The 284,009-nt window shown below is 46.9% G+C and overlaps 11 protein-coding genes, 2 long non-coding RNA genes and 1 other non-coding gene across 27 annotated transcripts in view; 7 read left to right on the top strand and 7 right to left on the bottom strand.

Moving 5' to 3' along the window:
* LOC114680910 (Golgi pH regulator) overlaps positions 1-37,104 on the top strand; it is a 38,560-nt gene extending 1,456 nt beyond the window's left edge. Inside the window, exons 2-14 of one of the 3 annotated variants that reach the window (XM_028854084.2) lie at positions 10,171-10,230; positions 11,462-11,565; positions 14,289-14,395; positions 14,976-15,077; positions 16,616-16,736; positions 17,819-17,899; positions 22,740-22,849; positions 24,608-24,696; positions 25,426-25,518; positions 31,948-32,043; positions 34,462-34,551; positions 35,302-35,367; positions 36,190-37,104. In XM_028854084.2, the coding sequence (XP_028709917.1) occupies positions 10,171-10,230; positions 11,462-11,565; positions 14,289-14,395; positions 14,976-15,077; positions 16,616-16,736; positions 17,819-17,899; positions 22,740-22,849; positions 24,608-24,696; positions 25,426-25,518; positions 31,948-32,043; positions 34,462-34,551; positions 35,302-35,367; positions 36,190-36,396 (1,326 nt within the window). In that variant the 3' untranslated portion in view covers positions 36,397-37,104. Of the gene's footprint in view, positions 1-10,170; positions 10,231-11,461; positions 11,566-14,288; positions 14,396-14,975; positions 15,078-16,615; positions 16,737-17,818; positions 17,900-22,739; positions 22,850-24,607; positions 24,697-25,425; positions 25,519-31,947; positions 32,044-34,461; positions 34,552-35,301; positions 35,368-36,189 lie in introns of those variants that run through there. The other 2 variants (XM_037206916.1, XM_028854086.2) reach the window with 2 other exon arrangements.
* Positions 37,105-37,317: 213 nt separating this feature from the next.
* Positions 37,318-68,355, bottom strand: Pdzk1 (PDZ domain containing 1). The gene is given in 10 exon segments (XM_028854087.2): positions 37,318-37,671; positions 38,490-38,780; positions 39,118-39,342; positions 44,116-44,141; positions 44,144-44,311; positions 45,460-45,655; positions 46,668-46,804; positions 49,631-49,880; positions 50,981-51,192; positions 68,332-68,355. Coding segments are annotated over 9 exon segments (1,557 nt in total). The 5' UTR covers positions 51,191-51,192; positions 68,332-68,355; the 3' UTR covers positions 37,318-37,617.
* A 16,834-nt stretch (positions 68,356-85,189) lies between these two features.
* On the top strand, positions 85,190-102,044 carry Cd160 (CD160 molecule). 2 transcript variants are annotated; one of them, XM_028854104.2, is made up of 5 exons: positions 85,190-85,255; positions 92,244-92,385; positions 95,904-96,230; positions 99,678-99,809; positions 101,512-102,044. In XM_028854104.2, the coding sequence occupies exons 2-5, from the start codon at positions 92,307-92,309 to the stop codon at positions 101,526-101,528; spliced, it is 555 nt and encodes a 184-aa protein (XP_028709937.1). In that variant the 5' UTR covers positions 85,190-85,255; positions 92,244-92,306; the 3' UTR covers positions 101,529-102,044. The 2 variants fall into 2 exon arrangements, with proteins under 2 accessions (XP_028709937.1, XP_037062810.1); XM_037206915.1 differs by lacking the exon at positions 101,512-102,044 and having other exon boundaries at positions 99,678-100,344.
* A 9,283-nt stretch (positions 102,045-111,327) lies between these two features.
* Positions 111,328-179,462, bottom strand: Rnf115 (ring finger protein 115). Its single transcript, XM_028854118.2, has 9 exons — positions 179,211-179,462; positions 141,158-141,216; positions 137,297-137,354; positions 122,872-123,083; positions 119,083-119,154; positions 117,902-117,974; positions 116,915-117,008; positions 113,852-113,967; positions 111,328-112,571 (listed from the first exon to the last, which is right to left on the bottom strand). The coding sequence occupies exons 1-9, from the start codon at positions 179,310-179,312 to the stop codon at positions 112,440-112,442; spliced, it is 918 nt and encodes a 305-aa protein (XP_028709951.1). The 5' UTR covers positions 179,313-179,462; the 3' UTR covers positions 111,328-112,439.
* Positions 179,463-179,566: 104 nt separating this feature from the next.
* Positions 179,567-195,317, top strand: Polr3c (RNA polymerase III subunit C). 3 transcript variants are annotated; one of them, XM_028854116.2, is made up of 15 exons: positions 179,567-179,799; positions 181,367-181,533; positions 182,722-182,977; positions 183,064-183,249; positions 184,545-184,630; positions 187,395-187,499; positions 187,625-187,717; positions 189,391-189,471; positions 189,668-189,719; positions 190,607-190,667; positions 191,044-191,194; positions 192,352-192,453; positions 192,571-192,620; positions 193,144-193,293; positions 194,820-195,317. In XM_028854116.2, the coding sequence occupies exons 2-15, from the start codon at positions 181,387-181,389 to the stop codon at positions 194,899-194,901; spliced, it is 1,602 nt and encodes a 533-aa protein (XP_028709949.1). In that variant the 5' UTR covers positions 179,567-179,799; positions 181,367-181,386; the 3' UTR covers positions 194,902-195,317. The 3 variants fall into 3 exon arrangements, with proteins under 3 accessions (XP_028709949.1, XP_028709950.1, XP_028709948.1); XM_028854117.2 differs by having other exon boundaries at positions 179,567-179,965; XM_028854115.2 differs by having other exon boundaries at positions 179,567-180,024.
* LOC114680935 lies at positions 182,212-182,347 on the top strand. The gene has a single exon (XR_003732838.1). It is a non-coding gene; the product is annotated as a small nucleolar RNA SNORA5 (small nucleolar RNA).
* A 3,022-nt stretch (positions 195,318-198,339) lies between the features above and the next one.
* Positions 198,340-200,774, top strand: Nudt17 (nudix hydrolase 17). Its single transcript, XM_037206914.1, is given in 9 exon segments — positions 198,340-198,562; positions 198,713-198,788; positions 198,791-198,895; positions 199,075-199,100; positions 199,224-199,316; positions 199,578-199,676; positions 199,810-199,946; positions 200,274-200,432; positions 200,549-200,774. Coding segments are annotated over 8 exon segments (885 nt in total). The 5' UTR covers positions 198,340-198,370; the 3' UTR covers positions 200,431-200,432; positions 200,549-200,774.
* Positions 200,775-200,853: 79 nt separating this feature from the next.
* Pias3 (protein inhibitor of activated STAT 3) lies at positions 200,854-211,408 on the bottom strand. 5 transcript variants are annotated; one of them, XM_028854113.2, is made up of 14 exons: positions 210,217-211,408; positions 206,919-207,390; positions 206,676-206,760; positions 206,483-206,533; positions 206,187-206,277; positions 205,361-205,495; positions 205,072-205,177; positions 204,501-204,574; positions 204,235-204,395; positions 203,190-203,323; positions 202,940-203,108; positions 202,652-202,785; positions 202,482-202,519; positions 200,854-202,007 (listed from the first exon to the last, which is right to left on the bottom strand). In XM_028854113.2, exons 2-14 carry the CDS (start codon positions 207,331-207,333, stop codon positions 201,741-201,743), a joined length of 1,860 nt encoding a protein of 619 aa, XP_028709946.1. In that variant the 5' UTR covers positions 207,334-207,390; positions 210,217-211,408; the 3' UTR covers positions 200,854-201,740. The 5 variants fall into 5 exon arrangements, with proteins under 5 accessions (XP_028709946.1, XP_028709947.1, XP_028709944.1 ...); XM_028854114.2 differs by having other exon boundaries at positions 206,919-207,336; XM_028854111.2 differs by lacking the exon at positions 210,217-211,408 and adding an exon at positions 209,505-209,611.
* A 5,433-nt stretch (positions 211,409-216,841) lies between these two features.
* On the bottom strand, positions 216,842-237,055 carry Ankrd35 (ankyrin repeat domain 35). The gene is given in 14 exon segments (XM_037206912.1): positions 216,842-217,672; positions 218,306-218,371; positions 218,586-218,675; positions 223,735-224,153; positions 224,156-225,714; positions 225,880-225,922; positions 226,594-226,778; positions 227,417-227,523; positions 227,773-227,843; positions 227,983-228,040; positions 229,109-229,173; positions 229,561-229,649; positions 230,571-230,701; positions 236,908-237,055. Coding segments are annotated over 14 exon segments (2,982 nt in total). The 5' UTR covers positions 236,947-237,055; the 3' UTR covers positions 216,842-217,612.
* A 3,189-nt stretch (positions 237,056-240,244) lies between these two features.
* Itga10 (integrin subunit alpha 10) lies at positions 240,245-259,082 on the bottom strand. Its single transcript, XM_028854099.2, is given in 32 exon segments — positions 240,245-241,678; positions 241,973-242,086; positions 242,913-243,008; positions 245,769-245,882; positions 246,013-246,093; positions 246,263-246,306; positions 246,309-246,375; positions 246,539-246,623; positions 247,022-247,111; positions 247,279-247,355; positions 247,521-247,613; positions 247,776-247,917; positions 248,169-248,254; positions 248,457-248,570; positions 248,991-249,133; positions 249,221-249,387; positions 250,265-250,395; positions 251,005-251,208; positions 251,348-251,491; positions 251,718-251,815; positions 251,818-251,865; positions 252,051-252,195; positions 252,635-252,708; positions 252,815-252,980; positions 253,740-253,890; positions 254,573-254,721; positions 255,041-255,168; positions 256,087-256,201; positions 256,415-256,506; positions 256,722-256,831; positions 257,027-257,138; positions 258,520-259,082. Coding segments are annotated over 32 exon segments (3,498 nt in total). The 5' UTR covers positions 258,572-259,082; the 3' UTR covers positions 240,245-241,612.
* On the top strand, positions 241,132-248,492 carry LOC119088199. 2 transcript variants are annotated; one of them, XR_005091807.1, is made up of 4 exons: positions 241,132-241,194; positions 245,739-246,699; positions 247,863-247,948; positions 248,406-248,492. It is a non-coding gene; the product is annotated as an uncharacterized LOC119088199 (long non-coding RNA). The 2 variants fall into 2 exon arrangements; XR_005091806.1 differs by lacking the exon at positions 241,132-241,194 and adding an exon at positions 243,003-243,574.
* On the top strand, positions 251,810-253,860 carry LOC119088198. The gene is made up of 4 exons (XR_005091805.1): positions 251,810-251,940; positions 252,803-253,015; positions 253,153-253,413; positions 253,769-253,860. It is a non-coding gene; the product is annotated as an uncharacterized LOC119088198 (long non-coding RNA).
* Positions 259,083-259,448: 366 nt separating the features above from the next.
* On the bottom strand, positions 259,449-269,615 carry Pex11b (peroxisomal biogenesis factor 11 beta). 2 transcript variants are annotated; one of them, XM_028854100.2, is made up of 4 exons: positions 269,304-269,615; positions 268,301-268,416; positions 267,563-267,764; positions 259,449-260,605 (listed from the first exon to the last, which is right to left on the bottom strand). In XM_028854100.2, the coding sequence occupies exons 1-4, from the start codon at positions 269,357-269,359 to the stop codon at positions 260,206-260,208; spliced, it is 774 nt and encodes a 257-aa protein (XP_028709933.1). In that variant the 5' UTR covers positions 269,360-269,615; the 3' UTR covers positions 259,449-260,205. The 2 variants fall into 2 exon arrangements, with proteins under 2 accessions (XP_028709933.1, XP_037062806.1); XM_037206911.1 differs by lacking the exon at positions 269,304-269,615 and adding an exon at positions 269,123-269,224.
* A 4,222-nt stretch (positions 269,616-273,837) lies between these two features.
* On the bottom strand, positions 273,838-276,447 carry Rbm8a (RNA binding motif protein 8A). Of its 3 annotated transcripts, XM_028854107.2 has the most exons (7): positions 276,307-276,447; positions 275,985-276,044; positions 275,812-275,889; positions 275,262-275,398; positions 274,838-274,974; positions 274,480-274,550; positions 273,838-273,989 (listed from the first exon to the last, which is right to left on the bottom strand). In XM_028854107.2, the coding sequence occupies exons 1-6, from the start codon at positions 276,371-276,373 to the stop codon at positions 274,505-274,507; spliced, it is 525 nt and encodes a 174-aa protein (XP_028709940.1). In that variant the 5' UTR covers positions 276,374-276,447; the 3' UTR covers positions 273,838-273,989; positions 274,480-274,504. The 3 variants fall into 3 exon arrangements, with proteins under 3 accessions (XP_028709940.1, XP_037062805.1, XP_028709941.1); XM_037206910.1 differs by lacking the exon at positions 273,838-273,989 and having other exon boundaries at positions 274,320-274,550; XM_028854108.2 differs by lacking the exon at positions 273,838-273,989 and having other exon boundaries at positions 274,320-274,550; positions 275,812-275,886.
* Positions 276,448-284,009: the final 7,562 nt, after the last annotated feature.

Genomic DNA, 284,009 nt, shown 5'->3' with positions numbered 1-284,009 from the left:
TTCAAAAGTTAACCCAAGAACGTGGCTTTCTAATCTTTTATGCCTTAAATTCATAACCTTTAACTTTTACAGATATATCCACATGAAATATTAAATTTAGCTGAACAAACTGCTGAGATCTAAAACTCAAACAATCCTTTGTATTAAGTGTTTCTTGCCCATATATATATGTGGCTACTTTATCATCATTGAGGTAGTAATAAAAATAAAAGTGTCACCTCAGGGAGGCTTTACTTGCCCCTTATCAATAACCAAAGTGGCCTTTTATTCCAGCCACTTTCTTTCATTTCTGTTTTATTTTTCTTCTTCATGAAATCCAAGGTAGTGTCTTTCTCAGTCTGTCGTGTATTCCCTAGCATCTGACCCAGTTGCTGACAGAGTAGAGGCCTAGGAAGTCTTGGTTTACTAGAAAGCACCTCCCTAGGGAATGTGGTTAACTGGAAAGCAACACATACACCACGTTTCCCGTTTTGTTTGAACGGAAAGGTTTATTTGAAATAAAATCGGAGGCTTCATATCAAACCTATCGCCTCAGGCCGGTGAGACGGCTAAGTGGTGCAGGCACTCCAGCACAAGCCTGACGACCCGAGTTAGGTTCCTGGTGCTCACACTGGAAGGAGAGAACCAGCTCCCAAAGTTGTCCTCAGGCTTCTGCATGTGCATGCGGCACGCACTGACATGCTCGTGCATGTGCACACACACACACACACATAAAATTACATTTTATAAAACTCGTTACCCTGACATTTTGTTCATCGTGCCACAGAATAAGAACAAAGCCCTCAGTGTGTCTTGCACAGCCTCCACCTTTAGACGCTGACTTTAGCTCTTTAGCCTTGGCTCTCACTCGCCATGTCCATTTTATACTATAGGCTTCCTAGACTGCTTTTAGTTTCTTAACCTGACTGTGCCATTGGGCCTCCAAATTTCCAGAGTCTCGTCTCTCTTTTTTTTTTCTCCTCATCCCTTTCCCTCTTTCTCCGGAACAACTGCTGTTCAGCCTTCAGGTCTCAGCCTGGATATCCAAGTACTTCTCTCCCAGACCAGGTTAGACTGATGTTTCTGTTCATCTCGCCACGGTACCCTTGACTTCCCCATGGCTGCCATACTGTCTTGTAATTACTTGTTATCCCCTTCGTAGGTGATAAATAAACCCTTTGAGAGCGCATGTTTGCTTTCTCAGTCACTGTACTATCTCTGGCACCTGGCACATATTAACTGCTAATAAATATCCAAGAAAGGTGTCTTTCCCAGGTAATTCTTGAGAACGGTTCTGCCAATCATAAAAGTGACTGTCACCTATCTTGTGTTGAGCCATTAATTGAGCTGTTCAGACTTATCAGTTCCAGAGTACTCTCGTAAGTCCCAGCAGTACACTGTAAACCAAGGTCAAGGATCAACTTTACACAATTCTAAGACTGTTTTTTTTTTTTTTTTTTTTTTTTAATAAGCCATGCAGGTTCCAGTTTATTTGAAAAAAAAAATTGAAGTTGTTTTTTCCTTCTGTATATCTTGCCAGAATTCATAGTTATCCTGGATATAATAAATCCTCGAATTCCTTTCTTTTTCTTTTTTTTTTTAAGACAGGGTCTCACTGTGTTGCCCAAACCTAACCTCAAACTTCTGGGCTCAGAGGCGCCTCCTGCTTCGCTCTCTGGGCAGTCACAGTCCAGGGCAGCCACACCAGCTGCAACTGCTCATTCATGTGCCTGGAATTTAAAAGTCTTTTCAGGCTTTGTCGGTGGAGCACATGATAACACATCAAAGCTAGATATCTGTCTCTCTTCCCATTGCATAGCTATCTCATTATAAAACATAATTTTTTATTTGGTTTTCTTGTCTGGGGTCCCATCTTTTTTATCTTGGTTTTTGTTTTTGGTTTGGTTTTTTTTTTTTTTGTTTTGTTTTGTTTTGTTTGTTTGTTTTTTGATTTTTGTTGTTTTGCTTTTCTGGATTGTTTTAGTTGTTGCTGCAGATTTTGTTCCTTAAGTTACCCATCTAACCATATAGACCTCCATCTGACCTACAGACCTCTCCCATTCCTAGCTGCCCAACTTGACGTAGGCTCATGTCATATGAGCACCTGATAACTCATTAAAGCACGCTCTCTCTCTCTCTGTCTTTCTCTGTGTCTCTTCCCATTCCCTATCTCATCATAGTTTCTCTTGCCGAAGGTCCCATGTCTGCTGTCATCCTTGACACCTCCTGCTGATGTTACCTTCTAAAATAGTTCTCAAGTCTGTGGCCTCCTCTTCTGTGACCAGTGTTAGTTAACTCAGGGCTTTGTCACCCTCGTTTGAGTTCCTCCAACAACCTCCTATAATGTTTTCCTTCCCAGAGTTGTTTCCTTCAAACAGACCCCTAGAGGCTACCGTAGTCATTATATGAAACAAAGCCCGCCATGCCATTTCCTGCCTCAGTGACTCTCATCTTTCCAGAATAGTTAAAGTTCCTTAGGTAGCATGTTGGACTTTTCCTACCTATTCATATTTAATAGACATCTGGCACCACCTAGCTGTGTAGTGCCAACACCACATACCTGCTTTGTTCCTGATCTTTGCTGTCTAGAAAGCCCCATCTGCCTGTCCCTACCACCCTACCACCTTTGCCTTTTACTTGCCTGATTTTGTTTGCTTGTTTGTTTGTTTTTCCAGACAGGATTCCTCTGTGTAACGGCTCTGGCTATCTTGGAACTCACTTTGTAGACCAGGCTGGCCTCAAACTCTCAGAGATCCACCTGCCTCTGTCTCCGAGTGCTGGGACTAAAAGTGTACACCACAACTGCCCATCAAGAATGGTTTTTAATGTTTTAATAATTAAAAACCTTGGAATCTCTGTAGAAAAATGCAATACTCCCCAAATTTGCACATAGTAGGATTTCACCTCAAATTGCAACCTTCTTCGATATCACCTCCAGAAAACCTAATAACCCTATAGAGATCGGTTTGATCCCTCATTGTATGTTTTATAGTATCAGGCTCATGTCCCTTCACTGCTCATATTACATCATTTAGTGTCTTCACCACTGTACTGTAAGCTCTTTGAGGATGATGACTGCCTTACTCATCTTTGAATTTCTAGTGGAAATTCTACATGGAATTCACATGGAAATACTACAGACATTTTTTACAGGGAGTATTTACAAAGAACAACCAACCAAACATAGTCCTTATTGTGACAGCTCTTAATTCCTAACATATTTCATCAAGTATTACAAAACTGTGTGATCAGTGCCTTCATAAGGAAAATAGAATAGGATCATACAAAAGGATGCTTTTTCTGTAGTTGGGCAGCTAGAGAAGGTCTTCCAGAGGGAGCAGTGTATTCACTAAGACTGTGGGGTTGGGAGCAGAGAGGGTTGGAGAGAGTTCCTGTCAAGGACCACAGAAGTCTCGGTATGAAAGAACATGTGTCTACAGAGCCAGGGGAAGTTGTGTCTAAGTAAATGTTTGCTTGGCGGAAGGGCACAAGAGGCTGGAATAGTTTATGCTGACCTGCTCGTGAATTTAGACTCCTGCTCCAGTCAATAGAAAGGGCATAAAAGAATGTTATTCATAAAATTCCCAGCCAATACAAGAAGGAAAGAAGAGTTTTTGAGGGAGGGGTGTGTGTGTGTGTGTGTGTGTGTGTGTGTGTGTGTGTGTGTACCTTAGGGATGAAGCTTTCAGATCAGATCCAGCTCAAATCCGAGTTCTGTGTCCAAAGTGCATGGTTCTTCAGTGATGGGGATTTACCTCCAGCCTTTGAGTGGGGTTTGGGGTTACCAAGGGTAACAACAGTAACCTGTATTGTTTGGGAGTCCTTTGGACTTTCCTGACCAACAGCTTGAAAGAGATTTCTTATCCTTGGTGCCAGGTTTCTATTAGATGGTCTATGGCTTTTGTGGAGAACATTGTCAGCCCAAATGGCAAAACTTCATTTTAATTTATTTTATTTTATGTGCATTGGTGTTTTGCCTGCATGCATGTCTATGTGAAGGTGTTAGGTCCTCTGGAACTGGAGTTACACACAGTTGTGAGCTGCCATGTAGGTGCTGGAAATTGCTATCCTTCTCTCCAGTACCTTGTTAATTTCCTGGTTTCTGTGATTCCTCCAGGTTATATATTCACATCTGAAGATTTGGAGCTAGGAGCCGAAAGATGAGGGAGAACATGTTTTGTTTTTCTTGGTCTGGTTTCTTCACTCAGTATGGTGTTTTCTGGCTCCATCCATTTACTTGCAGTTTTCATGAGTTCACTTTTCTTTACAGCCGGATGGTATTCCACTGTCTGTATGTACCACATTTTCATTATCCACTCGTCAGTTAAAGAACATTTATGTTGTCTCCACTCCCTGGCCATTGTGAATAGAGTGGCAATGAACCTGGCTGAGCAAATGTGTGTAGAGTAAGATTCTGAATCTTTTGGAAGTATGTCACCGAGTGGTGTAGCTGGGTCATATGGTAGATTTATTTTTAGCTTTTTGAGAATTTTCCATATTGACTTCCATAAATATCTGCTCCAATTTGCCATCACCGACAGTGAATGAGGGTTCCCCTTTCACTACATCATCCTTCAGCCTTTGTTATTGTTTGTTTTGTGATCTTTGCCTTTCTGATTGGGGAAGATGAAATTTCAAAGTTGCCTTGATTTGCATTGCTAAGAATGATGAACATTTTTTGAGATATTTCTTAGCTGTTTTTGTTTCTTCTTTTGAGAACTCTGTATAGATCTGTTTTTAGAACAGCTTTATTTTGGAGATTTTTTTTATTTTTTAGTTTATTTATAGTTTTATATATTCCAGATATTAATTTAGTTTATTTATAGTTTTATATATTCCGGATATTAATCCTCTGTCAGATACATAGCTGACACACTCTCTCCACACCAAGGCTTCCTCTCTGCCAGGTTGTTTCCTTAGTTGTACAGAAACTTTTTGCTTCTCTGAAGTCCCACTGTTCAGTGTCTTCCTCGATCCCTGGGCAGGAGGAGTCCTATTCAGACAGTCCTGTCCTACCCCTGTATCTTACAGGATACACCCTACATTTTCTTCTAGCAGTTCCCATGTTTCAGGGTTTACACTGAGGTCTTTTACCCATTGTACAAGGTGATAGATATGGGTCTAATTTTATTCTTCTGTATGTGGACATCCAGTTTTCCCAGCACCATTTGGTGAAGATGCTATTGTTTCTTCCGTGTATGTTTTGGTATCTTTTGGTTCATGGTCCCAGAATCAGGATTTCACAGAGACTTTTGCTGCCTGGGGGACCAGCCTCTAGCAGTACAGGACTCAAAGGGAATCCGTGGAGTCGGCAGCTCGTACTATGACTCCTTTATCTGAGGGGGTTAGGGAAAAGACACTCACACACTCTCTTGATGGTTTCCTTCAGACCTTTTCTTTATTCTTCTTTTGCATTCTCTATTCTTTATTTTCCTGGTGATTTCCTTCTCTCATTCTTGATGTTCTCCTTCTAATTCCTTCTAACTCTCTTAATGTTTTCCTCCTAATTCTCTCATTCTTTATCTTTTCCTTCTAACTCTCTCATTCCTGATGTTTTCCTTCTAACTCTCATTCTTGATCTTTTTCTTTTAACCCATTTTAACTCTATCTTTATTCTTTCCCTTACAGCTTATATACCCCAGCAAAATCTTTCAGGCAATATAAAAAATTACCATGTGATTACATTCTGTTTTTCAAGTGAATGATTACAATGAATACAAGTAAAAAAAAAAAAAGTGTTTTCCATATCCCTTACATGATTAAACATTTTATGTATTACAGATGGAAAAACAAATTATCCTGAGAACCAACCTACATTCATACCCAAGCAACTTGTTGTAGATTAACCGTGTGTAAGCAAGCAAGATAGTCTTTTACTGGCGGGCTGCATTTTTGCAGTTACAAAGAAAGGGGCCAATCACTTTATTATTTATCTTGAAAGGTAATCTTATAAGGAATCTTAAAGGAATCACAAACCTAAACTTCTATATATGAAAAAGAATCAGTCAGCTCTGCTTTAGATCTTTGGGGTGCATACCCACTCAATAGTTTCTTATATCAGGAGATTGAGGGCAGAAATGGGTACAAGGAATTAATCATCGCCTTTGGTCATCAACCAATCCTAGCAAGAAAGGCACGTCAGCCAATAACTGGGCTGCTTTGTTCTTGTTCCCTGACTTTAATGAGTTTCCCATTCAACTACATGCCTTTCTAAAACTTTAGATTATCTTCTTGGGTTTTTTTACCTCAAAGCTGTTTAACACAAACATCTTAGTCTAACTTTATTTTCAAAGCTTTGTTTCAGCTTTGATGCACTCTGAAACCTGTGTACATAACTCCCAACATTAAGATTAGAAGAATTTAAACTAGCTGGGCTACTGGGACCCATTTGTTATTCTTAATCATTAATCTAAGCCACAGTCTATACAGCTCCTTAATAGAAGAAACTCATGTGTTCTAGCTGTGTGACACTTCCTTGTTTTATTTTTTATCATCAAAATTCTATTTGGTCGGGCGGTGGTGGCGCACGCCTTTAATCCCAGCACTCAGGAGGCAGAGCCAAGCGGATCTCTGTGAGTTCGAGGCCAGCCTGGGCTACCAAGTGAGTTCCAGGAAAGGCGCAAAGCTACACAGAGAAACCTTGTCTCGAAAAAAAAAAAATCTATTTGAACTAATGTTATTATTATCAATTAGACAATACAGTTTAAGAAGAAATCATCTTCATAATAATCCGCAGCTAAAAATGCCCAGTAGAATGGGGTGTTTCCATGAGATAAACACACTACATCACAGGCAGTGGGGATCTCCCCACACCCATTCACATCATGCCAGATACCAGAGAAAGATGGCAGCGGCAAACATGTAAAGGCACAGCAGGAGCAAAAGATATTCTGGAGTCTGTGGTCTTGGGGCCTTGCCTATCTGAGATTCATCCATCAGGGATTCACCTCCTGGTGGGCTGACACCTCACAATTGCCACCTGCTGCTCCTCTGATAAGGCCACTGCCAAGAGACCCTGCCTCAGGCTGGTTATTGTTCTGTCTGGGGCTGCAGCAGCCACCATTGCTGTCAGTATTGGCTTCGCTGGTCCCTGCTCACTTATAAACTGGCTCCACAGTGAGCTCTTCTCCTGCTGTGGACTTCCAGGACACTGTGGCAGTACTTCAGAGAGACTTCTTAGCGATAGCTAATGAGAAGTCAGTCTGTTGTGAAGCATCTGCCAGAAGTACATATGTTTCTTTTCTATTTGATAATTTTTTCATACAGTATGTTTTGATCGTATTCTTTCCCCTCCTCCAACTCTTCCCAGAGCTTCCTCACCTCCCTACTCACCCTACAGCATGTTCTCTCAAAACAAGAAAGTCAGTAAGACCAAAAAACCAGCAAAACGAGGCCTGGAGTCTGTTCTGTGTTGGCAAGCTGTTCCTGAGCATGGGCCCTGTGGTGTGGCTGGCATACCATGACCTCCATTGGAGAAAATTCTTTTCTCTTTGCCAGCAGGCATCAATTGCAAACAGCTTCTTGGTTGGGGGTGGGGCTCTATGTCCAGTTCCCGAACTCAGAGCTAGGATTTGGTCTGGTTTGAACCCATGTAGGTCCTGTGTGTGCTGTCACGGTCTGTGTGTGCTGTCACAGTCCTGTGTGTTCATGTGCAACATGCAGAGGCACAGTTTGTGATTGGCTGGCACGACCTGCTGCTGAGTTTGCTTCTTTCTCAGTAGCAGTGTTCTTCACCTGTGGCCTTGATTGTTTGGTTGTTGTTGTTTGGGTTTTGTTTGATTTTTGGGTTTGTTTTTTGTTTTTTGGTTTTTTTTTTTGTTGTTGTTGTTGTTGTTTTTAAACAGGGTTTCTCTGTGTAGTTTTGGTGCCTGTCCTGGATCTCTGTAGACCAGGCAGGCCTCAAACTCACAGAGATCCGCCTGGCCTGGTATTATGGGGATTTATTAAGGCAACTCCACATAATTAAAAAGGAAGTTTATTTTGGGGTAACTTACAGCCAATAGAGGGGTTGGTTACAGGATCCAGGAGAGGTGAAGTGCAGTCCAGCCGTGTTCTCTGGAGAACTCTGCTTGGTTTACCATCCAGCATCCAGGATCACAAAGAACCTAGAGAGCCAGCACATCCGGATCTCGGGTTTTAAGGGCTCCCGTCTCAGCCTCGCCCCAGGGGCAGGTCATAGGTAGGCATGGCAGTTACTGGAAGCCTCACTAGAGGTACTACTTCCAGGTCAAAGCTGGAACAGCTACCCACTACAGCCCGGTCTTTGGGGTTTTTTGTTTGTTTGTTTGTTTTTAATTACACTCATGATATTCATTAATTACACTCATAATATTAATCACATTTGTGGTATTCATAGATTACATTCGCAGTATTCATTCAATTTTATATATATATAAATTTTAAATGCCAAATGTCATTTATTGAAGGAGGGAGGAGGTCTTAAATACAAGCTTACAGCACAATGGGAGAACCCTGGAGGGCATAAGTTCTCTACTGATGTTTTACAGTCTTGCATCTAAGCTGTTAATGCCCATTATTCAGGATACACAGACAAGGAACTTCCCTTAAGCATTCAAGAGGGTGGAACCTGGCAGGGAATTAGCATAGGGAAGACATCAAGGTCAAGGTCTGCAAGCAAGGCAACAGTTACCCAAAATGGGGGCCAGGGGCCTACAGGTCCCCCTTTTATTAAAAAATGAGCTTCCGACTTGGGTTGTGTGGGATGTCAGCAGGTCACCTTACCCATCATGGAGACGCCTGCCCAGGCCACACAGATGCTCTGTCTTAGGTTGGTGAGCACCCCCCAGGCATTACCCATCTCTGAATAGTCATTATCATACTGGCTCAATCATGCGTGAGCTGCAGAGTTAACTGCTGCCAAAGATCTCAAAGTGGCACTGGGCTTGCAATCTGTGTGTTCAACATAGAAAAGACCAACAGAGGTCCTATCTCACCCATAGCCAGTAGGCTAAAGGCAACTGAGCCATTCCCTTCCTTAATTCCCATACTGTACTTTGGAGTCCTTGTAAGATAGTATCCCAAAAGCAACTGGAACTTGAGTTTATAAATTTATAATTTTCAAAGCCAATCAAGATGTATATAGCTACTGAATTAAATTTATCATGCCCAATAGAATGGAAGATTAACTAACTGTGGTAGCTACTTTTTTTATATGTTATTTTAAGAGCTGTGGCCCAGGCAGTGATGGCACACATCTTTAATTCCAGCACTTTAGAGGCAGAGGCAGACAGATCTCTGTGATTTCAAGGCCAGTCTGATCTACGGAGTGAGTTCTAGAACAGCTAGGGCTGCGTAGTGAAACCCTATCTCAGGGGGGAAAAACAAACAGAAAAACCAAAACTGTGGTTTTGGCACTGGCCCTCTGTTACTGCTCCTGCTTTGATGACAGAATGGTAAGACCTGCCCTGGACACTCAGTGCATTTTATAGCTAGAGCTTTTACAGTATTTAAGTCTGGGAGGTGTTGGAGTAAGGGGTAGGGAAAGAATGATGGAAACCCATTACTTGGGTGCAGGGTGCTGGCATCAGAGGATAATAGATAATAGGTGGACTCTGCGGAAACAGGAGGCTGAGCAAATATCATGGGTAGGCAAGGTATGGTTCAGTAGGGCTTGGACTGGGCTATTGTCAGCAATTATCATTGCGATATAAAGGTGACTGCCAATTGGCTGGGTTTTCCTGAGCGTGTGGGTAACAGGTAATCAGACAAGTGGGAATTGGAATTGATCCTATACCAGAAACACTTCATGATCATTTGGAAGAGCCATAAGGAGCATAAATGCACCAGAATTCTTTTTCTGGGAAATACATAGCTCTATTTCTGTGAAAGCTTGACATTCTACTCAGTTAGCATATGGCCCGTGGCACCAGCCTGACGCTGAGTAGAGCCCTTGTTGGTTTGCTGACTTCTCTAGCTTATAAACTGGTTTTATAGCATTATGGAAAAATATATGTATTTCCATTTTTTGTCTGTCTTAAAACTCATTCTATACAATAAATGATTTAAAAATTCTAAGAGCTTCTAAGTGTCTCTTTCCAATGTTATAAATGGATCTTATTTTTAATCTCTAAAAATAACTGTCTAGTTAGCAGACATTTTATCATAAAATAATTTCTATGAGGCATTTGTCAAAAGAAGATGTAACTTGACATTTTGCTTTTTCTCCCCTAGATACTGTTTTTCGGATTTGGATGGCTTTTCTTCATGCGCCAGTTGTTTAAAGACTATGAGGTGAGAAGAAACCATTTTATGCTTTGGTTTGTTTAGAACAGAAGAAAAAAAATGGTTCCATTAAAAAATAAAAATTGCCAAGCAGTGACGGTGCATGCCTTTAATCCATGCACTTGGGAGGAAGAGGCAGGTGGATCTCTGTGAGTTCGAGACCAGCCTGGTCTACAGAGTGAGTTCTAGGACAGCCAGGGCTACACAGAGAAACCCTGTGTTTAAAACAAAACAAAACAAAACAAATAAAAAGATTGCATTCACTTCCTCAGATAGAAAACCTGTGCCAAACAAGCATGTGCAATTATGAAACTACATATTATGATCAGGCTTCACTAATAGATTGATTTACCTATCACTTATTAACTTACCTATCAAAGATTTTTGAGACAAGGTCTTGCTGTGTAACTCAGGCAGGCCTGGGACTCCCTATATAGCTCAGGTTGACCGGTAACTCATAACAGTTCTCCTGCTTCAACCTCCCAAGTGGTGGCATTACAGGCATGTACCACCAGGCCCTATGGGTTTAGGTGATTTAAAAGCAGAAAGAAAAAGAAAAAGAAAAAAAAAAAAAACACTGAAGAACAAGGAAGCCCATTCCTTAATCATGATAGGACCATAGACATGATAGGACCAAGAGCAGATGCGTATTTTAAGGAGGAAGTTCCCTTTCAGTCTACAATTGCCAGCCTTCAAGTTAATACCCAAATCCCAAAACTACTCTGGTTCTTTTAAGCCTTGGATTCAAAAAAGAACTGTATTGTGTGCTGGACATTTTCTAATATAATTTTTACTTCTTAGTTATCTGGACATTTCAGGGGGCATTTTGAAGACATTTGATAGTAAGCCTCCTGAGGAGTTTTGGGAACCATCTGGAAGAGCCCAGGAATTCTAGAGAATCTGTATATTATAAGGCCTCCCAGGAAAGTTCCAGAGCTGATGTAGTGTTGAGGAACTCCTTTTAACACTAAACATGTGCACACAGATCTTTTTCTTTTTGTCATTGACATCGAGAATCTAAATGCTGCTTATGGCCCCGTCATTTCCTCCTCCTGTGCTTTAAATCCCCAACCGGAAGATTCCGGTAGGAGTAGCCATGATTCCCAAGTGCTGCCCACTTCGATCGTTTAACCCGAGTTCCTAGAGAATTCAGCACAGGTTTTCAGACTTGTCATGGGAAGATTACCAGTTCGGGATGCAGGCAATGGAATGACTGGCTTCTGCATCTGCCTTTTAACAGGTGCGTCAGTATGTCGTGCAGGTGATCTTCTCCGTGACTTTTGCCTTTTCCTGCACCATGTTTGAGCTTATCATCTTTGAAATCTTGGGAGTTCTGAACAGCAGGTGAGTGCCAGTCCTACAGCCTCTCCCCAGAAGTGTGTGGCCTTTATTTACAGTAGACATGTCACCTGGATCTTATGGCAGAGAGGATCTACTATGGCTATAGGCTAGTCCCAGGAGCCGCGGTGATCACTAAAAGCACAGCCACATAGTAACAGGTTCAGCACAGAAGTCTCCAGAGGAACGGCCCTGACCATCAGCTCCGCAGAACCCACTGCAGAGCGTGAGGCTACAAGGAGCCTCTGTCCTGGGCTTCCCTCCTAGCAGCCTTCTGCTTCTCCGACTCTGACTGGATGCTAGCTGTGCCTCCCAACTTGACCACTACTTGAAAAGATCAAAATTCCTCAGCTGTTTGAGGACTTCAAGGAAGACTGATCTCTGGTTCTTAGCTACCTTAGTTACTTTTACACATAGTCAGGTGGATTGAACGAAGAATGTTTTTGAAAATGTCTTCTTAAAGTAATTCCTGGGCTTGGTCTTAGAGCCCTACTTCCAGACTTGTTCTGTAATAATCCAGACCTTGTCTGGATGAGCTATGGAGAATGGACAGGTAATTTTTGTGCTATTTGCTAAATTGCATTATCACAAGATAGACGTTTTACTACTCTCTGAGTAGAATTTAGCAAACTTTTCTACTACGAAGGACCAGATAGTATTTCAGACTTTGTAAGCCATGGGGTGTCTACCATAATCCTCAGATCTGCCATTATAAAGCAGAAGCAGCCACAGGCAGTATGTAAACAAACAGTCTAGCCCTGCCCCAATGAAACATCCTGTGAAAATTGCTAGGTGTGGGGTCCTAGTTTGCTGACCCTGGATCTGAGCAGTAGTTGTGGTGAGAACACACCTGTTCTTTGTAGTACACTGTGCCCCTCAACCTGGAACTCCTCATTAGTCCTGGACAGTTAGAAGCAGTCTTCCTTTGGTGTGCATTTCTCATATTCTTTAGTTTACTGTAGAGTGCAGGAATGAGCGCCCCTAAAGTCTGGTTCTGCTTTGGGTTCATTTTTCAGGCTGGATTTGTTGAGGCTGAAACATTTCTGCACTTTTACCTGTTTCTTTACACCAGCATTTGGCCCAGCTGTGGACAGATATGTGGACCTTGATCACGTGGTCTATCTTGCATTCACTAGATTCAGAATAGCTTTTTAGAGAGAGTTTTGCCTCTGAATATGCATTTTCCTGTGACTTATCTCTAAATAGAGGGTGTATGGCATCCTATTCAAATGCAGAGTATTGTTTGGATCCTTTTTTTTTTTTCAAAAGAACATCACTTTATTTTCTGCTCAAAAGACCAGCTAAAACATATGACAGGTTTTCCTTATGTGTATAAGTATTTTACCTACATGTACATTAAGTGTACCATGTGTATTCCTGGTACCCAGGTTAGCTAGAAGAGGGCATCAGATCCTCTGGCACTGGAGTTACAGGTGGTTTGTGAGCTACCATGTGGGTGCTGGAAACTGAACCTGGGTCCTCTGCAAGAACAGTAAGCACAGGGCTGGAGAGATGGCTCAGCGGTTAAGAGCACTGGCTGCTCTTCCAGAGGTCCTGAGTTCAATTCCCAGCAACCACATGGTGGCTCACAACCATCTGTAATGAGATCTGATGCCCTCTTCTGGCCTGCAGTCATACATGCTGTATACATAATAAATAAATAAATCTTTAAAAAAACAAACAGGCCGGGCGGTGGTGGCGCACGCCTTTAATCCCAGCACTTGGGAGGCTGAGCCAGGCGGATCCCTGTGAGTTCGAGGCCAGCCTGGGCTACCAAGTGAGTTCCAGGAAAGGCGCAAAGCTACACAGAGAAACCCTGTCTCGAAAAACCAAAAAACAAAACAAAACTAAAAAAACAAACAAACAAAAAAGAACAGTAAGCACTCTTAATCACTGCGCATCTCTCTGGCCCCGTGGTCGTGTGGTTGACTTTTGATTGGCAGTACGAATAACACTTAGATTTCAAATCTGCTGCCTCCTAGCATGTTCCAGAAGCCAGCTGAAGTACCATGTAGGTCGCCTACAGGATATACAGCTCCTTTGCCTCTCTAGATATTCTAGCTGGGTTGATTCAGAGAGCAAACAAACACACCTACACTAAATGACCTTCCCTGTAGGCTCACTGTCACGTACAGGTTCTTTGTTCCTGATGCCTGCCATTTATAAGGGAAAACGGTAAGGACGGCCCTCCATAACCCGTGGAAGTCTCTTTGGGAAGGGTATGATTCAGGACATTGTTAAGTGAAATCCTATGAAATCTGCAGGTACCTTTTGCCTACTTTTATACTTTGTTCTCCTCTTTCCCTTGCGGCACTGGGGATTGAACCTGGGCCTCATCATGCTAGGTGACTCCTCTGCCTTGGAACGGTGTTTTCTGCCAGTTGTATACTTAACTGCGCTACTTTTACTACTGAGTTATAAGAGCTCTTTATGCATCTCAGAAAGAAAGTCCTATTTAGATAGGTGATTTGAAATAATTTTCTCCTGTTCTTGGGAAGGCTATTCATTTTCAGTAGTGTCCTACTGAGACCAGGCTAGCCTCAAACTCACAAAGATTCTCTTGTGTCTGCTTCCCAAGTGCTGGAGTCCAGGTGCCCAGCTGTGCTGAGCCTAATTGGCAGAGTAGATGGGGCGTATTCAGTATGGGCTCCCAGAGCAGGGGCTCTTTGGAGTACTAACAGAATGAGGGTAGCGGCCTTCCCGGCAAATGACTCTGATGTTGGTTTCAGCTCCCGTTATTTCCACTGGAAAATGAACCTGTGTGTAATTCTGCTCATCCTGGTTTTCATGGTACCTTTCTACATTGGTTATTTTATCGTGAGTAACATCCAACTGTGTGAGTATTTGCCTTCTCTGTCAGCACATAGATTGAGATGCATGCTGTTGTGAGGGATTACAGACAGCTTCATTCCTGGATCTCTTGTACACTGGTATCTGGGGACAGCACATAGATTGGGATGCATGCTGTTGTGAGGGATTACAGACAGCTTCATTCCTGGATCTCTTGTACACTGGTATCTGGGACAGCACATAGATTGGGATGCATGCTGTTGTGAGGGATTACAGACAGCTTCATTCCTGGATCTCTTGTACACTGGTATCTGGGGACAGCACAGCATCTTAAAGTAGTGTAAAATAAGTTCTGTCTGGAAAGTCGATTGTGTCTCCTGCCAGACTATGAAATTTTCAAAGAATAAATGAAAACAATATTTATAAAAAACTGAGTAAGAGAAGAAATTCTTAACTAAAATATAAAATTTCCTATTTACACACAAAAAAAAGATTTTCTAATGGTGGTAAGAATGCTTTTGCAAAGAATTTTATAGTTCCATCATTTGCATGTTAATTACATAACTCATATTTGTAATAAGCTGTTTAGTAACTGCCCTCCCTAACAGTCTCGTTTCCCATCTCAGTACACAAACAGCGCCTGCTCTTTTCCTGTCTCTTATGGCTGACCTTTATGTACTTCTTCTGGAAGCTGGGAGATCCATTTCCCATACTCAGTCCAAAGCATGGTGAGTAGAGTGGGAATGGGTAGAAGGGTTTGATTTTCTAATTTAAAAAAAAAAAAATAACCTTTTAAACTTTGATTGTGGGAAATAGAGCAAGTTATTTCTCTCAAAAATATTTGACTTGAAAATAAAATTTTTCCTTCTTTCTAAGGGCATCGAATGCTAGTTCGGCTACATAGGAATTGTAGAGCAGACATGAATATGCCAGTCAACTTTCTGTTCCTGTAACAAGAGTTAATCAGCTTAAGACGCAGAAAGCTTTGTTTTGGCTCACAGTATTAGAGGTCAGTCAGTGGTCAGTTAGCCTGTTGCTTTGGGTCTGTGGAGAGAAAGTGCGTTTTGGTGAGAGCACGTGGCAGAGAAAGCGTCCTTCATGACGCCAGGAGATACAGAAAAGGGAGAGGGGGTGCCTGGGTGTCACTGTTCTCCAAAAGAGCATGCCTTCCTGATAGGCCCTACCTTTTTTATTTGTCTTGACACTTGTGTGTGGGTTTGCACATGCCAGGGTACTCAAGTGGAGGTCAAGCGTCAGTTCTCTCCCTCTACCTTGTGGCTCCCAGGGATCAACTCAGTGGTTAGGCCTGGCAGCAAGTGCCCAGCCAGCCAGCCGCTCATCACCCCTCCACTGTTCATGTCTCACATGGGCATGCCAGTTTGGTGAAACCTGCAAACATTTGAGCCTTAGTTTCAAGAAAGTCTGGGAATGCAAGAGCTTTGTGCTCTCCGGATGCCGCAGTACAGGAGGAAAAGCTAGAACAGGATTGGAATGGATGCCAGTGAGCCAGTGCCTCCAGTCTGCACGCCTCCCAACATCTTTCCATGTGTGCCCAGCACCCGGGAGCTTGGATCTGGGGAAGAAACTCTTTCCTTCATTTGGTCAGAGGGAACATGTGGTCTCTAAAAGCACATGGACATTTGGTGAGATGGCTTAGCAGGCACAGGCGTCTGCTGCCGAGCCTGATGACCTGAGTTCCGTCTCTGGGACCCACATGTCCCTAACCACATGTGTGCTGTGGTACGGATGCATGCAAACAGATAAGGAAATCAACAAAGTAATGGAAGCATATGTAGCGGAACTAATTATATTTAAAAATAAATAGCAATATCTGTTGCGACATTTCAAATAATAAGGAAAGGCAAAATTCAGCAGCCTGTCATTAATCATTAAAAACATGCTGATCAGCGGGAGCGCCGTCTCGGAGGTTGGAGGTTAGAAGCATTCGCTGCTCCTGCAGAGGGCCTGGATTGGTTCTCAGCAACCATGTGATGATTCACAACCATCCGTAACTCCAGTTCCAGGGGATTCAGTGCTCTTCTGACCTCTGCAGGCACCAGGCCTACACAAGGGTGAAATATACACAATTAATAAATGAAATAATGAATAAATGAATAAATGAAATAATAAATCTAAAGCACACGTTGTGCTAGGCTTGTATAAGCTGCAGGTACTGGTCGATGTTTTAAGTAATGTTGGCTTTCTCGGTGCAGCTGGACACCGCTCTGTGTGGATTGCCTGCCTTAATGTGTTTTCATGTCTTTAGGGATCTTGTCCATAGAACAGCTCATCAGCCGGGTGGGCGTGATCGGGGTGACGCTCATGGCTCTGCTCTCCGGATTTGGTGCTGTCAACTGCCCGTACACATACATGTCCTACTTCCTTAGGTAAAGCATACTTTGTTCTTTTCTTTTTCACTGTTACTGGAATATGTGTGTCATGCCACATCTTTAATATTTAATATTCACATATTAGATCTAGGACTGCTTTTGTATTCTCCTCTTCCTCTGTGTCCGTGGGTGTTTATCAGAAGCCTTTCCAACCAGTCACTTTCTTTTCTTATTTCTTTTGAAAAAGCAACTTAGCAAATAGCCCAAATTGGCCTTAAATTAGACTATCCAACTTCAACCCCCTGGACCCTGGGATTCAGGCATGTGCCATCACATCTGGCTCCTTTATTAAGTAACAGATTTGATGCCCTTTCCTGATGCTATTTAAGTGCACATTTCCAGTGGACAACAGTGTCACCTTCTCCCAACTTCAGTAAACTGCTTCCTCTTTACCGTCGAATAGTAGAAGACAAGTGTCAGTGTGTATGTATGTGCATTGTATGTACACCTGGTGCCCACAAAAAGTCTAGGATGCTGCTCCGGAACTGGAGTCACAGTTTGAGCCACCATGTAGGTGATAGGAACCCAGGTCCTCTGTAGTAGTGGCCAGTACTCTTTTTTTTTTTTTTTTTTTTTTTTAAATCTCCTCAGGTTTGTTTGTTCATTTTCCAGGTTTTGTTTTGGTGTTGGTGTTATTTTTCAAGACAGGGTTTCTCTGGGTAGCCTTGACTGTTCTGGAACTCACTCTGTAGACCAGACTGGCCTTGAACTCACAGAGATCCGCCTGCCTGTGCCTTTCAAGTGCTGGGATTAAAGTGTGTGCCACCGCTGCCTGGCCAGTACTCTTAACCCCAGGCCATCTCTGTAGCCATTAAACGTATTTTAAATGTGTCTGGGTCAAAGCTAAGAAAGACTGTGAGGGCTTGGGGTCCCCTCTACTGCTTAGGACAACAGGAAATTTAGCTGTAAGAAGCGACAGTACAAGCGTTTTAGCCTAGTGGAGTCATTTTAATGTTTTCTGGAAAACGGGCCCTGGAGCTGTTGAGTAGCGGTTGGGGTTCGCGTTTCGCCGGATGGTTTGTTTGCGTGGTGCCCACGGGTGTGACCCCGGAGCATCGCTAAGGTCTTGCTCGTTGCAGGAATGTGACTGACACGGATATCCTGGCGCTGGAGCGGCGGCTGCTGCAGACCATGGACATGATCATAAGCAAAAAGAAAAGGTGAGGCGGGCCCACGTGGTCACGGTGAAGAGCTGCAGAGGGTGTGTGTCTTTTTACTCGTTTTCATTTTGGGGTCGTGTACCACCGAAGACGTGACCTCACCTTAGATAAAGAAAATTCTCAAGTTCTGCTTTCTGAATTTCAACATTTCCCTTCGGATCAGTTGTTAGAGTAATGTTTGGTATCTGGAGGATTTTTTATTGTTTTCAATCCTTTATTTAGTGTCACTGTGCAGAGGACGAGGACGGGCACTTTAAGGCTGTTGTCCTACAGTTTTGCAAACCTCCCCTTGCTTGACTTGGATTTTTTTTTTTTTTGCTTATTTTTCTCCAACTCCTCTAAGTTTTCTAGCCATTGTTGTTTTTGTTTCTGTTACAATGTTTCCCCTGTACCCAGATAGAGAAGGCGGTATGTTTTCCCATATACCCTGATAGAAAAGAAGGAGGTATGTTTCCCATGTACCCCATAGAGAAGGAGGTATGTTTTCCCGTGTACCCCATAGAGAAGGCGGTATGTTTTCCCGTGTACCCTATAGAGAAGGCAATGACAGAGCAGAGGAGTCCACCCACGCCAGCCTGGGGAGCCTGGGGTTTCACTGAGATCACTCACAGGAGCAGGAGTGACTCAGGCAGTTACGTCACTGAGAAGCCCGCCCAGTGTGGGTGACACCTCATGAAGTTCTAACAGTGGACCCCAGTCCTGCAGCCTCAAGGCACTTCTCTGCCAAAGAGCATCCATTTGCGCGCGCGCACACACACATACACACACACACACACACACACACACACACACACACACACTCCTGCCTCCAGCAGTTGCTCAGCATTTCTGTGAACTGTAGGAGGGACTTCTTTGAGTCTTGTGTCTGCTGAATTATAGAAACTCTGAGACCCTTCCTTCTGCAATGGAATGTTTCAGTCACTGCCTAAGGAAAACTCTTACCTACCTTTATGATCCTGTAGGAATTCAAGCCTGGTGACCTGGCTGGAGGAGGAGGATTGCTATTGCTTGGGTTTATAACTAGATTCCTGAGAGACTTAGAACTGAGAGAATAAGGAGACTGAGAGGAGGAGAGAGAGAGGGAAAAAGAGAACAGAAGAACTAGATGGCTAAGAACTGGAGCGGAACAAACTAGATGGGAAACTAGATTAAGGGCTAGAAGAGAGTACTAGAGGAACAAGATGGAAGATGAGGAAGAGTCAGATGGGGAAGAACAAGATGAGGAAGAAGGAGATGGGAGAGGAGCTACGATGGGAAGAATCTAGATGGATGAGATCCTAGATGGGGCAGAACTAAGATGAGAGAATTAAGATAGAACTTAGAGGGCAGCAGATAAACGTAGAGAGAAATCAGGCAAGAAAGAAGCTAGGCATGAGAGCAGAATAGAAGCTGTGTAGAGAGAGAACTGACTCAGAAGAATAAAGTATATGGACTGAGGAGTTTCATGTACATAGATTCATTTCCTATCCTCAAAGATTAATGATCAGCCGGTTGTAGATTCTTCCCGGACCCTGGAAGGGGACTATCAAGAGGCTGGACCCCCGTAGTCCCGATACCTAGGTGAGCTAGCTATCTGCCAGTACCCTCTACAGTACTGGGGGAAAGATCCCACAGTCACACATATCTGCCAGAGCAGGTCTCCATCCAAAACTCTCCACTCAGCTGTGAAGAAATGAGACCGTGAGCATTCAGCAGACAAAATAGACAATGGAAACTAATCCCAAATGGGTCCAGAAGATGAAAATTAAGCCAAGGCTTGCACACAGTTAGCTTGGATTCATTCAAAGGAAGGAAGGAAAGCATGATATTAACTAGTGAAAGAAATAGGGAGTTACTACAAAAATGCAGATTCAAAACAAGTTCAGTGGAGACAGGTAATTTACCAAATGATTCTGAAACAAATCCATAGACCTTTCCCTCCTCTGAAAAAATCCAAATCTGAGTTTCACAATATACAGAAAAGTGAGTTCAAAACAGACCTTGAACTTAGATGTAAAATATAAAACTACAAAACATTTGGGGGAAAAAATCCCTGAGATCTAGAGCAAGGCAAAAATTATTTTATCCCCTAAAATACAATCCATTCAACAAAGACGGGATGTTTAAAGAGGGAGGAAAGACAAGCTTCAGGCAGGGAGAAAGTGTTTGAGAAAAGACTTTACGAAAAGGAAAGACTTCCAGAGTTCACATTAAAAACAGCAGCACAATCAGAATGTGGGCAAACATCTGGATGGCACAGGGCTCGTGGGAAGACACTCACCCGGGTGGCAGTGACGTGGCAGTAGCCGCTGTGGACATCAGGTAAAGCCACAGTAAGGTTACTGCAGTTAGGATGACTCAAATGAAAACTTGTGACAGTGGGCTGGAGATCCTGTGATTACACAGAACCAGTATGTAATCCCATATCCCAGTTCCCATCACCTCCTCAGACAGCTTATAACCATACACCTCCAGCTCCAGCTCCAGGGGGTCTGACACCTGGACCACAGATCCACTCACATGCTCAGACACACACATACAGATCCACTCACATGCACAGACACACACATACAGATCCACTCACATGCACAGACACACACATACAGATCCACTCACATGCACAGACACACATGTGTTTTTGATGGTGATAACACAACATGCTAGTTGTCAAGGATGTAGCAAACAGGACTTATGTAAGTCACTGGTGCAAACGTACTGTGGTAGAGTAACTAGGATACAGTATAGCTCTCCTATAAAAACTAAATATTCCAGTGTCCAAGTCCAGAAATTGCACCAGGTGTTCATGAGAAGAAATAAAACATCGTGCTCACACAAAATGAGTACAGCAGTGTTTTTAGCGGTTTTATTCATAGAAGTCCCAAACTAGAGATAACTTTTCATGGATGGATGGTTGAGAACACTGCTTCAGCCATACTGCGGAATGCTACTTAGAAATAAAAATGAACAAACTGCTAATGCACAGCAACCTGAGCAAACATACAGAACCTTTTGCTTAATGGGAAGCAGGCCATTCACCACGTAGGGATAAACACTGATCCTAATCATATGCACATTTTCCAGAATCAAAGAACTAGAGGACAAATTAGTCACTACCAGAGGTGGAGGGAAGGGTGGTGGGTGAGTTGTGAGCTACCCAAGGGCCAAATGAAGTCCTTTTAGTGATGCAGATGGTGTATTCAGAAGTGTTTGCATGTCAGTGTCCTGTTGCAGGAGAGTGGAAATCTGGGTAGAGTACATGGACTCTATTCTTTTTTCTTTTTTTTTTTTTTTTAAGATTTATTTATTTATGTATACAGTGTTCTATCTGCATGTATGCCTGCAAGCCACAAGAGGGCACCAGATCTCATTACAGATGGTTGTGAGCCACCAGGTGGTTGCTGGGAATTGAACTCAGGACCTCTGGAAGAACAGCCAGTGCTCTTAACCTCTGAGCCATCTCTCCAGCCCGAACTCTCTATTCTTAAAGCCATATATGAGTTACATTATCTCTAAAATTCAGAGTTCTAATGGGCCGCTGAGATGGTTCAGCAAGTAAACCTGGTGATGGGAGTTCCATCCTCATATGCACATGCTTCGAGGACACACGGACACGGACACACACACACACAAATAATAAATTTTTTTAGATAAAGTAATGGCTGGAACATCAGACATAGGGAACCATCAGACAATAGGGCACCATGTTTAAAGTAGGGTGGAGGTTTGCATCGGCAACATGTGTGCTAAGATGGGCTGGGACAGATTAGCATGACCCTGCACAGATAACACGACATTTCGTGAAGTGTTTCATGTCCTTTAAGAGCAGAGTCGACATTTTCAGACTCTTCTCGTTCATGCGTCCGCCAGACCGCAGCCACCTGCTTGTGGTTTTGTATTAAGAATTTTTAAACAGCAGCCAGCCAATAGCAAATAGCTTTCTTCTTGTTCCAAGATGGCCTTAGGAAGAAGAGGCAGGAGGAAAGCGGAAGGTAGAAATGGCTACAGTGCTCTGTGCTTGTTTGGATACGTTGTAAAAGTGCATCTCAGAAAGTTTGATGCTGTTCATCTTTTTTTCTTAAATCACATGTTTATTTTTGTCTGCAACTTATTTGCCAAGAGCAAAACTGGGTTAGAGTTGGGTGATTAAAATCAAAAGTGAAAGTGGACTGTCTAAAACTGGGGGCACTTGTCTGTGTACAGCCAGCTTTCACTTCTGGTTATTCCGTTTGTCATCTGCTGAGAGTGCACAGCACGGATCTCTCACCTTCACATGGGCAGGCAGCCAGTGCCACGCCACAGCCTTTGGTGTTGACAAGGACAGTAGAAATGGCGTCTGTGCTCTGTTTCAACTGCCCGCCATAATCCCAGGTGTGGAGCCCAAGGAAACTATGGACCGCATAGCAGAGCGTCTCATCATGTGCTTGTCCCAGGTTCCCATTAGTGACTGACCGAAGCTCAAGCTCGGGGCCATTTCGTTCTCCCAGTATCCAGCCAGAGCTCACTGAGAAAGAAACTGTTTCAGCAGCCATTGTTGTGAATGACCTTCTAACTGGTGCTTTAAAAATTCAGCCCACCAAAATGCCACCTAGTCCTTGGTCCCCTGGTTGACTGTTAGTGATTCCTCTTCACCACCATCCAGAGTGAGGAAGTAAACTGGAGGACTCTCGGCTTTCAAGTGGCAGAGCCAGTGCTCGGATTTATTGCCTAGTCCACACTGTGCCCCCAGCCAGGCCACGTCACCTCTGGGAGTGTCTTCTCCCTCCTAACTCCTGAACAGGGTTGACACTGCTGTGACTTGGGAAGGTGGAGGGATGAGGCGAGGCCCACTTCTTTGCTCAGGCTTCTGTTTTCTTTATCGCAGGATGGCCGTGGCACGGAGAACCATGTTCCAGAGGGGGGAGGTGCAGAACAAGCCGTCGGGACTCTGGGGCGTGCTGAAGAGCGTGACCGCGTCATCTGCAGGAAGTGAAAGTATCCTTTATCCCGTACTCTGGACCAGGGGCAGGAAAAAAGCAGTGCTGGGTTAGTCCCCTCTAGGGTGCCCTGACTGCCGGGGTCCAGACTGGCCGCACTGGGCGTAGGAAGTACAGTGGGTACATCATCTTCCTGCACCTGAGCTGGAGGAACCTGTGAGGTCATCCTTTCCACTTAGCAGATGAGCGACTAGGCCCAAAGGTGCAGTCACCCGTGGTTTGTGGCAAATGCAGGAGCAGAGCTGTGGCCTGGGCTTCATAACCTGTTCCACTCCACTGCTCTTTGTCTCGGTGCTGCGAGACCACGGAGCGTGGCGGCTCCCTCCACAGTGGGTGGTTCACGAGTGGCGGCAGGGCCATTTCTAACCCAGTTAGTGCCCACACAAAGCTGAGTAGTGCCGCCTCCTCCTTAAACGCCAGGGTGGCTGCGTTAATAGACTGATCCTGGCCCTGCTGGTTTGGAGGTTCACCAGTTCCCATACGAGGATAACCACATTGTGTGTGACCCCCATGGGCTGTTAGTCACCCTGGGGGCTGACAGGAGGTGACATACTCCTGCTTCCCTCTCACCCGGATAAGGTGGCTGGAGAAGGACACAGACCACTGTGATAGGCCATCCCCACCATTCTGACGGCTGCAGATAAGACAGAGAAAGCCAGGGCACTGTGGCAGGAAACGGAAAACGAGTCGTTGGCTCTGGAGAGATGGCTCCCATGGCTGAGCATGCACTGCACCTAGATCGGTGACCCATAGCCACCTGTACCGCTGTTTCTGGGGAGACCTGCGCTCATATGCATACCCCCCCACACACACACACAAAGCACATTACTAAAAGTAAAAGCAATCTTTTTAAAAAAGAAAAGCAAGTAATCCCGAAGCATTTGTCCTGTGTCTCCTATTTCCAGGCAGCGCTAGGTGACAGACCGATGAGTCGAACCTCAAGGCGCTCACTCCCTACTCAAGGGAGACAGACCTAGGACTCTTCCACCCTGACGCTGAGTGCCATAGCCTTGCTGATAGCCACTGTGGAAGGGAAGAAGTGAAGTGCACTTGTTGATTTCACAAAGGAAGGAAGATGGGAATTACTGGGACTGTCTTCATGTCATTATTACTCTAAAACTCATAAAAATAAAGTGTAGGCTGAGAAATACATCAACAAGTGTATCGGGTGGTGGCAGCTCTCGGAGCTCCTGTGTCTTTAATGGGGGAAGAGCGGCCCTCCTCACTGAGGTATGAAGAGGAAGAAAGAGCAGGCCCACGGGCAGGCAGCTGGCACTGTGCATCCACGCCTAGGTGTATGACTTGGAGCAAGTTATTTAACTCTCTGAGCCTCTTTCCTCATCTGAGAAATGGGGCTGTGGGAGAGTGAATGAAGAACTGGAGGAGGCGGTGACTAAATCCTGGAGGCTCGGTGACCACTGCGCTCCGCATTCCCAGCACAGGTTACTCCGCTGGCGTGGAGCGGCGGTGTTGTAGGTCTCGGTGCTATACGCCATTTGAGGCCCCGGAGATTGAATTTGACAGATAAAAAGTAGAAACCAAGCACAGGGAAGCATCTGTCTGAGAAACCAGTTGTCTGCGGGGTGCCCCTTCACCCCTGTCAGGCCGGAGCACTACCCAGAAGCCTACTGGCTGAGGTGGGAAATTCAGGATACAGGCGGTCCCCAGCATCTGCCCTGTAGCCGGCTGAGCAAGTCTTCGTTCCCGCTGTCTCTGAAATGTCTGTGATTTCAACCTTGATGCCCACTTCTGCCAGATCTGACTGTCATTCAGCAGGAAGTAGATGCTTTGGAAGAGCTAAGCAGGCAGCTTTTTCTGGAAACAGCTGATCTGTATGCTACTAAGGTACAGAGCAAGGAGACGGCTATGGTTTCCCCACGGCTGGAGAGAGGATAAGACCTCCTGGCTTGTCAGAGTCCTCTGTGACCAGGCGGTGCTCCTGTGTAAGCTGAGTGGCTTCTGTTTAGGGAATCTCTCCTGTGACTGTAAAATCCCTCCCGGAACCCTCTCTACAAGAGAACTGGAGGGATAGAAGGAGACGCCAGCACCCGGGAGGCTGGTGCATCCACTTCCTACTTCTGGTCGGGGATAACGATGGTCACCCCTAGTTCTTCTTACTGCCTCACAGATTAACCCCATCACAAGAGTGATGGGTCCCTACCTCACTTACCTAACTTCCCAAGGCACACCTAAAATGCAGTATGACTGAAATGCACAAACCTAAGGCTGCAAACGACCCTCGCCTTTTCTGAGGGCAACTTCCAGGGTGGTTATAAAGGGTAGAGGGTTGCCAGCATGTGCTTTGGAGACAGGGCTCAGCCCAGTCACCACCTGATCCTGAAGAAGTTGTTTAACCTCTAAGACTCAGTTCCTCATCTGGAAGATGAAGGTTCTAGAATACACCTCTTGGGGTTGTGGAGACTGGATGCTCACGGGAATAGACTGTCTTGTCTCTGGCTGAGAGTCGGCGCTCAGTGCAGGTTGCCTCAGCAGTGAGTCGTAGGCATGGCAATGCTTCTGTTGAAAATGTTGGCCTTTTGCTAAAAACCATGTTTTGTGTTTGGTTTTCTTTAGGAAAGAATTGAATACTCCAAAACTTTCAAGGGGAAGTATTTCAATTTCCTGGGTTACTTCTTCTCTATTTACTGTGTCTGGAAAATTTTCATGGTACGTATGTTACAGGATTTTTTGTTTATTGTTATTGTTGTTGTTATAGTAATATTTGCTATGTATTATTTCTGTTATTGTTGTTTGTTAGTGTTTATTAGTAATAACAAGTTTATGTGTGAGTGCGGGTTCACATGCAGAGGCCAGAGGACAGCTCTGGGGAGTGCGTTCTCTCCTTGCGCTTTGCTGGGGCAGAGTCTCCCGTTACCAGCTGAGTCCTCCGGCTAGCTGGCCCACGAGCTTCAGGCAGTTCCGGGTCCACCTGCTGTCTTGGCAGGGGAATGCAAGGCTTACAGGTTCAGGCTGTCGTGTCCAGCTTGGCTGGGGAGGGGGTCTGGGCTCACACTCCTCAGACGTGCGAATGGCAGACGCTTTCCCCCTGTACCGTCTCAGCAGCCACGTTTTCAATGGTCAGAGTTCGGTGGCCTTTTCCGGGGGTGGTAGACGTTAGACAGATGGGCTTGACTGGTGACCTTGAGTCGCTTGCACATCTGGAGTCAGCAGAGAGCATCTCTTCTTTCCCTCTCCTTTGGGGGACTTAGAAGGGGGATTGTGAGTTCTTGTTTTACACTTTTCCATAACGCCTGTGAGCACCCGACTGTTCCACCTCCGCTCCAACTTTCAACTCCAACTAGAACCCCTCACCATTTTTGATAATGTGCACCCTCAAACTTACGTCCAAAATCGGCTCTAGACTATGCTCCTGTGGGTCACACTTGTTTTCTGCCCTCGCCACTCTGCTTGTCCCTCCGTGATTTGATTTCTCCGTCGTGGATTTATTTCTCTGCTTCTGACCCGGCCGTGGTGTCCAGGAGTGTCCTGTCGTTGTAGGGAAAGGGCTGATTTGATGTTCTAGTTGGTGAGTTTCCCGCTGGAGCTGTTTGCACAAAGAACAGCCTGTCGGCTCGTTGGCTAGTTTTGATCAGTGTCGTAGTGGGGCCTTTGGATCAGCGGCTAACGTCAGTAGCACTCAGGTGACGTCGTCGTCGTCTTAAAGCCTGATTCCTCCCGTGAGAACAGACGGAGGTGCTGTGTTCCCGGCTGCGCTGACATGCTAGGGCCGTGTCTCCTGTTCAACAGCTGCCTTCGGGTGTAACTGACAGGTACTAAGCTGCATGTGTTTTAAATGCACAGCTGTGCCACAGCTGCTGTTACTCAGTTCTGACAGAGAAAACCCATCATGGCCAGATTTCCGTGCACCCCTTAGACTGCCTCCCTCACCCCCAGTCCTGAGGCGGCGCTCATCTTTCTCTCTGTCCCCGTGTATTAGTTTATGTTTTCAGGATGTGTGTGTGCATGTCGTCGGACAGTGTGCATACTTTCTCTGCCTCGCTTGTGTTTGCCTTGTTTTCTGTCTTCAGCGTGGTTGTGGAAGTATGTCCGTGTTACTGTGTGTTCCTTCTGAGTAGGATTCTGGTGTGGCTGTGCCACAGTTTACAAATCATTCACCAGTCGTGGATATCTGGTTGTTTCCAGTTTGGGGATGTTGCATGTGGTGCCGTGAACACACGCACAAGTCTGCGTGTAAGTGTATGCTCTCTTTTCTCTTGGGCAAACACTTCAGTGTGGGGCACTGACTGATGTGCCGACAGACAGACGCATGCTTCATTTTTCAACTTCATTACTAAGGGATTGTGCGCCCAGGAGCCCTGGGGAGGTCAGAGGGCAGCTCTGGAGGCTGTTCTCCCTCCCACCTGGTGTGGGTCTGGGGATTGAACACAGGTTGTCAGGCCTGAGAAGCAAGTGTACCCAGTAGTTGTTGGTGTTTTCACAGTTGTGCAACTATCAACATTGTTATCAGACCATTACCTCAGTCGAGTACTGAGCGTTTTTATTAAACCCAAAGAAATCCCGACTTCACCAGCAGTTACACAGCATATCCCGTGCTCCAGGCTCAGGCCAGCACTTGTGTCTGAGTTTCCCTCTGCTGCTGTTTGGTGGCCGGAATCACCCAGTTAAGGCTTTGATTTAGCGGGAGGCTTCTAAGGTCCGTCCGTTCTGTACCACCCTCATCCTCTCACTGGCTGAATGGTGCTGGTCCGTAAGGGTGGTACCACGTTTAGTTTATCACTTACTGGGTGACGAGCATTTGGCATGTGTCCACTGTAGACCCTTATCACTAATGCAGTTGTGAACAGCCACGTGTAAGTTTTTCAGTGACCATGCTTTGATTTCTCTCACATGTGCCTAAAAGTGCCACTGTGTCATATGTTAATGGTGTGTCAACCTTCTGCAGACCTGGCAGACAGTTGCCCTTAGCAGTAACACCAGGTTACGTCCTGCCAGCAGCCCGTGAGGAGTCTGGCTTCTCTAAACGCTTCTACTCCTCCTCTGTCCTCTCTCTCTCTCTCTGTCTCTCTCCCCCTTCCCTCTCCTCTCCTCCCTCCCTTCCTCTCTCCCTCCCTCAGTCTCCCTCCCTCTTTCTCTCCCCCTCTTTGTATGTGTGTGTGTGTATGTGTGTGTGTACACGTGTGTACATGCATGTACTGACACACGTGAAGAAGTAAGGACTGTGGTGGTATAATGTTGTGAACATGCCCCTTACTTTCTAAGAGACTGGAACTTGCTCTGGACCTCACAGACATTTAATGATACACCTTGAGGTCCTTAAGACTGCTAACCTACCGATTGTTTGACCAGCTTTTAAGAGGACAGTGTGGCAGCTACCCTTACCTGCCTTGGGTTTCCCAGCTTTTACAGACTAAGCTAATGCATGCCTGTGATCTTAGGTTGTGTGCTCTTCCATGCCCCTGACTCGGAGAGCATTGCATGTGTGTTTGTATGTGGCATGATCATCATTTGCTGAAAGCAACAGAGAGGCGAAAAGCAACCTTCTTGAAATGAATATCCGCCATGCATGTTGGAAGCAGCGTACTGATACTGCTAGACAGCATTGGTGTGTTTGTGTCCATCGGGGTCGTTGGAGGAAAGTGCAATCCTTCATACAACTCAGTTAAAGTTTCCGAGAGTGTCCCTAACTCCTTCCCCATGTGATGTTTCTGTGCTGTTTGGTAAATACAGAGCAAAGCCCTTTGTTAGGGACACATTAGAAGCAGACAGGCAGGCACAAATTCAGACTCATACAGCAGATTGCAGGCAGATGAGAAATCACAACCTACGGGGAGATGGAAGGCACGGGCAGTGAAGTGGAGAATTCAAACTCGGGCTCTCTCCAGCTTAAAGTACTCCAAGGGGAAGTGCTTTGGCATCTTTCCTTAATGCGACATCGACAAATATCGGTGACTGAGTTCCTCACTGATGCGTTTACCCAGTGCGGAGGACAGCTTTTGTGAATCTGTTCCCCGTCCTGGGACAGAGCCTCGTTTCTGGTGATGTGTGTATCCAGGCATCCTGCGCACTCTCGGCCCCACGTCTCTGCTCCCGTCCTGCAGGGGGAGTGTTGGGGTTGCAGATGTCACCACTGTACCCAGCTTCTTACGTGGGTTCCAGGGTGGGAGCTCGGATGGTCAGGCTTGTACAGCCAAGGGCTTTACGCTGAGCCGTCACGCTGGCATTTCTGTCATAGCCCTCCTGGTGGCTGTGAGGCTCAGTCTCTCTCGGTCTGGACACTGGTAACCTTTTTCTTATTGGATCCATAGAGTTGTGTTGATCTTTATTGAACTTTTCAGAGAACCAAGTGGGGGTTCATTCACTTTTTCTGCTTCCTATTTCACTGCTGTGTGTGAAGCCTTTCATTATTTATTCCCTTCTGCGTGTTTGGAGTCAGCTCTCACAGTGAAAACTCAGGTCCTTGATGGAGACTTTTCTAGAAAGGTGTTCTTGCTATAAATGTCCTAAGTGCCGTTTTAACTGCATTCGCTCTCTGATGTATATCTTTCAGTTCCAAATGCTTTCTGATTTTTCTCTTGCTTTCTTCCCTATCTTAGTGTAGTTATAAGTGTGTAACAAAATATCTGGGGGTTAGAAATGTAGCTTATTTGGTTGAGTGCTTGCCTAGAATGCTTGAAGCCCTGGGTTCAAGTCCCAGCATTGTGTAATCCAGGTGTGGAGGATCAGAAAGAAGTTCATGGTTATCCTCAGCTACATAGTGAGCTCTAGACCAGCCTGAGCTACTTGAGACCCTGTCTCAAAAAAAAAAAAAAAAAAAAAAAAAAAAAAAAAAAATCTGGAAATCTTCCAAATATCATTGTCTGGTTGATTCCTAATTTGATTCCATGTACAAGAACATAAGTTTTATAAGTCAGCTAAGCCAGAATAGTGAATGTTAAGCATGCCCTTGAGTAGAAGGTGTAGTCTACTCTTCTTGCCTAGTATGTTCCATAAATGTTCATCCATGGTATTATTAAGGTTCTCTATAGTCCTGCCGGTTTCTGGGTTACTGTTTTTGTTTATGTGTGTGAGTAGTTGGCTCGCATGCATGTCTGTGCACCACAAGCATGCCTGGTGCCCATGGAGGCCGGAAGAGGGATGGATCCCTGTAGGAGCCTGTGAGCTGCCTGATGTGGGTGCTGGAGCAGAACTTAGTCCTCTGCAAGACAGTGAGTGCTCTCAACTGCTAAGCCATCTCTCCAGCCCCTGGCTTCTTATTTTATCAATTATTAAGAGAAAAATCCTAGTCCTTTAGATTTAGGCATTTTTCTTGTTTCTATCAATATTTGCTTATTGTATTTTTAAGCTCTATTTTTATTACTTTTAGGGGTGTGTGTGTGTGTGTGTGTGTGTGTGTGTGTGTGTGTGTGTGTAGGTGCCTGTGGTGCCGAGGGACATTGGACTCCTGTGGAGCTGGAGTTACAGGTGATTGTGAGGCACTTGATGTAGGTGCTGGGGACCACACTTGGCTTCTCCACGAGAGCAGCAGGGTCTCCTCACCTCTGAGCTCTCTCCAGCTCCCTGCTTCATCTGTTTTGAGGCTTTGTTGTTGTTTATTTTTTGACCCCCACTTACTGAATTTCGTTCTGAGAGAAAGTCTCACAGTGTAGCCTTGGCTGAGCTGGATCTCACTCTGTAGCCCAGGCTGGCCTTGAACCCAGAGACTCACCTGACTCTGCCTTCCAAGTGCTGGGATTACAGGCGTGTGCCACCACGGTCAGCTCCCATGCTTTTTGCCGGTTCTTTTGATTGACACATACTTGCAGACTGGAGGGGGGGGTGCAGTGTGATGCTTTGATTGTGTGTGCATTGAGCAACGATCAGTTCAGGGTAAGGAGCCATCACCTTGTGTTCATGTCAGTTCCTCTCTTCAAGATGTTTTGAGATGTAGATGTGTTACTTTTTAATGTTCTTACCTTTTAGTTAATGTATGAAGTAACGGGGTTTACTGTAACATTCTGAAGCTTTTTATCAGCTAGAAAACGTTTAGAATCAGCATACACCCTTGAGATTGTAAAATGGCCCGTCCGCCACCGCACTGGCAGTCTCTGCTGGGGAGGGAGTCCTTACGCGATGTTAACAGACCCGGGGCTGCTGCAGGGTCTTCCCCATCCTCTTCCTTTGCCCTTCTGTATCTGCATATTTAAAGTGAGTTTCTTGTGAACAACGTGGTCAGGTTTTGATTTTTTTAATTCAGTTGACAGTCTGCCACATCAGTGGTGGGTTTAAAGCAGAGATGAACAGTCTGTGGTCCACAGGAGAACCAGCCGCACTTTGCCTTTGCACAGAAGGTTTCGTTGGCACAGAGCCAAGCTATCCCTTTATTGTCGCGGCTGCCGTCCCACTACAGAGGCTGGGTTTGCTGACCTGTGGTTTACTCTACATTTAGTGTTGTTGGTGACGGCTAGGTTTGAAGCTCCCGTGCGGCTGTTGGCGCGGCGTTGGTCAGACCTCTCCTCCCCTCCTGTCTTTTAGGCCGCCACCCCTGGGCTTGAGTTGTGTCTTTCATTCCATGCGCTCTGTCTCGTTAACTCAGCAGCTCGAGCTGTGTCCTTTGGTCATAGAGCACTCACCATCACACAGGAAATGACCCTGGCTCTTCTTGGTTCTTACTCTAACTTCCTTTACCAGATGCTAGCTTTCTGACCTCGGAATCACAGCACACATACGCTTTATGCGCGTGACTCTTTACAGAAATAAATACGGGATAGAAACTTGTTTGCCTGTGTGTGAATGGACAAAATAGATTTTCTATTCACGTTTTAGATTGGAGGTAGAATTAAAATGTATTGTAGGAAACGTCAACCTGTAAGATATGTTCATTAATTCATGTGGAATCATTATTTTATTAAAAACTTTAAATTACGTGTGTGTGTGTGTGTGTGTGTGTGTGTGTGTGTGTGTGTCCGTCCAGGTACATGTGACATGTGGCATGTGTGGTGGTCAGAGGTCAATTCTTGCCTTCCACCATGTGAATCCCAGGGATCAAATCTGAGTGGTCAGCCTTGAGGGCAGGTGCCTTTGTCCCCGAGCTGTTGGGAGTGTGTCACTCTGAGACAGTGATAAAAGGTGTGCTAACACAAAGCTCCGTCTCTGCAGGCGACCATCAATATTGTTCTTGATCGAGTTGGGAAGACTGACCCTGTCACCAGAGGCATTGAGATCACTGTGAATTACCTGGGGATCCAGTTCGATGTAAGAGCCATTCTACATCCTTGTTTGCTTCCTTCAGGTCCAGTCGCCCCAGCTCGACCCTCAGCTTTTAACCCTGAACTTCAGGTCCAGTCGCCCCAGCTCGACCCTCGGGTTTTAACCCTGAACTTCAGGTCCATTGTCCTCTGTGTGTTGACAGCTCCCATGGCCCGTCTGTAAACATCAGGTTTAGCTTTCTTATTGTAAAGCCATAAGCAGTGACAGGATGCTACCTGCTGCTGCAGGTCCTCCTCAGGCTGTCCTCAGCCAGCCCACAGCATGCCCACAGCCAGCTACCACTGGCCAGTTTCTTTCCACCAAGTATTCAGATCTTCCTCTGTGATACTCAGTGAACTCTTCAAACTCACAATTCACCTTTGATCTCCTGGTAGAAAATTAACAACTAATTAGTGTTCTGAAATGGTTTCACTATAAGAAACGACCTTTGTCGGTCGAGTAAGGTGGACCTTGGACTGAAGTTGAATCGTCACCTATGCACAAAGTTGGTTTGTTTTTGTTTTTTTAATCATTTCTCCCTATTTCATAAAACCAGGCATAAACAAGCCTTATCTCAAGTTCAGTGGTTTTCCTAGTATAACGTGTTTTTCAGATGACGTCATTCAGGCCGATGGACACTCTGGTAGTAACACCGGTGTCACATTTCTTTGTCCTTAGTGGAGCCTAGATGAGGGTATGTGTCACCCTTGGTCTCCATCTCAGCGTAGCCTGTCTCCCATCTCCGGGGCAGCTAAGATAAAATGCTCAAGCCAACTGAGCCGCAGGCCCGCAGGAGCAGCGCCGGGGACGCTTTGGTTCTCACTGCATAGCACAGGTGCCTCCAGTCCGCAGTCCTCACTGTGCAGGCAGAGGAGGGTGCTGTGGATGATCCTCCCTTCACCCTATTTCTTAATGAGGGTCTCTCGCTGAACTTGGGACTTGACATTTCAGCCTCACAGACTCTGCCTGTCCCTAGCTCCCAATGCTGTTGCTACAGGCACACCTACCCTTGCCCAGCTCGTACATGAGTGCTTGGAATTTCAGCTCGAGGCCTGTGGCTTTTACAGCAAGCTTTCTTACCACGGAGCCATCTCCCCAACCATGAAAGTACACTTTTTTAATGATAGGTCAACAGTGTATTCTTTCTGCATGTGATGGATCAAGGCATCTTTCTTCAGGTCATGTGGAATTCCAGTGGTCCATGTACTTTATTGTTGATGCCTCTGTGGTTTTCTCATTTAAATATCACTCGACTTTCTGAGCTCGCTGAGAGTGGTGGCACTCAGGAGGCAGAGGTAGGAAAATCTGAATTCAAGGCAGCCTGGACTATAGAGCAAGTTCCAGGCTAGGCAGGACTACACAGTGAAATCCGTCTCAAAAACAAATGTTTTCTTTACTGCACTACACTTTTAGAAGTGAGCGCTCTGAGGCTGCTCACTTTTATCTGTTCCTGCCTGATTCATCTCCTTCCTCCATGTTCACGCTTCTGAATAAATAACAAGCCGTTTAGATGTTGGTACAGCCTCGGTATCACGTACCTGAGAACAGAGTCAAGCACAGGTTTCCCAAAACTGCTTCACCCTGTCAAGCAGTACTGGAGCAAAGAGGTCCATTGTGTGGTTCAAGTGAACTTCACTAAGAATACCCATGTAGTCATACTGTGATGTCGTTGCCCTTTACTCCTCATCCACAGCATTGAAAACAATCAGGGTGCATTGAGTTCACCTTAATCCCTCATTCTCATCCTCACAGTGGGGCCATCTCATCAGCAGTGGGTTTCCTCACAGTAGGACCATCTCATCAGCAGTGGGTTTCATCACAGTAGGACCATCTCATCAGCAGTGGGTTTCCTCACAGTAGGACCATCTCATCAGCAGTGGGTCCTCACAGTAGGACCATCTCATCAGCAGTGGGTTTCCTCACAGTGGGACCATCTCATCAGCAGTGGGTTTCCTCACAGTAGGACCATCTCATCAGCAGTGGGTTTCCTCACAGTAGGACCATGTCATCAGCTGTGGGCTTTCTCACAGTAGGACCATGTCATCAGCTATGGGTTTTCTCACAGTAGGACCATGTCATCAGCTATGGGTTTTCTCACAGTAGGACCATCTCATCAGCTATGGGTTTTCTCACAGTAGGACCATCTCATCAGCTGTGGGTTTTCTCATTAGTGTTTGTTTTTTTTTTTTTTCCCCTCACTTCTCTGTACTAGCTTTCTTTGACCCTTAAGACTTAAGTCTGCTCATTAAGGGATCCAATGTAGTCTTCCCATAGGTATCTACCACCTATAGGTATTTATTTCAAAACTGACCAGGAAGAACCTAATGAAATTCCTTCTCCTGGTCACAGAAGTCATCAGCAATCACATTAGCTCTCCGCTCTGCCTGGAAATGTAATGGCCTGTTCTTCCTGTTCTGATGGCAGGTGAAGTTCTGGTCTCAACACATTTCTTTCATTCTGGTTGGAATAATCATTGTCACATCCATCAGAGGACTGCTGATCACTCTTACCAAGGTATGTTGCATCAGTGTTTAAAAGGCCTTATTTAATTATGTGACTTCTGAATTAGATCCTACATAATAGTGTGAACAACTCAGAGGACATGCAGAAAAATGGAAAGACTGTTAAACTTCTCTGTAAATTGTGGGTAAGACATCGTCTACCAGCCACAGATCATTCCAAAGGTAATAGAGACAAGGGATCCATCTGTCCCTTGAGCTCTCATACTGTCTATAGCCAAACTTGGCACGTGGTATTCAGCAGCTACTTAGAAAAACCAAAACGACAGGCTGACGTTCAAGGTTGGAATGATTGTAAGTCACGTGTGAGGGAGATCAGAACACTCAGCAAGACCACGTGGTGGTGAGAAGTGGATCCTCTCTGGTAGAAGAGACAAACACTGAGAAGAGAAATTAGGAGGAAGGGACTCCTGACATCTAGCACAATCTGGGAAGAAAGAGTTCAGGAGCCCCTGACAGCTGCAGATGTGGCCCAGAATCGCTGTTTAGTGTTGTGTGGTGATGTCAACTCATAGTTCTGGAGTTTAACAGCAGGGTTACTTTGTGTCACACGTAAAACCACCAACCATCTGGGGGCGGGGAGGCTGGTTGTTCTTATATTTTAAATCCCTCTCTAGGGATTTAAATGTCTGAACTTGCTACACTTTTTGTGCCATGAAAGAGATGCTATTAAAGGCTAATCATGTGGTGTGGTGTTCATGACAAGATCTGACTATACCCCCGAGTTCCTCTCCTCTCTCCATAGTTCTTCTATGCCATATCCAGCAGTAAGTCCTCCAATGTCATTGTCCTGCTCCTAGCACAGATAATGGTAAGCGTAACGATCTGCCTTTGTGTCTGCAACTGTAAAACGCCAAAAATAGGGTTCTGTCGGGGAGGGGTTTCGTTGTTTGAGACAAGGTCTTGTAGTCCATGCTGGCCTCAAGTCTTCTATGTAGTGAAGGGTGGTCTTGAACTCCTGAGCTGTTTCTACTTCCCAAGTGCTGGGATTTCAGGCATGCAGCACCACACCTAGCTTAGAAATGTTTGGGGGAGGGGGTACATGTGTTTGTGTATATACACGTGAGTCTAGGTGCCCCTGGAGTTGAAGTCACAGGCAGTTGTAAGCCACCCAGTGTGTGCTGGGAACCAAACTTGGGTTATCTGCAAAGGCAGTGCGTGCACATATAACCACTGAGCCATCCCTCCAGCTCAGAAATATTTGTTTCAGTTGGGCCAGTATGTATGGTGGTTGCTTCCAGGCCTGATGACCTAAGTTCAGTACCCAGACCCACCTGGTAGGAGAAGCAACTCTGACAAGTTGTCCTCTGATTACATGCACACCCACACACCCATGTGCACAAATAATTTAGGAATTTTCATTCAAGTGTATGGGTGTTTTACCTACATGTGTGTGCCTGGTGCCCACAGAGGCCAGAAGAGGATGTTCAGCAACCTGGAACTAGAGGTACAGATGGCTGTGAGCCACCATGGGGGTGCTAGGAATCAAGCCAGGGTCCTCTGAAAAGGCAGCCAGTCTTAACCACTGTACTCTCCAGCCCCAATAAATTATTTTAAAGTAATATAGCGTTTGCTCTGGCCTGCCCCTGGAAACACTCGGGTAACGTCCGGATGACCCGGCCCCCCTTTGCAGGGCATGTACTTTGTGTCTTCTGTGCTGCTGATCCGAATGAGCATGCCCCCCGAGTACCGGACCATCATCACGGAAGTCCTTGGGGAGCTTCAGTTCAACTTCTATCACCGCTGGTTTGACGTCATCTTCCTCGTCAGCGCCCTCTCCAGCATCCTCTTCCTCTACCTGGCTCACAAGCAGGCACCAGAGAAGCATATGGCGCCCTGACTTAGACCTCTGCAGACTGAGGGAGGAGACGCAGCGGGCCACACCTGGGCCTTCAGTTCTGTGAGCAGAGGAGCTGCTGGGGCCGTTTATTCTGCACCCAGCACTGGCCTTCCTCCTCCTGCGGCAGTACCGGAGTCAGAAAGAGCTCCCACGGAGGCACGAGAGGGAGAAAAGTCCGCAGCATTCTGCAGGGAGCACGCGTGGGCCTGAGGCCGTGCAAGTGTGGAGGGTGAGGGTCGGGGCATGAGGATACCCTGTGCTCCTCAGGTGGCTTCCCTCCAAAAATTTAGTAAAATCAGAGTTTGTGACACTGTGGCCTTTAGTTCACTTGGCGTGCTATGTTATTGTGGTCTAACATCAAATGCATCCCTCTTCACCCAACTTTACCCTATAAAAATAACCAAAAGGTCGTTTGTTCTTTTTGGGAAAGGGATGATAGACAACTGAAACAGATTTTACCAAAAGATTTTAGGTATGCCTTTTTTTTAATTTCCTTTTAAATTAGTGAAGAGTGGATGCCTTACACTAACCCAGTGGTGGAGTTTCAGGCTGTCTTTCCCTCTGCCTGCCTCTCGTGTTGTGGGGTGAGACAGTGAGTAGCTGTTAGCTGCAACAGCCCTCTCCTGTCCTAGAATACACGCTCTCCGACCGTAAAAGGAAGGCGATGTTTTTTAATACTCAAATGCAATATAAGAAAATTCTGAAATATATTGCCTGGAAGTCTCCTTTTCTTACTAAGGTCATAGTGTGTACTTTGTCATGTTGGGCTTCTAGAAATGAAATATGCAAATGAAAAAGCATGAACTGTTCATACAGAACAAAAGCACTATTCAAATCCAGATCCTCTTAGCCAACTCCAAAAGCACTTGAATAATGCTCTTAGCTGCAGCATTACTACAGAAGCACACCTCCACCAGGATGTCTGCTTGAAACTTTTATTAGCCACACTCACACATACACAAATGAATCATCTCTGGTGCTCAAGATGCATACAGAAGAGGTTTCATCAGCAAAAATGGAAAGTTGTACTTGGGCAGATATCATATAGAAAGAACCTGGCCACTCCCTCCAGCTAAATTGAGCAGCCCTTACAAAGGCAGACCGACACTGGAATGAGTGATTCTAGAGGTCGAATGGGGCCAGCAGGGAGCTCCTTCCTTGGAAAGGCAGTTCCTGGACATGCAAGAGGAATTCAGTAGCCAAAACCACCGTTAGTTCTCATCACATCTCTGTGTCTTCAGAGTTGGAAGAAGAATGTGAGGCTGTGCTGTGAGTCTGTGGAAAAGAAAAACGGGCAGAGTGAGCAGCAGGAGAGCCTGGCCTGCTCTAGACTGCATGCCTAAGTCAGGGAGGAGAGCCGGGCACTCCTAGAAGACATGGTCTGACATCTATGCTTGGCTTCCTATTTAACGCAAAATGAAGTTCTCGTCTATATATATATGACTGTATATGTGTATATATGTAATCCGTTTTCTATAAGACCGCTATAGCACCATAATTGACATTACTAATCTATCAGTAGAATTAATACAATGGAAAGGAAAAGTGTAGTGAGACTTTTCATCAGAAGCCTGACTCCGGTAAATTTCCTTTTATGAACTTGGCCATCAATTCATTTTTGAATCTCAAGTTCATCTATGAAGAAAAAGTTGACTAGAAAAAATATTGCCCTAACCGTCTCTGTGTGTTTACTCACTGTGAGCCAGGCACTGTTCAAATACTTTTATTCTGAAAACGGTTGTACACATCATCCCTATTTCATAGGTAGGCAAGCTAAAGCACAGAGCCAGGAAATCTGCTGATATGCGGCAGAACCAAGCTGGTTCTTCTGATGGTCTCCATCATGATTCTGATAAAATCTTCATTTACTGATTGCCAGCCACATGCTAAGAAAATAACCTCATGAGCCACAATCCCAGCACTCAGGAGGCGGAGACAAGAGGGTGGCGAGTTCTAGATCAGCCTGGGCTCTACACTGAGACCACATTTCTAAGAAGACAATAAATTTGTCCTCATCCTACCTCCTCTCCTCCCAAACCCTGACAGGTTGGTCGCCCTGTGTTCCGACTCCCGAGAAGCGGGTCACCACTCACTCGTTCTCTTGCCGTGTGGGGTTCAAGCTCTGACTCGGCTGACGGTCCTCCTCTGTCCTCAGAACAGGCGTCCAGGGGGTCAGCCATGGAGGCAACGATGGGGATTTTCTTAGCTTGGAAGTAGTTGTAGGCCTTCTTTCCACAGACCAGGAGAGTGACGTGCTCCCCGCTGCTCTTGATCCTGTCCACCACTTTCTCGTAGGGTTCCTCCTGCACGCTCTCCCCGTTCACTTCGATGATGACGTCCTCGTCCTCCAGCCCAGCCTTGTCCGCAGGGCCACCCTCCTGTACCTGTGAGCCAAGTTCTGAGCGTCAGAGTTCCAAACATGGGTGAGAGTGTGCCCGGCAGCTTCCCTCCTGAAAACGTAACCACACCTTTCTCCTTGAGGGGCCACACCCCCTCTACTCCACACACTGGCCAAGCACCATACTGAACATCTTTGGGCTGGAGGCATCTGGCCCCCATCTTGTGATCCCAACTTGAGAGCGGCAGAGGTCTCCCTGGCTGTCCCTACAGGGTACAGGCACTGTGACATGCACAAAAGCGGACGGTGGCACTCCTGGAGGTGGGGCGTGTGACTGACTAGTCCCCCAACTCGCGGCTGCTGGGAGCAGTTCCCATACATACCTCTCTGACAAAGGAGCCTGGCTGACCCCGAATGGCATTCAGGTGGAAACCATAGCTGTCGTCGACTTTAATCAGTCTACAGAGCTTGGGTTTATGGTCCCCCGCATCCTCCGCAGTGTCTGGACTTGTGGCCTCCGGAGCAGCAGCCACAGGAGCTGCAGCTTCCCCGACAGAACCATTGGGCAGTTCTTGACTTTGGCAGTAGAGAAGGGGAGAAAAACGAGCCTGTTGAAAACAAAGGGGGAAAAATACATGTATGCGCAGTTACACTTCATTAAACGTGATGACACAGGGTGCCATACATGTCTGATTGTAGACTCTGAAGTTTCTCTGCCACAGCCAGAGAAGGCAGAAATGTGTATCCACACACATACAAGTGCATAAGATAGAATAGCATAGAGTTCTGTACCAAACCCCAAAGCTATCTAACGAAAATACTAGCTTAACTCCACAAAAGCAGGCAGATCACTGAACATGGCCTACACTCCTCCGTGGGGAACACTTCTAAGGGGCTAAGCCAAGTCCTGCTGTCCCCTGCCTTTCAGTAAAATTGTCTTCAAGCACATTATATAAACTAAAAGACAGCTGGGCAGTGGTAGAGCACACCTTTAATCCCAGCACTTGGGAGGCAGAGGCAGGCGGATCTCTGTGAGTTCCAGGCCAGCCTGGTCTACAGTTCTAGTTCCAGGACAGCCAGGGCTACACAGAGAAACCCTGTCTTAAAAAAACCAAGAGACAAACCATTTTTGTGACTAACGGAAGACTCAAAGACATCAGAAAAGACCGACTCCACACACTAATAACGGGAGAGGTGACCACATGCAGCAGCAACAGTGAATTCCGTCCCTCAGCTGCTCGGCATCTCTAGGGCTGGCATCAGTAATGCCAACTTACTTGGCTGTTTACTGGAATTATCTTAGCTCTTCTCTCAAGCCACGCTTCCTCCCGTCTGTAAATACTCTGGTGCCTCTCACTTGCACAGCCACGAAGAAAGCAATAGCCATGGTCTCGAATAGAGAGAACAGGAAATGAACTGTTTTCTTTATTCTGGTGCTTGAGCATACGCATCCTGATGCCTTTGTGTAGTTATCCTAGGAACACCTCTAACTCTGAGGCAGCCCCACTGGCCTGAAGCTCACCCAGGGGTTTAGGCTGGCCTGCCAAGCACACCCCAGGGGACTGTCTTTGCCTCCCCAGCACTGACAGTTTTGTGTCACCAGGCTCAGCATTTGAGTACAAATCCTGGGGATCAAACTCAAGTCCTCACTCTTTCAGGTAAGCACTTCATTAATCCCCATCCCCGATTTTTTTAAAAATTTGTATTTTAATAGAGTTCACTTAGCTGGCTGAGGATTTTGCCCGAGTTGGGGGCTAGATTTGGGTGTGCTCTGGACCTGCTCAGCAGTTAAATTGAGGTCAGCAGGTGTCCAGACATTTGTTAGAAAGTGGAGGCCATCAAGCAGTGAGGAACACTGTCCACCTCATCGCTGTGGATGCTCAGCAAGTGTAAGATGTGGGGTTCATCTGCCTTCCTACCTGCCTGGCAGCTCAGTCCCATGCAGCCCCAGAGATGTGTTTACAAATGCTCCACGCAGAGGCTAGAAGATGTGGGAACTCACCGGTGACTCATCACTCACTCAAGTCCCCCTGAGCTCTCCCCTGAGCTCTCCCAGCATGCAGAGCAGCTCTGTCTGCTTGGGGACGAACCCCTAGCGTCAGAGCGCCCAGCATGAAAGAAGAAACAGGAAGGCTTTTATCCCTCTCTGGAGCACTCGTGAATCGGTCAGGAACCGTTAAAGGTGTTTGACTTACTCACTACTGTATCTCAGATCCGTCCCACCCCCATGCCAGTCCTGTGAAGCCCACCTTGCAGAGTGGGCAGACTCCCCTCAAGTTCACCGAAACCGGGAAGATTTCGCTGACATCATTCTATCACAGATTTTGTTCCTCAGAGTGCAGCATCAACGTACAACATCAAACAGGCCTTGCGGAAGTCAAGTTGTCCCCATTTCTGACAGCTACAGAAATAGCTCCCTGGAGCTTCAGTATGGGAACAGCCTTTCAAATTACTTTCTTTAAAAAAAGTGAGCAAGCATGCACTCAGCTGGGCAGTAATGAGGATTCACTGCCTGCCAACTGTTTACATTCTCAAGGCTGCTCCTCTCCTCGGAAGCCTGTCCTGCTTCAGGGTGGCACCCAGTGTTGTCCCATCCCCTCCGTCACCACCTTTTTGGTGGCAGGATTTTGTCAGAATAGGTTCTCAGAACTGGACACAATATGAATTCAATGGTCATACATGGGAGACATCCACATGTTCAATGGTCATACATGGGAGACATCCTCATGTTCAATGGTCATACATGGGAGACATCCTCATGTTCAATGGTCATACACAGGAGACATCCACATGTTCAATGGTCATACACGGGAGACATCCACATGTTCAATGGTCATACATGGGAGACATCCACATGTTCAATGGTCATACACGGGAGACATCCACATGTTCAATGGTCATACATGGGAGACATCCACATGTTTCAATGAACCATCATGTCATACACGGGAGACATCCACATGTTCAATGGTCATACATGGGAGACATCCACATGTTCAATGGTCATTCATGGGAGACATTCACATGTGCTAAATATTAACTAAATTAGTCCTTTCCCTGCCCCTCATGCTACCTTACAACCAAAAAAGCTGGAGCTCAGGACCACTTACCCATGATTCCATTACTAGTGTTTCCATGGCTGGTCTGACCGACTACCTCTAGAAGTCAATTAATGTAACCTTAAATTGTTTTGTTTTGTTTGGGGGGGGCAGCTTTTTGGAGTACCAAATATGTTCTCGACATTTCATATTCAGTTTACTTTCAAGTTAGACTAGTACTTAAAAGCATCTCTAGTTCATCTTGTTCATTCTTATTCCTCCTAATCTGATTAGGAGGGCGTGTGACAGCTATCAACCCAGCCCCTGGCTAGATATTTTGAATGTTAATCACATCCTCCTGTCAATTAACCCACCATTCCTTTAAATCCTCTGAAAATACATTAAACATGTCTCCATCCCAATGTAATAAATCAGGATGGGAACAAGTAGTGTGTGAGTGAGAGAGAGAGAGAGAGAGAGAGAGAGTGTGTGTGTGTGTGTGTGTGTGTGTGTGTGTGTGTGTGTGTGTGTACCACTAGAGACTTCTGTCCAGGTTGACATTATCCCAATACCAGAGATTCTCTAGGTATGATTATTCAACTAGCTAACAAATCCATTCTTTTTCTCCATCCGATTAATTAATCTTGTTTACAAAGGTATCTTGAAAAATCTAATCAAGATTTAGGAGAACATGTGTGGTCTGATGAATCGAATCGGAGAACTTGAGTTCAAATACTGATCTGAGTCTCTGCTAAGCTGGGTGTCTAAGTCATTCAGTGTCCAAGTTTAGTTTCCAAGCTATAAGAAGAGGCCAGTGTTACCACCCATACTCTTCCTCCCTCTGCCATGCCCCGAGGTGCTTCTGTTACTGCGTAACACACAGAAGACCATTATCTATCCCTGTGGCCAACATTCAGCAAGGCAGATGGCCCCCAGACATCTGCTAAACTGGACTGAACCCCCAGCTCTCGTGATAAAGCATTATCAAATGTTGGGAGTAGAGCTGCTCAGTGGTTAAGAGCCCCTCTTGCAAAGGACCCGTTTGGTTCCCAGCACTCACATCAGACAGTTTACAGTTGCCTGTAACTCCAGCTCCAGGGGACCCAGCACCCTCCTCTGGACCCTGTGAGCACCTGCTCTCGTGTACACATGCCCACACACAACCACACACATACACGGTTTAAAAGTAATAGCATCTTTTCTAAAAAGCCTTAACACACGCGAACAGCTGTCATAATAAGAAGAGGGAGCGAGGCCCTTGGTGATGTTTCCACTGTGTTTACTGAGGACAATGTGAAGGAGAATTCCAGGACTGTGGAGAGGTGGGAATGCTGCAGATCCAACAGTTCCTCTAGGGCGAGCTGTAGCCTAACGAGGGATTCCTTCTCACCTCAGACATTCTGATAAACAAGTTGGAATATATTAGCAAAATCTGTTCTTCATCAACCAACAGGCAACATGCTGTCACACAGCATCTGAGGCCTTGAACTCACTGTAACCTGCCTGTTTCCACAAATGTATTTTTTAGGCCTTGATTTATACCTTTCTTTCTTCTGTTACTATAAAAACTCCATTAAACTGCCTCCACGTTGGAACATGGTGGGACCTAGGATAACCTAAATCTGTGTTCTCAGACCATGGTCCCTCAAATTTAACTCAAAATAAATTCTTCTTCCTTCTGAGGTGAGAAGGTTCTGTGATTCTGCATCATCGACAGCAATAAACTAATCAACTTTTCTAGATCTTTATTCAAGACTGAGGAAGCCTGCTGACCAGCAAGTGTCACATCTGCTCTCGGGGCTGGAGAAATGGCTCAGAGGTTAAGAGCGCTCACCTCTTGCAGAGGACCCAAGTTCAGTTCCCAGTACTCACAACAGGCGGCTCACAACCTCCTGTAACTCCAGCCCCAGGAGATCTGACGCCCTCTTCTGACCCCGGCATGCACATGCACATACATACATGCAGACTCGCACATAAAAATGAATCTAAAACCAAATAAATCCATCTACACCTGTGCCAGCTCTGAGAAGTCCGGCCGCCTCTGTCCAGTTTGAGATTCCTGTTCTTCATAGCTTATCCCAGATCAGCAAGAGTCATTCTTCAGCTGATTTACAAGTTCCAAGTTTTTAGTCCAGGAATTTCTAACTCATTTAACACTCTCCTGTCCCTACCAGTTTGAGCCACAGTCTGGCCTTAATGGTTGTTATGCCCCTTCCAGGCTGAAGGACAAAGGACTCAGCTCCTAGTCAGAGGGCGTGAGTGAAGGAGCCCCGCCCTAGTGCATGAATATGTGCGTGAATATACATCCTTATATGGAATACATGCATTCCAGAAATTACTTACCAGTCCATAGATGCTGTCCGCCTCTTGTCCACCACCAGCAGTGTGGTCTGCTCTCCGCCCTCCTTGATCATCTCCACTACACTGTCGTGATCGAGGCCTTCCACGGACACGCCATTGACAGCGACCACCAAGTCGTTGTTCTTCAAGCCAGCTGCCTCGGCTGGACTTCCAGGTTCTATGTCCTTGGTGATCTGACCTACCCTCCCCACACAAAGCAAAGTCACCAGGAAAGCCCCCGAGCAAATAAGTGCTGGGGTCTCTGCTGGATCCCTGGGCCTGAAGAAATCGGTATAAAGGCATGCTGAATCCTACTCCCCCAGTCTCTCTGCACCCCAGGGGTCTACAGATCTACTCTCTAGCCTGGTCCTGGAGCAAACCCAGCCTCAAGCCATGAGAGGGTCTTAAAAGACTGGGAACCTGGTGTTTGCTAAAAGCGTCTGATGGTCACTTTCGACAAAGTGGGCGGGCTAAAAAGTTCCTAGGAAGTCCGTGGGCATCCTTGCAGCCACAAATCGTACCCAGCAGGTAAGCCACAGAAGGGAAAGGGGCCAGCACCAGGGAAGTGGAAGCCGGAGGGCCCCAAGTTCAAGGTCAGTCTGTACACCGGGAAACCCTGATGCAAGAGGCAGGAAGGGGTGCAGAGCACAAAGCCTCCCAGCCTTCGAAGCCAGGTCGGCACTGCCCTATTTAGGGGTCCCCGCCTGTGCCCCAACAAGCAAAGTTCAGCCACTAGTCCTCCATAAGCTGATCCAAACAGCCAAACTAATAGCAGGAAGGAGAGAATTACTCAAGATAGCCACCTTGGTAAGGGCAAAGGGATCTAGTGACCCCTTCAAGTCTATCTTCAGGGTTCTGAAGTGAGGTTAAGGCTCCACGTACCACTGGCCCATCCTGCCCTCTCCCGAAAGGAGATCTGATAAGTTGTGAATCCCTTCTGGGTGCCTGCCCCCTTCTCCACCAAATATTTAGGCTTTCTCTTTTCCCAGCATGAGATTCCTGAGGAAATTTCCAGAGGCTTGCAATGTGCTCAACCTTGTGTTCAAGGCCATTATGTTGGCAACATAAAGTCAGGAAAAGTTGGGGTATTCACATCACAGAAATCAGCAAATGCTCCAAATTCAGATTTCTTTCAGAGAGCCAAGTTAGTCCCGCCGCCTGTCTATCCAGACCCTAAACTCTGCCTGACCACTCCGTAATGGAAACTGAGACTCCAGCATCAGGCCGCCCAGGGCAACAACGTGCGCAGCTCTGCCTCCTACTCCCCGTCAGTTCCCTGGCGGGGCTGGAGCTTGGGGAGCCTGCACCATGGATGAGGGACTCGAGGTCTGCAGACTGGTGCCTCACCTTTCTGTCCAGAGCCTGCCCTCAGGTAGAACCCGTAGCCATTGCTTCCCTTCCTGATCTCCACCACCCGGGGCTGGTGGGGCAGCAGTTTCAGACTAGCCGTTTCCCTCTTGAACTGTGTCTTCTGTTCATCATGGCGCTTGGCAGTCTCCTTGTCCACAAGGAGGAACACGATACGGCTCCCCGCCTTCTTCACCTGCAGCAAGACACACAGATGAGGGCCGGGGGCCTCCACAAAGGACCCTGGGAGGAAGGCTGCCGTGCGGCGCAGGCGCAGAAGGCTCGGGTCCGGGGCCTGAGCATGAGCGCTTGCATGCTTCCCCCGGCCTGACTGGTATTTATCCAGCTACTTTGAGGGAAAACAGCCGACCGCACAGATGTTAACTGAACTCAAGTGGGAGCCCAAATTCTTAAAGAGCAGAAAGATGTGCGGATGAGAAGGGCCGAATGGGATTTTAGAAAAGAGAGTAAGGGTCAACTTTGGGAGATCATTCTACAGGACAAGAGGTCAGTCGGTGTCCAAGGCTCCATCTGACCTCAACAAGAGAGCCCTTCTCCAGTGTCAGCATGCTGGGGGGCATTCCAACACCCGGCAGGAATGGTTTGTTACCCATGGCCATCCGGAGTGTGGAAATACTAAATGGACTTGAGGAGTTACCTATAAACTTAATGCTGTATTCTGTTTTGAGTAGTGATGAAATCCATCCCTTGCCGCCCACACCTCCATCCAGAAGGTATCTAGCATCCCCATCCTTGTGCCCGACACCTGTCAGTCACTGAACGCAGCAGCCACCCGCAGACGGCAAGCAGTCAGTAATAAGCCCCGTCTGTGCGGTCTCCTCCTCCCACACACGCCTACAGTAGTTTAATTTACAAGTCGGACACAGTGACTAACAAATAATCAATTACAACAGTGTATTGTAGGAACAGTTGTTTAAACTTATGAACCATCTGTTTCTTCTGGAAGTTTCCATTGCTTTCAGATGGGGTCGACTACAAGTAAACGTGGAAATGGAAACTGAAAGGGGGAGGGGCCGGAGCCCTGTGAGCCCCGCCCATGCCACCAGTGACTCTGTGCGCCCTCGATACAAACACCTAGAGGATGCTCTCCGTCAGACGCTCATCCAGGCAGGCGCTACCACCCACCTCCATCACTTCCGACGGAGTGGACGGGAGGAGAGGGGAGAAAAGCGCCCTTTGAGGATTACCTTCGCCACCACTTCCTCGTGATTGGCGTTCTCTACGTTTTCTCCGTTCACTTCAACCAAGAGATCGTCGGCCAGGACCCCGGCCCTCATGGCCACTCCCTGAGGTGTGATGTCAGTCAGGTACACGCCCTTTTTGCCTGGAAGAAGAGTGGAGAGAGATCCGGAGACCTTCAGAGCTGACTCAGATTGCCCTCTGCCTCGGCTCTCAACTCAGCTACAGCTCCTAGCACGAAGCTGGGCACTGCTGTTACTCAGCACGGGTCTGTTGGTCTGAAGAGAAAGTCTCAGTCTGACTGAAGGAAAGGCGAGAGTCTCTGTGACAAGCCGGTGAGATGGCTCAGAGGATAAGGCCACCTGATGTCATGTCTGGTGACCTGGGTTCAATTCCCAGGTCCACATAGTGGAAGAACAAAACTGTAAGTTGTCCCCTGACCCCCACACATTCAGCATGGCATGCATGAATGAACACACACACACATGCATGAGCACATGCACACATACACACATCAATGGAAATTTAAAAATAAATGTCTGGCGTTGGTCTCTTGAACCAGTAGTACTGATCCATACCCACGCAGCATCCATCTCTGCATCTGTACAATTAGAAGTCAATGCTTCTGTTCCTTCCCCTAACATCACATACCGCTGGCGTCCACAGACCTCTGCTGCAGCCCAGCAAGGAGGGAGAGAGGAGGAAGAGGAGAAGGAGCACGTGTGTGTGGTGTGGTTTAGGTGTTAACCCAAGGAAGTGCTAGTAATTCTTTCTAGACGCTAACACTTCCGTCTATTCTGAGGGCAGCTTTATACGGCCATCTATGGTACTTGTAAGGAGGAAGAGGACCACCACCAGCTCCTTGAACACTAACAGTTCTCCTATTGCCTGTTAGAACACAAGGATGCCACCTTTAAGGTCTCCCTGTGGCTCTCTGGAACAGAGTTAAAAGAACCCGTGATGGGACTCGCCAGCTCTTGACTGGCATCCTCCATGCTCCTGGCCACACATGGCTGTGTTGAACTCAATTCCGTGATGGGAAACTCCTCACCACCCCTAGGAGGTAATAAAAAGCCAGACCTCTCCTTTGTTCTGTTCTCAGAGAAAGCTCGGAGAGCTGACCTCTGAAGAGGCTCCTCTAGCCTCCCCGGCCATCCTTTTCATGTGGTTGGCTCATTCATTCACTCGTTCATCCATTTTCTCTCTCTCTCCTGGCTTCAAAGGGAAACCTGTCCTTCCCTTTAAGATCCCACCGTGTCTGACTCTCCATACATCTCGCTGTCTAATGTCCCCACTCCCACCCCAGGCCCCATCATGGCCTCGAGACCCTCTTTCATCCTAATAAACCTCATTCCTGACGGGACTATGTATCAGCTTCCTCTCCAAGCCGATTGCTGCTTGGTTTCTTATATATTCACCATTATCTTGCAGTTTGTCATGAAGAAAACATTCTTTCCATAAAGCTAACAAACCACTCGCTGTATGCATCAGCACAAGAGCCCAGTGAGGAAACTGTGAATTTGGACTTTTTAGGTTAATTTGTGTGTGTGGACATACACACATACACATACACGCACACTCACATGCACACACACATTATAACATGCATGTGGAGGTCAGAGTTGGTTCTCTCCCCCTACCAAGTGGGGCTCTGGGGATTGAACCCAGGTCATCAGGCTTGGCAGCCAGTGAACCAGCTCACCAGCCCTCATCTTTTGTTTAACACTATTTTACCATTAATAGATTAAAAAATACCAAGGTTCTTTGGCCCTCAACACTACTGTGTTTAATAATACAGATGTTTAATAATACTCTCTCTCATGGTTTTAATTTCTATCTCTTGTGTAACCTCTGAAAACCATGTTAAATTGTCAAATAGCCTTCTCCTTTGTCTTCCACCAAACACAGCCCACCATCAGTCCTCTCCAGGACCAGAGAGAATGTGGACAGGGGCAACACTAGTGTTCGGTGATGAGCTAACACTCACCTCAGGGCCCTTTCTCGTACTAAAGCTGATTTCTGAAAAGATGCGTCAGCATCTTTCCTGAACCTACCAACCTCTTCTTCTCTGTTTAATAATTAGAGATGGAGCCAACAAGCTGGCCGGTTTCCTAGGAGAAACACTAAAGAATTCCAGTGGACAGGGCAGCATGGTGCATTCCTCTGAAACCACAGAAACAGAGCCTCTAAGACTTTCCAAGGGTCGGGGATTCTCAAGTATGTCCTTCGTGGCATAGGTCAGGGGCACATCTTAGGACAAGTGAGACTAGGCTTCAACTGAGAGTATTATAATGTCACAGGAGGGCAGAGTTTATACAGCTACTCTGGGGTTGTAACAGAGTTACAAAAGAGTTGTACAGAGTTGTAACAGAGCCTCCACACATAGCCTCTGTCTCTGCTTGTGGTAACAGATGCTAAAAATTTGTTGTATTTTTGGCTTCTCTGGGCCATAAAAAGATATCAGTCTCACTCAATGTAGCTATCATGAAGAACCTCCTCCCCTCCATCTTCACCCCTAAGGGAGCTATAAAAGAATAATGAAGCCAGGCAGTGGTGGTGCACACCTTTAATTCCTATACTCAGGAGGCAGGGACAGGCAGAACTCTGTGAGTTTGAGACCAACCTGGTCTACAGAGTGAGTTCCAGGACAGGCTCCAAAGCTACACAGAGAAACCCTGTCTTGAAAAGCCAAGGGAATACAAAACAATGAAGAGGCATCAGCCCTTGAACCCCTGACCTCAAAGGGCCAGCCTGACACACACTAGGGAAAGAGAGCCTGGGACCCTACTCCATTCAGCCCTTGCTGATGTCCAAAGTCCGGATCTCTCTTTGGACAACTGCAGAGAAAGATTTGGACTGGAGAGGAAGGAAGAGAGAGTGGCGTTGCTGTGGACATTCCTAACGACTGCAGAGAATGTCGTTAACAACCTCGGTCCTCCGGAGGCCATTGCTCACCCCGCCCCCAGCTCACCGTGGATGGTTTTCAGAGAGAAGCCGAAGCTGCTGCCCTCCTTCACCAGGTAGCAGAGCCGTGGCTGGGCGCACGTCTCCACTGCCCCATTCATCACAGGACCTGGTTTCTTATCACTCAAAGCTGCCTCCCTCTGGCTCGGATCCAATTCTTTCAAGTCCACCTGTTTTTTTATAGCCTTCTCGTAGGAGTCTCCATCCAAAACCAGCAGAGTCACTGAATTCCCGCTCTTTCTGACCAGATCCACCACCTTTAAAGGAAGGAGAAATGTTAAAAGGCTACCGTGTCCTGATAACCACCTCCCGCCCCCCCCACCAGCTGCAGGAGGAAGGTGTTCGTCACGTGTCACAGGTCTGCCAGCTGACCTGACACCCATACCCTGAGCAGAGGGGTACCAGACACCTTCACCCCAATACTCCTAATACATAGGGGAGGATTAGACTGGGACCCTGGCCCTGTGGGGATCCAGGAAGCCCTTACAAGGACTGGTCTTTCCCAGAAATGAATGCTCAAGACCAGTGGCTCTCAGCCTGTGGGTCGCGACTCCTTGGGGACTGAATGACCCAACCCTTTCACAGAAGTCATGTATCAGATGCCCTGCACATCAGATATTTACAATTCATAACAGTAGCAAAATTACAGTTATGAAGTAGGAACGAAAATAATGTTATGGTCAGGGGTTCCTACAACATGAGGAACTGCATTAAAGGGCCGAAGCGTTAGGGAGGTTGAGAGAACACAACAGGGCTTCTCAGGTCTGTGTGTATGTGGGGGCGGGGGGGGGGTGCATGGTATAGAGAAAGGGGAACGATACCCAAGTGGGTCAAGGCCCACCTCTCCCATATATCCACTGCATGAGTGTTAACAAGCTAAGTCACCTACACACGGCTGCCTCGTCTGTGCAGTCACACATGCCTCACAGGCTTGTGCTGCGAGCTCTAGCTTATTCAGATAGAATTGTCTAGCAAATGGGCAATGCATGTTTGACCTGACACTGTTATAGTAGGACATTTTTTAATTGATTGATTGGGGGTTCTATAACAGGGCACATGCCATAGCACATGCATGTGAACACTTAGGGAAATCAGTTCTCTCCTTCCACCATGTAAGTCCCAGGAATTGAACCCAGGTCATGAGGCTTGGCAACAAGCACCTTTACCCACTGAGCCACATAGCACTTTTTACAATTCTCAGTTCATTATAGGCAATTAGACCGGCCAAACATAAAATATGATAGATCCTTGCCAATGGCAGCCACAAGAGAACCAAGCTCCACTGACCCCCCCCAAAATCATAGTGAGCAGAGATGTGGAGGCTGAAGAGGTGCTAGAACCCCAAGTGTCTATTCACCTGTGTGTGCTCTTCCTTGTCAACAAAGACACCATTGATCCTGAGAACTCTGTCCCCATCCAGGAGCCCTGCTTTCTCTGCGGGGCTTCCCTTCTCAATCACCCGGACCAGGTGGCCATCAGTGTCCTTCTCAATGCGCAGGAAGAAGCCGTAGTTCTGGCCCTCTTGTTTGGACAATTTACACTCTCTGGGGCTGAAGGTGGAGGCCATTTCTGTGAGGAAAAACAAATGGATAAATCCTCAGGCAAGGAAATCTAGTTGGAGCATGCAAGCCTGGGAGCCTCCACATAGTCTCTGTCTCTGCTTGTCCATTCTGCTGTGTAGCAACGCTGGGGCCCCAGGGAGCCTTTGCACAGAGCATGCTCCCGATCTCCAAATCGATTCCCCAAGAATGGCCTGTTTACCTGAGTTTCAGACCCATGTATTCAACTGCATACATAACACACGTGCCCTAACTTCAGTAGCTCCAACAAGCTCATCTCTGTCCCCTGCCCTAAAGAGGTTAAGTCTAAAAACACATGATCCACAAAGTTTAAGAGACCAAATCTACCTTCTTTAATTACCACACAAAATAAAAGGTTTCATTTGTGTATGTGTGCTGGGGTTTTGTTGCTGTTGTGTGCATGCGTGCGTGCCCATGTGTGTAGAAATCAGAGGTCATGTCAGGTGTCTTTCTCAATGCCTCTCCACCTTATTGAGACAGAGTCTCTCAATGGACCTGGAGCTCACAGATCTGACCAGAGTAGCTGGCAAGCAGATCCAGCTGTCCTCCATCTCTGCCTCTTCAGCATCAGGACTGCAGACACACACCCCTACGCCCATCCTCTTACAGGGTCTCTGGGGATCCAAACCCCTGTCCCCGAGCTTGCAGAGTGAGCACTTTGATGAACGAGTCTGTCTTCCCAGCCCCCGGAAGTTTCCTAAGACATTCTCACACGAGTGCTCTGCCCATGTCCATCTCTAGGAAGCACGCTTGCACTCAAATAGCTATGAGCCTTTCAGGTTCTAGATGTTGAGGATAAACCTGTGATGAATAAGAGAAGCTACACGCTGCCTTTCTAACCTGGGAAAGTATTTTTTCATAATTATATTTTTAAAACAAAATGTGGTGTATGCCATACTGTGGAAGAACGGAGAGGTACAGGCTGACACACAGAAGGGTCTTTGGGAAGGGGGAATGGGCTGAGGAGAAATAAGACTTCTCCTTGGAGAAATGACTTTCAAGGAGTGGGAGTCAGGTGAGGCAGGACAGGACAAGGCAGGCTTCAAACAACTGAGAGAAAGAAAAGAGAGAGAGAGAGGGAGGGAGGGAGGGAGGGAGGGAGGGAGGGAGGGAGGGAAGGAAGGAAGGAAGGAAGGAAGGAAGGAAGGAAGGAAGGAAGGAAGGAAGGAAGGAAGGAAGGAAGGAAGGAAGAAAAGCCAGGCCTCAGAGCTGGCTGTCGTGTCGATAATTCAATAGAAAAGATGTGTGCACCCCTGACTTGTACAAAAAACCTAAGAAAATGCAGTGGGGCCCACCACAAAAATATGTGAGAGAGGGCCTTGGGAAGTAGGGTTCAGCCGCACAGAACAGCAGGGTACACGGGAGACACGATCAAAATACATGGCACATACATAGGAAACAGAAATAATAAATGAGGGAGAGAAATGGCTGTAGGCGATACACAACTTCTAGTCAGAGTAAAGTAAGACGGCACGTGGGTTAAGGCTCTTCTTACCAAGGCCGCTTCTGTCCCCACCCAGCGTGCCCTCCGGCCACTACAGGAAGGGGGCTGGGAACAAGAGGAGAAAAGGAGTGTGTGAGCAACAGTTGGGGCCTTACTGCTAAAGGAGACTGCTAGGGGCTCCCAGCTCTGCACTGTGCCTTCCTAGGACAGTGGGGGCCGCCCAGTCAAGGGAAGCAAAGGGCTGAGACGGCTGCAGCCAGCTCCTCTGCATTCTCCTCATCACTGCCCCTGCTTGTGAGCATGTCCCTTTGCTCCAGAAGGACAGGAAGATGTGGCTATAAAAAACAGAGGAGCAGAATGAAGAACAGGCAACAATATGCTGCAGGCTTCCTAGAAGCCTTGCTGTGGCGATTCAAGATGCCACTGGTGCCCAGAGAGGGGCAGCACAAACAGGCAGGCAGATCTCCACTACCTGTGGCTCGGCCACCCCAAGGGTTCGTTCTCTCTCTCTCTCTCTCTCTCTCTCTCTCTCTCTCTCTCTCTCTCTCTCTCTCTCTCTCTCTCTGCAAAGATGAGTGTGAAAATATGTGGTTAAAAAAAAACAAAACACCTCAAGCAATGGGCCCCATCAGACACCAAGAGGAGAGAAAAGCGAAGCCTCGCACACACACCAGTGGCCATCACCTACACCTTGGGCGAGTGCAGCAGCTCTCCCACATCAAAAGGCTCAACCCGGAAAGGGCCCCATGGGGAGGAAGGGGCCAAGTGCAGGCGTCACCAGGCAGCTCTCCTCACTTGCAGGCACCGCTTCCAGTCTGTTCTGACATGGACTTTGGGAACTGCTCTTTCTGCCCAGCCTGCACACATCACGTCAGTTCCCACCGCATCCAAGCTCCTCTCTAGACCCCTATCAGTTCTCAACTCCCCGGGGCTGAAATGCCTTGAAGGGATTGGTCAAAGCCTCTTTGATCCTTCAGGGAACCTTGGGCAACCTCATCCACATGCTTGCAATTCAGAACGCGCCTTTACAGCCAGAATAAAGGCTGCTGGATTCTGTGCGTTCATCAAAAGAAGAGGCTGTGTTTGTGGTCAACAGATGGATGTTTATTCTTAAGGCACCCACCTTAAAACTCAGCTGTCTCACACCCTGGGGTAGCCACCCCAGGATCCCTCCTCGCTTCCTCTGCAGGCCAAAGATGAAAAGTGAAATCCTCCCCTAGAGGAGGCTGCACTGGGGGATGTTTTTCCCATCTCACTGGAGACCCAAAAGCCCAACATGCCAAAAAGACACGAGTTCACTTTCTTGGCAACAATCTCAGGCTGTGTCTTGTTTGGGTGGCCGCTCAAAGTTGCTAAAGAGCCAGACTGAGAACAGTGAGACCTGCACCCGAGGCTTTGAAGAGTCTCAGGTACATGAGGTCACCATTTCTTCCCACGGCTGTGCTTGAAGACAGGGTTAGAGTCAGTCCCCAGCAGCAGCAATTCTGAAATGTCATCGTCCCTACAGGGAGACGTTGGTGCTGCCAGCTCTGTCCGTTTCCTGCCACTAACGGACTAACGCTCCATCCATCAGCAGGTGTCCCCTACATACATTAGATAGTGAATACCATCACCCCAGCCAAGCCACCCAGAACTCCAAATGCCTGCTCTTACCTGGGACCCCCTGGGGCACACAATTCTTTCCGTGACAGTATTGTAGAATGCCAGTTCACTCTGGCGTCTAAGGGGCCCTGCTCCATTCCACCTCCATTCCCGATTCCGTCTAGTCCACATCCTGGTTTTATGTGGCTCCTGCATCGGTCAGGGTCTGTCATTTTAGCACGTCTGAGTCACTGCTGTGTGAGATGTCTGGACTCTGAGCTCTGGCCTAACTAGGAGAACACTGTGCTTAAGGATCTGTTTCCTGCTTCTTCAACGCCCCCCCCCCCTTCCCCAGACCATCTACTTCTTGATGAGGAACTCTGAGGGCCAGGCCTTGATGGTGGGTATGCAGGTAATTTGTGAAGACATGGAGATTTCTAAAATATGCTGAAGTGGCTCCATTCCCAGTTATCCAAAATACGGAAGATGAAAGGAAGCCGTGACCCTTGAATTCTCTGAGCTGACATGGAAAAGTCAATTCTTGGCAACAAAGTTACTTGTGTGTGGGAAAACAATAAAGGCCTGGACAGGCAGACAGGGAAGGACCAGGGCCCTGGACAGGCAGACAGGGAAGGACCAGGGCCCTGGACAGGCAGACAGGGAAGGACCAGGGCCCTGGACAGGCAGACAGGGAAGGACCAGGGCCCTGGACAGGCAGACAGGGAAGGACCAGGGCCCTGGACAGGTAGACAGGGAAGGACCAGGGCCCTGGCTAGGCAGACAGGAAGGACCAGGGCCCTAGACAGGCAGACAGCAAAGGCTTAGAAGTCTTTGTCCATTACTCTTCTTGATAACGTTACTCTTTAGACTCCATTTGCTTCCCAAACATTTGGATTCTTCCTGTCCAGAAAGAATGATACACCTAGGTTCAGAAGATAAGCTCAGAGCACTTTGCAAGTTAGGAAGATGGGGAAATGAACAGAGAGACATTAGGAGGCTCCTGTCAGGGGTCAGAGTAGAAAGGATTCAAACTGCTAGGCTTTTCCCACAGAAAAGAAATAGCTCACAGGCCCCAAAGACAGCTCCTAAGCCCAAGGCAGACCAGGGCTTCTCAGCTCACACCCTCCCCACAGAGCCTTAGGTTAGTACTCTTCACTAGTCTCTACACAGCAAGCCGGAAGCCAGAGCTGGAAGCTGTGCCTAAAGAGGTCAAGACCACTGCGGCCCAAATAGCCAGCAGGTTCAGCTCAGTTGCAAAGGCTAAAAGCTGGGTCTTGCTTTGGCCTCGGTGTGTGTGTCTAGGGGTGGAAGCTGCGGGCCTTTCCCCTGAAGGCTGTTTGGAGGAAGGGAAGACACTGTTTCCATTGCTCCTGCTGTGTGGGGGGCTTGTGGCAAGGCCTGCCTGTCCTCTCAGACTGTTCCAGGCAAAACCCCATCTGAAGCCTCCGTTCCATGATAATGTTTCACGTAGGTGGAAATGTCCCAAGAAATGTCACAGGCATGAGTGCTCATGAGCCAAGCCAGACAGAAGCGGAGGAAGAGGTGTTTAAAGCCACTTAAATGTCAAGACCACAGACTGTGCTCTAGACAGAGGCATGACCATGGGATTCCCCGAAACATCTCATGCTCAAAAACACCAGAGCCAGGCGTGGAGGCGCACACCCTTGATCCCAGCACTTCAGAGGCAGGTGGATCTCTGAGTTCAAGGCCAGCCTGGTCTACACAGCAAGAGCCAAGTCACATAAGGGCTCAGAGATGGGTGCTGGCTCTTGCCTTATAAGCATGAGGACCTGAGTTTGATCTCTGGTGTGGTGGTTTGCATAAGCATGGCCCCAAAGACTCACGTGTTTGCATGCTTGGTCCATAGGGAGAGGCACTATTAGGAGGTGTGGCCTCGTTGGAGTGGGTGTGGCTTTACTGGAGGAAGTGTGTCACTAGGGGGTGGGCTTCGAGGTTCACTCTTTCTCCCTGCTGCCTGCCAATCCAGATGTAGAACTCTCAGCTCCTTCTCCAGCACCACATCTGCCTGGGTGCCACCATGCTCCCCACCATGATGATAACGGACTAAACCTCTGAACTGAAAGCCAGCCCCAATGAAATGTTTTCCTTTATAAGAATTGCTAGCTGGGCGGTGGTGGCGCACGCCTTTAATCCCAGCACTCGGGAGGCAGAACCAGGCGGATCTCTATGAGTTCGAGGCCAGCCTGGGCTACCAAGTGAGCTCCAGGAAAGGCGCAAAGCTACACAGAGAAACCCTGTCTCGAAAAAAAAAAAAAAAAAAAAAAAAGAATTGCTGTGGTCATGGTGCCTCTTCACAGCAATAGAAATCCTAAGACACCCGGGAACTGTTGGTATGGTAGCATACACTTGTAACTCCAGGGCTGGGAAGCCTGCTCCAGGCCAGTGAGAAGCGCTCATCTCAAAAAAAAAAAAAAAATCACTGAGGGTTGACCCCATCTTCATATATGCACACCTGTACATGTACACCTGTACACACCTATACACGTGCACAAGCACATGCACTTAAATATCAAAAAATCTGGGTGTTTTTTTTTTGTTTTTTTTTTTTTGTTGTTGTTTTTGTTGTTTAATTCCTGTGAGCTTCTGCCCCCCGAGTGCTGGGATTAAAGGCATGCACCACCACTTACGGTCTTATTTTGGTTTTGTTTGGAGTTTGTTGTTTTGTGGTGCTCAGGTTCAAACCCAAGGCCCATGCTCTACCAATGCATTTGCCCCAAGCAAATCCTTCTTCAAAGGAAGCAAAATAAATAGCAAGCCCTGGATCAAAAGTCACAGCATCCTCTTCTCATCCCCGGGAGTTGTCCAGCCCTGCCCAAACCATGCCAGCTGGCTTCATCTGTGCGATAGACAGGCCAATCAAAACTGTATAAACCCGACGGCCATCATGTGTCACTAACAGCAACAAATCACACCTGTGAAATCTCAGTGCTGGGCTGGAGAGAGGCCTCAGTGCTGAAGGGCACTGGCTACTCTCCCAGAAGACCAGGGTTCAATTTCCAGCACCCACATGGTCGCTCACAACATCTGTAACTCCAGGTCCAGGGGATCTGTTGCCCTCTTCTGGCCTCCAAGGATATCAGGCACACTTGTGGTACACATACATACATCCATGCAGGGGATACACACAGTTAAAATAAATAATTCAGTGACAGGTAAGGGATATCATCCCAATGCTCATGGTCACCCACAAATTAAACCTCAATCCCAGAATCATCTGTACAGAGTCATAAAATATATACTTAGTCCCTGCCTCGCAGCTTTTGGGCCCAGATTTTTAGGCATATGTAAAAAAAAAAAAAAAAAAAAAAAAACCACTAGACTTTGACATCACCCCACATCACTTGACTCCTTTCCCTTCAGGGACAGCTGGGTCACAGAAGGATGTCATGGCTGGGTGAACTATTAACAGTCAGTCACCCAGAGCTCACCTTTAATCCCTTAAGCAGCCCTGGTGGCAGTCCGGCGAGGAGAGGCCCCTGATGACCAACACCCTGAGGTCTGCCTAGTGTCGGACGTGGCGCCTGGACCAGGAATTCATGGCGATCTGGAGTCCATGCCTGCTGTCCTCTTCTCCGCTCGACAGCGCCGAGCAGTTCTGAGCCAGGCAGCCACAGACTCAAACAGCTGAAAACTGCTTTTAACTTGGGGATTTTGAGAGAACTCTGATGCTCCCTGAAAGGAAGCTAGCCAGGCTTCCTAGTGAACACCTTCAATCCCAGCACTCAGGAGGCGGGGGGCAGCCAGAACGCGGAGCTGAAGGCCACCTGGTCGGTACAGGGCATTTCACACCATCCAGGGCTACATATTAACATCTGGGGGGCAAGGGGTGGGGGGCGGGCAGCTAATGCCACCCCTCTCCTCCCTCACCCAGCTGCACTCAAGTCTGAGAAACCCAGCCAGCCGTGACGAAAACTGACCCTCCTTCAGCTTCTTGCCACATCCCAGTCTCTTCCTTTGCCCCACATAACGCTCCTTCAGTCAGCATGCTCAGGCAGGGTAGGTCTGTTTCGAACTGCAAACTTAACTCCTTCAGTTTTCCATTACAAGCCCACACCCCATTCGTGTGTTTGCACCGTGTCTACCCTACATTAATACATAAAGCTGCCCAGTGCTCCAGGGATTCGGAGTCAGTTAGGTTAGAGGAGAGGTCTGATAGAAAGCTAATTCCCACAGGCTGGAGAGATGACTCAGTAGTTAAGAGGGCTCACTGGCTACGCTACCACAGGATCTAGGGTTCAATTCCCAGCACCCACATGATGGTAACTCCAATTCCAGGGAATCTGACACCCTCTCCTGGTATCCAATGGGCACCAGACATGCATGTAATACACAAACATATATGCAGGCAAAACACCCATACACAAAATAAAATACAAATTAAAAAGAAAAAAAAATTCACCACTACAAGCAGAGTATAAATGCGTAAGAGCTGTGCCTTGGGACAAATGAAGGAATACTTCGTGAATTAATGAGGCGTTGACTCTGACAACAGATGGGCAGGATTTCGACAGCGGTAGGTAGAGGGAGGCTGTTTGGGACAGAGAATGGTATGGCTATAGGCCATGGGAAAGTCCTTGGGCGTGCTCAAGGAAGAGCTAAAAAATCAAACCAAAGGGAGCCTGCCGGGAAGAACTTCGTGTCCAGCCCATGGTATCTGGCTGTGGTCTGGCGGCATGGGACGTGGACTGGAGCAGACACCCTGGAGGCAGGCCAGCCAAGAGGCTGCTGCAGCGACCCGCTCAGGTGATAAGGGCCTGCCGTGACCTGGAAACCCTGACGATAGAATGAAGGGCCAGGTGGAGGACCCACACAGCGCACTAAGCAATAGGTTGCATTCATCAACCCTGTCCCTTCAGATTTCTCCATGCTGAGATGGCGTCAGCCACAGCAGGTGTGGCGACACAGGCGTCCGGATGTGCGCGCTGCCAGGACCGGCTTGCGAGGAGGAGCTGCCGGAATGCAGCACACGGCATCTGGGCCGCACACTTCTCCTCTGGCCCCTGCTCGCTCCCACACTGGCACTCTCCAGCCGTCCGCTTAGCCTCTCTGCTCCTCCATGCGGGCTGGTTTTTATAATTCGCCTTGAATTTCTTACCCTCCCCGTGTCCTCTACAAATCAGCTCTGGTATCGGCGCCCACCTTGCAGCTGGTGGCCCCCTTTCTAGCATGGACTGAATGATGGCCCTGCCTGGGGCCATAATCTCCGACGGGACCACCTTCGGAGCTAGGGACTTTAAAGTGGCAGTTCAAGTTAAATGAGATCTGGAGGAGACCAAATCTAGCAGGGCTGATGTCCCTTTCGAAAGAGGGCGAGAACCCGGGGATGCCCTTGCGCTCTGAAAACAAGACCATGCCAGGACACAAGGAGAAGGCAGCCATCAGGAACGCCGAGGACAGGGACCTGAGAGGGCCCAACCTTAATGACACCTTTATCTTGTTCTTCTGACCTCTAGACCTTCAAGAAAATGACACTCCGTAGAATTTGACCAGCCTGTAGAAGTCTATGACAGCGGCCCTAGCACCTTCTGCCTCCTCATGAGGTAGGACTCCAAGGACCCCAGTATGGCACAGCTTTCGACAGGCATGGCGACACACTCTTTTAATCCTCACATTTGGGGGGCTCATCAGGAAGGGCATGAGTTTGTGGCCACAAACCTAGCGCTTAGTGCTCGGTGTGGGTCCTCCACCAGGCCCTTCATTCTATCATCACAGTTTCCAGGCCAAGGCAGGTCCTTATCATTGCACCAGCCTCTTTGCTGGCTGCCCCCAGAATGTCTGCTCTAGTCCACTCCCCGCGGCACCGGACCACAGACTGGGATACATCGTGAGACCTTGTGTCATAGAAATACAGTGGTACAATTGAAGAATGGGGTGGCAATGTCAGCGTGTGGCGACTTTAATGCAGGAGGCACAGCAGAAGCTCTCCGGTAGCTCTGGGGACTTGAACCGGAGTCCTGCTCCAGGGCAGCCTACATGGATGTGCCAAGCGAAGCCTGTGGGGAGAGTGTGACAGGAAGAGAGAGAAGCCTCAGGGAACGCCTAGCAAAAGGGAAAAGAAAGCCCCGGCCAGCGCCATGCAGAGAGGAATTCCAAGATAAGACATGTACACTGCTAAACGATGTCAAGAGAGGAACAAGAAAGAACAGGGAAGGCTGAGAAGACAGAGGCCAGGGGAAGCAGGAGGATACTGAACCGCAGACGCGTCTCAGAGTAGAAAACAGCAGCTGGGAAAGAGCTGACACACGCTTCCTTTTTTGTTGTTGGTGTTGTTTGAGACAAGGTCTCAATGCAGCCTTGGCTAGCCTGGAACTCCCTACGTAGACCAAGCTGGCCTTGAATTCAAAGACCTGCTTGCCCTGCCTCCCAAGCACTGGGATTAAAGTCGTATGCCACCGTGCCCAGCCAGGTGCTCCCCTTTTTAACCTTCACAAAACTGCCAGCACGTGGAATATATGGAGAACACAGGAAGTGAGTGAGTTTTGATGGATAGAATACTCAACCAGTGGATCACGGAGAAATGAGGTGGCGGGCAGGGAATGGAATAACATAGAATCCATTTCAATCTCTCCTGAATAGTAGCTGGAGATGTAAAAAATTAGGAACTTTAACAATGTGAAACCAAAGTGTCACACCAAAATATACAGCGGGGTCCAACAGATAAGCCAGTGACAGCAGCTCAAGAAGACTATTGATGGATAGCTGGGAACGCCCACGGGCGCGGGAACGCCCACGGGCGCGGGAACGCCCACGAGCGCGGGAACGAACGCCCACGGGCGGCTACCATGACACGGGAAGACATCACCAGCTAAGCCTACCCATCTCTCAGAGGAATCTGCAAGTCTAGATTTGTGTGAAATGCTCCCATATTTTAAAGAATTTGCACCCATTTCAAACTTTTAAGAAAGAACATGCTGGGTGGTGGTGGCACACGTCTTTAATCCCAGCACTCAGGAGGCAGAGGCAGAAGGATCTCTGAGTTCGAGGCCAGCCTGTTCTACAGAGCAAGTTCCAGGACGGGTTCCAAAGCTACACAGAGAAACCCTGACTCGAAACACCAGAGGAAAAAAAAAAGAAATAACATGTAAACCCAAACAAAACTGAGCCCATGGGTTGGCAGTTTGTGCAACCATGTCTGGAATATTACAAGTGATATTACTTCACTAGAGGAAATCAGGAAACTGAAAAAAATCTGTAGGAAACCGGTTTAAATAATCGTGTATCTTTATAGAAAATGTAGTTCGGTCAGCATGACTTATCGGCAATTTCACCATAATGTATGGCAGGTGCAGGGAGGGCTGGGGACTGCAGGTCGGTCGGTGCTGTAGTGTGACCTTGGCATGCTGAGGTTCTTGGCCATGACCATCAGCGTAAAGAAAAAATGACAGAATAAAAGTAACTTTTACCCTAGCTGGGGTCTGACATTTAGAAACAGAAGGCTGGTTGGTGAGGATTTCTAGATTGATGATCAGCCCAGAGCAGGGTGGTAGACGACAGAACCAACGTCAACTAGAAGGAAGACGGGGTGTTTGCAGGAGGATGGATGACCTAAGGCAGTATTCAAGAAGTGAATTAAGAAGACGACATCCAGGGCAAGTGACCGAATCCTCACTAAGGTTTATGGAAACTGAAAAGCCAACCCCACTGTGCCCAAAAGCACTGAGACAATGAAAGCCAGGAAATGGATGCCCGCCCCCCAAGTCCCAGCACCATCAAGGAATCAACCTGCTGTTGGACATTTAAAGCGAGTCAACTCTCTCTCTTTGTTGATGGTTAGTGGGAGGAAAGGATTGAATGCATTTTCCATTCAACAAGGAACCTTTTCTGAGACACGACCTCACTGTGTAGTCTAGCCTGACCTTGGGCTTCGGGATTCACCTGTATGTACCTGCTTCACAACGGCGGGGGCTTAAAGATATGTACCACAACATGCAGCTTCAACAGGGAACTCTTAATTTGTACCTGTTTTAGGAACCTAAGTAACAAGCCAGAAATGCCCAAACACAGACACCAAACTTGGGAGAGGAGAGGTTAAGAAGTCATGAAGATTCCTTATAACAGAGTATGAGGGTTACGCTCTATAATGGGAGCCTATAACCACAGCCATGTGGAGCTAATAATGTGTGGTTTTCTAACCACCTCCCCACAGCATTCTACTCTGGGTAAAATAACCAGAGTTAAACCGAGATCTATATAGCTCTGAACCCCAGAAAAACCCTTGCTAATGGTGAGGATGTAGGTAAGAATGGTGGTACCCTGGATGGAGACAGTGACACTCCAGACGGATGTTGAAATCTCCAGAGCAGAGTCTGGAGCATGGATGCTCACTCCACACGAGCCATTGGCCCTGACCTCTGGTGGGAGACCCGACACAGTGGTGTTCTTCTACAGCCCCAGAGAAGTGCTCCGATTCTCTTTTTGCTGTGGGGGAAGAGTGGGGACTGGAGGAGATGCAGGCACCCTGGATATCAGGCAAGGCCAGGTGTCATCCATCCACTCTCTCCCGATAGTCTCTGCAAAGCTAACCTTAGCCACTAGGAAGAGCGGATGCCTCTGTTCCCAGTGAACCACTCAGAGAACGCGGACACTCGCCCTGACCCCAGAGAATCCTGTCAGTCTGTGTATCCAGAGGCTGAGCTGAAGTGCTCAACATGGTCCCAAACAGAACACATGAACTCCAAGTGGAAGCCAGCAACCAGGGACCTGAAGAACATGTAAAGATGGAGAAGCTGGAGTGAGCAAAAACACTACTTTATACATTGATATCTGGCCCTCATGTGGACCCTGGTCACCAGGGGATACTTAGGGAATTGGTCCACTCAACCAGAAAGCATCATTGAATTTCCAAAAACTTTGGTAAAGGAAATAGGATAAACAGGGACTTTGCCTAGAGGTGGGAAATGGGGGCTATGGACAGCAATGGCCTCAGCAATGACAGCCCAAGGGTTGTCTTCTTTGCCTGTGTGATGGTCTGGGTATAGTCAACCTTTACATAAGCATGGCCATCTACTACCATTAGTCATAAGTACCTAGGCTCACCGGCATCTTATCTAATAGTAATTAGAAATCAATCGTGTGTTCAGAATTACAGAGATAGCAGAGTCTCTCCCTGTCGGCACCTATATAAATAGCTGATCCAGGAAGCAGTTTTACTGAAAGATAACAGTTCACAGGTCAGCTAGTGAATAATGTTTAACCCAGTCCCTGAGCCTGTGGAAGGGTCCTCCATTATATAACCCAGGACAGAACCATGAGTGGACAAACTGTCTGCTCCACCAAGGCAGAAGTGGGGGGGGGGGGGAGCAGGATCTATCTAGACCTGATTGACCTTCACTGACCTCCATGCTTGTTATAAAACCTGAGCACTTCAGCGAGAAGAGAGTCAACACCCCCAGAAGTTTAACCCAGTGCATCAGCCCACATGTACCTGAGAAGGTTACTCCTCCTGCATCCGTACTCACCTGTGTGACCCAAAAGAACAGAAGTTACTAGACCTCTGTGAGAAAAAAAAATTATATAGATAAATATATGTTGGTGGAGAATGTGGAGGGTAAGTCCAAATTTGCAGACAGGCTGTGCATTCCCTCTGGGGTCAACCCTGCTGGCAAAGAGCTTCCCACCCAGACAACCACATTCCTCTCTATCAGAGCCCAGCACAGGCTGCTTCTGCTAAGGGCGTTACAGAAATCTCACCGTGCAGCCAGAGAGACAGCTCAGCAGTTAACAGCACTGGCTGCTCTTGCAGAAGACCCAAGTTTGGTCCCAGTTGCTCACGTGATGGCTCACAACCATCTGTAATTCAACTAATGTCTTCCTCTGAGCCCCATGGGCACCGGGCACATACGCAGTGCATGTACATACATTCAGGCAAAGCATGCATACACACAACATAAACAAACTTTAAAACAGAAAGAAGCTGATACTGACAATCGTCTCTGGCAAACCACACAAAGGCACTTTGATTTCATCCTTCAAAGATAATTTACCTAGAGCGCATCTTATCATTTTGATGCAGGTGGCCGAGCTTAGGCCACCAGGGCCTTTGAAAAGCAACATCTGTGGGAACTCAACCAGTCAAGTGTATTTATGTGACTAATACCAAAACAGAAGGAAAAGCAAGGCCCCAAAGTACAGATTTGCTAACTGTGCCGCCCACTGTGGCAGTTGCTGTTTGGTCTTAGCTGGGGATAGATTTAAAATGCAGGGGACTCACGGAGGCATTCCACTGAGAAGTATCTAGACAGTAGTGATGACAGGCCCAGTGAGTAATTTTTATTTCTCCTTCATGATAAAGAATAAAATTTCTTCTACCAAAGGTCATTTGATCCGCCGGTACCTCGAATCCTCCCTACCGCAGGCTCCATAAATGATATTTTGTGCTATAATTACGGCAGGACTCCGGTCTGGGAGTTCAATGCCCTCCACATTTTGATTGCTCACCTAAGAGCTTCAGGGGCTGGGGGGAGAGAGAGATGGAGTCAAAATTGTGTGAGAACGTTGAGAGAAGACACCCTCACACTGTTGATGGAAACAGCTAAAGCCTCCTGGGGGTCAGCCCCCAAAACCAGCACGGCACTTGTTCTTTCCTTTTGTTGTTTTGTTTTGTCTTTTGCAGGATCTCACATAGCCCAGGCTTCAGACTTCCACTTCAGATTCTCTTGCTTCTACCTGAGTAACGTTCACAGGTGTGCACCACCACACCTGGTTTGCGTGTGCTGGGGGGTCAGACCCGGGACTTGTGCATGCTGGGTCAGCACACTCCCCAGTCCCTAAACCTGCATTTCTACCCACTTACGTTTTCCATACGCCTGGTCTAATGGCGGAGTCCTCCTGCCTCTAGATCAACTTTCCGACCAGCCAGCGTTTACCAGTCAGTCTCCAAAACATAACCAAAAAAACAAAAGCCTAGATTCCTGCTCAGGCATCAAGCACGTGCCTGCCGCTCTTTCAGAGGACCCAGGTGCTCTTTACCTCATTACCTCTGCTGCTCCTGAGGAAATACAAAGCTGGTCTCTGCATGACCACCCACACCCAGCCTGCCCTTTGTTCGTGCCACATGCTCTGCCTGGGTTGCCTTCCCCGGTGCTGACGACTCATTCATTGGAGGTGCCAAGTAAACATTTTTTCCACGTGAATGAATTCAAGTCCTTGCCAGGTCCAAGTCAGCATTCAAATCCTGCGTGACTAGCACACTCTGTAGGTTATCACTCCTCTTAAAGCATCCTTTTTATGTTCATCAAGGTACATTTTAGTACCTACAATGAGGCAGGTGTCAGGCTCAATCCAGATTAGGCAAGGCACTGTCCTGTCTCCGGAGAGCCCAGAATCCAGCGGAGAGACTTACAAAACACACCTACTAGCACCAACCCAGCCGCTCACTCAGCTCGTGAAAATGGGCTCTCGTTAAAGTAAACATGTACTGTCGAGGCTACCTGCCGTTTATGGGTACTGAATGAACTCTAGTGAGTCATTTTACGTGGTGGGGGACAAAAGACTCCAGACAGCTGAGTGGGTTTCACCTGGTTAGATATGCAGAGCCTAGTCTCAAATGTGAGGTCTGGGTTCCTTCTGCTTCCCAGCCTCAAGGGGTACACTGTGCTGTGGGATCTTGTAGGTAGAGTGGGAGGAACAAGCCGTCCCCAGGCAGAGGAGCACACACCTCTTCATGGAGGGTGAACGATACAGAATCACCTCAGTGCACACGAGGATGAAAGACAGAAAATGGGTCGGCTTAGGCAGTGAAGCACCTTAGACTCGAGCCCAAAGATTACAGGTGACATGTCAGTTGTTTGCATCAGTGTCCCCATCAAGATGAGCTGCCTGTGGACTAGGCGGAGCTCCTTGGGGTATTTTCACACCCCGTAAGTGTTCTGCAGAGCTGGTGGGAATCCCATGATTCCTGTTTGGGTTGGGAGGAGGTTGTTTTTGTTTTTTTAACTTTTTGTGTTTCCTTGGTTCCACCCAGCTTCATAAATAGTTATGTTTCTGGCCAGGTTCAGGTGGCGGCTGTTTCAAACCTAGAGCAAAGCTCACAGCAGCCAGCGGGTAGTCAGGACGCCATCCTTCCTACGACAAACCTCGGTCACCGCCGGGAGTCCTGTGTTCTCTGAATCATACACATCACAAGGGAACTAAAGACCATTGTGATGTGGCACGTGAGATTCACGAGCATTTAACTTTCCCAGCAGTAAGCACTGGGTCCCAGAGGCTCTGACAGTAATACACACGTGGTACCTGGAGCACAGGCTTCTAGTCCCGATGCCTGTGCTCTTCACCCCAACCCCAACCCCAGACAAGGGTTTCCCTGTGCAGCCCCGACTGTCCGGAACTCACTCTGTAGACCAGGCTGGCCCCGAACTCAGAGATCTGCCTGTCTCTGTGCTGTGATTAAATCCCCCATGCTGTGATTAAAGGTGTGCGCCACCAGCAGCTGGCCATGCTCTTCACCACTTGTCTAGGACGCCAACCAGGCAGGAAGATTAAGGAGAGCTGGTGGGTCTCTCCTGAAGAACCAAGGAAAGGAGTTGCCGAGAGCTGGCGAGAAGCCTGCCTGTCTCCATCTCACTGTTCACCCCATCTTCCACACAAAACTATGGAGTCAGCTAACCAAGATGTGAGCGGAGAAGCCCGTTTCCACGTTCAGACAGCCTGACAGGGGATCCAGGTTCCTCAGCCTCCTCTCCCAGGGAGTAGTGACCCAAACAACCCATGTCCCAGCTCCCTTCCCTCCCCTTCGGTCCCCCCAAACATGTAAGCATCTGTTCTAAGCCAGGAACGGTCTTAAGATCTGGAACCACAGCGGGTAGCAAAGGCAAGAGTTCTGCTCTCTGGAAGCTTAACCTCTAAGTAAACAACGATTTCTGACGACAGATCCTACGGAGTCATATAAGATGGTAACGAGATGGAGGGAGGCCTTATTTAGGAAGTCCCTTTTGGAAGGTAACGTTTGAATGCACCCTCAAATCACAGGAACCCACCTTCACAGCACAGATCCCCCTTATACAGGAAAGGGCCTTCGTGAACATCAAGTGCTGACTCTTTTTAGTTGTAGGTGAGAAATTAAAGGTTCAGTTACACAGGAAGACGCACAGACCAGGTCTCCAGTTGCATCCCGCTACTCCACAGCACAGCTGGATGCACTCATCTGAAGTACTTTCAATTCCCTCCAACACACTGTTGTTACTTTCAGAACAACCCTTGGCAAGTGATGTCTGACTTTCCTCCAACAAATAACAAAATCGAGGTGAGGAACGTATCTACTGACTTGTCATAAATGATTTAAGACCTCAGGTATTGTTTTCCCAGACCTGTGCCCTCTCCCTCAGGGGAGCAGCCGCTGCCTACCGAGTGGTCTAGGAACACACAACAGCATCAACAAGTTGATACAGCAGAGACCATACAAGAGTCAAAGACGAGAACAATTGCTCAGCCATAACCCACAATTCAAAGTCCCCCCCCCCCCGAGTTGTTTGGACATGAAAAAATATATAATATATGACTCTGAGTAGACGACCGTGGCCTGAGGCAGTCAGGGCCCTGTGACTGATGGATACAGGGTGATGGCTTTCTACAAAGCCACCCTGAGAGTCTCCGTAACTATAAACAACCCAGACCAGCAGTCGTCAGAGCTAGCCGGCCCTTAGGTAAAGGTCCTGATACTTAGGAAATGAGCTCCTCCCAAACATACCCCCCCACACAGAGGCATCTGCGGGAACTTCAGAGTAACACAGACATGACACAGAGATTGAGAGAGACCCCAAAGGGAGACTGGAGGACCTGGATTTCCACTCAGCCCTCCCAGGAATCCGTGGCGGGGTTCCTCCTGGCTAAGCTCTGGCCGGAGCCGCAGAGGGGCGGCGCTTGTTTTGTCTAGCTGGTCGGGAGCTGGGTTAGGCTTTCTGCTGTCACTGGAAGTCTTCCCTTCCACCCAAAATGCTCGGGTGGCAGAGTCTCTGGAGAAACATCCTGGCGGCCTGTGAGGTTTGTGGCCTCTCTGTTGGTTGTGCCTCAGATCTCCACACAACACCCTCCCCCCCAACGCCCACCACGCCATCTCATACAATCCAAAGGCCGTGAGCAACTCACCAACGCCTTCATGAAGGAGAGCCCAAGTGGCCCTCACATCCCCAGCAGGAAGAACTACCGAACCCAGGAGACAGTCCACATCCCCCTTAACCTGCCCTCCTGCCACCACCCAAGGCCCCCACCCCTGCCCACAGCCACTAAAAAAGGGAAAGGGAAAGAGTGTCTCCGGGCCAGGTGGCAGGTTACAGAAGCCATTTCTTACCTATGGGAGAAGAAGCCACCCGGCCACTAGGAATTCTGTCTGCTGCTAACACTACTAGTCTTGGAACTTGCTGGACTTTGGACAAAGATTGATTTAAAAGCTGATGTATTTAACAGGGACGTGTGGTCTGAGTTCAAGTGACCTCTGTCCTGCTCCCTGCCAGCTGGAAACCCTCAAGATCCCTCAGCCAAAAGCAGCCCTGCCCCCAGGCCAGCCGAACAATGTGGGGAGCAGGAAGGTGCCTGTGCTCCGGTCAGGACAGCAAAAAGGGGGAGAGTAGGGGTGGGAAAGGCAGCTGGGGAGGAGGTGCCTCTGCCTTTCCAGTTCTATCCAGTGTACAGCGGACTGGGTCACACCCAACTGATCCCCAATCCCACTAGGAACCCCACTGCCCCTAGTCCAGGGTCAGGGTCAGAGTCGGGGCTCCTCACCAGCCACCTTCCACACTGAGGCCATCCTGGGAGCAGGGCCCTGCAACTCCTACCCAGAAAGCCACCAGCAGGCCAATAAAGCCCCCGCGTACCTGTCCTGCCCCCCACCGCCCTGAGGGCTCGCGCTTGCCTGCTCACACAGGTCAGCAGCAAGGCCCAGCGTCCCTGTTTCTTTATTCTTTACTGCTCCCCCCACCTCTCCCAGAGGCTGTCTGTTCTCCAACTACTGATACCTGTCTTCCTCTTCACACACTCTGCAGGCTCTCAGGAAGGCAGCCGAGTCGGGCCGTTTTCACAAGTTCCCCTGTGGGCTGGTGCGGCTGAAAAGGCCGCCAGCCTCCGCCAGGGCAGCAGCTGACCTCTATCAACCACGCCCACACAAACCATCCTCACCTGGATTCTCAGCCCACACTCCTAATCCAGGGCAGGAGACTGCTCCCAGCAGGGAGGCCAGCCCCAGGCTGTGGACTGGGTGGCCTCATCCCTCCTCCACTTTAGGAAGACTAGCCGTTTGTCTTCCCTGGGTCTCAGCGTGGCCCTCAACCCACGTGTGACCTAAGCCAGGGGATAAGAGTTTGGACTGACCAACGTCAGAGCCTCCTCATCGTATCCAACTAACTGCCTTCCATCTTCGGGCTGTGTTCTCTTGACCTCAAACGTAACTTTCAAAGCATTAGGGTGGACTAGGGCGCTGTATATTTAGGCTCAGAACACCTGAGTTCAAATTCTGACTTCCAATCTCCAGATGTTTGAGCCGGACTAATTATCTTTCTTACACTGTTGTGGGTGGAACACAGGACCTCCCCACACACGATATCAAGTTTTAATATCATACCTACAAGTGAGTCTGACGTGATTAATGCAAGAGCAAGTCCTTCACTGATTATATAGATCTAGTAGATTTATCTCTTCTGGGCTCCCTTCAGCCCTCATCACGTGACATGATATTCATCTTCTAGATAAGAAAGCTTAGATTCATCTGTTTACTAATCCTACCCAGGATCATCTGACCAGGAGGACCTGGACTCCGCCCCTGTCTGCTTAGAGGAGGCCTCTGCAGCTGCAATAAAGCCTCCTGGGGTTAGGAGAAGAAGCCTCCTGGGGTTAGGAGAAGCCTCCTGCCGCCTTCCCGCCCCGGCCTTCTCCAGCTGTGTTTGAGAAGGGGCTGATAAACCGATAAGCCGCGCAAGCTCTTCTAGAAGGTTTCTCCATTGTTAGGGAGACAAAGTTGGGATTTCCTGGCTCACTTCCAACTTCAATATTCGGGGAACCTAAATCTGTTGGGGGTTTTGTTTGTTGTTTGTTTTTCAAGACAGGGTTTCACTGTGTAGCCCTGGCTGTCCTGGAACTCACTCTGTAGACCAGGCTAGCCTTGAACTCACAGAGATCCCCCTGTCTCTGCCTCCTGAGTGCTGGGACTAAAGGCGTGCACCATCACAGCCCGGCTAAATCTCCTGGGTTTTCACACACACACACACACACACACACACACACGCACGCACGCACGCACACACGCACGCACGCACACACGCACATGCACACGCACGCACACACTCACACTCTCACACTCACACACCCCACACACTGCCCTTGAGGATGTGCAGCATAAGCTCTGGTTTGTCTACAGAGTCCTGCAGGTCAGAAGCTGTGAGCACAGGCTGTAGCATAGGGCGTAGGGTGGTTTTGCTTCTCAAAACCCGAGCCATGGAACCAAAGGCCAACTTACTGTGCTCGGCTAATTCTCTTATCCCTGAGCCACAGCCAGCCCTGGCTTTGGCATCAAGAAGATGCGACATTGAATCCTAAATATGTGGTTACTGGTTTCTTTTCTTTGGTTGGTTTGTTCTCTGGAGCTGGAGACTTTTTATCTTTGGTCAGGCCACACCTGTCTGCCCCACTGAGAGGTAAAGAAACAATCTACAATCTGTGTTAATTGCTTACCTTGGTGTTTCCATTAAGGAAAGAATTCATGTCAGGTCCACCTCAGCCGAGACGCCTCCACTCTCCACCCCTCACCCAAGACGGGGGATTTTGCCAGAGAAATTTCTTTTTCTTCCCAGAATCTGGGCTGAGAGAGCCACTTTCTTGTAGCCTCCTGATCTCTCTATCCCTGCTCCATTTTGTCCACAAACTCGAAATGTTCCAACACACTCAAGTATTGTGTTATTTGATTCCTTTCTCCCTCCTACCAGAATATCAATTCCTCGAGGACAGAGAATTGTGTTTTCTTTTAGATTTTTTTAAAATTATTTATTTGTATGGGTGTTTTGTCTGCGTGTGTGTCTGTGCGCCATGCATATCAGGTGCCCAGGGAATCTAGAAGAGGACCCCAAGTCCCCTGAAACTGTCTGGAATTATAGACAGTTGTGAACCACCATGGGGGTGCTGGGAATTGAACCCGGGTCCTCTGGAAGAGCAGCCAATGCTCTTACTGAGCCATCTCTCCAGCTCCTAAGATTTATATTCTTCTCTCTTTGTCCCAAATGCCTGGAATATAATGTAACAGGGCCCCAGACCTCAGCACAACCGACTCCGTGATGGAAGTGCCATTCAGGCTGTAGAACTCAGCAGGTAGACAGCACCACCTGCCAAAACTAAAACAAAGCCTAATCCATCAAAGTCCATAGTTCTGGGAAAGTCTCTGAATGTTCTAACCTTGCTTTTTAGCTTCTGTAGTTCCGCTTCTGGCTAACTGTTCTTGTTAACTGAAGTATGCCACAAGGTTTTTGTGCAGCTCACCCTGAGAAAGGTTCAGTGCTACCCTGGGATCCCAGACACCCAGCGGAGTCGCCCACCGGCTAATAAAGACATTCTATTGGCTTAGACCCCTGTCTGAGCAGTCTTCTCTGGTGGATACCCCACAACAAGACTACCATATACTAAGATTTCAAGTAAATACGAATGAAACGCTAAATTAATCTTGCCAATAAAATTGGTTTATCCCCCTCACATGACATTGTAGACTTGAGACTTCAGCTCTCTGCAGAGTCTCGGGTTCTAGGTTCGTTGCCCAGTATCACTTTGGTTTCTTATCTTTCTCGTCATTTCTGGAATCCACAGAGTTTCCTTTAACAAAGTTCAACTATCAATTTGGAAAAAAATATTTTATTTATTTTGTCCAGTATTTTCTATGGACTTAGAGGGGAGGTTGTTAAGACTATTCTAGAACTAAACATTATCCTATCACTTTAGACTTACTTTTCTTATTATTGTTCTTCTAGAGGACCCGGATTCAATTCCCAGCACCCACATGGCAGCTCACAACTGTCTATGACTCTGGTTCCAGGGGATCTGACACCCCTGGCAAAACACCAATGCACACAAACTAAATTTTTTTTAAAAAAATCCAGCTTTTCATCTGTAAAATATGTATAATATTGATAGCCTCAGAGGACTGACCAGAGGCTTAAGAAGACTTTTATAAGATTTTAAATTTTAAGATTTTCCTTTTGCACACAGTGCAGTGCCCACAGAGAGCAGAAGAGGGCAGAGTTACAGGTGGTTGTAAGACACCCACCCCACCAATCCCCCTCACCCTGTCTCCATTTGGGTACAAGGAACCAAACTCCAGTCTCCTGCAAGAGCAGGACACGTTCTTGACAACTGAGCCATCTCTCCAGCTTCCAAGAAGACTTTTATAGCCATCCAGATGTAGTAAATGTTCAGGGCATAATGCTACCTCTCATGTTGCAAGAATCCGTCCTCTTACTTCTGAGTGCACAGTTTCAACATTCATGAAAATGAGTGGCTAGACGTACAAGGTGGTGACTCAGGACTTCCCGGGGTGTTTGGGGCACTATGAATGACACTCTGCCTGCTGGTAGCTCAGTATCCTGTACAGCTGGTCAGAAACACAAAGTTAAAAACACCTCCCTCTAGTTCCTAACAGTTCCCTCGCCGAGTCACATGCAGAGATTGGTAGTAGCTGTGCAGGGCATTAAGGTAGGCAAGTGAAGCTCTCAAGGCTGGAGCATCTGTCCTGCGGCCAGATCCCCTGAAGCAGGGGACTGATATCAGTATCAGTCCCCCAAAAGCAGGGACTGATACTCTGGTATACTTAGAAAGCTACAAAATATCGTTCAGCTAGAAGTGCATGAATAACATGGACTTTAATTTTCTCCAGATCTCTCAGATAGATTATAGATAGATAGATAGATAGATGATAGATAGATAGATAGATAGATAGATAGATAGATAGATAGATAGATAGATGTTGGCATTTCCAGTGAAATTTCCCTCATTTGTTGGTAGAAGCTAGATAACTAGTCTTAGAGATAAAAATAAGCCTAAGGAAGGGAGCCATTGAGATGGCTCAGGGGTAAAGGCAGTTGCTATTCAAGCCTGATGACCAGAGTTCAATCCCTGAAACCCAGAAAAAGGTGGAAAGAGAGAAACAACTCCACCAGTGTCCTGTGTGTGTGTGTGTGTGTGTGTGTGTGTGTGTGTGTGTGTGTGTTCACTCGAGTGTATGTGCACACACACACAGACATAACATTGTTTTTTAAATGTCAATACTAAGGAAGGAGTTTCTGTGTCTGGATATCAAAACCATGCAGGCAAATGAATAAATTAGAGCGGCATAAACTAGAAAGCCCCCAAACAGATCTAAACATACACAAATAGTTGATTCATGACAAAAAAAAAAATAAAGACAAAAAAGCTAGGTATTTTTCATACAGAAACGTGTACATTTTATTTCTTTCAATCAAATATGTGTGAGATTCAGCTTGCTATGTGTACTTCACTTTCGTTTTAATATTAATATTTAATACTATTATAACATCCCATTTAGACAGTATCTGATGGGCAGAGTGTTGCAGGCTGCCTGACCAGTGGTTAGGATGCTCATCTGATTTCTGGGATGCAGCTGAGATTCAGGTTCCTCGGCTGTGTGATGGTTTCCTGCGGCTGAGGACTGTCTTTTTTCTTCTTTTTTCTGAATATGTATTTGCCCATGAGGTTAGGAAAGAAATTTAGGCTTTTGTTTGTTTGGTTTTTGTTTTTTGAGACAGGGTCTCTCTATGTAGTCCTGGCCATCCTGGAACTCACACTGTAGACCAGGCTGGCCTCAGTCTCACAGAGATCAACCTTCCTCTGCCTCCCTAGTGCTGGAATTAAAGGCGTGTGCCATCATGCCTACTAGCAATACTTTTTTTTTTTTTTCAGATTTATTTTGTTAATTTTAATTTGTATGTTTGTGTGTGTAGGTTTGTGTATGTGGGTGAAGGTGCTTGAAGAGACCAGAAGAAGGTATCGGATCCCCTGGAGCTGGGATAAGGGGTCATGAGCCCCCTGGTATGGGTGCTGGGGAATTGAACTCAGGTTCTCTGAAAGAGGACTACATGTTCTTTGAGGGCTCTTTTTTTTGGGAGGGGGGGTTTAGTTTGGGTTTTCCAAGATAGGGTTTTTCTGTGTAGCCCTGGATGTTCTGGAACTCCCCTTCTGCAGACCAGGCTAACCTGAAACTCAGAAAACCATCTGGCTCTGCCTCCGGAGCGCTGGGATTAAAGGCGTGTGCCACCACACCCAGTTAATAGTACATTAACCTCTGAGACAGCTCTTCAGCCCCAGGCAGCAAGTTTCAAACATCTTAGAGTCCACTGGAGTAACAGAAGACGCTTTCCAGGCTTCCTGTGGCCGTGCTGGGGCTTCATCGGGACATCGCTATGCTTTGTTCTAAAGTGGAAAGGACCTGTGTTGGCAATTCTGTAACAAATGCCTGGCAAACGGGAGTGCTTAATGAGGTCCTTTGACTTCCTGACCTCACTTTTTTAAATTGCTTTTTAAAATAACATAGAACAGCGTGTAGTGACATTTGAGTGTACAGGTCAGTGACATTATGTACTTCCTCACTGTTGGTTAGCCATCATCACCACTCATTTCCATGGAGCTGTTATTTTCCCAAGCTGAAGCTCTGGGCCTCTGAACCAGCTCTCCATTTCTCTCCCCCACCCCTTGCCACCTGTCTTTGTCTCTCACTGTGGCTGCTCTAGGTTCTTCTTACAGCAGAATAGGGTCACCCTGACCTTTCGAAATGTGATGTTCTCAGGGTTCATCCTAATAATCGTCAGGATTTCTTCCTGAACTGTAGCCCACCCCACCATATGCATACACTGAGTTCCTCCCCCAGCCAGCCAGCAGTGAGCAGTTTGCTTTTGGGCATCTAAGCCCTGCTCCCCATTCTTGTAAACCTTTGATTGCATTCACTCACCTTTACTTCATTGTGTGTATGTGTGAGCACATGCAGAAGACTATGGTGATATTTTAATTGTATTGAAATGTGATTTTATTTGTATGTTAATAAATAAAGTTGCCTGGGGGTCAGAAATAATAGCAAACCATAGCAGAAACTGGGCAGTGGTGGCGCACGCCTTTAATCCCAGCTCTTGGGAGGCAGAGCTAGGCAGATCTCTGTGTGTTCAAGGATACAGCCAGTATGGAGACACATGCCTTTAATCTCAATACCAACCTTAGAAGACCTGGAGGTCTGTACAGACGGGCAGTGATGAGGAGGTCATGTAGTTGGGTTTAGAACCAATGAGAAGGAAGAATAGAAAGTCATTAAAAAGCACAAACACACAGGAAGTAGTTCTCTTGCGGAGAGGTAGGACAGCAGCGGCAGTGAAGGGTAAGGTTTTTAATCTCAGCTCTTAGCTATTGCTCTGACCTCTTGGCTTTCATCTCTGAATCGGCACTGTGTTTAAAAGACAGTTATATCTACATTTGGCGCCCAACATGGGGCAAGTGCTGTGGGATGGTCTGTATGTCAAATGTGTTGCTCTGATTGGTCAATAAATAAAACATTGATTGGCCAGTGGCCAGGCAGGAAGTATAGGCGAGACTAACAGAGAGGAGAATTGAGAGAACAGGAAGGCAAAGGGAGTCACTGCCAGCTGCCGCCATGACAAGCAGTATGTGAAGATGCGGGTAAGTCACGAGCCACATGGCAAGGTATAGATTTATAGAAATGGATTAATTTAAGATGTAAGAACTAGATAGCTAGAAGCCTGAGCCATTAGGCCAAACAGTTTAAATAATTTAAGCGTCTGTGTGTTTATAAGTGGGCTGTCGAACTGCCAGGGCTTGGCAGGACCTGGAGAGAAAACTCTCAGGTACAGAAGACAACTTTTGGGAGGTGATTCTCTTCTTCCATCATGTGGGACCAATGGACCCAGTTCAGGTGGTCAGTCTTGATGATAAGGGCCTTTCCCTGAGCTGGCCCTGATTTCCATTTTTCTTTTTTGGGTATATGCTCAGAAGTGGCAATGCTGGATCATATGTTTAATTTTTTTAAGGAACCTGTGGTTGGATGTAATTGGCCCCCATAAGCTCATTAGGAGTGGTACCAGTAGAAGGTGTGGACTTATTGGAGGAAGTGTGTCACCGTGGAGGTGGGCTTTGAGGTCTCCTATATGTTCAAGCCATGCCCAGTGTCTCAGACCACATCCGGTTGCCTGTGGGTCAAGATGTATTAACTCTCAGCTCCTTCTCCAGCACCGTGTCTGTCTGCACGCCACCATGTCACACCATGACAATAATGGACTAAACCCCTGAAAATGCAAACCACCCCAATTAAATGTTTTTCCTTTTTAAGAGTGGCCGTGATCATGGTGTCTCTTCACAGCCATAGAAGCCCTCACTAAGACAGAACCATCAGACTGTTTTCTTCTTTAATTACTTGTTGCATGTACTTATGTGAGTGTGTGCACAGGTGCATGTGTGTGGAGGCCAGAGGACAGCTTACGGGCGTCAGCTTCTTCCTTCTGTTCTGTGGGTCCTGGTACAGAGCTCAAGCACCTTCACCCACTGAGCCATCCCATCAAGCCCATGCCGTTTTCTGTAATGGCCCATACCATTGTGCTTTCTCACCAGCAGCACACAAAGGCCCCAGGTTCTCCACAGCCTCCTAAACACTTCACCTGACTCGTTGGCTTGTTTGTTATTGTAACAACCATCATCCTAATGGGGGAGAACGGCTCATTTGCATCTCCCTAATGATGGGCGCCGGTAAGCATTATTTCTCCATACGCTTACTAGCCTTTACACACCTTCCAAACAGAAACAGCTCTTCAAGGCCCTCCCCCACTTTTAAAAAGCTGTTCTTTCCATCGATGTTGAGATGCCTCAGCTTTCTGACTATGAAACAAAGACCCAGAGAGACCGAGTGACTTAACCAAGGACACCCCAAGAAGGCCTGCGCCTTTGCATCTACGGCCGATGTTCTTTTCTCTCTACAGGTCGCCTAGCCACAGGGGACCTGAGGGACCCCAATTGTTACTTCAACCTTTACTCACATTACTCTACCTTTTTAGTAGCTCATTAACTCACTCCAACCCTGGCATCTTAGACCCTGCTGTCCTATGTCGCTGTCCTGAGTCAACTTTATGACTGTCTCCTCCAACACCTCTGGAAACTGTCCACGCGGGCTGCATACCTTTAGAGGAATTTATGAGGCCCGGGTCCAGATGCAGAACGGAGATAAATGTTTTACAGCTGTGTGGATAGATAGGTGGCTTGTGGGACAAGGCCCCCCATCTTTGCAGCGGTATGCATTGAGGCCCCACGTGGTTGCTGATCAGAATTTTCTAGTTTTTAGATGAGGCAGGTTTCAGGCCAGAGGAGGCCTGAGAACCCCTGAAGAGCTATGAGTTGGTAAAACTCGTAAGTCGGCTATGAAAGATTTTTTTTCTTTACTTTTATAAAAGTGGGTGTTTTGTCAGCAAGTATGTCTGTGCACTGTAGATGTCTGGCCCAGAGGCCAGAAGGTGGTGTTGAACCCCATGGGACTGGAATATAGACAGTTTGAGCCACCCTGTGGGTGCTGGCAATCAAACTCTGGTCTTCTAGAAGAGCAGCCAGTGCTCTTAATTGCTGAACTATCTCTCCAGCCCCATGCAGAATATTTTCATAGCCATTCCCTCCCCCTTCCCCCAGCTGAGAGGTCAGAATACAGTCTGCTTCTACCAAAGGTAAGCTGGTACCAAGCAACAGTATAGCGCTGTTCTAGGCTCTTGAACATACCAACGTCACACTTCGGGGATGTCGGGTTTCGGGGTCTCTGCTGGCTTTTCTGAGGGACACAGAGACAGTGAGTGGCCTGGATTCCGTCTTACAGACCCAGCTTCTCATGAGCTCCTACAGCAGTGGTTCCCAACTTTCCTACTGCAGGACCCTTTAATACAGCTCCTCGTGTTGTGGCGACCCCCCCAACCATAAAATTATTTTTGTTGCTACTTCATAACTGTAACTTTGCTACTGTTATGGACTGTAATGTAAATATCTGATACGTGACCTCTGTGAAAAGGTCATTTGACCCCAAGGGGGTCATGACCCACAGGTTGAGAACCACTGCCCCAAAGGGGGGCAGGCTAGGTAGGGACAAGAGACCAGCAAGAAAAGTACTGCGATGCGAGACTGGGACCACCCCACCCAGAGGCAAAGGGTTTGTGAGAAAGAACAGGAACCAGTGGCCCACCTCTGGCATGACTTCAAAGAAGCCTTCCCTCAAAGTATGGCCTCCATGAGAGCTCCCAGCACCCCTGGCATTACAGAGAGCAAGCTAACTGTGCCTGTTCTCTTTGGTGCGCTTAGAATCCTAACCTGCCAGAGTAAGAATGTGACACCCCACACCTGTAACCTCAGCCGCTCAGGAGGTGAAAGCAAGATTTCCAGCTCAGGGCCTGTCTGGATCACATAGAAGGTTTAAGACCAGCCTGGGCGATGTGGGGAAGACCTTGTTTCTAATCAGCCTGTCAGTCAATCAAAGCTCTGGGGGTATCATTCAGCAGCAGAGCACCTGCCTAGCATGCATGAGGTTCTCTCTCCAGCACCATAGACCGAAATACAGTAGATTAAAAAAATAGTTCTACTATCCTAGGAAAAAACTAGCTCTTACTTCCACTGGGCCCCCAGAGGGCGCCCTTTCTTGGAGCCTGTCAGGATGAGGATGCTCAGTCTGGTCTGGTAAGGAGGGTGGCACACAGCCTCTGCACCAGCCATGGAGGTTCTGCCTCTCACCCTCACAGGGAACCCTTGGGGGAATATTGACTTTCCTCTCACACGGATCGCACTGGAATGTCCTGGAGAATAAAATAATAAATCCTGAATCCAAGGTATTCGTCATCAAGAAGGCTTGGGACTCCTGGTTTGTGAGAAGTTGAGGACATGTGAATCCACCAAGTCCAGTAGGCCGGTTTCCCCCAACTTCTTTGAGGATAGAGTTTGGAAGGAGCCTGAGAAAGGACCCGAAAGGATTCACAGCGTAGGCTGGACGAGGCTCAGGGGGCGATGAGCAGATGTGGGTGGATGATCTTACATGTTCTTACCTTGGTATGAGGAAAGAGTGCGGCCCTGAGTTGGAGAAGGCACGTCTCTATCCTTATTACAGAATAAGCCTTTGTAATAGCAAGGGCTTGGGAGTCCACTGGTCAGGCGGAACTTTGGCTGTGGCCATTTCTGTCACCAGGCTGAGACACTGTGGAAAACTTCAAGTGACCCTGAGGAATTCAGTGTGTGGAGGGTGGGGGTGGGGCCAGGGTGGGGGCTGGTGGGGTGATAGCTGAGCTACTGAGCCAGCCTCCCTCAGGCTGGCCTCCCTTCAGTGGGAGGCCTGATTAGAATGGGACCTGGTACCCTCTATGTCCAGGAGGAGAGCACAGACTGTCCAGGACACCACAGTATCAGGCAGATGGTCTGCCTTCTAGCTTAAAAGGACTTGAGACCCAAATTCTCTTTTTTTAAAGATTTATTTATTTATTATGTATACAGTATTCTGTCTGCATGTGTCCCTTCAGGCCAGAAGAGAGCACCAGATCTCATTACAGGTGGTTGTGAGCCACCATGTGGTTGCTGGGAATTGAACTCAAGACCTCTAGAAGAACAGCCAGTGCTCTTAACCTCTGAGCCATCTCTCCAGCCCAAGACCCAAATTCTTGGTGAACCATTCAGTCCAGACTAGAGAGCAGAAGCAAGGCTGAAACATTCTCAAGACCTGCTGCTGTCAGCCTGCTACGCAAATCCCTGTCCCTACCATCCTTGTCCCTAGGGTAACACAGTCCTGGCCCCTCCTTGTCTTTCATTACCAAGGACTCTGGGCCGCAGGCCAACAGAGAGGGGGGGGGGTGAGGACGACATTCCTGCTCTGCTTTGATGCAAGCGCCCTCTGGCCCCGAGGACTGGTTTCCTTCCAGAAAGCTCCTGGCTGTGCCGGGGTAGCAGGTCACCCTTTTCTATGGAAAAAGTTACGTTTCCTGACAGCCCCCCTGGAGCCAGGAGACTCCTCTGTGCCCCTCTGCCCAGTCAGTCCATGCGCTTCCTCATTCACTGCTCATCTCCATCAAAGCAGCACAGAGTGGTGGGAACCCTGCCTTGCTCAGTCCAACACCACACACACACACACACACACACACACACCTACACACGCACACACGCACGTACGCACGCACACAAGCACGCACGCACGCACCCGCGCGCGCACACTGAGCCCTTCATGGAGTCAGCCAAGGGAGCCTGGAGGGGAAGCAAGGCTGAACAGCAGCATTACTCCCCACGTGCAGGCTCTAGCATCTTCGCTGTCCACAAGACTGAGGTGGTCCAGTGAAGTGTGGAGACTGACTTTGGGATCCTTGGGAGCAGTGGCAAAAGAAGACGGGAGGCAGGCGTGAGCTCCTGCAGTTGCGAGGGAGCACGGCAGTCCGGAGTCCGTCCACAGGAGAGTTACCAGCGGAAGGAGACATTAAAACCGCGCTGCCGCCGCCGCCGGGCTGTGCCTGCGGCTCACGGGCAGAACACAGCCCTGTGCACAAGGCTAGAGGTTCAGTGCCCAGCGCTGGAGGGAACAAAGCCGCAAGAAGTCATCCAAAGAACTAGGGATCTTTAACCTCCAAAGGAGAAACGTTAGGGAGAATAATGAAGTTCTCACTTGGTTTGTTTTGGGTTTGTTTCACTGTATAGCCCAAGGCTGGCCTCAAACTCAAGATCCTCTTGAATCCACTTGGATAGTCTCAGTGCTAAAATTACAGGCATGTGCCTAGGTTGAGAATAATTAACTTTCTTCAGAGACTTGACAGGCTCTAAAGTCAACAATGAAATGAAGTAATCATAACGGGCAACACCCACTGAAGACTCACCCTGTTGAGGACCCATGCTTTGCCTCAGTGATCTAAATATCAACTGTTATCCCAAGTCTAAAGGTAAGGGAAATTCAGAAAACTTGGATGACCTGCCCCAAATCATACAGTAAAGAGAACATCTTGCCATCAAATAAAACCTCCGGGACTAGGAACACATTACGTGTTGTTGAGTCATTGGCCAAAGGGGCCCCATGGAAACTCCCCAACACCACAGGCTATGGCCGAGCCTGTCAATTGCTCTCCCCGGCCTGATAGTAAGACTCTGTTGCTGAAGACAACACTTGCTTATGACCTTGAACATGGAGAAGTCCAGCTGGTACCTAACTAGACGCTTCACCCCTGGTGACGAGTATTCATGGTACTGGAAAGTACCCTGCACGCTCCTGGAGGGGAAAGGTGATCCTCAGGATCACCCAGCTACAAACCCTGCCACCGACACCAGTGACCTGCCTGCAAGATACACCAGTGCAGTAGTGGCGTGTGTTATGGGAGAAACCAATCTTTTAAAAATTGACTTGAGGCCCGCTCCATGAGATGGAATGGCTAAAGTGACCAAGAGCCTGCGACGACACAGGTCATGGGCAAGGAGGAAAAACCTACTACTACTATTCCCTTAAAAGATAATGACTCCCACTGGCATACTGTTACACCCGGAGATCAGTGCCTTACTCAGCCCTCATCAGAGAAGCTTCCTCCTGCAGGAGACGGGGATTAACACAGAGACCCGCAACTGGACAATGTGCAGGAGAGAGTGAGAGACTTTGGAGCACTCGGTCCTAAACCGGATGTCTTCATCAAAGCCCTCCCCTCAGGGTCAGGGAACTGTACGGAAGAGGAGGCAGAATGATTGTAAGAGCCAGAGGTGACAGATGGCACCAAGGCAGCAGTGTCTCCCAGAGACATCAAGACTGTGGCAGCCGCACAACCCGCACAGGCTCCAGCCAGCCGAGGTCCCAGCCCTGGGCGGGGAAGCAGACACACACCCACACACACCCTCATACACATAAAATAAAAATAAATAAATCCTTTAAAAATAATATAAATAGAGGGCCAAAGATATGCATCTCCAAGCAGTCCCATCAAAGTGTGGTTCTGCCCACCATTGATGCATCCCTGTCTGGGCTTCGGTCGTGTCCCATAAGGTGGTCTGACAAGTTATCAGAAGCCTGTGGAATCTTCTGGGAGATCGATCTCTCCCTCAGGCGGGGCTACTTCTTTTGGCTCCATTGCTTCCATAGCCTGATAGTCTCCTTGAGAGCCGGTGTCTCTTTAGAGCCTCTTCACGTCTGACAGACCCATCACAGCGGCAGCAGCTGGGGACACAGGAAAACAGCTGCTTGTGCACCCAGAGGATAGACGCTGCATTGGCTGTAGAGAAGGTCTCACGTGTGCCGAGGGGTACAGTGAGGCGGATCGTCCTGTTGGCTAAGAAGTTCATTCGATGAGTTCTTAATGCTGTAGACATATAAGCCGTCAGGCAGAGACCAGCATCGTCTGGGTTGTGAGGAGAATTCAGTCCTCCCTGCTGTCATGGAGGGACAGACAGCCTGCTAGGGACACTGATGGACATTCAGGCTAGTGAGCAGAGTGAGGACCTTTCTCTATAGGTCTCAAAGGGGTTCTTTAGCATGAGTCTGAGGTCAGGCTATAAGAGAAGGGTATTCCAGAGAAGGAAGGTGTAACTCCTGGGATGTGGGGGAAGTATAGAGGGGGGCACTCTAGTGGAAGTGTATCCATTATACAGGTGTGTGTGTGTGTGTGTGTGTGTGTGTGTGAGAGAGAGAGAGAGAGAGAGAGAGAGAGAGAGAGAGAGAGAGAGAGAGAGAGAGAGCATGATGTCAGGGGGTGTGTTACTGACTCATAGACAGGAGGCTCTTCTGTAGGGTAACTGTCTCTCTATAGCAGCAGGGACCCCAGAATCCACGTGAGAATAAAGGGCTGTAATCTGAGCCACAGGTCTGGGACTCTGTTTCAGGATCACAGTCAGCTCTCAGTGAGCTGCTCCTCAGTGGCTGTGAGATTCTAGGTGAGTGCCAACTGATTAGTATAAATCTAAGGCCAGGACAACTATGCTCTTCCGTTCCTGTTATTATTGTTGTTTTGAGGAAGGGTCAAAGTCCAGACTGGCTTTGAACTCCTGATCCTCTTCCAGTGCTGGGGTTTCAGATCTGTGCCACCTAATTTATGCCATGTCTGGATCAAACCCGGGGCTTTGGGCATGATAGACAAGCTCTCAACAGCAATATGAAGTTCCCAGAAAGCAGCCATCCCTACCTTAAAACTGAAACCTACGCAAGGCCGACTGAAGGAATTTCAGTGATTATGTAGAGTTTGGGATGTTACAGGTCAAGAGCCAATCTACAGCTTATCTAGGGCTATCTTTGGCTATCAAACAGCCATTCTTTGCCCAGCTTCCTGTCAGACTGACATCTTAAAACCTTTTGGAATGAATTAACAGAACCCTAGCCTCCTCCAATCCAGAAGGCTAGGGATGCTGTGGGCTAGCTCCTAAGGACCCCGGCAGGCTCCTCTCCGCCTCCCTGCTGTTCTCCCAACATACTTGATAAGTGCCCTGAGACATGATTTTCTGTGTCTAAAAACAGTCATGAAACAGTTCCCACACCAGAACATGGAACTTGGGGTGGGTGGCCTAAATCCATATCCCCAGGCCATGGTCACTCCTATTTGGTTCCAGAAGACACTCTTATCCCCTTTGTGGTGAGATCTGTGTTCCCGCATCAGCACTGAGCTCCGATTCCAGACCCTCACCTCTGGTAACAAGCCTGCCTGGTAATTTGGACATGCTCACATTTGAGAACCACTAACACAGACACTTCTGTACATCATCACAGACTGGGATTAGCAGACAGCTGTGGCTCTTCCTGTCTTTGGATTGTCATTTACTTATTTTAAGATAGGGTCCAGGAGCCCAAGCTGACCTTGAACTCAAAAAATCTTCCTGCTTCTGCCTCCCAAATGCTGTGATCACAAACCTGTGACAACACCCCCAGGTAGTCCTTCCAATTCAGAAGCTCCATAATTCTATAGAAAATAAAAATATGAATTATCATCCACCCAGTTTGTTTCTTTTCTTTTTTCTTTTCTTTTCTTTTTAACGCAGGCAGAACACTTACTGTTCTCTCGACAACAATTTTTTCGACATTGGCAAAATCATATAACTGGATTCAAATACTTTGCCCACTATCACAGGGACAGAGGATAAGAATGTTGGGACACCAGAAACCAGGCTACTTCAGCAGTTCACATCCATGGCATCATCAACCGTGGTGAGAAACACGGAGAAGAGGTAAGAGAGTCTCCTTCCTAACGTGGGTTCTCATTAGCCAAGCCCCTGGAATCTACTCGCCACACCAAGAAAGGCCCACACTGATGGACGGATACATTTCTGTCTCATCTGAGGATGGCTTCAGTGAGGCAAATGGTGGGACCGCAAACACTAGAGCCCTTTACAGTGTGGGACTACAGACTGTCACAACCATGGCAATAACAACGGTGAGAGAGCTCTACATCAGCCCCGGGAGCATATTCCCGATGCCACTCCTTCTGACGCTGACTCAAGCTCTGGATAGCCTGGCACCGGTTGGCAATCCTGGCAGTTGGCAATCACGGCAGGTGTTTCTGAGCCACAGGGCTTCCTGCTGCGCTGGGTTCAGAGTGGAACAGGTCTGCCTCCTCTCAACGACTCCAGATCAAAAGGTACTCACAGGAAAAGACGCAGAGCCTTTATCCCCGAGAGCATGCTCTGTCTTCACATCTTCTGGTCATTTCTATTACCAGTGTCATCCTCATCAGTTAGCAAGTGAAAAATCTTCCTTGCCTAAGGCAAAGGGACCTATTTCAAAGGGGTGATTTTTCTCAGCTCTCTTAGAACCTTAGTGTATTCTAATAAGAGCGGAGTGGGGAGAGGAAAAACTATAGGGGTGGAGGAAAGAAAGGCAGGAAGACCCCCTAGCTGCTAAAAACCCATTCTGTGGTTTTTCAAAGACCAAATATGAGAGTGAGGAGAGTATGAGCTATGGCGGAAGTGGGGAGACAGTATTTTAGCAAGAGAAGAAAAAAAAAAAAAAAGCCAGTATAGGAATCAAGAGCAATCAACGTGAGCCCCCAGCTTGAGAGCGAGGAAGAACTTCTGTCCTGAGGTAAAAAGGCCTGTTGGGGACCTGGGCTCTGGGAGGAGAGGTGGAATGTTTGGCAGACTTGCTCACAGGAGGCCACCGAGAAGCTTGCTTCTCAAGGGGAAATAAGTGTTTTCTGCCCTCAGAAGCCTGAGAAAGAGACAGGCTACTTATGGCGGTGGGCTGGCGTGCTCACCCTTCTTAGGGCTTCAAGTCCTTGGCTGGTTCAGACCAGGGTAAAGAGCCACACCACATTCATGGGAGGGAAGTCTCCGTGAGTGCTTAGCTCACACACGCTGTGCTGAATCTTCCAGGCTGCTCTCTTCGGTTCTGTGTTCGTGTGAAGCAGTGGATGAAGGATGCACATTTTTATAAATATGAAGGCGATAAAGAGTTACCACAAGAAAGTTACCAAAGGCTGCCAAGCCTTTGCTAAAGCCCTTGGGTCTGGACTGAGTTGTGAGCTGCCTCTGTGAGGCATCTCTGAGGGACATTCATGTCCTCTGTGGTGTGCCCTGGAGGTGACACAAACAGGGCGGCCTCTAGCCGTGGTGTGGTTTGGGCAGAGTAAACCTCTAAATCCCTGGGCTTTAAAAAATGTCATAATTTGCCCTAAGTTCAGTTCCAGCTTCATCCTTCAAGTGTGAAGAACCCTCTGCCTGTGAATCAGAGCTGGTTGCTAACTAGGGTGTGTGACCCTCCACAAGGTCAGATCACAAATAGGATTTGTGAGTCTGGGGAGAAAACACATCTTTGATTTTGTCAGTCTCTACTAGGGAGTTGGTATTTGCTTCCATTAAAAATGCAGGCAAGGAGCCAGGTGTGGTGGCCCACGCCTTTAATCCCAGCACTCGGGAGGCAGAGCCAGGCGGATCTCTGTGAGTTCGAGGCCAGCCTGGGCTACCAAGTGAGTCCCAGAAAAGGCGCAAAGCTACACAGAGAAACCCTGTCTCGAAAAAACCAAAAAAAAAAAAAAAAAAAAAAAAGGAGCCAGGTGTGGTGGCCACGCCTTTAATCCCAGCACTCGGGAGGCAGAGGCAGGTGGATCTCTGTGAGTTCGAGACCAGCCTGGTCTACAGAGTGAGTTCCAGGACAGCCAGGGCTACACAGAGAAACCCTGTCTCAAAACAAAACAAACAAACAAAATGCAGGCAAGGAACCAGTGTAAAATCTGCTGCTAGCAGAAAGCACGGATGTCCTCGAGTCTTTGGGCAGCTGTTACATTTCACTGAACTAGACGAGGGCTGGAGTATCTGTTCAGTGGCCGAGTGCGCCTGCTCCGGCGGAGGACCAGGCTCACTCACGTGGAGGGCAGCGACCCTCTACAACTCCAGTTCCAGGGAACCAATGCCCTCTTCTGGCCTCCACAGGCACCAGGCACACAAATGGTTCCCAGGCATGCATGTCGGCCAAACAACTATACACATAAGATAAAACATTTACAATTTAAAAAGAGAAATTATGATAGTTATCAGATGGACATGAGGTCTGAAGAAGTTACTCTATTATTATGCATTCCTAGAACTGTTCTAACAACTGTCTTCATAGAATTTGTTTCCTTAGTTATCCTATACATTTTGTTTTATTAATTCTAGGCTGTTTTTTTATTTTATATGTTATGAATGTTTTGACTACACACATGCCACACATATGCACCGCATGTGAGCCTGGTGCCCACAGAGGCCAGAGGAGGGTGTTGGGTGCCCTCGGACTGGAGTTACAGACAGTGGTGCCACTCTGTGGGTGCTGGAACCCAGCCCTGTCTTCTGCAAGAATAGTGTGCCATTTCTCCAACCCATCTTATCAATTTTTTACAAGAGCATTTTATGTGCATCTGTGTTTTTGCCATGGGTATTGGGGTCACCTGAAACTGGAGTTAGAGACAGGAGTGAGCTGCCTTGTGGGTGCTGGGAATTGAAGTCGGGTCCTCTACAAGATCAGTCATCGCTCCAGCCCCACAAAGAGCATTTTAACTAATTTATTCCTTCACACATAACTGAACGTAATTTACTATTGTAAAATAAATTAGAAGATAGCAAAAGTACATTGTGACTGTATATAAAACTGTACAGATGCCGGGTAGTGGTGGCGCACACCTTTAATCCCAGCACCTGGGAGACAGAGCCAGGTGATCTCTGTGAGTTCCAGGCCAGTCTGGTCTACAGAACGAGGTCCAGGATAGGTTCCAAAGCTACACAGAGAAACTCTGTCTCAAAAAAAAAAAAAAAAAAAAAAAAAAAAAAAAAAAAAAAAAAAAAAAAAACTGTACAGGTTTGCAGATACATCCTACAGGGTTGTGAGCTCTCTAGTGTTTCTACATATTCTCAGAAAAAGAAACAAATTACCCAAGATTAAAGGAAAAATAGACGAACCACGTAGATTTGACTCCACTGTGTGTGTGTGTGGAAACATCATTGGAGAGTCCTGGCTTCATCCCTGTGAGCTCAAGCCTCACGTGCTTCACCGGGTCTTCAAAAGGCTCCTTGGTTTCCTTTAAACTACAATTTTTTACTGTATTTATTTAGTCTGTGTAGGTGCATGTATGTCTATATGCATGCTGTGCATGTGGAGGCCAGAGGACAACTTGCAAGCATCTGTTACCTCCTTCTACCGTGTCTCAGCCAAACTCAAGTCCTTAGGCAAGCGCCTTTACCAGCTGAGCGATCTCGCCCCGCATAGCATAGCATAGTTGCCTTTGAGCTGAGGTTAGGAAGCTGTGTTCCAGCTCAATGAACTGGGTTAGAAGAGTGGACAGAGAACACCAAGCAAGTGCACCATGGCTTCCCCGGAACTCTGGTTTCTCATAATTTAGAGATGAGGGCGGTTACTGCTGTCCTCCACCTCTTACCAAGGGTTTCTGAGAGTCCAGAAGTCCCTGCGGTCAGAGCAGTTCAAAGACTCCAAGGCGAGGACACTAACCTCGTCTGCACCCTCCAGAGCTCACCGTCATCCAGGAGGGAGGCAGGACCTGCGGCGGGGACGTAATGGACTCAGAAAGTTCTGCCCTCCCGTACCCCACCTCTCTTGGTGTAGGAGGGCCATTTACAGCTTCGAGTAGTCCAAGTCACTGGGTCCACAGGACCCAATCTTGCACTCTCCTCCTCTTCTCCATTCCTAGTTAAGGTCGTCCCCACCGACCTCGCCCGCACCATGGCGACGGTCACACCCGGGACTTGGAAGCAGCGCCCTCTAGCGGCGAGAGCTCTAGCCAGCGCTGCCTGCCCACATCAGGTGCTCCAGGCATCCAGGTCACTTCTGCCAAGGGAGTCCTTACTCCAGTGCCCCCACCCCACCCCTCGCCGGCCCCCAGCCCGGCTGAGGAGCCCAAACAGACTTACACACTCCCGTCCAGCTAGAACTCATCATCGCGAAGCCACTCGGGTGGAGTGACCCGCTAGGCTTCTTGCAGCAAGCCAGCTTGCCTGTCGTTCTGGAGTTGGAAGCGGTCCCTACTCCGCCCCTCCCATCCCACTGCACCAGGCCCTGCGGACAATCCTGGAGGAGAGGCAGGACCTTCTGGCATCTCACAGCCAGCAAGTGCACAGCATGGTTACAAGCCAAATCTCCCAGCTGGTTCTCCACCTTCCTCCCACCGCGTCCTTCGGGTACCAGTACCTAAAGTCAGCAAAACGGCCGAGGCCTAACTCCACTACGCCATCCGGCAACCTTTCCAGAGACCCAGGCCTGGATTTCTCCTTGTCTAAACTTTTGCAAGCTGCATCCCTCATGTTCTTGTCACAGCCCTTTATACTTCACTGAGAGTGGAGAGAGAGGTCTGTAAGGGGAGGCACCAGAGAGACTGACTCGTGATTCTAGACATGGAGAAGTCCAAGTGCATGGCACTAGCATCTGCTGAGGGTCTGCTTGCTACATTATAGCATGGTGGAGAGCCTCCGTTTTAAAAATAATTACACCGTGCATCCTAATGATGACGGTACATTGAGGTCCATCACTAGATGATTTCCTGACTGTACAACCCCAGAGTCTCTGTGTACCTTGGCCATATGGTACAACCTTGTGCTCTTGGGCCACACACCTGCACAGCATGTTACTATACTGAATACTGTAGGCAACTGTGATTCACTTACTGTGATTCAACAGTAAGTATTGATATAACGAGACACAGTGTACAAGTGAAAACAGAGTCCCACAGTTTTACACTCAACACCTGGACAGAGCACTTTCCATGGCTGGACTCTCTTCAGCTGATGAGTGAGTGGTGAGTGATGGAAGGCCTGGGGCATGGCTGAGCACAGCTGTACACTGCACGACCACTGTAGTCAGCCACTCTAAATAGACCATGTCTCATAGGCTGGGTTGGATCCCCAGCACCTCAGAAATAAACTTGTTTCAATGGGAAAGTGGCCTTAGATCACTCTAACATTTTTTAAATTTTATTTTATAATTTAATTTTACATAACAGCCACAGATTCCCTTGTCCTCCCCCCCTCCCCTCCCCTGCCTTCTCCCCAGCCCCCCCCCATTCCCATCTCCTCCAGGGCAAGGACTCCCATGGAGATTCAGCTCAACTTGGTAGATTCAGTTCAGGCAGGTCCAGTCCCTTCCTCCCAGGCTGAGCCAAGTGTCCCTGCATAAGCCCCAGGTTCCAAACAGCCAACTCATGCACTAAGGACAGGTCCCGGTCCCACTGCCTGGATGCCTCCAAAACAGTTCAAGCTAATCAACTGTCTCACTTATCCAGAGGGCCTGATCCAGTTGGGGGCTCCTCAGCTACTGGTTCATAGTTCATGTGTTTCCACTAGTGTGGCTATTTGTCCCTGTGCTCTTTCCAACCTTGGTTTCAACAATTCTTGCTCATACAAACCCTCCTCTTTCTTGCCAATTGGGCTCTTGGAGCTCCACCTGGGGCCTGGCCATGGATCATTGCATCCGGTTCCCTCAGTCATTGGATGAGATTTCTAGCATGATAATTAGGATGTTTGGCCATCCTATCACCAGAGTAGGTCAGTCCGGGCTTTCTCTCACCCATTGCCAGTAGTCTATTGTGGAGGTATCTTTGTGGATTTCTATGGACCTCTCTAGCACTTTGCTTCTTCCTATTCTCATGTGGTCTTCACTTATCATGGTCTCTTATTCCTTGTTCTCCCTCTCTGTTCTTGATCCAGCTGGGATCTCCCGCTCTCCTAAGCTCTCTTTCTCTTGACCCTTGCCCTTCATTACCCCCACTCACATCCAGGTTGTTCATGTAGATCTCATCCATTTCTCTGTCATTGGGTGATCCCTGTGTCTTTCTTGGGGTCCTGATTTCTAGGTAGCCTCCCTGGAATTTTGAGTAGCAGTCTAGTCATCTTTGTTTTACATCTAGTATCCTCCTATGACTGCGTACATACCATGTTTGTCTTTCTGAGTCTGGGTTACCTCACTCAGGATGATTTTTTCTAGATCCATCCATTTGCCTGCAAACCTCATGAGGTCATTGTTTTTCTCACTCTAACATTTTTACTTTACAGCCGTCTTAATTTTTAAATTTAGCCTAAAAATAAACACCCCAGTTTGGTTGGCCCATGCCTGTAATCACAGGTGGGTAGGATGAGGCAAAAGGCTTGCGTTTGAGGCCAGCCTGGAAAAAAAAAACCTACAAAGACATTGTACACATTGTCCAGCTGTATGAGAATTATGTGTACATATATACATATAGTCTTACTCTGTAAGCTTTTCCTATTTTCTAACATTTCTGTTAAAAATGAACACATTCAATAAAAAATCACACATTAACCTAGGTCTGCAGAGGTCAAAGTCAAGGTATTACTTACATCTCCACATACTGTCCCACTGGAAGGCCTTCAAGACCATGACCCCTGAGGCACCATCACCTTTTTCTGGCATCCCTCATGAAGGACCTGCCCCAAGCTCCTTATGTGGCACTCTTCAGAAATACTTACATGGTGGCTTGCTTGGCTTCTCTGCAGATGACAGGTGATATACTATCAGAGACCTCATTGTGAGGTCCCTGTTCTCAAAGCTTGCTGAGGTCTGCAAAGCCTGTGAATCCTTAACTGTGGGTTTTCTTGGAGTTCTTCTGTTCTTTCCTTTTCCTCCACCCTCTTTTCCTGGGTTCTCTTTTCTCTTGCCCCTCCAGTCACTCATCTCTGTCCCCATTTCATTATAATCTCTTAGGGACCACTGGTGTACCCGCAACCTGTGCCAGACTGAAATGTTGGTGGACAGCACACGCCTGTTTAAAAATGTCTTATGTGAATCAAACTTACCAAATCAGCTTCCTGTTGATTTTTTTCTTTTCCATTTGAGTTCTTTTTAAAATGTAGATATAATTTTGCTTAACCAGGATTAGATTATTTAAGTATATAAAGGTAAAATAATAAAAATATTACAAGAAAATAATCTCAACCCAAGGGAAACTTTATTAAGACAATATTGGAAACCCAAACAATTTTAATTAAAGTTTATTGTAAACAATTTGCAAATAAGAAAAAAATCACACATCAAAGTTAGCCAGACTCAAAGTCTATGCATTTAGTAAATGTCACGGGGCTGAGGCAAGCATTCCGAAGCTGTGGCTCTTCATCCATTTACACTTTCACTATCCAAAAGACTGTTTGTACTTATCCATCACCAAAACATCCACGATATTCTGAAACTATAGTTGAAACTAGAACAAAATTAGTTTTCTATCTTTCATGACACAAGTGCCCTGTACCTGAACTCAGTCCTTCTTCATTCCCTTATATTTACCTTTCTTGTTCTCCTTTTTATACATATTTACCCACATGTACATTGTTTACATATATGTGTATGGATGTATATAACAGGGGCTATTTGCCAGATGAGCCCAGGACAAATAGGCAACATCTCTCAGCACAGCGCCCCCCCCATTCCTCTCTCCAGTTAGACCTCACTTGATCTTTTTATATCCCTTCCAAACCCCCTGTACCTTGAAGCTCTCTTCATCTCCATCACACTTTGAGCCTAAAACAGGGAGACAGTCTTAGAGGTCTGGAAGGCTTCATCTAATGTGTCTCTGTGCTTTCAGGAGTGTGGGACCGCGGACTGGCAAAGCCAACATTTACGTGGAATTTCTGGGGTTGCTGACAACATGCAAATCCTGATGTCACCTGCCAGAAGCTGTTGTGCCCTGGCCATCCTGCTGGCAATTGTGGACTTCCAATATGGTGGTAAGGACAAGTTCCGGGGCAGGGCAGCCATTAGAATTGGGGGCTCAGGGGAAGGATGTTCTCTGTGCATGTTTTCTTGTAGGAAAAAGTCTCAACACAAGCGTTGATTTCTCTGTGAAGATTCCTTGATTCTTTCAGGCACACACAGGAACCTGTAAGCTCCCTCAACTATAGTAAGTGCAAAATTTGGTAGTAATTTTTTATTTTGTGGAGATAGATTAGACAGGTAGGTAGGTAGGTAGGTAGGTAGGTAGGTAGGTAGATAGATAGATAGATAGGGAGGCAGGCAGGCAGACAGACAGATAGGGTGGGTAGGTGGGTAGGTAGGTAGGTAGGTAGGCAGGCAGGCAGGCAGGCAGACAGATAGGGTAGGTAGGTAGGTAGGTAGGTAGGTAGGTAGGTAGGTAGGTAGGTAGATAGGTAGGCAGGCAGGCAGGCAGGCAGGCAGGCAGATAGGGTGGGTAGGTAGGTAGGTAGGTAGGTAGGTAGGTAGGTAGGTAGGCAGGCAGGCAGGCAGGCAGGCAGGCAGGCAGGCAGGCAGGTAGATTTAAATACACTCAGTGTATCAGGGAAGCAGCACTTCCCTGTCTGCTTTACCCACCCCAATGGTCTGTGGTGCCAGGAAAAGCTGCATCCTGTGAAAGAAGAGATCTGTGCCCACCTGGTGCCTTCAGACCATGGGGCCTTTAAAACAGTGGAAAGGAAGACCGACTTCCTTAGAGACCTTTAAGAATATGTAGCCATACACTTTGACACGCGCCCGTCAAGGTGTAAGGAGAACAAGTACTTGGAGACATCCTGCTAAGGCCACAGAGGCAGAACTCCCTCACAACCACCTGGTTTTGATCCTGCGGCACAGGGGTGCGAGCTTTCATAGGCGTTGACTTGGAACATCCTCATTCATGTCTGATCCTTCCTCTAAAACCTACGCCGAGTCTGACATGCAAGGGAAATAGAACATCTGACTTATGAACAAAACAATGTACAGTGTAATCAGGATATGAGATTTCTGATAACATAAGGCCGTCTGTTCAAATCTGTCTTTGGAAACTGCACAACACTTACAAACACTAGAGTGCAAAGGCATGTAGATCCTTTTTTAAAGCAGCTGCAGGGCTGGAGAGACGGCTCAGCAGTTAAGAGCACTTGCTGCTCTTGCAGAGGACCCGGTTCAATTCCCAGCAACCTCATCATGATTCACAACCATCCATAACTCCAGTTCCAGAGGTCCACCACCCTCTTCTGTCCTCCTTAGACACCAGGTATGTACATGGTACATATAGATGCACGCAGGCAAAACACTCATACACATAAAATGAACAAATATTTTTTTAAAAAATTTAATGCAGCTTAATTTTCTAAGATCATATTAAAAAAAAAAAAAACCTGTGCTGGGAAGACCACTTAATTGGTAAGGTGCTGGCCAAACAGACACAAAAATGCCAGGGATGGTGACATGCCCTGTAGTCCCAGCACTGGGGAGGTAGAGACAGGAGGATCCTTTGGGCTTGTTGACTGGGCAATCTAGACAGAAACCCTGTCTCAAAGTGTTCTTGAAGATGCCACTGAGGCTGTCCTTTGGCCTACACACACACACACACACTCATGCATGAAAGCAGTCTTTTCCCTTTGAGGTCTTCGTCCTTTGAAGGGAGATGGCTACGAGGGCAGAGCAACAGCTGATGCTTCACCCACGGGCGGGCTCCACACGGCCCTGCAGCAGCGCCACCACTGTGCCGAAACGCCAGGACGGCACCGTGACAGGAGGCAACGGGCGTGGGGCACACCAGCTCCATCTGGAAGTTCCTACACTGGCCGTGACTAGTCCGTTTCCCCTGGGGATCCGTGGCTCCAGCAGCACGCACGCACGCAGTGGCTTCTGCTCAGACGCTGAACACAGCACACTAACGCATAGCCACCCCTGGAGGGACCCTCTGCACACACGGACGGCCCCTGACCTTTGGTGTCAGCGAACCAGGCGAGGCCCCCTGGTATTCCACCCCCACAAAGATGCCCTGGGAGAACTGCCTGGTGGCCGTCAGGCTCCTGTGTTCCCCCGAGAAGCCAATCTTCACGCCTTCTTCCTTTCCACTCTCAACCATCTCCTCTACTCTCCCTTTCTGCAGACTGCTGCTCAGCCTTGCTCCTCTGGACAAGGTAGAAACCCATGTCTGGGTCTGTTCCATTCCCCCAACCTTGCTTTTCGGGGCTTGTTTGTCCTTGAGGAGTTTCTTCAGGGCTTGCCTGGCCACAGCTACACTGGTAGAATCATACCATGAGACTAGAGTTTTTGGTTATTGCTTCTGAGCTTGGCTTAAAAATATGCCCGAGACCCTCTCCTGGCACACTGTCTTACCTTTCCTGGAGCTTCATCTTATGCCCACACCATTTCATTTCTCTCCTTACTTCCTGCAGATTTCAACTAAGGCCTTCCCAGGCATTTGACTTTATGATGTACAACTGATTTCCCTCCCCAAAGTAGAAAAACATTTCAGAACAACTGTTTGCATTCATACAAGAATGGATTTTTGCCCTGCCATCACGTTCTCCCCATTGGTACAGGGCCTCCCCTGCCCCGACTCATCCACTCTTCTCCAGACCCAGGAACATCACTGTCACTGCCTCCGCCACTACCAAGTGGGGTTTGCACATCTTGCCTCTAGCCATGGCTGCCCTGTTACTGCCTGGACTCTGGAGTGCAGTATTTTGCTAATCTTTTAAATTTTTTACTTCATCTATTATTATCATCATTATTACTTGATTTTTCAAGACAGGATTTCTCTGTGTTACCCTGGCTCTGTAGACCAAGCTGGCCTCGAACTCGGAGATCCTCTGCCTCTGCCCCTCTGCCTCTCTGCCCCTCTGCCCCTCTGCCCCTCTGTCCCTGCCCCTCTGCCGGGACTAAGGCCAGTACCACCAGCAGCTGGCTTGTATTCTGCTGATCTTCACATGGGGCCACACACTTGAGAGCAGAGCTCTGATGGTTTGAACGAGATGTCCTGAGTACGTCTTGGCACTGGAATACTCGGTCCCCGTTAGTGGCTATGTGGGAAAGACTAGGCCGTGTGGCCCTGTTGGAGAAGATGTGTCCCTGGGGCGGGCTTGAGGTTCCAAAGCCTCTTACCCTTCTGTGTGCTCTCTCTCCTGCTTGTGGTCTGAGATGTGAGCTCTCAGCTGGTCCTGACACCAGGCCTTCACTCTGCCCTGACAAATTCAACCGTTTCTTTTATAAGCTTATAACAGTGCTTTGTCACAGCAATAGAACAGTCACTAAGACAGCCCCCACCCCAACAGCATCATAGAGTACAAGTTTCACGTGTATGTATCTGGTCTCTAAGTCTCACCTCCCAGGAGGACTAGAGGAGGCAGGCAATGTGCTTGCTGTCACAGGGACAACTAGAAGTTGTGTGTGCCATCTGCCATTGTCAATGTCAGACTGTACTGACAGGGACCAGCTAGGTGTGACTTAAGCAACTCTCCCTGGCTTCTCAAGGGTCACTTCTGCATTTCCCTTCCAGGGTGCATCCATGTTACCAGCTCAGCATCCCAGAGAGGAGGGCAACTGGACTTCACCTGTACTCTGTGGCACAAGAAGGGTGAAGCGGAGGGACTAGTGCTCTTCTGGTGCAAAGACAGGTCTTGGGACTGCTCGCCCGAGACCAGCTTAGAACAGCTACGGGTTAAAAGGGATCCTGGGACAGATGGCGTCACTGAAGAGTCATCTCAGTTGGTGTTCACCGTAGAACAAGCCACACCATCCGACAGTGGGACCTACCAGTGCTGTGCCAGAAGCCAGAGGCCAGAAATCCACATCCATGGTCATTTTTTCTCTGTTCTAGTCACAGGTGAGTCCCTAATAACCAAATGCCATCAGAGGAGCAGTGAGCAGGGCTGACAGTGGGAGTTTCCAGTAGCAATGTGAAGTCCTAGATAGCAATACCCTTGAGCATCGTTCCTTCCTATCACCCCGTCCTCTCCCAGCACCCCACCAGCGGATACACCTTATGTTGAACCTTCCTTCAAAGTGTATTTACAAAGGTAATCTCACCTCTGTCTTTACTATCCAGCATCTTTCTAGAAGGGCCTTGCATTCTCATTAGAAGACTGAGTCATCAGGAGGTGAAGAGATTAGTCAGTGCCACTCAGTGACGGGGCTAGTAAATACAGGTCTATAACCCAGGCCTTTGGATGCCCACTCTGGAGTTCTCCCGGAGAAGAGGCTGTATTTTCTCAAATACATAGAGATGGTTTTAAAATAAAATGGGTGATTGCCCTAAGAAGCATTCAGCTCTAAGAAATGTATCTATTCAAGCTACTGGATTAAAACAGAAAAATAAAGCAAAAAGTGTGGATAGCCCCCATGAGCTCAGTTTCCTAGAATCAGAAGTCAGAAAGTTGAGAGGACCCAAAATAGTCATTCTGGGTCTTAAGCTCACCAAGGGAGCAAGGCTTCTGATCTCTGCCCATGTTCTTCATGGTGTGCTCACCTCCTCTGCTCCCTTACCACCCCAGTAAACCTAAAGGTGATGACTCTAGCCAAGCTTTAGAAAGAGCCCATCTGAGATGGAGCCTTCAGAATTCTGTGAAAAATGTTATCTTCTACCTGAAATTCTATACCCATCCAAACTACCAATCTATGTGAGAAGCGAGACACTGTTGGACATAAGAAGCTTTAGAAAGCTTGCTGTCTGTATGAACTTTTCTCCATGCTGGACCTCGAACCCAGGACCTAGAACATGCTAAGCCAGTACTTTGCCACTGAACCACATGCCAGCCTCATACAATTGGTTTAAAGAATCCATCAGCCCAGCATGGCACATACCTGCAACCTCAGCATTCAGGGACTGATCATCAGTTTGGGGCCTGGGCTACATAGCTAGACCATGTCAGCAGACAAACATTATCTTAGCTCTCCACCCGTGTAAACAAATATCTGAGAGGCAGGCCTTTTAGTAAACGTTCCTACTCTCTTCTATGGTTACTAATCATTCCACTGTTCCACTTCACTCCAGTCTGAGCTAGGTTTTCTTCTTTTCTTGCTTGCTGCTGCTACCTGCCTACACGGCCTGTCGCTCAGCCCTTCTAACTATTCTTCCTTCCACTGAAATCCTCTCCACTGGCTTCTGAGAGTGTTCTGACTGGGTTCTCATTTACTTTGCCTCTATTTCCTCCTCCCATCAATCAAACCTAAGTCCTCACCTAGTCTACCTTTTCTACCCTCCCCCGAATTTGCGCCCACTCTGATTTAAACCTGCATTCTGCAAGTGACCCACCAATCACCTTCTCCAGCTCCACCTCCTCTCCACCGTTCTGACCAAACACCCCACTGACAGCTGGCCCACTTCCTGGCAGTGCTCCCATCTCCTCAAACTTGTCTTCCTGAGACTAGCACCCGGCCATGACTCTCAGTCAAAACCCGGGTTCCTCGCTTTCTTCACTCATCTAGTAAGTTACTACAAGTTTCCCCTACATTTATCATTTTCTTTTCAAATGTTTTCCAAGTCTTTCTCACAGCATAGTTAAAACATTCCTCTCAACTTTAACAAGCGAGGTCCTTGAGATTGCCAACATTTTCTTTCACACTTGCTACAGGATCTACTGTTCAATAAATGGGCCACCAACTAAGTATTGTCCCAGTCCACTCTAGATTGCCAGCAGATTTATCTAGAAGGCTAGCTTGTATGTTCTATGACATCACTCAAAGAATTAATGGCTTCTCAATGTCTACAAAGTCTAAATCATGTCTGTAGCAGGAATTCTTAAAAGTTCTTATTAATAAAATCAAACCTGAGGCGAGTTATTGGGGTCCATGCTGGTAGATCAGAGAGACAGAACAAGCCACAGCTAACCTCACCTGGCCAACTTCTCAGCTGGTCTTGTTTCCTCAGACTGGAAGCTTCTGTGTCCTCATCCCAATGGGTCTCAGCTGAATTACTGCTCAAAAGCCTGAATACTCAACCAGGCAAAATCTTAACCCGCCAAAAGCCTCTAGTTTCTGGTCCTCACGCCTTATATATCTTTCTGCTTTCTACCACCACTCCCTGGGATTAAAGGCTGGCTTTCTGGGATTAAAGGCGTGTGTCATCATGCTTGGCTATTTCCAATGTGGCCTTGAACTCACAGAGATCCAGAGGGATTTCTATCTCTGGAATGCTAGGATTAAAGGTGTGAGTGCCACCATTTTCTAGCCTTTGTATCTAGTGGCTGTCTGTTCTCTGACCCCAGATAAATTTATTAGAGTACACAATATTTTGGGGAACACAATACCACCACACATGTCAGCTTAGTATGAGGCTCTAGCCCATCAGCCCTCAACCTGTGGGTCACAACTCCTTTGGGAGTCACATATCAGAAATTTAATTACAATTCGTAACAGTAGCAAATTTACAGTTATGAAGTAGCAACAAAATACTTTTATGTTTGGAGGTCCCCACAACATGGGGAACTGTATTAAAGTCACAGCATTAGGAAGGCTGAGAACCACTGCCCTGGGCAATTTCATCGTATTTATTTGGCCACTCGGCTCCAGTTAAACTGCAGGAGCGGCTATTCCCCTGCCCCTCCTCATTCATTTAACGAACACTCACTGTGCATCCTGAGCACAGTGCCAAGCGCTGGACAACAGAACGGGGTGCAACAGCCCTTGCTCCTTATACCCAGTTTCCTAACGCGCCCCACGTGTTTCTACTTGAGATGACAGGGACGGCTATTCAAGCATTCAGCACATATGATTGTCGCCTGGGGAAACAGGTTCCTTTTGGAAGATAAGAGCAGATAGGCAACAGGTGGCATTAATCAACAATGCCCACGGTGTAGTGAGTGCTGAGCACGTACCAGGCCTTGTGCTGGCATTGACATCATCGGACTTTCAGGAGGTGGCATTGTTGTCCTCAGCCAACTCATCCTCAGTGCTCACCCAGAGGCAACAACCGACGCTGCAGCTCTGCTCCAGCACTCAAGACTGTAATTTTATCACTTGACCCGTTACAGAAGACCGTTTATAATGAATGAAATCTAGGGAAACCCAAGTCCAAGGTAAGCTGTTTCACCTTTCTGTCAAAACTCTAGAGCTCCTCCGAGGTCTATGTGCATTCTGTATCTGCTGAAGGCTAGATTCTGTGTTCCTCTACTAAGCTGAAGCCTATCATCACAGCCCACAGACGCCAACACTCTCTTCAGGAAGTGAACTGTGCCGCCAGGCACTCCTTGAGATCATGTGGGCAGTGTCACAAGTGGAAGCTGACTTCTGACATCCTCTCCTGATCCATGATTCTCTTTCGAACCTGGAACAGGGAACCACACCGAGATATGGCAGAGACAGAAGCAGCACCCTGGCTTCAGCCATGCTGACAGCGCTCTCAGTTCAGGCTTCCCGCAAGCAAAGACCTGGGGAGTGATGGGCACCAGCCTGGTGGCCCTTCAAGGTACGTCCAGAGGAGACTGCAGCGCTCCAACCTACGAGTCTGTATCCTTGCAAGGTTAATTATTTCCTAGAAGGGAAAGTCCAGAAAGGAAGCTCAGAAGAAGGGACAGATGCTCTCCAAGCCCTGGCTATCTACAGAAAAGTACAAACCAGTATGTGGGCGAAAGTGGTCTGAAGGTACTCAAGTCTCCTAATTCTGCATCTCCATGGAGACAGACGAATGGGACGGTCCTCTGGGTAAGAGGCCTGTCCTCTTAGGAAAGGCTGTAGGAGATGAACACAGCACTCCAGTTCAGGCGATAGGTCTCTATTACACAAAGCTGAACAAGGCAGGAGACAGGGTCAGGCTGAGGTGGCGTTTGAACACAGCTGCTCCACAAAGCTGAGGACCATACTGAGTATTGAAAGACTGGGACATTTAACAATTTGTCACTAGGCTTTTGCATAACAAATAACGGATGCAGGTCTCTGTCCTTGGCAGTCAAAGGCCAGCTTCCGTGTGTGTGTGTGTGTGTGTGTGTGTGTGTGTGTGTGTGTGTGTGTGAGAGAGAGAGAGAGAGAGAGAGAGAGAGAGAGAGAGAGAGAGAGAGAGAGAGAGAGAGGGAGGATGGAGCAGTCTGTTTACACACACTGAATACAAGTTTCCCTTGTGGGTTAAACTAGATTCTTGTTAATAAATGTTATTTCTTCAGCACACTACAAACTCCAAGGGCAAACGGAGTCCAGCCTTGAACTCTCACTACTACCTCTGACTCCAGATTCGTCCTAGAGCAGCAAGTCTCAGCTCCTACTTCTCTTTTCTAGTCAAGAACAAAACTTTAAATTCAATTAGCTTCTCCTGTGCTCAAGGCACACAAAAGAAAAACAAAGCCAACAACAACAAAGCTGAGTCATATACTCCCTATGCTAGGAAGCTGTAGGAGAGAGACTGAGACATGGTCTCCCATGCAGCCCAGACTGGCCTCCAGCTCACAGTCCTGCCCGGGCATCTGAGCACTGGGTTACAGGTGTGAACAGCCATGCCTAGCCTTTCCTTCACCTTCCTCCAACCCAAGGCTTAGTAGAATTATGGCAGAGGCAGTGTTCGGCAGAAAGATGCACACATTTTCGTCGGCCTTCAAAATATCAGAGACTGTGGGGGCCATCCCACCCCTACTCTTCCCCAGGGAACTCTTGAGCAGGAGCAGCAGGAAATGTTAGAAGGATAGAGGGAAGAGAAACAGACAGAAAAGACAGGATAGCCTCGAGAGGGCCTGGATCCTAATCCATCAGACCCTGACTGTCTCTGCCAAAGGGTTTTTAAAGGAATGCCAAGGGGTGGGCTAGCGACCTCCCCACAGCACAACCAAGTGCAGACCGTCCCAGACACCTGGTCCTCAGGACCGGGGTCCAATCATCCTCTCTATGCAGACCTGCTGGGTAAAGCCACAAGGAAAACTACATGGGCTCCAACAGGAGACCAAGTTATAATGCCTTCTTTCACGTGAGGTTAAAGATGGAGTTTCCTGGATCCCTGTGCCTCCCTCTGCGCCTCCCACACAACATGGATATTATGTTCATACATTTCCCCCTTCCCTCTCTAGTCATGAGAGCCTATCAAACACACATCTCAGGACAGGTGAGACTTCTCAACTCAGATACTCGGTTTCACGCTGGCCTAAGCTGTGAGGTAATAATACAAACCATTCATTTTCTTTCTACAGCTCTATACACCTTGTGATAAAGAATAAAACCTCAAAAAGAAGGTGCAGCAAGATCAATCTGACTACACACAGAGAAGAATGGTACAAGGAACAGATGCTAAGTAATCCAAGAATCTGGAGGGCCAGCAAGATGGCTCAACCACAAACAGGAGCTTGCCTGCTTCAAGCTTGCAAGCTTCAGCTCAAACTTCTGCACACACATGGTGGAAAGACAGAATTGACTCCCACAAGCTGTCCTCTGACCACCACGGGAGTGCTGTGCCCCGACCCCAATAAATAAAATCATTCCAAGGATCTGGTAGACATCTGGCCTCCTTCTGGGTCTCCCTTCCTTACTGTCGGCACGAGCCTGCCTTCTCCCACCTCAGTGCCAATAAAGAAAGCACACTAGCCACATCTGCAGAATGTTTTCTTTAAACACCAGGTCTGTTTTACACCACAAAATAATGTTTCATCTCCCCTGCAACACAGTAAAATCAGCAAGTTTCAATTTTATGTGTGTGTATGATGTGAGTGTGAGTGTGTGAGTGTGTGTGTGTGTGTGTGTAGGTCAGAGGACAACTCTTGGGAGTTGCTTCTCTCCTCCTACCGTGAGGTCTGGAGATCAAACTTAGGAAGCGAGGCTTGTGCAAGTGCTTTTAGCTGCTGATCTATCTCACCAGTCCCCAATAAGCAAGCTAAAATGAACATTAGGCCTGGAAACATGGCTTAGTGGTTAAGTTCAATCACAAAGACTGGAGTTTGGCTCTCAGGATCCATGTAACAAGCCAAGAGTTCCCACAAACACCTGTAAGCTCAGCTTCAAGGGGTCAGAGACAGGAGGATTTCTGGGACTTGCTGCACACACACACACACACACACACACACACACACACACACACACACACACACACAAAATCTTTAAAAAGGAAAATACCTTGGTGGGAGGGGGGAGAATAGGGGAACCCGTGGCTGATATGTAGAACTGAATGGTATTGTAAAATAAAATAAAATAAATTTAAAAAAAAAAAGGAAAATACCATCTTAAAAAAGAACTATTTATTTAACACTGCAAAGGAAAAACAGACAAAACAAGCAAACCAGGGAGGAAAGGGAGCAAGAGAACCAGGTCCAGTGACTGACTTGGAAGGAAAACAAAAGAGCAAGGCAGACGCTGGTGCTCGTGGACCCCACACACTGCTAAAGAGGCGAGGAACTCACGCGGCCCAGGGACACTGCAGACTGCAGCTGTCTACCTTCAACAAGGACCTACAGCCTCTTTGGTCACTAGTCTTTTTCAAAGATGCTCAAAGCAGTTATGTGCAGGCTTTTCTTGTTCCTAAACTCACAGACCCTTTTTGACTTTGGACAGATAACCCCTTTTCGCAAGCAGAACAAGGGGCAGGCTATTTCCAACAGCAGGGATGACATGAACGAAAAGATAGAAAGAGACAATCGGGTGGAGCTAAGTGGCAAGCCACCAAACAGACCTCTCGCCTGTCATCTTTTTGACACCCACCTACCCAATGTGGAAACTAAGATTAATGGAGACCAAGACCCGAGGCTGACATGTTACAGTAATGTCTTTAATAGGGTGGTCTTGAATTTCAAACTAAAGATTTCTGACTCTGTGTCCTCTAGAGATAAAAACACTAGGCTTGAAGTGTAAAACCTGGATCCAAATTCTGGCACTGCAATTGATAGCTGCATGTTTTTGGGCAAGTGAAGCTTATTTTATTTTATGTGTTTGAACATTTTGCCTACATGTGTGCACAAGAATGCCTGCTGCTCAGAGAAGCCAGAGAGGGCATCAGACCCCTGTCCTGCAGTTAGACAGGTGTGTAAACGGGCTATCACCTACCGTGTTTTCCTGAGGATCAAATAAGACTAGATCTGGGTTCTAGATTTGGAACCCAGAGACATCTGAATCCTGACTCCAAAGTCTCCAAAACTCTCTCCCTACATTACATTCTCCATAAGCTTTTCTACCCGTTTGTGGCTTTAAATGCATTGTACGCTCACATTAAAATGACTCTCCAGAGGATCTTCTGTGACCACTCAGCTCTTCAGTGACTTCAGCATCATAGCCAACGACAGGGACGGTTCCATACACCATGCTGTACCAACCAGAGTGCACACAGATTTACACACCAGACACGTGGTCTCTGCTCATTTATCAAGACATTCACAAGCCTTAAACTAAGCAGAATAAATGAGCAACCAGAAAGCAAATGTCTAAAGAATCTGTTTATTCTGCTTATTTCAAGATTCAGCTAAGCAGAAACTGGAAATATTGTCTTGGTTTTAAAGTGTGTTCACACGATCGATTTCAACTTTAAATAAGCCCATGGACTTCCATGTATGAACCCCAAAATCTGTATGAATAATTCATAACCTGTGAAGCCACTGAGCTATCACAAAGAACTTACAAAGCCATTTTCTTCTGTACAAATAAACATCTTACATATATATGTACATATATCAAGTTACATGTATATGCATATATGTACATGTATACATATATAGGTAACTGGACATAACTAATAAAATATACATACATATATATGTAACTGGATATAACAAAACAAATTGATTTAAAATCAGAAATCACTGCGGCCTTTGGCCATATTCATTCATCAAAACTTGCTAGAAATATAGCTAGCTCTCTTCTCATGGGAGGATTTCTAATAAATTTTAGGTCTTAAAAACCCTACTAGGTTAAAAAGCTGGGCAGTAGTGGCACATGCCTTTAATTTGAGCACTCAGGAGGCAGAGGCAGATGGATCTCTATGAGTTCGAGGCCAGCCTGGTCCACAGAGCTAGTTCCAGGACAGCCAGAGCTGTTACACAGAGAAACCCTGTGTCAAAAAACCCAAACCAAACAAAAATAAAAATGAAAAAAACAGCTGTGCTTCTGATTAGAAAAAATAACCACAACAAGCCAGTTCCACGACCCATAGGCCTAAGGGTCTTAGTGAGAAGGAAAAGCTACAACAGACACTTCGTTTATGTGGACACCATCTAATTTGTCACACAAAAAAATTTATATGTTAAAAACAAACAAACAAACAAACCTCAAACTTGAATGTCTGCAGTTCCTCTTGTCTGGGATATCTTCTAGCTCAGCCGAGAGCCACACTTGGACCTGGAACATGCCCTAGTCATGCACACTGTATTCTGATTTCCATTACAAACCCTGGGCAGCCTTGCAGCACCCGGCCTGTGTGCCCAGACAAGGGCATTAGTGCCATCCAGAATTTCCTCCCACAGAAATGACACCATTCCATTCAATCTTTACCCAGCTCCATACACAGAACTTTGCAGATTCATTCTGGGAAATCCAAAAGTAGTCTCACCCAACTTTCAAATCTCCATTAATCTCACAAACAGCACTGTATTCATCAGGGTTCTCTAGAGGAACAGAACTGGTAGAATAAATATTTACACATATGTACATATTCATATAAATAATACATAATAATTCATATGTATTCATATAATACATTGTATGTACATATATGTGATTATTAGAGTAGCTGACAGGCTGGGGTCCTACTAGTCCAATAATAGCTGTCCAATGGAAAAGCCAAGAATCCAGTAGTTGTTCAGTCTACCAGGCTGGGTGTCTCAGCTGGTCTTCATTATACGCTGGAATCCAGAAGAAGCAGGCACTAATGCCAGTGAAGGAATGAACTTGCCATCAAGAGCAAGGACAAGAAGGCAAAGAGCAAAAGACTTCTTCCCTTGCTACCAGGTGTAGCCCAGATTAAAGGTGGATCTTCCCACCTCAAAAGATCCAGATTAAAGGTGGTTCTTCCCACAGCAAGTGATTTAATTAAGAATAATCCCTCACTGGTGTGCCCTTCATTTTCAGATTTTAGTTAATTCCAAATGTAGTCAAGTTGACAACCAAGAATAGCCATCACAAGCATGTTTATCTTATTAGAGAATATTATTTTAAGGTGTGCTACTTTTGCTTATGCTCTGGAACATTTGTTTAATGATGCAAAGATGTGTTTGATTAAATAAAATTCACCTGTCAAGTTTCAGGAGGTCTTGCCTGACCAAACCTGATCCATATTTACCCTGAAGGCATTCACAGCCTTTCATCTCCTGTGGGAACAAAACTCCAAAGCATTTTTTTATTTCCTTTTGACAAGTATATTATTTTACTTTTTTTTTGTTTGTTTGTTTGTTTTTATTTTTCGAGACAGGGTTTCTCTGTGTAGCTTTGCGCCTTTCCTGGAACTCACTCTGTAGCCCAGGCTGGCCTCGAACTCACAGAGATCCGCCTGCCTCTGCCTCCCAAGTGCTGGGATTTATTTTTTTGACTTTTTAAAAGTTAAGTTTTTCCTAAAGTATATAAACTGATTTACTTCAACAGTCCCTCTTCCAATTCCAGGTCTCTTTGCAGCTATTCTTTGCTTTTCAACAATCAAAAAATTCAAAATCAATACAATAACATACAGGATCAGGACTCCCTGTGTAGTTCCCATCTTACGTGGCTTTTTTTCTTTTATATTACTCTTACTCTCTCTTTAAAGACTTTATTATTATTTTTAAACTATTCATTTCTTTCTATGACTATACCCTTTTTCCTTTCTTAAGCCTATGCACATTGTTAAACACACTGTAACCTGTTCAGAGAGTTTTCTGTCTACCCCTCTTCTGTCTTCAGCCTTCTTTGAATGAATGAGCAAACAGACTGCTAACCTACACCTAGATCCTCTGTACACAGCTCTCAGTTGGTTCCACCTGCTTCTTTTCAAGCGTGAAACTCTCAGGCTGTCAGAGGGTTGTCTGACCAGGAGCTGCATTCAACCTCCCCAGAACTCTAGAATGCTGATGCTTGCACTGTGGCAGGCATTTGTACTTAGTTTTTGTTCCTACTTAATGTACTGTCTGCTCAAGGGCTTGCCAGCAGGCTGAAACTCTTTAAGAAGCCATGTCTTCTTTGTCGTCATCGTCTTCGTCGTCTTCTCCTCCTCCTCCTCCTCCTCCTCCTCCTCCTTCTTTTTTAAAGCTTTCTCAGGCACTATGGAAATTTGAGCACCACACTGGTATGCCAAAATGTTGTTGCTTATTTTTTACTCTTTTGGGGAGCCCACCACCCAGCTCCCAAATAAATCACATGAAAGCTTACTCTTATTTATAAATGCCTGGCCTTAGCTTGGCTTGTTTCTAGCCAGCTTTTCTTTTTTTTTTTGATTTTTCGAGACAGGGTTTCTCTGTGTAGCTTTGCGCCTTTCCTGGAGCTCACTTGGTAGCCCAGGCTGGCCTCGACTCACAGAGATCCGCCTGGCTCTGCCTCCCGTGCTGGATTAGCGTGCCCACACGCCGCTGCTTTCTTAACTTGGATTAACCTGTCTGGTTTTTACCTCTGGGCTTCTCCCCATTCTCTTCCTTCTGTAAATCTTACTCTTACTCTGAGGCTTGCTGTGTTGCTGGGTGGTTGGACCCTGGAGTCTTCCTCCTTCTCTGGCTCCTTCTCTTTCTTTTCTCTCCTATTTATTCTCTGTGCCTGCCAGCTCCACCTATCTCTCCCTCCCGATTTTAACCCTGAATTTGATTATTTCTTACCATCTACTACCCTTGGTTGTGATTACTTCTTTTTTGTTCTAGAGCTTTTAAGATGCTAGTATGAGATCTCTCCAATTTTTTAACATAGGCACTTAGTGCTATGAACTTTCCTCTTAGCAGCACTTTCATTGAGTCCCATTAAGCTTGGGTATGCTGCATATTTGTTTTCACTGAATTCTAGAAAGTCTTTAATTTCTTTATTTCTGTCTTGACCCATTTTTTCATTCAGAAGAGAGTTGTTCTGTTTCCATGAGTTTGTAGTTGTTACACAAAGAAACCCTGTCTTGAAACCAATAAAAAAAAAAAAAAAAAAAGAAATGTCATCTTAGTGGATTTTTCCTTTTCTATCTCTTTTGATTAATTTTGGTTTGAAGTCTATTTTAGATATTAAATTGGCTACACCAGCTCATTTCTTGGGTCCATTTGTGTATAATATCTTTTCCCAAACCTTTACTCTGAGCTAATGTATATCCTTGATGTTGTGGTATGTTTCTTGGATACAGCAGACGGATGAATCCTGTTTTTGAATCCTTTCTGATAGTCTGTGTCTGTTTGTTTTTGTTTTGCAAGACAGGGTTTCTCTGTGTAACCCTTACCACCATCAGGCCAGTCTGTGTCTTTTTATAGGGTAATTGAGTCCTTCGATATTGAGGGATATCAATGACCAGTGATTGTTGATTCCTGTTATTTTGTTGTTGTTATTGTTGTTGCTGGTGGTGGGTGGGTGGATGGGTAAGTGTGCTTTCCTTAAAAATATGGAATGCTTCACAAATGTGTATGTCATCTTTGCAAGGGACTAGAGCATATGAGGTCTTAACCCCTAAGCCATCTCTCCAGCCTAGGAATTATTTTTTCTAAAAATTAAATTAAACCATTATTGTAAGGAAAGGGCCAAAAAGTTACAAATAGCAAGAGAGGTGTGTTATCCTAGAGTCTTACAGCTTCTCAACGTTTCAAAGAACTGGAAATGGGAACTCTGGGGAAAATTAACTTTAAATACCACGTCATTCCTTGTCATTCCGTGCAGCTCCTCAGCCCTGACACTTTCAAGGCTCGGGAAGTAAGGCTACGTGTCCATTTCTCTGCACTCCACAATGCCCTCTAATTCCATCTGGCCAAACTATGGTGGTTTGAGTGAGAATGGCCCCTATGGCTCATATATTTGAATTCTTGGTCCTCAGTTGGTGGAAATTTTAGGAGGGATTTAGAAATATGGCCTTGTTGAAGGCGAGTGTCACTGGAGGTGGGCTTTGACGTTTCAAAAGCCCAGGCATTCCCAGTTAGCTCTCTCTGCCTCCTGCTTTTGGATAAAAACAGAAGCTCTCAGCTACTGCCCCAGGGTCACATCTGCTGCTTGCTGCCATGATCCCCATCATGATGGACTCTAACTCTCTGAAACCATGTGCCCCAAATTAAATGCTTTCTTTTATAAGTTGCCTTGGTCATGGTGTTTTGTCAAGGCAATAGAAAAGGCACTAAAACAACAGATCTGACTCAGCTGTCTGAAAAATATGAAGGGCAATTAGTCCCTGCAAGGGTAGCAAGACTCTAGACCATAGTCTCCCATCTTTCAAGTCTATCACGCTCTGAATGTACAAGTAACTGTTTCAAATCAGCAGATAAGAATATCTGTATCTATACAAATACAGAGAAATATGTATTTCTCTCAATATAGAGCAGGCAAAAATCAGAATAAGAAAAATCTGCTGAGCTCTGCATAGAATTCAAAGGGTAAGGCATTTAATATTAATGTAAAGGTCTCATGATGCTTCATTTTGAACTGTCAGCTTTTCACAACCAAGAATCACCTGAGAAAAGACTCTCAATGAGGGATTACCTGGATTAGGTTGGCATGTGGACATCCCTGTAAGGAATTTTTTTTTCAATTTCTTGATTGAGGTGGGAAGCCCATTCTGAACAGGAATGGCACATTTCATGGACTGGCCACTGGACTGTACGAGTGAAATGGGGGCTGAGGGAGCCAGACAAGCAGGCAAGCATGCTTGTATTCTCTCTCTGCTCAACTAAGGATGTGACTAGCTGCTTCAAGCCCCTGCCTTGACTTCCCCACAAAGACTGCAAGCTGGAATACAAACCAAACAAACCATTCCTCCCTTAAGCTGCTTTCTGTGGGATGTTTATCACAGCAGCAGAAATGAAACTAAGACACTACTAGCCCTCTGAAGTGGGCACATATCTAAACTGTTCCACATTTAAGGGTAAAGCTTTATGAAAATAAACTTTTAATCCCAGCTCACATTCTGGTGTTAGTTCAAAGAATATAAAATGTTTCTTCTTGGAGGTAAGGGGAGGGGGTGGGAGGGGGGAGAATAGGGGAACCCGTGGCTGATATGTAGAACTGAATGGTACTGTAAAATAAAATTTATTTTTTAAAAAATGTTTCTTCTCTTCTCTCCTAGAATAGGAGGCATGTCTTACTTCAGGTTAAACTATGTCCGGATACTCTATGCCATCCCACTGTGGTCTCTAAGCCAATGTAGACATTTATTTACCAGGAATTAACTTTTGCTCCCATGGCATGAAAATCGCTCCATGCATCATTTCTATGTTCCCTCCTTGTGATGGTCAGGTCTAAGTGGCAATCTGACTAGGTTGCAGGAGGCCCACATATTCAGTCAAACATTACTCTCAGTGTTTCTGTGAAGGTGTTTTTGAATAAAATTAACATTTGACTCAGTTGGCTGAAAAACAACGTATTATCCCCAAGCCCAAACAATTGAGGACCTGAATTAAATAAAAAGGCTATTCTCTCTCAAGTTAGGGATGCTTTAACTCCTTCTATCCAAATGTCTAAGCTGGGAGATCTGTCTTCCCTGCCTGTGGCGTGGAACTCATCAGCTTCCTTGGGCCTGTGCTTCCTCGGGCTTTTCTGGTGTGCAGGCCTTCAGACTTGACTAGAGCTGCACTCACTGCTCTCCTGGATTTCACACGAAAGATGCGGGGACTGCACAAGTCAATTTGTGATTTAGCGTAATCTATTTCTCTATCATCCGATCAGTTCTATGTGTCAGAAGTACCCTAATTCCTTAGATAAACTAGCCCAGAAGTCTGAGGTACCTCCTATAAAAGGAACACTAAAAACTGAGTGGACAAGTCTGGGAGACAGCAAAATGCCTTCTGTCCTCTCTCGAGACCACAAAAAATAAAAGTAATGTTGTCTGTGTGCTATACCATGAACTGGAGCATTTGTTTGCATATTGTGTAAATTAATTTCTAGTTCTAGCTTCCCAGGTGTAACAAACTGTGCTTGTGTTTTGTGCTTCACAGGAAACACAAACTGCCTGTCTTGGCATTTCTGGACACAGTGAGCAGATTAACACTTCGGAGCTACCATCATCTTTCTGAGACAAGCGTTTATTGGAAAACTGGAATGTGTTCCAGCTTCAATACAGCTTCCTCCAGGTTAATGACCAAATATTCATAACAGAATTCTTATTTCCTCTTATTCTCCTCCCAATCCAAAGTCATTGTGTATTTTCAGGCTACATTTATGGCCTAACCACAATAAACAAATAACTCCACCACCCACCCCATCCCCGAAGAAACGTCCACTATGAAGGCAGGGCATGAGAGGATATAAGAAAATATTTTTCATTTCCTCTAAGCTATTTAAATTATGTATGTGTGTATGCATGTGCACACGTGAAGCACACATTTTGGAAATACTAGGGATTGAACCTAGGTCATTATATATACCAAGCAAATGTTCTATGCTAATCAATATCCCTAGCCTCTTTTTATATTTTTATTTGAGATAGAATCTCACTAAGTGGTCTAAGCAGGCTTTGAACTCACTATGTAGCCCAGGCAAACCTTTCAACTGTGACTCTCCTGCTTCAGCCTTCCAAACAGCTGGAATTACAGGGCCCAGGCCACTAGAGCTGGCTTTTGAATCATACTCCGACTGCAACCTTAGGGGCTGCCTACTAGTTCAGTGGCCACTCCCTCATTATTTTCTTCTCCCTCCCCAACTTCTTCATCCTCTAACCAAATACAAGACATCTTTAATCCACACACTCACTCCCAGAATGTAAGTCATCACAAATTGGGGAAAAACTCTAGCCAAGAAAGAGACACACCGAACTGTAGTGCCCTTGTTCTTATTGTCATGACCTCTGAAATGCTGATGTTATACTCAACTGCAGTCATCTGCAAACCTTGAGTGCCCGTTGTGGGACACCAACAGCTGATATATGTCCCCGTTATGTCCTTCTGAGACACTCAAGTCCAACAACATTCTCAACAATCTCCATTTATTCCACTTTAAACATGTACAGAGTATGTGTATGGGCACTGTTAGAACTTAAAGCAAGGTCTACCTTTCCCAGACTAAGTTGTTTTGGGCATGATTACATTGATCAGATTGATAGATCAGAACTATAGCTAGAACTGAACAAAACAGGAAAAGCTTCCCACATGAAAAATGGGCTTTACAAACTTAAACAAGACAACATAAAGTTTCAATTCCTAAATAACAATGAATTACCAAAAAAGTGAACTGGTATAGAAACACTTAATCAAATAATCCTATTTTTATGAGGGAAATTATTGTAAGGTCCCTAGTATGAAAGACAGTAAACAATGAGTTGAGGGTCATTAAAAACATCTCAGTAGTAAAAATTTCCAACATCTCTCTTCTGTGTCTATATGCTGCCCAACTTAATGCCAAAAAGGAACCAAAATCAGATTTCTTCCAACCCAAGACTAAAAGACATGCCATGTTGGTTTTTAGGGAAACTGCACTTCCTGAATTAAACTAAGAAAATCAAAGTGTAGATGACAGGCCACTTTTCCTTCCCACTGTAATTTTCTTGAGTTGCTCTCTGAAGATCAAGACAAACAGCATTACAGTCTCAGACTCCTGAGTTCTTCTTACCTTGCTAATATGGCCAAGAGTAGGTACTCTTGTACAATTAAGACAAAAAGACATTAGACAACAAGACCTTAGGGCTCTGGCTCCTCTGTATTTGCTGCAAAATCCCCACTGATGGGCTAGAGATTGGAAGAGGAGGTAGAGATGTCCGTTTCAGACAACATGACAGCAGAACCCGAGCTGGACTTGAAGAACTGATTCTACTCAGGCAGGAGCAAACTGACATAATTAGAAAAGTATCACTCTGAATTCAGGAACAAGAGGCATTTGGTTGTAGATACAATTCCACTTGTAGGTCCTAACTTTAAATTTAGAGAAATACACTCATTGCATTAATATTATGGGTTGGGGTTTCTTACATGATTCCTAAATCCATCTATTATTTTGTTTGTTTGTTTGTGTAGTTTTGAAACAACTTACAGCTATGATAAGAAGACTAACACAGGCAGCCCTGGTTCAGGTGTGGTCTTTAGTCTCAGAAAGTCCATCGGTCATGGAGCTGGCTGTCATTGCTAAATCTGTTGCTTGCAGAGGCCTCAGAGCTCTGGGTTTGCCGAGTAGAGTCCTCACCATTTAAGCTCTTCCTACATACTGGGCATGTGTCATGCTGAAACAAAATGATATCAGTCCATGTCAACAGCACGGCCCGAGAAGCTGCGACTACCAAATACTCAAGAAACCCCCGAATCAAGCTGGGGAGATGGCTCAGTCAGTAAAATATTTACAAACAAATACAGAAGCCATGTAATGGGTTCCATGTAACCCATATAAAATGCCAGTGATAAATGTTTGTAAGCCCATTGCTGGGGAGGCAGAAATACAGACCTCTGGGGTCTGTGGCCAGCCAGCCCAGCCTGAGGTGTCGAGTTCCAGGCCAACCAACCTGAGACACCATCTCAAGAATCAAAATAAACACTTCTTAAGGAACGACATCTAAAGTTGACCTCTGGCCTTCCCAAGCACACACAGCCTGTGAACCCACATGCCACTTCACCCCCAATTATGATTGAAGGGACCCTGCCTAGCACTCACAAGGCCCTAGGTTCAACCCCTAGTACCACCAAAACAATAAAATAAATAATGAGTTGACAATGAGAAAGATACCATACCAGGATATCTCCTGCATAGAATTGTAAGCAGAATGGACAGAATTCTAAGCCAAGAAGTTAATAAACTAACACATAACAGCAAACAAAACTAATTGCTAACAGTGACCTGAATTATAACAGAAAGGGAACTATCAATCACTTCCCCATGGACTCTAGATGAGGCTAAGCAAACTTTAAAGGAGCAGAGAGGGGCTGGAGAGATGCTCAGTGGTTAAAAGCATGCACTGCTCTTGTAGAGTTCTGAGTTCAGTTCCCAGCACCCATGTGTTGCAACTGTCTGTAACCCAAGCTCCAGGGAATCCAATACCTTCTTCTAGCCTTTGAGGGCATCTGTACTCATGTGTACATACCCATTCCCACCACACACACATACATACACATGATTATAAATTTTAAATTAAATCTTTAAGGGGACAGAGAATAAAGTGTTCAAGGCTTTGCAGGCTATATCAGTTCCGGTACAACTCTTCAACCCTGCCCAGCTAGTACAGGAACAGCCACAGTCTGTTAAATGTGTTTCAGAAACACTTGATTTACAAGACCTGCTGGCATGCCACTGAGGCCTGTGTGCTACAGTATGCTCCCCTCTGGTCAGAAGCACTGCAGGGGATAATAATTGAACAGAACAACATAGACGACACTAGGAGCCAGCCAGGGAGGCTAACATCTGGTTTGTTTGGCTCTCTGAACTGCAATTCCTCCTTTACTCTGAGCCAGCTCATCGCAGCCAACAGGTAACTTGGCCGCCCGGTCACAGAGCAGAGGCAGCTGCACTCACCAGTTCTAACCAGGGCACGATGCAGCTGCTGTGAAAGAAGTGGTTGCAGGGTAACTGCCGGACCTTCTCTTCAACCGTGTAGTCCTCTTTGCACACCGGACACTCTAAACCCGTATCTGTTGGAGAAAGAGGGAGGTGCCTTTTAAAGTAACAAGCAAAAGGAAGGAAGGAAGGAAGGAAGGAAGGAAGGAAGGAAGGAAGGAAGGAAGGAAGGAAGGAAGGAAGGAAGGAAGGAAGGAAGGAAGGAAGGAAACGACCAGGCATGTGGTGCAGACCTATAACCCCAGCACAGGAGAGGAAGAAGCGCTGAAGGTCAAGGCTAATCAGGGCTACAAAGTCTACCTCAAAAACAAACAAATAAAAAAGAACAAGGCCACACAAGCTGTCTCCAACAACCAAGAAATGCGTTAATAAAAGGTGTTCCCCCACACACACACCAAGGGGGGAATTATGTCTCAGTGGTAGGAGATAAGAAGTATGAACTCTACTCAAAATGGAAACAGAAATGGCAGTGGACACAGAAACGAAAGAGGCTAACTCCAACAGACCTAGCAGGAATCATACAGTAGGCCCAATTCTGAGTGTAACAAGTTAAAATTATCAGAGTTGACCCAGTGAGATGGCTTAGAGAATAAAGGAGCTTGACACCAAGCCTGATGACCTGAGTTCAATCCCTGGGACCTGCATGGTGGAAAAAGAAAATCAACCCCCACCAAGTTATCCTTTTACCTAAACACATGCATTGTGGTACATGTGCACACATAAACAAAACAAACATAATTTTTAAATTGAAAAAATAAGCAGATGCCAGGCAGTGGTGGTGCACTACTTTAATCCCAACACTCAGGAGGTAGAGGCAGCTGATCTCTGAGTTTGAAGTCAGCCTGATCTACAAAGCAGTTTCAAGATAGGGCTACACAGAGAAACCCTGCCCCCCTGCTCCCCCCCTCCCCACCCCCACCCCCTTCCCAAAAAAAGAGATCAGAAGCCGGGTGGTGGTGGCCCACGCCTTTAATCCCAGCACTCGGGAGGCAGAGGCAGGCGGATCTCTGTGAGTTTGAGGCCAGCCTGGTCTCCAAAGCGAGTTCCAGGTAATGCACAAAGCTACACAGAGAAACCCTGTCTCGAAAAACCAAAAAAAAAAAAAAAAAAAAAAAAAAAAAAAAAAGAAAAAAAAAAAAAAAAAAGAAAAAAGAAAGAAAAAAGAAAGAAAGAAAAAAAGAGATCAGAAACTTATTTATCTATAAAATAAAAAAAGGAAAACATCCTCCCAAACGTGTGCCAGCCTCCGCCAGCCAGTCTTTGCCTAGAAAACAGTGACATGACTAAGGGACTGGTCTCAGCAACCTTAGTAGTGTCTAGTCAGTGTTTGGACCACCTTCACCTGCTCTCTTCCTTACTCTGCTCTCCTCGGTCCTCTGAGGTTGGGGATTAAGGCTCTCCCCAGAGGTGTCGCCACAGAACTACAGGAGACAAGTGCACTCAGACGCCAACCAACCAGCAGAAGACTGTGGCTTCAGAGGGAATGGCTATTAGTCTTGCAAGTTCTAAGTGGCAAATTCTGAACTGCAGAAATATGGTCAACAGTATACAATAGTAGACTGCTGAGCTATGCTCCAGGCTCTAATGGTGATCAAGGCATTTGGGTAAGACAGCCCCTTAAAAGATTCCTTCCTTCCTTTCAGTTCCACACCCTCACCCTAATTTCACCTTCCACTTCTCATGTGAAGTCTACTACAACAGCCTTCTAGGCAGCACCCCAACTTTAACCCTTTAGCAATCCAAACTTCACCTCCAGCTAATTTCATCTAATACCAGCTTCAGGGTAAGCCCCAATTCATCTCTGCGTGGACTCTCAGCTAGCACCTCAAAATCAGTAAGTTCAGAATGAAAACCGTCACAGTATCTCCTTACGCAGACCAGGGCCAATGCATGGTCCCATTACCCGATGGTGGCAGTGTCACCTTTAGAGTGCTCTGGAATCTTCTAATGCCTCTAATAATCCTTTTGCCTCCTTCACATTACTATGTAGTCAGTAATACAACTAATGTTTTTTTCAAAATTGAACTTTTCTTTCTTTTTTTTCTGAAGATCTTACTATGTAGCCCTAGCTAGCCTAGAACTCACCATGTAGACCAGGTTGGCCTTGAACTCAGAGATCTGCCTGTCTCTGCCTCTCTAGTGCTGGGATTAAAGGTGTGTGCCTCCATGTCCTAATTCAAAATTACACTTCTAGACATACCTTTTGCTGTCTGTCAGCACTGGCACCATCACTAGAACGCCATCTGAACTAAAGCGAGAGCCTCCCTATTTTCTGTGTCCACTCTCTTCCTTCCACGTTCTCTGACACATTATTACTTCCAGAGACCCTTCCTAAAGATCTGACACCCCTCCCTCCCCCATCTGAGGACCCCTTTCAGAAGGTCAAGTGACTGAAGAACACCTACACAGTCGTCATGTTTGAGTCAGCTATAAACCACTTTTTGTTTTGTTTTGTTTTTCTCTCATACGTTACATCCTGACCTCAGTTTCCCCTCCCTCCACTCCTCCCAGTATCCCCACACCTCCCCTCTCCTCCAGATCCACTCCTTCTCTGATAAACAGCTCTTATTAGATCTGGAGTGGACTCTGATGTGAGAAGCAGAGGAAGGGACTTGTTGCAGAAAAACCTTCAAACTGCAAGAGAAGTTTCAAGATGTTTTAGCTAGTAGAAAAGTTTTCAAACAAACTACACCTCACATGTGAAACAAATCTCCAGCCTCATATTTGTCCTCTTCTTCTCCTTATGATATCATGTGCCCAACACTATTTTCAACATCTTTTTGAATCATTTAGTGAGTTTTGTTTCCAATAGTAAGGTCTTGTACTGATTATAATCAAGCTTTATACAAACGACTGCATCTCTTCATTTCCAATGGGATCTAGAAAGTAGGCATGCTAACTAGGTTCTCCACAGCTGGTAGCCAGACAGGAATGTTAGGAAACCGTAGCTTTAGAATAGAAATGCACTGAACGTTAGATCAGATACTATAAGATGTCATAACAAATATGAAAATAACTTACCAACTTGTTCCTGAGTTACTGTCACTGTGGGGAGAGAAGTGATCTTTTCCTTATCAGCTGGAGGGGGACCTGTGTTTTCTAGCTGTCCTAGAAGCTACAAAAAGAAAACGCAGCAATGTTCATTATTTCAGTATCTGGAGAGGAGCCACTCCAGCTGGGAACAAACAGTGCAGGCATTAAGAATGTTCACTGCTCTTAACTTCTGCAGGACTCCAAGAGGCCAGGTCCCCTTCCAGGTGCTGGAACACTCACAGCTGCTTCACAAGGTCAGAGTGACACCAGTATAAGCCATGACTATAAGACAGACTCTTAACTGAAAGGCTCACCTTTGGGCACAAAACAAATTTAAGATACTGAGAGTTGTGATGTCCTGAATAAAATTACAGCTAATAAAAAGTAACAGCTAACTGGTTCAAACTTTCATTCGGTCAGAAGGTGGGAGTATGAAAAGCAGCAAAAAGCCAAGAAATGGGTGTATTACTGTATATGAGAAGACTCCGAAATAAATAACATGCTTTCTCTTCTCAGCAGTCCACAGGGAAGTGAAAAGCAGTCAAGTTAAGTGAACACAAGCAAGTGGAAGCCACTGCACACAGCATGGACGGTCTGGTCTCTGCTTCCTTCCTCTACTTTGCTCCATCTAGCAGAAGTCCCTGCTTCAACGTGCGAAACCCTAGGTTTTGGTGAGAAGCATCTGCTCCTCAGAGGACTAAACAAGAGGACAAAATTACTGCTTTGTTACAGGAGAAGTTCTTTACTTCCTCTAGAGGTAAAATCATCTTCTAGAAATCCCCCGATGCCTAGTAGGAACATGGAAACTAGGCTAAACCCACAGCCCTTCCATCCATTTAGTAAAAACAGAAACCCAAAAGCTCAAAATATCAGTGAAAGCAGAGTGATTGCCATTTCAGAAAGTAGCAGAAGGATGCAGGAAGCCTGTGGACCCATGAGACACACTGACAGACACCCTCTCAAAAGGCTCCTCACCTGGGTTACAATGGCATCAAGCCCTGTCTGACCCCAGGCATAGTCCCCAGGGTTGGAGTGCAGCATCCCGCTCCTATACGTGAGATGAGACAGACAGGATTAGGTGGGGTGACCAGGCTCGGCCTTATACCACAGGGGAAACTAGCAATGCGACTCTGCTCTCTCAGAGCTGAAAGTCACTAGTCCTCTAGAATCGAGAGGTAAAGAAATTCTCTGTATTTGAAAGATCAGCCAGATTATCTAGAGATATGCTTCCATTCTCAACAAATTTGACCTAACTAGAACAAAATGTGATGCCATCTAAAATGCCACATAACACCCCAGAGCAAAAAGAGCTCACTGCCTGTGGGTAAAGAAAAGTTTGTTTTGGCTGACCCAAATCTACAGCAGACTCCCCTCACTCAAAGAGGCCGCACATGCCCTGCACAGTAAGGACTTCCTGGTGGAGAAGCAGCCACACAGTTCCTGTGGATTATGACCAGCACTTACAAAGGGGCTTGGCCAGACTTCTTCCTTGGTGCCGTTGATGCAGTACCCTGGATGAAGGCACAGGCTCTAGCTAGACCACATTTAAAGTACGCGGAGGCTATCAAATGGGATAAATGTGGGAGGGACTGAGATCCCTCTGAACAGAAACCCTTCCTTCTGCAGCAACATTAGAAGTCACAAATGACTAGAGCAAAGACGGCTCTTGAAGACACTCTGTGATCCCTGCCATGCCCAAGTGTCACTCTGACACTGAACTACCTGTGTCTTTGGTTTGTTTTCAGAAACTTCCTCACTCTGAGAAAAGAAAGTAGAATGTTATATTTTCAACTTCAGAAATTCTTAAAGCACAAAATCTTCCTGTTTGGTCCACACGGAAAACTCACAAAGCAGATACCAAACCTGGCAGGAGGGACCAGGTCGTTCCCCACCTCAACATTATCCTCAGACCAAGGCAGAAAAGGAACCAGGTATATCCAGCCAATATCTTAAGGCACCAGGACCGCTGTCCTGAGCACCCACAGGAAGAGTCAGTTCTGCTTGGGTTTGGGTTCGGCAAACGATGGCAGTCTAACCTCCCAGGCACATCCACATACTCACCTGTGCAGCTTTCCCTGTCTCTAAGCTACAGAAATGATAGCATTTACAGTGGTACTACACAAGCAGAATAATACAGACAAAGAATGGTCACTCACCAAGAAAAGGGATGTGGGGATCCAGGAATTGCAGAATTCGCAAAGAATCCTGCAAAGATCTGTTGTATTATTCTGTTAAAAGAGGGGAAAAAATGACATAAAACAACACACAGAAATATTCTACAATCATGGCTGACTAATCAACAACCAATACCTTAAGCCACAATTGTTTTCAACTGATATACAAAAGATAGCAGCAGAAATCAGTCCACTGCCTGTAGTGCATTATTGCTCTTTGTGGGTTCTTCCATCTTAAAGATGAATACTATTTTTTTGTCAATGAGGTTAGAAAAAAACCCTGATGTTATGATGTAGTTCTTAAAACATTCCCTTGGGTCTATGATACTAATGTGAGAAAGGGTTCGAAGAATGATGACCCAGGGGCATTCAGGACCCATCATTCCTTTTTAACAAGGGCATTAAGCTAATCAACATAACTTTGACAGTAGCTAATATTAGACCAAAGGACAAATACGTCTACAAACTATTCAATATTTCTCTCCCTTTCAAACTTAGTGATCCACATCTTACAGACAAGATATGGAAGAAGTGACTGTGTGGCTTGTAAGATTAGCATACAAAAAGTTATCATCATGATTTTTTTCCTTCTACTTCTGTCTATATGGGATCACTGAGTAGATACCCTAAAAGAGCCAGCTGCCAAGTCATGGGGACAGTCAAAGCACTCTATGGGAAGAGCCATAGTGAGGAAACTAAGGCTTCCTTCTAATAAGGAGGAGACATCCTGGGAGCACATCTTCCATACCCAGTTCAGTATTCAGATGACTATGCCCACAATGTCACACTATATTTATTTTTAATTTGTTTATTTTTATGTATATGGGTATTTTGCCTGCTTGGTGTCTGGGCATGCAGTGTCCATAGAAAGCAGAAGAGGGCGTCAGATCCCCTGGAACTGGAGTTACATCAGAGCCAAGCCACCATGTGCGTGCTTGAAATTGAACCAGGATCCACCAGAAGAGCAGCCAGTACTCTTAACTGTTGACCAGGTCTCCAGCCCAGCACTGACTCTTAGTTGAAAGGTGTTTAGTAGTAGTTCCTTCTGTGTTCCTGGTTTTAGTGAGAGGGGATCAGTTTCTTTTTAAAGCAGGTTTGCTTTTGGTTCCCAAGAGGGTTATTAATCTTGATTGCCACCTCAGGCTCCTGCCCAGGGTTCCCACCGTGCGGGCTGTACCCTTCCTTCCTCCCTCCTGCTGCTTCTGTCAGGTGTTCTGTCCCGGAAGTGCACAGAACCACTGATACGGCTCCTAACGTATGGCCTGTTCTTAAAAAGAAGTTTAGTTTTCAGGGTATAGTGCTCATCCCTACAATCCAGTAACAGGGAGGCTGAGGCAGGAAGATTGAAAGGTTTGAGGCCAGTCTGGGCTACATAGGATACTTCAGGCAAGACACGGCAATGCTCTGCCTTAAAAAAAGAAACAAACAAACAAAAAACATGATGTTATGGCAGGAATAGTGATCTCTTTCTTTTTGGAACTTAAGTCTTAACAGGATGCAAGATGTTAATAACCTTGTGTTTTAGTCCCAACACCACACCCTGGGTAAACTGTCAAGCCATGAGTTCTTGAGGCTGGGCAGTCAATGGGGCGTGTCCCTCCTCATGCCCACTCTGCTGTCCTGCCATCATCCAGGCCTTCCATCCACCGAGGGCAGAGGCAGCAGCTACAAGCAGACCGTCGTCACAAGGTAAAACCTAGAGTTCTCCTGGGATAGTTAGAAGGAAGTGTGTGTGTGTGTGTGTGTGTGTGTGTGTGTGTGTGTGTGTTGGGAGATATATACTAGATTCCTTATAGTAGACTTAGGGAGTCTCAACAGTGAAAAATGGGTTCCACACCAATTCCCTATTTCAAGAACCCTCAGAAAGTAATCTGGTATTTTCTAATCTTATTTCAAGATATGGTCTCTACCTGGTAAGAAAAGTTAAGTGGAAAAAAAAAAACCTACTACTGACTATATAGTTTGGACATCTAAAAACATGCAGGTTCAATTTACAATACAACATCTAAATGAAATTAAAAACAGGTGGGTCTATTTAAAGAAATCACAATAGTGATTATACAAAGGAAAGACTTCATCAAGAAATAATTTAAATGACCAAAATGTACAAAACATTTTGAGAAACCCAAAATCTTAACTTACAACACCTACAATGAGAATAAAATAAAAATCCTCAGAAGATTGATACACATGGAAAAATGTTGAGTGTACAGTACAATTCATCTAACACATGCTTTTTCTTGTTGCTTAGTTTGCTTTTGTTTTACCTTTTAGCTAAAGGCTCATGTAGTCTAGGCTGGCCTCAAGCTCATTACACAGCTTAGGCTAGCCTTGAACTCCAGATTCTCCTGCCTTCACCTCGCAAGAGCTGGGGTTACAAGTCTGTGCTATCACATGCTGCTCGGACATACCATTTATTCCACTGTCACTGATTAGCAGACACTGTGGCTGGCTAATCACAAATACATGCTCAACACCATTCTCCTTGCCATCTCTCAGGAGAGGACAGAAAGCTGAATCTATACTCAGCTAGCTTTCTGTACATCTGTGCGCAGGAAGAATGGGGCACAGGGAACATTCTTAGCACAGAGTGTGAAGGCAGTAGAAAAAAATTCCCTCTCCTTTAACAAAATTTAATATAAAGCAGGCTTGGTGGCACACTCCTATAATCCCAGAAACTGGGAGCCTAAGGCAGGAGGACTGGAGTTCAAAGCCAGCTGGGCTACTGGGGAGATGTAAATAGCTTATGGAAACTGGTTCTAAGTGGGGGATGACAGAGACATTTCACATTAAGCCAATGTTGTCATCTATTTAAATCCTGGCCTTTGCTTCTGTTGTGATATAAATGACAATGGCCCCCAATGGATGGACCGGTTTGGGAAGCAACAAGAGGTGTGACCTTGTTGGAGATGTGTCACCGAGGGCAGGCAGCCTTTGAGGTTTCCAAAGCCCACGGTATTCCCAGTGTACCCTCTCTCTGCCTCCTACTTGCGGATCAAGCTATGAGCTCAGCTGCTCCAGTCAAGGTGTCTACTGACTGCCGCCATGCTGTCCTGCCAGGATGGACACTTAGCCCTCTGAAACCAGAAGCCCAATTACACTCTTCTTTTAGAAGTTGCCTTGTCACAGTGTTTTATCACAGCATAGAAAAGTAACTAAGACAGATCCCAATGTTATATAATATACTTGATATACCTCTTGGTATCTTTCAAACGTTTTCTTTTTACTTTTTCTTTCTTTTCATCTCTCTATTTCCTTCCCTCCCTCCCTCCCTCCCTCCCTCTCTACCTTGGAGGCATAGTCTCACTGTGCAATCCTGGAACTCACTCTATAGACCGGAAGGGCCAAAAAGTCATAGAAATCTGTCTGTCCCTGCCTCCCTAGCACTGGGAACAAAAGATTGTCACCAAATTCTTTTTTGAAAGATGGTCTCGATATTTAACCCAGGTTGGTCTTGAACTCATGATCCTCCTCAGACTCCCAAATGCTTATAAGCATGAACTACCAAACCCAGTTTCTTCTAAAATGCTGATAAATCCTCTGTGTTAATCTGACACACTTATAAAAATGCTACAGAAGTGTATTAGATTCATCACTCTTTATTTTATCATCAATCTGATAATACTTAAATATGACATTCAATTTAGTTTCATTTTCATCCTGTCTATATTTCTGTCTTGTCCACGAAAGTAAGGTTGAGAACCTCATAAGATTAGATTATGCCAGTATGTCGTCCCCTGAAACAACCCTTAAGAACTCAAAACAACTCACCCTTCAATAGCTGGCGACCTGTCAGGACGAGTACTTCCTCGAGATCTGTATCTTCTCGTCACTGGCAACCTTGGAGGCCGACTTGGTCCCCAAAAATCAGTGTGAGTTTGGTGACCTCTCTCACTGGCTCTATTATCTTGGTCCAGTGGATTGCTAGTTAGAAATGGTCTAAAATCTTGTAAAAACATTGTGTGATCCAGACGGTCCCAGAGCTAGCAACAACAAATTTTTTTAAAAAAAGCACACATCAGAAAAAGGAAAGAAAGGAGTTACTTTTAACACTTCGAAATTCCAACAGCTCCAAAATAGTGAAATATATTTCCCTAATTCTATAAAGAGCACTTGCCTAGAATGAGGAAGGCTCTTAGCTTAATCCCTAGCATTGGTTGATATTTGTAAATAAATAAATAATCAGATAAATAAATAACTTAAAACTTAATTAATTTTCCTCAGATGTAAGAAAGCAAACAAATGCCTAGCTCCTTTCCCTAACAGTTACCTGAGATCCATATCCACATGCCTCTGACCATCTCCCCTTCAGAAATATAATATGAGCTAAAGGTCCATCCCATGTATAACTAACAATTCAGATCAATATTATACCTTCGTGTTTTGTCACAAGTGGAGTCTATATTCCCAACAAAACAAACACATTTCTCAACTGTAAAGAGCACGTCGTCACCAGGAAGTAAAGATGTCTGTCTATAAACACTCCTCTTAACTTGGCACTTGCATCAGAGAGAGGCTGTGTCAATTCTGTGACAAAGCAGTGTGGCTGTATCTGAGAAGAGCACTATGTTGTACACATTTTCATCATTAATATGGGTAGGAGAAAGGCTGGGTTTGGGAGGAAAATCACTAAGCAAAGGGGAAAAGGAAAAGTAAATTAACATGTTTTAAAGCTTTTTTTAAAACTTTGTGTGTCTCTGTGAGTGGGTTTGCATGCACGAGTGCAGGGTTCAAAGAGGTCAGAAGAGGACACGGGATCCCCTGTAGCTAAGGTTACAAGCCGTTGGAAGCCACAGAACATGGGTGCTGGGAATCCAACAGAGTCCTCCTCAAGTCCTAACCGCTGAGCCATCTCTCCAGTTCAAAACAAGTTTTCTCAAAAAGAGACTCTTCTGCTTCAAAAGAATTTTATTTTCAAGTAGGAAAATATAGATACCAATCCCCCAAAATACCCCTACCCCAGGAAAGAAAAAGAAATTGCTATGGTTAGAAGCTGAAAAGTCGCCGGGCAGTGGTGACGCACACCTTTAATCCCAGCACTTGGAGGCAGAGCCAGGCAGATCTCTGTGAGTTCAAGGTCAGCCTGGTCTACGAGATCCAGGACAGGCACCAAATCTACACAGAGAAACCCTGTCTTGAAAAACAACAACAATAACAACAAGCTGAAAAGTCTCCCACAGCCCTCTTGGGGGCTACAGGCGGTGGCTGCAGCACCAGCTGTCTCTCTGCTTCCTAGTTTGTGATGAAGTGAACAGTCTCTGCCACCTGCTCCTACTACCATGAGCCGAATTGTCCCACTATGCTTTCCCTGTCACAGTGAACTACAACATGGAAATCATGAACCAGAATAAACCACGCTCTCCTTAAACTGTCTCTGCTGGGAACTGTAGTCACACAGACAACTAATACGATACAAAGTAACTAATGCAGAAACTCTAATGTGGTAGCTGCAGGCAAGTATTATAGAAGATAAAGGCTTACACTGCCTCAGGAAGCTGCCATAGCATTCTCTTCAGCAGCACTATGTCATGGACATTTTATGGATTGAGACTACCATCATAATATGCTCAATACATGTAAAATAACATGAAAGAGGTTAAAACAGACATCCTAAGTCCATAAAGCATCTCTTAGTTTACAGTTCTAAAGCTACTGCAATTCTCTATGCATCCTTCTCACTACCTCCAAAAGTAAATGCTATCCAAATATTTTGTTACAATTCATTAGCTTTTTTTATTTTTTATTTTAAATGTCTGTTAGCATAAATTAATTATACATGTAGACAATGTATTTTTATCACACACACTGCCTGTGTGTTTGATTGTAATTGGCCCCATAATCTCATAGGGAGTGGCACTATTAAAAGGTATGGCTTTGTTGGAGTGGGTGTGGCCTTGTTGGAGAGAAGTGTGTCACTGTGGGGGTGGGCTTTGAGGTTTCTTATGCTCAGGACACCGCCCAGTGTCTAAGTTGACTTCCTGTTGCCTCAAAGATGTGGACTCTGGGCTACTCCAGCACCGTGTCTGCCTGCTGCCGCCATGCTCCCACCATGGTGATAATGGACTGAACCTCTGAAACTGTAAGCGAGCACCCAATCAAATGTTTCCTTTAAGAGTTGCTGTGGCCATGGTGTCCTTTGACAGCAATAGAATCCTCACTGAGGCGCTGCCCATTCAATTCTTTCGTCCTTCTTCACTCCTGCTGTCCCTTACGATTCCCAGCCAACTCCCTCCTACTTCAATGCCTCTTCTGCTTTGTTTTTGTTTGGTTTTGTCACGGTTTTCTTCTGTGTGGATGTTTTTGGTGACCCAATGAGTTTCAGCATAGTTGCTCACAAGGGCATAAAGTCAGGCTATTTGCAGATTTACAGAAGGATGGGCACCTTGCCAGTAGCTACATCACTGAAGAAAATGCTTCTCCCTCTCCTTTTATGTGGGTTTCTTTTTTTTCTTTTTCTTTTTTCTTTCTTCTGAGACAGGATTTCTCTGTGTAGCTTTGGTGCCTGTCCTGGATCTCGCTCTGTAGCCCAGGCTGGCCTCGAACTCACAGAGATCCACCTGGCTCTGCCTCCCAAGTGCTGGGATTAAAGGTGTGCGCCACCACCACCACCACCCGGCTTACGTGGGTTTCTTATGATCCCAACTATAGTCCTCACCAAGTTCTTTACCACAGAGCCATCTCCTAGCCTGGTTAACTACACTCTTTAGATTTCTGTTAATTGCTATCACAACTAATAAAGTAGACAATTCAAAGCACCTTCACAGAACATTAGCTGAGGAACTTCGCTACTTGATTAGAAATGCACTTTGTACAAACTAAGAGTAACAGTGTATTGCTAGCCTACTTCATCCCCAGGTGACAGCATGCCCGAAGTGTAGAACAAAGAATGAAGGGTACATGTCAGGACTTTATTCCACACCAACACCAAGGATAAGAATAGCTTCGGGTCACCTGCTGCAGAGCAGGCTTACACAAGCATAAGGGAGAGCTCATTAACAGAACTGGGTCTCCAGGACACACTTACATAAGCAGGCTCCAACAGGGAACAATTAGAGGACTCTAGTAAAACCTTCAAAAGGATCACACAGTCTGACAAACTTGGTCTTAGAAAACAACGAAATAAGTTACTCTGAGTAGAAGTAAAAAGACAAAGCTTCCAGTGTCATTATAAACAAGACAGAGAGCTGGGGAGGCTGAGCTCACGTACCCACAATGATGGCTGAAGACTGGATGGCGGCACTCACATAACAAGCTGGACATCCCAGCAAGCACCTGTCTCCAGCAGTGAAGGGGGAGACAGGAGGATGACTAGGATATGCTGGCTTCTGGCCTGGCCAAGAAAACTGTACCTCAAAGGAAGAAGCAGAGAGTGATAGAGGATGACACCTAAGGTCCTCTTTTGGCTTCCACACATGCACACACCCACAGAGAGATACACGAATTAAATACATCTCTTCAAATATAAGTAAAAATGAACAACAGGATAGATGGCATCTTCCATTCGGCAGAACTTTCTCTAAGCCAACTATAATCACGTCTACATACTTAAAATATTAAGGTCTGTTCCTCAGAATTAAACAGTTAATTATATGGCACAAGAATCTCCCTGTTGGTTATTAAAACCAAGATAACTATAAATATATCATAAAAATGTACAAGTATATTAACAGCAGCACTACTCCTAAGAGCTCCAGTGGCCACCAGCTAACAGAGAGACACACAATACTGGATAGTCACAAGGAGCTAGGGCTCAGCTAGCAGACTGCGTGTCTGCATATTGAAGCCAGGAGATTCCTAGCACTAAAGGGAAAAAGTGAGTGTCTACACAATGCATTGTGCAGCCACAGCAGGAAAGAAGCAGTGATGCATGGTAAAGCATGATGAGACTTGGAAACGTGCTAAGTGGAAAAGAGTCCATCAGAAAAGCTGACTGTTAGGTTTCCGTCTATAGCCATTGTCCTACAGAGTCAGAAAATGGATCGGTGGTTGACTGATGTGGGAGAACTGTAGGAAGGAAGAAGTATAAATTAAGTGGTTGAAAGATTGGAGGCTAATGAAAAAGTTCTGGGGACTAAAAGAATAGTTCAATCAGTAAAGTGCTTTGCAAACACAAGGACCTAAGTTCAATCCCCAGGAACGCACATTAAAAAAAAAAAAAAATCCAGCTGTGGAATTATGCTAGCACTGGGGAAGTAAAACTAGATAGATCCCTGAGGCTTGGTGGCCAGCCAGCCTAGCCCATTTGGTGAATTCCAAGCCAGTAGGAGACTCTGTCTCAAAAGAAATGTGGGCAGTGCCAGAGAAACAACACATCTCTCTCTCTCCCTCTCCCTCTCTCCCTCTCCCTCTCTCTCTCTCTCTCCTCTCTCTCTCTCTCTCTCCCTCCCTTCCCCATCTCTTTCGTGTGTGTGTGTGTGTGTGTGTGTGTGTGTGTGTGTGTGTGTGAGAGAGAGAGAGAGAGAGAGAATGTGTGTGTGTGTGTGTGTGAGAGAGAGAGAGAGAGAGAGAATGTGTGTGTGTGTGTGTGTGTGTGTGATATGTGAGAGCTGTGGAATTAGTGGTAATGGTTATACAATGGTGTGAACATACAAAAACTGGTGAATTTCATACTTTAAAAGAATGAATTATATTGTACGTGAATTCCTCTCAATTTGAAAATACCATTAGAAAATACACATAGGTCCAGATACAACACTAATAACTTCATAACCTACTCTCATCAACAGATACATCATCTAAACAAATTCAACAAAGAAATTGCAGAGTTAAACTGAACCACAGATCAAATGCACTCATCAAATCTCTACAGACTATTCTATCCAACAGTTGCAAAATATACATTCTTCTCTGTAGCCATGGAATTTTCTCCAAAGCAGACCACATTTTAGATTATAAAATAATCCTTAACAAATACAGAAGAAATTAAATAATTTCTTATATTTTATCAGATCGTAATGGAATAAAAGTAGAAATCAATGGCAAGAGAAACTACACATTCTATAGAAACGAGAGAGATTAATAAGCACTCTTGATTGATCAATGGCTCACTGAAAAAAATCATGTGAGAATGTAAAAAGTTCCTACAAGCAAATGAAAATACAATTTTCTAGAAGCTACGATAAAGTGTGAAGCAGTTCTAGGAGAGAATCCTAGGGGTGTGAGTACTTACATTCAGAACTCAAATAAACGACTTGATGAGGCACCTCAAGGTCTCAGAAAAAAGACTAAGATAAATTGAAAGTCAGTAGATAGGAAGTCCTAATGAAGATCAGGGTAGAAAATAACAGAAACTAAGAAAAATACAAAGAATCCATGGAACAGAGTTCTTTGAGAGATAAGCAAGATTGACAGACCCCTAGCCAAATGCACCAAGAAAGAATACTCAAAAAAATAATATTAGAGACAAAATGGAAATATTACAGCAAATTCCAAAGAAATCTTGGGGTTCACTGTGGAAATATTTGAAAACTTACATTCTAGTAAATTGCAAAATCTAGATGAGATTAATACATTTCTAGATATCTATAGATGAAAATTAACTAAGAGGCTATGTAAACTCAGGTGTGTCAAGGCCAGGGTCTCACTATGTAGCTCTGGTTGTCCTGGAACTCACTGTGTAGACTAGACTGGCCTGAAATTCAGAGATCCACCTGCCTCTGCCTCCTGAGTGCTGGGATAAAAGGCGTGTGCCACTACATATGGCTATAATTGATACCTTTTATAATTTCAACCCTCAATTGTCCATTGCTAGTATATTAAATAAAATTGATTTAAAATTTTTATAATGCATTATTATTGGGATGTGTTCATACGTGTGTGTGTGTGTGTGTGTGTGTGTGTGTGTGTGTGTGTGTGTGTACACCACCGTGTTCATGTGGCAGTCAAAGGTCAAAGGACAACTTTTGGGAGTTGGTTCTCTCCTTCTTCGATGAGATCCAGGGACTCACTCAGAGCATCAAGTTTTCATGAGAAACATTTTACCTACTGAGGCATCTAATCAGCCCAAACTTATTTTTCTATCTATCCCTCAACCTTGTTAAACTCACTCACAGGTATTGCTTTCTTGTAAATTCCATCACATTGTACACACAAAAGAACACTTCAAAGCTGGATGTGGTAGTGCACAACTGTAATTCTAGCACATGGAGGGGAGGCGCAAGGATCAGGAGTTCAAAGCCAGCCCTAAGCTGTTCAAGGCCAGTGTGGGCTACCTGAGACTGTCTTCCAAACTCCTACTAGGATAGCCCATTAACCCCACTTATAGGCTTACAGCACTCAACCACTTTCCTAGACCAAAGTGATGAAGTCATCCACATTTCTCAAAAAATAAAAAAAAAAAACCAGCATGGTCAGATCTGTTATAGCATTATGACACTTCCTAGTACCAATCTGTATCTTAATTACATCATGACCAAGGAAACTTATAAAAGCATTTAATTTGGGGGTTCTGGTTCCAAAGGATTAGTCTTTGACCATCATGACAGGCAGGCATCACATTAGAGCAGCAGCTGAGAGCTTACATCTGATCCACAAGCACAAGGCAGAGACAGAGCTAACTGGGAATAGTGTGAGCTTTTAAATCTCAGAGTCCACCCCCCAGTGACACACCTCCAAAAAGCCACACCCTCTCCAACAAGGCCACACCTTCTCCCAAACAGTTCCACCAACTGCAGATCACACTTTCAAATATATGCGCTTATAGAAGTCACTCTTTTTCAAACAATTACAGTATCCCAGCTTATCAAATAAATTATGTGATACTATATCATTATAATGGCTATGGAAGCATGAGATGACATCGCAAGGTAAGTTAAATGGCATTAGAGTAGTTGCTCTGTGATGGCTAATGTTGACTGTCAACTTGACAGGATCTAAAGGTATCTAGGAGATGAGCCTCTGGGCATCTCTATGAGGCATTATACAGATTAGGTTAATCAAGGAAAGCAGCACCACTTCACGGGCTGGGGCCCTAGACAGAATGAAAAATGAAACTAAACTGAGCAGCACCACCTACATGCATGTGTGTATCATATGACCAGTTGTCACAAACAGAAAAGATAAATGGAAACAAGGTATGCTGTAATCCTATCATTTCAGAGAAGAATCATGAGTTCAAGGTCTTGTACTTGGCAAGTTCCAGACCAGCCTGAACTATACAAGACACTCGGCCATGCCCATCCCCCTAAAATGAACATAAAAATTAAAATGTTTGTAATACCAAATAAAAGAAAAGGGACCCTCAAAAACTATCTGAAGATGAGCTACCATCATTGCAGACTTTTTAATTTTTTTTTTCTAGACAGGATTTTTCTGTGTAGTCCTGGTTATCCTAGATCTCACTCTGTAGCCCAGGCTGGCCTCCAATTCAGAGACCCTTCTGCTACTGCCTCCCAAGTGCTGGGATTAAAGATGTGCATCACCACCACAACCTGACTAGTTTTATTTTTTTAATAAAGATTAATTTTTAATTACCTATGTAACATAAATTGTTAGAAGGTCTTGTTAATAAAAACAAACCTGGAGCTAGGTACTGGGGTCAACCCTGGAAGATCAGAGAAGCAGAACAAGCCACAGCCACCTCACCTTGCCAATTCCTCAGCTGATCCTGTTTCCTCAGACTGGATGCCTCTCAGTTGAACTGTGCTGCTCAAAAGCCTAAAAGCTTAACCAGCTCTAAGTTCCTGGTCCTCATGCCTTATATACCTTTCTGCTTTCTGCCATCACTTCCTGGGATTAAAGGCGTGAGTCACATGCCTGGCTGTTTCCAGTGTGGCTTTAAACTCGCAGAGATCCACATGGATCTCTGCCTCCAGAAGGCTAGGATTAAAGGTGTATGTGCCACCATTTTCTGGCCTCTATGTCTGTCTAGTGGCTGTTCTGTTCTCTGACCCCAGATAAGTTTATTAGGGTGCACAATATTTTGGGGAACACAGTATCACCACATACATATGTGTATGGGCTAAGGATGGGTATGTACACATAAGTGTATCTGCACATGGAGGCCAGAAGACTCAGATCCCACTGGGGCTGGAGTTACAGATGGTCCTGAGTCACCCAGTATGGGTGCTGGAAATGAAACTCAGGTCCTCTAGGAGAGCAGCAAGTGTCTAATCATTTAAAACTGTCTCAGATCAAAACAAATGGATAGCAACAATTTTGTTCAGTTCAATCTAATGACATAATATGTATATTGGTTTTTTGAGACAGGGTTTCTCTGTGTAGCCCTGGCTGTCCTGGAACTTGCTCTGTAGACCAGGCTGGCCTCAAACTCACAGAAATCCACTTGCCTCTACTTCCCAAGTGCTGGGATTAAAGGCATGCATCATCGACTGGCCTTTATTTCTTGATCAACTCAGTGCTTTATGCAGGGAGAAGGTAAGATGCCTACCATAGGTCCCAAGCACACCTAGAGCATGAACTGGTATAGTGGAAGGTGCTGATGAAAGTCTCACATATTACTGATCTTCTCTCAAATACCTGATATTATTCCGTGCCCTGCAGACTACAAATATAAACTAGCAAACCCAGAAGTTAAAAGAGAAGAATCTGACTTTTCATTTCCACTTTTGAGCTCTCCACTCATTTCTTATTCCTCTTCACTACACAGGAAAGATGATCTGGATGGTGTGTAGCAAGTATCTAATTGCTACCAATTATATTTCTCCAGTGGATGGAGTTATTATATTAGGAAGCTGCATAAATGGAGGGGAAAAAATGACAGTGGTTCTGAGCATGTGTGCCTACTCTACAGCCTAACTCTCAGATGGATCATCACGTATAAACTTAGGATATCCATCTGATCACAATTCGACTGTTGTTCAATTCATTTCAAGGCAAATTAATTTTTAATTGAGAACTAATTTTAAGTGTATGGTGTTTTGCCTGTATTTATGTCTGTGCACCACATGGGTGCACTGCTCAAGGAATCCAGAAGAGGACACCAAGCCCCTTGGAACTGGAGCTTCAGACCATTGTCAGGCACCCTGTAGGTCCTGGGAATTGAACCCTGGTTTTCTGGAAGAGCACTTAGCCACCTCTCCAGCCCCGCAAAATTATTTCCACCTGTCTGGTTGCTATGTTTTATCTCTCAGTATGGTCTAGACTCAGGAGGGCAAGAGAAAAGTGTAATTCCATGATTGACCATCACATATAACCAGACATATTCAACACAAGGCAATGGTTTAATAAACATTGTGAGCACAAAAAGAAGATGAAGTCATAAAATATAGATAATATATGATAATAATATATGATAAAAATATATGACTAGGAACACAAGACAGACATCACAAGCCTAATTAAATTGTGAAAAAAAGCAAAATTACTAAACTCAGTAGGCGGTGGTGGCACACACCTTTAATCCCAACACTCGGGAGACAGAGGCAGGAGGATCTCAGTGTGTTTGAGGTCAGCCTGATCTACAGAGTGAGTTCCAGGACAGAGAGAGCTGTACAGAGGAGTAAACTCAATGATTACAACTGGAAAGTTATGAGGCATGCATAGGAGAAATGGAAAGTATTATGCCAAAGAAAAATTTAAGCAAGAATAAAATAATAAGAATATGAGAGATATTTAATTTTTAGAAAACTTTCTTAGGCTGGGCATAGTAGCTGACACCTTTAACCCCAGCACTAAGGAAGCAGAGACAAGCAGGCAGATCTCTATGAGTTCAAAGCCAATCTGGTCTATTTACATAGTTCCAAGCCAGCAAGGGCTACACAGTAACTAACCTACTAATGTTAGTTCTATCTACTTAATGTTGTATCTTTCAGTGCTTATGTCTCAGGACAAAATATGAAAAGAAATATATCAAGAAGGAATCCAGAAATAATGCAAATGGAGATATTCTTTTTGGTTTTTGTTTGTTTGTTTGTTTGGTTTGGTTTTTCTCAGAGATTTGCCTGCCTTTTTAAAGGCAGGTGCTGAGATTAAAGGTGTGGACCTTTACCACCACCACCAACAACAACCAGCACCACCACCACCACAACCACCACCACAACCACCACCACCCTGGCAAACGGAGATCTTCTTAATATTTACAGCTTTGTTCACTGCCACTGTACGCGTCTATGTAACAGAACCAATTTTCCTTACATAAACTGCTCAGGGCGCCCTCTCCTTTTGTGCACACCTGCAAGCTCGTTTATCTTACTGTCAGCCCATCTGTGGCAGCAGCCACAATCAACTGACTCTGTCTGTGAGTCTCTGACAGTCTCTACCTTCTCCCTCTCCCTCCCCTTTCTTTTCCCTCTCTCTCTGAAAGAGAGACAGTGTGTGTGTGAGTATGTGAGTTTAGTGTGTGTGTGTGTGTGTGTGTGTGTGTGTGTGTGTGTGCGCGGTGCGTGTGTGCGTGTGTGCGCGCGGCGTTTTGGAGACTGAACCAGGGCCTGACCCTAAGCCTTACACCTCTGGCTCCACAGGCCTTCTTGCACTGAAGTGACCTGTCCTGATCAGTGACCTCACTGTCACCAGGTATTAGTCAGAGACTTTCAAGTCATCAGTGGGTCTTGGGGGGGGGGGGGGACGACGACACACAACAAGACTGTTCTGCTCACTTATCTGGTTATCATCAGCAACCTCAGAATAGTAATGTCCTGTCACTCTCCAAACTTGTGCAACATCTTAGAGTCACCAGCCCTCACATGTCACTCAGAGCACTGTTGTGTAACTGGTAAGCCTCTCCCGCCTTCTTCCCACCCAGCTACCCTCCCCATTCCAGCCTCAACTGAAGGGAAAATAAACTAATATTAAGTATTTGAGAAATTTTCTTGGACTAAGCTTTTTCTAATATATCTATTTAGGGAGGCTAGAGACATGGCTCAGCAGTTAAGAGCACTGGCTTCTCTTCCAGAGGACCTGGGTTCAATTCCCAGCACCCACATAGCCACTCACAACTGTCTGTAACTCCAGTTCCAAGGGATCTGATGCCCTCAAACAGACATACATGCAGACAAAACACCAATGCACATGAAACAAAAATAAATTTTTAAAAAAGAAAATATATATATTTCTAAATGTGTGTGTGTGTGTATACACACACACACACACACACACACACACACACATTTAGAAATACAGCTAATTGTAAAAAATAATTTCTTAATTGTCCAAGCAACTTACTAAAGAAAAACACAGTGAAATCAAGCATCAGCCTTTGGCAAAATAACCAATTAGAACATTGAAAGTAAGTGTTGTGACTCTAGATAACTTTATTTCTAAAAATTTTTATCTCCAGGGACATGGGCATAAAAACACATAGCTAAGAATCCTATTTTGAGACAGATTTTTTTCATCTAATCCTTCTCCATGAAGTGCACTCATGGCTCTAATCTAACAGCCCTGACCTATGACAGACACTGGGGTCTACATACCTAGCATGTGTTGATTTACTTAGTCCTTACAACATCCCTATGAGGTACATGTTTCCATCTCCCCCATATTCTCCCAAGGACACAGACAGGCATAGAAAGACTGTAAGAACTTTGGCCAGAGTCACACAGTCAGTAGGTTGCACACCCAGGATCTGGACTCAAGTAACGTGGTTCTAGAGTCTGTGTTCTTAGTCACATGCACATGATCCTTCCTGGAGACCAAAAGATCGTCCTTTGGCTGTGCTTTCTACATACGCCCCTGCAGGAGGCTCGGTACACTCTCTGCATGATGTCTTCTCACCCACTTCATGTCTTTAAGCTTGCTCTCAAGCTACACTGTAACGCTGTGCAGGCACAGCAACCAGACATTTGCTCCCTGCCCCTACTTCTAACAGAAGTGCTACATACAAACACAGTTCTCACCTAATTCTTCAAATCCCTGGGAATTTCTATAATATTATAAAGACATTTTTCCAACTATAAAATGCAAAAGATCACTTTAAAAAGAAGGAAATTAACCCCAGCACTCACAGACAGAGGCAGGTGGATCTCTGAAAATTAGAGGCCAGCCTGGTCTACACAGTGAGTTCCAGGACAACCAGGGTTACATAGTGAGACATTGTCTTGAGAAGGGGGGGGGGCGGATAAAATTAAATATTAAGGCATAGTGACAAAAGAATTCTACAGAGGGAAGACTGGGCATGATTGCTATAAACTTGCATGTCACTGCTAACTAAGGAACATGAACTCATAACCATCACTTCTGCAAAATTAACACCTGAAGGGTGGCCCCCACCATAGTGTCAGATATAGCAAAACTGAAGTTAGAATGTTGACCGCATGTATTAATTTTCCTTCTTACTCAATGCATCGCCTCCTCATGAATCATACATACAAAACTGACAGATCCATCTATTTCCATTTCCTAAATGAGAACAAACACTTAAAATCAAGTGAAGTTTCTTCTACATATGCACAATCAAATTGACTGTGTTTCCAAGAATAGTACACTCTGCCAGCCTCATGCAGGGTATACTTTAAATGATTCTCAATCTATCAACAAGAAAATACCAATGAGCAGTCAGTTACATGACCTGTCTGGAGTCACACTCACAGCAACTTGTCTTAAAGCAGTTAAGAGTCTACTAAAAAACTCAGAACTAGATGTTAGGAATTACCATAGGCCATAAACAAAAGGAAACATCCTTAACACAATTCTTGACTATAACATCATCAAAAGGAGATGAAGACACACACATACAAGTCTTAAAATAATTCTCAAAATGAGAAAGGTTCAGTGATTTATGGGCTTATTAACTATTGCTCTTCAAAAACACTACCAATAAATCTTCAATTTGCACACAGATCAAAATATTTGGCTAGGTCTCCTGGCACTTCAGTTATACTTGGAAAGACTATAATTCTGAAACAAAAAGAATATGTAAATAAAAACAAAAAAATCAGGGCTGGAGAGATGGCTCAGAGGTTAAGAGCACTGGCTGCTCTTCCAGGGGTCCTGAATTCAATTCCCAGCAACCACATGGTGGCTCACAACCATCTATAATGAGATATGAGATCTGGTGCCCTCTTCTGGCATGCACGCATACATGAATAATAGATAGATAGATAGATAGATAGATAGATAGATAGATAGATAGATAGATAGATATTTCTTAATCCCATAATTCTCATTATGGGATTTAACGTTAAAAATTGTTTGGTTATTTATCAGCTTCCATGCCTAGCAAGCTGCATGTCAACAGAGAGGTACACACAAAAAAAGAAAAAAGTAGAAGTGTTTGCTATCAATGAACTGGGTTTTCCCATAGTCTCTAAATGACTAAAAGCATGGAGTGACCACTGAACTACATCCTTAAAAACAGTTTAAGAGCTAAGTATAATGGCACATGTCTAGAGTCCCAGCTTCTCCAAAGGCGGGTCAGTTCAACTCATGAGTTCAAGACAAGCCTAGGCAATATAGTGAAACCTTATGAAATCCTTTCTTAAAAAAAAAAAAAAAAAAAAAGTGCAAATAGTTACACAGCCCAAAGAAAAAGAAAGAGATCAATGAAAAACATGTAAAAAAAAAAAAAAAAAAAGAAAAAGAAAAAAGAAAAAAACAAAGTATTTTGAATTAAAAATAAATGATAAAGATATAAACTAATACCCTAGGGCTCTATTTTCAAATAGTAGTTCAGAATTTTGTTTTTCTAACTGGGCATGATGCCAGGTGCCTATAAATCCTAGTACCTGGGATGCTGAGGCAGGAGGATTATGGGTTCAAGGCCAGCCAATGCAACAAAGTGAGTATGAGGCCTGCCTGGACCATATAGTGAAACCTGCCTCAGAGAGAAAGACAGAGACAGAGACAGAGAGAAAGGAAAAGAGGGAGGGAGGGACAGAGGGAGAGAGGGAAGAAGGGATTGATTCAACATATGGATTTCACATTATACAAAGAAATAGAAGTTAACTAATTAACTAAAGGTCCCATCTTAGAATCTGAAAGATCATACTACTATGTTAACAAAAGGTAAATTCTGAAAACTAGTATTGCATAGTGTTCGTTAACAATTTACCCCAGCACATGCTTCTTATTCATATACACAAAGTAGCAGCAGAAAAAGAAAACACGACCAAGTTTGAGGAGGACAGCTTACAGGCTATGACTTTCTCCTCAGAAGAAACATGCTAAGCCCCTAGCTACCGAGGACCCAGATCTTTCCTACACTCAGTTTATCTGACACGGTGCTGCACTAGCTGACGATCTGTCATCACTAATCCCCACTCACTTCCTAAGCCAGCTCTAGAGTCAAAGGAAAACTTACCTCTGCAAAATGTGTCGATGTGCTATTGTCTATCCGGCTGCCACCACCACCTAAAAAACTAAAGAGAAAAGGCAATGGTGGTGATTCTATTCCCAGCAATGAGCTCCCTTCCCAGAAGCTAAATATAGAACAGCAAAATGAGAACAAAGCTCAATAAGGAAAAGCAACTCATTCCTACAGGACACCTGCCAAAGACATTGTGTCTGTAAGAATATCTTAACAAATAAAACAGTAACAGATAGGCGAAAGAAGATTGTCATAAACAACAAAACGGAGTGGTTTTCAAATGAATTAAAAGTTCCATCAAATGGATGTAAGTCTGGGAAATTTAGGGTAAAAGGCCATCCAGACAAAGACTCACAGCCAGTAACACAATTCAAAGTTAGCCTAGCAAGGGAAAAAAAGTAAATATGTATCCTCAAAAAGTCTAAGAAAACAAATGTTTCACTATGTAGCTATTCAACCAGATAGATGATCAAGACAACTGAGGTTAGTATCTTCTGGAATTATTAAATACGTAATCTAAAGGGCCTGGTAGATTAGTAGATTAGAAGAGTTCAATACCAATTTCTTCTTTGAGCCGGGTGGTGGTGGCGCATACCTTTAATCCCAGCACTCAGGAGGCAGAGGCAGGTGGATCTCTGTGAGTTTGAGGCCAGCCTGGGCTACAGAGCGAGTTCTAAGACAGCCAGTTCTTCTTTGAATAGGTTATCCTATTCTCAGATTACCCTACCCACCCTTCAAGGCTACATCCTCTATTAATTGCCTCTGAACTCACCAACCAAATATGACTCTTTCCACATCCACATGACTGACTCTGGTTCTACATTCTGTTATGTTATAAATAGCTAGGATTTGGCTCAACCACTTCAAACCTTTCCTCTTTTCATAAATATAAACTGAAAAGTCAAAAACTATATTTCATTATAATATCTCATATATATGCATTTATATTTGTCAGATGTCATATAGTAAAGCACTCCTCACCTTTGAAAACCTTGTGATGGCATACCCTATACCTATAACTCCAAAATCCAAGTTGTTGAACTAGTAGCATATGTCTAAGTGATAAAATACCTCTTTCCAAGGACCCAAAAGAATGGGAAGAAATTAAATCCCACTGCCCCTATGAAATTTGCAGAGAAGAAACTGGCTAACACTTTTGAGAAAGGAGAGTGGACTGATCACAAAAACTGCTAGAGAGCTCTTCGAGCAACAAATACAAGCATACCTCCTAATCATAAACCTCTGACCTTCTACAAACTACTTTAATTTTCAGAATTCCAATACCAGGCCAGGTCTTGTGCTGAGCTCACTGGGAAGACAAACATATCCTAGTTAGTCCAAACCAAAAGCAATTATTATCCTTTTTGTACTCATTCTCAAGCCTTACTCTGATGAGAAACTAGTTGATAACTGTGTTTGTGTCAGAAGTTAAAAATGCTTTGAAAAAAAATCACTGCAATTGTGCAACAAGACACTTGTAACATCTGTACTAAATAATAATTGAACTGCCAGATTCCATAGTGCACGGCTGCATAGATATTTCACTGCCCAAACTTAACAGGCTTCCAAGGGTCATCTTTCCAGGGTTATGTGATTGGTGGTGGTGGTGGTGGTGGTGGTGGTGGTGGTGGTGGTGGTGGTGGTGGTGGTGGTGGGTGTTATTTCTCTATGAGACACAGCCTGACTACATAGTTCAAACTGGCCCTGAACTCACTATGTAGCCCACACTAGTCTCAAACTCATGATCCTGCCTGCTTCAGCCTGCCAAGTGCTGGGATTACAAGTGTGCCACCATGCCTGGCTTCTTCCCTGCCGTAATTTACTGCCTGATTTCAGAAATTCAATTGTTATCTATTAGAATTCCGCTTTCCTGAGACTCCTGCAACATTTCCTTTCTTTAAAATTCTTCTGCACCTTAAGAGCAAAAGAACTAAGCATAGAGAAGGGATACTAAAAACAACAATATTTTAATAAGTTTTACAAAACTTAAGAAAGTTTACAAGCTGTCCTCTATGTGTGGAGGCAGATGGGGCTCATGTCTTATGTTTACATGCAAAGACTGCCTTGTAGTGATTTGGTTTTTGATACTGGGGTTGAACTCAGGACCTCGAATGGGAGAGGCAAACACTCCTGCCACTGAACTCTATTTTCTTTAGAGACCAGGTCTAAGTTGCTCAGGCTGGCCTGTGAACTCTATAGCCCAGGCAAGCGTTATGATCCTCTGATCCTCCTGCCTCAGCCTCCTGAGTAACTAGAATTTCTAGTTTACAGCATCAGGCTCAGCTCCAGTAAATTTTTACCATCTACTACTCATCACTGTAATTGCTAAGTACTAAAGCCAGAAAATACCTACAAATTTTATAGAAGAGAGTAATAATTCATTGCCTGAAAGACTCTGAGTCTAAGAATAAGATTTCTTCCCTCATTAAAAACATTGACTTCATTCAAAACCCAAAATATTGACATTTGAATAGTCACCGCCAATGGCATCTATACAGGACAATCTTTGATTGATATAGGCACAAATACAAGAATTGAGTGAAAATAGAATCCACGGAATTCATCATTCCCTGCTAGAAAAGTATTCAGCCTGCAGCTAGTCATTATACTCAGGTATAACTGTACTTTGTATAAAAGTTCTCTATGTCTAAAGAAATCAGAATTACTATTTTAAAACTTAGGAGAACACCCATAAGTTACTCCCCTACAACCAGTATACTCTTTATCCAACACATGCAGAGCATAAGTGTCTTAAATACATATTTGGTGCAATTATAACAACACAAATAAGAAAAAATCCAAAGTTAACATGCCATCCACACACTGCTAATTTTGCTGTCATGCTAATCTTACAGGCATAATGCTGGCATTGTTATTTAAAACCAAAACTGTTACATCAACATTCAAGTGTTTGTACCAAACTAGATCCCATGCCACACAATGCCCCAGAAGCTCCAATTCATTTACATATATATACACTCATCAACCATTAGTGCAGTAAAACTAACAGTACATACTTTTAAATGTGCCGTTTTTTTTCTGGTTGTGGAAGAGACCTTCAACTTTATGTTCTGCCAACAGCAATGTAAAGGAATTATGAACTGGCATAAATCTCCAAAGTCACTCCAAAATTAAAAGACTTCAGATTACAAATTCTTTTTAAGCAGTTGGTATTTTGTTAATTGGTCAAATGCTAGAATTAAGTTAATACATGGTTTATTCATAGAAATCATGAAATATAGTATCACTTAAAGAAAATATCCCCTTTTTATCAATATTATACCTTTACCAAAGCCAGGAGAACAAGCCCAAATATTAATATTACAGCAGCAAGATGGCAAGGTCTGACAGCACTGCTCTTCATCTGAACAGGGACCTATGGCTGCTCAAGGCCGAGAAACAACTCAACTTCCCCGCCTGGAATACACTGCTTGCCTCGTTAGAGTCCTTATCAGAAGTCACTCCACAGCCCACCAAATATGTGTAACAGCAATTTAACTTCAGGCAACAAAGTAGTCATTAGAAATCAATGACTAGTTCAAGAGGACTCCCAAAGAAATGAAGGAAAACTTAGTGGATTTGTCTTGATATGGGTACAGAGGTTTTCTAGGTGTGACACAATCAGGAGCCGTGGGTGAAATCAAATCATCACAGGGCTCTCCAGACTGTCTTCCCGTTCCCACTCCTGCCCTCTGTCCTCGTGTGCACATGTACACGCACACTCACACTCACACAGTCTCTACTCCAGCAGAGGGTAAGTTACAAAACAGATTCCTTCCAATCCACTCAGTCAACACTAAGAGCAAACAGCTTTGACACTAGAATGTTTGGTTTACTCATAAGATTATACAATACCTGGAATCATCTGTCACTTCTTCAATAAAGCCTGATTCACATCTGGGACATATATATTCCTATAAAAGAAAAGAATGAGTAAATAAAAGTCTCTCATCAGGAACCCAAGCATGCCGCTTTGGAATATCATCAAGTACAAAGGCTGAAGATGGGGCTGGCAAGATGGCTCAGCAGAGGAGCTTTGCTGCCAAGCCTGAGGATCTGTCGGATCCACAGGTCCCACCCGGCAGGAAGAACAGACCTCCTGCAAACTACCCTCCTCCTACCTCCACACTTGCACCAGTCCATGCACACACACAATAAATAAACAAACAAAAATGTAATAAAAACTTTCAACATTTTTAGATGTATTTACTTATTTTATGTCTATGGGTGTTTGGCTTGCATGTATGTTTGTATACCAAGCACATATCTAGTGCCTGTGGCGGTCGGAAGAGGACAGTAGATCCCCTGGTACTGAAGTTAGTGATGATCCATGTGGCTGCTAGAAACCGAACCCAGGCCATGCAAGAGCAATGTGTGCTATTAACAACTGAGCTGTCATCTGTCCGGCCCCACTGAAAACAAATAACAGGGGCTGGAGAGATGGCTCAGTGGTTAAGAGCACTGGCTGCTTTTCCAGAGGTCCTGAGTTCAATTCCCAGCAACCACAGGACAGCTTACAACTGTCTGTAGCTCCCATTCCAGGGAATCTGGCACCCTCACACATGACATACATGCACATAATATAAAAAAAAAAAAATACATGAATCTTTAATGCCAGGCGGTGGTGGTGCACGCTTTTAATCTCAGCACTCAGCAGGCAGAGGCAGGCGGATCTCTGTGAGTTAGAGGCCAGTCTGGTCTACAAAGCAAGATGGGTCTCAAAAACAAGCAAACAAACAAACAAAAATACATTTAAAGCTGGCTTTGAAATGTATGTATTTACTATTTTCCAGGCTGTTTTCTAATAAACCCTGGAAATAAAGGATTTCCTAAGATAGTTACAAGATGGCTTCACAGCTACCTAAGCGGTTCTCAATGAGAGAATAGGGAGAGTGTTAAAGATTTGTTTCTTTCATTGCTCTGTCTTCATTTTTTATTTGTGATGGTTTGGGTTTATTTCTTAATGTCTTTGGCTTGTTGTTTAAGAGGGAAATGGCAAAACTGGATGGTTATGACAACTTGACACAAGCTAGAGTCATCAGAGTAGGCTCAACTGAGAAAGTGCCTCTATGGGACTGGGCTGTGGGCAAGCCTATGGAGGCATTTTCTTAGTGACTGACAGGGGAGGTCCAGCTATCATGGGTGGGGCCGCCCCTGGGCTGGTGGTCCTGGGGTCTATAAGAAAGCAGGCTGAGCAAGCATGAGGAACAAGCCAGTAAGTAGCACTCCTCCATGGCCTCTGCATCAGCTCCTGATGCCAGGTTCTTGCCCTGTTTGAGTTCCGGTCCTGACTTCCTTTGATGATGAACAGCCATGTAGAAGCATTAGCACAATAAATCCTTTCTTCCCCAAGTTGATTGGTCTGATGTTTCATCACAGCAATAGTAACCCTAACTAAGACAGTTAATTATTTCTTTAACTAGGAAAAACTAATCATCTAGTTTTCTTTTCAAAGCCAATAAAAAACAGCAGCTCCAATGCTTGTATCAAGGTAGTAAAAAAAATACTAGTATTAGCTAGCAGTGGTAGTACACACTTTTATTCCCAGCACTTGGGAGGCAGAGACAATTGGATCTCTGTGAGTTCGAGGCCAGCCTGGTCTAAAAGTGAGTTCCGGAACAGCCAGAGCTGTTACATAGAGAAACCCTGTCTTGGAAAACAAAAACAAAACAAAACAACAAAATACTAGTATGGATGACTATAGAAACTACCATTTTGTGTACATCTAAGAGATAAACTGAGTCACAGCATAAATCAATTTATAGCCTAGGAAATTAAATGAGGCTTTAACATTTCTAATCTTTTGGTTTGTGTGTTTGTTTTTTGAGACAGAATCTTACTATGCAGCCCTGGCTGGCCTGGTACTCCCCAAGAAGACCAGGCTGGCCTGGAACTCCCCAAGAAGACCAGGCTGGCCTCAAACTCACAGAGCTCCTCATTTTTCAGTCTTTCAAGAGCTAAGATTAAAAACATGAGCCACAACTCTCAGATTTTCTAATATATATTCTGATTAGCAATGGTTCCAAGTAAAATGTAATATTCTCAGCCGGCGGTGGTGGCGCACAGCCTTTAATCCCAGCACTTGGGAAGCAGAGGCAGGCAGATCTCTGTGAGTTGGAGGCCAGCCTGATCTACAAAGCAAGTTCAGGGAAAGGCACAAAACTACACAAAGAAACCCTATCTCAAACCCCCCCCCCCAAAAAAAGTAATATTCTCAGCTCGTTTCTGGAATAAGAATTCAAATAACTAAGGACAGTGAGATGGCTCTGCAGATAAAGGCATGCACTTGCCATGTCTTACTGTTCTATTGCTGTGACAAAACACCATGGCCAAGGCAACTTACAAAAGGAAGTGTTGAACTGTGCTGCTGGTTTCGGGGTAGAGTCCAGGATGGTGGAGCAAAGGCATGGCACCAGGAACAGCTGAGGGCGCCCATCTTGACCCACAAACGGGAGGCACAGAAAACTAACTCAGAATTTCTGTCTTTTGAAACGCCAAAGCCTGCCAGTGGAGACCTGCTTCCTCCACAAGCTTCATCGCCCAGTCCTCCCAAACAGCACCAGCTGGAGACCAAGCATGCAAACCTGTGAGTCTGTGGGAGCCATTCTCCTCCAAACCACACCACCACACAAGCTAGGCCACCCTCCACGCCATTCCAGAAACCCACACCAAAGAAAGGGGAGCGCCGATTCCACAGAGGAGCTCGGACTGCCACACATATGCCCCCAACACAATAATAGTAAATATGTTTCTTAAAGGAATTTAAATAACCGCAACAGCACTACTAATTAGTTTCAGTATCCTTCAATAATAAATCTCTCTTTAAATAATATCACAGTTTGGGGGAAGAAAGAATACATTTCCAAGACTGCTTTATCACAGTTTTCTAAGTGTGCTTTGTCTATTCAAATATACCCGAAAAAGACATGTTCAACTAGTTTCTGGTTCCATCCACTTTCTGAACACTAAAGTTAGTCAATCTGCTGTTGATAAAGCTGTAACTATCTCAAACAAAAGTGGAATAGTAACTATTTGAAATAGTAACATTTGGAATATCCAAATGTTTTCTTAAAAGTTCCTGAGCAATTCCTCACATCAATATTAATTTGATGAAGAGCCAATCAAATCAAGAAACAGTAATATTGTAAAATAAATGCCTTAACAAATAAACACTGGACAAAGAAACAAATTCTTGATTTTGCCTAGAAGACCGAGGGAATGTATTTCTAAAACAGAGTTCTAAGAATATTAATCGGTTCAATGAAGAAGGAAATTATGTATGTAGGACTGTGGTGTTAGATAATAGCACTTGGGAGTCAGGCATGGTGGTGCACACCTTAAATCCCAACACCAGGGAGACAGGCAGAAGCAGGTGGGTCTCTGTGAGTTTGAAGCCACCCTGGTCTATACAGCAAGTTCCAGCTGGAGCTACATAGTGATATTTTGTCAAAAAAAAAAAAAGTAATGAAAGAAAGAAAACAGCAGGTTTGGAGTTTAGAGAGGAATAGAATGAGGTAGATATTCAGGATGGGTCACACAGGGACTAGACTATGGAAAACTTCAAAGTACCGTGAACTATCCTGTGGATCAGGAGCTCTCAAGATTTTCCCTCCATTATTCACACTGAGGATGACACACATTCATAACAGGTATACTATGAAATTCGTAAAAGTAAAATTAATTGAAGGTCATATAAATCCTGAATCTCTTCTGCTCTTTTAAACTACACCCTCCTGGGGACAGTGATTCCCCTCCTTTCTCCCACATAAAAAACAAATTTATATGAATATAAATTGGGTTAATTTTAGACAAGTCAGGTGTGGTAGAGTACACCTTTAATCCCAGCACTTCAGAGGCAGAGGCAGGCAGAGCTCTGAGTTTGAGGTCAGCCTGGTGTACAGAGTGAGTTCCAGGACAGCCAGTGCTACACAGAGAAAACCTGTCTCAAAAAAAAAAAAGAGAGAGAGAGAGAGAGAGAGAGAGAGAGAGAGAGAGAGGGAGGGAGGGAGGGAGGGAGGGAGGGAGGGAGGGAAGGAGGGAAGGAGGGAAGGAGGGAAGGAGGGAAGGAGGGAAGGAGGAAAGAGAGAAAATTAGTCTTAAAAATAATTCAACCCAATGCCTGCAGACTCACTCTCCAATTACGGGATGGCTTTTCAAGGCCTGATTGTTTGTTTCAGGCTGGGATACAATGTGACCAGTCCAATAATGGCGTTCCAGATCTAGACACACTATGGTGGGGTTTTCCAGATCTAGTTGTTCCCGTTGAAAGATTTATACATGTGTTCACCATGCATGTCTGGTAATAGAGTGGAGGCCTGGGTATTCTGTAGCTAAGAAGCCTTTGTGTGTCATACTGGTATTCTTTGGCCAACTGCTATTCTATCATCTCTTCTATTTCATTCTCTGTTTGTAGCTAAGGTTCAAAATAATACAAAGTTCTTGCATCTGCTGGTACTTCTGTCTCTGACACCTATCACAGTACACACAGCCAAGTGTGAGAGGTCACAGTGCTGGTCTGTTTCTTAACTTGGACTTTACTACCTTGCTTACCTTTTGTACTTTTTTTAAAAAGATCTGTTTACTTTTATTTTATGTACATAGGTGTTTTGCCTGAATGTCTATCTGTCTATGTGAGGGTGTCAGATCCCCTGGAACTGGAGTTACTGCAGATATAACAGTCTTATTAAATAAGAAACACAGAGCTAAATGCAGAGTTAAAAGCCCAAGAGGTCAGAGCAGTAGCTAAGAGCTGATACTAAAACTGCCTTTCTTACCCTTCGCTGCCGCTGCTGTCCTTCCCCTCAGAAAGAGGCCTACTTCTGTGTGTCTGCCTTTTAATTGACTTTCTGTTCTGCCTTCTTATTGGTTGTAAACTCAACCACATGACCTCCTCGTCACTGCCTGTCTATACAGACCTCTAGGTCTCTATGGTTGGTATTGAGATTAAAGGTGTATGTCTCCATGCTGGCTGTATCCTTAAACACACAGAGATCTGCCTGTCATGTGATCGGGATTAATGGTGTGTGCCACCACCACCTGGCGCCTGGCTTCTGCTATGGCTTGCTTTAGCTCTGACCCCCAGGCAACTTTATTTATTAACATAGAAATAAAATCACATTTCAGTACAAATAAAATATCACTATATTTCCCCCTTTCTGTTTTAATAAAAAAAAGGAAAAAAGTTATAAGAAAAACTATATCCAAAAGTACAATAACTATATACCACATATACAAGCAATAAATACCTAAACAATGTCTAGTCCATTTGCATTTGACAAATTCAGAGAAAATAATTCCATTATCTATCCTATTTTGGTAAGTCAAAAATATATCTGATTCACTTTCTATCCTAACTTATATTACTAACAGAACTATCTTACAACGTCTTTCAAATTTATACACTTACTCTTTAGTGAGTTTCTTTCCTAAAATTCTTAATAAGGAAAACTATAACTATCTAAACTTTAACTATAACTATATAATCTTCAACTCCCTCAGAGACCCCAGAAGGAAATATTACCTAACAAAAATAAAAATAGGAAGTGCACACAAGCAGCTTCCAAAAAAAAATTTGTGAGTTGACAGAAACAGCCAGCTGCCTGAACAGTCACCTGAGGTTTCTCCGCAGTGTTGGGGCATCATCTTCATCCTATAGGCTTATCGTATCTGACAGACTCATTGGTGAAGTAGAATGTACACAAGGTTAACAGTTCAACCTCACATTAGGTGAGAGCAGTCCATGTACCAGAACACCTGAATTCCACTAGTGTCATGTCATGATTCAGGATTTTAAATTCTGGAAATTGTTGATTTTTTTTAATTCAGCTGTCCATTCTTCTTGACTGTGTGTGTGTGTGTGTGTGTGTGTGTGTGTGTGTGTGTGTGTGTGTGTGGCTTCATCTCAGTATCTGGTTCTTCTCCAAGTTACAGATAGTTGTGAGCTGCCATGTAGGTGCTTGGGATTGAACCTGGGTCCTCTGGAAGAGCAGCCAGTGCTCTTAACCACTGAGCCATCTCTCCATGCCAACTGTACTCTTCTTTATAGAGCCATCCTGAATAGCAATTCCATGAAGGGAGAAAGGAAGGAAAAAATACCTCTGCATGAGACACCTCAGCAGGTGACATTTACAAGGATGAGTATTTTCTTCCAGTCCATCAACCACAGGCAATGGTGAAGAGCCTCTATAATGCTTGGGAATAAGGGTGGCTTTGAGTGAACATGCCAGATCCACTCTCATGTTATAGAGAAGATGGGGGAAAGAATCAAAGAGCTGGAGTGTTTAAAAAAAAAAAAAGAAGAAGCCGGGTGGTGGCGCATGCCTTTAATCCCAGTACTTGGGAGGCAGAGCCAGGCGGATCTCTGTGAGTTCAAGGCCAGCCTGGGCTACAGAGTGAGCTCCAGGAAAGGTGCAAAGCTACACAGAGAAACCCTGTCTCGAGAAAAAAAAAAAAAAAAAGATTGTGGTGGTTTGAATGAGAATGGCCCCCACAGGCTCATACATTTGAATACTTAGTCCCTAGTTGGTGAACTGTTTAGGAAGGATTAGGAAGTGTGGCCTTATTGGAGAAGGTGTGCCTCTGGGGGTGGACTGCAAGGTTTCAAAAGAACATGCCATGGTCAGTATCTCAGTGTGTCTGTCTGTCTCATAACGAGGATCAGATGTTAAGCTCTCAGCTTACTGCTCCAACACTATGCATGCCTGCTTGCCTGCCACTGCCTCCCCACACTCCACCATGGTCATAGACTCACCCTCTGACACTGTAAGCAAGTGCCCAATTAAATACTTCCTTTTATAAGCTGCCTTCATCATGGTGTCTCATCACAGCAATAGAACAGTAACTAAAGTTTTAAGACCTAACTATCTAGGTGAAGGTCTTAGAAACACATGAGATCACATGTAAAATGACAAAAAAAAAAAAAAAAAAAAAAAACCCACTGAGTCCCTTCCTTGGTAATAGGAAACAACCAACCCAATCTAGCCTATCAACCCAATCTAAAGTGATTTTTTTCTTAATTTTTTCAATGATAGAAATCTTGTCATTCCTTTATGACATGTATTACAATTTACAGTTGTACTTGTTTCATAGTTTGTTAATGTCTTTCTCCACTCAACAAGCTGTTCCCTAATGTCAGGGTTCTTACCAGTTTTGTTTATCACTAAAATACCCAAAGCAAGCAAGTGTTCAACACACATTTGCTGAGGAAATGTTTGAGAAATTACAAGCCACACGCCTTTCAAGTACAAAAAGACAAAATACCTGAATCTTATATGGTCAGAAAAGAGGCAGAGTAGAAGTATATGACAGTTAAAGCCTAACATTTCAAAGCTAACACTATTAGGGAGAATTACAAGTTCTAGGATATGGCTAAAGGAATAGTGAGCTGAGCTGGAAAGGGGTGAAGATCTTAAAGTGTCATCTGCCTGCATTAACACTAAACTTCCAAAATAATGTTCAGAGTAATTGGCCAAAGGGGTCCCCTAGATCCTCCCCATATCACAGCTATTCTCAAGGCTATTGGTTGCTCTCCATGACATGATAGAGGCCTATTGAAGAACGATGAAGACCCTGTTGCTGAAGACAATACTTATGTTGTCAACACAGAGAAGAAGAACTAGTGCTTAACTAGAAGCTTCACCCATACTGAGCAGCATTCATGGTGCTGGAAGGTACTTTGTACAATACCAGAGGAGAAAGGTAATCATCAGTATCACCCAGCTATACATATAAACCCTGAGGTCTACAACAGTGACCTGCCTGCAAGATACGCTCCTACAGCAGTGGCACATATGTCACAGAGTAACCAACCACGTTTGTTTTTTGTTTTGTTTTGTTTTGTTTTTTTATTTCAGGCCCATTTCAGAAGATAGAACCCATACATGACACTGCTAAAGTGGCCAAGAACCCGAGACTAGATAGGTCACAGGCCTAGGAGAAAACCTAATACTATTATTCTGCTAAGGGAACACAGCAATAAAATGATTCTTAATGACATACTGCTATACCCACAGATCAGTACCTCACTCAACCCTCATCAGAGAAGCTTCTTGCAGTACATAGGAATTAACACAAAGAACCACAATTGAACAATGCGCAGAGAATGGGAGACTTTATAACACTGAGTCCTAAATGAGATATCTGCATCAAACCCCATGTTCCACCCCCAAGCCACACCTCAAGGCTCAAGGATCTGCGCAGAAGAGGAAGTGATAAGATTTTAAGTGCCAGAGTTGACAGATGACTCTAAGGAATCAGTGTCTTCCAGACAGAGCAGAACTGATGCACATATGAACTCACAGAGACTGTGGCAGCATGCACAACACAGATCCAAGCCCGATGAGTCCCAGCACTGAGAGGAGGAAAGGGACCCAAGGTCCTACTCCTAACCAAGAAACTCTCTACAGTTGATACCTGCTGGTACAGGGAAAATCAACTTTCTCCAGTGGATTGTCACTGGGTATATCAACCACACTCCAGGACAGGTCCCATGCCCAGGAATAGAGTGCTAACACAAAACAAACTCCTTGGTTTTTTTTTCTTTTTTTTTTTTTTTTTTTTTTTGGTTGGTTGGTTTTTGGTGGTTTTTTTGTGGACTTTTTTGTTTTGTTTTCAGTATTTTTTTTTTCTTATTGGTCTTTTGCTTGTTTGTTTTTAGTTTTTGCAGGGTATTTTTTGTTTTGATTTGATTTGGAAACAGAGAGAGACACAGGGGTGGAGAGCAGGACACAAAGTTGGGTGGGTAGGGAGGTTGGTAAATCTAGTTGTTGGGGGAGGGAAAAAACATGATCAAAATATATTATTTGAAAAGTGTTTTATATAAAAAAATAAATATAGCTGGGCGGTGGTGGCACACGCCTTTAATTCCAGCACTCGGGAGGCAGAGTCAGGCAGATCTCTGTGAGTTCGAGGCCAGCCTGGACTACCAAGTGAGTCCCAGGAAAGGCGTAAAGCTACACAGAGAAACCCTGTCTCGAAAAAAACAACAACAACAAATAAAATAAAATAAAAATAAAAAATAAATATAATATTGCTCAGAGTTGTGGCAGACTGAAGATCACTTCAAATCACTTCATATTTCACAACATGGTTGGGGGACAAGACTGATGTAAATATCAAGAACTGAGTGAAAATACACGTTTACCACCTTCTTTTCATGATCCTAGACAAGGTTCACACAAAAAACCAGGCTCCTTCACATGAGCAAAATACTCTATATGTAAAAACCAAATGTAAAAGTGCCATATAGAGCCGGGCGGTGGTGGCACACGCCTTTAATCCCAGCACTCGGGAAGCAGAGCCAGGCGGATCTCTGTGAGTTCGAGGCCAGCCTGGACTACCAAGTGAGTCCCAGGAAAGGCGCAAAGCTACACAGAGAAACCCTGTCTCGAAAAACCAAAAAAAAAAAAAAAAAAAAAAAAAGTGCCATATAGTTTTTCTGTCACTTGGAAGTAACTGATAATCCTTTCATTTGCAAGTACTCATTTTCTAGCACCGTGAAAGCGTATTTGTTTAAAGGCAGACTGTTGACATATGAAGACAAGCAGAGAGGCAGGTATGCTGGAAGGCTGGGAAGACGGCTCCGTTGGTAAGATGGCTGCTGGGCATGCACCAGGACCTGAGATTAGATCTTCAGAACTCACATAAAAAGCCAAGCGTGGCACCACCTGCAACAGCCACCCTGAGGAAGCAAAGACAGTAGATCCCTGGAATTCACTGGCTGGCAGCCTAGCCAAATCATAAGCTTCAGGTTCAGTCAAACATGTTGTCTTAGAAAATTAAAAGTGGAGAGCAATAGCACAAAACACCAAATGTCAACCTTGGGCCTACACACACACACACACACACACACACACACACACACACACACACACACACACACGAACAAACCCATACTAAGAAGTACATACACCACACACACATTTTTGAAGTAAGTATGGTAGCACATGTCTGTAATCCTAGCATTCAGAAGGCAGAGACAAAAGGATTGAATATTTTGGCCTACAAAGTAAGAGCCTGTCTCAAATAATTAAAAAATAATAATAATAAATTAAAAAGCAAATATACTACTAGGATAATCCAGGATAAGTATATATTGCATCCTCAAAATCAGGTGTCTTGGCCCCCAGGTTCCTCTTCTCTGGCAATGCCAAGAAGATCACAGCTTGTGTCACCTACTAACTTCCTCTTCTATGCTGTTATTGCAAACCTCCAATTCCCACACCCCATCCAGTTGTGACCATCCTGATATTTTCACATACAGAGCTGTGAACTGTAAGGATAAAGAGTATATGCTGGGAAGGAGTGGACGGCAGAGCGAAGATAACTGCCTGGCACTGTGGAAATCTTCTCTGTGCTTGCTCACACATTCACACACAACTCTTCTATCCAATCTTTCCACTGCACCCCCACCCCCAATGTTTCCACTGTAAGTGGCCCAACATGGTCATCTTTTTGTCGTTTTTCCCTCCCCTGCTCCAAGTACAGGGATCAGAGTCGTATACAGACTAGAGAAGCACTAACTCCCTGAGCTACATCTTCAGCCTGGTTATAAAATCTCATCAAAAAAACATTCCAGGAGTCATTTCTATCATTGAATCTATAAAAGAAAAGCTTATCAAAACTAACTTGTCAACTGAGAAAATATGAAGAACCAGGAACCCAGTTGTTTCCACCAAACTAAAGGTGATTCTGAAAGTGCACTGTCCATAGCCCTAAAAGAAATATGTCAAATCAATTAAGACACCTACAGAACATTCCATCCAATGGATACAAAATGCATGGTCTTCTTAGTAGCCTATGAAACCTTACTAGAATAGATCACAGTTTAAGACACAAAGCAACTTTTAACAAATACAAAAGAAAATAAATATTTTGAACAGGCTCTTGCGCTATAGCCTGGTCTGTCTTCAACATAATATGTTACCCAGGTTTGGCTTGAACTCAGAGCAATCTTCCTGCTTCCATCTCTAACTGATGAGATCTGAGTGTGAACCACCATGCCCTCTTGAAATAATTTATCAAGTCATAGTGGAATAAAGCTAGAAATCAATATAAGAGAAACCATAGGAACTAAACAAATATCCAAGACTTAACAAGACACTTTTGAAAAACCAGCAAGTCACTGAAGAAAGTACTTCAGAAATTCTAAAATTTCCAGAGTAAAATAAAAATGAAAGCACAACTTCTCAGACACCATGATGACACAGTAAAACCAGTTCTAAGGGAAAGTTCACAGTTAGGGGTGGTGATATTTAAAAAAATCAGAAAAATCTCAAATAAATAACAATATAATTCAAGGTCTTTTTTTTCTTTTTCTTTTTTTTTTTTTTTTTTTTTTTTGTTGTTGTTTTTTGTTTTTTTTGAGACAGGGTTTCTCTGTGTAGCTTTGCGCCTTTCCTGGAACTCACTTGGTAGCCCAGGCTGGCCTTGAACTCACAGAGATCCGCCTGCCTCTGCCTCCCCAGTGCTGGGATTAAACTACCACCCGGCTAATTCAAGGTCTTTAAAAAAAAGAAAAAGAAAAGAACAAGTCAAATTCAGAATTAGTGGCTGTAAAGAAAAAAAGACGACCAGGGAAGAAATTAATGAAATGGAAAGCAAAGAAACAATATATAGAATCAAGTTAAGAGTTGGGTGTTTGGGGAAAAACCAAGATGGACAAACCCTTAGTCAAGCTAACTGAAAGAGAATACCTCAATTAACAAATTAAAATGAGAATTACAAGAAATGTGATCCAATGAAATCCAAAAGATAATAACAAATGAATACTTTAAAAACACAAGTTTAGAAAAAAACTGGAAATCTAGATAAACTGGATAAGTTCTTAGGCATTCATGACCTCCCAAAATGAGATGAGTTAAGATATTACACCAATTTGTATTAAGAAACAAAACTGACGGGGTAACAGAGTCTTCCGACCTGACAATTCACACCAAATTCTCCCCTTTTCCTTATTTGTTTTATGGAGAAAGAGCTTGGCTTGGCTTATGGTTTCAGAGGGTGATAGTCCATCATGATGGGGAGATACAGCAAGACAGCAAAAATACAAAACAAATGTCATCCTTACACAGGCTACGCTAATCTCTGTATCATTAAATTGTATATATGTGCTGTTAAAGTAAGCATAAATCCTACCAAACTTTTCTTTTTCTTAGATTTATCTTATTTATTAAGTGCATTATGTTTAAATGCATGTGAGTGCAGTACCCAGAGTACCAGAAGAAGGTGTCAGATCTCTTGGAATTGGAATTACAGGAGGTGACCTGCCAGACATGGGTGCTAGGACTCCAATTCCAGACCTCCTCAAGAGCAGTATGTGCTCTGAACCACTGAGTCGTCTCTCTAGTTCCTCTACTAAACTTTTAAAGAAGAGCTAAGGCTAATGCTTCCAAAACTTTTCCATAAAACAGGACAGTAAGAATCACTACCAAACCTATTCTATGAAGCTAATACTACTTTGATACTAAAACCAGACAAAAACACAGCAGAAGCCAGGCAGTAGTGGTGGTGCACGCCTTTAACCCCAGCATTTAGGAGGCAGAGGCAGGCAGATCTCTCTGAGTTTGAGACCAGCCTGATACTCAAAGTGAGGCCATGGTAGCCAGGGCTATACAGAAAAACCCTGTCTCAAAAAAAAAAAAAAAAAAAAAAAAGAAAGAAAGAGAGAGAGAGAGAGAGAGAGAGAGAGAGAGAGAGAGAGAGAGAGAAAGAAAGAAAGAAAGAAAGAAAGAAAGAAAGAAAGAAAGAAAGAAAGAAAGAAAGAAAGAAAAAAGAAAAAAGAAAAAAGAAAAAAGAAAAAAAAGGAAAAGAAAAGGAGGGGGGAACCACAACAAAAAAAAAGTAAACTATAGACCAATTTCCTTAATGAACATAGATGTTGTAGAATAGAATATTTGTTTAACTATGTAAAGATTTGTTGCATTTGTTTGTGATGCAGAATAACTATGTAAAGATATGTTGCATTTGTTTATGCTGTTTAATTATTTAAAGGTTTGTTGCTTTTGTTTATGCTACATTTGTTTAACTATATAAAGACACGTTGCTGTTTCACCTTGCCTGCCTGAGGCCCCTGATTGGTCTAATAAAAAGCTAGGCAGAGGAGGGATAGGCAGGGCTAGCAGATAGAGAGAAGAGAGACTGAGGGAGAAAGACAGGCAGCTGCCAGTCAGCCAGACAAGAAGGAAACAGGAAAGTAAGACATACAGAACGACAGAAAGGTAAAAAGCCCCGAGGCAAAACGTAGATGAAGAGAAGCAGGTTAAAATAAGTTTTAAGATATAAGAGCTAGTGGGACAAGCCTAATCTAAGGCCAAGCATTCATAATTAATAATAAGTCTCCATGTCATGATTTGGAAGCTGGCAGTCCAAGAAAGTACGCTACACATACATACAAAATTTCTCAACAAAATTTCTTGCAAACTGAACTAAAGAACCCCTTAAGAAGATCATGCACCTTGACTTAGTTGATTTCCTCCCAGAAATGTAAGGTTGGTTCAACATACACAAGTCAATAAGGGTAATATAGCACATAAATAGACTTAAGGATAGAAATCCCATGATCATCTCAATTAGATGCAGATAAGATCTTTAAACAAAGTTCAACATTCCTTCACAATAAAATTGCTGATGGAACGAGGGACAGAAAGAACCTATCTCAACATAATAAAGACTATACTTAACAAGCCCATAGCCAACATTATACCAGTAAATGACAGATGGCAGCTGAAGCATTTCCTCCGAAATCAGAATAGACAAGACCATCCACTCTTAGCTGCTGTTGTTTGTTTGTTTGCTTGTTTGTTTGTTGGTTTGTTTGTTGAGACAGGGTTTCTCTGTGTAACAGCCCTTGCTGACCTGGAATTCACACTGTAGACCAGGAACACTCTCTTCGTTCTTATTCAAAATAGTGTTCAAGTCTTAACTAGAGCAATAAGGCAAGTGAAAGAAGTAAATGAGTTCAAAAAGAAAAAGAAACACTCAAATTATTCCTATTTGCAAGAGGACATGATCTAGCAGGACAAAAAGACCCTAAGAATCCACCAGAAAATTCTCAGACCTGATACTTTTGGCAAATATTGGGATATAAAACTTACAAAAATGGTGTTTCTATATTCCAGTAATGAACTTGCCAAGAATGAGATTACTTTTTAAAAAATGCTACTCATGACATTCTCAAAAAAAAATAACTAAGGAAGGGGAGCTGAAGAGATGGCTCAGCTGTTAAGATCACTTGATAATCTTATAGATGAGGACCCAGGTTCAGTTTCTAGCACCCACATGGTGGCTCACAATCAGCCCAATCTGTAATTCCAATTCCAGAGAATCCAGTGCCCCTTCAATCCAAGCTCCATCCCCCTGCACCAAGGCTGTGCAGGGTGTCACACCTTAGGCACTGGGCTCTTGAAAAGCCCACTCACGCAACAGGAAAGACTCCTGATCCCCCTGCCTGCAGGGGGCACAAAGTTCAAGCTAAACAACTGTCTCTTGTATCCAAAGGGCCTAGTCCAGTCCCATGGGGGCTCCATAGCAATTGGTCCACAGTTCATGGATTTCCACTAGTTTGGCTAGCCATCTCTGTACGTTTTCCTATCATGATCTCAATGTTTCTTGCTCACAGAATCCTTCCTCTCTCTCATTGATTGGACTCTTGGCACCCAGCCATGGATCTCTGTATCTGCTTCCATCAGTAACTGGGAAGGCTCTATGATGACAGAGTATTCACTAATCTGGTTACCAGAGTAGGCCAGTTCAGGCACCCTCTCGACTATTGCTAGTAGTCTAAAGTGGGGTCATCCTTGTGGATTCCTGGGAACCTCCCTAGCACGCTGTTTCTCCCTATTCCCGTGATGTCTTCATGGTAACCCAGACCTCTCTCAATCTCTCTCTCTCTCTCTCTCTCTCTCTCTCTCTCTCTCTCTCTCTCTCTCTCTCTCTCTCACACACACACACACACACACACACACACACACGAGTAAAATAATATCTATCTTTTTTTTTTCTTTTTTCTTTTTTTTTTTTTTTTTTTGTTTTGGTTTTTCGAGACAGGGTTTCTCTGTGTAGCTTTGCGCCTTTCCTGGAGCTCACTTGGTAGCTCAGGCTGGCCTCGAACTCACAGAGATCCGCCTGGCTCTGCCTCCCGAGTGCTGGGATTAAAGGCGTGCGCCACCACCGCCCGGCTTATATATCTTTTAATTAAAAGAAAAAAAAAGATCATCAGCTGAATTCCAAGGCAAAAAGCTCCTGAGTTCTGTGAGACAGGAAAGACCCGTCTCAACAACATGACACCATCCTCCAGACTTTGTTTCTCCCAACCCTCCCTCAGGAAAAAGTAATAAACTTATCTTTCTCATTCACGGATCCAACCACTCACTTAGAATAAAGAAAAGTTTGCATGGTATCTCATGCCTGTAATCCCAGCACAGGGGAGACTAACCTGGACTACAGTGAGACCCTATCTCAAAAAAATAAAAATAAAAGTCAAATTCCAGGTAAGCACTTTGAAAATAGTTCTCTGAATTGAAGATATCTTAAAAGAAACTGTTCTTTTAGCCACTAAGAAAAAGCAGACAATGTGCCCGGCGGGGATCTGGCACAGTAACAGAGTCCTTGCCTGCTGTCCGTGGAGAGATCACTACTGGCAGAGCTGTCGCTCTAGAAATAGTAACATTCACAACCCTCATTTTATTTCTTCATTCCAGGCCATGACTGAACACTGGCACCAGGGACTCCAAACGAGACAGTGTAATCAACCACCCTCCTTAACTCATTGTGTAGAAAGACAGAAAAGCAGGTCACAGGACAAAGTGTGACTGGATGCAAGCACAGTCAAATGGAAAATAAGCCAAACTTGCCTTAAAAAAAAATTTAAAGCTAAATGGTAAGAACGAATCAAGGAGAAAAGTAAACTAAAAGCTAGGCAGGGTGGGGCACATCTCTAACTCCACCTGAGAGGATAAAGGGGCAGGCCTGAGGATGAAAAGATGATTCATTAGTAAAGCAGAAGACCTAGTTCAGATCCTTAGCACTCACACTAAAAAAAATGGGGGCTGGGGGGGGGTACACACACAACTGTGTGTCTGTAATCCCAATGCTGGGAAGACAGAGACAAGAGGATTCCTAGAGCTGGCGCGCGCGCGCGCACACACACACACACACACACACACACACACACACACACACACCTAGAAACATTTAACCTCATATAATATGACATAGGCAGGACTGAACTTCTTAAATTTATTATTACTTTTTTTTATTTATTATTATTAACGTGTGTGAGCACATGTGCCATGCTGTCCATGTGAAGGTCAGAGGACAACTCTGTGGAGTCATTCCCTCCATCCACCTTACACGGGTTCTAGAAACAAACCTGGGTTATTGGGTGGGCACAGCAAGTGCTTTCTTTACCCATGGAGCCACCTCGACACCACCAAGACTTAATTACAGTACTTTTGCTTACCCCAACTTAAAGCAGCAACTCAGTAACAGAGAAAACGGTAAATAATCCACAAAATTACATATTTCAAGTTTTTTTAACTCCTATTGTCCTGCCTCTACTAAGTACTATGGCTACTGGTGAGTCACAATGTTCAGTACAATATATGAATCATTAACACTGATGTTGTGGAATGTTAGTTTAAGATATGTTACACATGTTTATGCTGTGGAGTATTTGTTTAATGATGCAAAGATGTGTTGCATTCTTTTATGTGCATTTGTTTAGCTCTGTGAAGCTGTGTTACTGTGCCTGTCTAAAACACCTGATGGTCTAATAAAGAGCTGAATGGCCAACGGGTAGGCAGGAGAGGGCTTGGTAGGGCTGCCAGGCAGAAAGAATAAATAGGAGGGGAAATCTAGGATCAAGAGAAGGGGGAGAGTGAGAAAAGGAAAAGAAAAGGAGGAGGACGCCAGCTGCCAGCCACACAGCCACACAGCCAGCCACGGGGTAAGAAGGAAAGAAGGATATACAGAATAAAAAGGGGTAAAAAGCCAAGAGGCAAAACGTAGTTTAAAGAGAAACGGGATAATTTAAGTTAGAAAAGCTGGCTAGAAACAAGCCAAGCTAAGGCCAGGCATTCATAAGTAAGAATAAGTCTCCATGTATTTATTTGAGAGCTGGGTGCCGGGCCCCCAAAGTGTTTAAAAAAAAAAAAAAAAAAAAAAACAACTACACATTGATATGCACCATAATAGTTCAAAGACAAAATTTAGCCTGTTTAGCCAAAAAGAAACTTCTTCCAAAACTGACAACATTCACTCAGCAAAATATATTCCAAACTCTTGTTTACCAAACACTGCTCAAAAAGAAAGTAACTTGGAATTAAAAATCACTGAAACCATCTATTAAGAATACGCACTATCACTGAGAGAGGGGGCAGTGAAATCTGGTAAAAATCAAAGTATATAGGAGCATACTGGGGGTGGGAAGGCTCACCTATGGAGAAGGGTAGGGAACGAGGACATGAGGGAACAGGAAGGATTACCTAAACTGAAAAGGCTGTATGGAAACCTCTGGTCTTGCAACCCAAATGCAAACTATAATTAGAGGGACAGTAGAACCAGTTACTTGAAGGAACAGGAGAATACTCCAGGTTAAAAGTTTAAATGGAGATGGGGTAGGAGATGAGAGAAAGCAGGGAACAGGGTATGGGTTAGCCAAAATTAAGGACATAAAAAGAGGCCTTATGGAAACCCAATAGTTTGTAAGCTAATTTTTAAAATAGAATATGGGGATAGAGATACAGTGATTAAGATCAATTGCTGATACTTCAAAGGACCCAGGTTCAGTTCCTAGCACCACATGATGGCTCACAACTGCCTATATATAATTCCAGTTCCTGGGGTAGGATGCTCTCTTCTAACCTCCGCAGGCACCAAGCACGTGGGGTAAACTCAAACACATGTAGGCACAACACTCACACACATACAATGTTTAAAAATAACAAATCGCAGGGCTGGAGAGATGGCTCAGAGGTTAAGCGCACTGACTGCTCTTCCAGAGAACCTGAGTTCAACTCCCAGCAACCACATGGTGGCTCACAACCATCTGTAATGAAATCTGGTGCCCTCTTCTGGCCTGCAGTCATACATGCTGTATACATAATAAATAAATAAATCTTTAAAAAAAATAAATAACAAATACAAATCGTGTGTGTGGTGTGTGTGGTGTGTGGTGTGTGTGTGTGTGTGTGTGTGTGTGTGCCTGAAAGGGCATTTGATAAGAGGTACCCTGCATGGGTGGGTAATACTGCTCACAGAAGACATAGACTATTTAATTAAAATCTCAATGCCAGGTATTATATACCTCCCAACAAGTTATTGATCAGGATGGCACAGAGACATCCAAAACAACATAGACCATCGCCATTGCTGCTAGTTGACCACCATAGCAAAATGGTAAGACCCCACTGCTGAAGATACCACCCATTTTGATTGCACCAAATTAATAAATCAATCTCAAACTAAGCAGGAAACACTCCTTGCTGGTTAGTTTTCATAGTGCTGGAAGGTGCTATGTGGGCTTCTAAGGGAGAAAAGATTCAATGGTCTTACCTATTGCCGACCCCGCATGCTACAATACCATCCCTCCAAGCAAGTTGTACCCACTGACATAATAGTAGCGTGATGACTGTAGGGGTAACCAACTGTCTTCTGATTGGATAGGAATCCTGCTCTAGGGATTTTATGTCTAGTACTGTACACTTGGGTGAGGAGGTCACAGGCTATAGGTGTTGTTTCTACCCACGGATTTGTGTTGTTCTCAACTTTGGTCAGAAAAGCTGCTTTTTGCAGTGGTTAATGCAGAGACTCCAACTTTAACAAAATTCTGAGAATAAGTAACTATGAGTAAGTACTCAGTCACAGATGGGTCATCTTCTGTCAGCCGTTCCCATTCAAAGCTCAGAGAATAAGGAGGAAGAGTGAGCAGAAAAAAAGTAAGAGAGCATGGAAAGAAGAGCTGAGAAAAGCTGTCTTCTACATATAACATCAACACATAGCCATGGGAGTGGTGGCATACGCCTTTGATCCCAGTACTAGGGAGGCAGAGGCAGGTGGATCTCAGGCCAGGCCAGCCTGGTCTACAGAGCAAGTTCCAGACAGACAGCCAGGGCTACACAGAGAAACCTTGCCTTTAAAACACACACACACACACACACACACACAACATACATGCATCAATTCAAAGCTGTGACTGCCTACACAAAACTTGCACAAGATCAAGCCACTCAAAGTTCTAGCATTGGGGCTTGAACAATGTCTCAGTGGTTAAGAGCACTTACTTCTCTTCCAGAGAACCTGGGTTGGGTTCCCAACATCTACATGGTGGCTCACAACCCTCTATAACTCTGGTTCCAGAGGATCTGACACATCTCTTCTGATCTCCACACAGGCATGCAGATATGCATGCAGACAAAATACACACATTTAAACATTTTAAACAAATAAATCTTTTAAAATCCAAGCATGGTGCCCTGGAGGAGGAGGTGGGAATGGGGGTGGGCTGGGGGTAAGGGGAGGGGATGGGAGGGGGGAGAATAGGGGAACCCGTGGCTGATATGTAGAACTGAATGGTATTGTAAAATAAAATAAATTAAATTTTTTAAAAAAATCCCAGCATGGACTGGGGAAGAGCTGCTGAGATCCCACCCTGAGATGGGGAGTCACTGGCAGTTGTTTGGAGATGTGGCCACTGGTAGGTTGGCGGTACCCCCGTGGATGACCCACACTCATGAGCATATAGTCAGCACTAACTGCAGTCTGGGGACTACTACCACTAAAAATAAAAGACGACATGGAGTCAAGAGGAAAGTCAGTTAAAGAGTTCCTGAAGGAAGTAGGAAGGAAGTAGTGGTGGGTGGATAAGATCAAAATACATTATATATGGGAGGTGGAGAGATGACTCACCAGTTAAAAGCACTGGCTGTTCTTCCAGAGGTCCTGAGTTCAATCAATTCCTAGCACCCACATGGCAGCTAACAACCGTCCGTAACTCCAATTCTAGGGGATCTGATGCCTTCTTTTGGCCTCCCTGGGCACCAGGAACACAGATGGTGCATATACATACGTGTAGGCAAGATACCCATATACATACAATAAAGATAAACACCCCTCAAAACACATCGTATACATGTATGAAAGTTTCAAAGAATAAATTTAACTCTTAGGTGTGGGAACACAGGCCTTTAATCCCAACACTCAGGAAACAGAGGCAGACAGATCTTTGTGAGTTTCAGGCCAGCCTGGTCTACATAGCAAGTTCAGGACAGCAAGAACTACTTAATAAGACCCTGTCTCAAAACAAACAACAGCCGGGCGGTGGTGGCGCACACCTTTAATCCCAGCACTCGGGAGGCAGAGCCTGGCGGATCTCTGTGAGTTCAAGGCAGCCTGGCTACAAGTGAGTTCAGGAAAAGGCGCAAAGCTAACAAGAAAACCTGTTCGAAAAACAAAAAACAAAAAAAACAAAAACAAAAAAAACAACAAACAACAACAACAACAAAAAGAATATGTTTTATAAAAGCACACTGCAGCAGTTAAGGAAGTAAAAGCACATAAAATGAACCTTTCGAATATCCTAATTTTAGGTACTTTACCTCAAAATAAGAATTAAACCATGCTGCTGAATAGCCTAAGCTGTCAAAAGTAAGGAATCTGAAACTACTCAAAGTAGGACAGATTATCATTTCAATATGTACGTGAATATCAAAACATCAGGGTAGTAAACACCTATAATTCCAGCTCTAAGCAGTATAATTCCCTCCAGTTTGAGACCAGTCTGCCCTACATCAAGGAGCTGGAGAGAGAGCTCAGCAGTTAAGAGCACTAGCTGCTCTTCCAGAAACCCTGGGCTTCAATTCCCAGCACCACATGGTTGCTCACAACCACCTGTAATTCCAGTCCCAAGGGATCTGATGCCTTCTTCTGGCCTCCATGGGTATTGTATACACATGGTGCACAAATATACATGTAGCAGAATATACCTTTCCTGCCTGCCGGTACCTGAATAACCAGTCAGAGGCTTAATATTAATTACAAACTGTTTGGTCTATGGCTCAGACTTCTTGCTAGCTAGCTCTTTCATCTTAAATTAAACATATCTATCAATCTATGTTTTGCCATGTGGCCATGGTGTTACTGGTCTGCTGACATGTTGCTCCTTGGGCAGTGGACTGACATCTCCTCTGACTCCACCTTCTTCCTCTTGTCTTTCTGCTTGGATTCCCCGACTGGCTGTATTCTGCCTTTCCATAAGCCACAGCAGCTTCTTTATTAACCAATGGTAGCAACACACATTCACAGCATACAGAAAGACCATCCCACAGCACTTCCCCTTTTCTGTCTAATCAAAAAGGAAGGTTTTCTGACTCTGAGATACCACCTTACACCTGTCAGAATGGCTATGATCAAAAACACTAATGACAGTCTATGTTGGAGAGGATGCAGAGCAAAGGGAACACGCCTCTTACTAATGACAGTCTATGTTGGAGAGGATGCAGAGCAAAGGGAACACTCCTCCACTGTTGGTGGGAATGCAAACTTGTACAACCACTGTGGAAATCAGTATGGCAGTTTCTAAGAAAATTGGGAATTGATCTACCTCAAGACCCAGCCATACCACTCTTGGGCATATACCCAAGGAATGCTCTGTCATACCACAAAGATACATGCTCAACTATGTTTATAGCAGCACTATTCATAATAGCCAGAACATGGAAACAACCTAGATGCCCGTCAACTGAAGACTGGATTAAGAAAATGTGGTACATATTCACAACGGAGTACTACTCGGCAAAGAAAAACAATGACAGCATGAAATTTGCAGGCAAATGGATGGAACTAGAAAATATCATCCTGAGTGAGGTAACCCAAACCCAGAAGGACAAACATGGTATGTACTCACTCATAAGTGGATACTAGATATAAAGCAAAGAACAATCTGACTGCAACACACAGAACCAGGGAGGCTATATAACAGGAGGGCCCCTAGGATGACTGTGGATTATAAGTTTTGGTTTTACTCAATTACTGGCCAAGCCTCAATGAAACATTTCACTATTAGGATAAGAATTTATACTGTATCAAGCTGATAATAGAAAAGAAAGAAAGAAAGAAAGAAGAAAGAAAGAAAGAAAGAAAGAAAGAAAAGAAAGAAAGAAAGAAAAAAAAAAAAAAAAAAAGAAGGTTTTCCTACTGGCTATGGGTGAGATAGGAACTCTGTTGGTCTTTTCTGTATCGAACACACAGATTGCAAGCCCAGTGCCACTTTGAGATCTTTGGCAGCAATTAACCATGCAGCTCACACGCGATTGAGCCGGTATGATAATGAGTATTCAGAGATGGGTAATGCCTGGGGGGGGGGGCACTCACCAACCTAAGACAGAGCACCTGTGTGGCCTGGGCAAGCATCTCCATGACAGGTAAGGTGACCTGCTGACGTCCCATCAACCCAAGTCAGAAGCTCATTTTTTTAATAAAAGGGGGACCTGCAGGGTCCTGGCCCCCGTTTTGGGTAACTGTTGCCTTGCTTGCGAACCTTGAACTTGATATCCGCCCAATGCTAATTCTCTGCCAGGTTCCACCCTCCTGAATGCCTAAGGGAAGTTCCTTGCCTGTGTATCCTGAATAATGGGCATTAACAGCTTAGATGCAAGATTGTAAAACATTAGTAGCGAACTTCTGCCCTCCGGGGTCCTCCCATTGTGCTGTAAGCCTGTAATTAAGATCTCCTACCCCCTTCAAGAAATAACATTCGACATTTAAAATTATTTATATATATAATATATATATATATATATATATATATAATTGAATGAATACTGTGAATGTAATCTATGAATACCACAAATGCGATTAACATCATGAGTGTAATTTTAAAAATAAATAAAGGAAGGTTTTCGTTTTAACATAGTAAAATTACATATAACAAAACAGTTATCAAGCAAGAATTACAGTTATAGTATCTAATCTATTTGTATTTGGCAAAATTAAAGAAAATACTCTATATCATCCATTTTTTGAGATCTAAAAAAAAAAAAAAAAAAAAAAAAAAAAAAAAAAAAGAAAATATCTATCCTATTTTTGTGAGTCTAAAGTTTCGTATTTAATTTACCTCTTATCATGATTAAGGAAAACTATAATTATAACTATCTAGTCTTCAACTTCATCAAAGACCCCAGAAGGATATAATATTACCTGAGTAAACAGGAAGTGCATTGTAAGCAACTTCCAAACATCTAGAAATGACAGAGATATCTAGCTGCCTGGACAGTCACCAAAGTTCTTTTGTAACACTGGGGCATCCATCTTCAGCCTACAGGCCTAGAGTCTCTGGCAGATTTTTCAATGAAGCAGGAATTGTGAAGGACTCTTCCACCTATTGGCTAAGTTCATCAGTCACTTTTCTCTGTGTCCTGCAGAATGTCTGGCAGTTTCTTCTGTAAAGCAGGAACCTGAAGGACCATCTCGCCTTTCTTGGCAAAGTTCAGTGGTCATTTTCCCATGGGTCCTGCATGTCCAGTTTATATAACATACTGTCAAGCAGTCCAGGGAAGAACAGTTTCTTGCCCAAATGGTCAGTTTTTCCAAGAAGAAGATAAACTCCATATGGAATGTCTTCGATGACATCTTCCTCTTTGAAGTAAACTGGTACTGCCAGGAGCAAATGTGTCTCACTGTCCGGAAAGTCTAAGTTTTTAAAACATTTTAAATGCCATATTCTATAGGTCTTTGAAGTGTTTGAAGATTATCTACCTAATTGAAATATATCTATGTTTACCTAGAAAACTTAACATGACTATAAATTTGACCATCATAGATGACTATTAATATTTATCAATTATATATTATAACTTTAAATGAGTTGCATAAACATAATACCTTAAACAAAGATAGAAATATATATATATATATACAGTATAACAAAATTAACTTTAAATTTGTATCAATAAACCAAAATCCATACTAATGTAAAATAGGTAAGATTAATAGTTTTTTAGATTAAAGTAGGTTCAATAAGCTATACTTTTACCCTATCATTTCTATATCCCCTTTTCTTTTTAGAATAAGATCCCTGAATCTAATGTCCTTTGTTCAGCTTTTTTCTGACCATTATCCATAACAACTTGCATTATCCATTATCTGGCCCTAAACAAATGACAAATGTCCATAATTTATCTTTGCGAATGTAGACATAGTTCTCTAGACTACTTCCTACTGATAGGTGGCGCTGGTAATCTTATGGGGATGCAAAGGAAATTCGGGATTATGGTCAAGTCCTGACTAGAGTATTCTGTGAAACTGGATCATCTCAGCCAGCAGTCTTGAAGCCTTTCTGGATTCAGAGGAAACTGCAAGAGAGGTGCTCTGAAATGCTGGACCATCTGGGCCATCTGTTCCCATAGAAAATTTTTTAGGGGGTCTTGTTTGATCAAACCATATTAACCTGGCAGCAATCCATAGGTTCTCGCCTTCTGTGAAACAAAAGGAAAGCTAAGGAAGGCCTTGACAGGTTCAATAATGCATAATGCGTTAAAGGATAAAGGGAAACTTTTATTTTTGGTTTAAAATTTCTCTAAGTAACCCAGTCTGGTCTTGACCTTGCCAGGGCTGAGATTACATGATCAGTCACTGTGTCAGTGGTTAGTGCTTTATTTTCCCTCCTAAGGTTTTCAGTGCCCAAAGGTCATGCTGCCACTGGGACCATGCAGATCATGGTGGCCTGTGCTGACACCCAGGGCCATATTGATGCCTGAGTCGAGCTGTGGCTAGGGGCCATTTCTGGGTCCATGGCCCTGACGCAGCCAGAGTCTGTGTTGAAGTCTGTGGCTCCCATTGTCATGGGGGGCCGTATGACCCAGCGTCTGAACTGCCACATGGGGCCAGGTTGGAGCCTTGAACCATGCTGCTGCTAGGCCTACCTGGATCTGAGAGGCCTACACTACTGCCTAGGGCCATGGTGACATCTGGCTTCAAACTGATGATCACGACTGGATCTGTGGTCCTGTAGCAGCTGGAGTCTATGTGGATGTCCGTTGCCCATGTTACCACAGGGACCCATGCAAACCATGTGTTGAACCATGTGTTGAAGTACTGAGGGCCCTGCTGAGCTGACCCCAGCCCTCACTGGCCGGGAGTGACACCCCAATCTCTCCACTACCCCTGCCTCTCAGGGACAATGGACAATGATGGCCCTGCCCCAACAGGAGAGCTGTTCCCACACACACATTTGGGAAAGCTCCCCCCAACCCTCACCACGGGTATGGAAGAGCTGGCTCCACCCCTTATCTGAGAGGAGTGGTCCCAGCTGCCACCCAAGCACACATCCAGGACTTTTGGTTGGCACACCCAAACATCTACCCCATCAATCATCTGCTGGACTGTGTGATGGAACTGATCCTGCTGAACCATAGCCACAGGATCTCCATCACCCAGGGCAACAGCAGGATATCAGAGAGGAATGTAAGCTGGGGTCCAGTAATGATGGTGTATCGAGTCAGGATGAGTATCAACAACTCACTCCACAATGAACGTTTGCAAGTTAAGCTGTTTGGACAAAAGGGTGTGCTATGTGATACATTGCAGCTCCCTGTGACACTAAGATGAATGAAGAGGCGATGGAGAGTCGAAGAGATGGACGAGCGAAGTGTTTTTGTTTCTTTTTTTTTTTTATTGTTTATTTTTATTCTCTTAGCTTTCTTTGGGGGGGAACACTACAAAAGTGAGGGGTGGATATGGAGGGACTAGGAGTTGAGTGGGATTTAGGGTGCATGATGTGAAATTCTCAAAGAACCAATAAAAAATAAAAAAATAAATCATAAATAAATAAATAGAAAAGAGTTGCAGATTTACACCAAGTGTGATAGGGTGTGGGTTGTTTTGTCTGTTTTTGTTTTTGAGGACACACACATCTACACAGTCATTGCTTTTATTTATGAAGTTTAGAACTATGAAGTTAACTTGCATTTGGTAATAATAATATAGGTACTACTAAACTAACAGCAGTAACAGTAGTCTCTGCATTTATTCAGTGACTTTATTAGAGCCTGCTGTATTCCAGGTTTATTCTGATACATGAGCTCACAAACATTCACAACTCCAGTTCCAGAGGATCTAATTTCCTCTTCTGACCTCTGAGAGCACCAAACACACACATGGTGCACATATATATACATCATGCTCATACATATAAAATAAATAAATCTAAATAAAAAACAAAGAGTACAACACACACACACACACACACACACACACACACACACACACACACACGGGGAGGGGGATGTAGGCATACCAGGCCAGCCAGGTATATAGCAAGACCCTGTCTCAAAAACCAAAGATAACTCTATACATCACAGAAAGTGACACTGAGCAGTACTGTGTCTGTCTACTAGAAAGCACACTGTATCTGCCTACTAGGTTTTTTTGTGTAGTGGGTAGCCATTCTAGCTTTGGTCTGGAAGTCCCAACCCTTATTAAGGCTTCGTAACTATCACGCCTACAAGGCGGGGCCAAGAGAAGGCGGTGCATCCCGATCTCGAAGCCTCAATAGGGGTTGGAACTTCCAGACCAAAGCAGGAATGGCTACCCACTACATCTTTGTTTTGTTTTGATGATTTAGTTTGTTGTAACAGGATCTCCTTATGTAGCCCAGGCTGACCTCAAATTCTTAATCCTCCAACCTGAATTACTCAGAGTTCTCCCATCACAGCTTCCAAATACAAGGACATTAGTGCTGGGATTAGTAGACATGTGCCACTACATTTAGTTTTAATATGCTTTCAAGAAAAACAAAACTAGCTGGTACATTTGGAGAATAAAAGGCCTGAAGACATACTTATCACACAAGAAAAGTATTTCTGATTTAAAATCAGGAGAGCCGACAAACTTCAGGCTAATACATATGTAGTTAGGGACCACTAAGTAACTTGAACTATTGAGCTGGTGAGATGGCTCATGGAATTTGCCACCAAGCCACATGATCTGAGTTCTACCCCTGGGGTCCACAGAAGAGAACCAACTCCTCCTGCAAGTTATCTTCAGACCTCCATAATTGTGCCATGACATGTATTTGTGTGCACTCAAATAGTAAGTAAATGTAATTTTTAAAACTGAGCTACTAACAAATGAAGAAAAAAATAATTCTTTCAGCTTCTAAACTTAAACATATATTTGAAACTCTAAAAATAATCTAAAGTATTTCTGCTTTGATAAAGGTTCCCCCCTCCTCCTCCTTCTTCTCTCTGTCTCTGTCTCTGTCTCTGTCTCTCTCTCCTTTTAAAGCTCTCTTTCTCTCTAGTGTTCACGTACTACTGCCTTTCAATCAAGATTCCACAGCTCCATTCCTAAGACCCACTTCTCTCTGGGTGCTTGGCAGGTACACAACATTATTAAGTGCTCTCAAAGTCTGTTATAATTGTCCCCAGTGTTAATACGTCCCGTAAGTTTATATTATAAGCACTCTTTCTTAATTTTGATTTCCTGCAGATAAGCAAGAACACTAGAGACAGGACACTCTCCCTCATAATGAGTCGTTCTTCCGCTCTCTCTTACTGCCCAAACTGCCTTAAGCAAAGCACTGTCAGTCAAACAGTACTTCAACTGATGATTGGGTCAAAACCCGGGCATTAATGACTGTGATTGGTGCTGAAGGAAAGGGGAGATCTGCCCAACAAACAGCTGTGACTGGTAAAAACATTCCTAGACTAGACACAAGCTCACTCAGTGAGTCCACTAAGCAACATCCCATGCTACCTTCCTCTGGTGTTCCAGTGGTGGATCTGAAACTAGCTCTGGGGCAAGGAAGCTCAGCTGGAAATGGAGAGCAGCAGAGACCAGCAGCACGTGGACAAAGCAATCCTTGGGTACACTAAGGGCTGCACAGTGCTTGGCAGCTGCACCAACACAATAATGGCACCAAGCCTGAAGTGCAGCTTGTACCTGCGTGCTGTTTGTACTCCTGGGTTGACCTCGACCTTAACCTCTGAGCTCCAAGCAGCTTCTGATCCTCAATGCGATTCCTATACAGCCTGCTTGTAACAGGACCAGCATCTGGTTTCTGAGCACAGAGTCTGGCTTCCCAGTGTAAAGCCCCCACAACCATTTGATAGCTGAAGAAACGGCAAAGAAGTGCCCACCGCCTGTGGAGATCTCAGAACCACCCACTGGCTGCACCACAGACCTGCATCCATACTGTGCTGCCCGTGGGATTCTGCCTGGAATTCCATTCACCTACGGATCCTGCCCTAGTACGAGGGTATACTCGCACCTAGGCAATCTCGGCTGCACACAGTACCGGGTTCCTAGACAGCCTCCATATGTATCCAGGGCTCCCTTCCTGTATCCTGCCTACTTAACGCTGTTTCCACAGAAGGTAGTAGTACCTCAAGTCCTTCTGGCAACAGCCACTGACAAGTGAACAATTTAAAAGCAGTCAAGGTAGTAGGAAGGGAAATGGAAGACCACAGGAGAGCAGGAAGCAAGGAATGGCTGTTAAGGAACCAGAGAGAAAAACCAGCAGAAAAGTTGTCCAGAGATGGGAAAGTGTTCGGGACCAAGGGTCTCAGATACTAACCTGTGTTCTGTCCAACTGACTTGCACTAAGAGCCAAGGATTGCAATACCCAAGCCAGCATGGGGACCTGTAATACTAGAGGTGCCGCTTGCCAATGCTTCTGTCTAAGGACTACCACAACTTGCTGCTATCTATTAGACACTTAGGGAATACAAAAGCTGCTGGAGCTGCTTGCCTCTCACCATTACTATCCAGATAAAGGAAAGACCCCTCAGCAGGTGACTACAGCTTCTAATACGTATCCTTTTTTTAAAAATTTATTTATTTTTTTATTTGCATTGGTGTTTTGCCTCCATGTATGTTTGTGTGAGGGTGTCAGGTCTTGGAGTTACAGACAGTTGTGAGCTGCCATGTGGGTGCTGAGAATTAAACCCAGGTCCTCTGGAAGAGCAGTCAATGCTCTTAACCACTAAACCATCTCTCCAGCCCCCTAATATGTATCCTTAAATTCACTTTGTATTACAGGAAGGATAAGTGTTAAAAGAAGACTGATAACTTCAATTCACCCATTCAATGAAGAGTTTAAAGAAACTAACAGCTCAAGAATGTGATGATCGTCTGTGCATATGAAACGTCTCAAGAATGTGCAAGAGAGACAAAAGAAAAAAATACCAAGGTGAGTTACAGGAAAAAGTTAGGATTGTTGTATTTTTCCTTTTGTTTTCGGACTGAAATCCCAACTGTTTTACTAAATTACATACACTGTTACTAAATTTCTAACCAACAAAAAAATTGGATACTTTTAGGTTACAGCATGTAACCTTAGGTGAGTAATCTAATGCCTCTTGTCTCACTCCCCACAGAGAGAAAGTGAGCCTAACAGATCTGCTGTGATGAAATGGCCGCCACCAGCTAGCCAACTCTAGTCCCTGTTCTAAGAGTCCTTTCCCATGAGAGCTTTGGCTCAAATTATACTCTCAATTATCTTACTGAAAATTCTCATCAAGATCCCAAAGTTAGAAATAAAAACTGCCCTGGAACAAAACCTTAAGCACCACTAGCACACAGAGAAAATGCCCATGGAGTCATCCCTTTGTTCATTATCAGGGTTTCTCACACCCTCAGGTACGTGACATTTGGGCCTACAGCAGTCTAGCAGCAGCTCTGTCTGCTACTTACCAGATGACAGCTGTAAAATCAAAAATGTCTACAGAAATTGCTAAATGTTCCCTGAAGAGCAAAATGGCCCCCAATCAAACTCCACTGTGATGTCTCTCTTTCATTTCTTAGAACTAAGCTGTGGAAAGATGAAATGCACACTTATTATTAAATCCCTTCTAATTTGACAATACAGAAGAAGAAGCAACCCAGCTCTCCTCACAAGCTGGCTGCCTGAATCTGAACAAAAGTAAAGGTCATTTTACTTTTACTAAAAAGCCAACTAAACAATAGAAACACAAAGTGTTAACATCCTGTCAGCATTTATGCTCCCAAAGGAACTTATCTGCAATAAGGTTAAGGGGTTTTTTTCCTTCCTCATACTGAGAAAGTCCTGCAAAATTCCCCAATATACACATATGTGCTAGTCTGAATTGGAGGCTATAACTAACCTCCCAGTCTTACAAGTACAAATTTGCTAAGGCACAGCAGTCCATACCTGTAATCCTAACACTGAGGCAAGAAGACTGCCGAGGGTTCAAGGCAGCCTAAGCTACATACTGAGAGAATGAGTTCCAGACCAACCTGCACTACAGAGTGAAACACTGTCTAAAGTAAGCAGATTATGTCTTGCACATCTGTAATGCCAGCACCCAGCACTTGAGAGGTGGAGGCACTAGGATCTGAAGGTCAAGGTTATCCTGAGTTACATAGTGAGTCTGAAGCCACATAAGCCTGATCAGAATTCAATCCCTGAGACCCACAGGAGATTGAGAGAACGAGCTCCCAAAGTTGTCCTCCAACCTTCACACAGGTGCCATGAAGTGCATGCCCATACACATACATCTCATACATACTACACACACACACATGTTATTTTTTGATCTTACATGAAACACACTCGCTGACACTTTATGTTCAAACACAGCACTACATTTTATATCACTAGAACCTTTTTTTTTTTTTTTTCTGAACAGGATCACATGTGTCCCAGGCTGGCCTTGAATTCATATATACTTACACAGCAGAGAATGACCTTGAATTCCTGATCCTCCTGCTCTACCTCCCAAGTGCTGGGATCACAGGCATGCAGCACTACAGCCAACTCAAGTTACTAGGGATTGAACACAAGGCCTTCCACATGCTGGGCAGGAGCTCTGCTGTTGAGCCATATCCCAGTCCATTATAGCTCCTTAGAGACCTCAAAAGAGCATGGCCTGGTAGTCGTGGGAGTACATCTCTAATCCAAGAAGGAGAGAAGAAAATCCGAGTTCTAAGCCACCCTCCACTACAATTTGGAAGCAGCCTGGCTACATGAGACCCTCTTTCAAAACAAAACAAAACCAAAATATGGGCCAGCAAGATTGCTCAAAGTATAAAAAGGCTCTTGCCACCAAGCCTGACAAGCTGAGCTCGATCCCCAGGACCTGCATCTAATAGAAGGAGAGAACCAACTCCCACAAGTTATCCTCTGATCGCCACACATGCATCACTGCATAAGCACACTGATACACACACACACACACACACACACACACACACACACACACACAGACTAAATAAATTTAAAACAATTTTTTAAACAAAATAGAAAAAAGCTCTCAAAACACTGTTATCCCTCATTCAGTAAAATTAGTAAGTAATTGATAGATACTAATCATGTTGACATTACAGATATTAAGTCACAGATAACAGAGTAAGGTGATTTAATGATTAGCATCTTTGAAACTTACCTCAAATCACTAATTTTTCCTCCAGTTGAGTACTATAAATTCTTAAAGAAATCTACCATTTAGCTACCTTTATTATGAGATGCTCAAAATGTTTTCCTATATTGGAGCCATTACAAGTCAACACAATGATTAATACCTGCCCTGCTTAAGTAGTTGGTAAAGATTCAAATGCGATAACATTACTTACTAAAAAGGACATTTATTAGATCAAAGATAACCGAGAACTAGGAAGTGAGAAATCCACCAGTCCCTTTCGGCTGAGCCAGGGGTAAGCAATATCCCAGCAGTCTTCAACTAGACTTGTCTGTCATCTGGATTTGGGAAATGCCCTGATTTCCATGAAACATTAAGAATCACACTAGTCCATCAATATCCAATGCAGGCTACTCTACTATATAAATATCACTACCAGATTCAACCTGGTAAGACCTCTATTGAAAAGAGAATGGGGGAGGGCGGTAATATGTGGGGAGAGAGCACACCTTTACGTTCCTTGAAATAGCCCTCTGTGGAATTCTGTTCAGTCATTCTTTCTTTCTTTCTTTCTTTCTTTTTTTTTTTAATTTATTTTATGTGCATTCGCGTAAAGGCGTCAGATCCCCTGGAATTGGAGCCCCAGACAGCTGTGAGCTGCCGTGTGGGTGCTGGGAACCAAAGCCAGGTCCTCGGGAACAGCAGCCAGTGCTCTCAACTGCTGAGCATCTCTCCAGCCCCAGTCATCCTTTCAATGTAGCATAATTACTCCCATGAGTTTTGGCTCCAATAGAATAGGCAGATGAAGTAAAAGCTTCTAGAAATTTCCTTCAAGTATTTCTTCTTTCATCTGATGACCAAAAAATACATAATGCCATTCTACTCTATCTCTATAAACCTGAATTCTTCAGACAATGTAATCAGAATCTCGTATTTTGAAATTCTGAAGCTGGCCACAGTGGCACACACCTTTAATCTCAGCCTTAGGGAGGCAGAGGCAGCCAGATCTCTGTGAATTTGAGGCCAGCCTGGTCTACAGAGTGAGATCCAGGACAGCAAGGGCTACATAGTGAGATACTGTCTCAAGAAAACACACACACACACACACACACACACACACACACAAGAAAGTAAGTAAATTAAAAAAAAATAGAAAGAAAGAAAGAAAGAAAAAAAAAAAAAAAAAAAAAAATAGAAAGAAAGAAAGAAAGAAAGAAAGAAAGAAAGAAAGAAAGAAAGAAAGAAAGAAAGACAGACAGACAGACCTATCCTGGAGGAGCCCTGCTATCCCAGCATTCCAAAGGCTGAGGCAAGAGGATCTCTGAGTTTAAGGCCAGTCTGATCTACATATTAAGCTCCAAGACAGTCAGGGCTACATAGAAAGACCCTGTCTTAAAACAAAAATACTGCCTCCCCAAATCCCAAGTATGGTACTCACTACTTTTTACTAGAATTATCTTCATCATAAATATGAAAAGTCTTCTAGTAAGAGCAATTCCTGAGTGATTCACTTGGAGATTCTTCTCTGAGGCATAAAGCGGTAATATGAATATATTTTGGTTTTTAAATTCCCTTCAATACTTTCTCCTCATTTCTTGGTACCTTCTTTCTAAATGAACTTCTGTCCTCTTCTCAGGGATGACACCCAGCTAGGAGAAGCGGTGAGAAGTGTTTCTTCACCAAACAGAATTACTTCAGCTGCCATGTGATTGAACTGCACAGCATCAGACATACTTCACTCTCAGTCCAAAGTTAGGAACCCTAAAGTTACGTAGGTCCATGTACCCTCACAGGAAAATGATAAACAAAACCTAAGGGCAGTTTCAGGGATACACTTTGGATAAGCTATTGCAGTTGCCTTTGGGTACTTAAAAATCTATCAAGAAGCCGGGTGGTGGTGCACACCTTTAATCCCAGCCCTCGGGAGGCAGAGGCAGGCAGATCTCTGTGAGTTCGAGGCCAGCCTGGGCTATAGAGTTCCAGGCCAGGGTCCAAAGCTACACAGAGAAACCCTGTCTTGAAAAACCAAAAAAAATAGAAAAATTAAAAAAAATCTATCAGGAAGTAGGCTCAGCTGGTGGAATGCCTGGCTGCCATGAATGAGGCCCTGAGCACCACACAAACAAGGTGTGATGGCATATGCTTTATCTAACACCTGAACCCAGCACTGGGGAGATGGGGGCAGGAGGATCAGAAATTCAAGGTCATAGGAAATTTGAAGCTAACTTACGCTATGTGAGAATCTCTCTCTCTCTCTCTCTCTCTCTCTCTCTCTCTCTCTCTCTCTCTCCAACACATGAGAAGGAAAGGAATGAAGGAAGGTAGAAGAGAGGGCTGGAAGAAAACAGGCAGGCAGGCAAATATCAAGAAGTACTCCCTCCTCGACTGGGAAGTGAACCTTACAACCTGTCAACTGTAGAGCACTTGCTTAGCACATCTGAGACCCTGAACATCGCATGGCCCCACCCCTGCCAAAGCAGGGACAAGGCTATCATAAACTGGTGCTCAGTAAGCACAGCTCTATTAAGTGACGGCTCGGGACATCCAGCTGTTACAACAGTCAGTATCCTCTACGGTTGTGAATTCAGTTAAGACGATGAAAAACTTTATCCACGATAAACTGAGTCTGCTTATCCTCAAAGGACAGTCCGATTTCCCACATCATTCATCCAGTTCAAGGAATTATGAATGCCTCATAATGACAGAATCTCAAATTTACATTAGGATTTATCTATTCAAAACCTTCCATGCAGCCCTATAAAGATATAATTATATGAAGATCATGTTATCAGTGCTTGAGTTGGTTTATCAATAGCAGAGACAAATTTGTATTGAACAGTACACTTAACTGACCAGTTTCTTCTGATAAACATTTCCAAGACAACTGCCTGAGATTACAGATTTAAAAATGCCCATGAAACAAAATGAAAGTCATTAGTTCCCACATAAATCAAAACTAAGTCTAGCCAGATATGGTGGTGGCACACCCTTTAATCCCAGCACTGGGAGAGGCAGAGGTGAGAGGATCTCTGAGTTGAAGGCCAGCCTGATATACACATTGAGTTTTAGGCCAGCCAAGATGATGAAGTGAAACTCTCTCTCGAAAAACAACAACCAGGCATGGTGGCACATACCTTTAACCCCAGCACTTGGGAGGCAGAGGCAAGATTTCTCTGTGAGTTGGAGACCAGCCTACTCTACAGAGCAAGTTCCAGGACAGCCAGAACTAAATAGAGAGACCCTGTTCAGAAAAAAATAAAATTAAATTTAAAAAACTAAGTTTGACTTCACTGTAGCTTTTCCCAAAAATACATAACAACGCTGATTAACTACTGTATACCACAATGACTACAATTAACATGGAATTTAAAAATTGCTAAAACAGCAGACTCTAGTAAGTGTCCAAACCACGAATCAAAAGTATGCAAGGTGGGCCAGCTCAGTGGGTAAAGGCACTTGCTGCCGAATCTACCTGAGTTTGACCCCACAGGATCCATGTGGTAGAAGGAGAGAACTGACTTACGAAAGTTGTCCTCTGACCTACACATTGGCACCATGGTACCCATTCAGGAGCGCGCACGCGCACGTGTGTGTACACACACACACATACACACACACACACACACACACACACACACACAAGTAAATAATAAAAACTGAAAAGTGTGAGATAGGGTATATCAAAGTCAATTAATAGTTTGATTTAGCCATTCCACTAAGTATTCATGTCAAACATCATGTTGTACCCCATAACAACAAATTTGTCAGCTAAAGACAACGAAGATTTACTTAGCAGTCTCCTTTCTTCCTTGACCGATACTTTCATTTCTTACCTCCCAGTCTTGCTTATTCTCAAGCTGAATTATACCTGTCCTTCAAAAGACATTCAAGTCCACCCCCTCTGTCATAGTTCTCCAATGACACCAATGCAACCATATCTTCCTCTCTAAAACCAAAACCACATATTCGCTGTCCTCACTTGGCTGCCATGCACTACATAACCTTTCTGTGAATCACTGACTTCATAGAGACATTATAGGGCAGTTCCATTAAGAAACATGTTGCTAGCCAGGCAGTGGTGGTGCACGCCTATAATCCCACTCAGGAGGTAGAGGCAGGCAGATTTCTGAGTTCAAGACCAGCCTGGTCTACAGACCGAGTTCCAAGACAGCCAGGGCTACACAGAGAAATCTTGTCTCAAAAAAAGAAATCATGTTGCTGGGGTGGGGATGAAAGGGTGTTTGTTGCTTGTAATCCAATAACAGGAGGCTTAGGCAGGAAGTTCTTGAGCTCAAAACTAGCCAGCGCTATCTACATAAGAGGAAGTAAATAAGTAAATACTTTAAGACAGTTCAGTGGCAGACACTGCTTGCCTAGTGTGTATAAAGGCCTGCTTCAGTCCTCAAGACCACGACGCACTTTAGTTTATCTACATAGACTGCAAAGGTTGCACAAGCATGAAAACCACTTAACTCTTCTCAGAACTTGTTCCATACCTAAGCAATGCGTGGTGACTGCTCATTTTTCCTTGTTTGCCTTGTCTTCCTTGAGAACAAGAACCACACATGCTTTCTCCTCACCTCAGGGCGTCCATCCTGTCTACACAGACAGAACCACACATGCTTTCTCCTCACCTCAGGGCGTCCGTCCTGTCTACACAGACAGCATTTTGTTAAACACTGATAAGCTTCAATTTACAAGTCAGGCCTGACAAGCAATAAATCAGAGTAAAAAGACAAACAAAGATCATCCATGCATCTAACTAAGGCTTAGGAAAAATACCTAAAAAGCTTTCAAATCATTCCTTTGAAATAAAGACTTGAGGTAATCAAAAGAAAAAGACATTTAGAGTATGTCTTCTCACTCTGAAAGGCAACTCGGTGAATGCACACTTACACATCCAAAGGCTAAAGCCGTAATGTTTTAACAAGGCATCAATCACTTTCAATAACATGTCACCAGTTTTACACACACAGTGGCTGGATTCCATACTCCTTCTCTGTAGTGAGAGTTCTAGTATCTGCCGGAAAAAGTAAGACATACATTCTTTCCCAAACTGAAACATGGCAGACAGCACATCGGCATACAGTGAAGACAGTCAGTGAAACCAGTCGGCATGAGATGAAGCTAATTATGAAGCTGGAGGTGGAACAAACAGAAAAGGAAACGTCTTAGCTGCCTCAACAGCACAACTTTTAAGTGAAGTCCTTATTCACTGGACTCCATTTGTGCTTCTAAAAAATAAGATAGAGACACAAACTTAGTAGGCCTACTCCTAAGAGTGCATTCAAAGCCGGGCAGTGGCGCACACCACTAATCCCAGCACTTGGGAGGCAGAGGCAGGCGGATCTCTGTGAGTTCTGAGGCCAGCCTGATCTGAATAGAGTTCCAGGACAGCCAGAACAACATGGTAAGACCCTGATGCAAAAAGCATCAAACAGAAAGAGTGTATTCAAGATACCATAAATATAAAATAAAGTGTAACACAGCCACCGGTTTTAAGAAGGAACCTCGACACCCCCCCCCGCCCCCAGAAAAAGAACTATAATTGGACAAAGACAATTAGTCAAATGTATGACTAACATTCACTTTCCAGTCTCTTCACAGTAACTACAATCCAACCCAAAGGAGCTTCTGGTTTGGGGTTGCTCGCACTGGCTAGCATGCTGCAGAAGCGTCTTCCTCTCTTCCTATTGGCTGACAGCCTGGCAGAAGCGAGTGAGAACCAATTTTATAGCAGAGGGAAGCAGTCCCCAACATTGTGTCCTGTATTTTTTTTTTTTTTCCTGAACAGAAAGAATGAAGGGGTGGGCTTGGAAAGCGGAGCTAAAGACACTGGCAGCGTGACATCTAAAATAAACTAAGCTGAAACAGTACGTCTTGCTTTCTTCCTAAAGCCATTTCCTTCAATAGCAACAGGGAGCGCAGCCGGTCTGCAAGTCATTAGTCCACCGCTATTTTCACTTTCACAAGTACCCGGGAACCACGGAAGAACAACATCTCCCTCTTCCCTGTTAACCTTCCAAACCTCCTCTTTCCGTACTTCCAACACCACCTCCTAGGGAGTCCTCCCCGGCAATCCGCTATTTTGTCTCACGGAGGATGCGGAAGGGGGAGGATCCGGTTGAGAAGTGGTGGGGGGAAAAAAGAGAGAGAGAGAGGAAGGTGAGCCGCAACCACGAAAAGAGTACGCGGGGGATAGGTCATCGCGGAAAGGAGGCGAGGAAGAGTCCTGCGAGCAAACTGAGCAGAGACTCAGCGGAGAAATCACCGAGGAAGACAAAAAAAAAAAAAAAGATGGGGGGTGGTGTTCAAGAGCGGAAGCGAAATGAGGGGCAGGTCGGACGCGCCGCGGAAATGCGGGCTAGGCAGGAGCGACCGACCCGGGCCCTGGCGCCGAGCATCTGCGGCCAGTGCCAGGGGACAGCGGGCAGCAGGCGGCGAGGACACCGGTGTCAGGGGGATCGGGGGTGTGCAGGCAGCTGACGACCCCGCTCCCAGCCTTCGCGGCCGGTCGGGACGCACGGGGCTCTTACCGGTAGTTTGGGGCTGACCTCGCCCTTACAGAAGTGGCAGAAGAAACGGTGCGCGGCGACAGCGGAGCCCGCGTCCGCCCCGGCCGCCGAGGCCTCCGCCATGTTTCGCCGCCGCCGCCGCCGCGGATGTCCGTCCGAAAGGGCGGCCGGCGGTCCCTCCCCAGGCCGCTACCTCCCGGGTCTGCGGTCGCCGCCGCCGCCGTCGCCGCCTCCTCTGTGCGGCCGGCCGCTCCTGGACCCGCAGGGGTCACGTGAGCCCGCCCGGCCCCGAGAGGCCCGCCCGCCAGCGGCCGCGCGACCCGAGGCCCGCCTCCCGGCTCCAAAGGCGGAGGAGGGGCCGCCCGCCGCCACCTCAGACAGCCCCTGGCCGGTCCTCCAGCCTGCCACCGAGAGGAAAGAAAGAGCGCCCCCCCCCAACCCCCGGGAACCACCGACACTGCCGGCTAGAGCGGTCCGTCTTCTGACCCTTTTCCGCGTCCGCCTGGATGGCGCTCGCCTTTCCAGGAGGGGTGGTGGGCCGCCCCTGGGCTTAGGCTGCCGGTCTCCGGAGGATATCGTTGGGAGCTTCTAAATTAGCACTGACCCTGAGGTTAGTGGGGGGAAAAAAAAACACGCCACCGGAATGTGGAGGCCCTGAGTCAGGGCCGAGAAACGAAGTTCGGAACAGGAACTTGCATGAAGGGAAGGGAGCCAAGGCGCCTTGGAAATGCTTTTCAAGGATGGCAACTGACCTAGGGATGTTTCTCCAAAGACGGGTGGATAAATGAAATAGTCTCCCCTGCGACAACTTGGCAAGAGGGACAAAGACTTAGAGGTACTAAAGCGCTGGAGAAATAGATGAATAATGGCAGCTTGTGATAGGGAGGTAATTTGTACATCAACTACATGCATTTCTGCTTGTTTCCCATGTGTCAAGGTGTAGAAATTTAATATGGTTCTCAAGGGAACAGAACTCCTTCCTAATTGAAACATCCTGTTGAGAAGCTCTTCTGTACTTCCTGGCTTCTAAATTGTGGTTTCTGGCTTGGGAATGATACTTTGTACTCCCACAGAGCCGTGAACCTTAGTTATTTGTATCTATGACAGATTGCAAGTCATTTGCATTCCCCTCCCTCGTTTTTTTTTTTTAGAGGTCTCACACTCTGGACCAAGTTTGCTTCGTATTTATTATGTAGCCCAGGTGGGCTTTGAATTTATGACAGTCCTCCTTGCTTTAGTGGTGGGATTACAAATGTGAGTCACCACACCCAGATAAATCCAGTCTTTACAGAATATTGAAACCACATGTAATCCCGTAAAAATAAATAGGACATCGTGGGAAATGGCACTTTTTTTGAGACAGGGTCTCATGTAGCCAGGCTGGCCTTGAACTCAATATGTAACCTTGAACCCCTGACCTACCTCCACCTCTCAAATGCTAGAACTACAGGCATGCACCGCCATACCTGGATTTAGAAAATATATTTGATGTCTAGTTTTCCAGTCTTTTGTTTTGATGAGTGGGTGTGTCACCCACCAGAGTCTCTCCGTCTAACACAGCCTGGCTTTGAACCAACACTTTGTACCCCAGGTTGGCCTGGAACTATTGATTCTTTTTGGTTTTTCAAGACAGAGTTTCTCTGTGTAGCTTTGGAGCCTATCCTGGAACTCACTCTGTAGACCAGGCTGGCCTCGAGCTCACAGAGATCCGCCTGCCTCTTCCTCCCAAGTGCTGGGATTAAAGGCGAGCGCCACCACCGCCCGGCTATTGATTCTTTTGATTCTGCCTCCTGAGTGCTATGCTAGAATTACAGGCAGTGTACACCATCATACCCAGCCGCTGCAATTACTTCTGTTACAACACATTACAAACAATTTTATGCTAGTTATATTGTGCGAAGTCATTTTAAATATTTGCATAATATATGCTCATATTTGGTTATACAATAATATATTGATAGATGCTGGGCTGTTTTAGTATGTCTGTGCCAGTATTATGAAGAGAACTAATGGCATGGTTTTTTTTGTTTGTTTGTTTTTTAAATTTCCTTGGAACAGAGGATCCCAAATTAAAATATTAAAGCAAACATATGCAAGATTTTAAGATTTTTATGTGTATTGTCAAGTTGCCCTTCAGAAGAAAAAAAAATGTGAATTATATTGTTGTTCTTTCCCAGTTCTGAGGCTCTCGGGCACAATGACTCAAGCAGAAATTAAACTGTGCTCTTTATTGCTGCAAGAGCATTTTGGTGAGATTGTAGAAAAAATTGGTGTCCACCTAATCAGAACCGGCAGCCAGCCTCTTAGAGTGATTGCCCATGACACAGGAACATCACTGGACCAGGTATGTTAGATGATACCAGTTTGCTCTCTTGAACTTCTTCATTTCCTTCAGCCACTTTTCAGCAGTGATACTCCTTCCCCTGGAAACTAGAAGTAAAGAAAGCCTGCCCTGTGATCAGAATCACTGTGGGGTGGGGTGGGGTGGGGTGGGGTGGGGTGTTGTACTTAGGCCCCGGCATACTGCTTCTCAGGGTGTTCCTAGCTCGTCTTGGTTGTGTAAGTGATTTTTGTCATTCCCATACCATACTGGTTTATTCACAGGAAGCCTCCTAATCTAGTACTGCCTTTAAGGAATAAAAATGATAGGAGAAACAGGTCAATTGTGGTGTGGAAGATGTCCGTCACGATCCTGGCTCAGTTGATAGAGTGAATACATAGAATATATAGCATGTAGGATCTCCTGGTTTGCGCTCCACTACTTCATAAAACAGGGTATGGTTGATTTGTGTTTATGATCCCAGCACTTGAGAGGAGGAAGCTCAGAAATACAAGGTCAACCTCAGCTACATAACAGTATAAGGCTGCCTTGGGCTCCATGAGACCCTGATCCAAAACAGAAAACTAGAAGATAGAGATCAAGGTTAACATGAACATCATAGCAAGGAATTCTCTTGATTTCTTCCATTGACATGTGATTCTCATTAACTACATTAACACAAAGAGGAAGTAAGATTCCATATGCAGTCAAGTCAAATTCAGTCCCTGTCCCGTCATGGCAGGAACTGGCCCAGATGGCTGCCACAACAGATTCTGCTGCTCATGGGCTCTGGGTCCCCTGTCCTGGGACCTGGGGATAAGTTTGGCTGCAGACATTGAACTGTAGACTCAGGAGTCCTTGGGGCAGACCAGAGGCAGGTCCTGTTCAGATGGGCCTGTGTTGTTTCAAAGCAGACCTAGTTGCTTTTTAAAAAGATTCAGGCCGGCGGTGGTGGCCCACGCCTTTAATCCCAGCACTTGGGAGGCAGAGGCAGGCGGATCTCTGTGAGTTCGAGGCCAGCCTGGCTACCAAGTAAGTTCCAGGAAAAGCACAAAGCTACACAGAGAAACCCTGTCTCGAAAAATTAAAAAAAAAAAGGTTCAGAAGGCTAGTTTTCTGACGGTTACTAAGCTGTCAGGGGTGGGCGGTATTCAGCAGTAATGAGCTAAATAGCTCCAGGTCTTTCTTCTCTTTCTTTCGGGTCCTGTCTAGGTGAAAAAGGCCCTTTGTGTCCTCATCCACCACAACCTGGTGATCTATCGTGTGCATAAACGCAGTGTGGTGGAGTATGAAGCCCAGTGCAGCCGAGTACTGCGGATGCTGAGGTACCCCCGGTACATCTACACAACCAAAACGCTGTACAGGGACAGTGGAGAGCTGATTGTGGAGGAGCTCCTGTTGAACGGCAAGATGACAATGTCAGCTGTCGTGAAGAAAGTCGCGGACCGACTCACGGAGACCATGGAGGGTCAGTACTGGACCTACAGCTCTTAGCAAAGCGTAGACTGTCTGGTTCTTGGGCCACCTCACCTGCCGCTTTCCCCTGTCGTACAGATGGCAAGACCATGGACTATGCCGAGGTCTCAACTGCGTTTGTGCGACTGGCAGATACCCACTTTGTACAGCGCTGTCCCCTGGTTCCTGCCACTGACAGTTCTGACCCTGGGCCACCACCACCTGCCCCGACCCTTGTCATTAATGAAAAGGACATGTACCTAGTTCCTAAACTGAGCTTGATAGGTAAGGAATTTTCATCCAGAAACTGTGATTTGCCCTAATTGTGGATTCTTCTTCACTGATTGTTATGTGAAGGAACTTCTGATTGTTTACCAGTTATTGCTGTGTGCCTGCCAGTCATTGTAGTATGTAATAATAGAAAACCATGATCCCTTCCCAGAAGACATCATCACACAGATATGTTACACACTGTGACAAGGACTACGGAGAAGCTAGGTACGGAGGAATGGATTTATGCAGTGGGTGAAGGCTTACGTTTTTCTGAGAAAGGGGAATTTGATCTGGATCTTAATGAAGAAGTAGGACCTACCCAGTGAGGTGATAGAAGCTGGGTATTTTGAAGACTAGTGTGTAGTAAGAAAAAGAAATGGAACATCAGAGAAAGTGAAAGGTCAGTGTAGAAGCTAGGCGAGCAAGGTCCAGAGAAGCTTGAGAGAAGGCTAGAGAGTGGAGGGACTAGGCTAACAAGGCATTGTAGAGTCTGTTCTTTAACCTAAGTGCAAAGGGAGACACGACATGATCTGACTTACACTGTAAATTGTCTAATAAAGGCTGAAAGGGTAGGGCAAGGGTAAATAGAGACAGACTAGTGAGAGGTAGATAAAGAAGCCATAAGAAGACCAGTATCAAGAGTGCCTTCTGTGTGTCTGGTTTGCACCCATGGGAGCATGATGGTGCCATTCACTGAGAGGAAGTGGAGGAGGAGAATTTTCTTTTTTTGGGTGGGGGTGGGGGGGTGAGATTTTCCTTTTTTTTTTTTTGAATAATTTATTTTTATCTTATGCACATGTATGTCTGTGTGAGGGTGTCAGATCCCCTGGAACAGAAGTTACAGACGATTGTGAGCTGCCATATGGGTGCTGGGAGTTGAACCCATGTCCTCTGGAAGAACAGCCAGTACTCTTAACCATTGTGCCAGTGCTCTCCAGGCCCAGATTTTTTTATTTTTTTTTTTTTTTTTTTTTTTTTTGGTTTTTTGTTTTTTCAAGAGAGGTTCTCACTATGTAGCTCTGGCTGTCCTGGAACTCGCTCTGTAAACCAGGCTGCTGGTCTGGAACTCAGAGATTCACCTGCCTCTGCCTCCCCAGTGCTGGGATTACCCAACTTCAAGACTCTGGATTTGTTTAAACATACTGAGTTTTAGATGATCCCCTCATTGACTTGTTTTTATAGCTCCTCAGCCTCCTACACAGCTCTAACTTGAGGCAGCTACAAATATCTTGGGATGAAGAAGCACTGGCTTCCTTTCCTGTCACCATATGATACATAGTCTAACTGTTCAATGTTTTATTCGGCAGGAAAAGGTAAGAGGAGGAGATCATCTGACGAGGATGCTGCTGGAGAGCCCAAGGCCAAGAAACCAAAATACACAGATCACAAAGAGGTAATGGAGCTTCCTGATTAGCAGTCAGAGCAGCCCAGAGACAGCCCTCAGATAATGAGTTCCAACAGAACCTAAATGTTCTGGCTGAGGAGGAGTAGGATTATGAACGTCAGTAAATGTTGGTCAGGAATAGACCTGTAGAAACGAATGCTGTCACTATCTCTGCCCACTTCTCCCTGCCCCCTTTTTACTAAGATCAGGGAGAACTGAGAGTGGGAGGGACTTTGTGGAAAGAATGTTCCATTCCCTTCTGAGGCTTAACTTATTTCACTGAGTAATGGTGCTAACTTATGCAAAAGAGGAAACAGGGCTGGATGTGGTGCTGCATCCCTTTAGCCCCAACACTCAGGATGCAGAGGCAGGAGAATCTCTCTGAGTCCAAGGTCAGCCTGATCTACGTAGTGAGTTCCAGGCCAGCCAAGGCTACATGGGAGACCTTGTCTCCAAAAAAAAAGCTGGACAGTGGTGGTGGTGCACACCTTTAATCCCAACACTGGCTAGCAGAGACAGGAGGAAATCTGTGAGTTCAAGGTCAGCCTGGTCTACAGAGCAAGCCCCCAGACAGCCAAGAAACCCTGTCTTAGAGACAGACACTTTGGCCAGGGGTGTAGCCCAGTTGGTAGATAGCTTGCCTGGCATGCATGAGGCCCTGGGTTTGATTCTCCAGTACCAAATAAAGCCAGAAGTGGTGGTAACCAGTGTGATAACCCATGCCTTTAATTGCAGCACCTGGAAGGCAGGGACTAGCAGATCCTCAGCCATCCCTGCCTTATTCCTTTGAAGCATGTTCTCTCCCTGAACCTGGAGATTGTGGGATTGGGGTTTTTTGTTTGTCTGTTTTTCTTGGGCTTCAAGCCCCAACAATCCTTTTCCCTTACAGTGCTGACATCAGGCATCTAGGAGTTCATGTCTAGCTTGTTATGTGGGTGCTGGGATTCAAACTCGGGTCCTTATGGTTTTACAACAAATGCTTTTATCTACTGGGCCATCTCTCCAGCCCCAGGACTATCGTCTTCTGTCAGCGCTTCTCCAGTACTCTTCTCAGTGGTCTCCCTTCTTGCATCCTTACCGTGTAGTGGCCAGAATTACTTTTTAGTTAGATGTAGTGGTAAATGCCTGTAATCCTAACACTTGGGAGGTAGAGAAAGGAAGATTCAGAGTTCATGGTCACCCTCAATTATGTGGTAAGTTTGGTGCTAACCTCAGCTACATGTGACCCTGTCTAAAAAAAGAAAGCCAAGCTAAGGACTATTAAAATCTGCAAATGTGATCTACAAATGTTAATCTTCAGGCTATGAATATGGCCCAACCCAAAATCACAGTAGGGTCCCTGGGGCTCACCAGCCATCCTGCCTCAAAAAGTCTAGAAAAAAGTCTTAACAGTTAAGAGCACCTCTTACTCTTCCAGAGGACCAGAGCTTGATTCCTAGCACCATGTCTGTAATTCCAGCTCCCAGAGATCAGCACCTTCTGCTACCTCAGCCCCCCAACACACACACACACACATACCCACACCCACACGGCAGACACACACACACACAACACACACACACAGCAGACACACATACATAACATAAACTAAACAAAGAAATCTTGAGGGACTAGAGAGAGAGTTCAGCAGTTAAGGGCACTTGCTCTTGTAGAGGACCCAGGTTTGGTTCCCAGCACCCACACAGCAGCTTAAAACTATCTGTAACTCAGTCCCAGGGGATCTAATATTGTCTTTGGGGTTTCACAGGCACCAGGCATGCACTTGGTACAGATACATACATGTAGACAACCACACATAAAGTCAAAATAAACCTTTTTTTTTTTTTTTTTAAGTAAGACAGTTTGCCAGGCATGGTGGCACACTCCTTTAATCCCAGCACTCAGGAGACAGAGGCGGGCAGATCTCTGTGAGTTCGAGGCCAGCCTGGTCTACATAGTAAGTTTCAGGACAGCCAGGGCTATGTAGAGACTGTCTCAAATTAAAAAGTAGACATTTAGCTGAGCGTGGTATCACAAAGCTCTAGCCCCTGTACTTAGGAGGTAAGTTGAGAAAATGTTCAATTATGCCACATACTTCAAAAAAGTCAAAGATCAGGACTGGGAAGTATGTCCTGAGCTTAGCCACAAGGAGGTCCTTGAGGGCAGTGGTGGGACTGGGACGCCCGGAACTGAAATCTCCATGCAGACGTGGACATGGTGGAGCTGGCAAAGCCAGAGGGGAGTATAGCGAGGATGGCCAGCTGTGGCCCAGGGGAGGGAGGAAGGAAGCCAGCCTCAGGTTGGAGGGGTGCTTTAGAGGCTTGGCAGCGTAAAAGCTGGTGAGAAGAAAGCAGTACGGGAAGGCCGCACGTTTAGAGGCCAGGAACAAATGGGATCTGGATCAGGAGGAGCATCGTGGCCATTGCCCGTAGGGAAAAGGACGAGCATTTTCTGGGAGAGGGAAGAAGAAAAGGAGGTGGGAAGATGTTTGCACAAAGTTGAGTGAGTTCTGGCTTCTGTGTCCCCAATGAAACAAGGAGGAAGTCACCTGCAGAGAGTCAGGGAGGTGTTCCATGAGAGATTTGAGGGAACGGAGGAAGCTAACAGGGAGGAGGAGGAGGAAGACGAGTTCAGAGAACTTGAGGTTAGGATTTGTCAGGGCACACTGATCCACTCTTGAACTCTCCTTCTCTAAGCCATTTAATTGCCACAGTAGATCAGAACCAGTGGGACTTTCAGGTCTCCTCGGAAACTGCAGCGTCTCCAGTGTTCCTACCTGATCTTTCTCCCTCAGCCCATTCCAGATGACGGGATTTATTGGCAAGTCAACCTTGACAGGTTCCACCAGCACTTCCGGGACCAAGCAATCGTGAGCGCCGTTGCAAACCGAATGGACCAGGTAATGTCTACGTGGGTCAGCCAGTGTTCAGCAGAGAATAAGGCCGATCATTCAGCTGGCTGTCAGATGTGGCCACCTGCTCAGAGGCGGCAACAGTGAGTTCTGAATTCTAGTTTATTTTTCAGACAAGCAGCGAGATTGTGCGGACAATGCTCCGGATGAGTGAGATCACCACTCCCTCGAGTGCCCCGTTTACCCAGCCACTGTCCTCCAACGAGGTATGCTTCAGTTTTCCCTTTTTTGGTTTTTGTTTTGCTGTGATTGGGGTTTGGTTTTGGCCTTTCTATGTAGCCCTGGCTGTCCTTAAAATGACAGATATCCACCTGCCTCTGCTTCCCAGTGCTGAGCTCAGCGGTCTGAATCACCACCCTGAGTTAGCCTCCTGATTTTGTGCATAGCTTTCTGATCCATGTAGGTATCACAGTTATTGGACATAGCTTACGGGGTTATGTGGATGCCTGTGCCTTGGGGGAAAGGGAGTGTCTGTTGTTTGGAGTGGGGCAAGGATTTCTTGGAAATGGTAAGCACCGAAGTGTTTGGCCACTTAGGATCCAATTTTTTAAAATGTTAAGCCATGGGGGCTGGAGAGATGGCTCAGTGGTTGAGAGCACTGGCTGCTCTTCCAGAGGACCCAGGATGAATTCTCAGCACACACAAGGCCGCTCACAACAGTCTAATTCAGAGGGATCTTACTCCCTCTTCTGGCTTCCTTGGGCACTGCACACACATGGTATACTTATATTCATGCAGGCAAAACGTGTATATACACATAAAGAAATTTTTAAATAAAACCAGGCGTGGTGGCACATGCCTTTAATCCCAGCACTCAGGAGGCAGAGGCAGGTAGATATCTGAGAGTTCAAGGCCAACCTGGTCTACAAAGCAAGTTCTACGACAGCCAGGGCTACACAGAGAAACCCTGTCTTAAAAAAAAAAATAAAAAAAAAAATCTCCAAAAAAATTGTTAAGCCATTATTATAGTGAAATATCTGTCACTAAAACAATTATTTCTAATTGTTTTAAGACTCTAGCAGCCAGGTGTGCTGGCACATGCCTGACTCCTACCTAGTCAAAAGGCTGCTGAGGATTGCTTGAGCTCAGGAATTCAAAGCTAGGCTGGAGAGCAGCAGGGAAGGCTGTCTTACAACATATATATATATATATATATATATATATATATATATATATGGATTCTGATGAAAGCCTTGGCATTTGAAACACCACATTTCTATTACTTTTATAATTATACTTACTTAAATGTTGTTACTATACTTTACATTGTTTCTAAGTTTTTTGTAGTTGGTTGATTTGTTTAAGACAGAGTCTCTGCTGACCTGGCACTTGCTCTGTAGACCAGGCTGGCCTCTGTCTCCCCAGTGCTATGATTAAAGGCCCTACCTTTCTGAGTTCTTGAGCCTCAGTTTTAGCTTCCAGAGTCAGGAGCCTCCTCCAGGATGGAAGGTTTAACCTTGGAGCTATGCTGCACAGCAGCCCAGTCTTCCTGCCCAGCCTCTGGGACAGCTGGTATTGGGTCCACACCACCGTATCTGGTTGTCGTTGAATTTCTTATCACTGGAGTGTTGTTATCACTGGGTTGTTTCTTGTTTTACTGTTTATGTCAGGTCTGACTGTGTAGCACCGGCTGTTTAGAACACGCTCTGTAGCCCAGGCTGGCCCCAGACTCAGAGATCCGCCTGCCTCTGCCTCCCGAGTTCTGGATTAAAGGCCTGCATCCCTCTTGGCCTTTGTTTTACTCTTATAAACAATGATATATGAATATTTTTAGGCATTTTTATGTTTTTGAAACTTGAAATTAGGACCTCTGGTTTCAGTCATGTTAACAGTTCTGCATTCCCAGGCCCCAGTTCCAACATCCCCTTCTGTTCCACAGATCTTCAGGTCCCTGCCTGTTGGCTATAACATCTCTAAGCAAGTCCTCGATCAGTACCTCACGCTGCTGGCAGACGACCCAGTAAGTCTGCCCACCCTTGGTCTGTTTATAATCTGTCTCTGCCACTGAGTCCCAATATTCTCCTGTAGCCATCTTGTCTACTTAGCCATCCCAGACACAGTCCCCGTCATCCAGCCGGAGCTGCCTGCTTCGGACTCTTGGCAGGATTTGCTCCATGGGAAAGGCCAGTTAACGCCGCTCACTCTCTCTCTAACAGCTAGAGTTTATTGGAAAGTCTGGCGACAGCGGAGGAGGGATGTTTGTCATCAGTATCCTTCCAAGTTGTCTGTTCTGTCAGGACCCCCGAGTTAGGAAGCAGAAGGGTGACCTCGGAAAGATTGTCTTGTTTTATTGTTGAAACAGTCTCACGTAGCCCAGGCTGGTCTTGAACTCACTGTGTAGCCTAGATGTTAGCACCGAACCCCAATCCTCCTGCCTCCACCTCCCAAGTGCTGGGATTAGAGGCGTGTGCCTCTACCACAGTAAAGGATGTTGTCAACGCCTAATTGAATAACTGTCCATCAGTTTTCTGTGACTTCTCAGTGAGTTATGTTAATGAAAAGAAAGAGAGCCTGGGGCTGTCGTTGCTCTGTAGCATCTCACTCAACACTGTGATCCCCGGCCCTGCGGCAGAGAGAGAGGGGAGGTGGTGGAGCTGAGGCAGAGAGCTGGGGAAGGGGAGGAGGTGGGGAAAGCGAGATGCTGGTAAGCGCTTACAGTCGGAGCAGTTTGGAGGCTGAGGCAGAAAGTCGAATGATCAAAGTCAGTCTGGGCTACATAGCAAGACCCTGTCTCAAAAAAAGAAAAAAAGAGGGGCTGGAGAGATGGCTCAGTGGTTAAGAGCACTGGCTGCTCTTCCAGGGGACCCAGGTTCAATTCCCAGCACCCACATGGCAGCTCACAACTGTCTGTTACTCCAAGATCTGACACTGTCACACATACAGGCAAAACACCAATGCATATAAAATAAAAATAAAAAATAAGCTTACTTAAGCAAAACCCTTACAAATGTTAATATGCTTATATATCATACACGAAATGTGAAAAGCAAATTATTATTTAATTTTTAGTTATAAATTAGGAATTTAGTCATGAAACTAAGGTCATAATGATGAGGCCAAAACGTTACTGACTGCCCTTAATCCTCTACATCAAGACCTCCATAAGGCATTAGCATCCCTAGCCACTGCAACTCTGGAGTCTGTCATCCAGGAGAGGTAAGAGGGGTCACTGATTGGGGCTTGGTTCAGACACTTCCTATCCACACCCCACTGAACAGGTAATTTGGTTTTTATGCATACCCTTCCACACTTGGTCTCATCTTTCCAGGAGTGCTATTCTTCCCTATAGAGCTAAGTCCTAACTAGGCAAATGAACCAGCCACCATACGCTCTGTAATACAAGAACTGTGGCACTCAAAGGAGTCGCCATTTGGTGACAAGTTATGATTAATAGTGCCGTCACCAACTTCTGGGCTGTGGAAGAACTCCGATTGCTGTTCCTCTCTGCTCCTGCCCCCACATATGGGATAGTTTGTCCACACTCTGGGACTGGGAGCTAAAGTATACCTCATGCTGCTTTGTCCCTTCCCAGATTCGGGTCTCGCTGTGCCAGAATATTCCGTCTGGTATTGCAGAAGAAACATCTGGAGCAGAAGCAGGTGGAGGACTTTGCCATGATTCCCGCAAAGGAGGCAAAGGATATGCTGTACAAGATGCTCTCAGAGAACTTCATGTCACTCCAGGTAGCCACAGCTTTAGAAGTGCCGAACAGCAAGCTGGCCGCAACAGGAGAACATCCTGGGGAAGTTACTCTGGGTCCTCAGAGATACTGCAGCCACTTCTGAAACAGAAAAGAAAGACTGACACAGACAGCAAACCATGAAGGCTCATAGAGAGTTTAACCGGCCTAGTAAGAGAGACAGACAACACACCAAGAAATCAGCTCACAGCTATAACTTTCCTGCCCTTTCCAGCCCCCAGCCCATAATTCCTGACCTGAGAGCCTTAAATCCTTAATAGAGTAACTCATTCAGCATACCTTAGGTCTTTGTAAAACTATGTTGGGGACCCTTTGAGGACCATCGTTTTCATATCTGTAAAATGGTGGTGGGTTGTGGGAGTCTAGGAGACCAGCTCCGACCAGCTCCACCTTTCAACGGGTTTTTGGGTGGAGGAGAGAGGAATGAGGAAGTATTAGGTAGAAAGATAGACCTAGACGATGAGGAGAAAGACAGATGCAGGATAGAAGGGCTTGAGTCGATACCCAACAGCCCCGAGCTTTACTCAAAAGGGGTTTCTATAATATGCTGAGGGGAGAGGCAAAAGACCTCCTCCTTGCTAGATCAAAGCACACCACACAGCCAAGCGTAGACCCTTCCAAATACCTGGTAACCACGCCTGTGGTCAAATCATCTCTTTATGCAGCCCTGCTGGGTAAAGCAAACTCACATTCTCTGACCTTGAGTAATTTGGGCATCCACAGTGGATGATGATATAAGAGCAATGTGGTTTGGACCAACTGTGGTAGTGTGTACCTATAATCTGGTACTCAGTAAGGCTGGAGGATTAAAAATTTGAAGCCAGCATAGGCTACACAGTATCACATTGTCTCAATTATTAATAAATTAGGTCTATTATGAAAATCAAATGCAGAGTTTGCATATGTAGAGTTTACTCAGTAAATATTAATTGCCTGCCCTTTCATTCAGAATGCTGTAGAAAAAATGGAAAGCCAGGCAGCCTGCTTCATGTGACTGATTATGTCATAAACATAATCACTTCTGATTGGCTAGGAAAGAAAGAAGTATCAGTAAACATGAGGGCTGACAGTGCTAGATGGATGGGTGTTTACTTCGCCATTTCCAAAGAACAGTTTCTCTTTATTTCTGTGGACAAACAGGAAATTCCTAAGACGCCAGACCACGCCCCGTCCAGGACCTTCTATCTGTACACTGTGAACGTGCTGTCAGCTGCCAGGATGTTGCTGCACAGGTGCTACAAGGTAACCGTGCCAGTTCCTCCCCGAGCTCTCACACAGCAGTGCCTTCCCCTCCCGTGCCCGCTCCACAGTGCTTAAACAGAACCGGTCACATGTCTAGTCTGTCTTCTCTTTCCTCAGAGCATAGCCAACTTGATAGAGAGGCGGCAGTTTGAAACGAAAGAGAACAAGTGAGTGCCTTCTCCGGTGAACTGTTTACACTTCTCTTTCCCTCTCTGTCAGAGAGAGCTTGTTTTTTGTACTGTGTTTTCCACTGAACCGATAACTAAAACATTTCGAGAATACATGGTGTCCGTTCTCCTGGTACCTGTGGGCCCAACACTTCCTCATTTACATTTTTCAAGGTCCAAAGCCTGAGGGAAAACTTGCTGTCAAGATGGTAACAGTAGCCCAGGACACACTATAGTTGCACTGAGTCCTAGGTTTGGCTTGGCATAACCATGCCTTAGTTTACACTTGTTGACTATACCCCCAATTAAATAATTTTGCAAATTTATGAGGCATGTGCTTGACCCCAGAGTTTAAGTGCAACTGAGGAGCAATAAATGTTTCGGGAACAAAGTTATATTTGTGGCTAAGTTATGAACAGTGTCTTTAAATGAAACATGGAAAAGAAGGAACTGGGTCTCTGGGCTAGGAGACAAGAGGATCTCAGAGTTAAGAAACATACCTTAAAGCTGGTCTCTCTGCTAGGCGGCTGCTAGAAAAGTCTCAGAGGGTAGAGGCCATCATTGCGTCCATGCAGGCCACGGGTGCAGAGGAGGTGCAGCTGCAGGAGATCGAGGAGATGATCACAGCCCCTGAACGGCAGCAGCTGGAGACGCTGAAACGCAACGTTAACAAGTGAGTGGTGGGAATTCAGACTGTACTGGCGATGCCTCTCAAACCATCGGCCTCACAGCCTGCTCTCCAATTTAATGAGCAAACCCAAGTGCAGCAGCATCTTTCCTAGCCTAATTAAAAGACTTGAACCTACCAGGTGTGGTAGAGCATGTCTTTAATTCCAGCACTCGGAAGGCATGGATCTCTATGAGTTTGAGGCCAGCCTGGTCTACATAGTGAATTCCAGGACAGCCAGGACTATAGAGAGAGACCTTGTCTCCAAAAAAAGTATTGAGCCTGTCTGTTTTTGTAGGTCAGCAGTTCTGAGGCCGTCTTGCTTCTTTTCTGTACTCTGTCATTCACCAAGTACTGAGAATTTTACTTCAGCCTCAAGTCTGGCATTTCATCTTGGTCCTTCATCTCCTCTTGCTGAGAGCTTTGCAATAACTTCATCCTGCAAACCACGTGTCACAGTGCTGTGTGTGTGTGTGTGTGTGTGTTCGTTCTGGGACTCCAGCCTCAGGTGCTCACACTTGGATGGCAGGCAATTTCCCCTCTGGCCCATCTTCCCAACCCTCAGGTTATTTATTGTCTTTAAAGTGATTGAGAGCATCACTCTTGTAGTTGAAATGATTTATTGGCTTCCTTGCTCGTGTGTGAGGTAGTTCATCCTTTGACTTGGAAGGAGTTTTACACTTTGACTACAGGTCTCATATAGTCATCCTTGCCTTGACCTGATTCTGTCACTTCCACCATCTCCACCTCCAAAGTGCTGGAATTACAAGTGTATACACCACACTGGCTGAGATGAGTTATTGATTTATTTTTTACAGTATAAAATCCAAATTCATTGCTGTGCCATGAGGCCTTTCATAGTTTTATAGCGGTGTATTCCATCTTCATTTCCTTTTACTTTAACAGGGATTGTGTAAATTTATTACTTCTGGTGATTTTTTTTATGGATACCTAGAGACTTTCTGTGTCATTTGTGAATAGTTTTATTTCTCTCTTTTCAATCTGGATTCCGTTTTTTGTTTTTCTTTTTTTTTTTTAACTGGCCTAATTGCCTTGATAGCACCTCCAGTAGAAGGTTGTAAAGGACATCTTGGCTTTGTTCCTGATCTAAGGGAGGAAAGCTGAATTTTTCACCATTAAGTATGGAGTTAACTGTGGCTTTGTTTTCCTTGTTGGTTTTATCAGATGGGGGAAGGTCCTTACTCTTCCTGATTAACACAGCTCTTCGCCTTCCTTCCGGTTTTAAAGCACACGACCTTAACTCTGCTCTTCCATAGAAGTGCTGTTCTTCCCATGTTTGCAAGTGAAGCTTTAAGTTCTCCCAGGACAGAAGCTGTCTTTGTAGCCCAGCAGCTCCACAGTGCCTGACAAGGGAGAAGTGTGAATGCGAGAAGGCTCTCCTGGTTCTCTCTCTTTCCACACACCAGGATAAACAACAAGCCAATCTGCCTGGCCACACCCGGCCCAGCCTCTAATCTTGAGTATGCTGATGAGCATTAACCCCAGGCAAATGCTTTCACTTTTTCACTCAGGTTGGATGCCAGTGAGATCCAGGTCGATGAAACCATCTTCTTGCTGGAGTCGTACATCGAGAGCACCATGAAGAGACTGTGAGCCTGAAGAAGCAGTGCTGGAATCAAACTCTGGGCTTTCACGTGTCAGTCAGCTGCTGTACCATTGCGCGCCATCCCCAGCCAGAAACCAGCATCCTTCTCAAAAGATCTAGGAGACGGAAAAAAGAGAAGAAGGTGGTGCTTGAATGAATTCTTTGCAATGAGAGAAGTTGCAGATTCTTTTTAGGTTTTTCAAGACACTTTCTCTGTGTAGTCCTGGCTGTCCTGGAACTCACTCTGTAGCCCAGGCTGACCTGGAACTCATGGCGTCCGAGCCTCTGCTCCAGTCTTCCCTACTGCTCGTGATAACCATGACTCTGGCATATCTTGTAAAATTTAATAGACTCACGCCCATATTCTCCTCTCATCAGATCATCACAGGGGGAAGAACCTGAAATAAATAAGATTAATCATAAATGGTATGTATCAGTTCTTATCAGGAAATCCTCGAGGGGCCAGCAAGACGACGTACTGGGTGAAATCTTGCTGCTCAAGTATGAGGACCTGAGTTCAGAAGCCCAGTACCTACGGGAAATGGAGGTGTGATGCCTATAACCCTAACCCTGGGCACATCTCTGAAGTTCACTGGCCAGCCAGTTCAGTGAGAGACCCTGTCTCAGCAAATAAGGTGGAGGGCATAAGGGAGCTTGCCACCAAGTCTGGTGGCCTAGTCCAGAACCCATTTGTTGGAAGAGAACAAACTCCCACAAATTGTCCTCTAACCTCTACTGGGCACAGTGGCACACATAGATACACATCCACACAAGTATAAAAATAATGAGATGGGAAGGCATCCAACTGTCAGCTTCTGATCTGGACACACATGCACATACCCGTACAACACATACAACACCACACATATAAAAAGTCCGCCAGGCGGTGGTGGCGCACGCCTTTAATCCCAGCACTAGGGAAGCAGAGCCAGGAGGATCTCTATGAGTTCAAGGCTAGCCTGGGCTACAGAGTGAGTTCCAGGAAAGGCGCAAAGCTACACAGAGAAACTCTGTCTCAAACAACCATAAAAAAAAAAGAAAGTCCAAAGCTGTTCTGAAGGCCCACACCTGTGACCCCACCAGTAGGGAGGCTAGGATGGGATTGCTTCAAGTTCAAGGTCAGCCTGGCCCTTTGAGTTTCAGGCTAGTGGGCAACAGAGAGTGAGAACCTGTCCTAAGAAAACAAAACAAAACTTAAGCCAGCCAAGCCCATGTTGAAACATCCCTGAATGTTACTTGTCTATTATGATAAAATGTCAGGACCAAGGAACTTACAGAGGAAGGCTCTTCCCTGAGTTCCAGAGGATCAGAAGGAAGGCATGGTGGCTGGGGCAGGAAGCCTGCCCCAGTGGGTGCTCGGAAAGAAAAGGGCCCCAAAGGGAGTGGCACTATTAGGTGTGGCTTTATTGGAGGAAGTGTGTCACTGTGGAGGCAGGCTTTGAGGTCTCATATATGCTCAAGTCACGCCCAGTGTCTCAGACTACTTCCTGTTGTCTGCAGGATCAAGATAGCAACTCCTTTTCCAGCGCCATATCTGCCTGTACACTCCCCTGCCCCCCACCATCATAATAGACTAAACCTCTGAACTGTAAGCTGCCACCTCAATTCAATGTTTCCTTTATAAGAGTTGCCGTGGTCATGATGTCTCCTCACAGCAACAGAAACCCTCACTAAGACACCCAGTGACATCCTCCAACAAGGCCACACTTCCTAAACCTCCCAAACAGTGCCATCAGTCAGGGACCAAGTGTTGAGATGCCCAAGGGAAGCTGTGGGACACATTCAAACCATCACAGTCCCTCAAATTTCTTCCTAATAGTTAATTCCATTTGCAAAAGTCTACACCTCTCTCACTGAGCTGTAACGTTAAACACATGCGCACAGTGTGCAGAAGGTCAGAGACTGCTGTGGGAAGTGGGGAAAACTTGTATTTGTTTGGGGCTTTTTTGGTGTTGGTGTTGGGTTTGGTTTTGAGACTGGGTCTTATTATATAGCTAGGCAGGCCTGGAACTCACTGTGTAGATCAATCTACACTGAAACTTTGAGCAAGCCAGCTTCTGCTTCCCAAATACTAGGATGAAAACATGGGTGCACACGCAGCAAGAAGACCTGTGTCCAGGACTGACAGGGAAAGTGGCCCGAGCTGTTATATTGAATATGTAAACAAAAGACATATTTGCCAGGTCTAGGTTTCAAGCACATCTGAAATTATATATGTAGAACACTTGAATATAATGTCTGGGACATGATAAACACACACTTCCCCTCTCAGTCCTGGGACCCCATCTGGGTTAGACCTGTACAGCTCATATACCTGAAGTCATGATCTCTGTGTGTTCATATATATATGTGTATGTGTGTGTATACCATTCCTGTTGTGCCTGGAAGGCCTTGTTTCCTTGGTGTCTTCCACCCCGATTCTTGCCGTCTTCCTCCCCACCCCCCTCCTCCACAGAGTTCTCTGAGCCATAAGGAGGGTGTTTGATGAAGACATCCCATTTAGGACCAAATGTTCCAAGATCTCTCACTCTGCAGAATGTCCAGTTGTGGGTCTCTGTATCTGTTCTCATCTGCTGGGAGGAAGCTTCTCTGAGGATGGCTGAGCAAGACACGAACCTCTGAGTACAGCAGAATGAGTTAGCAGACATTTTATTGCTGCCTTCCTTTAGCAGACAGTAGTATCTGGCTTTCCCTTAGGTTCACGGCCTGTCTAGTCTCAGGTTCTTGGCCATCCCAGGAAGGGCGTGGGTTCCATCTCATGGAGTAGGCCTTGACTCCAATCAGACAGTGACAACCTGAAGTTTTCCCCTGGACTCATATGATGGGAGGAGAGAACCAACTTCTCTGACCTCCACAAGCCTGCCATGACAAGTGCATGCCCACCCTACCCCAAAATTGACATAAACGTGATTTTTTTTTTTAAGATAAAAGATCGTAGCCTTCAAGCTACTCACCATCACTTATTAAGCATGATATGTACAGAAGCCCTGGGTTTGATCCTCAGAACTACACAACATGGAGGCCTGGTAGTCAGAAGGCCAACATCTGTTTTGGCTACACAAGTTTGAGGCTATCTTGGATTACATGAGACCCTGCTTTACATTTTTTAAAAATTGTTAGGCGTCTGATATGGAGCCGTAATTAATTTAAGGCGCTTACTTGCTGAGAGGTGGACGGGGCCTTAGGTGAACTTCAGCCTAGGGTTGGTGGGGAATTACATGCCTCTCCAGAAATCATTCAGCCTGGGCATTGTTGTCCCAAACGGAGAAGTCAGAAAGAACCCAAGAGGAAATGAGAACATGTAGCGGGTTTCTTTGTGTTTTATGAGCATTACACTCAGGGATTGCCCCCAAAAGTTGTGTCTAAATTTCCCAGCCTGTCTGGAAAATCTGGCTTGCACAGGCGGACCGGAAGTCACACGCCTCATGACGCTGGGCCACCAGGGGGCGCCAGGCAAGCGGCGACCGGAGCAGCGCGATGGCTGCTCTCCGGTTGCTGCTGCGCATCGCCGGGCGCCTGGAGTCGGCGAACTTCATGCAGAGTGTGTGTGGCCTCCTGGGCGCCGAGCAAGGACCGGGGCCGTGGCACGCGCACTGCAGCTTGGAGCGAGGACGGCTTGTCCTCTCCAGCCATTCGTTCCCCGGCGCCTCGGAGAGGCTTCCCATCCAGGTCGGGACAAGGGAACCAGCAGGGAAAGGAGGGAGGACAGCGAGAGGGTGCGGGCGGGTGGCGACAGGCCAGCTCCCACCGCGGCACCCCTAATTTCTGAAAGTCCAACCCTGCTTCAAAGCCTTAGCCCGGGCAACCCCCTCTTGCCAGAGACCCCCTTTCTGCCCTTTTGCGGCTCTGGACCAGCAGCCTGGGGGCTCCAGGACCGAACTGACCACGAATAGAGGGTGGATGTGGCTGTGGCTGTCATTCTTCAGTCCAGTGACCAGACTGTCTTGTTGACCCGAAGGACATGCACCCTCCCCATTTCCCCCAACATCTGGGTCCCTCCAGGTGAGCGCCTAAGAACAGACTATGGAAGACAATGCCCTTTCCCTCCACGTTGCTATTGGGTAGTCCCGTACAGTGGTGGCCCAAGGTCAGCATCCACAGCTACAAATTTCCCCTGCCCAGTGGAGGATGGGGTCCCTGGTGAAGGCAATCACCGTTCACTCTTGGGTCTATTCTTCTAGGTGGCCACATGGAACTTGATGAGGAGGTACCAGTCTGCCGACCCAACCAGGAGACCCAGGAGTGGGGTCACCTTGGGTGTGGGCTGAGGGACAATGGGCATGGGGTTAAGCTTGGGACACTCTGACCTGCTGCTCCCTTTGACTCCCAGATACTGGAGTGTGGGCTTCGAGAGCTGCAGGAAGAGTGTGGGTTACAACTGCCCCGGGACCAGTTCTCTTGCGTCCTTCTGGGGTTGTGGGAGGTGAGACAGAGCCCTCAACGACCTCTAAGGCCCACTGAACAATCCTTATCTGCCTTGGCCACTGGGGAAAAAGAAATGTGGGTGGAATGGGGTCCCCAAACCATGGCCCTCCCCTATGTCCCTCTCACCTGTTAGGTTACCTACCACCCACTCCTCGGGCTGTGGGCCAGCATTTTGTCTTCCTAAAGCTCTGTTGACAAAGTCTCAAAAATAGGACGTTTCTCCATATGCCGTGTTGGTTTTGGCTTTGTTCTGTTTCAGTCTGCCTACCCTCCTAGGCTGAGCTGGGGTTTCCCCAAATACCATCACCTTGTTCTCTTCATACTCGTGATCTCCCAGGAGTCGCAGCAGCAGCTCCAGGTAGGCTTGGCGGTAGGGGACAGAGCATGCCACCTGGCTCTGTGACGAAGAGGATGGGGGATAAACTAAGCTACAGGCTGCCTCCTCCTGTGGCCTCTTCCCCTAAGTGATGCATCAACATGTCTATCCCCAGGCCCGGATCCAAATAAATCCAAATGAGGTGAGTGCCTTTATGTGGCTGGGACCAGATGTAGCAACGGCTGTGGCTGCCACAGAGGATGGCACAGAGACACCCAGACGTCTCCCCCAGGACCTACCGCCCTCTCTCCCGTAAGAGTTTGACTTTAGCAATCGGCACACAACAACATACATGCATATGCATACGTGGGGGGATTGCATGTTGTGGAAGAGATTTAGGGAGCGAGTCGCCCTACTGATAACGAAAAGACCACCTGAGATCAGACTCCAAATGAAGACTGTGGTTTGAGCCCTACTCTCCCACAGGAGAGTCACTTAGCCTCCTTGAGTGTGTTTCCTTTCTGTTGAGTGAGGTTAGCACCCGCTTGCCTTACCTAAGAGTCGGGAGGATTAAATGGCCCAACATACTGAAGTTCATTGTGACAAGGCACAACCCAGACAGAAACTGTCGTAATCCAGTGCAACCGAACTGAGGGCCGACGGAGGGGCCCAACCTCTGCTCCTGCCCGTGTCCACACTCCTGCGGACAACCCCAACCACAGCAGAGGACAAAGAACGGGTCAGTGCGGGGACCAAATTTGCTCTCAGGCTCTGGCTGCAGCATCTGGGGAGGTGAAGGTAAGGAATGACCTGAGGGTACCACAGCACTGGGTTGGGATGGCTAGTGTTCATGTGGACACCATATGCTTGCTGGGAATGCCCCTACTCCCTCCAGGTAAAAGTGAAGTTTACAGGGAGCCCGGACCAGCAAAGGAAGGATGGGAGTCTGTGAGATGGTGGATATAAAGGCTTCTGCTGCAAACACCTGAGACCTGAGTTCAACGCCTGCAATCTCCTTCAATGTGGCAGGAGAGGTCCTACACCATGAAGCCGGCCTCTGACGTCCACATGCAAAGCCAAGGCACACATGCACATACATACACACACATACACAGCAATAAAATATTTTAAAAGTGAAACGATGGAACATGGACCATCTGACCCACAAACCAGGCGTCTGGAAAGTGAGGTTCAAAATCCCTTCTCCAGGACGCTCACAGAACATTCACAACCTTTATTGTAGGTGAGAACTCTGCTACAACTCTGAGGATAAAAAGTAACATCACGACATAGGGCCTTGGCCCTAAAGGGGCCTGAGGAGTGGGAAGGAGAACACAGAGCCTCCACGGCCCACAAAAGGTGCAGAATGATCTAGGCCTGGCCACAGGTCACTAGACGCGTAGGCCCTTGGTTGTTTAGCATAAGAAACATTGTGAACTTAAATATATAAATAGAGAGACCCAGGCAGTAGGCAGGCCACGTCCTGCTCCCGAGCCCCTGGGAATCAGGACTAAGACCTTGTTTCCTCCTCAAGTCATACTGGGAAGGAAAAGGCAGGGGAAGTCATCTTTGGATAATTGGGGCTTTCTTAGTTATGTACAAAAAAGAAATCCGCAACCCAAAATAGAGTTCTCTGTCCATCTCTGAAGCTTCATGTCTCAGATCTGCCACCTGACTGTGTGGCCAGAGAGAACGGAATGGACATGAAAAGGACAGACGTTTGGGTTTGGGAAGGCGTCTGGAGGGCCAGGAACATGCCTTTTCCCCAAGAGGCTGTAGATCTGGTAAAGGCTGAGGAACCCCTCTTCCCTCAGCCCGTAACCCTCCATCTGCCTCCCACCGCCTAGGTCACCATACCCCAAGGAATGTGCCACCATCGAAGAACACTTCCAAAGACAGACCCCAACACCCTTTAAAACAGGTTAAATGTTAACCCTTTGAGTACCAGCCTCGTTAGGCAGAGATAAGGCCAAAAGCAGGTATCCATGAAGGCCTGGTCTGGCCTCTGGCCAAGACCCCTGAGGGATCAGGGTACCCAGGGGTTGGGACTCCACAGCACATCCGCTCAGTGCTGGGGGCCAATGAGAGTTTCATGATCCAAGTAACTCAGTCCAAGGAAATGACATCTGACCGACAGCCAGTCACAGAGGGGCCTGAAGACAGGGGTCCTCCGTGCCCTTCCCTCAAGGAACTCCCAGGGGCCACAATACTGCTGACACGGCCAGGAGGGGGCGCTGGAGTGGAGCTGCGGTGAGCGCTTCCCAGTGTGGGGGCCAGCGGGCCCAGGAAGTGGGAGGGGGTTCCCCGGTACTGGAAGAAGTGGCCGAGGGTTTCCTGTTCATCGAGCGATGTGATGACAGAAGGACCATAGTGCTGGGGATGAAGGACACAGCTTCAGGCTTGGTCTCGACTCGCCACCTCCCAACACCCATTGAAACTGCTCTGTGGGGTACCAACCCTGTGGATCTCAAGGCATTCTGGACAAGAGAAGCAGGGGGCCTCTCCATCTCTGTCCTCCTTCCCCAGACCCTTCCTCTCTGCCCTGCCTTGAGACACACCTGCCAGATACCCAGTTCTTGGCCTCATGGGTGTCTGAAATATGTAGAACATCCACAGGGGAAGGCTCTAAGTACATGTGGGGGCAGGTGGACAGAAGGAGACTACATGAAAGGAGCTAGGAAGACACAGGTGTGAACACGAAGTTCTCAGGGAGATAAGCTGCTACATTCTCCTCTCACAGAAAAGCATTTGGAATCCCTAGGGAAATTGGACAGGGAAAGACAGTGCCGTCGGGGTCTAAAAAGGACTCTTCCGAGATCTTAGATCTTGCTAGGAACGACCACTTACCTGACTCTCAGTCTGAAGGAAAGAAAATAAATCTAAACCTGTAGGAAAAGAAAAATCAAAATCAACCCCCTGCTGACCCCTTCACCACAAGAAATAATCCCCCTGCCCCTGGGGCTCTGTAGAGGAACAGGGCGGGACCCCCACCCACCCACTTAGGATCAGTGTCATACCTTGGATGTCGGCCCCCAGTGGGAAGGCAGGTGGGTACTCATGTAGTGGGAGACTGGACAGGAAATCGCTGCCCAGTGTGCCCATGGCAGGGCTCCGCAGCACCGAAGATGGCTGGTGGCCAGAAGTCAGGACTCTGAGTAGAGAGAAGGAGCTGGAGAAAAGGCCAAGCACAGCGGCCCGAGGTCCCGTTCCGCCCACCCTTCCCTGCCCCAAAGCCTGCCTGTGATCAGAAAGCAGGTCTGCCATCCGCCCCTCCTGCTACAGATGCAGCCTTTTCTCATACCTACCCTTTGCCTCCAGGAAGGGCTGGAATGGCGGCCGCCGTGACAGGACAGTGCTTCTTGGGTGGGGGCAGATCTTCCTCATCGGATGAGCTTTCGATTGTCAAGTCAATAACTTCAACCTTCTTCTTATTCTCCGATGGATTTCCCTCTTGGACTGAGCTATACTGGAGGCCTGTGATTGGTCAAGAAGACTGTGTCTCAGAAAAAGGACCATCCATGATTTAGCTCAATTGGGAAGCAGGGGGTCACTCACCATCCAGCCCATACCCTGGCGGGGGGCAAACCTCAGATGCCTCCTTCTTAGGTTTCATTGGACACCAGGATCCATCCTCCATGAACTGGATCTCATCACAATCCGAGCAGGAGTTAAGAATTTCCATGAATAAACTAGGAGAGGACATGGGGATTCATGGGGCTGGGCGCTGGCTGAGACACGCTTCCTGTGCCTCAGTCTCCTCATCTCTATTATGCACCCTACTGGACCTCTCTGGGTTGTTGCTGGCACAGAAATAAAGCACAGGCTGGAACTGTAGCTCAATAACAGAGCACTTGCTTAGCATGGGTCCCAAGTTGGTTTTTTTTTTTTTTTTTTTAGAAGACAGGGTTTCTCTGGGTAGCCCTGGCTGTCCTAGAACTCACTTTGTAGATCAGGCTGGCCTCAAACTCAGATATCCGCCTGCCTCTGCCTCCAGAGTGAATGCTGGGATTAAAGGTGTGCGCCACCAGACCCAGCAAACTTCACAAATTTTAGGTGCAGGCTTAAACCTTCTCAAAAGACCCCGTGAGAGCCCTAACGGAAGCTGTGGAAGGGAACTAAGTCTACTTAGGACCAAAAAAAGTATTCCCTTGTGGGGGTGGCGGAAGTCTAGCTATGTAAGTATATCCAGGACCTCAAAAAACAAACCTTATTGTGCCAATCTAATAAATGTCATTTGGAATAGTAAAAGTGAAAAGGAATGTGACTGCCACGTGCTGTGGGAAGTTCCCACGGTTGTCATCGGCAATCTACTGGAACAATTCAATGTATGGCTCTGCCACTCACAAATGTGACCTTCGGCTCTGTCCCCCTCCTCACCTGTAACCATGACACATATGTTGTGGGGCTATTATCAGGACTCAGTGAGACAATGCATGCAAAACGCTGAGCACGATGTCATCTATTCTAAGTCCTGAGTGTCACACACTGTGGATGACTAAAGGAGATGCAGAGAGAACTGAGACCCAGGAGAAGTAAGCCCTGAAGTGGGGAAGGCATCTAAGTGACTGTCCTGGGACAGAGGGAAGCGGCAAAGCCCTACCCGTCAATAACGAGAGATTCATAGGGAGCCTTCTTATCACACACTGGACACGTCCACGTTGGCTTCTTCTCATTCATCTGTAGATAGAGGGCGGCGTCGAAGCTCTGCAGGTGAGCGCAGGTAAGGGCGCGGCATGGGACGGTCAGGCGCATCTTCCCGAGCTGATGAGAGAGAGCTCATCTAGAAAACTGCTCTAGTACCCTCAGGAACCGTCTTCAGACTTTAACCCCACCTTCCTCCCACGTCCGCTCGCCCCGTGTACCCACCGGGCACATGAGTGACACCCGGAGACTTGTAGTAGCCACCTCACTGTCAGGATCAGCGGTCAGCTTCTCCTTGACTGAAACAAGAGTGATGTGAGAGCGTGGGGTCAGCAAGGCCGGAGGCAGCCTGGAGGCAGCTGAGCGGAGTCTCGGGGGGCCCATGGCAAGTCACAGGAGTGGATCTGGATCGAGAAGGCTGGGTATGGAAAAGAGATTTCTCCATCCCTGCAGATGTTTAAACACCACAGGGTGAAATGTGGGCGACATTAGAGACGACCTCGATGGAAGCGAAGCATCGTGTGAGGCTTAGATTGAATGAAGCTCAGGGCTTCTCAGGACACAGAACTCAGAACTCAGTGGGGGTGGAATTAGGGTCTTGGAGATACGGAACTGTTGTATGATTGGGAATGCAAAGCTATTGCCATTGCTTGAGGCTCTAATCCTCAACCACAGAGACTGAGGAGGAGCACAGGGGTTGGGGTGGGCTGGAGACTGTGTAACAGAGTTGGTGATAATCCCTGGGGAGCAGCAGGAAGCCCTGAGCCCAAGGTGGAAGGAGGGAAATGCTACTCACTCAGTGCCCGGGAATGGTCCGGATTCCGGATCCCCTTTGCTCTGAGTTTTTGGAGAAGGGTCCCTGCAGTCAACTGCCTCACCAGGTACACAGACAAGGAGTAATTCTACTTGGGGAAGGGGGAGGGAGAATTAGCTTCTGCTTCCTCTCTCCCCCTTCCCCCATACTTTGTCTCGCAAAGACCAGAGATGTGGTCCTACGCAGAGAGGCCCATAAAGAGCAGGATGAATCCCCAACCCCAAACTAGACGACTCCCCTGCAGCCTCTACAGGCCTCCGGCCATGCTCACCCGTCCAAACTCAGATGACCAATTAACCACGATGGTGTTGGGGACGGTGGCTGAGAGCCGAGCCAGGGATGTGATGTTGATTGGGCGGCTGGGTCTCTTGGGCTCAGCTCCGTTCTTGGTGGGGGGGAGGTAACCCTGAGGAAGGGAGGGACTCATTAGTGGAGTCAGAGCACTGGGAAGGGGTTCCACTCTAACAACAGCAATCCTGTCTCAGGTTACTCTCTGGAGGGAGGCCAGCAAAGGAGTAGGGATCCACTCGGTAAGAGCTCTACACAGGCCGTGTGAGAGGTTCACTTCTGGGGGGCATGGGGGGGCTTATTTCTTAACCCAGGAACCAGTCACTGAGTCCCGGGGAACAACAGAGACACGAGAATCTTCCTCTCATCTGACATCATAACCTCTTAGAAGTCTTTTCTAAACCTTTGTATTAAACTAGTGTCCCTCCTCTGGGTTCTGATGAAAATTATTCAGTCCTATTTTATTTGACTCGGTTTTTTTACTAATTTTTTGAGAATTTCATACCATGTGTTTTGATCCTATTCACTCCCATCCTCAGTTCTTCCCAGAACCACCCCACTTTTCTACTCACCCAACTTTGACCCCCCACACACACACACAAATTTATCAAGCACAGTTTGTGCGACCTGCCACAGAAGCATGACCGACCTGCCAGTCAGCCCTGTTTTAATACTCTCTAGATTATACTGATTCTGCCAATAACTGAGCAACTACTACATGGCAGGCACTGTGCTCAGCATTATCTTTTCGTAAGAGGTTTTTAAACTTTGTACTTATTTGTTGCCAAAAGGGAAGAATCTCCACCTACCGGCAGGGGGCAGAGTTTCCCATTAACCTTGACAAAGAGGTTAGGGGGGAAGTAGTCCTCCTGGGGGCAGCTAGTCTCACAGAGACAGAACCTGGTGAGGAAGGACAGGGCGAGTGAATGGTAAGTGGCACTTTTCTGAGGTGAGTCCAGGGAACGCTAGGAAAAAAAAAACAGTCGGAGGTATCTGCAGCCCCCAGCATCCCGAAGAGTCCCAGGGCCAGAGTGGACTGGGCAGGGCAGGAAGAGGGTATGTTCTACCCCTGGTCAGCACCCACCCTTGTCAAGAAGCAACTCACCTCAGCTGCACTTGTATGGTGTAATCGCACTTGGCTCCTGGTAGAACCTCCCTGCAACAAGAAAGAGAAATGTCGGTTCAGAGGGCGGGGGTGGACAGAGCCAAAGAGATGTCCAGGGCGCAGACGGAAGACGGGGGTGGGAGTGGGTGGGAGGGGAGGGGGGTGAGAGACAAAGGCGGGACGGGAGAGGCACCTGGATGTGAGGATCTGCTGCACCTGCTGAGGAGTGAGAGCGAAGGTAAAGTGCGCTTCCTCAAACCTCTGGCTGGAGGTGGACGCTGAGGACACAAAGACAGAGTCATTCCCAGGCCCATGCCTCGGAAGCCACGCTCCCACCCCAGACTGCTGGCCCTACCAGACGAAAATCTAACAGAAAAAAAGTCCAGCCTGAACCCGAGTCCAGAAAGAGATTCCGAGGGACCCCAGCCAGCCATACCGAGGGTGGTGGGCCGGATGAGCTCCCCATAGACTTCATAGAAAGGCAGTGGCTTCATGGTGACGTCGGGGTGCACAGGCTGGGGCAGAGGGGGGTGCATGTCCACCTCACGCTTAGGGCCCAGCAAGGTGCCAGGGGTGAGGAGGGAGGGTGGCATGGGGGCCAGGGGGCCTGGGGAGCCCACAGGAGAGGTGCCAGGCGGCAAGGAGAGCAGGGACAGGTCGGAGGGGCCCAGGGTCTTCCGGGGAAAGCGCCTGCGGTAAAGTTCTTTGATCTTCATCTGGACGCTGGGGGCACAGCTGGACTTGAGGAGGTGCAGGGCCTTGGCCAGGAGCTCGTGCTTCCGTCCGCTCTTGTTCCGGCCAGCGAAGCCAAGGAGCACCTGGAGCTCAGACACCCGGAAACTCATCACCATGTGCTGGGGAGAGGGGCACAGAAAGGATCCCACATCACAAAGGCCCGTCCGTCCGTCCTGTGGATACGACATGGAAGCTGAGCTCCTGGAGGACAGGGCCCCTCCCCTCCACCCCCAGTGTGGAAAAGCACTCTAAAACAAGGGCACCACCTCCGGGTAGCTGACCTGACCAGCTGAACCCACAGGGACCACCTAGCCCCATCCCTACCCCTAATCCAGACATTCCCTTAAGCCGATTATAGTCTCTCCAGGGCTCAGACGCCCATGGTGTCCCTGCCTCCTGGGAAAAGGATTGGACACCAGGAGAAAGAGAAGGATTCAGGCCAGGCAGTCCCGTGAGGAAGACAGAGGCCAGGTGGCTAGAGGATTGTACCCCACGGCCCACCCTCCCAACCACCTCAATCCACCTCTATTCTCCCCGTATCTCTGAACTGAATCTTTGATGGTCAGGGATTTTAGGTCAGAGTTCAACACTCCATCATCATCCACACTCACAAATACACATACACTTTTGTTTGTTTTCAAGTCAGGGTTTCTCGCTGTAGTTTCGGAGCCTGTCCTGGATCTCGCTCTGTAGACCAGGCTGGCCTCGAACTCACAGAGATCCACCTGCCTCTGCCTCCCGAGTGCTGGGGTTAAAGACGTGCACCGCCGCCCGCCGCCCGCCGCCACCACCAGCTCACACATACGCTTTTTACATTATTTACATACACACACTCCTTTAATCCTGTTTTACTAGAAGGAAGCTACCAAAACTTGTAGGGGAGAAGGATGAATCCACAAGTCTAGGTAATTAGCCTGACTTACTCCATCGGTCAGGAACTAATATCTTTTCTCTCCCACAGGGGTGGAAACCAAAGCAAAGTTCTCACAGAGACCCCAGGAGAACGAGACTGGTATCCATGGACCAGGGCACAGAAGCAAGCTTTTTTGTTTGTTTGTTTGTTTGTTTTTTGGTTTTTTTTCAAGACAGGCTTTCTCCGTGTAGCCCTGGCTGTCCTGGAACTCAACTCTGTAGACCAGACTGGCTTCGAACTCACAGAGACCCGCCTGCTTCTGCCTCCCGAGTACATGTGCCAGCACCGCCCAGCTCAAAAATAAGCTCCTAAAGGGTGATGACCCAGGGGCTAGAACTCAAGTCTGTCCAGGACCAGGATGGAGAAAAGCCAGAAGACGGGGCCGATGAAGGTCTGAGGTTCCGAGGGACGCCCTTAGAAGTGGTTTCCTGAAGACTGGGGGAGAGGGGCAAGATCTCCCTCCTTGTAGGGCTCCCTTCTGTGAATGTCTAGAAGACCCAGTCACGAGGCGCAGGCAGCTCATGAGCTCCCCAAGTTCTTTTCCTCTTGGACTCCTTTCCAGGAATGTGGTGAAAACCTTTCCCCCTCTACCTTCCCGCTCTCAGCTCCGCCTACTTGTTTTTATTTCTCCGTGGGCTTTTCTAACTTATTTCTCCGACCCTGGGGGCTCACGCTCCTCCACCTCTCCACCGACCGCGCCTCCTTGAGCCAGCTCAGCCAGCAGGATGCTCCTGCCCCATCCTAACTTAAGGGACACCCCCATAGAGCCCCGCCCCCGACGCCTCGGCCGCCCACTGGTCCTTCCCCAGGCTCGGATGCCAAGCGCAGCCCCAGAGCCTCCCTCCCGGGCTGCACGTCCCCGTCCCCGGGAGCCTGCAGCCTGCAGCCAGCCTCGGGCTCTGGGACGCCATCCCTGCGTCTCCCTCCGCCCCACTGACGGCCGCACCCCTCGGCCCGATGGACTCGCCCCTCCGCCCCTGGCGCGGATCTCTCTCTCTCTCGCCGTCGCGCGCGCGCGCGCCTGACACTCCCCTGCAACCACCTAGGCTACGAAGAGCGGCTCCGGCCCACGTCCCCGCCCCCCTGTGCCTCGGCCCCCCGCGGCGACAATTTTTTTTTTCTCTCTCTCCCCCCCCCCACCTCCACCCTCCGCCCCACCCCTGCATCTGCCCCGCGGCCCCGCCCCCGGGGTGCCGCCGCCGCCGCCGCCGCAGCCCCTGCTGCCCGCGGCCGCTGCCCGCGCATCCCTGCGGCCCGGCCCTGACACGTCGCCCGCGGCCACCCGGGCCCCGCGGCGCCCAGCCGGGTCGCCTCCCCGCCGCGGCGCGCGGGCGATCGGGTCCCGCCGGGGCCGGGGGAGGGGGGCCCCGGTACCTTTAACTCGCCCAGCTCCGCCATCTTGAGACATCGCAGGCGCCCCAGCCCGAGCCGGAGCTCAGGCCAGGGACCGGCGCAAACTCTCCGCCCCAGCGCCGGCCGCAAAGGCCGCCTGCTCCGCCCGTCCGGCCCCCTACGCCTCCCTTCCCGGCCCCGCCCGCCGGGCTTCGGACGGCCGCCGGCCTCGCCCCTTCTTCCGCGGCCCGCCGCGCCCGGCGAGTGTCCCCGCCGGTGGACGGGCGGCGGGCGACGCGGTGGCCCCGCGGGGAGTGTGCGGCACGGGGATCGCGGGGCCCTGCGGGTAACGGAGAGGAGGCGGGCCCGAAGGGATGGGCTTTTCGGGGCCAAGGATCCTTGAGAGATGGGGGGGGCGGGGGAAGTATCCGGAACTGCCGGAGCTCCGAGGAAGGGGGAGGGGCGGCGAAGTTGGAGCCCGGGTCCCGTCCCGTCCCCCCCCCCCGGTCTCCCCCTCCGCACCCCGGGAGCTGCAAGTTTAGCCAGCGAAGTCCCAGAGTTCTGCCGACTCCCGGAGCGACGCGCTTGGCCCTTTCTTAGGGAAGTTGGGGACTTGGGAACGGTTGGAGACGGCTGTCCTCGATCCTTCTCCTCCCCCGAACACACAGCAGCCACAAGCGTAGCAGCTCCGGCTTATCGCCGCACGACTCAAGGCTGGACGGCAGCAAAGTTGGGCGCGGAAAGCAAGACTTACCAGCAGAGTTGCGGAGGGGTGGGCCCCAGGGCGGACCGGGCTCGCGGGGCTCCCCGCAGGCTGCACAGCCCGAGTTGGGTCCCAGCCGCTGGACGCTGCAGCCTCAGCTCCGCCCGGGCCGGAGCTCCGCCCGGGCTAGCGTTGCTGCTGAGGCCGCCCCCTCCAGGATAAGCCCGCCAGGACCGGGGAGAGGGGAGAGGGGGCGGAGCCCAGGAGCCGGCGGGAGATGTTAACTCCTGGGAGCGCTTGGGAGAGAAGAGGTTCTCGGCGTTCGACGGCGCAGTAACTCTGATTCCTTGCAGGAGTGCCAGGACTGGGCTGGGCGGGGAGGCAAGACTGTGTGCCCCGGGAATCTGGCTGTTGAAAGAGGTTCTAGGACGAGATCTCCATCTGCCTAGCGGGAAGCCTGGGCTGCAAAAGGAAAATAGACAGTCCAAACCCCGCAGATGGCCCTCTATCACCCGACCTTCAAATCTGCTTACAACAACAGGGATCCCACAGTTTTGGTGTCGTTCAAACGAACACAGGAGAGGTACACACACGGAGGAGACACTTCTGCCCCTCTTTGAAGTGCCTACTCCCTCCTCCAAAGCTTTGCCCCGCCCCCCGTGGGCCCTGTCTCAACCAAGCTGGCCACTCACTCGCAGACTTGAGTAATTCATTTATCTATGAAGGTAGCTACTTTAGGGCAGTGTGCCTTATACTAGGTTTTGTAAAGCCACATTGTGTAGTTGTTTGGGGCCTAAGGGATAATGTATTTGTCCAGTAAGTCGTTGACAAGGGGAGAGGGGGTAAATATTAAAGTACTAATGAGGGATTGTTAGGTGCTGAGGACTTAAAACCTTTCGAAAGCTCAGTCTACTTCAGAGGCAGGTTGTTACGCAAACAGTGAGCATACAGAAAATAAACGGCTTTAATAAATACTAGGAATAATCCCATTTAGCCTAAGCCTTCGCTGTGATCCTTTCCATGAGCACCAACCCAAGCTGCAAGCCATACGGTGCTAACAATATTCCTAGGTGCCTGATACACGCATTTGACCGATTCCTGGGTTTTGTTCCTAGGGAAATGACCACTCTCTCCTAACACTGGGCATGGGAGAGGAGTGTCCTTGCTGCCTGAAATGATGCCCCTCAAGCTGAATCCAGACGAAGTATTTAGCCCTAAGTCCCACCTGCTGCCTCTGGCCTCTGCGTCTTACTCAGGCCCTGATACTTTTTGTCCCTTCTGGGGGTGAACCCCGGACCTTGTACAGGCTGGGCAAGGGCTGTGCCACTGAGCCACTGGCCCAGCCACCGGAGCTCACGGCCACCTGAGCTCACGGCCACCGGAGCTCATCGCTGACCCCTGTTGTTTTGTTTCCTCTTAGACTTGATATCCCTTTTTATTCAAGACTTTTTTGGTGACCCCAGGCCTCAGGTAAATAGGAATAGAAAAGTAAGTACATAAATCAAGCCTTCACTGACAATAAACCATAGAGAAATTTCCTTTTTTTTTTTTTTTTCCTTTTTCTAAGACAGGGTTTCGGTGTTGCCGTGGCCATCCTGGAACTCACTCTGTAGACCAGGCTGGCCTCGAACTTGCAGAGATCCACCTGCCTCTGCCTCCTGAGTGATGGGATTAAAGGCGTGCGCCACCACTGTCTAGCCATAAAGAAATTTCTGATTCTTTGGTATACATATAACTTTACCATTTATTAAAGAGGAAAGCAGCTGTGTGTGGTGGCACACACCTTTAATAAAGTGCTGCTTGTTTGTGTCTGTTGTATTGAAACCCGTTAGAAACTCAAAGAGCATTGTTTTAAAAACCAAACTTTCTAACAGTACAATCCAAACATATACTAATTTGAAATATTCTAAGAAGTGATGACAGGAAAATGTTTAAAATATTTATTTTCCATAATTAAGCCATTAAAGTTTTTTGTAAGAACAGAAAATTTTGTATGGACAGTAAAATGCAAATACTTGAAATTTTATACCTCAACAAAGCTATAAAAGTATACAGAAAGTAAGCCTCATCCTTTGTTTGTTTGTTTGTTTGTTTGTTTTTCAAGACAGGGTTTTTGGTGCTTGTCCTGGATCTTGCTCTGTAGACCAGGCTGGACTTGACCTCACAGAGATCCGCCTGTCTCTGCCTCCTGTATGCTGGAATTAAAGGGGTGCGCCCAGCATAAGCCTCATCTTAATTGTTAGTGATACAACGAAAGAAGATCTCCTAAAAGTGTTCATTTGAAAGTTGGACATGTTTCCCTACTGAAATCTCAGCATGCTGACGGCAGGCAAATCAACTCAAGTTTGAGACCAGCTTGGTCTGCATGGTGAGTTCCACTCCAGCCAAGATTATTTGACAAGACTCAGTCTCAAAACAAAATTAAAATAAAAATCAGCCGGGTATGGTAGCACACGCCTTTAATCCCAGCTCTTGGGAGGCAGAGGCAGGGGATTGCTGAGAGTTCTAGGACAGCCAGGGCTACATAGTGAGACCCTGTCTCAATAATAATAATAATAGTAATAGTAATTTGAGCACTTGGGAGATGAAGGCATGAAGATCAAGAGTTGAAGGCCAAGCCAGGTTTGATGGAGGACCTTCATATCCCAGTTTCCCAAAGGCAGAGGCAGGCAGATCTCTGTGAGCTCAACACCAGCCATAGTGAGTTCCCAAGAAGCAAAGGCAGGTGGATCTCTGAGCTCGAGGCCAGCCTGGTCTACAGAGCGAGTTCCAGGACAGCAAGGACTACACAGAGAAACCCTGTCTCGGCGTGGGGGGTGGGGGAAGTTCAAGACTAGTCTGAACTACATGAAACCCTGTCTGAAAACAGGGAGGGTGGGGGATGGGTAGTAAGCTGGCCCAGTTGGTAAAGGTGCCAGCTGACCGGAACCCACTCTGCACATGGTAAAAGATGAGGACTAGCCTTCAAAACCATCCTCTAACCGCCACACATGCCAGGGCATGCAAGATGAATACAAATGTAATAAATGTTTAAGTGAAAATAATAAAAGGTGCATTAAGACTGGGGTTGGAAGTTTAGCCTAGTGGAAGAGCATGTGCCTGGAACCCGGGGTTCAGTCCAGTGTGAATATGAGGTTGCACATTCCAGTGTCATACCAGGGTTAACAGAGAACCGGGGCACATGGGCTTCATCCTCTTTGCAAGCTCTGTTGATAAGAACCCAGGCTGAGGATGCAGCTTGGGGGTAGAGTGCCTGCCTCAAATGCCGAGGGCCTGGCTATACTCCCCAGGCCGCTTTTGCTGTTGTTGTTGTTTGTTTTGTTTTACTCTGTACTGCTCTTAATATTCTATCCCAGTGGCTGGCACATAGTAGACTCCTTAAATATGTGTTTAATGAATTACTGTTGCCCATTAGGACCTTTCAAAGACTTAGTGTTGGGTGCTAGATAGATGGCTCAGTGAATAATGGCACTTCCTGTTCTTGCAGGGGACCAGAGTTCAGTTCCCAGCACCCACAACCACCTGGAACTTCAGCTCTAGGACCCAACACCCTCTTCCTACCTCCCTGAGCACCTGCCTGCACAGGGGTGGACAAACACATGCACATAAGATCGAAAACACAGTATGGAAGGCACCATCAGCCACCAAGCTTTGCCCACTCTCACCTGCATATAGACATCCTACCATCTAAAACCTGGAAAACGAGGGGCGGGGAATTGACAGGTCCCTACCAAGGTCCCCTTAGACGGTCCAGGGGGGAAGAGAGGAAGCAGCGGGGTTAGAGCAGCTTCCCGCTGGGGATCGTGAAACAGAGGAAAAGTCACTATTTGCATTTGAAGTGACAGTTTAAGGAGGAGATGTGAGAAAGGCAGGAACCGGGGAAAGTTCTCCTCCATTATATCCTGACCCCTCCCAGCTGCCATCCTGGGATCAGCTCCCTCCAGGGAGCCAAAGGCCTGGTTTTCATAATCTAAGCTGTTTCCTGACACACTTGAACTTAACCAAGTGAACTCTCCCTCTCTGGACCTTCCTCTCTGCAGTTTCTTGTTTTTCCCAAACCTCCAAATATAAGGAATGTGCCGGTGCTTGATCATCTCTGGTAACTGAGCAGACGGGGCAAAGATGCTGTTCCTCTCGGGAATGACTGGATCCTTTCTGTGCCCTCCCTGGCAACTCCCCGCTTCTCTAGGAGTCTTCTCTCCGTTTTCTCACCCTTGAAACAGTCCCCTTCACGTCCACATGAATCTCAGAGCTGGCCTGTGCCTTCTCTCTGATCTGACCCACGTTATCTCTGCTGCATTTCCGCCTCAGCTGAGCTCTGGACCAGTTCCCTCAGCCCATGTGTAGCCCCAATTTCCCACAGCAGTGTCTCTTTGCCAGACTCCACGGCTGCCAAGCCCCTGTAGTCTGACCCAGCTTCACCCAGCAGGGGGTGGGCTGAGGAGGAACAGGGGGGATCCGCTTCTAGGCCACCAGGGCAAGGCTCCAGATTTTGGAGGAACTCATTCTCATGTAGTAGCCAGGCTAGTGGGGGCGGTCAGGTGACTGAGAGATCAAATCTTTCTGTCCTAGAACAGAAACCCAATGTCCCTTCCTTCTTTCAAGAATCAGATTTCTCTCACTGTGGACCTAAGGGTCACTTACATATTGAAAACTGCTTTAGAATATATGTGTATCATTTTCTTTATACAGATTTTTTTCTTTATCCCTATGTGCACCTAAAACAGAGAATGGTGATTACATGGGACCATGTGGGTCAAATATAGGAAAGATTTTAACAGGTAGAATTTTATACTTTTTTACATTTATGCTTTTGTGTGTGTGTGTGTGTGTGTGTGTGTGTGTGTGTGTACACACGTGTGTGTATTCCATCATAGACCCGGCAACAAGTGTGCTTCCTGCCTGAGATATTTGCAGGCTCCAGTTTGTTTTTTTGTTTTTTAATTATGTGTGTGAGAGAGAAGGTGAGTATCCTCAGAGGCTAGGGGTGTTCAATCCCTTTGGAGTTGGAATTATAGGCAATTGTGAGCTGCCCAGCATGGCTGGAAGTCAGGCTGGGTTCTCTGTCAGAACAGTATTAATTCTTGTTTTATTTTGTTTGATTTGGTTATTTGTTTTTAAGTCAGGGTCTCTCACTGCGGACTAGGCTGGCCTCAGACGCACAGAGATCCACTTACCCCTGCCTCCTGGGTGTACCACCTTCACCACAGGCTCAGTATTCGTTCTTAACTGTTGAGGCATCTCTCCAGCCCCAAATAAAATATTTTAGAATGAGCATCATAAAGAAAAACCCCTAAATTGGGAAGATGGCTCAGCAGTTAAGATCACTTGTTGCAGCCGGGGGTGTGGCCTAGGCCTTGAATCCCAGCATTTGGAGGCAGAGGTAGGTGGATCTCTGAGTTCCATAACAGTCAGAGCTACATTGTGAGATCCTGTTGAGTGAGAGAGAAAGAGAGAGAGACAGAGAGAGAGAGAGAGGTTGTTGCTCTTGCAGAGGACCCAGACTCAATTCCCAGCATCCACATGGCAGCAGCTTCTGTGACAGGCTTACTGGCAGGCAACACCCAGACCCAGGAGAAGCTATAAGCTGACCCCACCCAGGGAGGGCCTGCGTCTAAGGGGAAGTACCTGACATCCCAAACATTCCATTAGATGAGGTGGCCAGATGTCCCCGAATCTTGCACACACCTATTTTTATTTTGCAAATACCCCTAGACAAACATCAGCCAATCAGAATCCTGAACCCTGGAAATCCCCTCACCCCAACCGCGATGATAAAAGCTCTACCTTGCCTGGGCTCAGGGCTCTCTGCTCTCACCACTTTGTGGGACAGAGAGACCAAGCTCAGAGCTTGAAAATAAAGGCTCTTGCTTTTACATATGGGATTCTGTCTCCGTGGTGGTCTTTTGGGGGTCCCCACGATCTGGGCATAACAGAAAATACTATTTCAGATATGTACGTATCCAATGTAAAATGCATTTACTATGGGTCAAAATCAAAGTTTAGAAATGAGGAAGTAGCAGCAGATTGGGCTATCAAAAAATGAAATGGAGGCACAGGACTTAAATCCCAACACTCGGGAGGCACAGGAAGGCGGATCTCTGTGAGTTCGAGGTTAGCCTGGGCTACAGTGAGATCCAGGACAGCCAGAGCTAGAGAGAAACCCTGTCTAAAAAAAAAAAATCAGGTGTTAGGGAGTGGGAGGAGCCAACAGGTAGCTGTGAGAATCCCCAGTGCAGTAAATCTACCATGACGGCCTTGCTGGGTGCACACCATTGCAAATCCGTCTACCCACCACCAGGAGCGGGCCCTAATGTACACTCTGAACTCCTGTGACAGTGGTGTATCCACATAGGTTAGTCAGCTACAAATTTACCATTTTAGCGAGGGACTTTCCTAACAGGAGGAGAAAAGAATGAAGTGTTTGTTTGTTTGTTTGTTTGTTTGTTTGTTTTTAGACAGATTGGCAACTGTAGCCCAGGCTGGCCTTGGCCTCACTTGTGTAGCCAAGGCTGTCTCTGAACTTCTGCACTGCCCATCCCTACCTCCCAAGCACTGAGATTAAGGTGTGCACCAACCACACCCAGCTTATTTTTTAAGTTGTTTGATCAAGATTTGTTTCCCACCCCACCCTCTTTTTTTTTTTTTTTTTTTTTTTATAAAAACCACAGTGACATCCACGACCATCATCTTTCTGCTTTATTCTCCATGGAGCTGGTTTACATCCATAATTCTGTTCTGTGCTGATTCCAGTATCCAGGTTTTCAGGTCTGGGGTCCGTGTGTCCAGTGAAGCCCGACCCACACCACCCCTAGTGGGCAATGGCACCCACCCGCCCGCCACCGCTTGATAGAGCCTCTGTGAAGCAGGCAGTGCCCTTACTCCTGCAAGAAGAAATTCAAGGAGGAAATGCACAGAACTCATACCCTCACTCTCCTCCTGCCCACACCGACATGCTAAAGGGGATGCTGGTCTCTCCGGATGGGAAGAGGCTGCCCACAGATGGGTGGGCGGAGACTGGGAGATAGTTGGCTTTTGAATAGAGTGTGGAGTGAAAGAGAAAGCCTGGGCTCTGTCGAGTCCCACCCTAGGAAATACTTGCACCACTGTCCACCACCCATCATCCTTCACTGGCATCTCCTTACCCCAGACTTTGGGAAGACATTCTAGCCATCCTTTCTGTGTGTTCCACCCAGTCACCCCTGGTACTCTCCTGCCACCTGCTCACAGTCCTGACTCCCGCTAAGGACTCTCAAGCTTTGTCTCCTCAATTGACTTCACTGCAAATGCTCTGTGCCCTACAGGACTCCCCAGAGTATGCCACCCCAATCCCTTCCACAACATCCTTTCCCCCAAGTCCTTTCTCCCCAGCCCCAGCCTCATCACCCTCCACCCACAACTCACAAAAAGGAAAGGCCGTTATCTCTGAGGGTGCTCAGAGTCTGCCTCACTCCTGCATGCTGAGGATCCGAAGCAGGATATTGTACACATCTTGTTCCATGTAGCCCTGGAGGTGGCAGGAAAGATGTAAAAGATGACAGAGAGCAGGTGAGGGAGCATTTCGTAGTATAGTGGAATACCAGTCGGTACCTCTTCTGATTACATCACCCTCAGCAAATTCTGCTTGTCTGGTGTGCTGGTTTTGGTTCACAGCACTCGGGACTGAGCAGGGCTTCCTGTCACAAGGCAGGTGTTCTGTCAATGAGCCACAGCCCCCGCCCTCACTTGTAACTTTAAATATTTAACTTTCCCATGGCCGTTTTCCCATCTTCACAAGGAAGAGAAGGGCATCTACTGCTCAGGATTGCTGTACGGGCCGCACTATGACTAGGAAGCAAGCACCTGGTACAGAATTGTAATTCCACTCCCTGTAGTCATCATCCCTAAGAAAAGAGCAAGCCTCACTTACTCTTCCATGACTGGGGCAGAGTCACCTCATAGGGACGGGGAAAAGCCCTGCAGTGGATTAGGGAATGGAAAGGAGAAGCGGACACTTCTCTGCCACATTCACACATAGCCTCTCTTGATCTACTGAATGAGATCCAGAGACCTGCCACTGGGTCCAGCGGTCTGTCTAGGAACGAGGAGGGACAACCTCCACTCTGCACCCCTGCTTCCTCCCAGACTCCGCCAAGCTCACCCGAGCAGCATTCAGCAGATGGTTCCTGTAGGTGGAGATGGTCTCCTCGTGGCTCTTCTGGGAATCCTGAGAGGGAGCACCCATGGGAAGTCACATGCCTACCCTTCTCACACTCACCGCGCGTGAGGAAAGGATAAAGTGAAGCTTCACCAGGCTGACTCCATTGGCTCATCACTGGTCTAGCCTGGACCACTGCCTGGCTGGTCTTCTGAAACTCCCCCACTTCCACTACCCGCCCTCTTCCCCATCACCATCCTTTTCCCTGCAGGCCGACACATACCTGCAGCTGGAGGGCGAGGTGGGTATTCTCCCCCCGGACCTCCAGGACTTCTTCAGAGAGCTGCTCCAGCTTCTTTAACAATTCCTTGATCTAAAGCCAAAAGAAAAGAAAGGGATCCAAGTCGTTTTCCCCAGATGACCCAGGAAAGGACTATTATCCACATTTTAGGGGTAGGAGCCTGAGTTTCATACATTTTCAAAACTATGTTGTTGTTTGTTTCTTACTCCTTTGGGGGCCCGCCACCCAGCTCCCAAATAAATCATACATGGAGGTTTATTCTTACTTATGAATGCCCAGCCTTAGCTTGCCTTATTTCCTTAACTTTAAATTATGTTACAGGCCACAGAAATATGAATCAGGAATTCAGCTGACTGTAGCAAAAGCTAATACCTGGAAGAAGCAGGGCTCTTCCCGAGGAAAAAGCCAGGCCTCAAGGAGTCTTGGTGATACTAGCTTTTAAATATAAATTAGCCGGTTCCTGCAATGATTTTCTTGTGCGCTATGGTAGCTTTCCCAATTAATTCTTCTTCTAAGAACTTCTTACAGTGTATTTTATCTGAGTTACCTCTCAAACATCCAAAGACAAATGGCAGACAGAAATAGCATTCCAGACCACCTGCTGGTCTCCTGAATTAAGGTAAATATCCATACAGAGACACTGCCTAGGCCAGGCGGACATTAGGTACATAGCTTTGCTTCGTGTGCAAATTAAGCTCAGGCCGCCCTTTCTCTCACAGCTCAAGTGGCACCTCTAGACTTCCCATAGAGCACCTTACTTAGAAAATAAGGGCTTTTTTCATTCCAGGTGCATCAAGCTATGAGGCAGCTTTCCTAGCTCCCAGCAGACTTTCCCCACCCAACCAGAAAGCAGCAGGGCCAGAGTATGGCTGATCGTAGGTGTGGAGATGGGTCATGGGAAGAGGAGAGGAGGGAACGAGGATGGAGACAGGAATGAAGATGAAGATGAGAACGAGTGGAAAGAACTCAGAACTGTGAGAGGACGGGGAGAAGGAACAGAGAGGAACTAAGTATGAGAACGCAACTGAAGCTGTGTAGATAGAATTTTGTCTCAGAAGAGTAAACAGGATGGACTAAAGAGCTCCGCGTACTTGGATTCATTCCCTCAGATTATGTCTCACCGTTGGTAGCGTCTCTTCTGGAAACCTTGGGGAAAGACTATTAGAGGCTGGACCCTAATAGTCTTTGTTAAAATTAGCTCAGTCTACCTTTTGCCTCTGGGCTTTTCCCGTTCTCATACTTCCGTAAATCTTACTCTTACTCTGTGCCTTGCTGTGTAGATGGGTGGCTGGCCCCTGATATCCTCCCCTTCTCTGGCTCCTTCTAGATCTCCCTTTCCAGATTTCTCCCTCTATTCTCTCTGCCTGCCTATCCTTTCTCCTGCCTTGCTATTGGCCAGTTCTTTATTAGACCATCAGGTGTTTTAGACAGGCACAGTAACACAGCTTCACAGAGTTAAACAAATGCAACATAAACAAAAGTAACACGCCTTAAAATACTCTACTACACCATGTAGCTACACCAGTATGGTGGTGCACACCTTCTACCCCAGCAGCTGGAAGACAGAGGCAGGCAGAGCTCTGTGAGTTGGAGGCCACCTTGTCTACATAGTGAGTTCCAGGACAGCCAGGCTATGCAGTGAGACTGTCTAAAAACAAAACAAAACAAAACACAAAATCATACAGCTAACAAATAATGGTTTAAACCAATATCTCTTTGGCTGTGTAGTTCATGATCTTTTGTTAGTTTTTGTTTGCTTGGGTTTTTGTTTTGTTTTAGACAGAGTCTCACTGTGTAGGCCTGGATGGCCTGGACCTTACTACATAGACCAGGCTGGCCTCAAACTCACAAGGATCCTCTGCCTCTGCCTCGAGGGTACTGACATTAAAGGTGTGTTCCACCACAACCAACTATAGCAACTTTTTACTGAGTACCCAGCGTGTACCCAAAATTAATTATCCTGAGTGTTTTATTTTTTTATGAGTATGAGGTGTGTGTGTGTGTGTGTGTGTGTGTGTGTGTGTGTGTGTGTATGTGTGTAGAGAGAGAGAGGGGGAGGTTCTGTTTCTTTGAGACTAGATTTCTCTGGGTAGCCCTGGCTGTTCTGGAACTCGATCTGTAGACCAGGCTGTCCTTGAACTCACAGAGATCCCCCTGCCTCTGCCTGCCGAGTGCTGGGATTCCAGGCTCCAGCCAGCACACCCGGCGTGCATGAGTGTGTTGCCTGCACGTATATACCACCGCTTGTGTAGCTGGTGTCTGTGCAGACCAGAAGAGGACGTCAGATCCTCTACAACTGGAGTCAGAGGTAGTTTCGAGTCACCAGGTGGGGGCCGGGAACTGAACTAGGGTCCTTTGCAAGGGCAGCAAGTGTCTTTAACTGCTGGGCGGTTTCTCTGGGCCCGATAAAGCAGTTCATTTTCTTTCTTTCTCTTTCTTTTTTTTCCAGTGGTGCTGGGGGCTGAGCCCAGGGCCTTACTCATGCTAGGCAAATGCTCTGACACTAAGCCATATCCTCAAAAAAACTTTTCCCCCCAGGGATGGTTTCTCTGTGCAGCCCTGGCTGTCCTAAAACTTGATCTATAGACCAGGCTGGCCTCGAACTCACAGAGATTTGCCTGCCTCTGCCTCTCGTGTGCTGGGATTAAAGACATGTGCCACCATGCCTGGCTTCTGTATCTGCAAACTTCTATTCTAAGTATTTATAATAATTTATTTAAACAGGGTTTCATAAAAATCAAACTGGTCTCAAATATAAGGAATAACCTTGACCACCTGATTCTCCTACATCAACCTCTTTTAAACCTTTTTTTTAATAATTTAATTTAATTTTACATATCAGCCATGGATTCCCTTGTTCTTCCCCTTCCCGCCCCCCCTCTTTTAAACCTTTTATTTACTTAATTTTTATGTGTTTGGGTGTTTTGTCTGCATGTATGTCTACATGCCAGGTGTGATGAGGGCACCATATGCATGCCTGGTGCCCTCAGAAACCCTGGAATTGAAGTTACAGATGGGTGGGTGCTGGGAATTAAACCTGAGTCCTCTGGAAGAGTAACTGGTGCTCTTTACCACTGAGCCTTCTCTCCAGCCCTTTGAATTTTAAAAAGGATTTTTTTTTTTTAGTTAATTATTTATGTGTGTGTCTATATATGGGTGGGTGCAAGTAAGTGCAATGCCCAAAGAGTCCAGAAGAAGTCCTTGGATCTCCTGAGGCCACAGTTAGAGTTGATTGTGAGGGGCCCAAGGGTTCTGGGAACCCACCTCAGGTCCTCCACAAGGGCAGTCAAAGTTCTTAACCGCTGAGCCATTCTCCAGCTCTATGCCCGCACCCAGTGTGCGGTGTTGGGGATCCGACCTAGACCTTGCGAAGCAAGCCTTCTACCGAGTAAACTACATTCCCACACACCAAAATAAATTTAACATCTAATAAAATCTTTACAACAACCACCACCACATTAGTAGTTTAATTTTTATTTTTTTATTTGTTTATTTTGTGTACGAGTGTTTTGCCTGCATGCGTGTCTGTACACTATGTGGACTTGATGCCTGTGGAGGCCAGAAAAGGGCACTGAATCCCCCTGGACTGGAATTACAGACAGCTGTGAGCTAGCACATGGGTTCTGGGACCCCAAGTCCGCTGGAAGAGGACCCATTGTTCTTAACCATTGAGCCATCTCTCCAGCCCAATAAATTAACCTTATGGAAGAGGAAACTGGGTTTTGAAGAGGCTACGTTGCCAAAGACCCAAGCCTTTAACATCAGTACTCCATCAGAAACAGGCTGACTCCGATGAGTTAAAGGCCAGCCTGGTCTACTTCTCCGAGCCAGCCAACATTACATAATGAGACCCTGTCCCAAAATAAAACAAAACAAAAAGTTGTCCCAAATCAGTCAACTACTAAGTTTTATATGTTGTTTTGTTATCAATTCTGGGAACGGAACCTAAGGCTGGGCAAGCATTCTGCCACTGAGCTATATCCTCAACCCAAGTTGTCACCCCCAGTGTGTGTGTGTGTGTGTGTGTGTGTGTGTGTGTGTGTGTGTGTGTGTGTGGCTAATGTTACAGGCCTGGGCCACCACATTTGGCTCCCAGTGAAAATCTTGAAACTGAAATTCAAATTCAGACAATCTCCCTCCAGAGACCGTAACTATCATAACTACTCAACCACTATGCCAAATTTTATTTAACCAAATTAAATTATTTTATTTATTGGCAAAATGCCTCCTTTAACTCCCTTCCATGACGGTGCCTATTTGGGTCAGCATTTCTTCTGTCCATGCATTGGACACTAGGTAAATGTTGTTTATATTCTTCCATGGTTCTAAATTCGAACTTCTTTCTGTACAAGTTCTAACAAGAAATCCGAATTCATTAATTTGGGGGGTAGTTCTACAACTACTAAACCCATTTCTAAATTGATGGTTTAGAATGAATAAAATATGTCTCATTCCCCAAGAGCACCAGGAACATAGTGGCTTTCAAAACTCTGTTGTGGCTTGCTTTCGCTTGGCGTCTTGAGACAGGGTCGCATGAGCCCAGGGTGGCTTGGAACCAGCTCTGTAGCTGAAGACGACCCTGAACCTCTCTCCTGAGTGCCAGCCAGCACAGTTCTTCAACTGTTTAGTTGTTGTTGATTTGTTTGTTTTGCTTCGGTGTCTTTTTGGCCAATAGAGATCGTTTGCGGGACCCATTCTGAGTGGAGCAGGAGGAAAGAGCATCTACAGTTAACCCATCAGACTCTGAGTCAGCACAGAACCTCGGGAAAACCACAGAACACATTATACCACTAGGCTGGACTAATGCAGGATTAAGATGAAATGTTAATTGGCCGAGGTGTTCCCTGGTGTATCCCTGGGGGCATACATAGCTTCTGAACACTGAGTACTAGATTTTAGTACCTACACCCTTTTCTCTCTTGTACTATGTTGCTTATTTTTATCTCTTTCTTCTATCTGTATGCCACCTGAGCTCCAATCTCAACTCCAAACCTCTGTCGCCCTAGGCGAGCAAAGAGCGGTCCTTGCAAGCGCCAGGCACCCTGTTCAGTATTCATCTGACCTTCGGTTTGCAACCCAGCAAACGCGGCGCCACTCCCCGCCAGGCTCGCAAGGCTACCTCGCTGCTCACCTTGGCCTCCTTGTCCCGGCAAGCTCCGATGAGGTGGTCTGTCTTCTCTTTCAGCAGCTCGGCGGTTTTCTCGAACTGCTCCGAGCGCCCGCGCATCTCGCCCGCCTGGCGCTCCTGCTCGGCTGCCCGAGCCGCTAGGTCCTCGCTGCGGCGACGCTCCTCCGCCGCGGCGTCCCGCAGCCGATTCATTTCCCGGCAGGCTGTATTGTACTTCTCCAGCACAACTTTGAGCTCCTGGCCCCAAGCCTGCGCCTGGGCCACCAGCGAGCCTCGCGTTTTCTCGTGCTGCCGCAGGCTGGCTGCTTCCCGGGCCCTCAGCTCGGCCACTTCCTCGGTGGCTTGGTAGAGCAGCTGCTTCAGCTTGCAGATCTCCTGGCTCTTCCCGCTCATCGTGGCTTGCACTGCCCGCAGCTCTTCTCCAGCTTCCCCAGATCTTGCTCCAGGGCGGCCACTTGGGGGGACGCGGTAGCCTTCAGGGAGGCCTCTAGCTCCCCACAGGGGGACAAGGATCCTCTCAGCTGCTGGTTTTCCTCCTCCAACCGAGCCAGCGCCCGCTGGGTCTCCAGGTGCCTCTCCACCAGGATGCTGATACAGGTCTGCAGCTCTTCCAGGGGTTCTGCAGCTGTACTCCGTGCACTCCCCTTGCCCACGAGGTCTGGGGGCAGACAGTTCCACAGTCCTTGGAGGCCGCTGCTCTGGGAAGCCAGTCGCTTGCGCAGCTTCTCGGTAGCCTCCTTCTCCATGGCCAGTTCCTCTGTCAACAACCCGACGCTCCTCCGCAACTGCTGTAGCTGGACCTGCGCCTCGGGCTTGGGCACAAATTCCCGCTGTAGTCTCTGGGTCAAGGACTGCAGCTCTCCTTGCAAGCGTTGCCTCTCCCGCCCCAGCTCTCCCAGTTCCTCCAGCAAGTTGCTGTTGCTCAGTCTCAGCGCTGACACCTCTTTCTCCAGGTGCCCCTTCGCTTGACCTCCTCCTCCTGAGGCCTGTTCTCCTCCAGGGGCCCCGAGGGGTTCTCCTCTGGCTCCAGGAGCCCTCTTTTCTTCGTGCTCTTTAGTGCATCCTGGGACCGCTTTGGGGGCTCCCTCTCTGGCCCCCTGGGCAAAGACCTCGGGTTTGACCTGCAGTCCGGCTTTCGCTCGATCCAACCTCACCAGCACCCTCTCCAGCCTGGCTTCCATCTTCTCCCAGGCAGCGGCTGCAGCCTCAGCCCTGGGAGTCCCCAGGGCTCCCTCCAGAACTGGTCTTGATAAAGCCCCTCTGGCAGCATCCTTTTCTCGCCACACCGCAGCCAGCTCTTCCCTTAGCTGTAGGAGGAGTTGGTTCACGGCTGCTATGCCCACCGGTTCTCCCACTGGACCCGCCTGTTCAATTCCTGGAGCCGGGGACCTCTCCTTCTGGCCAGCACACACCTGGTCGGTGCTCTCGAGGCCAAGGTTCTGTCCCCCACTGGTGTTCAGTCGCTGTCCTGTGGCTTTCTCAGCGGCCTCAGACCTTGGACTCTGGGGCGGTCCCTGTTCTGGTTGGGACTTTCTATGGACTTCATACTGGATCTCTGCTGGGGCTAACTCTTCCGCTCCCCTGGGAGCTACTGTTGGATTTACTGTGGCCGCTGCTTTCTGCTGCCTCTTTAGTTCTTGGATTCGCTCAGCCAGCAGATTCAGGGGACAACCCTGCTCCATACCATCTCCTCCAGGCCGGAGCCCCGGACCCTGTCTTCCGGCAGCCCCGGGCTCTTGCAATAGGAGATGCCCCAGCTCTTGTACCTGCTCCCGAATCTGGTTCTCCAGGCCTAGGAAGGCTGCCGCTTGAGCCTTACACTCTTCTGTCTTCCGCACCAGCTCCTGCTCCAACTGACTCACTTTCCTCTGCTCCTCTTCATACTTCCGCTTCCATTCTGAGCCCCGCTCTTCCTCCTCCTCTTCCTCGGGCTCTGCTCTCCATGAGCTCTTAGGTGGAGATCCCACCTGCGGCTCAGTGGAGAAGCCTGTGGGTGGGGGGAAAACAAACACAAAAACCAGTGGTGTGAGGCTGTGCAACTAGTCTAGCCCCTGCTAGAGCCTTGCTTCTGTGGATGTCCTGATGCCCACATGGACTACTGGAACAGCTTGGGAGTGGGTCAGAAACAAAAAGGGAGACACTATGGGTCATACCTGAGACGCATGATCTGGGTGTTGAACCAGTCCGTGACCTATGAGAGAAGACACGGAACAAATGAGAACTCAGCTCTCATCCAGTTTCCAGATTTGCTACAGAAAAGTGGCCGCTCGTCATGATAATCCTCACACATGTCTTCCTGGTGACGCTCTTGTCCCACGAATCCCTAACTGTCCAGCAACTTTGGTTTCCTATCCCAGAGGTGGAGTGTTCTTTTATTTTGTACACATATTTCTTTTATTGATCATTGTGCTGGTGCCATGAAGGCACTGGGACATCAATCAATGGTGGGCAAAAATAGAAATCACATGGATGACAATAATAGCAACAGCCATTTAATCTCAGCACTTGGGAGGCAGAGGCAGGCAGATCTCTGAGTTTGAGGCCAGCCTGGTCTACATAGTGAGTTCTAGGACAGCCAGGGATACACATTTTTCTGAGAAATGCTGTCTCAGAAAGAAAAAAGCAATATTTTTTTTTAAATAATAAACAAATAAATTACAATGGCAATAGCCAGAGTTGCACTCAATGAGCAAAGGCTATGCCGGGGAATCTTGTGATGAAGCAGCACTAAATTAGTCAACCCTGGACTAAGGTGGCAGGCCATTTTTCAGACAGACTGCCCCCATGGGCTGTGGATACTGAGAAGCTTCTTCAATTCTTTGGCTATTGAAGAGGATCTTGAAGGCACAGAAGGACTTTTACCGCCTCTCCGCCGCCGGTTCAGGGCCTGCTGTAGCAGCCTCCACAGCTCCTTGTCTTGTGTACGCAATGCGTAATGCAGAGCATTGTGCCCCAGGCTGTCCACTGCTCCAGCGTCTGCTCCGTGGCTCAGGAGTAGCTCAGCCACCTCCGCGCTGCCTTTCTCACAGGCCAGGATCAAGGCTGATCTGTGGGTGCAGACAGATCTGGAACACCAGCTTTCCCTCACAGTTTCAGAAATCCCATACAGGGTAAGCCCTCACTCAGTGGCGTCAGAACAGCACCCCAACACCAGCCGCGACAAAGCATTAGGTCAGAGCGCGGCTTTTCCAATGTCAGTCAAGCAGCATCAGAGAGTGGGACCCCTGCTGGGGGGTATGGGGAGGGGGTGTTCCATTTTTGTCTGCTTTATAGGATGCTAAAGTTCTACACGAGAGCACACACACACACACACACACACCAGCAGCAGCAGTATATATGCTCATGATCCTCCTGCCTCAACCTTCTGCGCACTGGACTATAAGTCTACACCACCACTCTTCTTCTGCATAAACTGGGAAGAAAAGGATTCCACTGTTTAGGAAATAACTTGAAAACTAGTAAATGAAAGCTGTGATCCCAGAGGCTGCCTTTCTACTTCTGGTATCATCTGTGCCAGCATGGCTAGCCAATCAGCGCACGGCGCAGCAAAGCCTTTTGGAGCCATTCGTGGAAAGGAAGGAGGGCCCCAAGAACAGAGACTAGTGCATGCCCTGTGCCCACCGGCTCCTTTCCTGACTGGTAAAGAACTGGAGATTGGGATGGAAGACAGAGACAGCCGGCTCACTTGTCATCCTTGTCTGTGACGTTAACTCGGGCACCTCTCTGCAGCAGCTGTGAGCAGATAGCCGCATGGCCGCCCAACGATGCGATCATCAGGGGCGTGCGTCCATCCTGCAGAGATGTGGGAAAGAGAGAGGCCGTGAGGAGCCAGGGAGAACTAAGGACTTAGTGATTCCACCTCACGCCAACGCCCCCCTCCCCACCCCTGCTGAAACAAGCTCGGGCGGGTCCTGGGGCTAAACAGTCTTGTGCGAAGAGTCCCAGATGATGAAGAAGAGGAGAAGTGGAGGCAGGATCACAGAGTCTGGCCTCCCGCTTGGTGTGAGCCGCTCACTGCCCACTGGCCAGTCCCATACTCACGTTGTCCAGCACATCCAGGAAGGCTTCGTGGTCACACAGCAGGAGGACACTCGAGGCACAGCCAGAGGAGGCTGGAAGGATTGAAACATGGTTCGTTAAGGAGAGGCTTGAAGAGTACCTACTTGGGCCATAACGCAGCAGCTCCCATCAGGGCAGTGGCTGCCTGCTTCCCAGCCTTCTTCCCAGCGGCCCCCAGGCACAGGCACGCACCTGCCCAGTGTAAGGGACTGCGGTTTTCTGCATCCACAGCATCTTCATTAGCGCCATGCTGTAAACAGCCACAAAGAGAGGCAGCAGTGGAGCGTGGTGTTAGCATCCTCACCCCATACCCCAGAGCGAGTTGCCAGTTTCCATGGTAATGTGAAAAGGAACGAGAGGGCCATCCAGGGCCGTGAGGGGAAACCAACTGCCATGCAAGCTCAGTCTACTCCCTGCAGATCATGGGCGGCCCTGAAACTCAGACCTACTTCCTAACTAAGGCCAAAGGAAAAAGCAGGTGATCTGTAAATAAGCACAGGAAGGGAAATGACAGCTGGACTGCCTGGGGTTTGGGGACCACTGTGTGAAATTTGGAAAAGATGTCGAGTAATAAAAGCAGAACAGTCAAGCCGGGCGGCGGTGGCGCACACCTTTAATCCCGGCACCCGGGAGGCAGAGCCAGGTGGATCTCTGTGAGTTCGAGGCCAGCCTGGTCTACAACCGAGTTCCAGGACAGACTCCAAAGCTACAAGAGAAACCCTGTCTTGAAAAACAAAAATGTAGACCAGTCGGTGTGTGCTCAGTGGCCTACTGAAGACTCAGATCATCCACGTGTCTCATGTGCACGTGTATATTTTTCATTGTGCTACCTGGTTAATGGCCCCCCATCTCCACATTTTTAACTTATTTATTTTACTTGGGGAAGGGGTGCGGACATGCCTGCGGAGGTCAGAGGACAACTCGCAGGAGTCAGTTCTCTCCTTCCACCCTGTGGGTTCTGGGGCTCAGACTTGGGTCATCAGACTTGGCGACATTGTTTATCTGGACACCCCTGCTTTTCTTCTCCCTGCCCAGACACATAGCAGCTAAGTCTCTGCAGCAGTGGCTTTGCCAATGGCATAGCTCAAGAGTCCTTGGGGACCCTGCTTTCCGACCTACCTGCCCCCAAAGACAGCCTGAAGCATGGTAGGTGTAGAGTAGACGGCACACAAATGTTTGTGACTATATTGATGAATGACCATCAAGCCCGTGTTACTGGGAATGAGACAGTCGACTGCTGTTAGTTACTACAAGACAGAGCTGGGGCACGCAGCATCTGTCTCTTACCTGCACAGGGGTCTCAGAGGACTGTGCTTACCTGCAGCAAGACCTTAACACACTGTGGCTGGCAGGAGATGGTGGCCAAGTGCAGGGCGGTGCTTCCTGGAAAGAGAGAGAGAGAGAGAGAGAGAGAGAGAGAGAGAGAGAGAGAGTGGGTGGGTGGGTGGCCCCATGAATGCCTGTGACTCATTGGGAGGGAAGGCAGGAGACGCACAGATAATCAGAGGGAGATTAGAGGGAGAAGCTCTAGGCCACATCGGGCCAGAAATTCCTGTTCCCCAAGCAGCTGGGACCTTCGGGGGAGGTGAGAGGAAGAGGGAGGTGTGCCTAGCTTACGGGGTGGGGAACCCCGGGAGAGACGCCGGCCAAACTCACGGAGCACAGAAGCAAAGGCCCACGGTCGGCCGGAACCTCCATCAGAGCCCAGCCCTGGCCCCTCTGCGGCAGTCCCGCGGCATAATGGGCAGGCTGGGGGCGTGGCTGACTCACCATCCTCATTCCTGCTGTTGATGTCAGCCCCGTTTGCGAGCAGTATTGTCAGACACTCGGTCAGGCCTTTGGAGGCCGCCAGATGAAACCTGCCAGTGTCAACGCCAAGACAGAAGAGGATGAAAGACCGAGGGACAAAACGGGGAGGCGCTCATTTTTTTTAAAAAAAAATCATGTTTAATATTCTAAATTATTCTGATCAATTGGGTTTTTTTTTTGTTTGGTTGTTTGTTGTTTGTTTTGAGATAGAGTCTCACTCTATAGGCCTGGCTGGCCTTGAATGCTTGATCCTCCTGACTTGACTTCCCAAGTTCTGGGATTATAAGCAGGTACCAGAACAGCTAACAAGGGGGGCTTTAATAAGCCCTGCTTCCTCTGCTCCCTAGCCCAAAGCAGAGTGGGAAGCTCTCCCAGTCTGTCTTACTAAGAGAGAAGCCTGCCCCCAGGACCTACGGTCACGAAGTCAGGGGGTGCTATTGGAAAAGCTAGCAGAGCTACAAATCCCAGGGGGTGTCAGATTGTTGCAGGGATGTTGGGGGGGGAACATGACCACCTGCCTCTCCCTGCACAGAACCCTCAGAGAGCCGGAAGTGGCATAGAAAGAGGAGCCGGAACTGAGCCTGCAGAAGGCTGGCCGGGGTACAGTCTTCCTCCCATCACTCCCTCTCACCCCAGGACTCCCCGGACTTACTCCTTCCTTCCTAATTTCCCCAGCACACACCCTCCTACTTTTGCGATGAGGAAATTTTGTTCAGCAATTAGTTCTCTGTTGGTTTAATGAGCTTTCCATCCTCTTCAAGCCACAGTGGCTTGTGGGGCGGTTGGCCCCCAGGGACAGCGTGCGCCTCCCTCATGTGTTCTGTGCTTGGCACCCGGCAAAGGCTTGCCCATCTCCCCGCCGGTTCAAACAATGAAAGGGCTCGGAAGTTACAGGCCTGCCCTGATTGCTCTGAGGTTTGAAGTGTTCCAAAAGAACCACATGCCAGGTGGGGTCGAGAAGACTTACTTACGGGGACTGGCCATTGGAGTCGAGCTTGGTGGGCCGGGCTGACTTCCTAGAGGCCAAGGCAGCCACGCGTCCCACATCCCCCCGCTGCACGGCCTCCAGCAGCTTCTGATCACGACGGTTCCATTTCTCCACCTAGTCAGGAGTTACAGATTGTATGAATATTGGCGCTGGCAACGGGATGGGGAAAGAAAAGCGGGATTAGATGCCCTGCAAGAGGAAGGCGCCTCCTGGAGGCTCTCCTTGCTCATGGTCTCTAGGCCCGGAGCAGCAGATCTTTCTTAAGCGGGCCGTAAAATCCTAACCACTCCATAGTCACCAAGAGTTATCGACAGCAACTGCCCACCATGAAGCTAAAGGTGCCGAGGGGATCACTGAATTAAAAATTATGAAGCTTGGTGGGTTGGCTCATGCTTATTATATAATATACCCCAGGAGGTAGAGGCAGGAGGATCAGAAGTTCAAGTCCAGGTTCAACCGTGTGTGTGTGTGTGTGTGTGTGTGTGTGTGTGTGTGTGTGTGTGTGTGTGTGTATACACATACCAGTAATCTCAACACTTGGAAGGCTGAGATAAGAGAATCTCAAGTTTGAGGCCAACCAAGACTGTCTCAATAAACGACGTCAAAAATATTATTACTTTTATTATTTTGAAATTCTTTTGTTTTGTGCAGGTGGCAATGGAGGCGCACGCCTTTACTCCCAGCACTCGGGAGGCAGAGGCAGGCAGATCTCTGTGAGTTCAAGGCCAGCCTGGTCTACAGAGTGAGTTCCAGGAAAGCCAGAGCTGTTACACAGAGGAACCCTGTCTAAAAAAACAAAAATTGTTTTGTTTTATTGAAACAGAGTCAAGCTAGCCCAAGCTAGCTCAGAGTCTCTATGCAGCCAGATTAGCCTAAAACTCAAGACCCTCTTGCTTCAACCTCTTTTTGTTTTTTTAATGCCGAATGCTGTTTATTGAGGGAGGGAAGAGGTCTTAAATACAGGCTTACAGCACAATGGGAGAACCCCAGAGGGCAGAAGTTCGCTACCAATGTTTTACAATCTTGCATCTATTGCTTCAGCCTCTTGAATGCTGGAATGTCAGGAGTTCTCCACCACACATAGCTTCAAAGTGATTAATAATAGCAAATGTCTAGCATTTTGAGACTCCATTTATTTATTTTTGAGACAGGGTCTATGTAGCTTTGGCTAGCCTAGAACTCACTATGTAGCCCAGGCTGGCCTTGAACTCACAGAGATCCACCTGCTCTGTTTCCTGATGCTAGGATTAAACCACCATACCCGGTAAGACTCTTTGTAATCATCACCATGACTACTGTTGTTAGATGCTCAGCCTGAGGGCAGTCCTAGCAAAAACCCCTTCCTTGGTGCTCCCTAGGTCTTTCTAGAACAAACTGAACCAACCTGACCTCTCCTGATTGGTTCACAACACCTCTCCATACCACCCCCTACCCCATTCTGCTTTTTGTCTTTAGTGGTTTGCAAAGCACACCAAGGATCCTAGCTTCAGGTCACAGCCAACTAAACACCTCTAGCTATTGACATTGGGCCCCAAATTGGGGGCGCAGTGGGTGGGAGGCGGTGGTGGAGATTCTGCTTTCCTGTACCATGCTGGCTATGCCTCTCTATTAGTCTCTTAACCTGTCACTGCAAACAACCAGCAAAGGCAAGCCAGATTCTAGCCGTGCTTAGGGGAGGCAGCAAGAAGAGGCAGAAAGAGATCCCCCCTCTCCTCCCCGGGCAGGGATCAGCTGTCCCAGACAGCAGCCACGCCTCAGCATACATTGCCTCAGCATACATTGTTCCATGCTTCCAGCTCAGGTTTTGAGGGTGGAGGAGTAATTAAAATAATTGAAGCATTACCGGGCATAAAGGAGAGAGCTGTATGAAAACACCTACTGCTGCATGCACAGGGAAGCCCGCTTTGGTCCAGAGAGGGGAGACACGAAGCAGGAAGGAGGAACTAACTCGAAGATCATTGGTATGGAGGAAAAGTCCTCGAATGGGCATTTTGTCATCGGGACTGAGTCTGGTTCAGCTACGTTCTCAGCTATGTGACCTAGAGGAAGCCATTAAACACTCCAACCTGGCTCCTTGCACATAAAACGCAGGCAATAATAACCACCCCACCACAATGCATTAAACAAGTTAGTGTAGACAGAACCACATAAATGTATGGCATCTTCACAACAAAACAGGAAGTAGTGAGAAGTCGGGGGTGGCCCATTGCGTTTTATGAGGTATAATCTCAACAAGAAAGAGGTTATAGGGAAGGGTGAAAAAAAATTGAGTCTGTGGAAGCCCAGTAATTCATTTTCAAGTACTGTTTATATAGTCGGGACAAATTGTTAATCATCAACACAGGAAAGATTTAAAGGTCCAAGCCATAAAACTGCCCAGGATAGATGGATTCTGAGGTAACACTCCTGTAAAACACTCGTTAACTTCTCCTAGTCCCTCCAATTAGCCTCAAATAGCCCTGAAAACTAGTTAGGAATGATTAGCTTGTGTCTTTCTAGAAAAAGAGGTGGAAGCACACACATGTTAACCATCTGTCCAGGATCACATAAAAGAGAAACAGCGTTGGCTTTAGAAATCGCTCGGGCCTTTGGCATCCAGATCTAACTCCCACATCAGACCACACTGTTACAGAGCGGTGGGAAAAGGATTAGTTATTTCCAGGTAAAGTTTGAGAATGCCTCCAGGGCAGAACTACTTGATCTCGGACATCACTCCCTGCATGGGAGAGTCTCCAAACAGGTTTCTTCTCAAAAGGCAAAGCAAGCAAAATCCCTCCTCCACATCCTGACAGGTCCTGACACGCAAGAGCACGCTTTTCAGTGCCCCTTGGGAACCAGGTCATCTGACAGAAAACAGCTGGAACAATGGCCCCACCATACACCACTGCCACCAGCTGACCTTAGCCTCGAGTTCTCCATTCGGAAATGTAACTCTTTCCTCTTCCTACAGCATTCTTGTTCTCCTTACTCAGCCTTGACGAGGCTCACACTCCTCCTCCTGCCTCTGGAGTGCTGGGATCTCAAGTGTGGGTCACCATGCCCAGCTTGTCTCTGTGAGTGTCAGGCAGGGACACACGTCCTTGAACCTCCCTTTCCTAATGATGTGAAAGCAGACAGCTTTGTGTCTGTCACGCAGCAGACACACAATAAATGGCAGTTCCAGTCATCGTCCCTCCTGGATTTGCTTGGGAACACTTTGGATGTCTCGGAGCTTATAATTCTCCAGCTGAGCAAGTGGAAGGCTCTTGCTCATACCAGTCGACGAGTTAGCTAAGCTAGGTAGGTGGTAAAGTGCGTTTTAGCAATGTGGTTATATCTTTCCAGCTAGGTCCTTCCAACTCTGCCTGGTTTACCTCCTATAGTCAGTCTCATGATACCAAGATGAGTTTAGAACAGGTAGACAGTCTTCGTGATGAAACCCACTGGAAACCAAAGGGGAAGAGGAGGGCTTCCAAAGTCCAAGACTCAGTCCGTGGCTCACCTCAACATCTTGGAAGGAGACACTGGATTACCATCACAGCCTCAGGGGGTAATCACCCAATTAACCAGTAGACTCCTTATCAAGGACAGGCTTTGTTATTTCTACAACCGAGATTAGGGAACCCGTGTAGAAGTAATTTTACCTTCTCCTATCTTGAACTCCCAGGCTTCCTATCTAGATTGGAAGATACCAACAGGTAGGGCAGGAGGCAGTGGCTTCTGCTGAAGATTAGGTGAACGGAAACGGAAAGGTGCCTTAGGGATGAGGGCCCAATACACATTTGAAATGCAATAGAAATCCTCTATGCTGAGCTGATGCCATAGGTTGAACGCTATTTACCAGCCCATCTCTTGGTCTAAGTCCTGCCCAGGCAGAGTAAACTCAGGTTTACGCCACCCTTGAAGACATCATCGACTTTGAATCAAATAACCCGAGACTAGAAGAGCTGGTTTTGGTTGTCTTCCTTGACAGTAGGTGATGTATATTAGATTTTGTCGATTTACATTTTTTTTAGTTAGGTCTCATGTATCCCCAGACTGTCCCCAAATTCCATCTGTAACAGAGGATACCCTTGAAGTTCTGATCCTTCTGCCTGAGTGCTGGGATACAGGAATGTGCCACCGTGCCCGGTTTACAATGGAGCTGAGGACTGACCAGGGCTCCGTGCATCCTAGGCAAGCACTCTCTCAGCTGAGCTACATCTCCAGCCTGATGCAGATTAACAGTTAAAGGGTCACAGATCACGCAGTCCTTGTCTCCAAGGAAGGGTTCTCATGCAAGGACGTGAATGGGGTTAAAGAGAGATGATCTGCTGGCATAATTGGGACGCCAGGCTTCTGAATGTCCTGGAAATCTGTCACCTGTCTGCAAATAGGTTTAGTGTGGTGAGTGGAGAACAGTATCTGGGGGCTTATTATGGGGGAGCTTCTTGGGGAAATAACTTATAGCTGAGGCCAACCTATTTTAAAGTCTTTGGCAAGCTTGATCTGAGGGAAAAAGTTTTCATCCTAAGTGTGTAGCTCTGAGTGCGCCCTTACGTCCCACACTCTTAATATACTACAATCTTGTGACGCTAAGAGTTTATTTAAATGAGTAGACCTTCCTCATGGTCAAACATGTGAAGAACTGGGGTCATAAAGGACAGAGGGGGGGCTTCTAGATCCCAAGATGTAGCCCACTGCTCATTCCAGTGTCTAGGAAAGGAGGCACTGCCCAAGGCTGAGAGAGTCAGAAAGAGCCTACGGCCATATCACCTTGAACTTGCTCGATTTCAGAAGCTAAGCAGGGTCGGGCCTGGGTAGGAGAATCAAAAAAGAATGAAATAGTCCCCTTCCTAAGGAGACAGCAGACTCCATAAATCTGAAAGGGAAGAATCCTGGGGTCTTTCCATATTTAGGGGAAAGTAGACGTGGATTAAAAAAAATCACTGGAAGTTAAGACAGAAGCCAGGTAGCTGCAGTTTCTGTTGCCTGTAATAGTACATGCCCTTTAACTGGTTGGTCAGTGTGTGGAAACTCTGTGTGGAAGCAAATGTAAATGGGACAGAGACAGGCCTCAACAGTTCCTGCTCTTGCTTCACAGCTTTCTGCCAGGTTTCTGTGGCCTGCCCATGCACAGGGAGATAACCGAACGTTTCTCACATTTGCTCATGAGTGACAAGTCAGCTAAGCAATATTAGTACCAAGTCACCCACACCCCCATCTCCACAAAAGACACCATCCCTTCACAGGGGTCACTCCAGAGAAGCTCCTTAGAGAAGGAAGGCTGTGCCCTCCCCGAACCACTGTCTTCTGAAATCTTTGCTTTGCTCTCGAGTTGGGGGCACGGAGAAGAGAGGAACCTCTGCCAGCAACTCTCTGTCTTCTTACCCCTCACCATCAAATTTCCCTAACTGAACCAAAGACAAGGAACACAAATCCTGAGCCAGACAAAGGAGTAGTTAGAGAGAGAGAGAAAGAGCCAGGCAGGGAGACGTGACCGGTCCCAAGAACCAGACACTGAGGACCAGACACTGCAGTGAACTGGCCAGGATCGATTCTGCAGGCAACTCACCCAGGCTCTTGGGAATCAGCCAGGTGGCTGCATGTCCTCCGACAGTGCCTGCCCACTTAGCTTAGATTTGCAAGATTAAGCCACAGCGAGCAGGCAGGAGGACCAGGCAAAAGGTAGCGGGAGTAATACTGAGGGGAAAGGTGGCCGGAAATCAGAGAAAACAGAGGCTCCATGTTGGATGGCCAGTTGGCAAGAGGTTTGAAGTGGTGCTTGGAAGAATGGGAGAGGAAGTGCTGTGGAGTGGGACAGGGGGCAGGAGTGGAGGAGGCTGTGGAGAAGGCGCTGGGCTGGGAGTACCTTGAGGGCAGAAAGCAAACAGTGAAAATGGAGCCCTATGGGAGAGAAAGTTGTGGGGAGAAGGCAGGGATGGAAAATGAAGCTATAGGGCAGGAATTAGGGGTGGAAGTAAGAACGGAAGCAAAGGCGAGGCGTGGGGGTAGGGCAGATGTCTGAGGTGGGTTGGAACTGGGAGCCAGAGCTGAAGTAGAGAGCAGGGTCATGGGAAGCATACCAGAAACTGGAAGTCATAAATGTTGGGAGAACACGGAGCCAAAGGGAAAGGCCTTGGGAAGGAAAAGGTTAGGGAGGCTGAGGGACAGGTTTTGGGAGACAGGTTTCGAACATAAGTTCAGTTAGCAGAGCCGGCGGACGCATCGCAGGCGCAGGAGCGCACGAAAGACGGGTGCAGACTCACTGCGATCGTCCATGGAGATGAGACTCAGGACTTCTGTCAACACAGGACTTGGATCCCAGCCCCAAGCCCTTCTCCCACTCATTTGGCACCTACCGCCACTTGTGAGCTGGAGCAGGAGAAGATGCGCTTCATGGCCGGGGCTAGGGCCACGGGGGGACGGGGACGCGCAGAGAGCCGAGCCACAGGTTCTCAAACCCACTCGGCGGCTGCGGCTGTAGGAGAGACAGCTGTCAAAAAAAGCAGAGTGGGTCCCGCCCTAGGCCCCGCCCCAGATCCCACCCTGCCCAATCAGAGACGTGAACCCAAAGGCTGGGCTTAAAGCCCCGCCCCTGGCCCTGCCCAGCCCCGCCCCTGCAGAGGCAAAAAGCCCGCAGTCTTCCGCGGCCGCGGGGCTGGGCCCCAAGCCCCGCCCTCCAGTCCGAACCCGCCCCCCGCACCTACCGACTCAGTCGGAGAAGGATGCTCGCAGCCTCCGCAGAGGCGCCTCCCAGGCCCCTACCTTCCCAGCTTTCTGCGTGGAGCTCCGCCCCAGATTCCGCCCCCACCCCGCCCTTCCGGCGCCCAGCCCGCCCCAGGACCTCCAGGAGCTTCGATGTCGTCTACCGTCCCTTCACCTGGGATGAGGCCTTCTTCGGCCGTGACCTGTGCTTCATCCTCCCCTCCCCGACCAAACCCAAGTCCGGAAGATTTTTAAAGAAGACTTTGGAAGCCGGAGGCGCTTGTCACGCTAAGCAGCAGACTTGAGCACCTATGTGTGATGTGCGGCCCACTGCCGACCCGAGGAACAAAACCCGAGACAGGATCAGGCTGAGGGCTTAACGCAGCTCTTAGAAAGGAGCAGGGGGACATTTATTTATTTATTTATTTATTTATTTATTTATTTATTTATTTATTTATTTTTTACTGTATGTTTGCCCATCCAAACAAGCAAAAAAAAAAAAAAAAAAAAAACTCCCTTGCACATTACTGTCCTTTGGATTCAGTTCTTAGTCATTCTTGTTGGACCGGTGTTGGTTGCAGCCAACCCGGCTGGCCTTCCCACCTCTCCCTTCTCCTCCCGGTAACCCCAGCAAACCCACCCAAATACGCATGAAACTCTATGGAATAAAGCCCCAAGTTTTACATTAATTCATTTATGGGGGGAGGAGGCGTGAGTGTGTACTACAGGCACACTTCTGGAGAGGTCAGACAACCTGCTCTCTCCGGCCACCGTGGGGGTCCAGGAATTGACTCGGGCAGGGGGCTTGGCAGCAGGCGGTCCCTCTAAGATGTTCCAAGCCCGACGTTCTGAACATGGTTTACATGTTCAAACTGAAACAGAAGCCTGAAGTGGGCGGTGGTGGTTCACGCCTTTAGTCCCAGCACTCGGGAGGCAGAGGCAGGTGGATCTCTGTGAGTTCGAGGCCAGCCTGGTCTACAGAGTGAGTGCCAGCACAGCCGGGGCGACACAGAGAAGCCGTGTCTTGAAAAACAAAACAAACAAACTGTTGTAGCAGACCGTAGACCTCTTTGCAGCTGGTGTATTCTCATTGTTGTTTTTGTTTTTAATTGTTGCCATGTATTTCCCCTTAAAACCCTGACAACCTGACCATCAGGGTGTGCATCTTGGTGTGTGACTTACCAGCAGTTCTTATTTTTTTTTAATTTATTTCTTTTTATTTGCATTGGTGTTTTGCCTTCATGTATATCTGTATGAGGGTGTCAGGTCTCGGAGTTACAGACAGTTGTGAGCTGCCATGTGGGTGCTGGGAATTGAACCTGGGACCTCTGGAAGAGCAGTCAGTGCTTTTAACCACGGAGCCACCTCTTCAGCCCCTTCCTGGCAGTGCTTACTGGCACTCACACAACCACCACCTTCCTGTTGTGTGTTTACATCTTTGTTTTTCCTACCAGGTTCTCTGATGGCAGCAGTTGTGGGTTTTATTAGTCCCCTCGCTTGGCACACATTAGGTCTTTAATGTCTGTTAAGTGAATGAGGGAATGAATAAATGAATGAGGGAATGAATGAATGAATGAATGAACGAACGAGCAAAGAAGCAACAAGACAGGAGCAGTCTAGTGCAGACGAAGAGACCATGGTTTCTACAGTTGCTTCTACACTGGTTTTGCTTCAGTGGGCTGGGCTGCCGCTAGAGAAAGCCCTGCTCCAGAGCTGGGGCGGAGAGAAGGCAGGTATGTGTGTCCTCGCTGGGAGGACACAAATGATACATTTGATGTTAGCCAAAGGGCCAAGAAATAACGACACAAGGAAAAAGGAGAGTTTTCTTTCAAAAAGTTATTGCGTGTCCTGATTTCTGTGTACATGCACAGCCGGGGACATCAGAGGCCAACTCACAGGGTTTGCTCCTCCATCCTTCGTAACCTGGGGATGACCCCGGGGATGGAACTCAGGTGGTCAGGCATGGTGACCAGCTCCTTTCCCTGCTGAGCCCTCTGCCAGCCCCAAAGCGGTCTTTGAATCCTGTGAATAAAGAAGGACTGGAGGGATGCTCCACAGTCAAGAGTACTTCCTGTTCTTCCTTCCGGATGACGGTAATATTAGTCAGGTTCCCAGAGTCACAGAACTTATGGAATGAATCTCTTCCGGCCTCTCCCACCTCCACCCCCACCCCACCCCCTGCCTCTCTCAAGGTTCATTCATATATTTGAAGAGTCTGCTTCAAGGGCACGAGGCACAGGATAAGAGCTGGTGAAGGGAGCCAACAGCACGAAGAGGGATCAAATCGGGCCGGGAACCACTTGAACTTCAGGATGCCTCCTACTTGGGCCTCACAGCACCCCTAACGGTAGATTACTTTATAACAGAATATATTTTGTAATATGGCTACCATTTATTAAGCATTTGCTACATGTTCACTTTTCCCGGACTGTCTCATCTGGTTCTCAGAACCCCTAGTCTAAACCTGAGAAAGCTAACACGGAAGTTAAATCTGTCCCAGGTCATATGTGTTTGAAAAAAGGGTAACCTGTACACCCAAATCTGCCTTCATCCCTAACCCTGTCCACAAAATCTCTTGTTATCTGAACCTCCAGGAAATTCTGACTTGTTCAAGGAGATATGGCACAAATCAAAGACCCGAGCCTGGAGGTGCTGCTGGCCTCTGCTCTCGGAAGGCAGAGGCAGAAGGATCTCTGAGTTCAAGGCCATCCTGGTCTACAGAGTGAGTTCCAGGCTAGCCAGGGCTACTCAGAGAAACCTGTACAGAGAGAGAGAGAGAGAGAGAGAGAGAGAGAGAGAGAGAGAGAGAGAGAGAGAGAGAGATCCGGATTTGATCCAGCCTATGCGTTTCCCAGACTTTTTATGGTACCACAAGTAGGTGAGAATCGCAGGACCCTGGAGCAGATCTCCTGTGGAAGAGCCACAGAAACATTCACAATACCTCCGTTTCTGAGCAGCCTATATCCTAGGAAACTCAAACAGAGCCAGAAGTCATTTGATACTGGAATTTATTTGTTCTGACCATCTGATCCCCGTGGTAGAAACGACAGTGCCCAGGACGGAGGCTCTGCAGGAAAACCAGAGACACCAAAATAAACACTGCAGACAGGCCTGGGAACGGCCTGGGAAGACAGGTTCTGTGGCAGCCGCCCAGTCAGAGCTCCTCTCTTCTCCGTCTTCCAAGTCTTAGTTACAATAAAAAACGTTTACCAGTGACTATGAGAATTCCAGGCACCCATGAACCAAAACATAGGACAAGAGGGAGGGAATTCAGAGTTAACTTGAGATTTCCAGTAGACATCAAGTGAGGGCTGAAAAACTCACCCCAACAGGCACCCCAGAAACATCTTCCTGGGAGATATTACAGCCGATGCAGGACAGGTAAGGGCTTACTCCCCGGAGTTCCCACGCCAACTACTTAGGCTTTCTAGTGCAGATGCTCCTTGTTCGGATCTCGTGTGTGTGTATGTGTATGTGGGGGGGGGGCTGTTTCCCAAAGCTGGTGTGGTGAAAGGGGTTCCCACCATCAAGCCGCTTTCTCTAAGGAAGCCCCAAAGAGTAAGGCGAGAAAGCCGCCAACGCGCCTCCCTGCTATTCCAGTTTGAACCACCAGGGGGCCCCTGGTTCCAGAAAATTGAGCGCCGGCTCCTGGCTTTGCCCAGAGAGCCCAGGGCCAGCCGGGTTTCCCCAGCACCTGAAGGCGGGCGTCCCGACAAGTCTCAGGTTTCAAGGGGGCTGGCGGTTGCCTGTCTGAACGCTTCTCTGTGCCTTGGAATTGTACAGAATGTCTCTTGTGGCTTTTCCTCCTCCCTCTTTTCCTGTTGACTCTCCCCATCCGGCTCTATGAATCACTGGACTCCACAGGAAAGCAGCAGATGTTGACTTTACTTCTTTTAAGTCAACGTCAGCTCTCTCCTGCGGAGTCGGGAGCAGGCAGGAAGGTGAGAAAGCGTTTCGGGGGTAGGTGGGTGGGCGATGGAGGAGAACCTTCTTTTGGAATTGTGAGGGAGGACAAGGGGATTCTAAAAGGAGTCAGGAAAACACATCTTTTGACCCCTGGTAATGGGGGAGATAGGGCCGCAAACAAAGACCCAATGTTGGAGGTGGAACCCGGCAGGGCGAGGAGGGAAGCACAGGGTGGGGGCATTTACGGGTTTGGGTGCCAGCCCTTCGTGTCTGAGGCAAAGCCTCATCTCTTGCCAGCAGCATACCCGTGGCTCAAAAGTCAAGTCAGGCTGCTGCAGGTCTGGAGACATTTTCCAGAAGCATCTTTTCCCTCTGAGCCAAGCCTCGCTTTTTGACACGAGTCTCTAGAAGAGGCCGCCAGGGAGGACTTTCGGAGTCGTCCGTCGGCTGCAGTCACTGCACCAACTTCTCATCCGCCTGCTCTTCTTTGGGGATTTTCTTACGGGCAAAGAAGCCAAGCTGGAGGGGGCAAGATTCAAGTCATTGCCAGATGCCCCGGCTGAGGGCCTTGCTAATAGCCCTCCCGCTTATCTGAGGTCTTGGCGTTTGTTCTGCTCCCAAAAACGGGATTCAATTTTATTTTCTTTGGCTTACTTTGACTCAGGCAACGTTTGTGGACTAGAGTGAAGGACGTCCAAACATAACACCCCCGGCCTGTTTAAAACTGCCCAGCACACAGCCTGTTTTTCTCGACAGTAAGATGCTCCAAACTGTGGGCACAATGCTCCCACCACCCACAAAAGCTGGGCTCACCTTCCAGAGGCAGAAGACCAGGAGCGCAAGCAAGAGCAGCCCTCCCAGGACACTGCCCACGAGGATCCACAGGGAGATGAGGGTGGTGTGCGTCTGAATCACCTCCAGCAGGCTCTGCATGTCAAGGAGAGTTTGTTTTGTTTTGATTTGCCATGCTTTGCTTTTGAGACGGGCTTCTGTGGGTTTGTTTGTTTGCCTGTTTTTGAGGCAGAGTTTCGTTATATGTCCCAGACTGCCCTCTCAACTCATGGCAGCCTCCTCTCTCAGCCTGCCTGTGCTAGAATTACAGGCATGCACCACCACACCTGGCTTGGGTTTTATTTGTGCCCTTTAACCTGGCTAGCCCCATTCGACATGATAACAAAGCCAGCCCCAAATAGAGAACAAAACAACAACAACAAAACAACAACCTACTTAAAAACACTGAAGCCAGGTATCGGGAGCGCCACCTCTGATTGGTGGACTGCTGCCTAATGGATATAGTTTTGCTCTGAAAACTCCCATTGTGGGGCTGGAGAGATGGCTCAGTGGCTAAGAGCATTTGTTTTTGCAAAGGATCTGGGTTTGGTTCCCAGTACCCACAGGTTAGCTCAAAACCATCTCAGTTTGGGGGGAATCCAATGCCGCCTTCTGACCTCCACTCACATGGTACACTCACAGGCAGGCAAAGCACTGATACTCATAAGATGTTAAAAACTAAATTGGATGGGCTGGAGGGATGGCTCAGCGGTTAAGAGCACTGGCTGCTCTTCCAGAGGTCCTGAGTTCAATTCCCAGCAACCACATGGTGGCTCACAACCATCTGAAATGAGATCTGGCGCCCTCTTCTGTATACATAATAAATAAATAAATCTTAAAAAAAAAAAAAAAAACTAAACTGGAAACAGAAGAGGCCATCCTTTACCCCTCCTATTGCCACTCTTCACGGCTCCCGTCCTACCTGACTCCAGGAGGAGGCCTCTGGCAGTTGCAGGACGCTGCTGTCCTCGGTTCCTAACGTGAAGGTGCTGACCACTGTCAGCGACTTGAACTTGGCCTGTGAGACAAGCAGGTGGGAAAACATTGAAACTGAGCCATCATCCGGTGGTGTGGACCCCCAAGAACAAAGCTGAAGCTCAGTTATCAGGGCTCTGAAGGCCGGAAGATGCTGGAAATCGATGGGGAGAACAGACAGAAAGCCTGCTCTGAAAATACTGTCCACGAGGGCATCCAACTCCCCTTTCCTTCCAGGGACCCCAGTGGGGCTGAAGTTTTCTACTCTGGGACTAGGGACGTGTTTCCTGCCAACTCCCACTAACCCTGATGCCAGGATCTCAGTGCGGGTCGAGTGTCCCTTCATGTGTCCAGTCTTGGTTTCTGCTGCAAGATGTTAGGAGGGGAAGCTTTATCCACCTGTTGTGTTTAGCAGTGGGCCTTTGGGAAGTGCTTAGGATGATGGCTTTGAAAGAAGAGCAGGAAAGAAGAGCAGGAAAGACGGGATACACAGGAGACTCAACAGGGACCCCTTACAGAAGCTGAGCCCAGAAGAGCCTCGTGCCTTGAACCTAACCCACCTGGTGTTTACATCGTTGTCTTTGTCCACTGGCCTGTAAGATCCTGGAGGTAAAGGACCATGTCTGGCCAGCCTCCATGCTGCCAGTATCTAGGACAAATGTGTAGTGGGATGTGTGTGTGTGTGTGTGTGTGTGTGTGTAGTGGTGTGTGTGTGTGTGTGTGTGTGTGTGTGTGTGTGTAGTGGTGTGTGTGTGTGTGTGTGTGGTGTGGTGTGTGTGTGTGTGTGTGTGTGTGTGTGTGTGTGTGTGTGTGTGTAACTTTGTCAAGTAGGTGAGGTTGGGGGCCAGTGAGCGTCCAGGGGTGCACCTGAATCACTCTCCTATGTCACCGTTGTTGGGATTACAAGCACATGTCACTGCCTCCAGCTTTCTATGTGGGTCCTGGGGTGCAAACTCAAGTCTTCGTGACTTACCTACTGAGTCATCCCAGCCCCCTAGTGGCTTCTTTTTTATTGTTTTTTTGTTTGTTTGTTTGTTTTTCGAGACAGGGTTTCTCTGTGTGGCTTTGGGGCCTTTCCTGGAACTCACTCTGTAGACCAGGCTGGCCTCGAACTCACAGAGATCCACCTGCCTCTGCCTCCCGAGTGCTGGGATTAAAGGCGTGCGCCACCACTGCCTGGCCCCTAGTGGCTTCTTAACAAAGGTTTACTATAAAAGTAATTAAGCTGGCTGTGGTGGCGTACACCCTAACCCAGCACTCAGGAGACTGAATCAGGTCGAGGCTAACTGGAACAGTTCACTGAGATCCTGGGGTAGGGGGTGGAGAGATGGGTCAGCCAGTGTCTGCTGCTCTTGAAGAGGACCAGAGTTCGGTCCCAGCACCCAGGCAACTGTAACTCTAGCGCCAGGGCACCCAACGCCTTCTTCTGCTCTCTGTGAGCACTCACACACAAGTGCACACACTTACACATGGACACACATATGCACACATAAAAATAAATCTTGAAAAAAGCTAAATGTTGGGGTGGGGGTCAGTGGTAGAATGCTTACATTATATCCCAGAGGCCCCTGATACAATCCTCAGGCGCGTGCGCGCGCGTGTGTGTATACACACACACACACACACACACACACACACACACACACACACACCTGAATCAGACAAGATGACCAAGAAAGCTAGAGAGAATACCGGATGTGGAGAGGAATGATTCGTCAGACTTAACTCACCTAAGACTTATGCTTATTGCCCAGAGACCTCCCAATAGTGAAGGCAGCAGTTACGTGTATCGTATTAAACAACATAAACACCCAGTGCTAAATAGCCATTTACAGTTAAGATGCCAGTTCCCTGCCTACGCTGACTTCTGAGTGCTGAGCATCATAGTAAATTCAATTTCATCTCCCCAGCTCCGGAGACTTTCACAATCCAGATCCCTATCACCTGCGCAGTTTTACTTCCCACTGCCCCGTAAAATCCTGTAAATGATATCAATTATTGTATTCACTTGTTTAACAAAAAAGTATTAAAACCCGCAATGAGTTAGACATGATACATGATAGGTCTTGACCTCCCCACTGTGGACTTACCACAGAATCATTCCTATAACAGACACTCGATGGAGTATGAGCGTGTGTGTGCACATGTGTGTGCTTATGTGTGTGCACTCATGTGTGTATGTGTGCACACACACTGGCTGGCATGGTGCTTGCTATATAGACCAGACTAGCCAGGAACTTTGAACTCACAGAGATCTATCTGCCTCTGCCTCTTGAGTGCTGAGATTAAGGATGCACATCACCGCCCCTGGCCTGATGAATTATTGATTAAATGTGGGCATTCTATTAACTGACTCATATGATGACGGAACTAAGGGATGCTAAGTAGAGGAAAATACAAGGGTGGCGGCTATGTTCTATCGAGGGCTTGCCATATGTCCATCTCATTATCTCCTTCTAACAATTCCACAAGCTAGGTACCACCATTCTCATTTTAAGGATCAGGCAAAAGCCGGGCATGGTGGCTCATGCCTTTAATCCCGGAGCTTGGGAGGCAGAGGCAGGTGATCTCTTTGAGTTCAAGGCCAGCCTGGTCTACAGAGTGAGTTCGAGGTCAGCCAGGGATACACAGAGAAATCTTGTCTCAAACAAACAAGAAAACCCCAAGCAAACCAAAAAGATCAGGAAGAAAGACCAGAGAGATGAAATCACTTGCTCATGGTCAGAGGGAGGCTGAACTTCACCTCCTAATCTCGTGTTAACATTTCTGATAGAAGCGGAGAGGAAGAAAAGGGCAGATTTACCCTCCGGAAGAACTCGTTGTGGACCAGCCTCAGCAGTCCAACAGAGATCTCAGTCCCCTTTGCCAGCTGTCCAAGGCGGCACCTCACTACCTGGCAGCGGCTGTTACTCCCGTTCTGTCAGAAGAGAGGCAGATCAGGACGCTGGAGTGGAGAGCTCCCCTCCCATCTCCACTTCCCACGACCTTTCACCAGACACCAATCTCTGCTTGCATTCCTGTCCCAGCCACCTTCCGGGGCCTCCTACCAGTCGGTCTGTGTGCCGAAGTTCCTCTGGGTGCACAGGGGGCCCTGGGGGCTCAGTCAGGTTCTGCACCGTGCAGCTTGCCTAAAGAAAGATCCAGCTTGAACGACCCTCTATGGACAACCCCTTCCCTTCCTCCCAAGCCACCTGGAAAAGAATGGTGGGTCCCAGGAGGAGGCGGCACTCCGCCAGCGGTGGGCGGGCAGACAGGAGTCCACCGGTTCAAGACGGCAGCGCCCTGGCCCAGACTCACGTTGCTACTGATGACCTGAGATAACGACAGGAAGTAATCGCCCCGTGGGCTACCGCGGGAAGGAGGGCTGAGATGATGAGGCCACTGACCACGTGACAGCCAAGGTTCTGAACCTGGGAGAAGAATTTACATTGGAAGGAGGCGAGAGACAGAGGACCTGCTTCATCCGTTCCCCTTCAGCCACGATTCTTCTCGTCCTTCCCCCACACAGCTATTGCCCCTCTCCCAGCCCCACCCCTAGCGTGCCAAGACCGCTCCCCACCACCAGCTTCTCACCCTGAGAGTGGTTTTGAATTCGGGGCCAGGACCCGCTGGGAGCGTCCTGTAAGGGTGAACCTCGTATCGATGCAGAGTGGACTCGCTGTGGAGACACCAAGTCATGGCCGTGAGGATGACACAGGGCACATGATTGCCATACAGACATGGATTCCGGGAAGGTAGGGTCAGTCGTGGGTAATGCGATAGGGATGCGGGACAAAGAAGGAAACTGAATATAACACGAACTTGATTTTAAAAACAATGTATGGCCATACCCCATACCTCTTCGCCCTAGTGCCAATGCTCAGGACCTGACAAGGCCAGGAAAGTAAGGTGCTCAAGAGCAAAGGTTGACGACGACGAGTCGGGGTGAGGACCAGGAGACTGGGCATCCCAGGGATTGGTGCTCCTGGGAACACCGGAAGCTCACGGAAGGCCAGGGAGGAGCCAAAGGGTGTGAGTCAGGGTGAGAATGGGTCCCAGGCGGGAGCCCAGCCATACCTAGAGAACAGGAGCTGAGGCTCGTACCGGATGTGGGCAGAGGTCTGGGCTGTGTTATCTTGAAGGGTCTCGTTCTTCTCCAGGCTACCGCTGTAGGGTCAAGGTGGGGAGGGGGATGTCACATCCCGGTCCCTCCTCAGGGACCCTCTCTGCTACCAGAGGATCAGGGCTGTCTCTTCCAGCCACCCACTTCTCCGACTTTCAGTCAAGACCCCTGAGCGGGCTGGAGGGGCTGGAGGAAGGTCCTTTGTTCTCACCTACTGGCAGTCAGCCTCACCAAGACCTGGCTCAGGAGCGAGGTGCAGCTAAATTCAAACTCTAGCAGAAAGGTCACCTGGGGGTAAGGGACGGGGATGGAATAATGAGAAATTCTTCCTTGTGGGAACACCACAGAGGAACAAGGGCCTGTGTCTACCTCCTCCTTCCCAGAACTTCCATGCCCCGCGGATCCCAGACCCCGCTTTCCCGGCACCTTTCCTCATCGGGGGCCCAAACTCACCTTGGCCCCCGCCTGGAAGACTGGGTGGCCCACGATGCACACCCGGGCGTGGGGAGAAGGGACCGAACATTCCACCTTCACCGATTTGGCCCTCTGAAGACAAAGGAATGGAGGCGGAAGTCAGGGCTGGGGCTGCTCTTCCGCCCACTAAGATGCTAAACGCTGAGCCTTCCTTCGGAGCACCCCAGAGCCAAAATAACCTCCTCCTCCCTCCTCCCTCCTCCCCTTCGCTTCAGAGCCTTCCCCCACGGGTACCTGAGGAGTAAGACTGGCCAGGTGGAGGTTTCTAGAGAACCTGAGACTCAGGCTAGTGTTGTAGGCATTTTCCTTCTTGTTCTCCAGGGTTGCTGACACCAGCAGTTTCTGCCGGCCGCCGTGAACCACAAATGGAGACTTCCTAGAACGGGACATAAAGGAAAGACTGAGAGGTAAAAGAAATCAAAAGTCTCACGTCCAACATGGTGGCACATGCTTATAATCCCAGCACCTGGGAGGCAGAAGCAGGTGGATCTCTGTGAGGTCAAGGCCAGCCTGGTCTACGCAGCAAGCTCCAGGCAAGCCAGGGCTACATAGGGAGAACCTGTCTCAAAAACAACTCTCTAGCCTCCTTGAGTCCCTTCCGGCTTACTTAGCTCATCTCCATCTAACCTGGAGCCTCTGATGTCCATATCAGCTTGAAGCACCAGGTCTGTGATACATTCATTGTCAGGGCCACAGTCTTTTGAGAAGGGGACCTAGAAGAGACGTGAGGGTCGGAGGGCTGGGAGGAAGGCAAGGAGAAAGGACTGGAATTGGGGGAAGGTGAAGAGAAGAGAGGCTGTATTTGGGTCACCAGAGCCCGGATCAGATTTCACCATTTGTGTGTGGCCTCCCCTTTCTCTTCAGTTCACTGGGAGAGCAGCCCTGGGACCCCAGACCATGCATGGCACTGCTAACCAGTATTTGGACAGAGGTGGACGATCCCTCATCCAGCACAGGCCCTGACTTGGTGGTGTTGTCCAAGGCAAAAGTCACAGTCAAGGCCACTGGCCGGAGGTAATCCGACGTATCCTGAGGAGAAGCAGAATGAAGGACAGATCGTGGGGAAACAGGATCAGAGCAGAAGCCAGGCCTCTGCAGAGGACGCCAAGTGTGACCGTCCAGGAAGCCCTTTCTATGTCCTGGGCACCGTGTCCCAAGGTTGTCGCAATACGATGGACTGTGACTCAAATACAACCCCTCTGATACAGTTATCCGTGTGTATCATCCCTTTCAGTCAAGGACCCTGGATGCGGCAGCCAAGTGACTTGGCAGAGTTCATAGTGACAAATTATAGAGCGAGGTTTCCAGTCCTATCATCCTGACCCCTGATCTGGATGGTCTCAGTCTCTCCGCTTCAGTTTTGTCGCTGGTCTGGTTGAAACGCCCCTGGGACCCAGGCTTCCCCTCACTCTCAGGCCCAGTGTGAAGCACGGGCTAACCCCTCCTCACCAGCACGTGGAAGTGCAGCCGTTCACAGGTGACATTCCCTACACTGAGCTGGAGCGGTCGCGGGGACAGCCGCTGGCCAGAGCCATCGAACGCTGCACGCGCCCCGGCTGTCCACTCATCCAGTGATGCTGAGAAGCGTATGTCTGATCGGGAGAGGCAAGCATGAGAATGGAGACAGGTGCCCACACCAGGGCGGGCCAGGGCTGGGGCGTTGTCTCAGATACACTCACAGAACCTGCGGTCCCAACGCCCCGGAGTGTGAGAGGTCACTTGGAAGCACAGGGCTGCCGTCAGGCAGGCTGCTTCCTGGCCTCTTCGCCTACAGTCCTTCTGAACGACGCTGATGTGCGGCGGCATCACATCCAGGCTTGGAAGCAGGTGTATGATGGGCTGGGAGCTGGGAACAGGGTGGGGAAGAAATTCTAAAAGGAGCAGGTAAGTCCTCCCCTCCAGTCCCCGAAAGTACAACCCTAGACTGAGGGTGGAGCTCAGTGGTAGAGCTAGCTCTTCAGGGTCCGAGCTTGCACTTCAGAACCAGAAGAAAAGAAAAAGATAAGAATTGCAACCTTAGTACTTGCTTCCCCATGATTAAGAAAGAAAAAAAAAAAAAATTAAGGTCCAAATAGGTCACCCTTCCCAGAAGCCTATGACAGAAGTCACATAACAATACATTCAATTTTTCTCGCCCAGAGCTGAGGACCCAACCCAGGGCCTTGAGCTTGCTAGGCAAGCGCTCTACCATTGAGCTAAATCCCCAACCCTCAATACATTCAATTTGATAAGCACTAATGTCAGAGCTAGAGAGATGGCCCAGTGATTAAAAGCACTGGCTGCTCTTCCAGAGGACTCAGGTTTGATTCTTAGCACCCACAAAGCAGGTGAAGGCCCGCTGTAAAACTCCAGTTCCAGGAGATCTGATACCCTCTTCTGGTCTCCGCAGGTACTGCACACACACATACACACACACATACGCGCGCACACACACACACACACACACACACACACACACACACACAGTACACAGACATACACACAGGCAAAACACCCACACACATAAAATAACAATAAATAAGCACGGTTAGAAATCTTCATGTGGACTATCCCATTTGATATCTGCAACAAACCAGTAGGATAGTGACAGTTACTTTTATTCTATGAACTAGGAGCTTAGGCATCAGCTTAGTTGACCAAGAAACACAAATCTAAATCTGTGACCTTTGTTCTTATAAGCTGTGCCATTCTGTGCACCGCTACCCAAGCTGATACCCCCTCACCTGAGCAGGATGGCTGCCCCATGGGCACCCACAGCAACGTCCACGAGATCATCTCCATCCAGATCTAACCGGCCGTCCACGCTTCGGCCGAAGTAGCGGAGGGTCTGTGGCATGGATCTAGCAGCGATCCGCTGGGAGGAGGGGGGGGGAGACTGAGGAAGGACGCACATCTGCTTTTCTGTCCTCCTGTAAGCCTCTTTCTAACATTCCCATCCATCAAGAGAATAAGAAAAATTCGCCCATCTCAAGACCCCCTCCCTTACCATCTCATTTCTCAACCTATGAATACGGGCATGGGCTTGGATTGACTCTTTTTTTTGTTTGTTTGTTTGTTTTTGTTTTTGTTTTTGTTTTTGTTTTTGTTTTTCGAGACAGGGTTTCTCTGTGTAGCTTTGCACCTTTTCCTGGAACTCACTTGGTAGCCCAGGCTGGCCTCGAACTCACAGAGATCCGCCTGGCTCTGCCTCCTGAGTGCTGGGATTAAAGGCATGGCATGCGCCACCCCCGCCCAGCTTGGATCGACTCTTAAGCCAAGTGGATGATACATAAGCAGAGGAAACAACTCCCTTCCCTTCCTACTACTGAGTCCCATGTTCAATTGTTTGTTTTGATTTTGATTTTGAGACATCTCACCATGCAGTCCTGCCTAGCTTGGAACTCACTTATGTGGGCCAGGCTGGCCTTGAACTCACAGAGGTTCACCTTCTGGGGTGAGAGGCATATGCCACCACACTGCTAACCTGGGTAGGATGGGGCCTGATCCCGTTCTGGGCTCCATGATACAGGTATAGCGCTCCCTGGTGCCCATCCTCCAGGGGTGCCCCCACAGCCACATCAGCGAAACCATCTTGGTTCAGGTCAGGAAGAGCAGCCATGGCAAAGCCAAATCGAGAATCCTGGGGGCGTGCTGGCTGAAGGGTTCCTTGGAGCATCAGCAGACTTTGCTTGTGGTGGTGAGGAGACAGAAGGGATCGCTTATCTGGTGACCCTCACCTCTCAGCGAGCTCTCAGATATGTGTGTCTCTCTCTCCCCTTCTTCCACCACCACCCCGCACACATCTTAGGGGGTCCCACCGATCTCACCTGGCCCACCACATACACGTACACACGTCCGGTCTCTTTGTTCTGGGGACCCAGGAACATGGGGGCCGCCACAAGTAAGACATCAGTTATTCCGTCACTGTCTGTATCCAGTGGGCACAGCTCACCACCAAAGTACGAGCCAATCTGGTCGAGGTGGGTGGTGAAGAGCCCAGAGGGAAGGAAAGGTGATTGTGGACAGCTGGACTCAGTAGAAAGCGCTCACCACTGTGCCAATCTGGTCCTCACACCCCTGACAGACTGTCTGCCAGAATTCAGCATAGACTTCCCAGCCTTGCCCTTTCCCTAAGCACTCTTCTTCAGCCTGGACGTCCTGGGGACCCAAGGGTCCCACCCTCCCCTGATGTCATACCTGATCCCCCTGGAGGCTCTGGGTGACCCTCAGAGACCCATCTTTCTTTAGCTGGAAGACTATGACCTTTCCTCGATGTCTAAACCTCGGTGCCCCGAGAGAAAGAGGCGGCGTCCACCCGGCAGATTTATGGAGGAAACAGAGTAACCTAGAAGTGAGAAGGGATCAGATGTAAAAGGAAAAGAAGATGGGGTAAGAGTGGACGGCGTGCTAAGGGCGTCAGGTGAGTTCTCCAGAGAGATCAGTGAAAAACTGCCTGAGTGAAGAGGGAGGGCCTCCCACCCCTACTGGCTCTCCCTCACCCTCCCAGCACCCCCCAACTCTGTTGCTCACCCAGGTAGGCTGCGTGGTTCTGAAGTGCAGGGGGAAACTCATCTTCCAGGGCCGTTCGTGGGGGGAAAAGGCGGCGACCTTCTTCAAGCCATAGCACCGAGCCCCCCCAGTCATAGGCCCCCACCATCCCAAAGAGAATCCCATCCTGAGGGGCAGAACCAGACGAGGACACTGAGAAGACAGTGGGGAATAGGAAAAAAACGACTCCCCAGGAGTAAGATGCTCATGGAAGGGCACACTGTGGTCAGAAAGGCGTGGAAGGTCAGGATGCAGGAGTAAGATGCTCATGGAAGGGCACACTGTGGTCAGAAAGGCGTGGAAGGTCAGGATGCAGGAGTGCATGGAAGGCACATGTGTCAGAAAGCGTGGAAGGTGAGGATGTAGAGTAAGATGCTCATGGAAGGGCACTCTGTGGTCAGAAAGGCGTGGAAGGTCAGGATGCAGGCGTGGAAGGTCGGGATGCAGTCTGGTTAAAGGAGAAATCTGGACGGGCCTTAGGGTTGAAGTTATCTGAGTCAGGGCTGGAGAGGATTATGATGAGATCAAGGGCCGGGGGTGCTGCAGAAGGTCAGGGTCTGTCCAACCTGTAGCCGGTGGGTGGAGAAGCCAATCTCAGACATCTCTAGCCCAAAGGAGCTTTCATTTTCTCCACGGGACCCTTGGACATGAGAAAATTGCAAAGCGCTATCAGGGGAGCTCGCTCTACTGAACTCACTCTAGAATGCCCCCAACCCGGTCTTCCATTTCGCCAGGATAATCATTACCTTCAAGACCAAAAATCCGGTCTCCCAGTGCATCCACAATGTCTGTCAGGGCGGCCTCATCTGTGACGTTGAAGAAGAATCGCTCGTCTGGATCACTAGCGATGTCTCTGATTTCCCGAAGAAAAGAGCTAGGGTCTCTCTGTCGCCGGAGATAGTGACCAAGGACCTGAGTTCAAGATGGGGGTCTATTAGCTGTGTGAAGTAAGTTGTTAGAGCTGATAGAGAACATAGTCAGCTAAAGAAAGAGGAAGGAAATAACAATTGAAGTCCAGGGAGTTGCTGATACTATTTCCTCTGTGTTTCACATCCTGAAAACCTTTCTCCATCTCTCTTTTTAGATCCAGAGTCTATTCTTGGTCTGGGAAAATAACTCAGTGAGTAGAGTGCTCGCCACGTGAGCCTGACAGCCTGAGTTCAGATCCCCAGACCCCATAAAATCATAAAATGCTGGACGGTAGCACAAGCTTTATCTGCAATCCTAGCAGGCTCCACCAGGAGACAGGAAGCTGAGTCAGAAGACTGGCCCAAACCTGTGGGCCAGCTGGCCTGGCCTATTGCATACAGCTGAACAAGAGACCCAGTCTCAAACAAGGTGGAAGGTGAGGACCACTATCTGAGGTTGTTCTCTGACCTGCATGTGTATATATATATACACATACACACACACACACACATACACATACACACACACACACACACACACACACACACACACACACATATATATATCATGGTATGTGCACACATGCACACACACACACACACACATACACATATATATATATATATATATATATATATATATCATGGTATGTGCACACATGCACACACACATCATACAAACACACATGCACACACACACCATACAAACACACACGCAATACAACACAGAACAAAACCAAAAAGCACCAGTCCCAAGTCTCACCGCAATCCCGTAACGTGTAACTTTCCCAGCCTCACAGGCCTTTAGTGCTGCTGGAAGGTCCTCTCCATCGTGGGATTCTCCATCAGTGACAACCACCAGCAGCCTGGCAGCCTCGGGTCTGCCCCCCCGGGACTCACTGAACCCTTCTGTGCTAAGAAGAGAAAGGAATGAGATACAGTCATGCGTATGAGCATGCATGTGAGTGTACACACACACACACACACACACACACACACACACACACACACAATGTATTTAACACTGTCAGCAGTTCACTGAGGTCAGATGTTGTATCTTCTAGACTATTCCCCAACAGTGTTTAACATGCAAACTGGCACAAAGTCACGGTTTGAATGTTTGGATGTCACAGAACACATAGAATAACCTATCATCAGTGTAAATAAGTACAGGCTTTAGTCATTCACAGATTCATTCAGCAGACATTGTGTTTGGGTTGACAAGATCAAGGGCATGGAGAACAGACACCGGTCGTGGGGCCAGGCCGTCTTCCCAGAGGTTAGTTTAGGGTCGCATTTGGAAAGAAAGCTAGGACTCAAGCGGTTGAAAAGCTAAGGATCAAAACTGACACAGAAGCAGAGGCGAGCTGGGGCTCTGGTCACAAGACCAGACAAGGAGAGACACACACAGACACTGTAAAACGCAGTAAGAGAGTCCAGTGACAGCAGTCAGCTGAGTCTTCCTCCGTGAACTTCCGGCACACAGACAAAGATAAGCATACAGAGCATCTTGTGATGGCACACTACATACACCCCAGCCCCTCTCCTCGCCCTGCTGATCCTTCACCCGCCCGCATCCCCTTCCCCACGCCTCACCAGGCCACCATGATTGCTTGGGCCGTTCTTGTTTCTCGTCCCTCCCGCCGACTGAGGTTCCTGGCTGCTCTCACAACTTCTTCCTTGGTTCGGAAATCTCCCAGGGACCACTCATGCACAGGGCTCTCCCCGTACTGGACCAGCCCTACCTGAAAACAACAAGCCATGTTCCCAAATGGATGTCTGCAGAGGACGAAGGAGAAGAAAGGACGGAGAAGAAACGAACACCCCTCAGGCGGGTCCAGCCTATAGCACCAGGGGCCCCAAGCTATCCTAAACTTACTTCAAACATTATGAGATTTTTGTGACTTTTTGGTAACTTAACTGCACATTCCTTAGTCATGAGTTCTGCAGATGACAATGTCCTGATGCTATGTCAAGATGTTGGACATGCCTGATTACAGTAAAGGGACCACGACTATTATTAATCTCTTTCCCTCCAAGCCCATCCACGTATCCTTCTCGTACCTGTATCTGCTCCGGATCAATGAACAGTCTCCCTACCAGCCTCCGAAGGAAAGTCTGGACTTCAGACCAGGGATAGATACTATTGGAGCCATCCAAAACAATGACGACATCCATGTATGTAGGACAGCCTAGAAGGGGGAACATAGAGATGGGAAACAGACATGGAAGGATGCTGGGGTGGAGCCAACAGTGGAAACCGTCACAGGAGGATGCTTCAGTGTAAGCTAGGGCTTCTTTCTTACATGCAAAGGACTACGCCAGGTCCTACATGCAGAAATGAACGAAAGAAGAGAAGGACAAGTGTGAAGAATGAAATACGCCCTGGGTAGAAACCTACCACTAGCCTGTGTATGGGAGACTGAGAAAGCATCACTTTTGTATGTGTGTGTCTGTGTGGGAATTGAACTAAGGGCTCTCTACTCATGCTCTACAATGTGCCACTGAGGGGCAGGTCCAGCTCTGGGGGTCGTTTCTGATAGTGGTAAACCAAAGAGGCAGCAGAGGCCGGCCATGACAGTTCATGTCTACTATCCCAGTACTTCAGAGGCCGAGGCAGGTAAGTCCCACGTTCAAGGGCATCCTGGACTACATAATAAAACCATCTCCCAAAAGGCGGCAAATAAGAAGGTATATATGAAAGGACTGGGGGAGACCTCAAGAGTCGAGCGCTCACTTGGCATGCATGAGACCCACAAAAATCAGACATGGAAGATTCTGAGAAAATGCACTGGGGTAGAAAACACTGTAAACAAAGGGAACTACAGGTCCAAAATAAACGGCACACAGAGGAACAATCGTGTAAACGCGATGGCTGAGGCACAGGACGTGCGGAGGATAAGCTGCGTTTTCCAAGCTGGTTAAGCCAGATCTTGGTGTCTTGACGCTCTGGTAAGGAGTCTGAAGTCTAATGTTAGCAAAGAGCAGGCTGCTGCATGCACTGTTGGGAATGCTGAGGACAGCCATGCAGACCCTCGCCAAGTCTTCTGTTTCCCCCACCCCGCACCCCCATCTGGGAGCTGAGTCCTCAGGCCCTTGCACTGGCTCACGTTGGGCAGTGGGTGCCAGGCTTCCCTGGGGCCGGAATGAAGCATCCACACGGGCACATATTCCAGAACTGAAGACAGAGCTGCCACAGGCTCGAGACCAGAGCGGGGCACAGGCCTGGGGGTGGGTGGGTAGGGGAAATAGTCATTCCCAGACCTGAGAGAGGCCCCTCAGAACATGCATCCAGTTAAAAAAGAATTGAGATTACAACATGGGGTACCCTGTCTTGCTCTCTAGGGATTCTGAATTCCTTGACTCTTCTATACGGACTCATTTCCCTAGACAGACTCCCTTTCCCTGCCGCGAACCTTCTGAGACCCTTTAGCTCACCATGAATCCCCCGTCATCATCTGTCTCTAGCAGAGACATGCCCAGGTGCATGTTCACAGCAGGCTGAGAGGAATTTCCCAGTTGATAGTCACCTGGTTGGAGGAGAGGTAGAAAGTGAAGTCATGGGGTCTAAATCTGGGTGCCTTAGTTCTGTGTAGTTTGGGAAGAGCATGAAGAGGAGTCAGTATCGAGTTGAAGGCCAGGTCTGTATAGGTTATGGGGGCAGCAAAGAAGCTGATGTACAAGGACTCGGTTACTGGGTGTCAAAATCAGGGATTAGCAGGGGAAGAGTCAGGCATCTTCTTACCCAGGTGGCCCTTGGCACATGGGGCATTGTGGGGTCCCCCTATAGAGCAGCGGTAAACATCCCCCCGCCGGTCACCTGAAGGCCCATCCCAAGGGGCGCCCACCAGCATCCTGGGAGGGAAATACGGACGTAAGCATCAGGTGAACATGACTCTTAATGTAGGAGAGAGGGAAGGTGCATGGAGATGGCAAGTTCAGAGCCCTAGGCCCTTTCGAGGACCAGCTTAGAGACCCATTTATCTTGCTTTCCCTTCTCACCAGAGCTACCACAGTCCCAATCCCATGGTCCTCCGGGCCCCTTCTCACCATCGCTGTCCACCCCCAGCATGCTGTAAGACGCTGTATCCAAATTCGGCCTCCGGTGGCCCTGTGAACAGGCGTGGGTGATGCTCATCCAGATTAAAGGGGGAGCAGAGACCTGGGAGGCCAGGATCATAATTAGCATCAACCTGTCAGTCAACTGAAGAAGGGCTGGAGAAGCCAAACGATGCACAAGACAAGAGGGTGCATTTCCATCTCCGTGTGTCTGCCTGAGTACGTATAAGTCCAGGCCTCTGTCAAGGTCATGGACTCAGAGCCCCAGCTGGGATGATAGGGCGATTCTCGTCCTGCGTGGGGGTCCCAAGGCCCTCGGCCAGGCCGAAGCACAGCTGCATTTCCATTCTCACTCCTGAAATCTCCTTCACAGACACATCTGGAAAGGTCGAGTTACTCTTTCCACATCATTCCTCCTACACACCCTCCTGAGCCGTGAGAATCAAGAGAAGGAGTGCGCCCTTCTGCAGCCACAGAATAGCCACCCTTCCAGATTCCTCCCAAACCCGGGGCCATGGGGAGAAGGAGAGGAGGGCAGGAGCCCCGGGTCTGGGTGTCTCCTTTCCATTCCTTCTCGACACTGTCACACTTGGACTCTTCTCTCCAAGGTCTAGGATGTTGGTTGCTTCCAGTCAGTGCTAATTAACTGGGTGGAACCCCCGGCCTGCCCACACACCGAGTGTGCCATCTATCCTTGTCGAGGGTCCTACCCCCCCAAAATAACTCCCCCACAATCTGCTGCTCATCTCCTCCGCCTCCCAACCGCCCCTTGCCCATAGTTTCCTCAAACTCTAGCCCACTCTCCGGGTCCCCAACGGTGTCCTGCTGGGTCCTTTCTTCTGACCCCAATTCCCATAAAATCAGAGCTGGTATTTTAGGAAACAAAGATTACAGGGTACCAGCAGGGAAAGCTTCCAAGCCTCTTGTCCTCCCATCCTTCTCCTCCACTGCCTCGTTCCTTCCCTTCAAGCCCCTCTCTCTTGGCCCCTCACCCTCCAGTAGCTGTAACCCAACTCAGACTGTGCTCGCTTTCTTTCAGAAAGGTATTTTGCATCTGAGCCTCTTTGCATCCAGGAAATTGGCAGGGTTATAAGGCCAGGAATTCGTTAGATGAACCCCGAGTTCTGACCACATAGTAAGGCAATTTATGCCAGGGAGTACCAGTGGTAGGGAGAAGCCCGGAGGGTAATGGTAGGGATCAGACTAGCTGCCTGGAAGAGGAAACATGTTTCTACTCTGTATCCTCATTCCTGTGGATTTTAGGGCGAAGGTTTTAGACAACTGGGTGCAAATCTTACTCAAGCCCTAGGTAGCTCCAACCGCCGCCATTTGGGAATGTAAAAATAGGAGCGCACGTGAAATATAGTATCAGTATTAACCTCTGACCCGAACTCCCAAATTATTCTAGCCGTAATGGTCCCAATTCTAAACAATCCACATAGCATCCATTCCCACCAGAAACCCAGTGGGTTCCTCTCCCTCACCTGTCAGCATCACCAGGGGCACGAACAGGTGAGGGACGGAGAGGCGCGCCATGCCTGCTTGTCCGGTCTTGTCCAAGGAGCCCTCTGCGCCTCTCTGTCCCTCTCCTTCGCTGTTTTCTTTACTTTCCCTCCAATCCTGCCCCCTCCCACTGGCAGCTAAAAATAAAGTTGGACGGAATGGGAGGGATGGTGGGAGGGGAACCGTGGGGAGCCCCGACCAAGAGGACAGAGGGATCTCAGTCCCGGGCTCCGCCTTGGTGCTGCCCCCTGGAGGCCTCAAGTGATATTCAACGAGAACAGCTTTGGAGCCTTGGTGAGGCTACTTTTCCCCTCTGTATTTGGTGTAGTGATTTCCTCCCGTTTGGAACGGACAGCAGAAGTTAGAGACGACCTCTTTTTGCCGTACTAATCTCAACCTGAGACATGCAAACTAAGAGCTGACAGCAGTCTTCTCCTGCCTACTGTGTGCAGGCAGCCCCACTGTGTGACCTTGCCAGTTCACTGAGCTCGGGTCATGTTATGCGTTTAATAGCTTTCGGAGAGTCTATGTCTGTAGACAGGTGTGCTTTGCTTTGGTTTAGACTATCCCACCCCAATGTAAGGAGGCTACAAATGTCACAAGAATGGGAGAAACATCTTAGCACTTGCGATTGCCCACTGCCTACTACTTCCCCAACACTTAAGTTTTCAACGACAACCTGTAGGTAACGATGTTAGTTGCCAATGCCATGGAAACCCACCCATAGTCACAGGAACTAAGGCTTAAAATGGCCAGAGCATGAGAGGCCAGACCAGATGCCAATGAGCAGCTGGATAGTGGCGCACACCTGTTCTCCTAGCGACACACAAGCCTGCAGCAAGAGAACTCAGAGTTTCAGGCCAGCCTGGGTAACAGAGTGAGACCCCCACCTTGAAAATGAATGAATCAATCAGTGAGCAAACGGATCTTTAATTTGCTGACCTGGAAGGCTTGCTTGCACTGTGGGCATGGACCACAGTTACTACACAGATTCATTGTACAGTATTTACAGCAAGAGGCCAGACACAGCTCGCTCGGGAGAGTTAAAGAAAGGCAAGAGCCAATGAGGAGGGAAACTCTAACATCCAAGTGTGAGTGGACACCCGAAGGCGTGGAGGAGAGGGGTCAGCGCCGAATCAGGAGGAGGCTGCCGAGGAAGACGCAGGGGAGAAGGGTCATGGCCTTCGGTGTGGAGACGTGAGGGAAGAGTCAGCTGGGACATGAAATAAAGTCTCGAAAATTATGGACTGTGAAGGAAAAAATATGCTACATGCTGCTTCAGAAAAGAATACAATTAGCACTTTACCATTCAAAACTTCTGCTTCTCCTACAAAAAGTAATTTCATTTAAGTATCTGGACAGGGGACTAAGAAAGACAATTCTGTCGCATGGTGACAAATTCTTAACCAGACTCAAGACAGATAAAGGGAAGAGAGCAAATAGATTCTGTCGACAACAGAGAGGCCCAAACGCCTCTTGAGGCGTGCTGGAGTCTTCCGCCGACATCGCCTTCCTGACCTCGTCTTTGGCAAGGTTCTTCCCTTCACCCTAAGGGTCTGGACTGTAACCTCAATCAAGGAGTCGGATTTGAAAGAGGCTGGCACATGGGGACAATCTAAGATTCCATCTCACCAATTCAGGCTCCCTCCTTATCTTGTATCATAATGTCAGGGCTTGAGTCGTAGCCAGGGACAGATCAGGGTGAGAATAGACAAAATGGAGGATATGAGGCCACAAAGGCCCACAATCCCAGGGCCACAGCGCCAGAGGCCTAGTTTGTCCAGTGGGATGAAGAGGTCACAGGCGTTTCTGAGCACGTCCAGCAGAAGAGGGGGGTGACCTCGAAGGACACGAGCCAGGAGCAGGACTCGGAGTCGAAACTTCAGAGCCAGTTGTGGCAGGCAACCCCCTGGAGTCGCGGGTCCTCCAGGTCCCCCAGTCTCGACTCCTCCCGGGACTCCAGAAACCTTCATTCGCCTGCCGTAAGCTGAAGTCTCCTGTTCCATCAGCAAACGAATCTCATAAGCGTCGCGGCTCAGATTCATGATGAGGGAAAACAGATAGTACCTGGGATGCACAGGCAGACGCACACGTTAGGAAGGGCACACAATCCGTTCAGCAAACCCTACACAGACGGAAACACTCTGCTCCTGCACTGCAGAGGGACTCCACATCAGAGTGTCAGAAGCAAATGCTGTAACCCACCACTGGAAAGGTCCACTCTGGGGACTGCTGGACAGCTTAGTGGGTAAGAGTATTCACCACTGAGCCTGAAGATCTAAGTTCGATCCCCAGAACCCACATGGAAGATAGAACTGATGTCCTCAATTTGTCCTCTGACTTCCACAGACACCATGGCTCACACACATGCACCCACACACACAATATAAATAAATAAATAAATGAATAAATAAATAAGTAAAAGCTACGTCCTCCCTTAGAAATAGGAATGTAGTTCACTAGTAAGAGTATTTGCCTTGCGTAGATGAGTCCCTGAGTTCAGTCTCAGCAACACCAAGAAAAGAATTGTTCTTCCTTCAGCACCATATGCTAGGTTCAATAAATCTGACACAGAACGACACATGATTTCTCTTCCGGGTTAAGTCTACATAGCCTAACTCACTGAAGCACAGAATAGGGTGGTGGTTGCCAGGACTGGAGGGGATGAGAAACAAGAAGACATTAACCAGTGGGACAAACACCCAGTTCTACAAAATAAGTAAGTCTGTACATCTAACATACAGCATGGTGACTACAGTTAATACAACTGCATCACAGACTTGAAATTTGCTAACTGGGGCTGGAGAGATGGCTCAGCGGTTAAGAGCACTGACTGCTCTTCCAGAGGTCCTGAGTTCAATTCCCAGCAACCACATGGTGGCTCACAACCATCTGTAGTGAGATCTGGTGCCCTCTTCTGGCCGGCTGTCATATATGCTGTATACATAATAAAAATAAAATAAAATAAAATCTTTAAAAAAAAAAATGGGTTCTGGAGATTCGAACTCAGATCCTCACACTTGTGAAATTTGCTAACTGGGTAGATCTGGGTGTTCTTAATTAAGAAGATGTCATTAAAGTACGTATCTTATGTATGTGCAGTGTTTCACCTGCACATGCGTCTGCGCACCATGTGCATGCCTGGCACCCAAGAAGGCCAGAGAGGGTGTCAGATGCCCTGGAACCGGAGTTACTGGTGGTTGTGAGATGCCATGTGGGTGCTGGGAGTTGAACCCATGTCCTCTGGAGGTACAGTGTGGTGGTTTGAATAGGAATGGCCCTGTAGATTCATGTGTCTGAATGCTTGGTTCACAGGGACTGGCACTATTAGGAGGTGTGGCCTTGTTGAATAGCTGTGGTCTCACTGGAGGAAGTGTGCCACTGTGGGGTGGGCTTGGAGGTCTCATATATGCCCAAGCCACACCCAGCACACAGATTCCTTCTGCTGCATATGGATCAAGATATAAACTCTCAGCTCCTTCTCCAGGACCATGTCTGTCTGCATGCCACCATGTCCTGCCATGATGATAACGGACTAAACCTCTGAACGGTAAGCGAGCCCTATTAACTGTTTTCCTTTATAAGAGCTGCCGTGGTCACGATGTTGCTTCCCAGCAATAGAAACCCTAACTAAGACAGACAGACAGACAGACAGAGCTCTAAGTGCTGTGTCATCTCTCCAGCCCCATTGTAAGTACGTTGACAATCTTGCTTATTGTGATATTTCATAATACACATATTCAAAATATCACTGTACACTTAAACATATATTGTTATACCCCCGAAATAATAAAGAAAAAAGAACTCTCCTACTATTTTATAATTAGTATGTGTTTATGTGTACCTTAAGATCCTAGCTTAAAATTCATAAGTGTCATGAAATCTGCCAAGATTGACTTCCAATTTCATTTTTGAGACAATCAATATAACACACCACACTGAGCTGGAAGGACGGCAGTGTAATGTGCTCACCCTTCAAGTGTGAGAGGACCCAAGTTCGGATCCCCAGAACCTGTGCAAATGCTGGTAAGCATGAAGATAGGGACTCTCTCAAAACAAGATGGCTAGTCAGACTCTCCTTGTACAGGTAGACTCTGGAGTCAGTTTAAAGACCTGCTTCAGTGAATACAGTGGAGACAGCCTTCCAAAGCCAAGCTTGGGCCTCAGGTGCATACATGTGCCCAGGCATTCACACACACTTGTGTATACATATACACACATGAAACACACACACACACACACACACACACACACACACACGGTGGGGGGGATACATTTAACTTGATCCTAATTCGAGACAGGGTTTCTCTGTGTAGCTTTGCGCCTTTCCTGGAACTCACTCTGTAGACCAGGCTGGCCTCGAATTCACGGAGATCCACCTGCCTCTGCCTCCCGAGTGCTGGGATTAAAGGCGTGCGTCACCACTGCCCGGCAATGCAAACTATTTTGAGAGAACAAATTTAGCTGTTCAACAGACACATACAGCCTGAAGTGGTGATACATGCCTATAATCCCAACACTTAGGATCAGGAGTTCAAGGACAACCTGGGTTAAATGAGACCCTGTCTCAAGAAAGAGAGAAGAAAAAAGATTTATACATGTTTTGAGCATTTAAATCCAATCTTTAAGAAAAAAAAAAAAAAGACCCCCCAAAAGGTCCAGAGATATGAAGTGACTGCTAGAGATGTTAGATTATAAATTACTTAAGCACAAAAATACATATATATACTTTTTTTTTTTTTTTTTTTTTTGGCCTGTAGCACTGGCAGATGGACTCACTATGTAGGCTAGCCATAGCTCAAACTTAGAGACCCCTGCCTTTGTCTCCAAGTGTGGAACTAAAGGCATACACCACCATACCCAGCCCGGCAAAAAAATCTTCTACTATTTTTTTTTTTTCTTTAAGGCCAGGCTTTCTCTGAGTAGCCTTGGCTGTTTTGGAACTCACTCTGTAGACCAGGCTGGCCTCTGCTTCCCAAGCGCTGGGACTAAAGGCATGCGCCACTACACCTGGCCCATTTTTGTTAAGTTTTGAGTCAGGATTTTTTATTTCACTATGTAGTCCAGGCCGGCTACGAATTCCCCATCCTGCCTAAACCTTCCTAGTGTTGGATTTACAGGCATACATGAGCTAAGTCTTAAATACAGAAGCCTATGAGTTTTTTTTTGTTGTTGTTCTTGTTATATTGGCTGTGTGTGTGTGTCTGTGTGTGTCACAAGGTCTATACATGTAGACGTCAGAGGTAGACTCCAGACATCATCTACTGTCTCTACCTTATGTCTTGAGGCAGGGTCTTCTACTGAACCTGGAGCTCTCCACTTGGCTAGACTGGCTGACTGGACAAGCCTCTGGGACCCTCCCATCACCAGGGTCACAGGCATGAGCCACTCCACCGGGCATTTTATGTGGGTGCTGGGGGCCCAAAGTCAGGCCCCATGCTTATATGCAACAACCACCTTACTTGACTTACATCTCTGTAGCCTGTGTTTTGTTTTTAATCTACCCTAGTAACAGTGATCTGCACTCAATACATTGTCCTAGTTTTAAAACAAATCCTGAGAGGCTGGAGAGACAGCTTGTCTTTAAGGGTTTGCACTGCTCTTCCAGAGGACTTAGGTTTGGTTTCCAGAGCCCATGTCAGGCGGCTCACAACCACCTGTAACTCCGTCTCTGTGGGAACCAACACCTCCAGCTCCTGTAGGCACCTGCACACCTCTACACACGTGCCGACAGATACATACCAACTAAAATGACTATAAATACAGCTTTCAAAAGACTGGGATTCTGTGTTACCCCTCTGGGAAAAAATACGATATTTCTCTAGTGTTCCGAGTGTTGGCCACAATCATCTCTTATCTAGACTTCACTTTGGTCTTTTAACTAGTCTCTCTGTGGCCATTCTTGTCCCTACCCTAACCATTGAGTGTGATAAAGTAGCTAGTAGTATGAGTGTAAACCACATCATTACATCTGCTCTTAAAAGTACCCACTTGTTTTCTTATCTAATTACAGTGAAACCTAAATACCTTAGACAGCACTCTACCAATGAGCGACATTCTCAGCCTGTCTTACTGTACCTTGTATCATTCTTCCATAATCTCTATACCTGTGTGTGTGTGTGTGTGTGTGTGTGTGTGTGTGTGTGTACATGTGTGGAGGAGGTTGGAAGGCTCACTTGTGGACTCAATTCTCTCCTCCTGTCATGGGCTCTAGGGACTGAACTCAGGCCATCAGGTTCACCCCGTAAACACTTTAAACCTACTCAACCATCTCATAGGTATAATTGATTGTTTTAGTAGCTGGCTCCCTACACTGTAATGAGCCTTGGTTGCTTTTCTCTTTTTAAATTTATTTGTTTTATTTATTACTACTATGTGTAGTGTATATGGGGGGGGCACAAGGGCAATGGTACCCTATGGAAGTCAAAGAACAACTTTGTGGAGTGGGTCTTTTCTTGCACCGTTACCTGGGCCCCAGGGATGGAACTCAGACCATCAGGTCTGCTCGCTTTTCCTCACTGAGCCACCTCACTGCAGACCTTAAGGTTCAAGGTCAGGCACCACATTTGTTTGGCTTTGGCTTAATCTTCTGGCCTGTAGTAAGAAACTACAAACTAGTTTTGGAAAAGCCAAGCACAGTGGCGGTGGTACATGCTTGCGGAGTCCCGGCTACGGGTGTGTGTGTGTGTGTGTGTGTGTGTGTGTGTGTGTGTGTGTGTGTCTATGGGAGGAGGATCGTCTGAACCCAGGAATCCTGTACCAGCCTGAGCAACACCCGAGAATCCCGTCTCTTTCACGTGTGCACGTGCACATATCTGTGGGCATGTATGCACACACGTGCACATATCTGTGGGCATGTATGCACACACATGCACATATCTGTGGGTATGTGTGCGTACACGTGCACATGCATGTGAAGCCCGGACCTTGGGGTCACGCCTTGGGTGCTATCCACCTGGTTTTTTGAGAGGTTTTCTCACTTGGCCTGAAACTTGCTCATTATTGCTCTAGGCTGGCTGGCCAAAGAGCCTTGGGAATCCTCCTGATTAACCTCCATATTGCTGGATTACAAGATTGCATCACCATCCCTGGTTTGTGTGTGTGTGTGTGTGTGTGTGTGTGTGTCGGGGGATTCTGGGGGTCAAACTCAGGCCTTCATGCTTGTAGAAGACTGTTATCTCAGCCCTATGAGACCCCAGTATCATGGAAGAAAAAGAAACTAGACATGGCATCACATGCCTGTAATCCTGTCCTAGAGCTGGGAGCGGAGAGGACTAGAGCAGGGGATCCTGAGTTCAAGGCTAAGTCAGGCTGTGCAGTGAGACCTGTCTCAGCAGCAGAAGCAACAACAAAAGAAATAAAAACCAGGCAAGCTGACTCAGCAGAGTAAAGGCTCCGTCACCAAATGTGACCACCTGAGTTCAAGCTTGAGATCCACACGGTGGGAGGAGAACCAACCCTTGCCAACTGACCTCCACGTACAGTGTGGCAATGCCACCTGCCCCAACACTAATAATAAATAACATTAAAAAAAGGGGGGAGGGATGGAATAAACGTGTAGGAAGGCAATGAGGGTAGACTATATGGTTTAGATATAATTAAAGTAATACAATATTTATCATCTCCAATCTCAGTCAGCAATGGTATAGCAAATCCAACTTCCATCTGATATTATTACTCTTTAATGGTTTAAGATATGAATGAAGGCTGGGCAGTGGTGCCAGCGCTCAGGAGGCAGAGGCAGGCGGATCTCTGTGAATTCAAAACCAGGATAATCTATATAGTGAGTCGACCAGGGCTATACAGTAAGACCCTGTCTCAAAAGCAGACAAATGAATAATATATAGTCTGGCAGACATGGAGGATTAATTCCAGGATCCTGCATCCTGCCCACCCACCCAAATCCTACCCAAATCCACAGATGCTCAAATCCCTTAGATAAAATGGTATTGCATTTATATATAACCTACACAACCCTCTGTATCCACCCCCAGACTGTTTATAATATCTAATACAATATATATGCAATGCAAAGAAATATTATGCTGTATTGTTTAAGGATGATGACTGTGGTTGCCTGTCAGGGACAAGGACAGAATCTCTAGTTAGTGAAAAAATACAGACCCCCAATAAGACCGGGGAAGTAAATCATCTTACAGTCAGGTTGCCTAGCAACAGGACATTGAGTCAGAGCCCTTGACCCCCTCACCCTGTAAACATCCTATACAAACATCCTGTTAGCTTGCCCCACCTTATGCAGATGACAGCTTCTTGCTCCCCCCACCTTGTGGAACTATATAAACCTTTGTGGAAGAGAAATAAAGGGCACCTTGCTCAGAATCCAGACTTGGTGTCTTTCCTTTGTATCTCCTGTCCCTACATTCCCTCCTTAGGGTGGTCAAGAACTCGTTGAAGCCCTGCAGGCGGGGCAGTTGCCCAAAAGAAAAGATGAGGAAATGGCTATGAAAAGCCAACTGTACACTGAGAACATCCTGAGCTACCTCTGTCTCCTAAATAGCAAGTCACAGGCCGGGGGACGGCTCAGAAGGCGAAAGGAAGCACCTGCCTCGCAAGCCTGAGTTTGGTGCCTGGGACTCGCGGTGGAGGAGAAAGCCTGCTGCCCTCTGACCCACATTGTGTGTGTGGTACACTCCCTCTCCTGCACTAACACTCTTTAAAACCGTGTGTACACGGGGCTGGAGGGATGGTTTAATGTGCAAAAGCACCTCTGCTCTCCCCTAGGACCTGGATTCGGATTCCCAGAACCCACATGACAGCTCACAACCACCTGTAACTCCAATTCTGGTGCCCGCTCTTGGCCTCGGCCAGCACCAGGCACACAGATGGTGCACAGACATACATGCAGGCAAAACATCCATGCACATAAAGTGAAATATTGTAAGTGCATGTGTACGTGTATACATGTGTGTGTATGTGTATGTGTGTGCGTGCGCACATGTGCCATGTGCAAGCCATGAAAGATGGAGGCCACAAATAGTCTTGTAGGAGAAAAGAAAACCGAACCTGAATGAACGCTGCGCCCACTTTTCCTGGTCCACTCGGGGAGCCAGTCCCGACTTTCCAGCCCACAGGACGTTGTCACAGGCAAAGTATAAGGCTCGATTGAGGTGACTAACAGTGATGCAGAACCTCAGGACAACATCTGAGAGGTGCACAGCTCTTTTGGCTGACTCGAGAGCATCTGCCGAGTTACCCAGGCGGAGCACTTGTGGAGAAGAACAAGGGAAAGCAAGGGATTTGAAGTAGAGAGGCAGAGGTGGGGGCAGAGAAGAGAGAAAAAAGGGAAAAGTTGAGTAAGCAATAATAACATACAATAAGAAAGAGTAAACATAGTTCATTCTTTTTTGTTTGTTTGTTTGTTTTGTTTTTTCCAGACAGGGTTTCTCTGTGTTGTTTTGGTGCCTATCCTGGCTCTCGCTCTGTAGACCAGGCTGGCCTCGAACTCACAGAGATCTGCCTGGCTCTGCCTCCAGAGTGCTGGGATTAAAGGCGTGCGCCACCACCGCCCGCGGGTTCGTTCTTTCTTTAAACTTCAAATTGTAATTAATTTTGGTCCCGGTTTAGTTTTGACTTGCCCGTTCTCTCCAATCCGTGCTAACTTTCTTATGCCCTGTTGTCTTATCTCAGTTGGAAGCATACAGAAGAGCCAAAGGATGAAAACAGGCAGAAAAGGAAAATACAAGAAGGAGAGGCAATGGGCTCACAGCTAAGAATGATAAAAGCAAGGTTTGGTTTACTTACGCTTTCTTCCAAGGCTCAGATGACCCTCCAGTTGCCGAATCTGTTTCTGTAACTCAGGGCTGGCGCCATGTCTCTGCAAAGCATGGCCAAGAAGGGAACAGGCATACTGGGCAGCCCTGGAGGGGAGGACAGGAGAAGTAAGGGACAGGCCTCCCTGACCTCTGCCAAACACGTCCTCCAGCGGGCTGGTGAGGCTCTTGCAGAGGACCGGGGTTCCATTGCCAGCCCCCACATGGTGGCTCGCAACCGTCTGTAACTCCAGGTCCAGAGCATCCGTCACCCTCTTCCGAGTGCAGGCACCAGACACACATGCGGTGCACATGGTACGCGCAGACAAAACACTCAGACAAATAATAACAAATCTGAAAACAAAAACTCCTGCGGGGACGTTTCCTCCCTTTTCACACCAATATCGTCCTGGTTTCCCTCAAGGCCAGGGAAAGACATGAGGAAAATAGAGCCTATGAGAGGGTGGAGAGCACTATTTGGAGTTAAGAGAGTCAAGAGTTTCAAGTTTAGAGGCCTAAAGGGGTCAGTGGGCAGCCGGGATCCGTCCACCAGCGAGTTCATATATAAACACGGCAGCAGCGGGCCATCTAGTTGAAGGGCAGATCATTCCTCCAGATAGGGAAGCTCAGGGGTTAAGGTCCTCGAACGGTATGGAACCCCAAGGAGAGGCGAGCCAGCGCTGCTCCTGGGTGACAGCCGGAGAGCGGACGCAGATCCGGAAGGATCGCCCCTCATGGCCACCACAGCGGTGAGGGAACTGGGGCTGGGTGGACACGGTAACCCTGGGCGGCCTCCCCACCGGCCCACTCATGCCTCAGTTTCCCCATCTGTCCCGTGAGCAGGAAAGGGTCATCTCGCAACCGGCTGCAGGGTGCGCCTCCCGGGCCGCGCGGGCCCCCGTAGCCGCGGCTGACCCTTGGGGACCCCGTAGCGCGCCCGTCGCCTCGCGGGCACCTGCTCTGCCCTCCCGCCCGCGCTCCGCCGTCGGCCGCACCTACACAGCCGCTCCCGGGCTTGGCTCTGAGCACTGAAGCGGACCCAGGCATCCATGACAGCGGCGGCCCGGGCCCACGGCGCCGCAGCCCGCCTGCTTCCAGCCCCTAGTCACGCCTCCCGGGCGAGCAACGGGGCTTCGCGAGGGACAAACGGCGGCAGGAAAGCCAACCAGCCGGAGCCGGCCCTGTGGCGGAATTTCAGGACGCGAAGCGAGATCGGGGGTGCGTTTCCGGCGGAGCACCCTCCCGGGACGGCCTCCGGCCTCTAAGCACGCCCCCGGGGGCGCATTCTGCTTTAAAGCCTCGGCAGCAAGGGGCGGGGCCTGCGGGCGCCCGGCGGAGCTGCAGGACGCCAGCCGAGGCTGCAACCTCCCGCCCCGTCCCGCTGCCGGTGCTGAAGAACCCAGGGCCGCCGAAGCCTGGAGCCCAGACTAACGGTCTAAGGGAAAGAGGGTGTTGATGAGAGCCCGCTTGGCAACCTCCTCCCGGATAGATGAACCGTCCAGGGACGAAATTCACTACAGTCCACCACATCTGCAGGCCCCGGCACACCTTCGGGGTCAGCAGTGGTGAAGGACGGTCTGGCGAAATGACGAGTGGCAATGGGTCGGAGATGCCCACCTTCTCAGGGGCAGCAAGGTCCGAAGGGGAGTGACCATTGTGCTCGGCGTGACTTTGCTGGAAGAAACCTGGCCGTGCTGTGGTCAGAGGCAGCGCAGTAACGCAGCCAGCTCCATCCCTTCTCTGGACTCATTTAACCGTTGCCAACTTAACGGTCACTTCTGCGGTTATGCTCGATGCTATCTGAACTATTCTTGTCCGGTGTCTAGTTGGAGATGTCGCATATAGACACCCATGCCTCTAAAAACTAATTGCCATGTGGATAGCTTTCCTGCCATGGAGCAGTACTCAAGCCGCTTTAACCCAGCGCTCAAGTGCAGAGTGTGAACAAGTGAAAATGAGCCGTACGGGGGAACCTTGCTTGCCTCACTCAGGTGAGTTGTCAGGGCTGCACACTAGGTTACCGCACACATGCTTTGCAGGCTACTAGCCTTGGATCCTCAGGGAGGGAACCTCTGCTATCTCCTGGGAAGATCATTTACATGCTGGAAACCAACTTTTTTTTTTTGGTTTTTCGAGACAGGGTTTCTCTGCGTAGCTTTGCGCCTTTCCTGTAGCTCACTTGGTAGCCCAGGCTGGCCTCGAACTCACAGAGATCCGCCTGGCTCAGCCTCCCGAGTGCTGGGATTAAAGGCGTGCGCCACCACTGCCCGGCTGAAACCAACATTTTGACGGATGTGATGGCAAATACCTGTAATTCCAACGCTTAGGAGGCAGAGGCAGAGGCAGAGCAATGAGTTTTAAAGCCATCTTAATTTATCTAGAGCTCCATTCAGTCCAGCCAGATCTACATATTGAGACTCTGACTTTTGTGTGTGTGTGTGAAGAGGCACTAGCTTGGTGGTTAAGAGTGCTTACTGCTCTTGCCATGCACTGGGGTTCAATTCCCAGCATGCATATGGCTGCTCACAACTGTCTCTAGCTCCAGTTCCAGATGCTCTCTTCTGGCCTCCATGGGTACCAGGAACGCATGTGGTTCACATATACCCTTCAAGCTGACATTCACACATGTAAAATACAATTATTTAAAAGCAGTACCCTAGTATCTGCATCTGGATCTCTTTCCTCAGGCTGGCTTTGAGTGCTGGATTTCCACCTCTTTGCATCCCTCCTGTCCCACCTTTCTAGGATGCTGGTACAGAAAAACTCCAGGACAGGGAAAGACATTTTACAGGTCTACTACGAACAAAGTCATTGGGCAAGTGGCACGCACCTTTAATCCCAGCACTCGGGAGGCAGAAGGTGGATCTCTGCGTTCAAGGCCAGCCTGGTCTACAAAGCGAGATCCAGAAAAGGCACAAAGCTACACAGAGAAATCCTGTCTCAAAAAAAAAAAAAAAAAAAATCAAACAAAAAACCCTGTCACCAAAACAAACAAATAAATAAAAGAATGAAGTCTGGCTAGAGTCAACTCAAAGAGCACTTATTCTTGGAGATGTCCCAGGTTCAATTCCCAGGACATACATGATGGCTCACAACCATCTGTAACTCCAGTTCCAGGGGATCTAACACCTCCTTTAATCTCAGTAGGTACCAGGTATGCACATGATAAACACATACACATGATTTTTTTTTTTTAAAGTCTGGTGCTTTGGATTAAATTTTGTGGTTTTCATTCTATTAAAGAAATAATGTCCACAAGTCCTGTGCTCGTTGTATGAGTTGGCTGTTTGAAACCTGGAGCTTATGCAGGGACACTTGGCTCAGTCTGGGAGGAAGGGACTGGACCTGCCTGGACTGAGTCTACCAGGTTGATCGCAGTCCTCGGGGGAGGCTTTGCCCTGGAGGAGGTGGGAATGGGGGGTAGGCTGGGGGTAAGGGGAGGTGGTGGGAGGGGGAGAATAGGGGAACCTGTGGCTGATATGTAGAACTGAATGGTATTGTAAAATAAAATAAAAATTAAAAAAAAAGAAAGAAAGAAAGAAATGTCCATCAACTCTGAGTATACTAAAATGCTCCAGGTACTTAAGGGAACTTCCTGCCTGGTATGCCCAGCCACATTAAGAGTTAAAGAATGGAATGTGGGGGTTGGAGACGGCTCGGAGGTTAAGAGCACTGACTGCTCTTCCAGAGGCCCCAAGTTCAATTCCTAGCACCCACATGGTGGCTCACAACCATCTGTAATGAGATATGGCTCCCTCTTCTGTGTACATAATAAATAATAAATCTTTTTTTGAAGAGTATCAGAAATGTAAAACAAGCTTAGCCAGCTGGTTTGCACCTGTTACCTCAACAACCCAGCACTGGAGGGAAATGCAGTAAGACCCAGGCTAGCCTGATATAATTAGTTTTAAGACCTTGCCTAAAACGTAGCAGTAGGTGCAGCAAAAAAGCCTGACTACAGTTCTAAGGCAGAAAAAAAAAAATTACAACAATGTTATAAACAAGATCTCTACCACCTATTATTAAAAAGACACCTAGGCTGGAGAGTTGGCTCAGTGGTTAAGAGCACTGGCTACTCTTCTGAGGATATAGATTCAATCTGGGCACCCACATGGCAGGCAGCTCACAACCATCTGTAGCCCCAATCCCAGAGGATCTGGAGCCCTGTTTTGACACTCCAGGCACCAGGCACACATGTGATGTACAAAAAACACACGCAGACAAAACACACATAAATTACATAACTGAATTAAAAAAAAAGAACTATTGGGACACCTAACATACATTCAGACACACAAACAAAAATAAATGTAAAAAGTTTTATGGTGTAAAGAATGGCATTACGAATAGCACAAAATTACTCCTTATTTCTCTAAGCACCAAGTTTCTAAGTCGTAGTAGTTAAAAGGAGGGAGGGTTTCTACAATACATGGCTAAGTTATGTAGGAGAAAGTTAGAAGACCACACAATCAGTGAGTTTCCCTTCTTTCCACCTCCTCTCCCCAAAGACAAGCTCTCATATAACCCAGGCTGACCTCCAACTGGAAATGTAGCTAAGGATGAACCCAACCTGATTCTTCAGCCTTCACCACTCACGTAAGTGCTATGATTACAGGCAGGAACCACCACGTCCATTGGATGTGGGTTGGATGAACAAAAACCAGGGCTTGTGCACACTAGACGGGCAATCTACCAACTGAACCACATCCCTACCCCTTTATGAGCTATTTTTATATTCCTCAAACAAAAAGAGCATCCAAAAACATAAGGACTTAAAATAGAAGAGGCTCTTCTCAACTAATACAAAATAGCCAGGTCATACACCAGTAGTTCATCTAATGTCTCTCTGGCTGATACTATTTTCCTGAAGTCTCTCTTGCTTGCTCAACTCACTCTCTCAAATATTTCAGACTATCTAGAAATGTTTTACCAAACTAATAGTTATTCAGTACACATTACCAGAAAGAACCAAGGCACCCTAACCCTGCAAAACTAAACTAAAATATATTCTTTTTTTCGAGACAGGGTTTCTCTGTGTAGTTTTGGTGCCTGTCCTAGATCTCGCTCTGTAGACCAGGCTGGCCTCGACTCAGAGATCTACCTGGCTCTGCCTCTCCAAGTGGTGGGATTAAAGGGGTGCCCACCACCGCCCAGCTACTAAAATATATTCTTAACCAATTCAATCCAAAACCCCCAGCAATTTATCAAAAGGAAGGAAAAGGCAGCCAGTAACATTTGAAAAAATGTTAAGTTTAATATTTGCCATTATGCACTCGGAGAGTATCTCAAGTCTAAGGCCAATGTGAACCACAGTGACCCACAGACTTCAAAACAAACAAACATAAAATCCCAAAGTTGGCCAGGCAATGGTGGCACACATGCCTTTAATTCTAGCACTCCAGAGGCAGAGCCAGGTGGATCTCTGTGAGTTCAAGGCCAGCCTGGGCTGTAGAGTTCCAGGAAAGGTGCAAAGCTTCAGAGAAACTCTGTCTCGACAAAACCAAAACAAACCAAAACAAAAGGCCATGATAAAGTACTCAAGCTGGGTTTATGTTGTAGAACTTAAACTTCATGTTCAGCACCATATTCAAGGTGGAGCTGGATGAGCAAGTTCAAAGGCCCCATTAATTCTAGGGATCACATAAACTGGATATGGTGGCCCATGCCTGGAATCTCAGTACCTGGAAGACAGAGGCAAAGTATCAGAAGTTCAAGGCCATCCTGGGCTACACAGTGAGTTTAAGGTTATCCTGGGCTACACAAGACTGTATGACAGAGAAGCACAAGAAGCACTAATATAATACCTGCTCACAAGAGTATGGAGGAATCATTCCCTAATGCCATAAAAAATCTCACTACCCCTGCTCTCTTGTCTTCTAAGAAAAGAAATGATAAGCAGAGTCTTTATCTGAGCCTTTCTAGAAACTCAGAATTCGACTCCAGACAGAAGTATTTCCCAATGACTCAGAATGCCCACTCTAAATAGTTCTTCAGTCTTCAGAACAGTAAAATAATTTTAAATGTAGAAAACAAAATGAAACATTTATTTATTTTTTTTTAACTCAAAGCAATACTAAGTAGATAGGGTAAGTTATTAAATATAAACAAAAGTTCTACCCTAACCCTATTTATGCAAGGCAGCACAACCAAATGGACTCGTGGCGAGACCACCTGGTCAACCGAGGATCTATCAATATCAACGACGTCTCCGGTCTGGACTTCTGCTTCGTCTTCGGCCACCTCTAAGGAAATGAAGAAGGAGGGAGATCCATCAGAGAGACAATACAAAACCCTTATTATTATTATTTGTTTTTGTTTTTTGGAGACAGGGTTTCTGTGTAGCTTTGCGCCTTTCCTGGATCTCACTCTGTAGACCAGGCTGGCCTGGAACTCAGAGATCCGCCTGCCTCTGCCTCCCAAGTGCTGAGATTAAAAAAGGCATGCGCCGCCGCCACCACCCGGTTACAAAATCCTTATTTATTTTCTCTGCTCCCTTCACCAAAATAAAGGTTTGCCCCCTCCATTTTACCTCCTCTTGCCCTTTGGTGGACCCCGAACAAAACACCAGTCGACACTGATTGGCTGTCCCATCAAATCTTGACCATTGAGTCCCTCCATGGCAGCCTGGGCCTCTTTGTATGTTTCATACTCCACTAGAGTATACCCCTGGGGAGAACATGAAAGCATCCAAAGTTTACCTCACCAACCATCAAGCACCCTCTTACATAAACCTGAACTGCATCCTTAACCAGAAAAATTTACCAGCTCCATACAGTGAAAAGTAAATCAATTATTCACACAGCATGCCCATTTTGTTTTCGTCTCTTTCTTGTGGGTAACAAAATCAATTTCCAGTATCATTCACTTAATCCCTGTTCTTGGCCAACCACAGCAAATACAAAACAATCACCAATGTATCTAAGAGTTATGAATGAAGGAAGCAGAAAATCTACCTTTAAGTATCCTGTACGCCTGTCCAAGTTAAGGTGGATGTTTTTTATTTCCCCATATTCAGCGAATTTGTCATGGATATCTTCTTCAGTGGCTTCTTCATGGACTCCAGTGACAAAGAGAATCCAACCTTCAACAGCTGTTGGGTAAGGGAGAGTGTTGTATGAGGACCTAAGACAAAAAGCCCAGCACTCAGGAGGCAGAGGTAGGCAGATCTGAGTTCCAGGCCTGCCTGGTCTACAGAGCAAGTTCCAGGTCAGCTAAGGCTATATAGTAAGACTATAAAAAACTAAAAAAAAGGTCAGGTATGGTGGCACGAACCTTTATTCCCAGCACTCTTGGGAGGCAAAGGCAGGCGTATCTCTGTTAGACCTGGCCAGCCTAGTCTAAAAAGAGTTATAGTACAGCTGGGGGGGAGGGGGCATAAGAAAAAAAGAACTCCAAGCAAAATTACAGTAGTTAATGACTGTACTCCTGAGATTAGCTAATCTCTTACTTTATTCCCATTAAGTGTCAATACACAGAGACTTCCCACAAGTCCTCTTTACTTACAGCGTTGTGGTCCAGGTTCGTCGCCATCCTGCTCTACACTGTCATAATCCTCTCGCATCCGCGCTCGGGACCCCTCTTCTAAAAGAACACATACCAGATCACCGAAAACTGTTCTTCAAATACGTTCCCCTCGGAGCCCAAGCAGAGCATTCTACCCTGTTCCCCATACTCACCGGACCCAAAGCCGCGGCCCTTCCGTTTCTTCGCTTTCTCTTTTAGTTTATGGATGCTTTCTAGCGTTCCAGATGAGAAAATAAGCAACAAAAATTAGAGTCATTCTTAGAAAAACTGTCTGGTTCCCAAGACTATCTGGAAGCATAAAACAGGGACTCCGGCTCCGGTCCCTCCCGGCCCCGCCCCTAGTGCCCTCCCCAAGGGGGCGGAGTCTCTCCAGCCGAGACCCAGTCCGCGGGCCCGCGTCCCAGGGAACTTTCCCCTGCTGCGTTCTTCTTCCGCTCCTTCCCCTCTTCCCGCAGCCGCCTCCACTCTCCTCACCGTCCCCATCCTCATCCATGGCGAAGTCCTCGCCCCCAGCCTCGTGAAGATCCAGCACGTCCGCCATCTTCCTTCTCTCACGGCCCTCGTCTGTGCCGCTAAGAGCAAGGCACCTCGGGAAACTGTCGCAGCGGGGAGACGTCATCAGTCAGGCTGACCAATCAAAGGAAGGGAGACGTCACCAGTCAGGCTGACCAATCAAAGGAAGGGAGGCGTCACCAGTCAGACTGACCAATCAACGATTGGCTCCAAGTCCCGCCCTCGGCGCGGTGAAAACTCTCCGCTGCAGGCGGATCTACTTAGAAGTGGAACTGGAGCCGGGCGCGCACGCCTTTAATCCCAGCACTCGGAGGCAGAGCCGGGCGGTGCCCTGCCAGCCTGATCCACAGAGCGAGTTCCAGGAAAGGCGCAAAGCTACACAAAGAAACCCTGTCTCGAAAAACAACAACAACAAAAAAGTGGAATCTGGCGTGCCTGCGCGCTTTTAATCCCAGTTCCGGAGCACGGGCGGATCACTGAGTTCGAGGCCATCATTGTCTCCTTGGTGCGTTCCAGGCCAGCCAAGGCAACATAGTTTGGCGTGTTTTGTTTTGAGACAGAGTCTAAGTAGCCCTGGCTAGCCTCGAAGTCATAGAGATCCTGCCTCCGACTTCCACTTGCTGGGATTAAAGGCGTGTGCCACCGTGCCAAGTTCTAAGGCTACAGAGTGAGACCCTATCTCAAAAAATATAAAATAGAATAAAATGGTGCCGGTCGCGAGCGCTTCCCCGCTGGGACAAATTCAAAGGGTGAGTGAGGTCATTGGCTTTCTCTTAAAACCTTCAACTAACAAGAAATCCTTATAAAGCCGTGTTGATTTCCTTATTAGAGGCTTGCTTTCCTTCTTCCCACTCCATGCTAGGAAATGGAAGTCGAATTAAAATTTTGTTTTTAATCTCAAACAACCAGGGTTAGGAAAAACGCTGTTGCTACTAAGTCTGACACCCGCAGTACCGTCCCTGGCACCCACACGGTGGAAGGAAAGAAACGACTTTTGCAAGTAGTCCTCTGACCTCTACATGCCTGCCTTGGCGCATGACATAAACACACGCATATATATGCAAATAAGTAAATGTTAAGAAAAATTAAGACTAAAAAGTAGCTTAAAGCATTAAAAAAAATTTTAAATCAACATTACCAATTCAAAAGCTGCCTCTGGTACAGAAATTAGGAAAACTAGTAGACAAGCCATGCCTTTAATCTCAGCACTTGGGAGGCAGAGGCAGGTGAATCTCTGAGTTTGAGACCAGCCTGGGCTACAGAGAAAAACCAGTAGCACAATCTTAAAAGGTCTAATTAATAAAATCAAACCCGGAGCCAGGCATTGGGTTAAAGCTGGAAGATCAGAGAAGCAAAACAAGCCACAGCTAACCTCACCTGGCCAATTCCTCAGCTGATCCTGTTTCCTCAGACTGGAAACCTCTGTGTCCTTATCCAAAGGGATCTCAGCTGAACTGCTACTCAAAAGCCTAAAAGCTTATCTAGCTCTAGTTTTTTGTCCTCACGCCTTATATACTTTTCTGCTTCCTGCCGTCACTTCCTGGGATTAAAGGTGTGTGTCACCATGCCTGGCTGTTTCCAGTGTGGCTTTGAACTCACAGATAATCCGATGAATCTCTGCCTCCAGAATGCTAGGATTAAAGGTGTGAGTGCCACCATAACTGGCCGAGTGTAGCTGGGCCCGAAAGGCCACAGGCAATCAGCTTTTTCTTGAATTCGTACCACGAACGTTGGGCGCCAGATGTGGCAAGAATTCATTAAAAACCGTTGGTGGCCTCACAGGCCAGGGGTTTCAAGCCCTGGCTTGGCCAGAGTTTAAGGAAGCCTGAGCTCAGGCCCAAATCGTCTCAAGCAAGAGCACGTGGCTGGATTTCAGCTTTTAGCCAGGACGCGTAGCTAAGTTTTCCTATTCTCTCTCTCTCTGTCTCTCTCTCTCTCTCTCTCTCTCTCTCTCTCTCTCTCTCTCTCTCTCTTTCTCAGGATGGAGGCGACTGGTAAGCTAAAGGCTATTTGCTGGCCCTCTGATCTCTTGGGCTTTTAACTCAGTATATTTGGCTCTGTGTTTCTTATTTAATAAGACTGTTTAGAATTTCGCCTACAGAAACCCTGTCTTGAAAAACTAATAGATGAGGACAGTTGAAATCTGATTGACCAGGAAGATGCAAATTTTTGTTGTTTTGAAAGTCTCATTGTAGACCAGGCTGGCCTCAGACACAGAGGTCTGTCTGCTTCAGCCTCTGGAGTGGTGAGATTAAAGGTGTGCCCCACCACACCTGGCTTTAAATTTTTTTTTAAAGGTAAGTCTCCTGGAGCTGAGCATGTAGCTTAACTGATAAGTATGCTTATAGTAGTAGTGATGAAACCTGGGCTATTGTCCCCAGCATGGACAAATCAGAGATAGACAAGAAGGGACGGAGGCACCAGAGCCTTAGAAGAGCAGCTGCACCATCCTTGAAGGTTGTATGGTGTATTAGGGTTCTCTAGTCACAACTTAAAGAATGAACCTCAATATTTCTCTCTCTCTCCACACGCATACACACACACACACACACACACACACACACACACACACACACACACACACACACACACACACACACGATTTATTGGAATGACTCACAGGCTGCTGTCCAGCTCATCCAACTGTGGCTAGCTATGAATAGGAAGTCCAAGAATCTAGTGGCTGCTCAGTCCCAGAACCTGGGTGTCTCTCTTGGTCTTCTGCACATGCTGGAGTTCCCAAGCAATTGGCTCTAATGCCAGTGAAGGAAAAGATGTGCAAGCAGGCCAAGAGCACAAGCTTCCTTTGTCTGTGTCCTCCAGCAGGTGTGGACCAGATTAGAGGTGTGTCTTCCCACCTCATGATAGGGATCAAAACTCTGCGTCCTCCTTCCTCAAAGGTCCGGACTAGAAGTGGATTCACCCACTTCAAACCAAGCAGAAAAATCTCTCACAAGTGTGCCTTCCATTTCTGAATTGTCAGAGTTCTCTAGAGTCACAGAACTTATGGAATGAATCTCTCTTCTATTAAAAACAGGTTTTCAGCCAGTAGGCGGCGGCGGCGCACACCTTTAATCCCAGAACTCTGGAGGCAGAGCTAGGTGGATCTCTGTGAGTTCGAGGCCAGCCAAGTCTACAGAGTGAGATCCAGGACAGGCACCAAAACTACACAGAGAAACCCTGCCTGAAAAAACAAAAAACAAAACAAAACAGGGTTTCACTATGTATCCTTAGCTGGCCTGGACCACCCCCTCTATGTACAGATAGGCAGATAGATGGGAATTTATTGGAATGCTGCAGTCCAACAATGCTTGGCCTCCTTCCATCCTGATGCTGTTCCTCCAGGTCTTTGGTTCAGCCTCATCCTTTAGGGTTCAATACTGTCACTGAAGGCATTCCTATCATCCTTTCCTGCTTCTTTCCTTCTTAGATTTTAAGAAAGGATGTTTAATTGCTTTGTTTTGTTTCTAACTTGTTTATGGACTGTTTTCCCCCCCTTATAATGTAATCCTTTTTTTTTTTTTTTTTTTTTTTTCTTTTTTGGTTTTTAAGACGGTGTTTGTCTGTGTAGCTTTGCACCTTTCCTGGAACTCACTTGGTAGACCAGGCTGGCCTCGAACTCAGAGATCCGCCTGGCTCTGCCTCCCGAGTGCTGGGATTAAAGACGTGCGCCACCACCGCCCGTCTATAATGTAATCTTTAATAGTAAAGATGCTTCTTTGTATTTAATTATCTTCAAAACTATAACTGGTAAAGAAGAAATTGATGAATTTCAGAGTGAAAAGGGATTCTGTATGCTTAAAGTCATGTGACTGGGAAGTAAATGTATGAATGGCAGCTTAGGATCATATTGCCATGCTAAGGATTTTTGCAGTTTAATCCTAAAATAAGAAATTTCTCCTAAAATATTTTGAGTGTTCATATTTTTCTTTTTCTTCTTCTTTTTCTTTCTTTTTTTTTTTTTTTTTTTTTTTTTAAAGATTTATTAGGGGTTGGGGATTTAGCTTAGTGGTAGACCACTTGCCTAGCAAGCGCAAGGTCCTGGGTTCGGTCCTCAGCTCTGAAGGGGAAAAAAAAGATTTATTTATTTATTTATTTAAGACAAGTCTCATTATGTAGTCCTGAGTGGCCGGGAAATCAATATGGACTAGGCTGGCCTTGAACCCACAAAGATCTGTCTGCCTGCCTCAGCATGAGCCACCTCATCCTGCCTTATTTGTGTCTGTGTGGTGGTGGAACCTGAGTACAGTTGCCTCAAGAGGCCAGAGGAGGATATCAGATCCCCTGCAGCTGGGTTTCAGGCTGTTGTGAACTGCCCAGTAGAGGTGCTAGGAACCCAACTCCGGTCTTCCACAAGAGCAGCAAGGGTTCTTAACCTCTGAGCAATCTCTCCTCCAGCCCTATATTTATGACTTTTAACATTTGGAAATACCTCTCTCCCCCATAGCTTCTAAATTATTTTTGCTTGGCATTTTTTTCCTTAAACAGATCTTTAAAACATAAATTTACCCTAAAAGGACATTTAATCACTACTACTATAAGTAGAAAAGCAAGATTTTCTACAATATATTTGCACAAAAATATAATGTAAAAAGCCGTGTGTTGGGGTTGGGGATTTAGCTCAGTGGTAGAGCACTTGCCTTGCAAGCCCAAGGCCCTGGGTTCGATCCTCAGCTCCAAAAATAAAAATAAAAAGCCTTGTGTTGGCCCCAAGGGCCACATAAACCTATTATGACGATGTATGCCTGTAATCCTAGCTCTCAGCGGCAGGAGGCTCAGAAGGAAGTTCAAGGTCATCCTCCGATAAACCAGGAGTTCAAGACCAGCTTGGAATACTTGAGAATGTTGGTGGTTGTTTGTTTTTTTAATATGTTGGTCCATCTACCACTAAAATCCTCTCGGCTGACATCAAGAGCTTGTTGAAGAACATGATGTTGAATCTTTATAGAATAAGCATTTCAACACCAATGAAAGTGGGAGAGAGGAGATGTTGGCGACGGTCTGAAGCCAGCACAGCTCCCGAAAGGCTTCTATCCCAGGTCCAGTTTGTACTCTCATTTTATACTCTGAAGCCACAAATGGGGCAGCCAAGCAAGCCAGACTTTACAGAAGTGTACGGGCAGTCAGCAGGTGGTTAGGACAATGACCCATTGTTCTGGCTATTTCTCCAGGTCATTCTGTTCAGGTAGCAAATGAAGTCATGATTGGCAAATAGGAAGTACTAGCAGCGCTCTAAGTAAGCCACCAATAAATCAGTTTCTAATAGTTGTTTTTTCCTGCCTTATTCTACCTCAGGCTCACATATAAAGCTGGGAAATGCTGTTATTCAGGCTCACATATAAAGCTGGGAAATGCTGTTATTCAGGCTCACATATAAAGCTGGGAAATGCTGTTACAGGTAGAGACAGCTCAACGACAGTTTAAAGAAGGCAAAGAACAGGAGTGAGCGCAGAGGTCAGTTGGAAAGCTACTGCCGTGGTCTGGTTCAGACGTGACGAAGGACTGAATAAAGCAGGAAACAGATTGGGGTTCATAGAGTGCGGCCTCAATAGGCAGTGACTGATGCGATGGTGCCGGGGAAGAGCTGAGGAGGACCTTAAAGAACTAGGCGAATGATAATTCTGCAGTTGATCTGGGACGTCGGGGAGGCGCCAGTGTGGAGAAACAGGCTTCCTCTCGGATATGGGAATCCACAGCGTTTCTGTCCTGTCTGGATGGTGATGGCCAGTGGGCAGAAATACAGATGTCAAAGCTCAAAACAAGTTGAGATGGAAGAAATATATTTGTGAATCCTACGGATAGAGTTTAAATTGCCATGGTGGGAATGAGCTTGAGAAAGGGCCATGGGCAAAATCCAGGCTCCTTCACTCTTTGGAGAAGGGGGGCAGCTGCTTTCCCTCAGCAGTATGATCTTGTTCCCACCAGCCTCAAAACCTTTGTCGGTGTATGTGTGGGTTCATGAGGCCAAGTCCGAGCTCCTTTGATAAGCTGCCGCAGTCATTCCGGCAGGATGTGACACACGCTTGGAATTCCAGATTCTGGCAGCAGAGGCAGGAAGGTAACTGTTGTGAGTCTGGGGCCAGCTATGGCTCCACAGTAAGACCCGGTCTCGAAAAACCAGACAGGAAAAAACAGCCCTCAGGCTGAGTGGCGCATGGCCCTGGTCTCATTATTTGGGAAGTGGAGGTAGGGGATGAAGTAGTCAATATTCAAGGCTAGCTTCAGATACACAGCAGGTTGGAACTTCATGTGGTCCTATCATGGGGGAAAAAAGTCATTCTGGCTTACTAGACAACGCATTTTTAATTGTGTAAAATTTTACATATAAAATACATAGAAAGTACCAAAACGATAACTAAAATCTTCAACATCAAAAGTGGACAGAACAATTTTTCTCATGTTCTTTGGAGTCATGAGTTTTTGAGAAAGACAATGAATCCAGGAGGTACAAGGACAATTCTTCCCCAAGCTCGTACCCCTTAATACATCTTACACAAAGAAAGGAGCCCAGGAGAAATGGCATGGCTCGTCGCTTCTGGGTTAAATATACCAGTTTAAAACAGATACACCTTCCATGCAATGTGGGAGCCTCTATTCCAAACCAGTGTGCTTTCTGAAATGAAGAGGCAGGGTTGGGAGAATCAAGGGACCCTTTTCTAAGCACTGACACTGTTGTAACAGGACTCGCTACCTGATCCCACGTGTCCTTGTCACAAAGATGATTTCAAAAGCAAGAAAGCTGCTTTTCACGTTGCTCCTCCCAAGTGAGCTAACTGGTCTAATCTACTCTCCCGCTCCCCCAACCACCACCCTTTCTGCAGTGGAGATTGAATTGGGCCCTCACATGCCAATCAAACCCCACCACTAAGCTGTATGCCCAGCCCTGTTTCCATGTCCTGTTTTTGAGACAGTCTTGCTAAGTTACCCAGGTTGTCTCTGAACTCGCTCTACCTGGGATGGACCTTGAATCTCTGACCTTCTTGCCTGAGCCTCCAGAGTAACTGGGATGGCAGACCTGCATCACTAAGTCAGGCCTGGTTCCTAATCTAAAAGCCAACTGCGACTGTTAAGTGGGAAGTCAAACTGCGGTAGCAGTACAGTGACAGAAAGCGCACTGAACACTAATACAGGATAGCAGAGGTCACAGCAACAAGGGCAACTAGAGCTTACTGCATAACATTGTCCAGGAGTCCAGCACGCTGCCTATCGTCCTGGTCATTTCTCTCCTCACACACAAGTACCTAGTTCTCTTCCCTCTCTTGCTCTCTTCCACGGTCTCACTTAGGAAGAACCACGTTCTCATCCAAGTGTCATCAACTCCTGTTCTCACAGTCGTGTGGAGGAAAAGAAGGAAGACACAGGAAGTGAGAAAGCTGAGGTGTAACATTTAAGAGTCAACAGCACAACTCAGTGGGCCCGAGAGGAACATGGTTCTCACTCAGCAGAACAGATACAGTTTCTAAAGAGCAAAATGCTTCTTCCAGTCCCTGAAGGAGGGGCTAAGGCAGCTGAGGTGTGTGCCATTGTAATCCCGGCACATGGGAGGTGGATGCAGCAGGCTCAGGACTTGGAGCTCATTCTAGGCTACAAGGAGAGTTTGAGGCCTGCCTGGGCTACACAGACAAGATGAAAGGGGGAAGTGTGTGTAGCTTACTAAGTATGGT

Source organism: Peromyscus leucopus, chromosome 6, assembly GCF_004664715.2.
Source record: "Peromyscus leucopus breed LL Stock chromosome 6, UCI_PerLeu_2.1, whole genome shotgun sequence".
NCBI lineage: Eukaryota > Metazoa > Chordata > Mammalia > Rodentia > Cricetidae > Peromyscus > Peromyscus leucopus.
The sequence above is the reverse complement of the archived record's forward strand: the minus strand, read 5'-3'. Positions and strand labels throughout refer to the sequence as shown.

Excerpts from the sequence above, each read along its gene's own strand:
- Polr3c (XM_028854116.2), top strand. The coding sequence starts at position 181,387 with ATGACTCAAGCAGAAATTAAACTGTGCTCTTTATTGCTGCAAGAGCAT. Across the intron at positions 181,534-182,721 it reads CAGGAACATCACTGGACCAG|GTGAAAAAGGCCCTTTGTGT; the intron begins GTATGTTAGATG and ends GGTCCTGTCTAG. Across the intron at positions 191,195-192,351 it reads AGAACTTCATGTCACTCCAG|GAAATTCCTAAGACGCCAGA; the intron begins GTAGCCACAGCT and ends GTGGACAAACAG.
- Rbm8a (XM_028854107.2), bottom strand. The coding sequence starts at position 276,373 with ATGGCGGACGTGCTGGATCTTCACGAGGCTGGGGGCGAGGACTTCGCC. Across the intron at positions 276,045-276,306 it reads CATGGATGAGGATGGGGACG|AAAGCATCCATAAACTAAAA; the intron begins GTGAGGAGAGTG and ends CTGGAACGCTAG. Across the intron at positions 275,890-275,984 it reads GGGCCGCGGCTTTGGGTCCG|AAGAGGGGTCCCGAGCGCGG; the intron begins GTGAGTATGGGG and ends GTGTTCTTTTAG.
- Pex11b (XM_028854100.2), bottom strand. The coding sequence starts at position 269,359 with ATGGATGCCTGGGTCCGCTTCAGTGCTCAGAGCCAAGCCCGGGAGCGG. Across the intron at positions 267,765-268,300 it reads TCTGAGCCTTGGAAGAAAGC|TGCTCCGCCTGGGTAACTCG; the intron begins GTAAGTAAACCA and ends CTTCTCCACAAG. Across the intron at positions 260,606-267,562 it reads TGGGCGCAGCGTTCATTCAG|GTACTATCTGTTTTCCCTCA; the intron begins GTTCGGTTTTCT and ends TGTGCATCCCAG.
- Pias3 (XM_028854111.2), bottom strand. The coding sequence starts at position 209,528 with ATGGCGGAGCTGGGCGAGTTAAAG. Across the intron at positions 205,496-206,186 it reads GGAAACTCTGCCCCCTGCCG|GGTTACCTCCCCCCCACCAA; the intron begins GTAGGTGGAGAT and ends TCCCTTCCTCAG. Across the intron at positions 202,786-202,939 it reads GCCCTTCCTGGAGGCAAAGG|AGTCCTGACTTCTGGCCACC; the intron begins GTAGGTATGAGA and ends CTCTCTACTCAG.
- Rnf115 (XM_028854118.2), bottom strand. The coding sequence starts at position 179,312 with ATGGCGGAGGCCTCGGCGGCCGGGGCGGACGCGGGCTCCGCTGTCGCC. Across the intron at positions 117,975-119,082 it reads TCCCCACATCCCTTTTCTTG|GAGCGGGATGCTGCACTCCA; the intron begins GTGAGTGACCAT and ends TCTCACGTATAG. Across the intron at positions 117,009-117,901 it reads TTGATGCCATTGTAACCCAG|CTTCTAGGACAGCTAGAAAA; the intron begins GTGAGGAGCCTT and ends TTCTTTTTGTAG.
- Cd160 (XM_037206915.1), top strand. The coding sequence starts at position 92,307 with ATGCAAATCCTGATGTCACCTGCCAGAAGCTGTTGTGCCCTGGCCATC. Across the intron at positions 92,386-95,903 it reads TGTGGACTTCCAATATGGTG|GGTGCATCCATGTTACCAGC; the intron begins GTAAGGACAAGT and ends TTTCCCTTCCAG. Across the intron at positions 96,231-99,677 it reads TTTCTCTGTTCTAGTCACAG|GGAACCACACCGAGATATGG; the intron begins GTGAGTCCCTAA and ends AACCTGGAACAG.